Source organism: Mirounga angustirostris, unplaced genomic scaffold, assembly GCF_029215605.1.
Source record: "Mirounga angustirostris isolate CCGP_5_RB_7025 unplaced genomic scaffold, mMirAng1.0.hap1 SCAF_9, whole genome shotgun sequence".
Lineage (NCBI taxonomy): Eukaryota > Metazoa > Chordata > Mammalia > Carnivora > Phocidae > Mirounga > Mirounga angustirostris.
Genome location: NW_026991717.1, coordinates 6,746,904 through 6,951,773, shown reverse-complemented (window position 1 = coordinate 6,951,773; position 204,870 = coordinate 6,746,904). Strand labels below are relative to the sequence as shown.

At 47.2% G+C, this 204,870-nt stretch overlaps 2 protein-coding genes, 2 long non-coding RNA genes and 1 pseudogene across 6 annotated transcripts; 2 read left to right on the top strand and 3 right to left on the bottom strand.

The window, feature by feature from the left end:
* Positions 1-60,938: 60,938 nt before the first annotated feature.
* On the bottom strand, positions 60,939-70,506 carry LOC129046499 (uncharacterized). Its single transcript, XR_010413904.1, has 3 exons — positions 70,320-70,506; positions 62,027-62,122; positions 60,939-61,448 (listed from the first exon to the last, which is right to left on the bottom strand). It is a non-coding gene; the product is annotated as an uncharacterized LOC129046499 (long non-coding RNA).
* Positions 64,322-66,329, bottom strand: LOC123862031 (small ribosomal subunit protein uS5-like; annotated as a pseudogene).
* An 8,765-nt stretch (positions 70,507-79,271) lies between the features above and the next one.
* ABHD2 (abhydrolase domain containing 2, acylglycerol lipase) lies at positions 79,272-177,181 on the top strand. Of its 3 annotated transcripts, none has more exons than XM_045899422.3 (11): positions 79,272-79,406; positions 103,310-103,410; positions 105,617-105,816; positions 138,551-138,726; positions 141,394-141,561; positions 154,670-154,853; positions 163,538-163,630; positions 166,530-166,640; positions 168,012-168,081; positions 169,575-169,659; positions 171,244-177,181. In XM_045899422.3, the coding sequence occupies exons 3-11, from the start codon at positions 105,623-105,625 to the stop codon at positions 171,438-171,440; spliced, it is 1,278 nt and encodes a 425-aa protein (XP_045755378.1). In that variant the 5' UTR covers positions 79,272-79,406; positions 103,310-103,410; positions 105,617-105,622; the 3' UTR covers positions 171,441-177,181. The 3 variants fall into 3 exon arrangements, with proteins under 3 accessions (XP_045755378.1, XP_064425973.1, XP_064425974.1); XM_064569904.1 differs by having other exon boundaries at positions 79,291-79,406; positions 103,317-103,410; XM_064569903.1 differs by lacking the exon at positions 103,310-103,410 and having other exon boundaries at positions 79,290-79,406.
* Positions 141,573-147,522, top strand: LOC135361528 (uncharacterized). The gene is made up of 2 exons (XR_010404836.1): positions 141,573-146,067; positions 146,379-147,522. It is a non-coding gene; the product is annotated as an uncharacterized LOC135361528 (long non-coding RNA).
* Positions 177,182-183,327: 6,146 nt separating the features above from the next.
* RLBP1 (retinaldehyde binding protein 1) lies at positions 183,328-193,589 on the bottom strand. Its single transcript, XM_045899420.3, has 7 exons — positions 193,467-193,589; positions 193,068-193,196; positions 191,422-191,626; positions 189,382-189,560; positions 185,430-185,588; positions 184,194-184,304; positions 183,328-183,878 (listed from the first exon to the last, which is right to left on the bottom strand). Exons 1-7 carry the CDS (start codon positions 193,476-193,478, stop codon positions 183,720-183,722), a joined length of 954 nt encoding a protein of 317 aa, XP_045755376.1. The 5' UTR covers positions 193,479-193,589; the 3' UTR covers positions 183,328-183,719.
* Positions 193,590-204,870: the final 11,281 nt, after the last annotated feature.

The window sequence follows — 204,870 nt, the reverse complement described above, 5'->3', positions numbered from 1 at the left end:
GTTAAGCGTCTGCCTTCGGTTCTGGTCATGATCCCGGGGTCCTGGGATGGAGCCCCGCATTGGGCTCCTTGCTCAGCAGGGAGCCTGCTTCTCCCCTGCCTGCCATTCTCCCTGCTTGTGCTTGCTCTCTGTCTCTCTCTCTTGCTCTCTGTGTCAAATAAATAAATTAAATTAAATTAAATTAAAAAAAAACAAAAACAAAAACAAAAAACAAAATTAACCCAAGTAAATTTGAAGATCTAATGGGCTTTATTAAACAATTTGTGAATTGGGCAGCATCCCATCTAGCAAGTAGAAAAGAGCTCTGTCAAGCTGTAGAGAAGGAAAGATTTTTAAAGGCAGAGAGGGAGCAGGAAAAAAGGAAATTATTAGCAAGGAATGCATTGTTTTAGGCAAGTTGTCCTCCTTGGAAAGGGTCTATCAGTAAATTTCCTAGAGCTGACCAGGAAATTCCATGTTGGCTGGTTAAAGATTACATTCCTGGGAGGGTTGAAAGTGCAGTTAGGTTAGGTATTAAGTCTTGGTTTACTGATGTGAGCCTTAACATAAGTGACTCCAATTTGGACTGTGGTTTTCTTTTGAACAAAATCAAACCCAAGGAGGCCTAGAGGCAGAGCCCCAGATTGGGCAGGACTTGAGGGGCTGATCAGCAAACCACAGGCCCAGGAGTGTTTATCACTGGCTAATCGCCCCCCACCCAACACCCAGTCTCCCCCAATCTCATCCCCCAGCTGGAAGGGCCTCTCTTTAAGGATTTGGTAACCTTGTCTAAACGCAGATCCCTGACCTGTTTAGGAACTGGTTGTCTTCCTTCTCCTACTATTACCCGCCTTTTGAGCCAGCAGCCATGCTTGTCAGATACTCTTTCTGCCATTTCTCCCAAGAAAAAGTCAACCCTCTCAATGAACCGAGTAGCAGACTTTAAATTTCTGACTTCTTGTTCCAAACCTACTGCTCTGTGGCTCTGGCCTCAAAGCCTCCTGAGTCCCAACAGATGTCAGATGAATGTCCACAAAGCTACCAGGTGACCAAGTTGGTTGGTCCAGCCTTTGATAAATTTCAGATATGCCACTGAGCCTGGAGGGAGCACAGCTTGGCTGGATGGGGCAACCTCTTCACCAGAAGGGGGAATTTGGACTTTATTTCCTGCCCTAATCCCTGTGCCACATACTTAGCCATCAGGCAATAGCCTCCCTACCTAACCCTTCCTGTGTTCATTCATTCATTCAAAAATATTGAGCAGGGGCGCCTGGGTGGCTCAATCGTTAAGCGTCTGCCTTCCGCTCAGGTCATGATCCCAGGGTCCTGGGATCGAGCCCTGCATCGGGCTCCCTGCTCAGCGGGGAGTCTGCTTCTCCCTCTCCCACTCCCCCTGCTTGTGTTCCCTCTCTCACTGTGTCTCTCTCTGTCAAATAAATAAATAAAATCTTTAAAAAAAAAAATATTGAGCAAATACCAAGTTGTGTGGTGTGAGGACCCACTCAGAACCCCAGAGTTGACGTAAAGAATGTTTTTTAATTTTAATTTTAATTTATTTTTCTTAAGTAAACTGTACACCCAATGTGGTGCTCGAATTCACAACCCTGAGATTAAGAGTCGAGTGTTTCACTGACAGAGCCAACCAGGTGCCCCAAGAATATTTTAAGCTGAAGACATTTGAGATTCAACAGATGCAGGAAAAAGCTTTATGGGAGCTTCCATATTTGACTAAAAACAGAAACTTCTAAGAAATGAAGATTGCCGTAAGTTCCTTCTTTGGGACAGATCTACTCCCAGGAAAGAGTAAACCTACCATAAATTCCCTCTCTGGAGGAGCTTTATGGCCCTGAAGAAGAAAAAAGACCACTCATACCTTTATAGACAAACATTATCACAGACATTCTTATGTCCCCTTTGTTCTCCTAAAGAAACTTCTTCCCATAGGAGCCTTTTCTCCCCCTTTCCTTTCCCTTACTAAATTAGATATAGGAGCCCCTAAATCTAACCCTCCCTTTTGAGTTACTCATTATTAAGCACTCCAGTATATAAATAAACTCTTTTCACTTGTTAACCAGTCTTTTGTCAGTTTAATTCACAGGGCCCCAAGAAGTGAACTTAAGAGGGTAAAGAGGGTAGAAGCAAAGAGTTGGGTTTTTTTTTCTCCTCCCCAGCAGTGGTTTGTACTAACTCTTCTTTTACCCTTCAGATCTCAGTAGGGGCTGGAGCCCCTAAACCCCTCATCTAGGACTGCCAACCTCTTGATCCTAAGACATTAAACCCTTCTCACTGGGCCCTTGGGGGTGTCCCTGTCCCTAGCCTTACTCCCTGGCTGTCCTCACTCTCCAAGTATCTACTAACCTCAGCAGAGGAAGTCCCTGGTATGTGGGTCTTGAGCTCAAAATCCACTCCTTTCCCAGCACAACCACAGGCCTAGCCTATTTGTCTTTCTAGAAATTAGATTCTAGATTCTATTTGTCTTTCTGGAATCTAGAATGTTGATTGATGCCCTGGAGGCTCTTGCCAGACAATATGGTGACCTTTGGCCAAAGGAGCTTTGGCACAGAGTCCAGACCCCTTCAAAGTCTCACCAGGAAGGTGACTTGCAAAAAAGCCTGTTTCCCCAATAATCCAGTTCATCATTGCTGAATCAGATACCCCCACATTTCTAAAGGGCAAACATTCATCCTTAGAGATAGGACCACCTAATCTTTACAGAGGACAGGACAGTGTTCCTAAGGGCCCTGTGATTAGCCAGGCCGTCCCTCGGATACTGAGTACTTTACACCACCTTACCCCAGCCCCTTGGTCCTGCCAGAAACAAGAAAAGATCCCAGTGAGCCCAGACTCCTTACCGGCGACTCTCAGCTACACACACAAAGACCTGGCTGAAGCTTTGAAATGAGCACTTGTAAAGAAAGGCCCGACTGCATTCTTAGCAAGGGTGGCCCTCCCCCTCTGCCACTGTCTGCGGGTGGGGGGTGAGGGGAAGTCATTCTTCGGTGATCTCTGTGTTTGGGAATGTAAAGTTGAAATGTCTCAGGAGGCATGCAGGCAGTTGGAAATAAAGCTCCTGGGGGCTAGTTGATCCAAACAGATAGATGTGAAAATCATCAGCTCTAAAGTGGCAAGCCCACCCATGAAAATGGGGGAGCCCTCTTAGGGGCACATGTAGGGGCAAGGCAGAATCTGTGTGTTTTCACCTGCCTGGCTCTTCGAAGATAACCTCCTTCATCTCTGGCCAACTCCCCCCGGTACTTGAAACAGAAGAAGGGGCAGGAGGGAACTAAGAAGTTCTGAGTGCCTACTAGCCATAAGGCAACATTAGGACAGGAGTAAGCCACGGGGTTCTGAGTCCTCCAAACTGGGATTGAGCCTGGCTCCACCACTTTTGTAGTGGGACAACTGGAACCGGCTAATAATGTGTGGGGCTCAGTGCAAAATGAAAATACCAGACCCTTTGTTCAAAAATTATGAGGAATTTCAAGATGACAACACAAGGAGTCCTGTGAGACAGGTCGCAAGCCCAGGAAGCCAGCCCTGGGGCAATTTGGGGCAAGTTCCTTTCTTTCCCTCTGATTCTCAGGCTTCTCAATAGTTGTGACCTGTGCAGGGCCAGGTACCTAGATGGAGCTAAAAGTTGGGTTGTTCCCATATCCTTTCTTTATCCACAAGACAGTTAACTTCCTTGAGGGACACGGTGAACTTTTCCATCTTTTGTGATCACAGTGCCTGGCATATAGCAGGTGCTCAGTAAATGTTACAGAAGCATGATGTTCTCAAGTTCTTGCTGATCCTAGAATCTGCCTCCCTTTCAAAGATAGTAGACTGGTCTACCGGCTGCTTCTCTCAATGTCCTATTTCCTTGCTCAGGTCACGGGGACCTCGGGCCTTGACCCCTGAATCCCCACCTCTACGCCAGGGATTAGGTCGTCCACTCCTCTAGTTTTCTTCCACAAATGAACTCTCAGCCATCTGTTTGGCCCTGTACCCTCCAGTAACAATGCTCAAGAAGGTTATTTCCTTACCTGGAAAAAAATCTTACTGGTCGATCATGAATTTCAGAGGATGATACAAAACACCACTTTTCCTGTGAGGGCAAGGCTTGGCTAGAGACCCAGGCACCCCTTTTCCTCTCTGGTAACCCTTCTGTCCGATTTGCATCCTCTCCCTCCTCCCTGCAAGCCTGGCTTCACTCTGGCAGCTGCCCTGGGGGGTCCAGACACCTGGGATCTTCTTCCTGGTTCCATCCTAGGAGGGAGGTGGGATGGGGGCACCAGGGGCCTCAGGCCTCTCAGATTCACCAAGGTGAGAGTCAGCAGGGCAGGTGGAACTTTCTGTCAGATCCCCTAACTTGACCTTACCTCATTATTGTGCTACAGGGGGGCCTGGCTGGCTCAGGTAGAAAAGCGTGTGACTCTTGATCTCAGTGTCCTGAGTTCGAGTCCCACATTGGGTGTCGAGATCACTTAAAAATAAAATCTTAAAAAATAAAAATAAAAAAGAACCTAATTATGCTACCAAACTAGGATGCGAGGGAAGCACCTGAGGTGGGGAAGCACACAGAAAACCAGTCCGACCCTTTGAACCACAAGCCACGGTTGATCCAGACACTGACCCACACTTGTGAAGTGGGCCTGGAAAGTTACAGCTGCTTCATGAAATTGCCTGTCCTCATCCTGAGCATTTAGGATCTGCCAGGCCTGAAGCTGAATGCCAAAGGGTGACCAGAAGGAGCTTGGAGCCCAGTGGGGAGGCAAGCTCATCCAGGACTAACAAGGCAAACTTCGGTAAGGGCCTCATGACAGGTTCTAGCAAAGACCGCAGTGGCTCTCAAGGACAGGACGGACGGCAGACCCCATGCTCCCTGCCTCTCTCTGTAAGGGCCTCCGGGGGCGGCTCTGATGCCTTTCAAGCCAGAGATGTTAGCAGAGCTCTAAGCCCATCTCCTCCCTGAAGTAGCAAACGGATGCCCCCTTGTTGCCGGGACCCCCTAATGAACGTGGAGGAGGGGATGTCCCAAGGCCCTCTCCTTCGGACTTCACTCCTGGCACCTGACTCCTGAGTCCTTGGGGTGGCAGTCCCCACTGGCTTCCCCCACCCCTCCCAGAGAACCGTCACACCCCTGCTGTCCTGGCCTCCCTGGGGAAAACTGGCAGCCCCTTTCTTGCTCACCGCAAGCACCCCGACCATTTTCCTGAAGGCTGCTATTGAAATCTCCGGCCTGCACCACCACCACAAGGCTGCCACTGACTGACCCCCACCACGCCGCTCAGTTCCGGGGTGGGGGGGGGAGAGGGGCAGGCCCTGCCTTCTGCACACCGCATGCCCCTCCTTGCCACTGCTGGGGAGAGAGAATTTCCTGTCCCCTTCAAGGTCCTTCTAGCCAGACTAAGAATCAAATGGACATGAGACCGCTTGACAAGAGAAAATCAAACTTAGTTCTGTACATTCAGAGAATCCACAAAGCCATGGACATCCCAAAGATGATCGGGCAAAATGAGCTATACACATGGTCATTCTGATCTAAGAAGAGGTCAGGCGTATGGACTTCAAAGGGAACTGAAGCAATTCCTAGGAAGAGGAGAAAGTGTAAATGTGTTGTAAGCAAATGTTTGCTGGGCCGCTCAGAAGAACTGCCAGGTTCTTCCCAGTCGGTATGTAGTCCTTATCACCATGTACTTATCTGTGGTCATAGCCCTCTTCCTGGAGCAACCCCTCTATCCACATTCTTTCTAGGCAATGAGGGGGAGGTAAAGAGCTTTTCTGGAATCTACCAGGTTTTGATTGCTTTTTAACTCAAAATCATCTTTATGCTTGGGGCAGCCTGCCCTTGGCCCCCTACACCATCCCCCAAATGGCTGGCCCATTGCTAAAGATGCCCTGGGTCATGTCTCCCCGGTGCCAGGTTTAGGGGCTCACTTCCACCCTGGGAGTGAGGGTGGACCCCAGCCAACACAACGCCCTATCCTCTCCCCACCACCCCCCAGCTGGCCCTTCTAGTTCTGCTCTTCCAACCACATTGTTCCCAGTAGAGACTCCCGAGGTAGCGTGCCTGCCCTTCTCCTGCTTCTTCGGGGCTCCCTCCCTTCATCAAATCTCCTTATTGTGCCCATTTCACAGTTGGGAGGAAAAGGCACAGAGAAACCTCTCACTTGCTGTTTGCTTCGGGGACCCAGCTGCTGGGCCTTTTGCCTGGAAGCCCAGGCCCTGAGGGCAAAAAGAGTAGCTCCTGGCCCTCCTGGGAAGAGAAGTTGTCAGCAGTGAGCAACTCCCAGGCTCCCAGCCCTCCCTCCAGCCAGACCTCCCTCCCTACCTCCCTCCCTCCGCCAGCAAGCTTGGACAGGGAGCAGGCACCCAGGGGGCACCGGAAGCTGCCTGCAGCCTCCCAGGGGACCTCTCAGACCCAGTTGTTTTTGAGGATCAGAGAGCCTGCCGGAGACCAGGCAACGGGGGGGCTGCAAATGGAGCTCTTTGTAGAGAAAAGCGTGAATACACACTTAACCACCGGTGACATTTCCTCATCAGCCCACGCTAGCTGGCTCTCCCTCTCCCCCTGCCCCCACGCCGTCCCAGAAGGCCGGCTGGCATGGAGCATGGGCACGGAGAGTTCTTTCCCAGCACGGCAATTAGCTCCAGACCGGGGAGCAGATGCACATTCTCAGGGAGGCCGGGTCCCGGGGCCTTGGCAGGGGCCACTGTAGCTGTCCATCGCCAGCAAGGCCGTCAAAAGGAGGTGAGGCGTGGGAGCCGGGCCCTTAGAGGGGCCACCACCGGACCTGCCGGGCGGCCATCAGGCCTTGGCAGGAAGAGAAAACATTTTTGCTCTTAGAGAGAGTAAAGAGAAAGGCAGCATGGCCCGGCAGGCCAACTTCTGCCAGTCTTGCAGGGGTGAAGAACAAAACCCTTTTTCTCCAGGTCCTCGAATCTTCTGCCAGGCTGGGCCATTGGTTGGTTCTTTCCCAGCTCTGGGGAGGTGTGGCGATCAGAGCTGCCCGGGGCCCATTGAGGAGAGGCCCCGAATAGACACATCCAGGAGGCCCTGGCCAGCTGATGCGACCTCCTGGAGTCAGCCTCACAGGCTCTGTATTCTGAGAGACCCGCGTTCACCAGCCAGGCCGCAGGACATCTGTGAACGGCAAGGTCCTCTTGCTTAAAATAATAAAGATCGGGTCTGCCTCGTGTGAAAAAGGCAAGGTGCAGAGTGCAAGGATAGTGTGCCACCGTTCAAGGAGGCGGGGGAGGGAAGCCATAATGCTGATGCACATTTGCGTGTGTGTGCACGCAGGGGGCGGTGTGGCGGGGGAGCCGCTCTGGAAGGATAAACAAAAAGTGGGCTGTTTGGCTTGCCTCCAGGAAGGGAAATGGGTGACCGGCCGCGGAACAGGGGAGGGAGGCTTCTCAGAGTGTACATTTTGGAGCTCTCGAGTTTTGAATTGTTTCAACGACTATATATTCAAAAATAGAATTTGAATCAGACCAAACACAAGGGTAACGGTATGGACGCCGCTGGATGGCTGTGAGGGTGAGTTAACGTCAGGGAAATGGCAGCAGAATGCCAGGTGCGTGGCAGGCCCTCGGGAAGGGTGTTAGAGCCGTAGGGGTTAGGGCACGTGGGCACCAGCCCGCACTGCCCGCCAAGAAAGGGTGCAGAGCAGGCGCAGTGGTCCTTGCCCTGCAGGTGGGGCCTGGAGGTCCAGAAGGGGACATGCCCAAGGTCACACAGCTGGAAGTGATGGATGATGGATCTTGGATGGAATTCTGTTCCCAGGAGGAGCCTAGAACATGTGTAGAAGCTAGAAAAACCATGTAAGATCTCTGAAGATAGTAACACCAGGTGAAAATCAGATCCGTCGGAGATGGCATGACTTTCAAGGTCAGCGTTCAGAAGAGCAAGGGGCCCCAGCCTTGGCTGATCAGGGCAGAACTTTGGGTCGGGGCGTAAGGGCAGGGAGGCTGGACTCAGAATCTAGCCTCCTGCCAGAGCAGGTCCACCCCAAGAGGCCCTTTCGCTGAGTGAACCCACACTCCTGTGCTTTCTCTACCCAGCACCACGCTTGGCCTCCGCTGGAAAGGAATCCCTTCTCAAAATGCCCCTGGCCCCTCCCCCACCCAGCAGGCCCCTCCTCTACCAAGATGGCATGCCTAGTCTATACCAGGCATTCAGCGAGGCCAGGGGGACACCAAGAAGTCTAAGGAACCTCTTGGAGCTTCTAGTTTAATTGGAAGTTAAGAGCAGACAAGTATCTGTTCTTGGAGTCCCAGCCCTCCCACTCCCTAGCTGTGTGACCTCGAGTCAGACACTTGGCATCTTGTGGCCTCTGCTTCCTCATCTGTGAAATGGGCATCAAAAAAGCATCTTCCTCGCTTGTTTTGAGAATTAAATGATAGTCCCTAGAAGGCATGTAAACTGTCCATTGGAAGTGCCTGACCGTAGCTCTATCAGCTACTACTGTCATGCAAGAGAGAAAGGGAAAGATGCATCTTAAGACAGACAGAACCAAAGGTTGGATGAGTGATGTAAGCCGACACAGCATTATCACCATTGGGATTCCCAGAGAGAATGCCAGGGTAGCCCAGAAGGGCTCCATGAGCAAGTGAAGCTTCTACTGGGCCTTGAAGCAGGGGAAAAAGAAGACAACATTCCAGGACACCTGGCTGGTTCAGTTGCAAGAGCTTGCGACTCTTGATCTCAGAGTTGTGATGTGAGTTCCTTGCTCAGTGTAGAGATTACTTAAAAATAAAATCTTTCTTGGGCGCCTGGGTGGCTCAGTTGGTTAGGCGACTGCCTTCGGCTCAGGTCATGATCCCGGAGTTCCGGGATCGAGTCCCGCATCGGGCTCCCTGCTCGGCGGGGAGTCTGCTTCTCCCTCTGACCCTCCCCCCTCTCATGCTCTCTCTCTTTCTCATTCTCTCTCTCAAATAAATAAATAAAATCTAAAAAAAAATAAATAAAATCTTTCTTTTAAAGATTTTATTTATTTGTAAGAGAGAGCAAGCAAGAGAGCATGAGTAGGGGAGGCAGAGAGAGAGGGAGAAACAGACTCCCCACTGAGCAGAGAGCCTGATGTGGGGCTTAATCCCAGGACCCTGAGATCATGACCTGAGCCAAAGGCAGATGCTTAACCAACCGAGCCCCAAACCACCCAGGTGCCCCAAAAATAAAACCTTAAAAAAAATAAAATCTTCCAAGGAAGAGGCTCAGCAATGGCAAAGGTGAGAGTAAGTGCAGCTGGAGGGAAGCAAGACAGCAGGTGTTGTCTTTGGGGAATTAACCTCTTGTCCTGTAGATGAAGCACCAGGGTCAGAAGTCAGCCTCTGCAGCCCTCCCCTGGCAACACCCAGGCTGGGCCAGAGGCCACCCAGAATTCCTGCTCTCAACTCATTGGTATCAGTGTACTTCCTCTCTCTGGGTCGACTGCCAAGCCCAAGACTGCCTCAAAGGATTGAAACTCAAAGTCAGGATGCTCCATTCATGATCTTGGGAAAGGCCAGTGGGTACAGGCAGCCTGACTCGGTGCCCACTGTCCTCACAGTGACTGTCCCCATCACAGGAACATGGCTCCACAGTGGTCAGACTCTTCTCTGCTTGGGCAGTCAATAAAACTGAGCACCATCTGTTCATAGTAACACACATTCATTATTAGAACTTTAGAAAACATAGAAATACTTTGAGAAGAAATTAGAAATGATACCTTCAGCCTCCAACCCAAAAAGAACTTCAGTCATCATTTGACCATGTATGTCCTTCCAACCTTTGTCCTACGCATGCAGTTTTGACAATCAAACATTGTGCCATGTGTGATAGGCAGCCTTCTAAAACGGCCTCACTGATCCCCACCTTCTGGAAGTCACACTCGTGTGTGATCCCCCCTCCCCCTTTGAGTGTGGGCTGGACCTGGTGACTTGCTTGTAAGGAGAATATGGCCAAAGTGAGATGAGGATCCATCTTCCTGGCATTCCTTTCTCTCTGGCTCTCCTCACAGGCTGCCCCAATAGCAAGGACATTCCTACAACCCTGAGGTCCTGAATCCTACCAAGAAACATGCGGGTGAGCTTGCAAGCAGACCCTGCCCTGTAGAGTCTCCAGATAAGACCACAGCCCCGGTTGACACTTTACAGCCTTGTGAGAAACTCAGAAGCAGTGGACCAACTCAGCTGTGATCAGATTCCTGACCCACACCAAGTGCAAGATAATAAATGTGCATTGTTTTAAGCCACTGTGTTTTGGAATAATGTGTTATGCAGCAATATACAATTAAACCATGTATATAATTTTATAAACTAATTTTAAAGCCTAACATAACAACATAAGCATTCTCCTTCATTATCTTCTCTCTCTGCAAACATCATGCTTGCGTGTTGTGTAATGCTTTACCCATAATTTGTTTAGCCATCCTGCTAGAGTAGGACATTTGAATTATTTTCCAGTTTTCACTGTGTGATGCATAGAGCATCATCTTTTTTTCTTTAAGATTTTATTTATTTATTTGTTAGGAGAGAGGGTGAAGACAAGCCAGAGGAGGGGCAGAGGCAGAGAGAGAGAGAGAGAGAGAATCTTAAACAGACTCCACACTGAGCGCAGAGCCTGACGCAGGGCTCCATCTCATGACCCTGAGATCGTGACCTGAGCCGAAACCAAGAGTTGGACCCTTTTTTTTTTTTTTAAAGATTTTACCTATTTGACAGAGAGAGACACAGCGAGAGAGGGAACACAAGCAGGGGGAGTGGGAGAGGGAGAAGCACGCTTCCCGCCGAGCAGGGAGCCCGATGCGGGGCTCGATCCCAGGACCCTGGGATCATGACCCGAGCCAAAGGCAGACGCTTAACGACTGAGCCACCCAGGCGCCCCCCCAAGAGTTGGACCCTTAACCAACTGAGCCACCCAGGCTCCCCTAAAGCCTCATCTTTAAGATGATTTCTTCAGAGCATATTTCGATAAGAATTACTGTGTTGAAGAATATGACACACACCATTTAACAGTATGAGTTATGATAAACTCACCATCCTACCTCTTTAAGGTACATTTTATCCTTTTAAATCCTGGCTCTATAGACCAGACTACTCAACAAAATTGCCCTAAGGTCATGCTGAGAGCCGAGGATTTGGCTGGGGTCAGAGGTTAGATCTTAGAGAAGCCATAAAACAAGAAGTTCAGGTTCAATTTTCCTTTCCAGAGCATTTGGTGCCAAAGGAGGCTGAGGGTACACATTCTAGGTTCTGTTTACTACAAACTCAAACTGTATGTCTCAGCAAACCCATTCTTCTCACTGTCTCTTAAGGTTCCCATTGACTGATGTGTGACTTTGGGCAAGTTACTTAACCTCTCTGTGCCTCAATGTCCTCATATATAAAAGTGGGGGGGGTAAAAATAATACCCACATCGTAGTGTTGTGTGAGAATTAAATGATATTAAAATCTGTAAAGTGCTTAGGACAGTACTGTACACAGTGCTCTGTGTATGTTCTCATTCTCAGAGAAGGATAGCGTGATGATGAAGAGCTGAGCAGACCTGGCTTTAAAATCCCCCTCCACTAAGGGGCTCCTGGGTGGCTCAGTTGGTTAAACATCTGCCTTCAGCTCAGGTCATGATCCCGGGGTCCTGGGATTGAGCCCCACGTCTGGCTCCCAGCTCAGCGGGGAGTTTGCTTCTCCCTCTGCCTCTCCCTGCTTGTGCTCCCTCTGTCTCTCTCTCTCTCAAATGAATAAATAAAATCTTCTAAAAAAATAAATGAAAAATAAGTAAAATCCCCCTCCACTGATTATGAGCTGTGTGCCCTTGGACTAATGACTTAGCCTTTCAGACATTCAGTTTGTGCATTTGCAGACCAGGCCATGAAGCTAGGAACCCTCATTTGCCAAGGTTCTGTACCTAATTTTGCACAGGATTTATAATTGTATAATTGCAATTTACATATGATTTGCAAATGTATAATTGCAAAAGAGGGCCCCCAATTTTATAAGCTTCCGGGCCTCAAAAACCTGGGTCCCTCCCTAAGAAGGGTGATGCCATATGTGGTGGTTATAAAAATTAAATGAGATAATGTGTTTTATGACTTAAAATAGTGTCCGGTACATAGAAAGCCCTGACTAGTTTATAGTAGTTACTTCTTTGGAACATACAAGAATAGAACTTGCTTTCCTCCTTTTCTTCCTTTATACATAATGCTACTATTTTAGGAACACTAATTTACAAACACCCAAATTTTGGAAGAGAAAACAGAGGATGATCATTCTAGTTATAAAGTGACTCACTGACTTTACTTTTTCTTTTTTTGTCTTTTTTTTTTTTTAAGTAATCTCCATGCCCAACATGAGGCTGGAACTCACAACCCTGAGATCAAGAGTCACATGTTCTACTGACTGAACCCGTCAGACACACCCCTGGCTTTACATTTTTAGTTGCTGTCTGAAAAGCAGGGATCCATCCACTGGACAAACATGGTTATTGAGACACCGGAAGTGCTCTGAAATCCTGGGAGGACGGTCCCTGAAGAGAACAGAGGGATAAACACGCCTTTGGTACCCAGGGCTGCTGCACCTGCAGAGCCAAAGCTGGAGGAGGAGTGGAATGGGTGACCACAGCTTTCCAAGCCTAGAGGACAGGATCCTGCCTTGTTTTTGTTTTTTGTAAACATCCAACCGACTTTCTTTTCCAAAACATTTTTGAAGAAAATAATGAAGCAAAGAACCAGAGAAGTTAGTTATCACTCACAGCAAACCCGCCCCACCCCCGCCCCAGTGATAACACAAGATGATAATGAGGAGGTTAAGACTGGGCAAATAAAGCCAGGAGTAAACACCAGTAAAAGGACCAGTGGCTGATGGAATGTGGGAAGGAGAGAATCCAAGACAGGGGCGGCCAGGCAGTGAGTCAGCCTGGAGGCTTGGCGGCTCCTCCTCCCAGCGGCCCCTTGGGGAGAGAGAGGGCTCAGACCAGGGACAGGCCTGATAAACCCAGTCAGGATCCAAACCCTGGAATCCCCTGCTGGATCCGTTGTTCTCTGTCCCTCCCTGACTATGGCTCCCTCCTCCACATCCAGCCACCCCTGGCTTATGATTCCAGCCTCTTGCATCCTAAACCAGAGCATGCGTGAGGGACCCATCTCTTTCAACCAGGGGCATTTCATACCCAGCATCCCATGGTTTGTGTGGCCACCTCCTGACATGCCCACATGACCTTGGGCTGCACCCACATGATCCCCCAAACGCAATGATTCCAAGCCCTGGCAATGCTGGGTGACAGAGCAGCAAGGACCCTCATGCCTTGGGCTTACACAGTGTTCTCCCTGCTGTGACCCTGACAGTCCTTGAGTGCCATAAAATGGGGGGAGGGATAGCCACGTGGCCCACCTTACCTGAGTGTCGTGAAGATGAAGTGAGCTGCTATGTGGGAAAGTGCCTTGCAAAAGGAAACATATGTAAGGAACATAGATTATGGGACTAGACTTGGGAATTTTCAAGCCCCAGCCTGACCTGGCACGTTCTCCTGTCTCCTGCAGCGACCGGGAAATGCAGCATGGGCCCTTTCCCTAACCCCCGGGGTCTGTCTGCACAAGCCAGGCCAATCAATGCTCAGAGAGGTTTCCTCAGTGCCGGGTTGGACAGTGCCTGGGGCCTTGTGAGCACGTCTCACTGACTGTCCTCCCCCTGGGACCCATCTCCGCCACATCTCCAACTTCCTGTTGATATCCAGCTGAGGACAAGAGCCACCAAGAGGCAAGTCTCTGACGGCTGAGCATCCTCCCAGAAAGTGAGAATCCCCATCTCGTAGAAGAGGAAGAAGGAGGAGAAGGAGAAGAAAAAGTAATTGTTTTATGGTTGAAAAGTTTGGGAAATTCTGCTGACCCCAATCCAACCTCCTCTCCTTTCCCTTTCCTGTCTGTCAAGGAAGCACACAGTAACCTGCAGGGATTGGGACAACACAGTGACTAAGGGAGTAGTTGGAGTTCTTGGTTTTGGGGTTGTTTTATTTATTATTTATTTATTTTTAAAGATTTTATTTATTTATTTGACAGAGAGAGACACACAGTGAGAGAAGGAACACAAGCTAGGGGAGAGGGAGAGGGAGAAGCAGGCTCCCCGCTGAGCAGGGAGCCCAATGTGGGGCTCGATCCCAGGATCCTAGGACCCGGGGATCATGACCTGAGACAAAGGCAGACGCTTAACCACTCAGCCACCCAGGCGCCCCTGGGGTTGTTTTAAAGGCAATTTTCAAATACATGGAAGTTGAGTAAATAGTAAAATAAACCCTTTGGATCAGCTTCAACAATTATCAATATTTATGAACATGAGGAAGGAGGGATTTAGGAACCAACTCAATGTCCCAGTTCCAGTCCTAACACCGATTAGTGCTGAGACTCTGGGCAAGTTGTTCAATCTTTCTGTTTCCTGATGTATTCAATGGGAATGACAATTGGGAATACTTACCTTGAGAACTTGTTCTGTAATAAATGAAATAAGATAGCTCTAAGGCACTAGCTGAATGTCCCCAACAAAGTGCTCAATCATTAGTGATAATCTGTGCTAGAGGCTAGGAGTGTGGGTTGTAGGGGCCCAGGGCAGACTGCCCCAGGATGGGCCACTTTGGCATAAACATTTCTTTGTGTCAAAAGCAATCAAAACCTAGCGGATTCAGGAACAGCTCTTCGCCTCCTCCTCCATGGCCTGCTTGTACCAGGAAGAGAGCTATTAACAGAAATTCCTGTTTACCTAAGAAATGTATCTGTATAATAGGGCAACCTTTGTTTAGCAAACATCTCTCACCTTCCTGCTAATGGTCTTCCTCACCTTTGTAGCTTCAGACCCCCACCCCTCTGTGTAGCTCATATAAGCATCATGCTGCCCGACTGTCTTTGAAATTGTCATGTCCAAATGGATTCCCCAGACGTATGCCATGAAATTTGACTTTCTCCTATTAATCTGTCTCATGTCAGTTTGATTTAGTCCAGCTAGAAGGACCTTGAAGGGCAGAGAAAATTCTTCCTCCCCAACAGGGTTTCTGAGCCAGGTTGTCTGGGTTTGAATCCCAGTTCTTAGTTTCTAGCTATGTGACCTTGGACAAGTTGCTGACCCTCTCTGTGCCCCAGTGTTTTAACAGCATTCCCTACCTCCTGGGTGTTTTGTTAGGCAAGTACATTTAGAGCACGGGGACTAGCACTTGGCGAGTAGTAAGGGCTCAATAAAGGTTGACTTCGGTATCATTAATACAACCTGTTGAACTCTACTTATTTTGGCATTTTGTACATTCCATTCACACCTATACACATCCTCCTTCTGAAGTGGGATCTCAGAGTGTCAGCTTTAGGAAAGTCCGGAAGAAGGAAAGAAGGAAAGTCTCAGGAGTTTCACTTCCACTGGACCATGCCACGGAGGCTCCTGCCATTTTTTCAGCAGAAATGTCAGACCTGCGGGCCCAAGAATTATTATGTTCTGACTTGCTTGCTCTGTGTGGGGGTCACAGATTCTTCACAGGGCATTCAGAAATGCTTTTAGGTTAAGTTGACACAACCTTGAAAAGCTGGAGTGACAAACTTCACAGTGACAGTGCCCCTCCCCCACACACTAGCAGAACAGAAGGAATCTCATTTCTTGAAGATGTTTAAACTGCTGCCTGACCTTTCATGGGAGCCCTGTTACCTAGAAATCCTGGGGTGGCATCCGTGGATGAGTCCATTTCGTTATTCTCCCCTCATGGAGCAAACACTCACCAGGTGCCCCGTGGTAACTGGCCTGGGATGAGGGGATGCGGCATGCCCAAGTTTTCCTGGGGGACCTCGGGCTCTTCACTTACCACATCTGGGCTTTCTTTTTTCAATAGGGTGCACCCAGATGATAGCAATAGTCCCTTCCAAATCTTGCCTTTTGTGACTCTATAATTCCATTTTTGATCTGAAATGCTAGTATTTGAACGATCTGATTCTTTTCACAAAACAAAGGAGGTGTGGGAGAGAGAAATGGGGGGCCTGTGGCTTCTGGCCATGGTGGTTCACCTCTCAGCCTTCATCTGGCCACACCACCTCTTGCATGCAGATGTTTACAACAGTCGAAACCACAGCTCTTCCGTAGGTCTCAGACAGTGTGGCCAGCTCATCCCAACTGACCCCCAGCTTTGTTTATTAGAGGGGGAAAAAACCACCAAAAAATCCTACCAATATCCCAGACAGGCTGAACCCATGACCTCAGGGAAGGCAGTGACCTGAGCCTGTGCCAAGAGGACATCCCAGGGGCCTGGGGAGGGCTGGGCCTCCTTCTGATGCCGCTGATAGAATACCATGAACTGAACTAAGAGACCCTCTCACCCAAGTTCTGACCCCTCTCACCCCAGTGCCCGTTTCTACTATTGTGTTCCCATGGCCTCCTTGGAGTAAAATAACTTTCTTTACTGTCAGTTTCTTGATTAAATAATGCTGAACTCTGAAAGGCAAGCTGACCAGGCGTGGTGACAGTCCCCATCATCCATTGCCCCTTCCAGTGGGTGGATTGTTAATCCCTGCCATGAGATTGGCGGCACCTCCCTGATGACAGACCTTCCCCACCCCATTGTCAGGCCTGGCCATGTGATTTAGTATGGCCCGAGAGACGAGAGTAGACCTAACATGCCAGTTCTAAGCAGAAGATTTAAAAGCCATTGCATGTTTCTTCCGGATGTCTTGCTCTTTCCTTTTGCCTTGGGAACTCCAGGTTCCAGAGAGCGGGTCCCTCAACTTGGGTCCTGGACTGAGAAATCATACGGGGATGAGCTGCAGCCACCAATGTATAATGTGAGTGAGAAACAAGCCGGGCTTCTTATAAGCCATTGAGATCTGGGAGTATTTCTTACTACATCGTGACCTAGCAGAAGCTGACTCACCCAGCAATGTTACCCCGAGCTGGTGCCAGGACTTGCCTATTTTTCTATCCTGATTATTCATGTTAAAATTTGAACAACCTTTGCCTATTTTTCTATCCTGACTATTCACGTTAAAATTTGAACACCAAGATAAAAAGCTTTTGCACAGCAAAGGAAACCATCAACAAAATGAAAAGACAGCCTACAGAATGGGAGAAGATACTTGCAAATGATATATCCTAGAAAGGGTTAATATAAATGTTAATATCATCAATATATTATTCATAGTATATGTTAATATTGATATATATAACCAAAATATATAACGAACGTATATAACCCAACATTGAAAAAACAATCTGACTAAAAATGGGCAGAGGACCTGAATAGACATTTTCCAAAGAACACATAGAGATTACCAACAGACACACGAAAGACGCTCAACATCACTCATCATCAGGGAAACGCAAAACAAAACTGCAATGAGATACTACCTCACGCCTGTCAGGATGGATAAAATAAAAAAGACAAGAAACAAGTGTTGGTGAGGATGTAGAGAAATAGGGACCCTCATGCACTGTGGATGGGAATGCAAACTGGTGCAGTCACTCTGGAAAACAGTATGGGGGTTCCTCAAAATATTTGAAATAGAAATACCAAAAGATCCCGTAATTCCGCTACAGGATATTTACCCAAAGAATAGGAAAACACTAATTCAAAGGGAGACAATGCACCCCTGCATTTACTGCAACATTATTTATGATAGCCGAGATGTGGAAGCAGCCCAAATGTCCATCAGTAGATAAATGGATACAGAAGATGTGCTATATACACACGATGGAATATTACTTAACCATAAAAAAGAATGAGATCTTGCCATTTGCAACAACACAGATGGACCCAGAGGGTCTTATGCTAAGTGAAATAAGTCAAAGAAAGACAAATACCATGGGATTTCACTTATATGCAGACCCTAAAAAACAAAACTAATGAACAAACAAGAAAAAAGAAAGGAGGGAGGGAGGGTAGGAAGGAAGAAAAATAAAGAGAACAAACTGGTGGTCGCCAGAGTGGGGGGGATGGGTGAAATAGGTGAAGGGATTTGAACATAAAAAATCTGAACACCAGAAATAATCCCTGAGTCCCCATTTCATCATGATCCAACCCCTGGTTGGAGAGCACAGGTCATGGGAAAGCATCAAGACTTCCGTGAAACCAACTCTAACCAGTCTTCAAATCAACAGTAGCTAAACAACAGGAAACTGCCTGACTTTCATTCAGAATGGTGAGTCATATGAAGGCAGTGCTGTTCTCCACTCCACATGACTCTCTGCTCTCTTGGAATATAAACAACACAAAATCTGGTTGATCTGTTTTCCATCTTACCTACTATGGCGGCCCCGGGCATGTCGCCCCCAAATCTGTCCCGGTGGTATGTTGATTATTTTGAGTGTACTTTACTTAAGAAAGAGCGGGTGTGGGAAGAACGCTCTGGGTCCCCTTTGCCTCCAGAAAGCAAGAAATCTATCTCCCATGGGAAAGGTACCTCCCTGCACCAGGGGGCAGAGAGATCCGTACCATCGGAGAAGGGGGAATCCAGAGCTGAAGAAGTCCATATACACAGACCTTGTTGCTTTTACTCATTTACTGTCCCGGGCCAAATTCTGTTTAACTCCTCACTAATTGAAGCTCCCAAATATAAGTGGTTTGGGATTGTTTGTTAGTTAGTTTGTTTGTTTTTATTGTCAATTTCTTACAGATTGTTGGTTCTTTGTCTCAAAAAGTAGAAAAGCTGCCTGCCTTGGTCATTTCTTTGGTGCTCAGTTTTACTCTTGTGCCAGTGATGGTAAGTTTTGCGTGTCCATTTGGCTACGCTGTAGCACCCAGTTACTTAATCCAACACCAACCTAGGTGTCGCTGTGAGGGTGTCTTGTAGATGTAGCTTAACTTTCAGTAAAGGGTATGATCCTTGATTACGTGCGTGGGCCTCGCTCAATCAGTGGATTGCCACAGGAGCAAAAACTGAGGTTTTCTGGGAGCAGGAATTCTGTTGTACCAATTCCTGCCTGAGTTTCTAGCCTGCCCTGTGGATTTCAGACTAAGCAACCTGGTCCTTAAAATCAATGTCTCTCTCCCTCATCCCATTCTTCCCCATCCAGAACCAAGCCAGGTTTTGCTGTAATCCCAGATGTGACCTGTTCTCACTATTTGTGGGACTTCTGGGACTGAGGCCCCTGGTCTCAGCTGGTACTATTTACCCTGGTGGATGTGAGGGGGCCTTTGAGAAGGAGGGGCTCCCCCGGCTCATCCCAAAAAGCTATGAGTGAGCTGGGGGAACCCTCCCCCCTTCCCTATCCCTCCGAATCCTCCTTCCACATTCAGTCATCCTTTGCTGACTCCTTTTCCCCCTTTAAATCTGTCCTTGAGTGTGATTTCACCCTCATTTCATCAGTTTAAAGCAAGTCCCCTCCCCCCTCTTTTAAGTAGGCTCCACGCCCAGCATGGAGCCCAACACAGGGGCTTGATCTCATGACCTTGAGATCAAGACCAGAGCTGAGATCAAGAGTCAAATGCTTAACCAACTGAGCCCTCCCAGTTGCCCCTAAAAGAAAATCTCTTGATCAAAGATTTATTGGCAGCCTTTATCCTTTCGGGAATGACCTATCCTTTGAGTCTCTGTTCTTTTTTCTGTCTTTCCCTCCCCTGCCTCCTTCCCCCTTTTCTTCCTCACTCCTTCTTCCCCAAATTTTCTCTCATTTACACAATCAGTATGGTGGGACAGAGAAGTGGGGTGCTCTGGGAGGTGATCAGGAAGAACAAGGTGGGAACCAAGCCAGCCCCACCGCTCAGAAAGGCAGGGACAGGCACAGGTGTAGGAGACTCCAGAGACCCAGTGGACAGAACCCGGGGTCTGGCAGTGTCCGAGAGCCTGGTTGGGTGGTGAAGCCATTTACTGACTCAGGGGACAAAGGATAGGGAGAGAGTTGGTGAAGGGGTTATGTGATACAGTGATTTTTTTTTCTAAGATTTTATTTATTTATTTGAGAGAGAGAGAGAGAGAGCATGAGCAGGGGGAGGGGCAGAGGGAGAAACAGGCTGAGCAGGAAGCCCAGGACCCTGTCTGTGGTCATGACCTGAGCTGGAGGCAGACACTTAACCGACTGAGCCACCCAGGCGCCCCGACACACTGATTTATAATAAGAATATATATTTTGTCTTCACGGGTTCTGGCACCTAACTCCTAAAAATCCTAGGAGTTTCCTGAGTGAGAAGAGCAATAAATTTGCCCTTTGTTATTCATAGCAAGCTGCTTTCAACCACACAAGTTTATGTTAATGAATGACTCCCGGAGAGCCCCTAAGGACAAGGGGGCTGGAAGCCAGAAGAACCAACTTTACAGACTAGAGCCCCACCTTCCCACGCCCACCTCTGGGGAAGAGATCTGGGATGGTGACTGAGCTTAATCACCGATGGCCAATGATTTAATCAGCTTCGCCTATGTACGAAGCTCCCACAAAAACCCAGAAGGATGAGTTAGTGAAGGAGAACACATCCATACCCTAGGAGGGTGGTCCTCTCAGCTCCACAGGGACAGAAGCTCCAGTGCTCAGAACCCTTCTGCACCTGACCTATGTAGCTCTTCATCCGGCTGTTCCTTTATCCTTTGTAAGGAACCGGTGATCTAGTAAGTAAACTGTTTCCCTGAGTTCTGTAAGCCACACTAGCAAATAATCAAACTTGAGGAAGGGGTCGTGGGAACCTGATTCACAGCCAATGGGTCAGAATCACAGGTAACAATCTGGACCCATGATTGGCGATTCGTGTCTGAGGAGGGGACCGTCTTTAGGGACGGAGCCCCTAACCTGTGGCATCTGATGTCATTCCCAGGCAGACAGTGTCAGAACTGAGGTAACTGCGGGATATCCGGTTCGTGTCGCAGAATTGTTCCATGTGGGATCCCTCACCCCCAGCCCCGCATACACACACATATTTGGGGACCAGAAGCGACTCAGCAGTTATAATGGAGTACTGAGGGTGGAGGAGACACACACGTGTGTTTTATCTTTACAGGTGGGAGCAAGTGATTGTGGTTAAGATTTTATTTTTCCTTTTTGATTGCTTGATTGATTGATTGATAGTAATCTCTACGCCCAAAGTGGGGCTCGAACACACAACCCCGAGATCAAAAGTCGCATGCTCTACCTACTGAGCCAGGCAGGCACCCTGATTGTGGTTAAGATTTTAAGTTATCTTGGGACACCTGGGTGGCTCAGTTGGTTAAGCATCTGCCTTCAGCTCAGGTCATGATCCCAGGACCCTAGGATGGAGTCCTACATCAGGCTCCCTGGTCAGCGGGGAGTCTGCTTCTCTCCCTCTGCCCCTCCCCCTGCTTGTGTGCTCTCTCCCTCTCAAATAAAATCTTTTTTTTTTAATTTTTATTATTTGTTTAAGTTATCTTGAGTCATCTGTGTGAACTGAGCAGGTAGAAGGAAATCTGGGTCTGAAGCTCATGAGCATGGTGGAGAAGGTGTGTTTGGACAGGCCTCAACACACAGGAGAGGGAGAGGGAGAGCTGATATGACCGGCCGGAGAGGAAGTGGTGAGCCTCCTGGCACCGGGGCTGACTGCTGGTGACATTCCGGCACTGAAAGGACTAGCAGATGAAGAGTTGCCAGGAAAGAGAAAAAATAAGGCATAGGAGGAGTGGCAGCCCATCTGGAAGTTCCAGAGAAAGAGAAGAAAGAAAGGAAGGAAACAGAGAGGCTGGAAATAATAGAAGAAAATATCCATAAGCTGAAGAAAGGCCTGAATCTTCAGACTGAAAAGGTTCAGGTATCAAGCAAGATGAGCAAACAAACAAAACCAAAGCCCACTAAAACCATGAGACACAGCCTGACGATATTCTAGCTCTCTAAGGATAACAAAAAACATCCTAAAAGTTTCTGGAGAGAGGAAAACAGGTCACCTGCAAAATAAATATCCAAACGAGCCTCAAACTTCTCATCAGCAATATTGGATTCCAGAATATAATTGAAACAATACCTTCCAACTTCTCAGGAAATGTTGTTTTGACCCTGAGATTGGCCCAGCCAAAAGATTAAATAAAAAAATTTTCAGATGCAGAAGGACCCAACATTGACTTCCCACGTGGCTTTTCTGGAGGGGGAAAAAAAAATCCCAGGACATAACCTAGTGAAATGAAAATGGAATTCGGGAGAAGGAAAGTGAAATCAACTAAGGAACACAAAGGGGGAGCGGGAAAATCCCACGATGGTAGTTGTCCACAGACTTGTAAATTAGTGGCTCATTGGAGTAGGAAGTCAAGGAATTACATGAAGAATGGTTTCAGGGACGCCTGGGTGGCTTAGTCGTTAAGCGTCTGCCTTCGGCTCAGGTCATGATCCCGGGGTCCTGGGATCGAGCCCCGCATCGGGCTCCCTGCTCAGCGGGAAGCCTGCTTCTCCCTCTCCCACTCCCCCTGCTTGTGTTCCCTCTCTCGCTGTGTCTCTCTCTGTCAAATAAATAAATAAAATCTTAAAAAAAAAAAAAAGAATGGTTTCAAAGAGAAAGTGGATTCAAATCAACAGGTAATATGAGGAGCATGTGTCTGGCTCAGTCAGAAGAGCCTGCGACTCTTGATCTTGGGGGTTGTATTTCAGCCCCACATTGGGTGTAGAGATTACTAAAAAAGATAAACTTAAAAAAAAACCCATAGGGCGCCTGGGTGGCTCAGTTGGTTGGGCGACTGCCTTCGGCTCAGGTCATGATCCCAGGGTCCTGGGATCGAGTCCCGCATCAGGCTCCCTGCTCTGCGGGGAGCCTGCTTCTCCCTCTCCCACTCCCCCTGCTTGTGTTCCCTCTCTCGCTGTGTCTCTCTCTCTGTCAAATAAATAAATAAAATCTTTAAAAAAAAAAACAAAACAAACAAACAAAAAAACCCCCATAATATTAATCAGAGGATGATCTTCGTCTCCACCTCACTTAAAAACAGAGGGGCCAATTAAAAAAAAAAACTCTGGGAAAAACAAAAATTTGTGTAAGAAAGTCATGACCCACATATGTTTTAAAGATTTATTTGTTTTAGAGAGAGAAAGAGAGGGAGAGAGAGAGTCGAGAAGAGAGTGCACGGGGCGGAGGAGGGGCAGAGGGAAAGGGAGAGAATCTCAAGCAGACTCCCCGCTGAGCTTGGAGCCCAACACGGATCTCACCACCCTGAAATCATGATCTGAGCCATAATAAAGAGTCAGCAGCTCAACCAACTGAGCCACCCAGGTGCCCCGTCATGACCCACATATGAAGCAAGCTACTTTTTTTTAAAGATTTTATTTTATTTTATTTATTTTTTTTTTTAAGATTTTATTTATTTATTTGACAGAGAAAGACACAGCGAGAGAGGGAACACAAACGGGTAGTGGGAGAGGGAGAAGCAGACTCCCCGCCGAGCAGGGAGCCCGACGTGGGACTCGATCCCGGGACTCCAGGATCATGACCCGAGCCGAAGGCAGTCGCTTAACCAACTGAGCCACCCAGGCGCCCTATTTTATTTTTTTAATAAAGATTTATTTATTAACTTAGAGCATGAGTATGTGAGTGGGGGGAGGGGCAGAGGGAGAGGGAGAGAGAGAGAATCTCAAGCAGACTCTGTGCTGAGTGCAGAGCCCGATGTAGGGCTTGATCTCATGACCTGAGCCGAAATCAAGAGTCAGACGCTCAACCAACTGAGCCACCCAGGCACCCCAAAAGATTGTATTATTAAGGAATCTCTACAACCAACATGGGGCTCAACTCACAACCCAGAGATCGAGAGTCACATGCTACACCAACTGAGCCACCCAGGCGCCCCATACTTTTTTTTTAATTAAGGTGTAACATACACAAAGGAAAATGCTCAGATCTTAAGAGTACTACTCAGTTGGTTGTGACCAACGTGAATAGTTATGTAACATCACTCACTTACACCACTATCAAGATGAATAACATTGGTATCACCCCAGGAAATTCGGTCATGTCTCTTCCCCGTCGAGCTTCTCTACCCAAAAGCAACCACTGATCTGAAACTAATATTGAGATGGAGTGTAATAAACAACAGTCCATTTGACCTTGATTCTTCAAATATCTCTTTCAAGCAACACAAGTGTAGTGCAAAAAACTACATTTACTTCTTTAGGGATCCAAGAACAACTTTTTGTCCTAATATTATAAGTGATATTTCTTGGTATACTGGTTTCCTAGAGCGGCTATCACAAGTTACCATAAACTTGGTGGCTTAAGACAACAGAAATTTCTTCCCTGGGCACCTGGGTGGCTCAGATGGTTGGGCGTCTGCCTTCGGCTCAGGTCATGATCCCAGGGTCCTGGGATCGAGTCCCACATCGGGCTCCCTGCTCCTTGGGAGCCTGCTTCTCCCTCTGCCTCTCTCTCTCTGTCTCTCATGAATAAATAAATAAAATCTTAAAAAAAAAAAAAAGAAATTTCTTCCCTCACAGTTCTGAAGTCCGGAAATCTGAAATCAAGGTGACAGCTAGGCCATGTTCCTTCCAAAGGCTCATCTTTCTTTGCGTCTTCCAGGTTCTGGTGCCTCCAACTATTCTTTGGCTTGTGGCTGTGTGTCTCCAGTCTCTGCCTCTGTGGCCTATTGCTTTCTCCTCTCTTCTGTGTCTTCTCTCTGGGTCCTTATAAGGACACCTGTTATTGGAAATAGGGCTCACCCTATTAATCCAGGATGACCCGCTCATCTTAAGATCCTTAGCTTAATTTCACATCTGTAAAGACCCTTTTCCCAAATAAGGTCACATTCACAGGTTTCAGACATGAATATATTTTGGGGGAAGGCCACCATTCAGCCCACTACAATTGGTTCTCAGTTTTTAAAACCAACATCTAGGGCACCTGGGTGGCTCAGTTGTTAAGTATCTGCCTTGGGCTCGGGTCATGATCCCAGCGTCCTGGGATCCAGCCCTGCATCGGGCTCCCTGCTCCGCGGGAAGCCTGCTTCCCCCTCTCCCACTCCCCCTGCTTGTGTTCCCTCTCTCGCTGTGTCTCTCTCTGTCAAATAAATAAATAAAATCTTTAAAATAAATAAATAAATAAAAAATAAAACCAACATCTAGACTGGTGCTGCCAATAGAAATAAAATGTGAACAGTGTATGTAATTTTAAATGTTCTAGTAGCCACATTACAAAAGTAAAAAGAAACAGGGGATATCAGGGACTGAATGTTTGTGTCTCCCAAAATTCATATGCTGAAGCTTTAACCTTCAGTATAGCTTAGAGATGGGGCTTGTAAGAAAGTAATTAAGGTTGAATGAGGTAATAAGGGTGGGATTCTAATTCAATAGGATCGGTCCCTTATAAGAGGAGGAGATCCTAGTGCATTCTTAGAATGTAAATTGGTGCAGCCACTGTGAAAAACAATATAGAGGATCCTCAAAAAATTGAAAACAGAGCTACCCTATGATCCAGCAATTCCATTTCTGAGTATTTATCCAAAGGAAATGAAATCTCAAAGAGATATCTGCATCCCCATGTTCACTGCAGCATTATTCACAATAGCCAAGACACGGAAACAATCCAAGTGTCTATCAACGGATGAATGGATAAAGAAAATGTGGTATATGTATACACAATGGAATATTATTCGGCCATAAAAAAGGACATCCTGACATTTGCAACAACATGGATAGGTCTTGAGGGCATTATATGAAGTAAAATAAATCAAGAGACTAGAACTGAGAGTCCAGAAATATATTTATGGGCAACTGATTTTCAACAAGGGTGCCAAGACCATTTAATGGGGGAAAGAAAAGTCTTTTCATCAAAAGGCACTAGGGCAGGTTGAAATGCAAAACAATTAGTTTGGACCCTTACCTCATGCCATATACAAAAATTAACTGAAAATGGATCAAAATCTAAATAGAAGAGGTAAAATCATAAAACTCTTAGAAGAAAACATAGTAGTAAATTTTTGTAAACTTGGGTTAAGCAACGGTTTCTCATATATGACACTTAAAGCATAAGCAACAAAGGAAAAAATAGATAAATTGGACTTTATCAAAACCAGAAACTTCTGTACTCAGAAAACATGATCAAAAAAGTGAGGGGTGCCTGGCTGGCTCAGTTGGTGGAGCGTGTGACTCTTGACCTCAGGGCTGTGTTCGAGCCCCATGTTGGGTGTGGAGATTTCTTAAAAATAAAAATTTTTTTTAAAGTGAAAAACTCACAGAATGGGAGAAAATACTTGCAGATCACATGCCTGATAAGAGTCTAATATCCAGATATAAATAACTTCTTTTTAAAATTTTTAAGTAATCTCTATACACAACGTGGGGCTCAAACTCACAACCTTGAGATAAAAGTCACATGCTCTACCAAGTGAGCCAGCAAAGCACCCCCAGAATACAAAGAACTCTTTTTTTTTTTTAAGATTTTATTTATTTATTTGACAGAGAGAGACACAGCGAGAGAGGGAACACAAGCAGGGGGAGTGGGAGAGGGAGAAGCAGGCTTCCCGCTGAGCAGGGAGCCCGATGCGGGGCTCGATCCCAGGACCCTGAGATCATGACCTGAGCCGAAGGCAGACAGACGCTTAATGACTGAGCCACCCAGGCGCCCCCCCCCTTTTTTTTAAAGATTTTATTTACAGAATACAAAGAACTCTTATAACTCAACAACAAAAAGACAATTCAATTGGCAAATGGGCAAAGGATTTGAATTATTTCTCCAAAGAAGACATTCCAATGGCCAATAAGCCATGAAAAGATGCTGAACATCATCAGCCATTGGAGAAATGCAAATCAAAATTGCAATGATATCACTTCACACCCACTAGAATGGCTATAATCAAAAAGACAGACAATAAAAAGTGTTAGTGAGGATGTGGAGAAATCGGAACTCACACTTCGCTTGTGGGAATGAAAAATGGTGGCAGCCACTTTGGAAAACAGTCTGGAAGTTCCTCAAAAGATTAAGCATAGAATTATTACGTGACCCAACAAATCTACTCCTAAGTACATACCCAAAAGAAATGAAAACATATGTTCTTGCAAAAAGTGCATACTAATGTTCATGACAGCATTATTCATAAATAGCCAAAAAAGTGGAAACAACCCAAATGTCCATCAACTAATCAATGGACAAACAAATCCACACAATGGACTACTATTCACCAACAAAAAGGAATAAAGTAATAATGCATGCTACAACACAGACAAGCCTTGAAAATACATTAAGTGAAAAAAGTCAGCCCCCACAGGCCACATATTGTATGGTTCCGTTCATATGAAATGTCCAGAACCAGAAATCCAGAGAAACAGAAAATAGATTAGTAGTTTTCAGGATCTGAAAGGAGGGAGGAGTAGAGAGTGCCGGCTAATGGGTATGGGGTTTCTTTTTTGGGTGATAAAAATATTCTGGTATGAGACACTGGTGATTCTGGCACAATTCTGTGATATATTACAGTCTACCGAATTGAACACTTTATTTTTATTTATTTATTTTTGGGGGGGCGGGTTGGGAAGTGCAGAGGAAGAGGAAGACTCTCAAGCAGGCTCCATGTCAGCACAGAGCCTGATGTGGGGCTCAATCTCAGGACCCCGAGATCATGACCTGAGATGAAATCAAGAGTCAGATGTTCAACTGACTGAGCCAGTGCACCTACAATCTATCAAATTGTACAAACTGCACACTTGTGTAAGGAGTTGCATAACGCATTTTAATGGTGCTTTAAAAGAAGTTAGACTTTGGGAAGACAAGGAATGGAACAGTACTAAAGAATAAAGGTCAATGGTATAAAAGAAGGTAAGGTCGTACCTATACTAACCAGGACTAGTTTTGCTGTAAATGCCAGTTTGGCTGATGTGTGGAAATGGAAGGAGGGAAGGAGAAAAAGAGAATAGGAAGAAAGGAGGGAGGGAAAGAGGGAAGGAAGAAAGGAAGGAAGGAGGGAGGGAGGAAAGAAGGAAGGGAAAACTCTAAGGAAGAAAGGAAGGAAATGAAGGATTTAATTTAACCAGGCCTTTTATTTTCTCATTGAAGCATTCATTCCACAGACCCATCTGCTGTGTGCAGAACACTTAATAAAGGCTTCTTGACCCAGTAGCTGCTCATTTATCAAGAAGGCAATGGGGAGGTGGGCGGCCCACCTGGCTGGGTGGAACTGTGACTCTTGATCTCTGGGTTGTGGGTTATCTTTAAAAGAAAAAAGAAAAAAGGAAATGGGTTCTGCTGCTGTAGAAGGATTTAAAAAGGAATTAGGTTTCCATTGACCCTTCTAAGTGCAGGGGAGCACCCTTGGTGTGTTAACCGTTCCCAGCCATGCTCTGTGGCCCAAAGAGTTCTTTAAGGGGCAGGGATCTTCTTCTTGGCCTCTGTAGTGGGTCGTCTTGCCAGTGACAGACAACACCAAAGCCGCATCGGAAAAAGACAGACTTCCAGGTCCTGGGCAAAATGTCTCTGTGGTCTCCGTGAATACATTCTTTGCCATTTTCCCAGTAAAGTGACTCATCCTGCTGGAGGCGACTCGGTGGGTACTTCCTGGGCACCCACTCACCTGGAAACACCGAGGTGGCTCCAGTCCAGAAGTGGGTGTCCCCCTGCCTGCAGGGGAGACAACAATCTCCTTGTGGGGAGAAGTGGTCGCCTCCCCTCTCCTTCCCCACTCTTACCCAATCCCCTCAGTGCCCCAGCGAGTGGGGAAGGAACACAAAGCTGTCTGGGGTTTGGGGGGGGGGGGGGCGGCCTGCAGCAGTGGCCAGGACAAAGAAGCCCAATTTAGAATTGTAATGAAGCTAAGAGACCTCCCTGGGGCGGCTGGAAGCTTACCCACGGGGGGCAGAGCTTCCTTGGCTTTTCCTGGTAGTGGAAGCCAGAAAAAGCCCAAAGCACGCGACTGGGTGGTGCAGGTCTGGGCTCACTCAGCCCCCGCTGGCCACGTGCCTTGGGCTCCGTGGGTAAAAGGGGCCCCACCTCTGGCCATTGAGAAACGATGAGGGAAATGTGTGGCCCAAATTCGAGGCGCCCCCTAGCGGCCACCCAGACCCGCGGCTTTCTCGCCTGCCCTCCCCCCACCCAAGCTGTGGTTCTCTGCTACAAAGGACCCTCTCCTTCGAGTCAAAACACTTCCCTGGTGGTATCTATCACGTCCTCACACATCCACCACCACCACCCCCCGGCTCCCCGCATGCTCATGACAGTAAATGTGCTTTTAATATCCATTGCCTGAGAAAATGTTTTTGAAAAATTGCAGTTACGTAAGTAAATAAAGCATGGTATTTGTCTGCTAAAAACGTCCCTAAGTGTAAGAGAGCATGGTATGCTGTGTGTGTGCCCAGCTCCCTTGCTATTATTTTAGGAGCTTCCCAGGGCCTCAGGACAAGGACACACTAGCCAGGAGACGGGCTCCCGGGTTAAAAACAGATGGTGATTGTGGCCACTCCTGTCAGTATTTAGGCTCTTACTGCTGGTGCTCCATTTCACTGGGAAAGTTCTAGAAGCTGCTGTCCTCCTTAGTCATGGCTGATGAAATTCCCAGGGGGAAGAGGACCGCCGTGGGGAGTCATGTGTACTCTCGGCTTCCAGGCTGGACCCTAGGACTCCTGGCAGAAGGGTCTCTGTTGCCATGTGACCTCGTCATCCGTGTGACTAAGGATCTCAGTGGTGCCAGCCTTCACGGCATGTTTAAGAATGTTACCGTGCAGGAGGTCAGTGGGTTCCTCTCATGATGTGGCCATACTGTCATCACAATTCCCAGCATTTTGTGAGTTCCTACTACGTGCAGAGCACTTTTCAGAACTTTTAAAGAGTAAGAATCAGTGTCCTTGTCCTCCAAAACATATAGTCGGGGGGGGGGGGGGGCAGTGATAACATCAAATACATATAAGAAAATAACTCAAATTCTGTTTAATTCCAGCAATATCAGCTGAGCACTTGTGTAAGGAATTGCATAATGCATTTTAAAGTTGCTTTAAAAGAAGTTAGACTTTGGGAAGACAAGGAATGGAACAGTATTAAAGAATAAGGGTCAATGGTATAAAAGAAGGTAAGGTCGTACCTATACTAACCAGGACTAGTTTTGCTGTAAATGCCAGTTTAGTCAACTCAAACTCACATAAACTAAACAAAACAAAAGGAATTTATTGGTTCACTGAACCAAATGATAGAAAGGGTATTAATGGGCTTCAGGGACAGCTAGATCCAGGACTGAAATGCCAGGAGAAATCTCTCTCCCCTTCTTCCCAATCCCCCAATCTCTGAGCCTCTTTCTCCCCATGGCCTACACAGAAAGGCTTTCTTTGCAAAGAAGGAAAATGGCCCCAGGCAGATCTGGACTCATACCTTTGACTTTCTACCAAAAAGGAAAAGAAATCTTCCCTTCTGGTTCCATTCAAAAGAAGATAAACAAAAAAACACAAAAGGACTTGATGTGCCCACTCTTCTGTGCAGAGTGTGGGGGCACTTCTATTGGCAGCCCATCTAGAACCAAATAGTTGAAGTGGGGAGAAATGTCTCCCGAAAGAAAACAGAATGCTGGTCTTGGCAAACACAATAAGGTAAACCAGTGTAAGCCATGGAATCATTTTTTTCTAAAACGAGGGTCCACAGATTTTTTTTTTTTTTTAAAGTAATCTCTACACCCAATGTGGGGCTCAAACTCACAATCCAAGATCAAGAGTTACATGCTCTACCAACTGAGCCAGCCAGGTACCCCAAGGGTCTATAGTTTTTAACCAATTGTCGTAGAGATCCCTAACCCCAAAACTTTGATGACCACCCAGTTCAATTCTCCCATTTTGTAGAAGGGATACTGAGGTGCAGAGTTTGGGTGATTTTCTTCAGATCACGCAACTATGACAGGATTCCATATTGATTTGATGTGGGTTGAGGAAGGGGCTATATGTGAGAAGAAGCGGTCAAAACCTGGTGTGAATGTGAGAGTCAAGACAAACATTGTTTAAATGATGATGGAGTACTGCAACAAGAGAGTTTGGGGAAAACTAAAGTGTAGAATGAGGTGAGGTTTATTTTTAAAAAGTAGAATTAAAAAAAATTTTTTTTTAATGTCTAAAGTCAACAAGGGCCACTCTGGTTAAGTTTCAAGGCCTCCCCAGTGTTTGTAATCTTTGAGGAATTTTTAAGAACAGGCGAGGCTCCACCTGACTGGAGATGGGCAAATGTTCCGACTTTCCAAAAGAGGAACAAGCATATTCTAAGAAGTGCAGGCTGGCGAGCTGGACAAGGTTCCAGTGTGGGCTTGTTAAGAACAGGTTATGCCAGACAGACCTCATTTCCATTTTTGAGGAAGTTCTCACCCTGGCAGGTCACTTAGGGGAATACTCTAGACTCCAAGACTCCCGGCTTGTTAAATCTGAAAAGAAACTTTTGGGTTTAGGGCGCCTGGGTGGCTCAGTTGGTTAAGCGACTGCCTTCGGCTCAGGTCATGATCCTGGAGTCCCTGGATCGAGTCCCGCATCGGGCTCCCTGCTTGGCAGGGAGTCTGCTTCTCCCTCTCCCGCTCCCCCCTCTTGTGCTCTCTCTCTCTCTCACTCTCTCTCTCAAATAAATAAAATCTTAAAAAAAAAAAAAAAAAGAAACTTTTGGGTTTAAAAAGCCAGGGGTGGTAGCCTAGCGACCCCCCAGCTGAATTCAACCCTCAGACATTTTATTTTTTAAGATTTATTTATTTATTTGAGAGAGAGAGAGCATGAGTGGGAGGAGGGGCAGAGGGAGAGAATCTTTAGGCAGACTCCCCACTGAGCTCGGAGCCCAACGTGGCGTTCCATCTCGCGATCCTGAGATCATGACCTGAGCTGAAATCAAGAGTTGGATTCTCGGGGCACCTGGGTGGCTCAGTCAGTTAAGCGTCTGCCTTTGGCTCAGGTCATGATCTCTGGGTCCTGGGATCAAGCCCCGAGTCAGGCTTCCTGCTCAGCAGGGAGTCTACTTCTCACTCTCTCTCTCTCTCTCTGCCCCTCCCCACCACACATTCTCTCTCTCTTTCAAATAAATAAAATCTTACAAAAAAAAAAAAAAAAGATGTTCAACCAACTGATCTATCCAGGTCCCCTAAACCCTCAGACATTTTAAATAAATGGGGAAATTTTCCATTAAGTCTGCCTTTCTGGCTTCATGATGACACCAATCTACATTGTTGCCTGACAATGAACATCACAACCCTCAACAGATAAAGCATGTACGTGCACATTCCAATTCACAGCAGGCTCCATCATTCCCTATTACCTCACTTTTAGCCAGCTTCATTCATTATTGTAATCTATCTACTCTAGAGGGCATTTGAGCATATGACCCTGATCTAATCTACCCACATTATTTTATAGAGATTCAGAGGGAAGAAGTGGGGGCAGAAGAATCTCTGATTCCCCATGAAACAGCAATCCAGCATGGGCTCCTGTCCATCAAGTAAACACTAGAGAAGCTTGAATTTGAGAAACAAACCTAAAAACCATGAGAACTCCAAGGAGGACCAACTAGTATGTGTGTGGTGGTAGTTTGGGAGGACTGGGCATCAGCCTGGGGATAGAGCGACCTGATACATCAGTGGGAGGATGAAATGGAAGAGTTGTTGTTTCTTTTTTAATTGAAGTACAGTTGGCACACAATGTTACATTAGTTTCAGGTGTACAACATAGTGATTTGACAACTCTATATGTTATGCTATGTTCACAACAAGTACAGTTACCATCTGTCACCATAAACACTACCATAATACCATTGACTATATTCCCTATGCTGTACCTTTCATCCCCAAGACTTACTCATTCCATTACTGGTAGCCTGAACCTCTCACTCCTCTTCACTCGTTTTACCCATTCCCCTTCCCTCTGGCAACCATTAGTTCTGTATCTTTATGGGTCTGTTTCTGCTTTTTGTTTGTTTGTTTAGTTTTGTCTTTTTTTTTTTTTAAGATTTTATTTATTTGAGGGAGAAAGCATGGGGAGAGGCAGAGGAAGAAGGAGAAGCAGACTCCCCGCTGAGCGGGGAGTCCAATGCAGGACTCAATCCCAGGACCCTGGGATCATGACCTGAGCTGAAGGTAGACACTTAACTGACTGAGCCACCCAGGCGCCACTGTTTTCTCTTTTAGATTCCACATATAAGTGAAATCATATGGTATTTGTCTTTCTCTGACTTATTTCACTTAGCATAATACTCTCTAGCTCCATCCATGTCATTGCAAATGGCAAAATTTCGTTCTTTTTTTTTTTTTTTAAAGATTGATTGATTTGAGAGAGAGAGACTGCATGAGTGGGAGGAGGGGCAGAGGGAGAAGGAGAGAGAGAATCTCTAACAGACTCTGCGCTGATCGAGGAGCCCCATGCGGGGCTCAGTCTCACAACCCAGAGATCATGACCTGAGCCAAAACCGAGTCCGATGCTTAACCGACTGAGCCACTCAGGCGCCCCTCCACATCGGTTGGGATAGTCACTACCTCCCCACTGCCTCTGTGTGACAGAAGCTGAGAGCAATCATTCAGGTTTCAGGTGCTGGTGGGGTTAACATCAGGGCACCCCAGCAGTGCCCCAATAACGAAAACAGGTGTGAAATAGTGAAAACAGGTGTGGGCTGACCAGATTCCTTCAGACATTCGCTTCTCCCCATTTCTTCATCCCACCACCAGGGCTGGTAGCATCCCATGGGGGAGGCTTCCTTCTTACAGCACTGCTTCTTTCTAAGAGTTAGGGGTGAATCTCTGACTGGAGGCTTTGCTCGGTGGCCCAGGAACAAACAGGGAGGGGAGGACAGGGATCAGTAGTAATTGTGTGGTGCCTGGGGCTCTACCCCTGGCTTTATCCAAGCCTCTCTTTGTAACTCACAGGGAAATGCAACATCCCCAAAAGGCATGAACATCCCCGACGACAAAAGGGCATGAACGTCCTCAAAGACAAGGCAACAAGGGTTCATGATCCAAAATACCAGATACTGGAGGGATACATATTCCATTTAAAAAGGGACATACACACAGAGAAAATGGAACAAAATATATCACACGAAGCAAAATTAATAACTTAAAGCAACAATCATCAAAATGCTAGGAGAGAATATTAATACATGGGTTGGTTATAAAATATGTACATAAATTCTTTGATAACCTTCTCTCGAAGAGATGATTAATTCTCCTTTCCTTGAGTGTGGGCTGGACTTGCTGACTCACTTCTTATAAATAGACTATAATGGAAGAGACAGTGTATAACTTCCAGGACTAGGTCATGGAGGCACCATGGGGGTTCTTCCTTTCTCTCAGGCTCATGAATCACTTGTTCCATCATGAGCCATCTGCCCCGTCATGAGGGTACTCAAGAAGACCCATGGCAAGATCTATGCAGTGAGGGAACTTAGCCCTCATAACAGCAGCCAGAAGAGAACTGATATCTCCTGCCAATGCCATGGAATGAGCAATCTTGGAATCAGATCCTCCAGCCCCAGTCAAGCCTTCAGACAATAGCAGCCCTGGCTAGTGTCTTGACTGCAACCTTAGGAGAGATTATGAGCCAGAACCACCCAACCAATCTGCTCCTAGATTTCTGACCCACAGAAAAAACTATGACAAAAAGGTAGAATTCTAGAAGATGTAAAACACAAAATTGAAAAGCTTGAGGTATTAGATTATATAGAACTCTACAACCCAAATCAAAGGGTACACATATATGGGCATATATGCACTTTCAAGCACATATGGGATGTTTACAAAATGTTTCCTGCATACCAGACCTTAAAGGAAGCTTTAATAAACACCAAATAATTGGTTTCACACAGACTATATTCTCTGATCAACAACAATTATAACTGGGGGGTGGCAAAATGGGTGAGCTGTTTTTGGTTTTGTTTTTAGTTTAGATAAATTGAGAAGGAAGGAAGGAAGGAAGGAAAGGGAGGGAGGGAGGGAGGAAGGAGGGAAGGAAGGAGGGAGGAAAGAAGGAACTGCTCTTCTGTCACATTCCAACCACATGAGGTCATGGAAGCTGCGATATTCTTATAGACTGTCTTATAGACTTATAGAAGCCCACCCTTCTGGCCACAGTTGATTGGTCTGGGGTGGAACCAGATCCACATGGCCAGCCAATGAACACCTTTCCCAGGTGTGACACACCTCTATACCCTTCCAATAAATCCCTTTTTTGTCTAACCTATTTGCGAAACAAAAACAAAAACAAAACATACCTTGGGTCACCTGGGTAGCTCAGTCAGTTAAGCATCTGACTCTTGATTTGGGCTCAGGTCGTGATCTCAGGGTCATGGGATCAAGGCACGAGTAGGGCTCTGTGCTGAGCGTGGAGCCTGCCTGGGATTTTCTCCCTCTCTCTCCTTCTGCCCCTCCCCTCCTGCTTGCCCACTCTCTCTCTCAAAAAAAAAAAAAAAAAAAAAAATCCTATAGGAACTTGAAAAGAAAAATGGACAAAAGTTGTAAATAGATCTTTTTTAGAAATTAGCAAACATTTAAAGAAATGTTCAAATAAACGAGAAATGTTCAAATGTATTAAAAATTGAAGAAATACAAAATTAAAACAATAACATACATCACTTGCACCCCTGTCTGAAAGGCAAAAATCAGAAAGCTGGGTAAAGGCATAGGCTGAGGAGTATGGCTATTGGCCTTCTCAATGATAGAAATTCGTCGTGTCCTACAAGGACCAACAAGTGGATCCAGGCCAGCCTGAAGCTTCTTGCTGCAAAGCTGGGTTCTCAGTCTCACCCTACTCAACCTCTTATCAGTGACTTAGATGACGATGCAGAAAACAGGCTGGGAGGGCAGCTAATATCTGGAGGATGGCATCATGATTCAAAAGGACTTCCACGGGCTAGCTGGACCATGATGGAAGTGTGGTCCTCAGACTAGCATTATCAGCATCACCTGGGAACTTGTTAGAAATGCAAATTCTTGGTCCCCACCCTGACTTAATGAATCAACTCTGGGGATGGGGCCCAGAAATCTGTGTTTTAATAAGCCCTCCAGGTGGCTCTAATGCCCATAAGAGTTTGAAACTGAAGTTTTAGACCAATGGGCTGCCACCAACAGCATCCTATTTAACAAGGATAAATGTAAACCTCCTCCCTCAAGCCACCCATCCATCCAAACCCAAAAAAGAAAAAAAAAAACAAAAACACATTATAGACAAGGGACATAAGTCCTTTCACAACCTGTGTGAAAAAGGCTTAGAAGATTTAGAAGGTTTGTTTTGTTTTTTTACTATAACCTCAAGATGAACTATCAGTATATGATGGAGCATTCCAAAAAGCCAATCTATTGAAGAGCATCTCGGTTACTTCCAAGTTTTGGTAATTATGAATAAAGCTACTATAAACATCTTTGTGCAGGGTTTTGGGTGGACATAAATTTTCAATTCCTTTTGGTAAATACCAAGAAGCACGGGGCGCCTGGGTGGCTCAGTCGTTAAGCGTCTGCCTTCGGCTCAGGTCATGATCCCAGGGTCCTGGGATCGAGCCCAGCATCAGGGTCCCTGCTCAGTGGGGAGTCTGCTTCTCCCTCTCCCACTCCCCCTGCTTGTGTTCCCTCTCTCGCTGTGTCTCTCTCTCTGTCAAATAAATAAATAAAATCTTAAAAAAAAAATACCAAGAAGCACAACTGCTGGATCATATGTTTAGGTTATGTTTAGTTTTGTAAGAAACTGCTAAATTGTCTTCCGGAGTGGCTGTACCATTTTGTGTTCCCACCAGCAATGAATGAAAGTCTCTGTTGCTCCACATCCTCATCAGTATGTGGTGTTGTCAGTGTTCCGGATTTGGGCCATTCTAATAGTATCTTGTTGTTATGTTCTGTTTTGTTTTGTTTTTTTAAGATTTTATTTTTAAGTCATCTCTACCCCCAACATAGGGCTCGAACTCACAACCCCAAGATCAAGAGTCCCGTGCCCCACTCACTGAGCCAGCCAGGCACCCCATCACTGCTGTTTTAATATGCATTTCATTCATGACCTATGATACGAAGCATCTTTTCATATGCTTATTTGCCATCTGTATATCTTCTTTGGGGAGATGTCTTTTCAAATCTTTTGCCCATCTTTAAGTCGGGTTGTTTGTTTTTGCATCATTGAGTTTTAAGAGTTCTTTGTATATTTTGGATAATGGTCCTTTATCAGAACTGTCTTTTGTGAATATTTTCTTCCAGTCTGTGCTTTGTCTTCTCATTCCCCCAGCAGTGTCTTTAACAGAGCAGAAGTGTTTACATTTCATGAAGTCTAGAGTATCAGTGATTTCTTTTTTTTTTTTTTTAAGATTTTATTTATTTGACAGAGAGAGAGAGCACAAGTAGGCAGAACAGCAGGGAGAGGGAGAGGAAGAAGCAGGCTCTCCATCGAGCAGGGAGCCCGACGTGGGGCTCGATCCCAGGACCCTGGGATCATGACCTGAGCCGAAGGCAGCCACTTAACTGACTGAGCCACCCAGGCACCCCGAGTATCAGTGATTTCTTTAATGGATTGCACTTTTGGTGTTATATTTACAAAATCATCACCATACCCAAGGTCATCTAGATTTTCTCCTATGGCATTTTCTAGGGTTTTACAGGTTTGCATTTTACATTGAGGTCTATGATCCATTTTGAGTTAATTTTTCTGAAGAGTTTAAGGTCTGTGTCTAGATTCAATTTTTTTTTGCATGTGAGGTCCAATTGTTCCAGAACCATTTATTGAAAAGATAATCTTTCCTTCATTGTATTGCTTTTGCTCCTTTATCAAAGATCAGTTGACTATATTTATGGGGATCTATCTCTGGGCTCTGTATTCTGTTCCCCTGATCTACTTGTCTATTCCTCCACCACTACCATGATGTCTTAATCACTATAGCCTCATCATAAATCTTGAAGATGGGTACTGTCAATCCTCCAACTTTGTTCTTCTCCTTCAATATTGTGTTGGCTATTCTGGGTCTTTTCCCTCTCTATTTGGCAGTCTTTTTTATGTCTTTCTTGTACACAAAACAATAAAACATCTTGCGATTGGTGACACTTTAGATTTAATGAAATATGATAGTTTCTTGTGGATATTTCCAGAGATATCTTGTACATAGAAAAGCAAATACATAAATATATTATTTTTCCCTCAAGTTTATTGTAACGTCCATATTGTGAGACAGTTTTTAAGTCTTTAAAAGGACCTGAGAGAATTTAAAAATAAATGGGAATGTCTGCCCCCTGATGGGTGCTGAGGGGAATTTTTCCATGTCAAATACGGCCTTTTAAAAAAAAAACAAGAACAACAACACTTATTTCACATCTGCCATGAGCAAGACTCTGAAGACAGAATTTCTGACCCTGTTAAGTTTGCAATCTAATAGAAAAGACACAAACACATAATAGATTACGGTTTGATGTGTTCTCTACTCCAGGTTTATACCAAATGCTGTTATAGCATAAGGAAGGGAGCAATTAATCCTTCCCAGGGATGAGAGCCAGAGTAGAACTCACAGAGTGAGTGCTATTCCACTGGGGTCTTGAAGTATAAGTGGTATATGGAAGCAGAGAAAGCAGGAGACGCACTGCAAACAAAGGGAGTGTGTGATCAAAACGTCAAAGGGGTAAATGCCAAAGGGCATGCTAGGAGCTGAGAAAGTTGAGGTCGAGTGTGGAGTTGGTGAAGGAGAAGGAAGAATAATAGGGAGCGAGATTGGAAAAGCAAGTTGGGGCCTCTGAATCTGTAAATGGTCTTGAACGTTATTCTAAGTGTTTGGATTTTAACCTGTAAGCACTGAGTTCTGGTGAAGAGGTTTTTTTTTAAAAGATTTTATTTATTTATTTGAGAGAGAATGCATGGGGGGAGCCTGGAGGGAGAGGGGGAAGGGGCAGAGGGAGAGGAAGAAGCAGACTCCCCACTGAGCAAGGAGCCCCACACGGGGCTCGATCCCAGGACCCTGAGATCATGACCTGAGCCGAAGGCAAAGGCCTAACAGACTGAGCCACCCAGGCACCCTATTTTTTAAATATTTATTTATCTATCTATCTATCTATCTATCTATTTATTTATTTATTTATTTATTTATTTATTTATAGGCTCCACACCCAACATGGGGCTTGAGCTCATGACCCTGAGATCAAGAGTCACACACTCTACCGACTGAGCCAGCCAAGCACCCCAAAGTGTTTTTAAATCGGTTGCAGAAGAGCTCAGATCGGAGCTTTAGAGAGATCCTTCTGCCTGTGGCATGAAGGACAGACTGAGGAGAGAAAGACCAGGGAGACTAGTGAGGAAACTACTGGAAAAGCCCTGCAAAGATGATAGGGAGAGTGACAGAGACTGGCAGTTGTCTCCAATATCCATTCTTCCCTTCTAAAGAACAATGGAATCTCCAAATGTTAGCTGGGCACATAGCTATCCAGGATAAAGACTATATTTCCCAGCCTCCCTTGCAGCAAGGTGTGGCCATGTGACTAAGTTCCAGTAAATGGGATGGAAGCAGAAGTAATATACACAATTTTTTGGTGGTCTCATTAAAGAACCACCTGTAAATAGCTCTAATCCACATGTGATGGCAAGTTATCTGGGACCAAGCTAAGGAAGCTGACTCAGTGATGGCAAAACAATGAAATATAAGGAGGCTAGATCCTGCCACCATAAATCTTCCAGACCAGCCTGTACTGTTTATTCCAGGATGGTTATGGTTATGTGATGGAGAATAAACTCTTATCTTGTTTTAGTCCCTGTTACTTGGGGGTATTTGTTACAGCAGCTGAACTTCTGCCTTTCAAATACAAGAACCTAGAAAGAGGTGGAAAGTATTGGGCACGGTGAGGAAATGAGTGAAGAATAAGTGAGATAGTTAAGCTGGTGACACAGTAAAAGAAGTTTTTGGAGAAAATATAAATTCATACTGGGACATATTGGGTTTGAGTTGCCTGTGACAGTTCTAGGTAGTTTCAACATAAGCATCTTTGCCGCAAGATTTTCATGGCATAGTTGGCCATAAGGCAAGTTTGTCGTAAAAGATAAAGAAATAACTGTTGACAGTTTGTTGGTTTCATCAACTGGTTAACAGTTTCACTTCTCCATCGACTCAGTACTCCCATTTTTTTAATGTAATCTCTACACCCAACATGGAGCTTGAACTCACAACCCCAAGATCAAGCGTGGGGTGCTCTACCAACTGAGCCAGCCAGGTGCCCCTAAAGGAGCTGGCTCCCAGTCTTATATTATATAAATCTTAGCCCTCATAATGGTCTATGCAGTGGTACAGAGTATGGAACCAATATTTCCCATAGAAATTTGGAATGTCTATCAGTGGACATTTGACAATATGCCAAGGACAAACAACAGTGTGGAAGGCTTTCACAGCATAATACAAAGCTCAGTTACAAATATGCATCCTAGTATTTGGAACCTGATACCTCTCTTAATAAAGGAAACAGTTTAGCGAATAAAGGAAAAACATGATGCCGAATGAGGAGGACAAATCAAGTAAAAGGGAGAAAAAGTATAATACTCTAAAACTATGAAGGAAAGACTTTGAAGACAAGTGCTTAGGTATAGTACACAAAATAAAATCAGTTATTTGCACAGTATTGCCATGAATCTACACTATACATTTTGAATGTATTCAAATATTTTGTATTTCCCAATAGTCTTTTTAATTTTGTTGTTCATTTTTCATGTTTCATTATGTCCTTTTTAATGAATGCCCCTCTTTATTTTTTGTGATCTTATCTTTTATGGCAAAATTGCCTTACAGCCAATTAGTTATGCAGCAAAAATGCTTGCAGCAAAGATGCTGACAGCGAAAATACCAGACATGGCCTGTGACACAGGCCTGAGGAGATGTGGATACACACGAGCAGAGCTCAAGAGAGAGGTAGGGATTTGGTCTAAATCTGGGTGTCTGGATATTAGGCTGTTATGTGAGACCACAAGAATGCCTTGTAAAAGTCTGTTGAATAAGAAAAAGGCCAAGGATAGAAACCTGCATGTATCAAGTGTATTCAGCTGTAGGCAACAGAAAACCTGACTTTCACTGGCTTAAACAAATAGGGGTTTATTTTTCTTATATAATAAGAAGTTTGGAGGTGGTTGGATGTTGGGGGTTAGGTAAAGTGGCCCAGTGATGTCAAGACCAGATAGGATCTCTGTAATCCTCTTGGCTTTCCCTCCTGCTGTTTCTTCATGGTCACAAGGTAGCTGCTATAGCTCCAGATATCACAACCATGTTCAAGGTAAGAAAAAGGAAAGCAGCGGCACCTAGCTGGCTCAGGTGGTAGAGCATGCAACTCTTGGTCTTGGGGTTGTGCATTCGAGCCCTATATTTTGGGTGTAGAGATTACTTAAAAATGAAATCTTTGAAAAAAAATATTTAAAAAAAAAAAAGGAAAGCAGAAACCTTCCCAGGAGCCTTCAGCAGACATTTCTGTGTGTGTCTCATTGGCCAGAAGTATGTCACATGGTCACCTTTAACTACCTCTGTAGTGGTAACAGTATGCAAGAAGTAACTGGAAACATCTGTTGGCTCAGCCAGTGAACAATGTCTGAGGAACACATCTAAGGGATATTGGAGGTAGAGATGCTATTGAAGACTGAAGAAGACTTTGGGCCTTGTGCTTGTCATGCTTCTTCCCACCTCAAGGACTTTCTCCTCTGCTTGGAAGCTCCACTCCCTACTCCTCACCTAGTTAACCCCTTATCCATCAGCTCTAGCCTCCAGCAGCCCTTCCTAAGGAGAATAGCCCCCCACCCTCACCAGTCAGATCAAACCCTGTAATATGGTCTATCAGGGCACTGGGTGCCTCTACTTGGTAGCACTGGTCATATTTGCAATTTTACTGTTTCTTTTATTTTTTTTATTTTAAAAAAGATTTTATTTATTTATTTATTTGGATGAGAGAGATTGAGTGAGAGAAAGAGAGAGCATGAGCAGGAGGAGAGGGAAAAGCAGACTCCCCTGCTAAGCAGGGAGCCCAACATGGGGCTTGATCCCAGCACCCCAGGATCATGACCTGAGCCGAAGGCAGTCATTTAACCGACTGAGCCACCCAAAAGCCCCTCACTGTTTCTTTTAAATGATTGTTGGAGTCACAATTGTCTCTCCTACTGGACTGTAAAATCTATGAGGGCCTGGGCCAAGTCTGTGCTTGATCACATTTGTCCCAAGTGTTGGGCACGTAATGACATTCAGTAAATATCTATTGGATGGGTGGGTGGGTGGATGGATGGATGGATGGATGGATGGATGGATGGATGGATGGATGAAAGGACGGATAGATAGAATTTTCAATTGAGGGATTTGTGGCAATTTTGGCAAATTTATAAAAAAAGTAATTTTGGAGAAAGTTTTCTCAACAAAACATGAGTATAATTTTTTATGGAACATCAATTTGCTGAAAGCTAAGGGCTATAGCTACTTTAGGCCCCCTATGAATATATTTTTTTTCTTTCACTTATATTCATGAAGAGAATATTATTGAAAACATTTATTAATATATTCATAAGAAGTATATATTCATATTCATTGAAGATATTAAATAAATTTTTAAAGTGAGCCAATCAGAATATTCAGTAAATTTAGCAAACTGACTTTAGGTGACTTTTTTTTTTATGTTATATTAATCACCATACATTACATCATTAGTTTTTGATGTAGTGTTCCATGATTCATTGTTCGTGTATAACACCCAGTGCTCCATGCAGTACGTGCCCTCTTTAATACCCATCACCAGGCTAACCCATCCCCCCACCCTCCTCCCCTCTAGAACCCTCAGTTTGTTTTTCAGAGTCCATCTTCTCTCATGGTTCGTCTCCCCCTCCGATTTCCCCCCCTTCATTCTTCCCCTCCTGCTATCTTCTTCTTCTTTTTTTTTTTTTTTAACATATAATGTATTATTTGCTTCAGAGGTACAGGTCTGTGATTCAACAGTCTTGCACAATTCACAGCGCTCACCATAGCACATACCCTCCCCAATGTCTATCACCCAACCACCCCATCCCTCCCACCCCCCACCACTCCAGCAACCCTCAGTTTGTTTCCTGAGATTAAGAATTCCTCATATTAGTGAGGTCATATGATACATGTCTTTTCCTGTTTGACTTATTTCGCTCAGCATAATACCCTCCAGTTCCATTCACATCATTGCAAATGGCAAGATTTCATTCTTTTTGATGGCTGCATAATATTCCATTGTATATATATACCACCTCTTCTTTATCCATTCATCTGTCGATGGACATCTTGGCTCTTTCCACAGTTTGGCTATTGTGGACATTGCTGCTATAAACATTGGGTGCATGTACCCCTTCGGATCCCTACATGTGTATCTTTGGGGTAAATACCCAGTAGTGCAATTGTTGGATTGTATGGTAGCTCTATTTTCAACTTTTTGAAGAACCTCCATACTGTTTTCCAGAGTGGCAGCATTTAGGTGACTTTTTCTGCTTCTGGCATCAACAGCTCTTTGAAGAATTTAGAAAGGAGAAGAATGGAGAGAGACAGGACCATAGCTTGAGGGGGTAGCAAGGCTGAGGGAAGCTGTTTGGGGACAGTTGTGACTCAAGGGGTTATTGGCTGAAAAGGGGGCAAATCAGTGAAGAGGGATCAATGGCTGAGGGGAGAAAGAGGCAAGTGGACTGAGCAAGGATTTGGGGGCGGGGCTGGCAGGGAGGGGTCAAGAGCACAAGCGGTGAACCTTAGGAAAAATAAGTAGAGGTGGACTGCCACTTTGCTGGCCCCCAATAAGCCACACCTTCCAGTGTTCGTGCCTACACTGACTCTGGCCTTTGGCCAATGGGGCATTAGCAAGAAGATGCCAGCAGACACCTGAGAAATGCTTGCACACTGGGCTTGTCCTCTTGGGGTGCTCCCTCTTGGAGCCCAGGTGTCATGCTGCAGTAGTTTGACTTGGCTAATTGGGGAGGCCACAGGAGGAGGGTCCCTGGGCTGACAGCCCCCACTGAGCCCCCAGCCAACAGCCAGCATCAATGTCCAGCCAAGTGAGTGCACCCTCCTGGAACTATATCTCTCAGACTCAGTGGGCTGGCCCGAAATGATGCCATGTGGAGCAGGGATGAGCTGCTCCTGCCAAGCTCTGCCCACATTGTAGAATCATAAGCAAATATGAGTGTTGTAGGTTGTGTTTTGTTCTGTTTTTTTGTTTTTTTGTTTTTTTTTTAAAGATTTTATTTATTTATTTGAGACAGAATGAGAGAGAGAGAGAGCACATGAGACGGGGGAGGGTCAGAGGGAGAAGCAGACTCCCTGCCGAGCAGGGAGCCCGATGCGGGACTCGATCCAGGGACTCCAGGATCATGACCTGAGCCGAAGGCAGTCGCTCAACCAACTGAGCCACCCAGGCGCCCCGTGTTCTGTTTTATTTTTAAAGATGTTGTCTTTTAAGTAATCTCTACACCCAGTGTGGGGCTCAAACTTACAACCCGGAGATCAAGAGTCGCATGCTCCACTGACCGAGCGAGCCGGATGCCCGAGTTTTGTGGTTTGAAGTCAACAAAGTTTTGGAGTGGTTTACAAGGGAATCGAAAGGATTGCTTTTTTTGAGTTTGGGGCTTGAATTCGGCTTTATTATAATTAATGTATGATATACTTATGGTAATTCTGTCTAGACTCATCAGCATTGACCTGGCAAGACCACTTAAGGTTTCAAGACTCCCGGAACTTCCTTGAAACCTGGACCCACTGCAGTGGCTTTTAGTGCCATGATTAAAGGTCAGACTACGTGAGTTTGAACCCAGCCTTGGCCATTCATTGGCCATGAGATCTGGGTCAAGCCTGTGCCTCTCTCAGGGCTTCTGGGGAGACGTCACTAAGGAGAAAGGAGGTCACTGAGGAGAAAGCTGAAGCAAGTGAAGGTGGAGGGGGGGCAAGGGCCGGTGCCCTGCTGGGGAAGCAGCTCTGCCCTCAGCCTGCTCTGCTGACCACGCATGACACTCTGCCTCCATCAACAGGGCTCGCCTCTCCAAGACCCTACTCCTGAGGGACAGACAAGCAGAGATGGGGCTTGGCAGCAGGGACATGGTCACAGAATAAGGGACCTGAGACCTGGAAGGGCACAAGGATCTTCCCCTGCCTGGAATCAGAGGCATAGCTGGGGTCCAACATTGGGGGGTGGGGCTGGGAGGGGGTTGGGGTCAGAGCTCCCCTAGGATGTTTGGTTGGTAGGGGAGCCCATCATCATCTTCATCACCACCCCACCACCATCATCGTCGCCAACATTGCTGACATCCACTGAGCCATTACTATGTGCCAGGTACCAGTCTCCACCCTCTACAGGTGTTAACTCATTTGCATACCCAATTTATTTTATTTATTTGAGAAAAAGAGCGTGCACCAGAGCGGGGAGGGGAAGAGGGAGAGAGGGAGAGAGAATCTCAAGCAGACTCCACGCTGAGTGCAGAGCCTGACGCGGAGCTCCATCTCACGACCCCAAGATCATGACCTGAGCTGAAATCAAGAGTCGGACTTAACCGACTAAAGCACCCAGGTGCCCCATGAGGATTATTACTATCTCCATGTTGCAGCTAAGTTATCCATGGGATAGAGGGCTTTGTAATTTGGTGAAGGACATGCAGCTGGTGAGTAGCACAGCCAGGATTTGAACCCTGGCAGCCTGGCTCCCAAGCCTGCTCAGAACCAGTCAGTGATACGGTCTCAAACTTTGAACGCCTTCCCCATAATCCCATGGTCTTGCTTTTCCTCTGTTCCCTCAAACATCTTTTCACAAGGTCAACACTTTAGCTTAAAAATTGGAAAGCTGCTGGGGGGTGGGAGGATGGGTTAGCCTGGTGGTGGGTATTGAGGAGGGCACATTCTGCATGGAGCACTGGGTGTTATGCACAAACAATGAATCATGGAACACTTCATCTAAAACTAATGATGTAATGTATGGGGATTAACATAAGAATAAAAAAAATTGGAAAGCTGCTGTGTTTGGAGCAAATACTCAGGGTGCAATGCACCCCACCACCCCTGCTCCCAGCCAGCCATTATCCCTGCCCCTGCCTCCTATCACATCTATTGGCCATCTCTATGTCTTCTTTAGAAAAATGTCTATTCATGTCTTTTGCCCATTTTTAATTGGATTATTTGGTTTTGGGGTGTTGAGTTTTATAAGTTCTTTATATATTTTAGATACTAACCCTTTATCAGATATGTCATCTGCAAATATCTTCTTCCATTCCGTAGGTTGCCCTGGAGATGATTGTTTCCTTCAATGTGTATATCTAAATCCTTACACTGAATGACACCTTCTCCACGAAGACTTCCTGCTTGCTCCCCTCCCAGAAATGCATCCCTTCTCTCTTAACTTGCCTAGACCCATTGGTTTTCCCACTCTCATTCCAGGGCTTGCCACGATCTGTGTTTGTGCCTGGGCTGACCATTGGGAGGCCACCCAGGGCTCTTCATAACACCATCAGGGTGGCCTGGAAAGAGTGAGTGACATGGCAGGGGACAAACAGCCATAAGATATGGAGTCCCTGAGAAGGTGGGAGTCCACCCTGCCTGAGCTATTCCTGGCACCCTAAATCAAAGCATGATTGCTGTCAGCAAAAGAGTTGAGGTCCGGGGCAATCTACAAGGTTGGGATAAATATCTCAATATACTTATCAATGAGTTTTTTCCCTCTTCCTCATATTGTTATTTTTGCTATCCCTCCAAATGTATAGGAAGTGGGCTCATTTGTCTCTGGGCAGGACTGTTGCAGGGCAGAAAACAAAAATCAAAATACCAGCCCTCTGCCTGGACTGTCTCCATAGGTCTGGCCTAGTCCTCGAGGTTGAGAGGCTTTCCTGGAGCAGACAAAATGTCTTGGAGAAAGGCGAAAGCAGCTGGGCACCCCCTCCCCTAGGATGGACACTAGGCCTGGTGGGAGGGAGAGGTCCTGGCACAGACCTGGCCTAGCTCCCTGACAGACCTCAGAAGCTTCATGAGCAACCCCAGGGAAGGATGGCAAGAGAGTGTATCTAGGTGCAGGAGCTAGTTTAGATGGAATTTGCAGAGTCTGGGGGCATAGGGACCAGGGGGCCGGGACTATGGACATCTCAGCAGTAACCATGTGGAATCTGTCCAACAAGATGGTTTGGCACAGTCTAACATTTGGGGGCCAGAGTGCAACAATGGCGTGGAGGAGCAGGGGAGTAGGGAACTCATCTCCAAGGAGAACTGCGAGTAAGTCTCCCCCCAGTTCCGCAGAATAGTCCATTTACGAAAACAAAGTTAACCTCAAGGGCACCTGTGTTTGCAGACTGAGATTTCTACCCAGTGCACCTGTTCTTACAATGCGAGTCCTAGGGATCCAATCTGTTCCTGTTCCCAGCAAACTCACTGGGTCCCATCTGCTGGGGCAGGAGGTGGGGAGGAGGGGCTGGCATTCTCAGAGACACCAGATGACAGTCCCCCAGGGAGCTAAATCTGCCACTTGCAGGTTCCCTCAGCCTCATGAGTCAGGGAGCTTGGGAGAGCATGCTCCAGTGGCCAGGAGACTGAGGGAAAGGAGGCTGCACGAAAGCTGGCCTAGCTGGGGATTTTCAGTCTATTTCAGGGTTAGCTACTGAGCATGTGCTATGTGCCACGTCCTAAGCTAGGTATTGACGGAGAAGGAAAAGAAAGAATGCAGGAAAGCTTTGGATCAGAGCCTGGAATATAGTAGATGCTTCATAAATGCTATACCCCCCATGTTCTTCCTGGAAGGATACAAGATAAAGAAAATACTGTTTCATCCTCAAGGATCTTAAGCTCCTGTAAGAGGTCAGGATGCTTGCGGACGTTTCTCTACAACCCAGGCAAAGCACAGTAAGCAATGTAGCCCGGGCCCAAGGATCCAGGGGTTCAAGGGAGGAAGAGAGATCTGACTGAGGCTTCACAGAAGAGGCACCGTATATAGGAGAGGTGGGACATGAGGAGGGGGACGGGGGACAGGACTCCTGGGAAGCAGTCGGGAGACTGAGCCACAGGTTGAACGCATTCTGGCAGTTCCTAACCTCCAGAGGGAAAGTTCATGTGCAAATCAGTCGTTTGGAGTTTGGAATGCATTTTCCCATGGGAACAATACCGTAAATGGAGGCTGGGTTCTCAGGCCAGAGGATGGAAGCTGATTTACCCCACAATGTTATTCAGCGAGATTACTCATAGCTATTCCCCGGATCAGGGCTGAGAGAGATGGAAGCTTTGTGGCACAAATCCTTTCTGGGGGGCCGGACCCGCCTTAGGCCAAGGTGGTCTTCATGTCTGTGCTTTGGTTTGGTTTAGGAAGGGATTAAATTTAAAAAGGCATAAGGTTAGTTTTAACTGTATTTAATAACAAAGCTATCCGCTGACATACATTCATAATTACATATTAAAGGAATAGTTTGCAGGAAGTAGAGATGAAATAAGTTCTAAATTGCTATCAAATCAGCAGCCGGGCTAGTTTTAGAATTTTACAGTGGCCAAAAGAGTCCCGTTGGATGTAAATGCTTCCTAATTCCTAATCCAGTATGACTGGTGTCCTTATAAAAAGAAGGAATGTGGACACAAACACCCACAGAAGGGGAATGCCAGACGAGAGGACGGTGTCCGTTATGGTTATGCTTCTCTGAGCCAAGGAATTCTCAGGATTGCCAGCAAACCACTCAAAGAGGCATGGATCAGACTCTCCCCCGCAGCCTTCAGAAAAAAACCCAATCCCTGCTGAGACCTTATCCTCAGACTTCTGGCCCCCTGAACTGTAACGTATTACATTTCTGTTAAGGTTGTGGTACTTGGGGGCACCTGGGTGGCTCAGATGGTTAAGCATCTGCCTTCGGCTCAGGTCATGATCCCGGCGTCCTGGGATCGAGTCCCGCGAGCCTGCTTCTCCCTCTGCCTCTCTCTCTCTGTCTCTTATGAATAAATTAAAAAAAAAAAAAAAAAGGTTGTGGTACTTGGTCACCGCAATTCTAGAGACAAAGACGGCCATTACAATGGTCATAGATAATGTAATATACAACGTAACCCCACCACCTTTGTTACAGCTGGGCCGGGGGTCTCCAACAAAGGCAGCCGTCTGCAGGACCAGTGACGGACGACATGGTCTGCTCCTGGAGCTATGCCCAGCACGTGCTCCCAACACCAGTCACCCAAGCAGATCGGCTTACTTGAAGGGTTTAAAGGAAGTGCAAGAGGGGCACCCAGCTGACTCAGTTGGTAGAGCATGCGACTCTTGATCTCAGGGTTGTGAGTTTGAGCCCCACACATGGGATCCAGCCCCACGTTGGGATCTGGCTTGGGATTCTGCTTGGGATTCTCTCTCTCTCCCTCTGCCCCGTTTGCTCGTGCTCTCACTCTCTCTGTCTCTAAAATAAGTAAATAAATCTTAAAAAAAAAAAAAGGAAGTACAAAACCCTCAGAGAAGAAGAACACAGGTGGCAGGGAGGAGCTGAAACCGAGAGTTCCACAAGCAGAAGGCAAGGAGGAACCGTGCATGATCCCCCAGCGCCCTTGAAGAGTGAGAAGATGCTCACCACCCCTGTTCCTAGGGCGCTGGCAGAGCCCCGATATCCCGAATAATGGGCCAGTCCCCCAGATGCCTGGCGTCCTCACCCACTCCCCTGGGGAGCCTTAGGCTAATTTCACCCCTGCCAGGTGAGACACCTGACTTGTACCCCGCTGCAACCCGAGAGAACCCAACACATCATGACACGCAGCACGTGATTCCTGTAAAAAGTACAGGAAAAACAGACAAGGCACAAGAAAGTAAAGGTCATCTGTAATCCCACCACTGAGAAAGAACCATTAGTATTGTAGTGTTCTCCTTTCCTGGTCTTTTAATTCTATACACATATTTTTACAAAATAAGGTAGTATTATATATGCTGGTTTAGAACATGGCTCTTGTCTAACTAGCTTCTAATAAACGTTTTTCACAAAAATATATCTATGATTTTATTTATTTATTTGAGAGAGAGAGAGAGCGAGCGAGAGAGAGCACAAGCAGGAGGCAAGAGGGAGAAGCAGGCGTCCCGCTGAGCAGGGAGCCTGACATGGGGCTCAATCCCAGGACCCTGGATCATGACCTGAACTGAAGGCAGTTGTTTAACCAACTGAGCAACCCAGGTGTCCCTAGACATTTTTCAAAACCAACAAAAATTTGCCATTATTTGTAGGCAATGTTCCGTTGTGTGGGATGTGCATTAACCAATCTCCTGTTGTTAGAAATTTGACTTGTTCCCAGTTTTCACGTTCATACCCTCTGAGCTAACAATCTTACCATTGGAAATATATCCCACAAGAGTGAAGGACTGGTTTCTGAGAGCATATTTACAGAGATATTTATTGCAATATTATTTTTTAAAGATTTATTTATTTATTTATTTATGAGAGAGAGAGCACGAAAGAACATGCCTGTGGGGGGAGGAGCAGAGGGAGAGGGAGAGAATCATCAGCAGACTCGGCACTGATCGCAGAGCCCAATCATCCCACATGAGCCGAAACCAAGAGTCGGACACTGGGTGACTGAGACACCCAGGCGCCCCACAATTTTATTGATAATAGCAAAATCACCGGGACAACCTGGATGTCCACCAATAGGGGAGTGGTTTAATAACTTAAGGCACATTTGTACGATGAAATTTTGGACTGCTATTAGGGGTGAGATGGGTGAATATTATTTGTACAAATAATCATGATATATTGTTAATTGAAAAAGTATGTCACAAACTAATTGCATAATATGATTTTTGCTTTTGATTTAAATTTTGTAAATGGAGGTGGGGAACCCCTATATGCATTTTTCCAAATTTGCATCTATGTGTATCTCCACAGGGAAAATAACTCACAAAACTGTTAATACTGTTCACCTCAGGAGGTGGTGTTGAAGATATTTGCCTAGTTACAATAACTATGTATTGATTTTGCAACCTGAATAATGTAGTGGGAGACATTTTAAGAAGTAACAGAAAAAAAGAACGGCATGCCTCAGTGCAGGGATTGCAGGAGGAATTTGAATGTTTAATCCTTTCAGAGATGCTTGCAGAACAGTGCAATGAAAAAAAAAAAAAACCCACACAATCAGACAGATCCAGCAATGCCCCTTACTACTCCCTGACCCTGAGCAGGTCATTAATCTTCCCATGCCTCAGTTTCCTTGTCTGTAAAGTGGAGGTGGTAAAAATCTCTACCTGTCAGGGTTGATGTGAGGGCAATGCCAGGGAAGACAGCAAATAGGCATTAACAATTTTGTACGCACTTAATCCAGTTTAATCCATCGTTGGTACAATTTAAAATAATGTTCAGTGAAGGGGGAATGAGCTATTTACCCCCTCTGCAAGCATGTGAGTTCTGCTTCAGGCGCTGCCCCTAGATTAGCTCTCCTAAGCTCCTCATAGCTAATTCCCTTCTTTCATCTCTAAATTGTGTTGGTGCTTAGCGTGGCGGGCAGGTCTCTGGGGATGGGGAGAAAAGGGGTTACACAGGGGCCATTGGGAAGCTGGGGGCTGCATTCCTTGGAACCTTCCAGGATTGATTTTCACCATTAGCAAACAGCTGAGAGTCCCCTGGGGAGCTTCTATGAGGAAAGTGGTATTTTGGGTAAGAACAAAAAGTAGAATCTCTAACCTAGCTGTGGCTATGGAAGCAGGGAGGGCACCCGTCTGGTGCATCAGGCTCCTCCAGAAGCAAACCTCCTTGGGGTCACTCAGAGATTCCTGCTGCCATTCCCCACTTAGCCACAGGGTGACACTGCTCCCTCTGCAACCGTGGTGAGCCAGCCGTGCATCTGAACTGTAACACCAGCTGGAACTTTCCAACACGACCGTCCTAAAAGCTGAGGAGTAACAAAATAGACTCAGAGGGCATCATGGGCTACAACTCTCGCTGCAGGATTGTGTCCTCCAGCTCACAGCCCATTCCAACCGGAGGGACTAGGACTCCCTGGTCCCCACCTCCAAATTTTAGGCCAACTCCCTCTGCAGAGCTCTGGGCAAGAGGACAAGTGGAGGCTCATGTACTCTGTGTCCAAAGACTTTTAAGTTATTCAATCAGGCTAATAAGCTGTTAAATAAATTAGGTCCCATCCTCCCACCTTGATATTTATACCCTTTCATAACAACCTAGAAGACTAGGTTCTGATGTAGGATTTTTCAGACTCTAAATTTAGAGATCAATGTCAGAATACTGTGGCTTGGGAGGATTGGCTCCTGGCTCCCCACCTCCAGCCCTTGACCCAGCCCTTCTCTTCCCAAATCACCCCTGATCCTCCCACATTGTGAGCACCCTCACATGCATGGCTGTGGATACTCCAGCCCATACATATAATCTTTAACCACACCTACACTAATAAACAATAATAATTATATATATACACACACACACATATATATATATATATAGTAACCAACTAATAACCATGACCTACACTAATAGCCACCCCTTGGCTATTCTGAGGACCTGGGGCATGCACACTGGTAGTGAGAACCACCCCGGGGCAGACAGACCCAGAGAAGGGGCCCCTGCAGGCTTTGGAAGAGGGCTTGGTGCCAGTTGGGCAGGAATTCGGGGTTCTGGTACCCAGAGTCTAGTCTGAGAGTGTGCATTAGGTTCCTAACACTGCTATACTAAAGTACCATGAACTGGGTAGCTTAAGACAACAGAAATTTTTTTTCTCTCAGATATGGAGGATGGAAGTCCAAAATCCAGGTGCCAGCAAGACCATGCTCCCTGTGAAACCCACAAGGGAGAATCCTTCCTTGCCTCTTCCCAGCCTCTGGTGGCTTGTTGGCAATCCGTGGCGTTCTGTGGCTTGTGGCCGTGGCACCTCAGTCTCTGTCTCTGTGCTCCCGTGGCTCTCTCCCTTCGTGTGTCCGCATCTCACGTGAACTAATTACATCTACAACAACCTTATTTCCAAATAAGGTCACATTCCAAGGTACTGGGGGTTAGGATTTCAACATACATTTTGGGGGATACTATTCAACCCATAACGGGTAGGGGGAGGGGATCAAACTGAAGAGGTGCAGAGCAGGGGCTCCTCTTGCTCTGGGGTAGGGAGAGATGACATCTCTAACCCCACCACCATTTGGGCATGCCCCTAGACATCTGGACTCCTGGAAATCTGAATCATGAGAGGCCAAGTCCCCCCTTGGTTCCTAGGGTCTGCTGTGGATGCCCTTCGTGTTCAATGAGTGGCACATTAGGAAAGACCTCGCCCTACAGATGAGACCACAGTAGCTGCCCCCAAAAACTTTCTCTCTGAACCGTCAACCATATCGTGGTAAAAACAGCAGCCTAATGTTTATATGGACAATAGAGGCCTACAGTAACCGGGGCGGGGGGAGTGGGGTGGATAGGAGCTCTCCTTTCAAAAGCACAGAGTGCCCTTCCTTTCTCAAGGGACAGATAATTCGTGCCTTAATGCAACTCTTCATCTGCCCAGTCTCCAGCTGATGGGACAGCAGGCTCCTGAAGCAGCTCCAGAGAGAGATAAGGCTCTTTGCCTGAAATAAAAAATTCATGAAGAAAGACTAGGGATCGCGCACGCAGATAGCTGCCAAGTTGCTGTCCTCTGGGGACATGGCAAGGAGCTCGAAAAGCCAAATGGAAATTTTCTCTTCTCTCCAGCACCTCCGGTCATGCTCCCCTTGTTCAGGGGAGGCTCCCCTCTCTGCTATACCTGGTCATACCCCTTCCATCTCATTTGAGCCCTTGGACCCGCACCATCAATACCCATATGGCTAGGGAATTCAGGAAGAGGGTACCTCTCCTTACCAGGACCAGGCCCCTGCCAGTAACCTCAACAAAATGTGCATCCTAGAGCAAGCTGGCAGTCTGACCACTGCCATCCCCAGACCTGGAGAAGCCCCAAACTGGCTTTTATTTGTCTCCTGGGGGGACCCTACATATGACTTCCTGTTCCAATGCCCTAACCCACAAATCTGATCAAAACTCGTATGGTTGGTCAGATGGTCATAACTCAACTTGTGAAGGAAGCCTTGGATCTCTTGTCACCATGCTGGGCATACAATGGTTTGGATAGAGTTAAAGGGGGAAAAAATTCTCAAACCATAAGAGCTGGAGAATTTGACTCTCATGTAGAGATGGGTTTGAGAAGTGTGACTGGTTAGCCTATGATATGCAAGATGGCAAAAGAGTCACAGACACCATCCCAGAGACGGTGAGCACTGGGGCAGAAATGGGGTAGGAGGGCAGGCTGCCATCAGAGAGGAATCTGCCACCAAGGAAGTCCACCAGACTCTACTCTCAGTGAGAAATAAGGAACTTGAGTCTCTTGGGGCAGAGCTGCTATGCCTCCTCCCAGCCACAGGGGTCGCTGTAGGAAAAATCTCACTCCACTGTCCCCTGCTGGGCCAGCCGGTGGGGGGGGGGGGGCTCACAAGAACACAGCCTCCTCCATGAGCTTGGGGCCCCTCCCAGGCTCCCAATGCCTTGGCTCTTGGTTCCCAGTTTTTTTAGGCATTCATGCAGCCCTTCCCATTCCAAGAGGGATGTGGCTTGAGCAACTGCCTCTCATTGCAAAGCAACCCTGCCCCACCTTCCGGTCCCTGAGAACCACCCCCAGGGCCTGCTTTTCAACTCCAACTCTCCCGAAGGATTTGTTCAGTCATTTCCTCCATATTAGAGATCTGTAGGGGAGAGCACAGATCTCAAAAACCTACAGGCTTATTTGCCCACAGCCTCACCCCAAAAGGAATAGGGACCCCTCACACTACATCAATAAATACCTGGAAGCCTTGCAGTTCAGGTAAAAGGTTCTGGACTTCAAAGTCCAACGTGTGTATGTCACGAGGGTGTGGGGATCTCCATGCTACCAACAAGCAATTCTCCAATACCAGCTTGATGCCTTACAGTTGGACTCAGTTCTGACCTTATCTACTCAGATTCTACAGGTAAAGGGCTCAGTCCTATAAGACCACCCTCCACTGCAGATGCCAATCACAAGTCCAGATTGTTACCTGTACTTCTGACTGACTGACTATTGTATAGAGGTTCTCAATACCTTCTCCTTGGGTTCCATTAACTTGCTAGAGCAGCTCACAGCACTCAGGAGTAAACCTGGTTACTGCTAGGTTATTGATATATTACAGTGGATATTAAAAGATATGAGTCAACAGCCAGATGAAGAAATACTTAGAGCGAGGTACCAAACAAAGGAGCTTCTGTCCCTGTGGAGTTTGGGGTCTAGCATGGTTGCCCATGGAAGCATTCTGATTCCTCAACCTGGAATCTCTCTGAATCCCCTCATTTTGGGTTTTTATGGAGGCTTCATTAGCTACCATGATGGAGTAAATCATTGGCCATTGGCGATTGAACTCAATCTCCAGCCCCTATCCCCTCCCCAGAGATTGGAGAATGGAACCATAAGTTCTAACTCTCTAATGACATGGTTGGCTCCCCTGGAAACCAGCCCCCACCTTTAGGTGCTTCCCAAAGTCATCTCATTAACACACACAAAAGATACTTTGACTTCTTTCATTACTTAGGAAATTCCAATGATTTTAGGAGCTCTGTGCCAGAACCATGAAGGAAGACCAAATATGTGTTTCATGTTATAAATCACAATAGCACACTAGGATACCAAGTTCAAGTGTAATTTAATTATTTTTTCTTCTACGTGTGAGAAGTCTTTTGGGGTTTTTTCCTTCAGATTATAAAAATTATTTGTACTCACATAGAACACTTGAAAACTATAAGTATAAAGACAAATGGTGGGGAAAGATTCTATAATCTCACTACCCAGAGGCAAATTATCAATATTTTGACATATTTCTTTCCTATTTTTGCTCTCTGCCTTTTAAAATTTCACTTGAAATCACACCAGGGGCACCTGGGTGGCTCAGTCGGTTAAGGGTCTGCCTTCAGCTCAGGTCACGATCCCAGAGTCCTGGGGTCGAGCCCCATGTCAGGCTCCCTGCTTAGCAGGGAGCCTGCTTCTCCCTCTCTCTCTGCCTGTCGCTCTGCCTACTTGTGCTCTCTCTCTCGCTCTGTCAAATAAATAAATAAAATCTTTAAAAGAAAAAAAAGAAATCATACCAAATACATAATTTCGATCAAGGTATTTTTCCATGATGTTAATAACACTTTGCAAACATATTCATGGCTGAACAAACGTCCATCATTTGCCTAATGCCTTAATTTGCCTGATCAATTCCCTGCTCTTGGACATCTAAGTTGCTTCTGTTGTTTTGCTGATTTAAATGATCTGATTCATATTTCTGCATAAATCCTTGTCCATCAGTTTCATTTCCGAAGGAAATATTCCTGGAAATGAAATTAGAAGGTCAGAGTCTCAAAGGCGATGAACATTTTCAGGGCCTTCTTGCATATTGTCAAATGATTGTTCTGGAAGGTTTTACTCACCAGCTGAGTAAAGGGCTGTCTCTGCAAGACCTAAGTCTAAGCTCCACCAGGTATTAAGGACAAAGCCACGCCAGCAAGGAGTGACTACGGCACAGCTCAGCTTGGGGAGCAAGAACAGGCAGAACTCTCAAGGTCGAGGCTCACAGAGATCCCTGAAGCCTGCACTTTTACGACACGAATTCTGGAGGATAAAGCACACAAATAGGAAGAGAGAAGTCCTTTGGACCCCAGGGCTGAAAGGAAAGTGGAGGCCATACTGAGGTCCAAGAAAAAGCACAGTTATAAGGAAGGGTGTTTAGGGGCTCCGGTATTGTGGTTCATTCAGATTGGGCACGATGGGCACCAGAGGTAAGTCTGGAGGAGGTCAAGGAATTGATTTTCTTAAAAAGCCATTTGGGAATGGACTCAGGCTGGTGGTTGGTTCTCAGGCTGGCAAGAAGAGAATGGGGTCATTTCCGAAGATGCTGGATTGTAAGATGGGCATGCATACGTCAAAGAAGCGATCTAAGGCTGGCCCATGTCACCTTTATTGATTTCTACTGCTTTCTGGATGAATCACTTTGATTGGAGAATAATTTCCTTTTAATTTTTTTTATCTTGTTCATTTGATTAGGTCAATCACAATGCTTCTTGATAGAACATGGGATCCCTTTCTTTTTAAAGATTGTATGTATGTATGTATGTATTTATTTATTGAGAGTGGGGGATGGGCAGAGGGAGAGAATCTTCACGCAGACTCCCCACTGAGTGCAGAGCCTGACTCGGGGCTTGATCTCACCACCCTGAGATCATGACCTGAGTTGAAATCAAGAGTCAGATGCTTAACTGACTGCGTCACCCAGGCATCACCCCCCCTTTTCTTTCTAAATCAGGTTTATTTTTTGCTGATTACACAGTAAAACTTACTCATAGCCAAAAACTGTAATATATAGAAAAACATGAAGTATAAGGAAGAAAATAAAGATCATTTGTAACCTGAACACCAAACACCAAAATATAACTACTGTGGACATGTTGATATAAATCCGGCTGGATTTTTTCCTATACATTCTCTCTCTCTGTCTCTCACACACACAGAGGGAAAGAGGAAGGTAATCATATTGTACATATAGCTGTTTTTTATTGTGGCAAAATATACAAAACATAAAATTGACCATTTTGACCATTTTAAGTGTATAGTTCAGTGGCCTTAAACACATTTACATTGTGGTACAACCACCACCACCATCCACCTCCAGAACTTTTTCATCTTCCCAAACTGAAGCTCTGTCCCCATGAAACACTAACTCCCCGGTCCTCTCTTGGTGATGAACAATCTTTACAGATTTTTGTTGAGAGATATATCATATATGAGAGGATATAATGGATATATAAGTTTTGAAGGATAATAATAAAATGGATGCCTCTGTACCTCCACTCCCTGCTTAAAAAATAGAACATTATTATAACCATAGGAGCCCCCTGGAGGCCCTGCCCCATCTTATTGATCTCTCAACCCCCAGTGGTTCCACTATCCTGAAGTTTGTGTTCATCATTCCCATGCTTTTCTCCATAATTTTATCATATGAGTATATATCCTCTGCCTCCAAAGACTAGATTCTTTTTTTTTTTAAAGATTTTATTTATTTATTTTGAGAGAGAGAGAATTAGAGACAGAGAGTATGAGAGGGAGGAGGGTCAGAGGGAGAAGCAGACTCCCTGCCGAGCAGGGAGCCCGATGCGGGACTTGATCCCGGGACTCCAGGATCATGACCTGAGCCGAAGGCAGTCGCTTAACCGACTGAGTCACCCAGGCGCCCAAGACTAGATTCTAATATGCACTGATAGGATAAAAGAACAAGAGTGCTATGGGCATCTTGGTTCCTGGCCTTCCTTTCCAGACTTAAAATATCTAATTCTTGGGGCACCTGGCTCACTCAGTTGATAGGGTATGCAACTATTGATCTCAGAGTCGTGAGTTCGAGCCACATGTTGAGTGTAGAGTTTACTAAAAAATGTATGTATAATTCTTTCTATTTGAGAGAACCCCTTCTCCATCATCGGTGTGATTTTACACCTCGTTCAAGGAAGCCCCCCCCCAACTAGGTTGGTTTCACCTTAGAATCCCTTCGCCTTCCACCCCCATTCCCATCCAACCATTAGGGCAAATCCATAGGAACAATAATTTCCCAGAGTATATTTTCCTGAGATCTGAATGATGGGTCTAGAACAACACTATACTGGAGGGCTTCAGCAGAATTGCCCAGGGTGGACTCTGGCATCCCTAACTCATCACTTTGGAGACCCCCTCCTCTTAGGTAGGACAGCCCTCCTCCTTCCTGCTGAGGTCCTCCTGATCCTTTTCCTGACAACCTGTAGATAACTCTAGGGTAAAATGAATACACAAATGCTCCTCTCCTAAGAATAGTATCTCGGACACTATATTTTTTAATGCACATTGAGGAGACATTTAATTAAAAACAACACAACATGGGGTGCCTGGGGAGCTCCGTCAGTTAAGCATCTGCCTTCAGCTCAGATCATGATCTCGGGGTCCTGGGATCAAGTCCCACGTCAGGCTCCCTGCTCAGCAGGGATTCTGCTTCTCCCTCTCCCTCTCCCTCTGTGCTCTCTCTCCCTCTCTCATTCTCTCCCAAGTAAATAAATAAAATCTTAAAAAAAAAAACACAAAAACCCAAAACACAACAGCTTACAATTTCTGTTATCCCAAATGAATATAGGCTTTTTCATGATTATTCAGAGAAGTTTTAGGTCCCCCCTTTACCTCACTCTCCTATCCAGACTACAGTTTTGGTTATCCTCAGACATCTGCAAATCCCTTCCTTCTTGCTTCTGTCCTATTGCAAGACCCTGTGAAAAAGGAAAGCTTCCTTGGTGATTGCAGAGAATGGAGTCTGGGCTAGTATGCTAGTGTTAGCTACCATTTACTTCATGCCGGCCATGTTCCTGGCACTTTACGTAGATGACCTGAAAACTGCATTTCACTAATTTTTGCATATAAGGAAACTCAGGTTCAGTGATGCATCCAAAGACGCTGGCTGGTGGATGATCAGTTTGGAATTCGGATCTGGTCTGTGTGTAACCGCTATGCTCTATACTCTCTCTTTGGAAAGGGTTAAAGTCATGCAACAGCCAACATTTTCCCCCCTGAGTGCATTAGTTAGCAGCAGCTGCTGTAACAAAGTACCACAAACCTGGTGGTTTACAACAACAGAACTTTATTCTCCCACAGTCCTGATGGCTAAACTCCAGGTTTGGGCAGGATTGGTCCCTTCCGAGGGCTGTGAGGGAGAATCTCTTCCCCACCTCCTAACTTCTAGCATTTGCTGGCCATCCTTAATGTTGCTCGTGGTGCATCACTCCACCCCCCGCCTCTGTTGTCCCAGGACCTATTTCCCTATGCCTCCCTGTGTCTCTCTACCCAAAATTTCCTCTCCTTTCTCGTTTAAGTTTTTTTTTTTTTTAGTAATCTCCACACCCAACACACCTGTCATTGGATCGAGGGTCCACCCTAACCCAGTGTGATCTCATCTTAACTTGATTGTATCTACAAAGACCCTACTTCCAAATAAAGTTACAGATATCAGGGGTGAGGACCTGAACATATCTTTTTGGAGGACACAATACTTTTTTTTTTAAGATTTTATTTATTTATTTATTTATTTATTTATTTATTTGAGATAGAGAGCACGCACGAGCAGGGGGAGGGGCAGAGGGACAAGCAGACTCCCCTCTGAGCAGGGAGCTCCATGCGGGGCTCAATTCCAGAACCCTGAGATCATGGCCTGAGCCCGAGGCAGACACTTAACAGACTGGGCCACCCAGGCGCCCTACCCTGGGCATTCTTCTCAGCAAGCCATTCTCCTGCCCTGTATCCTTTCCAGGAGGTGCCAGGCCCCTTTCCGGAGCCAAATCCACAACAGGAGTGCTGGATACACACATGTGCTGAGCCACTGAGTGAGACCTCTTTGTTGCAGTCCAAGAGAGCCAGCAGGCCAGCAGAGAGACTGAGCAAAACCCAGGGTGAAGTGTTTCCCTCTGGTGTCCGCAGCCGAGCTCCTGAGGACACAGTGATGGTGACATGCCCAGCTGTGGTAGTCATCCCTCCTCCGGATGCCTTGCCCTCCGGAAAATGTGGCTGGGCCCTTGTGAGGTCACAGGACTCAGGGAGTTTGGGCTCTGAATAATAACGAGGCAAAAGGTCTTGAGAGTCACAACTCTTTCCACTCCAGATTCTGTAGGGCCAAGGAGGGAGGTTTGTTTTGCTTTGTTTTATTAGAGAAGTCTGTTTTGTTAGCCCAGCAGGCGACTTGAGGGGAGGTAAGGCGGGAGGAGTGAGGGGGGCTCCCATGCCTGGGACGCACAGTGCTTCACGGGTTTGCAGGTGATGGAGAACTCACCCAGGTCGTGGCCCCATGGCTCTGAGTCTCCAGACCACCAAGGTAAGCCAAACTACCCATGGCTCCCTGGGCTCTGCACTCTGGGTGACCTGCAATTGTTTCGTGAATGAATTAATTTGTAAATGAGTAAGGAAGAGAGTGCAAGAATCATAGTTCAGGGCAACTCTCTGGTCACATCTACTAAATAAGCTCCCACCTCCTTCACCACGGAATAAGAGAGAATTTCCTTCTCAAAGACGCTGGCCCTAGACTTGGTGGTCTGTTTTGTCTGCTTCCCCTGCAGGGCATTCTGTGGGCAGCCTGGCACCTTACATACACAAACTCACTTTAGGAGGGCCCAGGGAGAGATATTTGTAGTATGGAATTGAAACAGTTTTCAAAATGTGTGTGCGTGTTTTAACTGTGTCAATTATCAATGGCTCCATGACAAACAGCCTCAAAACTTAGTGGCATGAAACAACCATTTTATTGTGCATTCTGCATGTCAGCAGTTAAGACGGGGCCTAGCAGAGGTGGCTTGGCTCCCTGATGTCTGGGGCCTCCGCTGGGAAGACTGGAAGGCTGGAGGGTGTCTCAATGGTTGGGGGCTGGAGTCATCTGGAGGTGTCTTCACTCACATGTCCGGCCATTTGATGTTGGCTGTTGGTGGGAACCTCAGCTGGGCTGTCAGCCAGAGAACACCTACACATGGTCTCTCCATATGGGCTAGTTTGGGCTGGTCGTTGGGATCCAAGAGAAAGTGTCCAGGAAAGCAAAGCACAAGTACATGGCATTTTCATGATCTGGTCTCAGGAGGCACAGAGCATCGCTCCTGCCATAATGTATTGACAGAGGCAGTCATATAGTTGCCCAGGGCCAAGGCGTGGGAGAGTGGCAAGTTTCCAAAAGAACACGTCGACAGGAGTTACTGTGTCCATCTTTGGCAAACACAATCTGCCGTGCTTTTGCTTTCTTTTTCTTTAGGTTGCATAATTCACACACAAAGGAGAAAATATAACAGGAATAGTTTAGAACTCTATAATTTTATGTCTCCCTGACCCCCAACCAAAAGCAAGCACTCCCCTAAATTTTGCGTTAATCGTGCTCTTGTTTTCTTTATAATTTTGCCACCCCAAGTTTATTCCTAAATAATATACTCTTCGGCTTTGCCTGTTTGCAAATTTGGCAATTTGCATGACAGATTTGGCAATTTGCATGACAGATTTGCATGCAAATTTGGCAATTTGTATGACAGAATCATACAGAGGTCTTCTTGGGTGATATTGCTCATTTGCTTTTGTACCTGGCAGGATGGGCTTAGTTATGCCATGGTTACAAACATCACCAACATCTCAGCTGCTTTACATCTACAAGCACTTACTTCTCACTCATACTACATAGTTGGTGTGGAGTGGCAGCTCTGGGATCCAGGCTGAAGGAGCAACCTCTGTCTGGAACATGGCTAATCTCGGGGCAGAAGGAAAAGAGAAGATGGTGGGCCAGGGGCTGGCTCTTCAAACTCTGGCTCAGAAGTGACCTGCGTCAGTTCTACTTACGTTCTGTTGGCCGAAGCAAGTCACAAGGCTAAGCCTAAAGTCAGTGGGGTTGCAAATATAATCCTTATATAGGTAGGGATCCCAAAGGAAGTAGCCCTGGAGAAACAACAAATATTTTGGATAATAACACAATCTACTCTAGTATTCCCCATTGTTCGCAAATATTTGTTTCCCTCTTTTCTGCAAAACAAACTCACTCCTCTCAGGAGACAACTTAAATTCTCATCTAAACATGGCGCCAGACTTTAAGCCCAGCATTTCATGATACATCAGGTCTGGATGTGGTTCCTCTAGATCTGGAGATCTAGAACTAAAAGGCCTTATCCATTCCTTTCCATGAACAAAGGAGCAACAGGGATGGAGTAATCCCAATCCATTTAGAAAGGAAAGAATGGGGAACATAGTAGTCACTGGTCTGTGGAAATCTTGAAATTCCCCTGGGCTGCTACCGATCCTGGGTGTAGGGAGTGTTTCTTGATTAGGTCCTAGTCCTGCTCCCAGGGAGAGGGGAGATCCTTAGGCTGTTGTCCTTCATGGCCCTTGGCTCTGACATCTTGGAGGTCCTTCCTGTTCTATATTCTTCCTAAAGAGAGGACTGTGAGGTTTTCCCAACCTGCTTTTTTGTGGAAGATTGTATTAGTATTAAAAACATTAATTGCCCCTCTCTGTGGGTCCCTCACTACTGGAGGCTTTTAAGTGCTCGTCCCATTGATGACAAAGTTGGTAATGTGACTCTCTTGGCCAATGGCATGTGAGCACAAGTGACCAGAGTCACTTCCAAGTAGAAGCTGTATTAGGGTGGCTAAACATCTTGATTTGTCCAGGACTACTCTAGTTTTAGGGCTGATGTCTTAGGTCCCAGGAATGCTTAGTCCTGGACAAAATGGGACATTTGGTCATCCTAGCTTTAAGAATCATTCTGTGGTCAACCATTCTCTTTTATCCTTTTCCATGAGGCCAGGAATGTTCTAGTTTTAGAAGTCTCCCATGAGCCTTAGTCACAGAATGAAGAGGAGATGCAGCTGACCTTTATGGACATGTAATGCGAGCAAGAAATAAACCTTTGGGGTTGTGAGCCACTGAGATGTCAGAGTCATTTTTCTGCAGCCTTAGGCGTAACCTAGCTTAAGCTGACTGAGAGAGCATGACACAGTGTTTTGTATATTCACCTATTCATTCATCCATTCACTGTGGATGTCCTGGCAAGCTCTGCCTCATCCTCCCCTCCCTAAGTTTATGCCGAATTTCTCCTTGAAACTCCGGGACTGTTGTGAGTAGGGTTGCCAGAAAAAATTCAGAACACCCAGTTCAATTTGAACTTAAATTGAATTTAAATAATAAACAATAATTTTTTTAGCAATTTTTACCAAATTTAAATTGACCAAATTTACTAAATTTAATTTTTTTACTAGTAAATACTCTAAATTTAAAATTTTTACTATTTAAAATAATTATAACTAGTATATTCCAAGCAATATTTGGGACATTCTTACACAAAAATTTATTTCCTGTTTCTCTGAGATTCAAATTGTACTGGATGTTCTGTATTTTCACTTGTCAAATCTGGCCAACTTAGGCAACCTTCTGAGGTGCCTTGGAAAAGAATACTCAGAAAATTCCTTCTACAGAGAGGCAACATCATGGAGTGGAATAGTCCCTAAAATTAACTGACCATCAGATTTACCAGGGGGTTTCATTTTATTTTTTTTAAATTTTTTTAAAAAAAATTTTAAAGATTTTATTTATTCATTTGAGAGAAAGAGATAGCAAGAGAGAGCACAAGTAGGGGGAGAGGGAGAGGTAGGGTCCCCCCCAGCAGGGAGCCCGACACAGGGCTCGATCCCAGGACCCCAGGACCATGACCACCCAGGTGCCTCTACTGGGGGTTTTTAAAGAAGGAACATAGGCATGACCTCAAGCCTAATGAATTTGAACCCTGGGTGGGATACCTAGAGAATTTGTACTTTGTGTGTGTGGTTTTTTTTTTAATTCATTTCATTATTTATTTTTAAAGATTTTATTTATTTTTATTATTTTTATTTTTTAAAGATTTTATTTATTTGAGACAGAGAGAATGAGAGAGAGAGAGCACATGAGAGGGGGGAGGGTCAGAGGCAGAAGCAGGCTCCCTGCCGAGCAGGGAGCCCAATGCGGGACTCAATCCAGGGACTCCAGGATCATGACCTGAGCCGAAGGCAGTCACTTAACCAACTGAGCCACCCAGGCGCCCAAGATTTTATTTTTTTTTAAGTAATTTCTACACCCAATGTGGGGCTTGAACTCATGACCCCGAGATCAAGAGTTACATGCTCTACCGACTGAGCCAGCCAGGCTCCCCTATTTTTTTTTTAAGAGGCTTTAATTCACTTGAATTTTTCTTGGATAAAACTGTGTGGTGGCCACAGGTGGAGCCTGGGTCCTCTGCATGGAGACTCTGGTGTGGGTCTTTACAAGATGTCGGTGAATTCCTGATAGGGAGACTTGGTGAACATTGTCTCTTTCCATAGGTCAGCGGCGAGAGAGCTGTAGGTCTGGGGAGTGGCACCAGAAGGGGTCTTGGCAAAGCTCCCCAGGGTGGCAGGGCAGCCCGTGGCTGAGGGGTAGCCATCGTCAATACCGGCCATCATCAGTAGCTTCTTGGGCACAGAGATGATGCCAGTGCCCCTGGTATCGGGGATGAGGCTCATCAGCACAGAGCCACAGCGGCTGATCACCTTGCGTGAGCCATGGTGGGGCTTGCCCATCTTGTTCCCCCGGGAGTCTTGCCCACCACACAGGGATGATGGCAAGCTTGGCCACAATGATGGCAGCAGCTACCTCCTTGGAGCACTGAACACCCAGACCAACATAATCTCCGATGGCAACAAACGCCTTGAACCTGGGCCGCGGACCAGCACGAGCCTACTTCTGCACAGTCTTCGAGACCTCATCCTTGAGGGATGTCCCCGGGAAAGAGTCAGTGATCTCAGATTCCTTGATGGGCAGGAAGAGATCCATCTCCTCCAGGGACCTGATCTTCTTGTCCTTCTTGTCATTGACCCAGCTTGCTGATGGGGAACCGCTCCTGGTCCTCAGCCTTGCAGCTCCCAGCTCTGGGCCGAGCCCCACCCCCAGCCAGGGCCCCCCCCGCCAGGGCCCAAGCACAGCACCAGCGCCTTTGGCCATTTGGTGTTTTCTTGGAGGCAAAGCCGGAATCTGTACCTTTTTTTTTTTAAAGTAAGCTCTACGCCCAATGTGGGGCTTGAACTCATGATCCCAAGACCAAGAGTCGCACGCTCTTCCTACTGAGCCAGGCACCTTGAGTATTTGTACTTCAAAACCAAAAGCTCCAGAGTTGATGCTGTTTGTCTGCCACATTTGGGAACTAGAGGTTTAAGGCAATGCTTCTCAAACTCTAATGCATGGATGAAGCACACAGGGGTCTTGCCAAACAGATTCTGATTCAGGAGGTGTGGGGTGAGGACTGAGGGTCTGCAATTCTAACGGTCCAGAGACCACACCTTAAGAAGCACAGCTCTAGGGGGAGATGTGTAGGCTTCGGAATCAGGCCCACAGGAGTTAAATACCATCCCAGCAAGTGGGCTGACAGATTCCTTATGTTTGCTCTCCCTCTGACTGTATAATAGAATCACCTGAATGACTTTAAAAAATCAGATGCCAGGGCGCCTGGGTGGCTCAGTTGGTTAAGCGACTGCCTTCGGCTCAGGTCATGATCCTGGAGTCCTGGGATCGAGTCCCTCATCAGGCTCCCTGCTCGGCAGGGGGTCTGCTTCTCCCTCTGACCCTCCTCCCTCTCATGCTCTCTGTATCTCATTCTCTCTGTCTCAAATAAATAAATAAAATCTTTAAAAAAAAAAATCAGATGCCAGTGATCAGATTAAACCAGAAAAGCTGGAAGACCCAGAATCACATTTTTACACGTTCCTCAGGTGATTCTGACGTGTAGCCAGGGTGGAGAGTCACTGACACACTTTGAACCATCTCCTCATTCCAACACGAACACTGTGAGAATTAAGTAAAATAAAGATGTAGGGATGTCCGGCTGGCTCAGGTGGAGGAGCACATCACTCTTGATCTCAGGGTTATGAGTTTGAGTCCCATGTTGGGTGTAGAGATCACTTAAAAATAAATAAAAATAAACAACAACAAAGAAACAAGGTGCAAAGGATCTGGCCTGATACAGCCACTCCAGGGGGCTGTGACAACTACTCCCCTTTTTATCGCTGCTGTCTCTGGGCCTGTCCAAGGCCCACCCTCCCATCCCACCACCACCAAAAATGGCAAACCTCATCTTCTTTGTCATTTTGCTTCTGGACGGTTGCCTCCTCTCACTAGCATCTTTTTTTTTTTTTTAATTTTGTTTTTAAGTAATCTCTACACCCAACTTGGGGCTCGAACTCGCGATCCCGAGATCAAGAGTCACAGGCTCCACACGCTGAGCCAGCCAAGCGCCCCTCACTAGTGTCTGAAGTCTGTTTCCTACTGGCTCTTCCCAATGCCTTTTAAAATACTCTGACCACCCCCATGACTCAATCTTGCTGCCATCGTGTTTCCAAGGGGGAAAGGGCTTATTCTGTCTACCCTTGATCCTGAACTTTACCGCATAGACACCCAAAGATAAGCAAGAGTGAATAGTCAAACCCAAAGTCCTTTTCTCAGTGACTCTTCTCCTTTAGTTCAACTGAGCAAACATCTTCAATGCCTACTATCACTGGGGTATAAAGATGAGTAAGTCACTATCTTTGACCTCAAGAAGTGGGGTGAAGGGGTGGGAGTGGCTAGGGGCTATTATATAAGTCAATCCTATTGGTGAGATAAGAGCCATGACATAAAGTGTGAACTACATGGGTTCTTGACCTCAGCACCCAACCTTAGCACAGGGCCCTGAGCCTGAATATTTTTTGAATGAATTAATGAATGATTGACTGAATGAATGAACTCCACAGGAAGATGAGGAAAGGCTTTACCCATGAAATGACCCTGTAGCAGAGTCCCAAAGATGACTCGAGTTTTCCAGGTGAGGCAGTCTATAGGTAGGTATTCCAGATGGAGTCAGAGTTTTGGGAGCAAGAAATAGCATGGCACATTCCAGAAGTGTCGGTGATGTAACTGGTGGACATGGAAGGTGTGAAGCCGAATGGGAGGAGGAAGGCTGGGAGGTAGTTGGAAAGGAGGTAGAGGAGCAGAGAGATGCTGAAAGCCTTCCTGTGCCTCTACGAAGAGTTAGAACGTGGTCACTGGGGAATGGGAAGCTGCTCCTGGGTTTTAGCGAGGGAATCAGGTGAGCAAAGTAGCATTTCAGAAAGACAGCCTGGCAGCAACTGAAGCTACTAGGAGGGGTTGAAACCACTTGGGAGGAGTGTATGGGGGAGAAGAGTAGAGGCCTGAGGACAGACTGCATGGCTGAGTCAGCCGCGGGAAGAAGGGTCTGTAGTGCAGCCTGATGGGGAGGCAGGGGAAAGCAGGGGTGCCTGCCACTAGTCCCAGGCTACCCAGAAGTCAAGTAGGGGGGCTGGAAAACAACTGCTAGGTGTGGCAGTGACTGGGGGTCATGGTGACCTGGGCCAGAACTGTGACAGTGGTGCAGTGGGGGGAGAAGCAGTACCTCAGCCATGGGCGCCACAAGAACATTCCCTCCTCCCTTGGTATCCGTGACCGTGCACCTGAGCTCTCCTCTGTCCATCTTAGTGCAGATACAAACTTAAAAATATGGAACCATGGACATCAATTACGTTGCGGGCACACTGAATGTAAGTTTTCTTCTTTTTAAAAAAAAACTTCTTATTTACAGGGTGCCTGGGTGGCTCAGTCGGTGAAGCGTCTGCCTTTGGCTCAGGTCATGATCTCGGGGCCCTGGGATCGAGTCCCGCGTCGGACTCCCTGCTCAGTGGGGAGCCTGCTTCTCCCTCTCCCTCTGCCTGCCGCTCCCCCTGCTTGTGCTCTCTCTCTCTCTATCAAATAGGTGAATAAAATCTTTATTTAAAAAAATGTTCAAACATATATGCAAGTAGAGAGAATAGTACAGTGACACCCAGGTAATCACCTCCCACCTTCAACAGTGATCAACCCCTGGCCAATCTGGTTTCATCTCTATACTCACACCCACATTATTTTGAAGCAAATCCCAAATGTCACATCAATTCACTCATAAACATGTCAATATGTACCTCTGAAATATACAGCCATTTAAAAATCATCACAATACAATTAATAGACCTAAAATCAACAATACCTTAATATCTCATCTGAGATGCAATGTGTTCAAAGTCTCTGATGGTTTCATTACTTTTTTTTTCCAGTCTGTCTTAATAAGGATGCTAACAAGTCCCATATGTTGCATTTGGTCAATTTGCCTCTTAAATTTCTTTTAAATGTATAATTTCATGGAATCCCCTCTGCATTTTTCTTTGCATTTTACTCGTTGAAGAGGAAACAGTGCAGCTGTTATCTTGACAGTTCTTTGGTTAAAAGGGTATGTCCTCTAATCATATGGCCTCATTCCCTTCTGCTTTCTTTTGTCTTAGAGTTTGTAGTGAAGTATTACCTATCCACAGAAAAGTACATGATCTGTAAGTGTGCGGCTTGGTGAGATTTCATAAATGAACACACCTGTGTAACCACCACCCAGATCAGGAAACAGAACATTACTGGACCCCCTCCTAATGCCCTCTCCTGGTCTCTACTATCCCACAGAGATGACCTGACTTATTCACACTATAGATTCGTTCTGCCTCAATATAAGTAGAATCATGCAACACGGTCTCTGTTGTGACTGGCTTCTTTTGCCCAACATTATGTCCGTGTTGCTGCTTCTAGCAATGGGTTTTTCATTCACTGTTGTAAAATATTCCATTGAGGGTGCCTGGATGGCTCAGTTGGTTAAGCGACTGCCTTCGGCTCAGGTCATGATCCTGGAGTCCCTGGATCGAGTCCCGCATCGGGCTCCCTGCTCGGCAGGGAGTCTGCTTCTCCCTCTGACCCTCCCCCCTCTCATGCTCTCTCTATCTCATTCTCTCTCTCAAATAAATAAATAAAATCTTTAAAAAAAAAAAAAAAGAAAAAAATATTCCATTGAAGATGAAGATGCCACAATTTGTGTATCCATTCTAGTGTTAATGGACATGAGGGCTATTTACAGTCTTAGGCTATTACAAACAGCCCCACCACAAACATTGCCATATGCACGTTTCTTTGGGCACACATTTGGGAATGAATGTTATGTATGTCCTTGACTGCTTAGGTTTTTTGCTTAGGTTTTAATTTGGGCTCTATCGCATACCACCTGTGTGAGCCCATTGGTTCAACTCTCTGGTCTCAGTTTTCTGATCTGTAAAATGAGGGTAATTATCATTAACGCTGTGGCATTACTTCGAGGATTAAATATAAGAAAACATATAAAGTTTTTAAAACCGTGCTTGGCTCTTAGTCAGGGTTAATAAGCATTAGCTCTCATGATTTCTACCTTTCCAGCGGTACCTTCTCAATTTCCCTCACTCCTGCCTGCTAAGAGTTCTGTTCTCCCACATTTAAGGTGACCTGATCTGCTTTTCTCTTTCTCTGGAATTTTCTATTCTCGTGACTTCTGCTATCTTGTGTGTGGGCACCGTTGCGAAGTGTTACACAAAACGTGTGATGGCAAAATTCCTGTCTACAAATAGAAAGCTCGACCTTTCGCCTACTCTCCAGTCCTACTTTCTTGGTCACAATGCACTATTTGCCCTTTCCCTCGAATAGATCTGCTACCGCCGTCTCAAGAGAACACATCCTCTTCCATAATAGAATCACCTTGGAATCCTCTCTGACCCTTCCCTCCCCTCCGGGCACCCCAGATTTAATCGGCAGGGAGGTCTTGATGAATCTGGCTGTACCCACACCCACTCTTGTCCTTTTTACTCCCTCTGTCACATTCAGATCTTTATCACTTTCCATCTGAGCCGGTTCGGTGCCCACCGCTTCTTCCACCTGGCATCAGTCTCTCCTACTTCTATATTACCCTGAACACTACCTCCAGACTAACTAAAGTACTGCCTCATGATAAATCATCACAACAGGGCGCCTGACTTCTGGAATGGTGGCATGAGTTGCTCCATGAACCCTCTCCACAGGGAAACAACAGTAACTGGTGAAAATTTAAAAAAAAAAAAAATCAAAACCAAAACCATAACAATTCACAGTCTCTGAAAGCCATCTTAAGAGCACAGAGCAAATTAAGAAATTTTATTCAAGAAAATTCACTAAATCTCGGTGAGAACAGTGAGAGTCAGCGACATTTGAGCCTCAAACCTCTCCTTACCTCTCTCCTGTCCCAGCTCGGCGTGGTGGAAGCTCCACTCTGGGCAGGTGAAGCCAAGAACACAGGGCTCCCGCCTCCCTCGGCTCTCAGTGTCCCCCAGAGAGGCAGGCTGCCAGCATTTCTCATCCCCTCCAGCCTCATGTTGCAAAAGCTCTATTCCAAGCAAGACTGGCTGAGAGGACTGGTGCTCATCGCCTCTACCTTGCTCCCATTCACAGGACATAATCTCTACCCCAGGCATCACAGGCTGAAAATACTGGGGCCTCAATCACCTTTGGCCCCAGCTTGCTCACAGGGTAGATATTCGGGGAGGGGGGAGGCAAGCTGACAACAGTAGAGTCTATTGCCCTTGTCCAGCACTCTATTCATAAAGCATTGTCGTCGCTCTAAGAGAAGAAGGCCATTGTCCCTGCCCATGCTCCCCATGTTCTGGAGCAGTGGTTTTGCCTAGGAGGAGAAGCAGGCCATAAGAACAGAGAGCTCCAAAGCTCACCCCAAGGAAACTGACTTTATTTGGAATACAGTGTGGGGAACTTCAAGAATAGACTAGTCTCAAAAACAATGGAAATGTTGTTGGTAAACAGCTAAGAGGAGTCTGGGAGCTCCATTTGAGCAAGAAGTTAAACTGCTGACTAGCTAGATGTATACTAGAGAGAACCAGGGAAAGAGACAGTATGGAGAGCCTCTTGGCTGGAATAAGCCTCGTAGACTACCCCTGGAAAGGGGCCCAGATTTAGTTGGACAAGAGTGTGGAGGAGTTTATACCCCAGGACAATGTTAAACCCAGTAGAGTAACCAGCCAGCATCTGGGGGAGGCTAACAGCTGGATGTGATACCAAAGGAGGCAGATGGCTTAACAGAGAAATCAGGTAAAGAGACAAAGTCTTGTTGGGTTTTGTTTTGTTTTTCTAGATTTTATTTATTTATTTGAGAGAGAGAGAGCACAAGCAGAGGGAGGGGCAGAAGGAGAAGGAGAAGCAGGCTCCCCACTGAGCTGGGAACCTGACATGGGGATTGATCCCAGGACGCTGAAATCATGACCCAAGCCAAAGTTGGACACTTAACCGACTGAGCCACCCAGGCGCCCCAAGAGACAAAGTCTTGTTAAGACCACTGTCATCCCAGAGACTGGGCACATATCCAAGGCTGTACCCTCTGAGGAGTGACATCAGAGTGCACACTATGAGGGAATTGATTTCACTACAACAGTCAAGCCAAGTCACTGAACAAGTAAGCAAGCAAACAACAACAAGCCCCAGAGTAGGGAGGAATCTTTATCCAAAGTTACTTAAAATATCCAGTTTTCAAAGAATACTATGATACATGCCAGGACACAGGAATGTATGACCTATTATACAAGAAAAAAATCAGGTATCAGAAACTGCCTTTGTGAGGGTTCAGATGTCAGACTTAGCAGACAAAGACTTCAAAGCAATTGTTATAAATATGGTCAAAGAAATAGAGGAAACCTTGTTTATTTTTTTTTAAAGATTTTATTTATTTATTTGAAAGAGAATGAGAGACAGAGAGCATGAGAGGGAGGAGGGTCAGAGGGAGAAGCAGACCCCCCGCTGAGCAGGGAGCCCGATGCAGGACTCGATCCCGGGACTCCAGGATCATGACCTGAGCCGAAGGCAGTCGCCCAACCAACTGAGCCACCCAGGCGCCCCAAAGAAGCATTTGTTCTTTTTTTTTTTTTCTTAAGATTTTATTTATTTATTTGACAGAGAGAGAGATAGCAAGAGCAGGAACACAAGCAGGGGGAGTGGGAGAGGGAGAAGCAGGCTTCCCGCCGAGCAGGGAGCCCAATGTGGGACTTGATCCCAGAGGAAACCTTGTTTAAAGAAGTAAAGAGAGGTCAAATGACAGTGTCGCATTAAGGAGAGAATTTCAGTAAAGAGAATTTATAAAAGAACCAATGGAAATTCTGGAGTCAGAAAGTTCAATAACTGAAATGAAAAATTCTTTAAAGGACCCAGAGGGGCAACACAACCTTGAAAAAAGAGAACAAAGTTGGAGGACTCACACTTACCAATTTTTAAAATCTTACTGCAAAAGCTACAGTAATCATGAGAGTGTAATACTGACCTAATGAGAGACATATAGATCAGAGAACTAGAACTGAGAGCCCAGAAGCAAACCCATACATCTCTGGCCAACTGATTTTTGACAAGTGTGACATTCAAATAGGAAAAGAAGTGTTTTTCAGTAAATGGTGCTGGACAAACTGGACACTCACATGCACAAGAATGAAGTTGGGCTTCTTCCTCACATGACACAAATATTAAGTCAAAAGAGGTCATAGACCTAAACGTAAGAGCTAAAACTAGAAAACCCTTAGAAGAAAATACAGGAGTAAATCCTCATGGATCTTGGATTAGGAAAAGCTTTCTTCAGTATGACAACAGAAGCACAAAGAGAAATAGGTAAACTGAACTTCATCAAAATTAAAAACTTCAGTGTTTCCAAGGACACCATTAAGAATATGAAAAGACACCTCACAGAATGGGAGCAAGTATCTGCAAATCATGTATCTGATAAAGGACTTGTACCTAGAATATATAAAGAACACTTACAACTCAATTAAAAAGAAAGGAATAAAATATGGATACATGTTACAATGCGGATGAACCTTAAAAACATTATTTTAAGGGAAAGAAGCCAGTCATAAAAAGACCACATACTGTATGAGTCCATCTACATGACATGTCCAGAATAGGCAAGCCTATCAAGACAGAAAGTAGATGACTGAGTTGTCTAGAGCTGGAGGGCTTGTGTTTGGGGGAAATGGGGAGTGACTTCTAGTGGACAAGGGGACTCTTTTTGGGGTGATAAAAATGTTCTAAAATCGATTGTGGTGATAGTTGCACACTCTGTAAATATATGAAAACCTGTTGAATTGTATACTTTAAATAGGTAAATTACATGTGAATTATATCCCAATAAAACTGTTAAAAAAATAATAATAATAGCAATAGTTATCATTCATAGAGTACAAACAATATACTGAATACTGTAATTAAGCATTTCATGCACATTATGTCATTTTCCAACATTATGGGATGGGCATTATTTTCTTTATTCTATAAATGAAGAAATCGAGACTCATAAAGTCTTAGTTCACTTCCCTGAGAGAACACAACCAATAAATGCCACAGGCTGAATTTAAATTCAGATATTTCCACTTCTAAAGCACATGTTCTTCAATTCCTTCTTATGGCTTAGAAGAAGATAAATCTAACTCCTTTCCATTTCATTCAACAAATGTTACCATCTACTGTGAGCTAGGCCTCATGTTTTTGAAAGCAGGTTGAGATGTATCACAGGTGATCTTGAGAAAAAGCTTAACGTTTCTTATTGTGGTAGAATATACAAAATATAAAGTTTACCCTCTCACCCACTTTTAAATGTACAATCAGTGATATTAAGCACATTCATATCATTGTACAACCATCACCACCCTCCAACGCCAGAACTTTTTCATCCTGCAAAACAGAAACTCTGTACCCTTCACATAACAACCCATTACCCCCGTCCCAGTCCCTGGTAGCCACTATTCTATTTTCTGTCCCCATGAATGTGACTCTCCTAGGTTCCTCCTATAAGTGGAATCATGCAACATTTGTCCTTTTGTGACTGGCTTATTTCACTTAGCGTAATGTCTTCAAGTTTCACTCATGGTAGAGCATGGGTCAGAATTTTCTTCCTTTTGAAGGTTGGACAATATTCCATAATATGCCTATGTTACACTTTGTTTATCCATTCATCCGTCAAAGGACAATTGGGTTGTTTGCACCTTTTGGCTATTGTGGATAATGCTGCAGTGAATGTGGGTGTACAAATGTCTGTTTGAATCAAGTAGCACAGGGAAGAACATTTTAAAGTTTAATCGTTGTGACATTATTTTCATGTAAAGTAGAATAAAATATAACCAGCACATCAAGCCTATAATATTACAGACATTATTGCTCAGGTGTTCAGGGTTTCTCACCTCAGCGCTACTGACATTTGGGGCCAGATGACTCTTCGTTGTGGGGGCTGTCCTGTCCAGCAACACCCCTGGCCTCTACCCACTAAATGCTAGCAGCACTCTCTTCAGTTGTGACAACCAAAAAACACCTCCAGATATTGCCAATGTCCCGGGTTGGGGGTGAACTTGCCCCCAGTTGAGAACCACTGATTTAGTATGAGGCAGAAGAAGGTATGTAATTTAAAAAGTGGGTGAGTTTAATGAAACTATTAATAATAACCAGGTAATAAAGAGATAGGTTCAAAATTATGCAGGTGATATGCAGATGCCTGGAGCACGCTATATACAGTGCTAGGAAGTCCAAATACTCAGGCAGCTGAGATGAGGCCATGAACTCAGATGAAGGCATTAACTGCCATCTATCACGAGCCCTATCTACCTTTTCATCTTCTCTCCTGCCGATTCTCCACTTGGACTCTTCTCCAGACGAAACAACTTGTATTTTTTTTTTTTTTAAGATTTTATTTATTTGACAGAGAGAGACACAGCGAGAGAGGGAACACAAGCAGGGGGAGTGGGGGAGAGAGAGAAGCAGGCTTCCCGCGGAGCAGGGAGCCCGATGCAGGGCTCGATCCCAGGACCCTGGGATCATGACCTGAGCCGAAGTCAGACGCTTAACGACTGAGCCACCCAGGCGCCCCGAAACAACTTGTATTTTTCCACTTAAAGGCCTCTGTTCCTGTTGTCCTCACCTGCTGGGAATGCCATCTCATCCCCACCCCAACTTCAAGGTCCAGTTCAAAACTCCAAGAATCTAAAACAGGAGAAATTTTTCCTTCCTCTGCATAATTGTTCACAATGTTGATTATGCTCTATTGCTTACTGCTCAGTCTTTTTGGTATCTCTTCAAGTATTTGTCCTATATTGAGATGGGACTTTGGCTTATTGTTCTGTCTATCTCATTCGTACTCTATGTCCTGTGCAGTAAAAATATTCACTCTCTTGTTAATTAATTCCATATATGGAAAAATAAAATAGAGATCTCTCGTAGGATGTAAACAGCTTTAAAATAGCTCAATAACATGAAATTATGCAGGAAAGAGTGTGTGATGCACTTATTTAATGTGTCAGTTTTATTGACTCCTTTTGAGTTGATAGCATGAGGAACTCGATTTTTATTACTGTAATTAAGGATGACGTCAAGAAGAGGAATGCATGGTGACTAAGAAGTCATCTTTAGCCAAACACCTGTCTGATACTCTGTATCTGATTATAAGGCTAGAACAGCTTTTTACCCGTGTGTGTGTGAGTGCGTTTTATGAGCATTTTCAGTGCTAGGTCCTATGTATGTAAGTACTACCGTATCATTTATCATCCATACTGAGACCATTTGAGATGAAAGGGGGTCACTATTAAAAATTTTCCAGGGCAAGAGGCATAACCCAAGACTCTCCTGGGCATAAAATCACCCTATGCATTTTTTACAGACAACTTCACATGTAGGTTTAAGGAAGCAGCCTAAAACATAAACTTGCTATTCAGCACTGTTTTAAATAGCCAGGGGGAAGTTTTTCCAATAACAAAACAAGCCAAACCCTTGAATTTCATCATAGTTTGTCCTCATGCAATTATTGCATACTGGGACTTAGAACTTCAAACAAATTTCATCTCCATTATCAATGAGCAGCTAGCCAGGAAGTCTGGCCATGGAGAACTCTGACCTCCCTTCCTAGACTTCAACACAGGCAGCACTGGGTATGAAAAGAATGTAGCAATCTTTGACTCCTGAGAGCTGGTGCTCTCAGGCCCTCTGAAAAATTTCATGAGCATCCAGGCTGCAGTTTTTAGCACTGTTTTTTTCAGCCACATCCTTTCAACTTCCCTCTCACTGATTATGGTGATGAGGTCTAGTCTCAAAAACCTTAACTCAGTCCTGGGAACCCTCTTTTGGTAAGGATATTCTAAAGGAAAAGTTTCACCAGCTGGTAGATATTGCTAGTAAGAAAATCCTGCCGGTGGGGCATCTGGGTAGCTCAGTTGGTTGAGCGTCTCTCAGTTTTGGCTCACGTCATGATCTTGGGGTTGTGGGATTGAGCCCCACGTCTGCTCCACACTCAGTGGGGAGTCTTCTTGAGATTCTCTCTCTCCCTCTCCCCCCACTTGTACGTGCATGCTCACATACACTCACCCTCTCAAATAAGTAAATAAATCTTTTAAAAAATAATAATCCTGGGTGCCTGGGTGGTTCAGATGGTTGAGCGTTGACTCTTGATTTCAGCTCAGGTCATGATCTCAGGGTTGTGAGATCGAGCCCCACCTTGGGCTCTGTGTTCAGCTCAGAGTCTGCTTGAGATTCTCTCATTTTCCTTCTGTCCTTCTTCCCACTCACGTGCTCTCTCTCTCTGACATAAATAAAACCTTAAAAAAAAAGTAATCCTGCCTGTGTTGGGGGAATGGATAAATGGGAACTTTCCGTACTTTCTACCCAACGTTGCTGTGAATCTAAAACTATTTATTGTTTATTTATTTAATTTTATTTACCTAATCTCTACACCCAATGTGGGGCTCGAACACACAACCCCAAGATCAAGAATTGCATGCTCTTCCAACTGATCCAGCCAGCGCCCCGAATCTAAAACTATTTAAAAAAATAAAGTGTATATGAAAACAAACCTTGAATTCTGTGGTCTCCACTTCTGAGGGACTTAAAAAATGATCACCTTAGAGAAAGGTTCTTAAGTGGGCTCATTCTGTGCATTTTTGTTCTTTAGAGGGGGGGCAGAGAGCAAGAGAGAATTTTAAGCAGGCTCCATGCCCAGCCCAGAGCCAGACCTCACGACCCTGAGATCATGACCTGAGCCGTAATCAGGAATCCGAAGCTTAACTGACTGAGCCGCCCAGGTGCCCCCCACCCCCCTGTGCATCTTTCTGAGCCATTGTGATGCAATTGTGTTTTAGAATTCCTGAACTGGATGGATGTCCCTTTCTGGAACTCTTGGCTGAAGCTGTGCCCCTGACGTAGGGGAAAAAATCCATCCAGTAGAGCAATCTACTCCTAACAGCTGCTTTCTGTGGCTCTGAATCAAGCCGGAGAAATCTTCCCGGATCTCAGGAGTCACTTGAATGCCTTGCCAGACCTAACGAGACATCTCAGTCTCCTTTAGCAAACACAAGCAGGAGCAGACCTGTATTGGGCCAGTTTCCCCAGTACGTGTGCAGACATGGCATGACCACCAAGCAGTACTATTTAAAGACACGAGAACTTGGAAAATGAAGCAGAAACAAGTGTGCCTTCATGTGTGTGTGTGTGTGCCTGAGCACCACACACACACACAACTGGCAACAGATCTAAAGCTCTTTTCTGGTAGCCCAAGCTGTGTTAATGCAAGAGTCAGAACCCTGGGGGTCCTACTGAAGCCTGGGTTTTTCTTTTCCAAGCTGGAAGAGATATAGAGGAATAAATTAGTACTGACGTGTGACTTTTTTTTTTTTTTTTTTTTTTAAGGTAAGGTGGCAACTGACTGAAAAATACAGCATTGGCAAAGGATTCTTTCTTCTCCTTCACCCTGGAACACCGTGGGTGTGGGTTCTCTCAAAGGCAGACCCAAAGGGTCTGAGGCTAAATTCAGGCCAAAGAGGCTAGTTCTGTTCACACTCTAGGACTTCCACGCCTTCAGAATGGGGACTGGGCTTCAGGAGTCCTGAAAGATTTTATGCAGTGGTTTCTGGCTCAGTGCTGATCACCCTTCTATGGGTTATTTGGTCATCCTCCATGAAACTTGAGCCACTGGACACTTGGAAGGCTGAACAGGAGGAGGAAAGTTCCATTTTTCCTTGTCATAGTCCTGAAATGTTCTGGAAAAAAATGTAACATTGCTATGAATACCACTTCCCTTCTCTCACTAAATGCTCCTCTCCCATCTCATCCCCTGCTCTCTCTCTTCCAGCCCTACCTGCTCTGGTAGGGTGGCCTTGTCCATCCTTAAAAGGGGTTGCATTTCAAGTCAAGTGTTCTATTCTTGGTAAAGCACATGCCACTGCAAAAGCAGTTTCAGGCTCATAGAATTTTAGAACTGGGCCGAGTTCCATGGACTCACGGAGGTGAATGGGTGAGGAACCGGTCTTGATTACATGCCTGCTGAGTGCTTACCACGTTTATTTAAATCTCCTTGTCAACTACTATTGTTACTGCCAGTTGCCAAAGAAATCAGGGTGCATGCAGAAAGGTTAAGTGACTTCCTCAAGACCACGCAACCAGTCTTGAGTCAACAGCAGGTCTGACTCACAGGCTACTTTCCTCCAGCTGCCTCCCACTGGGCTAGGGTCATCTTGAGAGCTGGAAGGGCAGTGGGACAGTGACAGGTGGTCCACACTGCCCGGCATGTCCCCATCACCCTAACCCAGCTGGAAGGAGCCAGAGGCTGCTTTCTCCACATCCTTTCCTCTCCATGCGGCTCGGTGACTCACTCTCCCCCCTCCTCTCTCCCGGTCACGACCGGTGAAGTGCGCTGTATTCTGGGCTACGGGTGAGTTAGTGGGTCGGCCTGGAGCCGGCAGACTCCGCAGCTGAGCTACCTAGTGGGCCACCTTTCTCTCAACTTCACAAGACACCTGACCTTACCCAGCCCCCAAAACAAGCTCGCAGTCACAATTGCCTCCCTCTCCGCACCCCGCCCCCATCAACATCAAACACGACCCATCCTTTAGCCCCCTCCCTTTTCCCCGCCCCCTCCGGGCCGGCCTTATCCAATAGCGTCTCAGCCCACGGGCTTAAGACGTCAAAGCTAACCAATTGTGGAGGGCTTCTTCGCCGACGGTTTCGCCTCCACTCTGAGGAGCAGCTCCACTGACCAATGAGCTACCCGCCGGGTGCAATGAGCTCGCGGGGCTCGTAGAGCAACGGCTGGGCCGCCCAATGAGCGGGCGGGTTCCGTGTCAGGGGCGTGGCAGAAACGGTCGTCAGGGGCGTGGCGGCAGTTGCTTGGGCGGGGCCGGTAGCGGCGGGAGCTGCACTGGCCAGGGGTTCCGGCTGCATTTCCATGAGCGCCGCCGGCAGCCGCGGAGCTGCAGGAACCGGGCTGGGAGCAAGCGGGGCCGCGGTAGTCAACCACGCGCAGGTAAAGCCACGGCTGAGCGAACTCCGCTAAGCCGGGATCGCGCCCGGTATCCGTCGGGCCAAACCCCTAAGCCCCGAGGTCCCCGTCGTGGCTCGGCCCATCGCGCCGCTGCCTGCGCCTGTGATCCTCCCGGGCCTGTCACCTGGCGCCGCAGGGGTCCCGAGGGCCGGCTGGCCCAGTGGCGGGGAGGGAGGCAGCCTAGACCGCAGCGGGTGGGGTACGCCTTTCTGAAAGCCCTTTGTCCCCTCCTACCTCGGGTACCGAGGATGGGGACATCCCTGCCTGCGGCCTCCCTGCCGGCCCTCCCTCCATCGGTGCTCACTCTTGGGACCTCTGGGGTCTGGGGAAGGGGTCTGCCGACCCAGGCCTGGTGCTAGAGGTCTGGGATCCGCACCTGGAAGGAGAGGGCCGAGGGGCCTGATTACAGCTCCGGGTATCCGGGGGCCCTCTGCGTTTCAGGGCTCCAGGGGCGCACCAAGGACCCATGGGTTCAAGCTGTAAGGAGGCAGCTTTTGACCCAGTCGGAGGCGCGCTTATTGAGCTTGGCCCCACGCCAAGCACTGTTCTAGGCGCTTCGTGGGCTTTACCCACAGAGAGCTGTCCAGCAGTGCAAGCCGCTGTGCCTCGACCTTGGAAGTGTCCAGGCAGAGGCCAGATGACAGCCACCTGTCAGGGATGCTTAGAAAAGACTCTCAAAGGAGGGCAGCATGACCCACCTGTAAGGCCCTTCTCCACTCACAGATGCACTCTGGGTGACCTTTAATGCCTAGCTTGAGAAGGCTATTCCTGGGGGTCTGTTAGTTGGGAACTGGGTGTTGAATTCACCATAATGAATTTTGTGGTCTCAACTCTGAAGAGTGGGTGTCAGCAAAGAGAATGGAGTATACCAAGAAGATAAGGTTTATTTAGCCATCACGGAACTCTGTAATTAGAACTACCCTGGACTGCATTTCTTGATCTCCCCCAATTCCTCTCTTTTGGTTGCCCCCCTCCTCCAGTGGGTCAGTTTCACCTGCATCCCAGTAACCACATCCAAGGGCAGGTTCCAAGAACAGGCTCAAGAGAGGGGGCCTTGGACACTGTAGGTTTGGCACAGTTAACGTGCTCTGCGTCCAGAACTTTTCCAGGGCCCTTTCATTACAACCGCATTAAGTCGAGTCCAAAGGAGAAATCATACAGTACCCCTTTCATTACTCCCTGTCATTTGCCTGAATGGAGAGGACATAGTAATCTTCTGAAGGTCAGAAGGCAGAGAAAGAACCTGAACATAATTTGCTGCTGGTTTCAGGATGAATTAATCTTTGAATAACCAGTTAGAAAGCAGACCAGGTCATAGACTGTGGATGGTCAGCATGGACTTGGGGGCGTTTTAGAGCTGACGATCCCTTAGTTAGAGCTCACCTAATCTGTCTTTTAAATGCACAGGTGAGGAAACTAAGGCCCGCAGAGGTCACAGGGCTGACTGGTCATTGCAGAGCCATGACTAAGGGATGGTCTGTTGACCCTGGAGTTAGCCAGTGCCTGACTTGTATTTTACTTGCACTCTCGGTCTATAAATTCTAGAGGGGTCCGGAGAGTTTAGGAGCACAGATTTTGGTGTGAGTACCCGGATTGGAATCCTAGCCTTACTTCTTACAAGCTGTAACCTTGGGCAAGTTAGCTAACCTCTCCATGCATCTGTTTGCTCATCTGTCAAACAGGAATAATGATGGTACTTAGATTGGAAGGTTGTTTTGAGGATTACATGAGTTACTATATCTGAAGCATTTAGAACGGTGCCTGGCACATAGTAACCACTATCGATTTGCGAAATACGATGTTCTGTTGCCTTTTTATGCTTTTTTTTTTTCCCATATCTACCACGCAGTATTTTCTATCAGGAACTAATTTTTTTTCCTGTCTCCTGCCCCCAATTCATTAACCATATTCCAGATTTCATTGTCGCATAAACGTCTGTGGGGTTTTTTCTAAGTCACACTGCATTTTTTAAAAAATCGTATCATTCATTTTCTGTTAGTCCTCTCCTTGTAATTACACTGCTTTTAGGCGACAAATCTCTCTTATTCTCTTTAAAAAGACGGAAAGAAATCCTTCAAAGTGATAAACAAAGTCCCTGATAATACCAGTCTTCACAGCATCCTTCCAGATATTAGTTCCCTCTGTTTGGCCCTCCTGCCCGTTTGTCAGTGTGATGCAGCTTGATTATAAATGGGTGAACATTTTTAGATTAAGATTTCATGAGCCACTGTATTAAGTGCTTTTTGGAAGTTCAAGCATCGTGTGTCAAATGCATTTAAGCAAGTTACTTAGTCATTCAAGCAGGGGGAGCATCAGCAGCGCTGCGTTGCCTGGCAGGAACACAAGTGTGTGACTGAATTTTGCTGGTAATGTAGCTTCACTGATTTTTCTCTTCTTTTCTCGAGCTTGAAATAAACGGGATGGCAAGTACAATGGAACAGCTTTTCCTCTCCCTGTAGTTGGAAAAGTTCCCTTTCTTCTCTTTCTTCTGTTCAGCTTCGTTTCCTTTATTGTCTGCACGGTTTTGATAAACGCCTTCTCTTGGTTTGCCAGCCAGTTCCCTTTGAATTGGAAGATACCTATCACCTTTATTTGCCGGCAGGAATCCGGTCACCTTTGGCTTTCCCTTCTCTGTTTTTGTGAGTTTTCTAGGATGTACCAAAGATTATCAGATTCATTGATTGGCACCTTCTTTTTTTTTTTTTTTTAAAGATTTGTATATTTGAAAGAGAGAGGATGAGAGAGAGAGAGAGAGCACATGAGAGGGGGGAGGGTCAGAGGGAGAAGCAGACTCGCTGCTGAGCAGGGAGCCTGATGTGGGACTCGATCCTGGGACTCCGCGATCATGACCCGAGCTGAAGGCGGTCGCTTAACCAACTGAGCCACCCAGGCGCCCCTGGCACCTTCTTAAGAGTTGATTCTGAGTTTTGGGGTTTTGTTTCCGGACATTCTATAGAGCTCAGCCATCTTAGAATAATTGTTTTAGTTTCTTTGTGTGTTAATATGGGCCCCTTTCTCTCTACCTCGCTTTCTTCTCCATAACATCTTGGCGAAAGGCTTCTCGTTTGCTGTTATTCCTTAATTCTTCCACTTAAACCTTTCTCCTGGTCATCTCCAACAGAGCCCACAAAGAGTTTAGTGGTTCCCCTCTGCCCAGAATACAAGATAGTTTTCTTTGGTCCTATGGGAGACAGGGGTGGCATCTGCTTTATTTTTTGCCGAAATCCCTATTCTTTGAAAAACCCTAGCAGGGAGACTTCCAAAGTAATAGAATTTCGTGTGGCAGAATTTCTGCTATGATCTTCTGCTAGCAGTATCCTGGTGTTTATTGCAGTGTGGGTTTTGATTACTCCTTGACCAACTTGAGAGTGTGGATGACTCGAGCATGGGGTGTTGAAGCCTTCCTGTTCCATTTTGGACTAAACTGTCCCCAGGAGCAGAGCCCTAGGGGTTCAGGCTGCCTCTGGATGTGGTCTGGCTTGAGAATTGTATATAGCAGCCTTCCATGTTCCAATCTCTTTGTCCATGCATGGACATTTTTTTTTTTTAAGGATTTTATTTATTTATTTGAGAGAGAGAATGAGAGAGAGAGAGCATGAGAGGGGGGAGGGTCAGAGGGAGAAGCAGACTCCCTGCCGAGCAGGGAGCCCGATGCGGGACTCGATCCCGGGACTCCAGGATCATGACCTGAGCTGAAGGCAGTCGCTTAACCGACTGAGCCACCCAGGCGCCCCATGCATGGACATTTTTAACCCCTGTGCTGCTATTTTTGTGTCGACACTGTGTGCATGCTGACATCATCTCCCCGAAGGATCATTTTTCATATCTGCATATTTATTTTTGTTGTCTTTGTTCCAGGGCATCATGTTTTTGGGATTAAACGTTTTCTTTTTATAAAATGGCTGGTGTGGACAGGTGATCGGGCCTGTCGTTATCCACGAAGCTTGGGCACTAGACCCCATTTGCAAGGCCTCCTTTTCCCATCTTTTGTAATAGTGAAGTAGCAGACAGGTGAAGAGCTTACTAGAGAACTGGAACATCGATACCTTGGGTTTCCCTGTTTCTGATTTTCTTTTGTTGCCTTTAAGTAGATGTTCACTAAGTTCAACAAACAGAGCATCTGGTGTGCACCAGGAAGATAGCTGTGTGTTCCGTTTGCTGCGTAAGGACTGTTTTCTTTTTCCTTTACATTGAACACATTTTTAATGTTTTTATTTCAAATTTTAAAAAATGGGTAATGCATTTGTATGATGAACAAAAACGTTCGAAAGGCACAAAAGGCGAGACAGTAAACACATCTCCGTCCACCCCTGACTCCTGCTACCTACTTCTGTTTCCTTAAGAGACGACCAGCGATACTGATTTCTTCTCCTCCAGGGGTGTTCCATGCACAGCCAGGACATTATACACAGCCATTAGCAAATTCATCACGATTATCCCCTTCCCTTTCACACACATGGTAGCATACTATACATGCTATTTGGAACCTTGCTTTTTTTTTCCACTTAATATTTCTTGGCAGTATGGAAAGAGAGCTCTGGTGTTTTTTATGAAGGTGGTCTATTTTAGATGTCTCCTTTCCACTTCTAAGGATGCTAAGAACCAGTCTTACTTAGGCAGCAGCCTCACGTGGAGATCCTAAAGCATTTTGTGGATATTTAGGGGCAACTATGTTTCTTCTCTACATCCCATCACTCTAAGCCTGAGAAGAGGCCAGGTGAGGTGGAGCGCTTCTCTTAAAGGTCATCCTAGGGAGGGAGAATGGGAGCATTGGAGAATGAGGAGCAGTGGACCTTGGGCCCTTCACCTTGCCCTCTGCACAGAATGTGCTGGAATTTCCAGGGAAAGCTTGCTGTGTTTTCTCTGGTCTCGAGAAGGCTTCTGGCCTTCCTAATACACATTTCAGCACCTCTGTCACATCCAACCCTGGCTCCTGCACCGTGGCGCTGGCTCTGTTGGTCCTCGCCCCAGAGCATCCGGAAGGAACCCCGCACCTCACCACTGGCCTTCCTGTTTGGGTGGCTTTGTTTAGTGCCCCCCCCGCCCCCCCCGCCCCTGTTTCTCCAGGAAAGACCAGCTCTCCCACCTGCACCTCTGTGAAGCATCTTTCCTAAACCAACATTTGGGAATGTAATTTTGGTTGTTCTTAGGAGTGTTTCCCAAATTCTCTAAACCGTTTTAACCATTTCCAAGGTCTGAACCTGATATGGCCTGGCCAAACTTTCTCTGACGGTGACTCGAAGAAGAGTTTCGGGGTTCTTCATACTTGAATTTTCTATGGCTGCACTTATGTGTTATATAACCGCACGGAATTAAACACGGCCCGTGGTCTTCTGTGGCTCCCAGATCTTGCCTGTTGTTCTGTTTCCCTCTTTTCTTCAAATGTGCCTTAATCTTCATCGTGCTTTCATTTACCTCCGAGTCTAACTTAGAGTCACCTTCAAACTGAACTGAATCACTAAGGTCTTAGTCCGCCAGTCTAATCTGGAGTCATTGCTTTCTGATCTTTGCTCAGTGCTGGGTGTCCACATTATCAACCAGTTTGTCAGTCGTACCCTAGATACTGTGCTATGTGATAGGAGAGGGAGGTGGCCTTATCAGTTTTGCCTTTTCCAGTCCCCCCGGGGGTAAAAGAGAGAAGCTTTGAAAATCGCCCCATTTGTGCACAATCAGTCCAAACATCTATTCATGTACTATTCCCTTAGTCATGTCAGAGCATAAAAAACTAAGCAGGAAGTCCAACGTAGGATTGCCAAATTTTCATCTTTTCAGAGAAGGAAATAAAAAAGCCCTGTCACCTCCTCTGTTGCCATCTTTTTATTTATTTGTTTGTTTATTTTTATAAGATTTTATTTATTTTAGAGAGAGAGGATCAAGAGAGGAGGGACAAGCAGACTCTGTGCTGAGCACAGAGCCCGACGCGGGGCTGGATCTCACGACCCTGAGATCGTGACCTGAGCTGAAATCAAGAGTCAGAGGCTTAACCGACTGAGCCACCCAGGCGCCCCTTGTTTGTTTATTTTTAAGTAAGTCCTGGGCCTAATGTGGAGCTCGAACTCACGACCTCGAGATCAAGAGTCGCACGCTCCACCGACTGAGCTAGCCAGCCGCCCCTGTTGTTGCCATCTGTCGAGAAAAGATATTTTAACACCACAAATGTGGGAAGGTCAGTGTCCCAGGATAAAGAGCAACCTTCTAAACAGAACAGATTTAGATTGGTCAAAAGGTTGAGCTGGTGGAGATGGAATCATGGCGTTGTGGGGCGGGCGGCTGGGGGAGGTGGGGTCCGGGGTGCTGAAGAAGAGGATTCTGTTCAAGGAGGTTTCTACTTTTCCGGTTTCCTTAAGCAGTGCCAGCTGGTCTCTTGCTGGGACCCCAGGCCATTCATGCAGCCCAGCTGGCCTAGTTGCAGCATGGTCTGGTGTGGGTTTGTGTCCAGTGTTTTCAGGTGATATGGACCACACAGTGTTGATCCGCAGTTGCAGCACCTTAGAGCGATATGAGCCAATGCACCGGGGGTCTTGATTTGTTGATGTCCAAGGTGTCATTCTGTGGTTCTTAAGGACAAGGAGAGGGGGAGGCTGGGATGGGACCCCAGCCACTTATTGGAATTGAGACCCTCCAGTGTATTTTCACGTCGGTCTTTTGAAGCATATGCTTAAACTTATTAAACTTTCAATTTACTATGTCAGGTGGTGCCTCGTATTGTTTCTGAGATAGATTGTGACTTCTCATCTGCATCCCCGTGGCACTTTTTGCTCTACTCCAGTAGCACTGTGCCATTCCATCCCAAGTCAAGGATATTTCCTAGACATTCCTTGGGTTCTCCTTAAATTAAGAACACTCAGACTTTTTGGTTTTCGTGTTAACAATAATTGGAAATATTTCAAAAGCCTGTCCTAGATCATTGGGATAACCTCATTATATCTGGGTCCAGCCACATGGCCTCCATGCCCCCCATTTGTGTGTGAATTTCTCATGAGTTGGAGCCAGGTAAACTGCTACAGAGAAAAGTACAGAAGGACTTAGCGTGGAGAAGATGAGTAGCATCAGGGGCGGCCAAGGGATAACGCAGAGCCCTGTGCCGATGAAGGGTGCAGCAGGGCTCCCAGCAGAGAGGAGGGGACCTGAGAATGCAGTTGTCACACGGTGCCTGGTGCTCAGCCACAGGACCTGCCCAGGACGGGGAAGGAACACGGTGCCATGGTTGCGGGATTTCAGGTCTGAAAAATGGCGTCAGGGTCCCCTGGCTGGTTCAGTGGAAGAGCTTGCACCTCTCGATCTCGGAGTCGTGAGTTTGAGCCCCACCTGGGGTGTAGAGATTACTTAAAAACAAAGAAACTTAAAAAGTTTTTTAAAAATGGCATCAGCCTCCTTATATTAATGTAGTTAATCTGACCTTTACTGTTTGAATAATATTATTTGTATTTTTTCGTACATTTGTCTTGGTCCCCATCATAGTAAAAGTGCGGAGAGAAATTTATACCGAGTTTTATGTTTGTACATTTTAAGAAATAGTATAATAAATCATAATTGAATAGAAGTAACTCAAATTTAAGAATTGTATAAAAAGCCCTCAGGGGATCTGGCAGGACTGTTTTTTTTTTTTCCCCTCAGAGGGGGCCATTTAGCACCTGAGTTTAAAAAACCCCAGCGTAGGAACCCTAAGCTCTGTGGAGCAGAGGTTTTCCGTCATATTTGTGTCATGAGCAGCTCCTTTCTGTGTGCTGAGCACTTTGGAAATATTGAGTTGAAATGAAGAGTTAGTTTGCATCATTGGTGTCCTGCCTTAACAAGAGCCTGTTTGTACATGCGGCTGACGCTAAGTGTCTACGCTAATAGAAGGGGGCCCTCCGAAAGTAATTTCTTTCGTTCTTTTGGCTTGTTTAATTTTGGAGTTAACTTTGAAGTTCATTTTCTATTGAGATTTGCATGACCTGCACGCTGTAGTGGGAGCAACCTGCGACTGTTTGCCGTGAGTGACTATTATTTACCATAATCGTCCCAAGGACAAAGGAGTCTTGACTATCGCTGAAGTTGGGTGTGCACTTGAACCTCAGGGACTATGGGAGACTATTTGTAATGTGGCTAAGTAATCATTCATTCATTCATTAGCTTTGGTTATGGGAATTTGAAAGATATACAGAAATAGAATCATATAGTGAACCCCCATGTACCCATCACCTGTTTCAACAGTGATCAGCTCATGACCCCTCCTGACTCCTCTGTTCTCCTAGCCACTCCCTAGCCCATATTAATTTGGAAGTAGATCCCAAACGTCATGTTGTATCTATAAATATTTCCATGATACCACCTAAAAATAAGGATCCCTTTATTAAACATGATTATAATACTATTCTTACACTTTAAAAAGTAACAGTGATTCTTTACTATAACTATCTAATCAAATTTGAACTATCTGTTCAAATTTCCAATTGTTTTGAAATGTCAGAAATGCTTTTCTTCTTTTTTTAAAGGTTATATTATTATTATTATTATTATTATTATTATTACTTTGAGAGAGAGAGTGCTAGCAGGCAGGGAAGGGACAAAGGGAGAGGGAAAGAGAGAATCCCAAGCAGGCTCCATACCCGACGAGGGGCTCGATCTTATGACCCTGAGATCATGACCTGAGCCAAAATCAGGAGTCGGACGGACACTCAACCAACTGAGCCACCCAGGCGCTCCTCTTTCTTTTTTATATGACTGGCAGCATTTTGTGCATGTTGTCTTCATCCTTGCTTTGTTCACTTAATGTGGAATGATGTGTTTTAGCAAATTTCCACATGCATTGTGCTTCATCCTATTAACACTCTCAGGTATCTAATTATGACATTATTCTCACTAAAAATTGAGGGAAACATAGTATTCTTAGGAGCGTGTGATTGTACTGGAGGCTTTCATTTGTTCAGCAAATATTGATCAAGCCCTCTCTCTGCTGGGCCTCTGCCGTCCAGCCCTTCCGTGGGGCCTGCACACCCTCTTCCCCAGCACTGGCCCATGCTTGGCCCCGAGGCCACTATCCATCAATGCCTGCTGAGCTTCCAGGTCCTCACAGCTAGCTCCCTGTGTGGCCTGAACTGTGTTCCCACCGTGGACTTTAGCTTCTCAGCTTCCAGATACCTTGGCTGCCATGCTCTTCTCTATTCTGATCATGTAAATAAAGCAGTCACCCTCTCTTGTCAATGACATTGAAAAATGTGCCCTTCTAAATAGTAAGATGATGGGAAATGCCAAGTAGCTTATAGCGAAGGATATTTTCCCCAATTTGGAAAACACAGCCCCTTTCTCGGGTCTATCATTAGTATCACTCATCAGTCTATTTATTGACTCTACATAGAAAGCTGGATGTTGCCAGAGAAATATTATCTTTGCCACCAAAGAGCTTCTAAGAGGAATGCAGATTTTTTTTTAAGGCTCTCTTTGAATGGGAGAGGTCTCAGAGAGCATCCATCGATGGGGCTGGGTAGTCAGGATCCACCCAGCTCCACGAAGGGCCTCTGAGATGGATAGGTGCCTCGCCTCTCTCTTTGTATTCCTAGAGCCTTACCCACGGACTGGCACCCACCCTGGGCCTCAGTTTCCTTGCATGCATTAATAATAACTCACAGAACTATTGCGAATACTAAATGAGGTAATGTCTGAGGATGCACTTTGTAAACAGTACATTATATAATCGTCTCTACTGTCAACTTCAGGGCATTTCGTGACATGTTTGAGGAATAACTGAGGTAATGTATTTAAATGACAAGCATTTGATAAACTGTAGGGTTACACAAATGGGCATTTTTCCTATCACCTTGTTCTGCCCCTTCATTTTCAAGATACAGTGACTTCATAGCACCAGCCAGAGCTACCAGTGGGTCCCGAGGTGAGGGTCTTCAAATCCTAACCTATGGTTTGCAAATTTAATCTTTCCTCTGGGTGGCTGACGAGAGGCTCATGGTCTGGAATGGGGACAGGAGTGTGTACACGTGGGACTCACTCGTCCCCCCGGAGGAGATGGTTAGATTGGATTGGTCATGATCACTCACAGGCAAGTCTGGGAGCTGGACTAACCAGACTTGACGCCCCGAACATGTGGCTCTGGACTGCGATTCTCCAGCCTTGTTGGATAAAGCCAGCCCCTTCTCTGCCTTCTCTGGTGAGGACACCACTGCCAAGTTATCAATGTGTTTGCATTTTTAATTTTTATTGTAATAGCAAGACATTCCTGTTACCCCCATTTCATGGGTAAGGAAACTGAGGTGCAGAGAGATTAAGACGCTTGCCCAGAGTCACACTGTCAGTAAATGGGACAGTTGCCCTTCAGGCCAGGTCCGTCTGTCCCCAAAGCCTGTGAATCCCTCTACCCTGTTGTGAGTGGCCTCACTATCCCGACATCATGCACACCCACAGAAAGCATCTCGATGAAGTAGAAATCTTTGCAACAACATTTGTTCTGACCTATTTACACAGACTTGTTTCAGATAACATAGATATTTGAGGAGGGATTTTTCCATTTTCCTTAGATGCCAGAAAGGATCCCTATGTTACAATTCCACCAACATTTTGGGGCGCCTGGGTGGCTCAGTGGGTTAAGCGTCTGCCTTCGGCTCAGGTCATGATCCCACGGTCCTGGGATCGAGTCCCGCATCGAGCTTCCTGCTCAATGGGGAGATTGCTTCTCTCTCCCTCTGCTGCTCCCCCTGCTTGTGCTCTCGCTCTCTCTCTCAAATAAATAAATAAAATCTTAAAAAAAAAAAAATCCACCAACATTTCAATCTAGGTTAACCTAGGATTAATTGTATTCAAATTTATATTTTCTGGATTATGTCATAAGCTCATGTGTGTTGGAAAATACCATAGACAGTTTTGTTGCATTGGTTGTTTTGGAGGAAGTTAGCAGAAATTTGAGTCTTGTAGTGGTATTTCGGTATTTAGCTGATTGCCAACAATCAATGGGTAGCTTTCTGTCTACCTCTTCTTTGGGTGCCTTTCCTTCCTTCTGCTACCTAAAACACCCTGTTTGGGCTTTGAATTCTCTTTCTTTATGTGTGAGCAGTTTTTGAAGTAGATTAATTTATAGCTCTTTGGACCTGCTAAGATATGCTTTAGACAAACAAGGGGAAACGGTAAAAGAAATATGGTATCACACAGTAGCTTCTCTGAGTGATGGAAAGGGGGAAACTTTGATTTAGATGGATGGTTATTTGCCTGAACTCCAAAATGTTCTTTAAAATATCCAAAAGCTGCTGACAGCCCAGGTCACATTGAGCTTTTTCTTTTGCTCCACGGTAGTGTGGCCGGTACTCACAAAGACCTGTACCTTTCAGCCTCATGTAGTAATCTCCTCGTGAGACACTTCTGCTCAGGGAATCAGAATGGTGATGCGTTAGGCCTTCCCACGGACTCGGCCAATAAATATGTGCAGAGCGCCCCACTGTGTGCTCAACACCATTACGTTTAAACTTGTGTAGAATTTACACGAGGATTGAATTAGAAGGGCATGGACCAGAACCCCCAACGGAGACAAAAGGAATATGAATCATTACTTTTATGGAGAGATGAGGCTAGTTATGAAATTTTTTAGTTATGAAAGGGTGTTTGCAAAATGCAAAGATGGGAAATGGTATGATTTTTAGGGCCTTAAGGGGATGGACCCCCAAAATGAAGATTCCTGTATAGTTCAGCAGGTCGTACAAAACTATTTGCATGGTAACATTTTGTGTTAACTATATTTAAAAAAAGAAAAACGATTTGGATGCCATTGAGGGCTTGCAGTGATATTCAAATGACAAATGACAACGCTCGTCCAACGTCCCATGGATCGGGTTACAAATAAAAGCTTCTCACACCTCCTGCCACATGCACCCAGACCCTCCAGCATTCTTGGGCCTTGGCTAGCTCAGCCTGGGAGCCCAGCCTGATGTCTGTACCCCAACCTTGCTTCTCACCTTCTCTCCTGTCCCATCTCTTCCCCTGGGTCCCTAGCTATCTGAGCCCACCTCCTTCCTTCTGCTTCCTTTGTTTGAATTCCTCTAGTATTTGTAGTTGGCACTTTAGGATTCTGTACTTAAAATATGCATGGAGTTGTACTATTTCCCAATTAGAATGAAGCTAATGCCTTTGGTACCCTTGGGGCGCAGGGTGGAAGGTCAAAAGAGGGGTGTGGATTTGCATAACATCCTCCTCAGCCCTGTGGTATTGACACACTTTTTTGGGGGGAGGGGCAGTTCTGTCCTCTTTACTTAACAAACCACTGCCTTATCCATGAGGGTGCTTCCAATTTATACAGGTAAATCAATTTTTGAGAAATGGGATCACTCTCTTTCCCAGTTATGGAGAAGCAGTTCCCTCATTTCTGATGTAAGAATCTTCCCTGATGGCTAGTTCCTCCTCTCAGGAGACACGTGTGCATGGGGGAAGCCCAGGGGAGGAGGAACCTCCATAAAGTGAGCTAGTGGCTGAGACACACCTGCCTTATGGTATGCAGTATTGTATAGATTTCTCCTGTGGCGTTGGGTGGAGGTAGACTGAGGTGGACTGCAAGCAGATGCATGGCTGAAACAGGTAAAATACAGGCTGATACAGACAAAAACCAGAGGGGGAGACCACTGGGATAAGGGGTAGCAGTTGGGACTTGCCCTTGGGCCTTAAAAAAGGCTGAGAAAGCTTGCTTCCCAAGGAGGAGGCAAGACTGGGAGAGGCCTGGAACAACAGTGAGATGTTTGTGTTGGATGAATGAGGAGACAGAACACTTGAGGGTGTGAACCCACTTCTGTCTGTTTACTTCAAAAAGCAATCTATTTAGCAGAGACCTCAAGATATATCAACCCTTTCTGTCTTAGAGCTTTTGAATTTTTATTTTTCTAGCTATTTCAGTGTCATCAGTGAAGGATCTGATAAAGCCAAACTCAGGACAGCCTGGGGGACCAATTCCAGCTCTTCATGTATTTAAAGTCCCTAGCTATTGCTTTAAAACTAACATTTTTATCATCTTGAAATATTTAATAAGGCAGCTTTCCTCTAAAAAGCTCAAGGCATTTTACAAACTTTATCTTGAGTATATCTGTAGGTATTTCATAACCATAAAGCTTTTTTTTTAACCTACATAATTTCATTAATTACTTCCCCTTAATAACCTGTAATGTTTGTAAACCCCCACCCCCCTCCTATTTCATAGAAGAAAAAGCAAACTTTCATAAAACTTAGATAATTCACCCAGGGTTGCCCAAAGTCATTTGGCAGAATCTGAACTCAAACCCAGGTCCTCCGATTCTAAAATCTGTTGTTTGATTATAGCACATGGGCTCCTAGGGTAAACTCCAAAATCCCCAGAGAGGGCAAGTGATCTGCCCAGAGTTGCACAACACAGCATGTTTAGAGGAGAGAATAACTCCAGATGCCCCTGGAAGCCACTGGTGTGGAGACACAAATGGGATCCCTTCCCTCTTCTCACAGCCAGAATGGTGGTGGTGACCTAGAGGCTGGGGATGAGGCTCCGTTGAGTGCCCAGAAAGAGCAGGACTGATGGCAGACACTAGGTAGGGCCTCCATGGAGGTTGGGGCTGGCTTGTTTAGTACCCCCAGGTGGTGATTATCTCACAATATCCTTTCTTTCATTTTTAGCCCATGGGCCTGAGTGTGAAGCACTTCATATTAGCATTTAACCAGTGGAGTTTATCTTCTAAGACCTGGGCATTTGTCACGTGGAATCCATGTGACCTTTAAGCCTGCTGCCCTAAGCTGGCATGAGGTCCTGTTTCTACTCACAGTGTCCAAGGTACTTATAAGACAGAAATAAGTAAAGCATGCCTTAAAATGCCATGCACATTGTGTACCCTTGCCTCCAGAACCTTCTTGGTCTTGGAAGGGCAAAGAGCCCAGAACCTTTCCTGCTGTCTAGGCCTGGGTTGAAGGGTCTGGTGGCTGAGCCCCGAGAGGAGCTCTTGCCCCCACAACTGACAGAATTCATCATCAGAGAACCCCAGATCCCAGAGGAGCTGGAGGGCTGGCGAGCTAGCCCAGCGGGCAAAGTCTTTCTCCCTTGGGGAGGGGCAGAGGGCTTGACCTGCTGGTCAGGTCTTCTCACACGTCTGCTTCTTGACACTGCGTGATGAAGGGCCAACGCCAGAGGTACCGTGGGCTGCATGTGTGATGCTTTCATTGTGGGGTGTGCCCTCTGTGTCTTAGCCACGTAGCCATGCTCTGCTTTGGCCCCGGGGGTCTTGGGAAACCAGAATGCTCAGAAATGGGGATTCCCAGTTACTTTTATTTTCTCTCTGAGGGTAGCTTGTAAGTGTCCTGTTTTAGCTCTGGGTGAAACTTCCTCTTCAGTGTCAAGGGCTGTGCCAGGCACGAACTAGGGTCTTGCCCTCCCGCCATTTCCTCCAGTCTCCTGGTAGTTTGTTTGCAGACCTAGAAGACTGGGCGGGAGCCGTACTGTTCCTAGGACATGCTCAGGAAATTTCTTTTGTGCAGTAAATCTGGAGAGGCTCTTCTCTTCGATTGTACCCTTCTCTTAAAAATTCCAGGAAACTGGGCACTTAGGTTTCTTGGGTTCTGGCAAACTGAGATTTGCTTTTGATATTACAGAAATTACTTACAGTGTAAGTTTTTTGTTTTGTTTTGTTTTTTAACTCATGACCCTGAGATCAAGACCTGAGCTGAGATCTAGAGTCAGACGCTTAACCCACCGAGCCACCCAGGCGCCCTACACTATAGGCGTTTTAACACAATGTGTACAGTGATCCAATATCTTCATTAAAGTGCCTGTCCTTTTAGAAAATTCTAGGCTCCCAGTTCTTAAACTGAAAGCCTCTGAACCCTGAATTGAACTTGGTCTGGATTTACAGAAGGCCTCAAATCCAGAGTGTTGATGGCACTGCTCTGTGAGTGGGTAGGTAGGGGGTGCATACTGGCTTGTCAAATCCTATGAAATTCTAATTGGCAAAATTTTGTGTGATATTTGGGATATATTTCAGAGAAGGGCAATCTTCACAGAGTATGCATTCAGCATTATCATATTACCTATAAAGTTCACCCCCCACCAGAAGAAGTGTTTGTATCAACTATTGCCCTAGGAGGCTCAATTATCATGCTATACAAATACATGCAAATTATCAGTAAAGATTTTACTGTTTATACTCAAAAAAAAAAAAAATTCTAGGCTCTTCATAAAGGAAACACCCGGCTTACGATTTTTTTGCTTGTTCTCAGGTAAGGATTGAATGGTTTCTCTGTGGTAGAGAAAACAATTTTGCTGGTGATTTTCCTAAGTGCTTTATTTACCCCTTTGTGTCCAGTGGGAAGCCCAGCACTGTTTCAGCAGGGCTGCTCGCTAAGGGCAGAGGCCAGCCTCCTTTCTATGTCTGAGTCAGGGCCTGTAAAAGTGCTCAGTTAAATGTGCGTGCTTAACTGTGACTCAATCTCCAGCTATTTTTAGGTTAGTGATTTTCTTTTGGGAAAACTGGTGGGTTAGTAGCCATTCCTGACATTTAAATGTGAGGTTTACATTTGCTCGCACAGGGTAACTTTGCTCTTACTAGGAACTTGTAGGACATTTTCTGAAATTTCAGCAGGTTGAGTATGCGACCCTATGATTTTGTGGAAGACTATGGTTAAATTAAACAGCTCACACACGAAGAGGCGATCTCAAGGCCTGAATTGTGGCCGCATCTGAGAACAAAGTGAGCATACATGTATTTAATTATCTGTAGATTCCTCCCCTTCTCTGTACCAAATTGTGTGTGACTTCGGACAGTCCCTTCATTTTGGGGCACCTGATTTGTAAGAGCTGCTGTGCTAGGTCACCAAGGGGCCTGCTCGTCTCCCTCCCCTCGGCCACTTCCCTGGTGGGGAGCTGCGTGCTGGTGGCCACCCAGTCTGATTTGCTGAAGGAGATCTAGTCGAGGTCCGCTGTGCTCGATATTCAGAAATAAATAAACTTCTCGTGGCGTCTGTTGGAAACAGGATTGGCCCCGTTATTGCCAGGGCCCTCCATCACTTCGGGCTTGAGGCGGTCACCCTGGGGACTCCTCCAACAGAACCCTCCTGGGGAGAACAGGCAGGCCTGGCACAGCCTGCACATGCCGAGATGGTTCTGTGAGCTGCCGGCAGAGGGGCTCACCCGGGGCACTGGAAGCTCACTGTGAGCGAGAACAGGGCCCGAGGCAGCCCAGCTGTCGGAAGGGCACGGTTCTGGGTAGCCCGGGATGTCCCTTGGCACCTTCCGGCCCCCGGCCCTGCCTCTGACTCGTCCCGGCCCCGTGGCCGTGAGGGCACGGCTGGGCTTTCTCCTAGCATCTGCTCTGCGCTTGTTTCTCTCCTGCTAGGGAGTTGCTTTTCATTTTTACTTATTTATTTTTTCTCTTCTCTAACTGCTGTGACTTCTTTAGGGAAATGGCAGGTAAAGTGGGGGAGAGACTGGCCCTCTTCCTCCCGGCTTTCTCCTCAAAGATAGCACGTTGCCTCCATCTAGGGTCGACGGCGTTTTTTTCCTAAGCTGCCACCAACAAAGCTAACGGATTGGGGTGACGTGAGGTTTCCGTCAGCATTGTGCTGTGGCCTTCCGCTGTCCTTCTCCTGACACGACTCACGGGGCCATTGTGAGGAGCGGAGCCTGTCCGAGGCTTCCAGTGCTGGCCTAGGGTCTTATTTCAGGGCACTGAAGAGGTGTGTCCGCAGATCCAAGCCAGGCAAGAGTAGGTTTACCTGTTTAAAAAAAAAGAGTAGTTTTACCTGCAGGAAGGGGGTGGGGGTGAGGGGACAGCCCTTCGGTGGGAAAGGAGGGACCCCCCCCTCCCCTGGCATTAGAGAGAGGGCTCCGGGCTGTGCACAGCTGGAACCCCTTTTAGCACAGAAACAAGAACACGTCTTGGAACTGTTAACACAACTTGGTGAAGAACACTTACTATCCAGTGATTCACTAAGTTCAACATGGTTCCCCGGTAGAAGAATCAAGAAGAGTGTGTCCTGGGGGTAATGGCAGACTTGTTAGAGGAGGCCCACCCAGTCAGCCAGCCAGTTACTTTTTGGTCCAGTAACCCCTCACAGTACCTCTGTGTCAGGTAGGAAAGAATATCTTTTGGGGTAACTTCTGCCAGATGGGGGAGTTTACTAAGGAAAACTGGAGGAGAGCTTAGTAGTGGTGATGGTACAGCTAATATTTGGGGGCACTTACCGTATCTGAGGAGTGTTATAAAATCCCATCTCTGTATCATCACATTCGGATGAGGCCCAAGGACAAGCTCCGTTAACTGGTGGGGCCAGGATCTGATCCTGGGCCAACTCAGTGCAGGGCCTGGACCTAAATGAAATCCCCATCCACACCAGAGTGGAATAGGAAGAGAGAAATTCTTTAGGAGTTTGGTTCGGTTTGGTTTTCCTTACGAGGTATTTCCCGTGGGACCCACAGAAGTACCGGAGCTTATTCGTCAGGTCCTCTTGGGTTGCAAGGGAAGGAGACACCCCCTCCCCAGATGTCTCTGCCTCAGGGTTTCCATAAGTCACTGGTACTAGGAGAGGAAAAGGGTGGTCTGACAGCTAAATCACAGAGGCAAAGAAGCCAAGCCAATAAATATTTGTGCACAAAATCCCATTTGTATTGTGTTAATAAGTAGCCTGTGAGTGTTCATTGTCAGTTAGCTGCTTTGGGTCTGAATTGGCTGGAGCTTGTCTGGGTAACAAGGAACCTTTCAAGAGGACGTGGCAGAGGGTCTCTTCAGCCTGGAAGGACAGAGGTGGGAAATTACTGAGTCATGAGAGGTAATTGGGGTATATTCTCTCACAGTTCTGAGCAAGCCTGAAATCAAGGTATCGTCAAGTGGGTTCCTTCCCGAGGGCTCGGAGGGACAGTCTGTTCTGGGCTTTTGTTCCTAATTTCTCTTGGTTGCTGGCAGTGCTTGGCATTCCTTGTCTCGGTGATGCTCCGCTCCAGTCTCCACTTCCACCTTTAAAAGGTTTTCCCTGCATGTCTGTGTCTCCGTGTCTAAACTTCCCGGCCCTTACAAGGACACCAGTCCTGGGGTTAGGGCCAACTCTAAACAGTGTGACCCCGTCTTAACTTAATTACATCTGCCAAGGACTGATTTCCAAAGGAGGTCACATTCACAGGTCCCAGACAGACGTGAATTTTGGGGGGCGGGGGACACTATGCATCCCACACACCATGTAATGAATTTTCCATGTTTGAGGACTCTGCTTGGTTTTTTCTTTCTTTCCTCACTGTAAGTTTTGTATCGTCAGTGAACATTAATATTCTGAGGCTGAAATCATCACTCACCTGTGCAGGTGGAAGGAATATGACAGAATTATGGGCATAAATGGCACAGCTGAAAATGTATAACTGTTTAACTTACTTGAAGGAAGAACAAAGATCATGAGGGGTGTTGTTCTTGGGAGTTTTGTTGTTAATGGTCCACAGAGTAAGCTGGGAGGCGGGGGCTGTCTCTTATTACAGAGCACAGAGAGATTTTCCTGTGCTATTTAGCCAAGGACTGCAATTCTATCCCTAGAATCTCAGAAATTTCAAGCCGTAGGAGACCTTTGGCATCATCTGCTTCTAACCTAATCCTCTCGTTTTATGGTTGAGGTCCTTAGGGTTAAGTGACTTATTCAAGGTCACTGGCTAGGAAGGAGCAGAGCGGACGCTAGGACCCAGGTCTTAGAACCCCAAGGCTGGAGCTTCTCCCAGCCCAGGGGCCCCATCTCTCCCTGCATCTCTGTGTCCATCTCAAAATAACACCCTTAGCCATGGGAGAGCAGTGAGAAGCCTGGGCCCTCGCGCTGGTGGAAAGACTAGTCAAGCACATCCTAGATAGAGACTGAGGCACTACTAAAAGTTCCTACACGGGTGGGCATTTTGTGGCCCTTTGCACCTTAGGTTGCCCCGTTCATGTAGAGCCGACAGAATTTTAACTATCAATTACAGCATTTTATGAGTAAATGCACTCATAAAATGACCGGTGGGAGAAGGGGAGGTGTGGCTCTCTGGTGCGCAGTGAGCCCAGCCCTAGCTCTTCCTTTCGAGGAGGTGGAGGTGGGGTGGGGGTGGGGCAATGCTTCCTTTCTGTCTTGCACACACCCAGCCCCCCTGCTGTTCTGCGTGCCTTCTTTTCCCCACCTGGGCTGCCTGATGTTCCTATTAACCGGCTTTTGCCTGCCCAGAAAAGGGAGAGGGGGCATATGAAATAGTACAATGGCAGCTTACTTTGTTATGTGTGGAACAAGTTCAGAATATTAATATTTTGTGGCAGGTCAAACTTGGGAAGAGAGAACCCCATAAAATCAAATGCTGCAAGATAAATTAAAATGGATGTCAAGGGTTTTGTTCTGAAATTGCCAATTCATTAATGCCTGGTTTTATACACACACACACACACGTATATATATGGATTTAATATGTGTATTAAATATGTATTTGTATATAATTGATATAAACTGTAAGTGCACATGCACACACTCTCTTTCACACTTACACATGCTTCTTCTAAATCCCATACTCAAGTCCCAGTTGTAGATCTAGCTGCTCCATGAGTCTTTCCCTGCTTAATTTTTTCCTAGACCAATATATTCTTGTCCCCAAGTTTCTGAAGTATAGAGCCTTAAGATAAACTCCTTTTCAAACCCTCATGCACTGTTGGTGGGAATGCAAACTGGTGGAGCCACTATGGAAAACAGTATGGAGGTTCCACAAAAAGTTAAAAATGGAACTACCCTACGATCCAGTAATCACACTACTGAGTATTTACCCCCAAAATACAAAAATACTAATTCAAAGGGATACATGCACCCCTTTGTTTACTGCAGCATTATTTACAATAGCCAAGATACGGAAACAGCCCAAATGTCCACCAGTAGATGAATGGATAAAGAACATGTGGTATACACACACACACACACACACACACTGAAATATTACTCAGCCATCAAAAAGAATGAACTCTGGCCACTTGCAACAACATGGAGGGAGCTAGAGAGTATTATGCTAAGCGAAAGGTCAGTCAGAGAAACACAAATACCATATGACTTCGCTCATGTGGAATTTAAGAAACAAAACAAATGAACAAAGGAGAAAAAAAAGAGAGAGACAAACCAAGAAACAGACTCTTAACTGTAGAGACCACACTGATGGTGACCAGCAGGGAGGTGGGCGGCTGGATGGGTGAAATAGGGGATGGGGATGAAGGAGGGCACTTGTTGTGATGAGCACCAGGTGTTGTATGGAAGTGTTGAATCACTATATTGTATACCTGAAACTAATATTACACTGCATGTTAACTATACTGAAATTAAAATAAAAATTTTTAAAAAGGTTAACTTCTTTTCTCCCTAGGTAAAATGAGAATTCTACTTCATTGTGGTCCAACGCAATGTTTAGTGTAGTGCTAGGCACATGGTAGGTTGCCGGGTCCTTGAGCCACTGACGTTCAAGGGAGGTAGCCCTGGGGACATGCGGTAGAACTGCCCTGCTTCTTGGGACTTCTGGTTCAAGCCTTGGATCAAGGGTGCATCTTTGGACCATAATAATTACAAATCTCTCATAGGATTGCCTTCACTGAACCGAATTCCATTCAAAGCTCTTGGTGTTTTTTAAGGGTTGAGGAAATTAATTTTCTACTGCATTTGCTGTTAAAAAACGTTGTAGGAGGACATTGCCTATCACGTCGCTCAAGGTCCCCTTATATAAAGTCCCGCAGAGGTTTTTGTTTTCTTAGTGATTCTGTGTCAGAAAAGCCCTGCTTCCCCTTCTTATCTGTCTTGCTTTGTGGGATAAGAGCACAATCACAGTACCTTTCTTTCCACTTTGGAGAACCAGGGGTTTGACTGGGTTTCCCCTCTTTGCTCTTGTTGTCAGAAAGTTCAGGTCCGTTCTAGGCTTACTCACTTCCGTAATTGTTGTGTGTGTTGACAGAGCTGTTTTTCTTGTCTAGATGTTCGTAATACCGTCTTAGATTTTTTTTTTAAGATTTTATTTTTTTATTTGACAGAGAGAGAGAGCACAAGCAGAGGGAGTAGCAGGCTCCTCCCTGAGCAGGGAGCCCAATGCGGGACTCGATTCCAGGACCCTGGGATCATGACCTGAGCCAAAGGCAGCCACTTAACCGACTGAGCCACCCAGGCACCCCCCTTCTTAGATTTTATTAGTTGCTATCTTAAGGCTTTTTTCTGAGAACGATATTATTATTATGGATTTTGGAAAAGAGAAAAAAAGAAAAATTACCTATACTCTAATGACCCAGTGATTGTAGCATCCAGAAAGATTTGAGTATATAGTATTTCCTTCTGTGTTTTTAGAAATTGCAGACTAGGGGCGCCTGGGTGGCTCAGTCAGTTAAGCATCCATCTCTTGGTTTCAGTTTGGGTTGTGATCTGGGGGTCAAGCCCCACATTGGGCTCCACACTCAGCGCAGAGTTTGCTTGTCCCTCTTCCTCTGCTCCTCTCCCCACTTGCACGCTCTCTCTCAAATAAATAAATAAATAATATCTTTTTAAAAAATTGCAGACTAGAAAAGTCTAGAAGTAACAATGGCTTAAACATGCGAGGGATTATTCTCTCCCATAAAAGAAACCCGGAGGTAGGCAGTCTAGGTCTGACATGGTGGCCCCATGAAATCATCAGGGACCCCAGGCTTCTGTCTTTCTACTCTGCCATCCTCTTAATGTGACTCCTAGAGCAACCTTAAGGTCACTTCATGGGCCAAGATGGCTGCTGGGGTTGCAGTCACATCGTCTGCATTCCTGGGATACATGAAGGGAAAAGGGTGGAAGAAGAGTTAACCTCCTGCCTTTTAAGGAGGCTTCAGAGAAATCAGACCAGCACCTCCAGAATTGGTTAGAATTTAGTCACATGGACTCACCTACCTGCAAGGGCAGCTGGGATCTACAGTTTTTTCCAGTGAGGCAGGCTTATTTTACAGGTCTCTGTTACTAGGGAGAAGGAGAGACTTTTGGGAAGCAGTCAGCCGTCTGCCACATTTCTGGGTTGTTCTACATGCATTTCCAGTCAGCATTTTGTTGAAACCTCCTCAAATAGTTTGTGGAGAAAGTCAAGATAGATAAACATCCGTGTGAATAACAACAAAACACATCACATCTTATGTACCACTCTGTCTTTCTATAATTTTTTCTGTGAATTTATTATTTATACATATACTGATTAGTGTGTTTTGAATATTCAGTCAGCACAGACTTATCCAGGGCCAGAGGGATCTTAACACAGGTTTCTCCAAGGGTCCCGTATTCGGATGGCCACAGGAACCACTCCAGCACCATGAATAATTAAGTGGGGGGCGGGGGGGTCCAGTGTTGGGGGCCACGATAGGGAGTGGTGGGGACTGTGGCAGCACGGAGATCGCAGGCCCTGTCTGGAGGGGGCAGCTGCCTTTCAGCTCCATATCTTGTTCTCAAGTGAGAACACAAGCTCAGTGTTGCCAAATCTTCTATTTTTTTTTTTCCAAGAGAAACCAGAAATTCAGATTTTTATCTGAAATCCCCTGGTGTTTATAACTTGGTGGCTAATGAACTTAATTTTTTAAAATGCTAGTCAACCACAATGCAATCCCATGGGCTGCTGATTTAGGATCTTTGGTCTGTTCCATCCTTGTTTTCCAGTTGGCAGCCGAGCCCGGGAAAGGTCAAGTGCCTTGTGATGTGGCTGGAGACTTTGCTCTTTGGTCCCCACCTCAACAAAGCCTGGTCCTGTGTGGCTAATTTGTCTCAGAATATGAAGAAATAATAAAAACTTGAGGTTGAGCAAGACTCCTCTGAAGGTTAATTGAGTCTCCCCTTCAAGTGGCTTTCATTTCCTTTTGAAGTCATTTTGATGTGATGGAATCAGAGAACCCTGGGCTCGGATCCCAGCTCCGCTCTCACCGCTGTGTGACTTTGGGCAAGCCGCTGGTGTCTCCTCTGTCTCTTCTGTCCCTTCGGTTTTCTTTCTTGCCTGCTTTTGTCTCTCTCTCTCTCTCTTTACTTTTCCTCCTTACAAATAGCACAGCGTGGTGGTGAAGAGGAGGGCTTCCGGAGCCAGATAGGAATCCTGGTTTCTCTACCTACTAGCTGGGTGGCCTTGGGCAAGTCATTCAAATTTCCTATGCCTCAGTTTCCTCGTCTGTGAAATGGGGATAAGACCAGTACCAGCTCCACAGGGTGCAGTAAGGATGGCAGAGGTAAAGTAGCACAGACAGGGCTTGGTGCACATAGGTAGCGCTAGATAAATACCAGCTGTCCCCTCCACCCCCACCCCTTTCTGTTTTCTGCTTTGGAGGCCATGCATTTACAGTACAGTGGGCCCGGCTCTGGGTCCCCACTCACAGCACTTTTAGCTCCTGGCACCCCCAGCCCCCGGGCCCCAGCCCTGACCCAGACCCCTGGCAGGCGGTGTGACTTCCCACTCCGTGCCTTCAGCATTCTTCTGCTCCCGGTGCTGGGCTTCCAAGCCCATCCATGCTCACAGGCTTCTCTCTCTCAGCTCACATTTCATCTGTCACTGCTCGGTGTTTGGGAGACAAGGGATGCATCAACCCACTGCTGTCTTGACCTCAGGCCTTGCTAATAAGTGATCTCCTCAGTCGCCCAGATGATAACACTCAGACGTTGGTGAAGATAACTTTCTAAGATAAAGCGTGAAAGCCGTATGGGTTTGCTTTAGCCAGAGTTCTGAAGGCAGCAGATAACTTGTCCTGGAAACCAAAGAGCCTGTCAGTTTGTGGCTCCACAAAGACGTCCCCAAGCAGGTTTGTTCAGATGGCCAAGCGGCCAAGAGTGTGGCACTCATATTAACGAAAGAAATGGTCTCTCTCCCCAAAGACTTGAAATGAAGAGCGACTTAGACCGCACTGTTAGTTTAATTAAATTGCTTCTTTCTCATCCAATGGAACGTGACCATCCAATCTTTTCAGCTTTTAGGTTAATTTGAATAGGAGATCTGACCTGAGTGGCCCAGCTGTACAACTCTTCAAGGACAGTCAATATTTGCGGTAGAGAGGAAGAAGGGACATAGGTATGTATGGCCCAGACTTTTGTTTGTTTGTTTCTCCTCTTCACTTCCCCTTATGTTAGGAAGTAATGAGAGGAAGTGGGGATGGCGGGAGGGACTTCATCTTTTAATTCCATAAAATTTCAATTCTTGACCAACAAGGAAACCTGTAAAACCACCTGCTGCGTTTCTCGGTTGTTTTTCCAACAAAGGGGATGGGAAAGAGCGTGTTACCAGCTTCGTGTCAGAGAGACTTTGGAACTCCTGCTGGACCTTGTTTGGGGCCTTGAAAAATCATATTAATGAACAGCAGCGTCCTGGGTGTTTGTCTGCTGCCGGTTTGACTGGCTTAGGTGGCAGGGCACCCGAGAGGTGGGGGACCAGAGCTGCAGGGGAAACCTGTGGAGCACTTTGGGAGCTGTGTACGTTTTTAGGCCACACGCCCCTTGGAGAACCTGATCAAATCTGCAGATCGTCAATCTCAGGGTCGTGAGGTCGAGCCCCGCGTCGGGCTCTGTGCTCAGCGAGGAGTCTGCTTGAGATTCTCTCTCTTCCTCTGCCCCTCCCCAGAGCACATGCTCTCATGCGCTCTCTCTCTCAAATAAATAAATCTTGAAATCTGCAGATCCTTGCCACAGAAAACCACATACACACAAACCTTTACATCTAATTGTAGGGGGTTCCTGGACCCTGGAATCCTGTAGGGAACCCACAGACCCCAAGTGAAGAATCCTGTTTGAAGGGTTTATAAATAGCCAGCCTTTCGGGGACGTGGCCCCAGGAGCGAGGTGACACTTCTCCAGAAGTTAGGTTTTAAGGCAACTTTCAGATCATAAAGGTTCAAAGGTTGATACAGTTGAAAGTGTATTTTGAGTCAAAATCATGTAGGATCCATATTTTAAAATTATTTTCTTGCCCCCATGGTGGAAGGCTAGTTGAGCCCTGATCTTTCATTGCCTTTCCTCACTGAATTGGGACCTCTGCCAGAGGTCATCGGCAGTGTGTTCAGTCCTGTATTTGCCAACGTCACCTTGACCTCAGGGAAGGGTTTCTCGGACCCCTTTAGCCTCACTGCAGATCTGTAGAGAGTTCATTCGGTCATGCCCCGCACACGTTTTCGGGAGGTTGTTTTGTCTTGCCCATTCTGGCTGCATTGTGGGCCACCAGAGTTCTCATACTGACTGTTTTTAGCAGAGGCTACTTGACACCATTCCAGAGAAGCTGTTGCCATAGCTACCTTGGCTGTGAGTTACCATTTTCTCCTTTTCGTTAAGCTCGTGGTTTTCCTGATTTTTAAGGTAACACCTAATGTTCTGCTTTTCTCCTGAGCAGCAAGGAAAAAACTGGATTTTTGTTGCTGTTACTTTTGTTGTTGTTGATGTTTGGAAGGTGTGTGTGTGTGTGTGTGTGTGTGTGTGTGTGTGTTGTGTATAAGGTAAAGCCACCTCAAAACAAAATATCAGGAGAGCTCCGGGCAAAGCCAGACCTGCATACACGTTTTCTGCACTCCTAATTTTTAATTTTGGTCTGGATTTTGGACTAATGGCTATCGTCAGATACCTTCAGTGGGGAAAGAAATTGCCTGGTTCCATTTCACACTGCCTGAAACCCAGGCTCAAGGATCGCTGCCCCGCTCCGGGGCCGAGTCTGAACTTGACTCGAAGCACCGGGGCTGCCCCCTCCCCCCGCCAAACCAGGAGCAGATGGCCGAGTCAGACCCAGCTTGCTTTGTCTCCTCCTCCTCTGGCAGTGGGGGGCCCGGGGGGGTCGGTGAGCAGTACCGTCACACCTGTGGACAGTAGCGGTCCCTCCCACATTTCTGTCCCGGGCTGTAAACATGGTGCTTCACAAACACCTGGTGCAGAACCACTCAAGGCTGCCAGCCCACGGAAATCAGTGGGCCACCTCTAGGCCAGCTTGAGCCTCTGGCGGGACTTCTTTCTCCCGCTCCCCAAAGGATGCTATTCTCAACATTTTCTAATTTGCTTCTCTTAGAAGAGCTCATTCGATTTAAAACAAAACCTTACCCAGTTTATCAGTGCACAAGCCTGTTTGTGATTTGGGTTGTTGCCAGGCCACTGGTGGCCTGAAGACGCTGATGGCCATCGCCCTAGGTGGCCCTATGAACATACCCAGATTGTGACTTGTCATCGGCTTTGCCTCTTAGTGTGGTGGGCTCCGCCCCTCCTCAGTGTGCTTCTAACCCTAGCTGTGCGCTTCTGCTCCCCAGATCAAGATGAATGCCATGCTAGAGACCCCCGAGCTCCCAGCCGTGTTTGACGGGGTAAAGCTGGCTGCCGTGGCTGCCGTGTTGTACGTGATCGTCCGCTGTTTGAATCTGAAGAGCCCCACAGCGCCGCCTGACCTCTACTTCCAGGACTCGGGGCTCTCGCGCTTTCTGCTCAAGTCCTGTCCTCTTCTGACCAAAGAGTGAGTAGACCCCACACCCACCGTATGCCCACCCGCTGGTCTGTTTGGCTGGTGCAGTGTGCAGAGAATCTCCACACACTGTGTCCCTGTTGATGTCCTCCGAGTAAATCTGTCTTCCCTCAGGGCTCAGGCCAAGCCTGGGGCATGAAGCATTCCCTGCTCTCCTGGGTCTGAATTCCTTCCACCTTGCTGATTATGGCTCCTGCACTGTTTGTGCCTCTTCAAACGCCGTTCTGAACGGCAGATAACGTTCTGCCAGGCATGCCTTAAGATGGCAGCTGCTTCTAGAACTGTCTTACTAAACGGTGTCCGCTCAGCATGAGGACTAAACTCAGTGGAGTTTCTCATACTCAGTGGACAGTAATAGGGGCGTTCCCCCTCTCCTGATATAACTTTTCATCCCCTCTAGGGGGTTGGTGACATTGGGTAAATGGTTCTCTTCTCAAGAGTGGACAAGTGGGCAGCAGATGCATCTGAGAGGTTGGGTTCTTGCTTTGTCTTGTGCGATTGTCTAGTTGATTTTTACGTGCTCTTAGCCAAGGCCAAAGAGCTGCCATCATGGGCTTTGGGTGTTTAGGGTGTTGTGTGGAGTTTTCTTACTTTTAAGAGTGATACCAGGACCCAGAAGTTACTGTGAAGTCGAGAGTGACTCATAAGTCAGTCACGTTGCCTGATACTTGTGGGGAGTGCTGCGTACGGGATAAGTGTCAACCGGGCATTGGACCAGGCGTTCTTATTCAGCAGGGTATGCACTGAAAAAGCTCCTCTTCTAATAGGGTGCACAGAATCTGTGTGCTTTCCACTTCGGCTGGCATTTTCCTTCATTACTTCATTTAGAGAATTCACTAGTCCTTACTGGCAAGTGACATTTGCACCTATTCTCATATTGAGTGGGACCCAGCTAGACCCAAGTTCCTGGGTTATCTCATTTTTAAAGAAAAAAGTGAAAGTATTGGGTCAATATGTAAGTTAATAACGTAGATGAGTGCAAAGTTCTACCCAGCATGGGTTCCTGAGTAGCTAGGGGAAGTCACGGAAAAGCCGCTAATGTCCGGGCTCAGGAAAAACATCATGGATGGTTGATCCCATACTAATTGTTCAAAGTAAAAAAAAAAAAAAAAAGTTGATTATGGCAGGTTTTTACCTCTTTTCATGTTTTCCTTTTAAAAAACAACCCAGAAACATTAAATCCAACAGTTCTCTTTGCTCTTTTTCCTCCCTGGCACACTCTCTCCCTGAGCCTAAGATGCTGGTATGGCGCCACGTGACTCTCTTGAGATGGCCGCACCCACTCTCCTGGTGTGGAAGTGTGTCCCTGGCCACAAATCTCCTTGAACCTCGTGGCGGTGTCCACCACTGCACCACCCCTGTCGTTAACCAGTCACCTGCTCCCTCCTGGTGAAACCCAAATTAGGGAAGGGTAGAGATCAGCCTTAGTTACTTAGCTATGGTTTGAGGATAGGTGCAAAGGGACAAGTTGCCTAGAAACTGTTCCCTTCCAAGACCTATCCCTTTGAGAAGAGGACCAGCCTCCTCTGAGCATGTTGGAACATTACTTAAACAGCTAAATTCTAAACATCCAAGCTCTCTTACTTGAACATGACAAATGATCAAAGGACCAAAGGATTCACTTTTTCCCCTCCATCTTTTAACTAACCTCTTAATTTTATTTATTTATTTAAGTAGCCTCCACTCTGGAGCCCAACACGGGGCTCAAACTTACGACCCTGAGCTCAAGACCTGAGCTGAGATCAAGAGTTGGATGTTCAACCAACTGAGCCACCCAGATGCCCCAACTAACCTTTTATTTTTTATTTAGGTTCTAATTTTAGGAATAACTATATCCTCCACTCATGTAGCTTCTCAGCAGAGTATTTTCACGTTACTCTCTTTTGTCCTTTTTCCTGCATTTTAAATTTGTTTTGTATCTCTCGTAGATATTATGCATTTAATCTTCTTAATGACTTTTGAGGTTGGACTGATTTTTCCTCTCATTTTGAGGAAACTTCCCAGGAGCAGAGAGGATGACTAAAACCATTGGTCCCCCTCTTATCCATGGGGAGGTGGACTGACTTCTCAGGGTACAGAGAAGTGAGCAGAGAGCAGTAAGGGGTCAGCCCGAGATGAGAGTCTTTAGCAGGACTGGCCCTAGAGTGGCCTTCTAATTCCCACGTGACCCTCTTTCTATTTTAATCACTCTGTCGGAAGCCACTGTCCTTGATGTTCTTTCTCTGTGTCACATTTCTGAAACAGCCTCCCATATATCTGAAGCTGAGGGCAGGAAACATGTCTGTTATGGGTAAAAGTGCTTCTCCTGAGACTTTGAAGATTTTTTTTCCTAGAGGAAGCCTGTCTGCAGCCTTCACAAACAATTTTCTGGCCTAGAAAGTTCAGTTAACTGATTTACTGCAAGCTAATGGTGTTACTCAATAACCCTGACTGAAGGCAGCCGGTTATTATGACTTATGTGTGGAATCAGAGCATATCCCCCTGCTGTTCTGGTATAGAAAAAAAAGCCGATGAAAGGTGAAGATTAAAAACATGTTATGAGAATAAAGTTTTTTTCTTCCTCCCTTTCTGCATTAAAGTTAGTTTTTGAATCTGTTTTATGATAATCTATCTATCCAAAGATACATTAGAAATGCATCTTTTAATGTCTGGAGGAAAACTTTGCTTACAATGGGATGATGTTTCTCTTGTTCACTTAGCAACAGATCAATATTTACCTAGTGATTCACTTTTTTTGTTCTCAAGAAATGTTTGCTTTCAGTGGCACAGGTGGACTAAAGCTTGGTTCAGAAATTATGAGAAGATCTAGATGATGCTACAAATCTCCACTTTTTTCTGAATTAAAAATTTAATGTGTATTCATTTTCTAAAACTGAAAAATAAAGCACATGAAAATCATCTATAATTCTCCTACTCAGAGATATATCCCATTATTACTTAGGTGATCATCCCTTTGGGTCTTTTTCTTCTGCAGACTCCCCCTCACCCGCCCAAATCAGGGGTCTATATAGTGTTGGGTGGCGGGCTTTGTGCCATGGACATTTGCCCACAATGCTGTGTATGTTCTAACATTTGATTTTTAACAGCTGCAGAATTCTGTCAACCATTCAAATTTCCTAATGGCTGTTGGCAGCAGTGGTGTAGAGAAAAAGCCTTGAATTGAAATTTGGACTAGAATGGAAACCTAGGTCTTCTACTTCTAAACTAGCCACAGAAACCTGGACCAAATGACCGCCCTCCTGGCCCTTGGTTTCCTCCTGTGTAAACTGAAACAGGCAGCGCTCCTGTGATGCCCTTTAGCACGAGTAACCCGAGTCTAGTACCACTGTTGTCATCAAGCATCAGATAAGTCCACTTAGATGAAGGATCCTGGGGCTGGGGGTTGTGGCTACAGAATAAGGACAAGAACCCAAAGAGAAGGTTTTCTTGTGTATCTGCCCTCTTCTGTTTCCATCCCCCATATTCTAGGAAGGGCTGTCACTAGCCCCCTTGGACTTTTGTTTTTTTAAGGACTTCTTTTCCCCCCAGTCTTTTTTGTGCATACATGTTTATTATTTAACAAAATTGATTGATACTTATACAAACTGGTGGGCAACTTGAAAATTTCAGTTAGAAACATATCGTGTAAAAAATTCCGCTGATAAATTTAATGCCATTTCATTGTATAAGGCATCATAACATATTTAACCAGTTTCCTATTTTATTGGGTATTTTTTTTCCATTTTTACATCTTTGTAATTATAACCATTGCTGTGGTGGAGGCATATATAGATCTGATTGCTTCCTAGAATAAATTCTTGTTAATATGTTTGCTATAGAAAAAGATGTGCTCAGTTTAAGGAATTTTACATATATTGCCAAACTGTTTTCCAGAGGGATTGTTACAGGTTATAATCTCAGCAGCGTAGTTGGTTTCTCTTTTCTTCATATTTTAGCCTCTGTTTTCTCATCTGCAAAACAGGAATAATGATAGTAATACAATTCTTTCCCACTTCCTAGGCTTGTTGGGAAAACAGATTGCAATAGTATGTGAAAATGTTTTATATAAAGAATTAGAAGCTTGAAGTTCCAAGGTCCTGGTGGGAGTTTTTTCCAGTAACCTGCCATTCTGTGTCTTCCTATGGCTTCTTTCAGCCCCTCCTGGGGTTGCCCCCTCCACCATTGACTTATTCTGTGCTAGACATCAAGCCAATCACTTTACATTCAGTACAAATAAGAGAGAGAGTCTGAAAAGGTGATATTGTGACCCACTTAACAAGTCAGCTTATGCAATCGCATCTCTTACTGTCTACTTTATCCTTAAAGCTCCACATGCCTTATTAGTTGGAAATAACATCTCCCCTCCCAGATTTTCCAGCCTGTTCTGTGTAAGGCCCGGAAAAACCCAAGGGGTTATGTAATCTAAAGGAGGGGGATGGGTCTTTCCCTCTCTTTCTAAATACAAAGGGTATTTTGAGCTATCATTGACATCAAGTACAATGCACAAACCTTAAGTATACAGTTGAGGACCTTTTGCATATGTATTCACTTGTGTAACTACCACTCCCTTGGGCTTTTACAGGAGTGTCCTGAGTCACCTCCTTGCCTTTGCCCCACCCATGTGTCACAATACCACTTGAATCGACTTCCTCAAGCAGGCCAGCACCTAACATGCCGCAGGGTGACCCCAGCCTACCTGTGGCATTCTCCCATTGCCCACTCAGTGTCTGCCTCCTGAGCTCCGGCCCTGGGCTAGTCCCAGATCCCCTCCTTTCTCTCTCTACCAAAGTGCCCCTTCTCCTGTAAGAAAACTTTAGCATCTATTCTGAGAAACTTTCCCTGATTTCTCCCTCTCCTCTTCAGTCAGAATGAGCCCCTCTTCCTTCTTCCTACCTGTGTGTTTCCCCAGCGTGTACCTTCTGTGTCCATGTAGCACATCCTTCCTTGTTTGGGGGGAATTCGTATCTCTCTTTTCTTCGTCAGTAAAGTAGGTATATCCCAAATGCAGAGCCACACTCTTGTTGAGACAGAACAGGATCCCTAGTGCTCCCAGATCTTAAGTATAATGCCATTCTGTCTCTTGTTTTCCATCGACAGGCATAGGTGTGGGATGTTCCCCTTTTGGTGAGTGTCTTGGGTGGCTGGGCAGGAGAAACCACATGTCTGTCTCCTGCTCATGCAGCCAGCACTGCCCAGGGGTGCAGGCGCTCCAGGAAATCAGGTGTGCCTTTAGCTCTGATGGAATTTTATTTTGGGGGAAGTCACTCACCCTGTTTCTGAAAGAAGATGGATTGTTGTCTCAGTCTTAAATTAAAGCAGGGCAACCCCAGATAGGCATAAAGGCAGTTTGCAGCCTCCACCCTTCCCTTGGGCCTCCTCGAAGTTTCCATCACCAGGCCCTGGTTAGGAAGTGAAGATAGGAAGCAGGTGCCCCATCTCTGGAAGCCTGCTGTTGAAATTTATAGATTCCCTATGGGAATCCAGGCTTCTGGTTTTTCACTCATGAGCAAGCCTGTCGGTGTGGGTCGTGGTCTAGCTAAAGATGAAGGCATTCAGGAGGAGCATGGTAGAGTGCTTAGCTAATAGACCAGCCAAGAAACAGATAGTTGAGATGCTTTCACTGGGCACAAGAGACATTCAGGAGCCCCTGCAGGGTCTGGACAAGGGAAGCAGTGTGATCAAAACCACAGCCACATGTTTGTGGGCCCTTTCTTTCCTGGAAACTAAAACGTACTAGCTTTCTGCTGCAACCAGCTGCCCCCTGTACTCAGAAGAGCTGGGTGTTATTGTTCTCTGTGCGGGGGAAAGTACCTGAGATGTGGGGTTGAGGGCCCTACCCATTCCAAACCGAGCTGAAAGTTGAACATCGTAGCTGCCTCTGCATGCATGGCGCCCTCCCTGCGCATTTCCTCTTTGAGGCTGCTTCAGGTACTCGGAAGAGAATGGCAGAAACATCATGACCTCTTTCATAGACAGTTCATGGGTTTGTGTTCTGGGCTTTTCCCAGTTTCTTCTCACTCATTCACCGGCGTGCAAACTCCAAACAAGAATCCTATTGAACTGTTCTGTTCATTATAATTAGTCCCCATGTTTGGTTTCCTGCCACGAGTCTTGGTTAACCAACATCTGAGGATCTACTCCTCGGATTCCATTGTTGGAGGTGTTAAAGAAGGATGTGTGGGGTTTTTTGGGTTTTTTGTTTGTTTGTTTGTTTGTTTTAGAGAGGGTGGAGAGGGGTAGAGGGAGAGAGAGAATCCTAAGCAGGCTCCACGGCCAGTGTGGAGCCCAACACAGGGCTCGATTTCACGACCCTGAGATCATGAGCTGAGCCAAAATCAAGAGTCAGAGGCTTAACCAACTTAGCCACCCAGGTGCCCCAATGAGGATCATTTTTAAAAATTTTTCACTGTAGAAACTTTCCAGAGGCACTTTTTTTTTTTTTACTTGGTTTCTGCACAGCTATGCTTCCTAATTATTTCTGAGACAGCAGAGCAGATCAGCTTTTGATTTTTCTCTCAGACAGTATCAATTCCATCCCTATTGCTTCATACGTCTTCTACTTCCTAACAGTAAATATTCATTTTTCTTTTATCTACCCCCAATAAAAGCCTGATTCTATATATAAAGACACTGTATTTGTCACAGATGTGCAAGATACACGATTTTAATATATCAAGGTCGTATTAAATAATTAGAGGGGAGCCTGGGTGACTCAGTCAGTTAAGAGTCCAACTCTTGATTTCAGTTCAGGAATGATCTTAGGGTCATGAGATAAAGCCTTGCGTGGGGTTCTGTACTCAGCTGGGAGTCTGCTTGAGATTCTCTCACTCCAACCCTCCCCCTGCTCGTGCACATTCTCTCTCTCTAAAATAAATAAATAAATAGATCGATAGATAGATCGATAGATAGATAGATAGATAGATAGATAGATAGATAGATAGATAGATAGAAGTACACTCCAGAGAAAAGCACTAATTCAGATCGCTCTGATAGTGCAATATATGGAGTTATTAGAGACCCTCCACTCCTTGCATTTTCCTTCCTTGCCTCCTCTGATAAGGTTCTTTGCAGCGGTGGTGCCAGGGGAGACGTTAGGGCAAGGGGCTTGGGTACGGACATCTGACGTTTGCAGTCTTCCATAAAACACTGTGTAAACGCAGCTTCGCACATTCCCTTCCAGTCAGATTGCCGCCCCCAGATCCCCTCCTGGGTGGAAATTCTGGAGCCAGCGCAACTTATTTATAGTGAGTTCAAGTTGAAAAGAATTTCATTATTTGGGGCTTAAATTCTTCTTAATTCCCTCTTGTTCACAGAGACATTCCAGATTGGATTTAGAGCCTTTCCTCCTTGGCCGAACACTAAAGCTTTCTGCTTTTTATAGGATAAACTCCTAATTGCCAAGTGACTTAATTCCATTGACCTGACGTTACCCATTTTAAGAACTGTGCAAATATTTCCTTAGTTGCTTGTGGTGAACCATTAACAATTGATAAGTCGATCTGTAGCGCTCCCTATGCGCTCCTTCTGTAGGCACCAGACCTTCAGAGCACATTTACAATCTACATTGTAAAAGAGCACCTGGAAGATGAAAGACTCACACTCATCTTTACTGCGACCGATTATTGATGGTCAGCATCAGTCAGGTCACGTTTTCGGGTGACTTCATCTTAAAATTACTTGTGTTTCTAATGAAAGGACCCCAACCCAAACTGTCAAGATGAGAATCACTAAGCCCGGGATACCATCCTCTGTGCCTTTGCTGACCAAACATCCCGGTTTTCCCAGGACTGATGGTTTTCCCAGAACATGGGGCTTTCAATGCTAAAACCGGGGAAGCACCAAACAGGGATGAGTTGGTCCCTCTCCCTGTTACTCACTGTCTTCTGCCATCAGATAGTGAGGTTTTGATAAGTGGGTATGCATTTGGGAGCAGGTGGTTAGTTCACCAGTGGCCAGGTTTAATTTAACTCTTAGATGTTGCCCTCCTGCACTGTCTCTGCCCTAGCAGGTCACCTATCCAGGGGGCCAGGAGGAAAGTGCTGTCATCCTGGAGGCTACTTGTATTGAATTAAGATGACCAAGCTGAGGCTATGGAGAAATTCATACATTTTCCCTAACCTAGGAAGAGACTATAGTTGCTGCTGCTGCTTCTTTTTTTTTTAAGTAGGCTCCAAACCCAGTGTGGAGCCCAATGTGGGGTTTGAACTCATGACCCGGAGATCAAGACCTGAGCTGAGATCAAGAGTCAGATGCTTACCCGACTGAGTCACCCAGGCACCCCGAGATTGTAGCTTCTTGTTAGAGACTGTGCCTTCATGCACGAATTGCTAAAAGACCTAAAAGATTCAGAATCCAAACTATTCAAGACTCCCTTGATTTAATTCAGTTGGAAAGAGGCTCATCTCCATGTGCCTTGCCCTCCTTAAAGCAATCGCTTCCAGTTTCCAAAAATTTAGGACCAACCCATTGCCCTGTTGTCAGCCTGGGTTTATTCTTCAGGACTCTACTATGTCTTTTAAAAAGCAAAAGAGTCATGTGCCACCCACTGATGCCATCACACAGAGTTAGACCCAGCACCTACAGATGGGCAGATGGGCCTCTGCTCCGAGCAAACCTGTCTCATCGCTGAGTCATCCCCCCTTCCAGTCTTTCCCAGACTAGGATCCAGAGTCCATATTTGTTCACCAATCATCCTTAACTTTACTTAAACTACTTTACTAAACCAAATTCACTTTATAGGACTTGCCAGGGATCAGATCCATTTTGTGGTCCTTCTCACTTGGGCTGAAACTTGGCCCAATATCCAGGAGCAGGAAATGAACCTTATTTTCTAGAAAGTCTAACATTTCTTTTTTTTTTTAGATTTTTTTTTTATTATTATTTATTTATTTGACACAGAGAGAGAGAGAGCGAGAGCAGGAACACAAGCAGGGGGAGTGGGAGAGGGAGAAGCAGGCTTCCTGCCGAGCAGGGAGCCCGATGTGGGACTCGATCCCAGGACCCTGGGATCCCGACCTGAGCCGAAGGCAGACGCCTAACGACTGAGCCACCCAGGCGCCCAAGTCTAACACTTCTAAGAGTGGCCACCTTTTATCACCTTCTCATGTTCTGTTGACCCGGTAAATTCAGTGGTTATCAATTTTGATCTCAAACTGTTCTTTTTCTCTGCCCACTGCCTGGCACATCTCCCTTCATTATGACAGATAATGTACTTCATACTATAGAACAGTATCTGCTTTTTTTAAAAAAATTTTCTTAAGTGGGCTCTGCTTGGAGCCCAATGCAAGTTTGAACTCATGACCCCGAGATCAAGACCTAAGCCCAAATCAAGAGTCGGATACTCAACCCACTGAGCCACCCAGACGCCCCAGAACAGTATCTACTTTACTGGTAAAATATAATTAAGACAGTAACGTGGACAGTGTTTTCTAGAGGGTGAGCGAGTAGGATCACTGCTTCCATGCAGCGCTGTGGGGCTAAGAACTGACTGCAGTTTGCACTTCGTCTTCGTCTGAAGCACAAATGCAGGAAGTCCAGTCCTCCTCAACAGCCTGGAGAATAACTTCCCTGCAGATGGATTCTGTGGGGGGCACGGGGACTTGGGATCACAGTCTACCAGGTGGCAGAATATTTACTCAAGGCAGGAATTTTCTGAGGTTTCTGAAGGAGATCTGCCCCTCCACAAGATCCTAGGAAACGAAGCTTTTACTGCTACAGAAAGCTGTAATCCTTGACAGATGGATGTTTGGTGTGATTGGGTGTGGTGTCCCTCCTGTGGTCACCCCAGATGACTGTCCACCAGGGCTCTGCGCCCCTCAGAGCTGTTCTGCTGCCCAAGGTGGCTGTCTGCGGTGCAGTGTCACCATGAGCCACGGAAGTGAGTCAGTCCACCCTAAATCTCTGCCCATGCCAGGTTCTAATCATGAAGGGAGGGCTCTCGGTCAGCATGGGTGCACGGCATCAAGCCAGACAGCTTCCCTTCTGAGGCAGGTGTTAAAAGAGGCCGTCACCCAGAGCATTTGGGGAACCATCTCGCCTGGAGGTCAGTGGTTGATCCAGAACCATCTGTGGCCTCCTGGGAGGGGAGAGATCCATGCGAAGCAGCAGGTCACATATCGCCCCCCCCTCCCCGCCCCTTTCCGCTGACTACTAATGCTGCTACCGCCACCAGCCTGACGTTTCTGTGACTGGTAGCACCAGGTTCTCCTGCTGGCAAGACCCTTGACCTGGTGTTTTTGGCCAGATCACAAAAGTTTGAACACTAATTCCTTACTAGTAGGAACTGAGAAACTGTATACGTTTCTTTTTAATTTGAAATCTGCCAAGCCATAACAGTTGGGACTTTTCGTTCCTTGGCATTTCAATAAAGGAAGATTCCTCTCAGTGAATAAATAGACATACGTATTTTTTGAGCTAGTCAGTTACTCTTCAGTAACCTGCTCTTCCAGTCTGTTCACCGTGTGGCGATCACACTCATCCCCTCTCTCACACACATAATCCTTTTTCTCATATTTCCACCTTCCGTGTCCATCAAAATCCTGTCCGTCCCTCAAGGCCGCCTCACATGCCGGCTCTTCCAGAACTCTCGCCCTTACCCTGTGCCGTCCCTGTGGCTCCCACTTAACAACAGGAAGGTAAATGATATCTTACCACGTGCGTATCTCTCTTCAGGCCAACTCTATTCTGAAAGGCTTAAGGAGAGCGACTATCTTCAAATTTTCTGAATTCTCTATGGCCGCTAGGTCGCGCACATTGAGCGCACGCTAATGTTTGGAGATAGTTTGGGTAGGAACCCATGTGAGGAAGCATCAGAACGAGCAATTCAGCTAAATGCTAAAGGAGTTTAGAGAAAGGGAGAAAGTACTGGGGAGGCTTGGATGTTGAGGTTTTGAGTGACCCTGTGAGATGAGTTGATTGGGAGGAGTGGGGCAATAAGAGAGAAGGTAGAGAGGTCAGCGTGAGCAGGAGCCAGCGGAGTTGATCATTTAAGCAAGCACTTCTGGTAAAAAACGGACTTGGCTCTCCAGGCCAGCACTCCTCATCTACCCACTTTTCTTTCTTTCTTTTTTTTTTTTTTTTTAAGATTATTTATTTATCTGAGAGAGAGAATGGGAGACAGAGAGCATGAGAGGGGGAGGATCAGAGGGAGAAGCAGACTCCCCGCCGAGCAGGGAGCCCGATGCGGGACTCGATCCCGGGACTCCAGGATCATGACCTGAGCCGAAGGCAGTCGCTTAACCGACTGAGCCACCCAGGCGCCCCCCCACTTTTCTTTCTTTGTCCTGTCAGCCTTCCAGCCAGCCTGCTTGGGTGATGATTTGGCACATTTCCCCCTTGTCACTGGTTTGCCCTGACCCCACAGCCACTCTGCTCCTCCCCCACTGCCCCCAGGTCTATGGATCTTCATTTGGCTGGACTCAGACCATCTCTCTTGTGATTCCTAAAGATCTTTTCGGTGCTCTTTGTGTGGCCTTTGGAACTGCCGCTTTCTCTGCCCTTTGCTCACTGTGCCTTGATTCTGTTTGCTTATGTGCTCTTGCCCCATCACCAGCTTGGTCTCCGCAGCTGCTTCCTGGCCAGCTCCTTGCCAAGTCCCTATGTCGTGATGTGGCATGCCAAGAGCTGTCTGATTATAGCTGAGAGCCCCAGGTCTTTGGGGGAGAAAGAGGTCAGATCACATGAACTCTCACATTTCCCAGAAAGGAGAAGTTTGGGTTTGAGCCCATGAGCACTTGTGGCATTAGGAAGGAATGGGAATCAGTAGGTGTGGTGGATAATGGGACGTCCTTGGGTGTTGGCAGAGAGGGCTGAATCACAGAGAATGTTAAGATTACTGAGCAGCTGAGAAGAATAGATTGGGGAACAGAAATAGAGAAGTCACAGGGAAGCTGCCTTCTTTTTTTTTTTTTTTTTAAGATTTTTATTTATTTATTGAGAGAGAGAGAATGATAGAGAGAGAGCATGACAGGGTGGAGGGTCAGAGGGAGAAGCAGACTCCCTGCTGAGCAGGGAACCCGATGCGGGACTCGATCCTGGGACTCCAGGATCATGACCTGAGCCGAAGGCAGTTGCTTAACCAACTGAGCCAACCCAGGCGCCTGGGAAGCTGCCTTCTGAGGGAAAGTGGTTTAGTTTTCAGGCGCTCTGTGGGACGTGCAGGTGGGCAGGCGTGAATGTGGCAGCAGAGCTCAGGTGTGAGCTGACGGCCAGACGTACAGGTCCCAGATCAGCCGCCAGCCCGGGAAGGCAGAGAGTGGAGCAAGACTGAGGATTGGTGGCTACGGCAGGTTTGGGTGAGAGGAAGAGCCAGTGAGGGAGCCAGAAACAGGCAGGAAGATAGGTTCGGAGGGCAACCAGGAACCTTGGGTGTCACAGAAGCCAGAGAAGGAAGGCATCAAGCGCAAAAAGTCAGGAAGGGCGAGGGTGGACCAGAGGCCTTTGAGCTGGGCCGGAATGATGAGGGGATCTTGAGGCTGACTGTTCCAAAGGAGGGTGAGGAGAGAAGTCAGCTCAGAGCCACCAAAGAAATGGGTGTGGGAACAAAAGCTGAGGAAGGAAGGAGAAAGACAGACAACCGATTGGCTGAGAAGAAACCCAGACTAGCTGAAGTTGGCACCATGATCGCGAAGGGGCAGGCGAGGTGCCAGGGGGAAGTTAGCCACCCAGAGCCCCAGCTCTGCCCCCCACTGGCCAGGCCACCCCACCCCGCCGACTCTCTACTTCTTCACTTGTAAAATGGAGGTCATAGTACTTCATAGGTTTGGTATGAGGATAAGGAGAGACAGCATGTGAAATGATTTCTAGGATGCTTAGCATGCGTAAGACTTCAGTAAGCATAGCTGCTATTATCGGAGCTATTTTTATTTATTTTTTAAAGACTTATTTATTTATTTTAGAGAGAGAGAGTGTGTGAGCATGAACAGGGGGAAGGGGCAGAGGGAGCGAGAGAATCTCAAGCAGACTTCCCCCACCCCCGAGCCAGGGAACCCTGACACGGAGCTCAATCACAGGACCCTGATGAGATCTTGACCGGAGCCAAAATCAAGAGTCAGAGGCTTAACCAGCTGAGCCACCCAGGCACTCCTGGAGCTGTTTTTATCCTAAGAGTATTATTAGCTTGAACATTGGTGAGACCGCCATGGATAAGTGGGTACAGCATATGCCTAGGTACTTTTCGCAAGAGGAAATACTAGGGGGGTGGGGCGAAATGGCAACAAAAGTCACCACCTCCTGGGCGCCTGGGTGGCTCAGATGGTTAAGCGTCTGCCATCGGCTCAGGTCATGATCCCAGGGTCCTGGGATCGAGTCCCACATCGGGCTCCCGGCTCAGCGGGGAGCCTGCTTCTCCCTCTGACCCTCTCCCTTCTCATGCTGTTTCTCTCTCGCTCGCTCTCTAAAAAATAAATTAAAAAAAAAATCTAAAAAATGCACTGGCTTTAAAAAAAAAAAAAAAAAAAAAAGTCACCACCTCCTAAGCTGAACCTCCTCAGTCTGCCTCTCCTCCCCATTCCTTTGCTTCTGGCTCCATCCCTTGTTTGGAATGACGCCATAGCCGCGTCTCTGTTCGCTGCCCCTTCTAGTTCACTCACAGGCCACTAAGCTACCCTCTGATGCACACATGTGATGGTGTCATAGCCCTCCTTTAAGCTGCCTGTAGGGTGAGGTCCAGCATCAGCCTGGCTTCTTCTGCTCACGCCTTGTGTTCTAAACACATCAGGTCCCCCTGCATTTCTCTCCTGGGTCTCACCCTTGCCGATCCTTCCACCTGGGATCCTTCCACACCTTTGCACAGCCTCCTTATTTGAGAACACACAGAAAGCACCTCTTGGAGGAAGGCTCCCTGGACATCCTCCTCCACACCCAGACTGTGTGCTTCTTCTCTGTTGTCTTACAGCATCTGGGACTTCCATCACAGAAGCACATTCGTTTGCATTAAGGTTTTCTATTAGTCTGTATCCCATGATGAGTTGTGAAGTAAGTTACTGTTCACAACAACAAAAATAGCAAATACTGTCATGACTTGGGTGGCTACTATCCTTTAGTTGTGAAGTTCAGGGATCTCAGTATGTTTCCTTTCATCTTCCGATTAAACAATGGACGAACGGCTGTCGTTAATCCTCATCCCACCTCCGCGCTCCAGTTTTTAACTAATAAGTAAATGTGACTCAACAGAGTGAATTGACTTGCCCAGAGTCGCAAAGTGTCAGAATTGAGACTGGACCCTGGTCTCCCGGACCCTGTAGTCTCTGTTCTTTTCCCTGTACCTTGTGTCCTCACTGCCCAGTGTAGGATCTGGCACATAGCAGGTGTTCCAAAAATGTTTGTTGAGTGAATACATGAATACACAGATCCTAAATAAAGGAGTAAAAATGTTGATTCCATTATTATGAATTTAACCCAAAGGAATCATTTAAACACAGGGAAAGCTAGAAGTCTGGATTAAAAGTGGTAGATTGAACACATGTTGATTTTCACCACTTCCTGAATCCCCACCAAAGCGATACTAAAGGGTAAAAAGGCACAAATTCTCAAGAACATAGAGAACGGGAGAGGAGATAGGAGCAGATGGGTGGAAAGCAGATGAACGAGCAGAAACTAACTTAGAAGGCCAGAGAAAGTGGAAACCCAAACCCGCAGAATAAGAACCCTACAAGAATTGGGCTGAGTTGAAGGCTCAGGAACCAGAAGCTCCAGGTACCTCTGAGGATGGGGCGTGAAACACATCTGAAAATGTGCAGATTGGAGGAAAGTTCCCCAGTCTCGTCCCCTCTCACACAGCTAGGTGATGACAGGTTAAGAGTGAGAGTGAGGCACCAGGCCATAGAGTCTGTGCATGGAAGGCCGCAGCCATGACCAGGTTCCCCCAGGAGATGGGAGGCTTCGCCTCTGGGGAAACCGACCAGCCCAGGAGAAAAGTCCCAGAGATACTATTATTTGAGGGTCCTCTAACAGAGAGGCTGGAACCCACAGATGGACAGGTCTGCCCATGTAGTCAGCGCACTGTGCACCTGCTTTTTAGCACCTCACCCTGCAGTAGGAGCAGACACCCAGGAGTCGCTGGGCAGAGGAGCAAAGCCTTGAACATGAAAGACAGATCGAAAGCAAGCGGAAGAAAGGAAGTGGAGGACACACAGTGAAATGAGCCAAAGTACAGAAAACCCGTAGGGGCACCTGGGTGGCTCGGTCGTTAAGTGTCTGCCTTTGGCTCGGGTCATGATCCCAGGGTCCTGGGATCGAGCCCCCCATCGGGCTCCCTGCTCCGTGGGAAGCCTGCTTCTCCCTCTCCCACTCCCCCTGCTTGAGTTCCCTCTCTTGCTGTGTCTCTGTCAAATAAATAAATAAAATCTTTAAAAAAAAAAAAAAAAGAAAAAGAAAACCCGTAATGGGCATACCTGCCATCCGTGTGGCAAGAAGAGACTAAAACTGGAACATTCTGAGAACAGGAGGAGCCTTTGGAGCACAAATGAAGAAGGTCAGTAGAGGGATTCAAAGATAAAATTGAGGATCTCTCCCAGGAAGTAGAATAAATAGACAAAGGATGGAAAGTGAAAGAGAAATCAGAGGATCAGTCCTAAGAAATCTAATATCCAAGTAATAGGTGTTCCGGAAAGAGGCTAGAGAAAGCGGAAGGGAAGAAATTATCAGAGAAGTATCCCCTTGCTGACCCATGAGCGTAGGGCCTGAAACTCCAGACTGGAAGAGCTTCTGAAATCCAGAGAATGAGAAAGACCCAGGGGAGGCACTTGATGACATTTTGGAACCCTGGCGGCAAAGCAAGATCGCAAAACTTGCAGAAGGTGAAGACATAGATGGCACATGAGGAGCAGGTGTCAGAATGACCCCAGATGTCAACAGCAGACCAGAAGCTAGATGACAGTGGAGCAAGGCCTCCAAAAGCCGGAGGTAGAAATGAATTCTAACTTAAAATTCTATACCAGCCAGACTCACCCTAGTGTGAGGGTAAAATAAAGGCATTTTCAGACATGGAGAGTTGCTCTCAGAAGAAGGCTTTTCCCTCCCCCCCGCCCCCAATTCATTTTTTCTCAAGAGGCTAGTGAAAGTCAGCCAGCCTCCACCAAAGGAAGGAAGGAAGAGTGGCCATGGGGCCCAAGATGCAGGAAGGAGACGAGGGGCCTCACAGGATGGAGGGAGGGCTCCCCAGATTGATTGCCTCATGCCTTTGTGCAGAAACGTAGTGTCGCTCAGAGTTTGGAAATAAGCTGGTGGTTGGTGCGCTCAGCTAATGAGGAAATGCCAAAAGTGAAAACCTGGGGGAAATAAAGAGCTTCACACACACACACACAAAAGGATACAATACATGACTTAGTTGTGACTAGGATTTACATAATCATATGAACACTGAAAATTGCTATAACAAGGTTGAAAAGAGCAGAGGAGGGGACACTGTATGTTCCGGGCGGGGGAAGACAGCCGACAGCTTCCACAGTGGCAAATGCAGGAGGTGACACAGAAACTGGCATGAAAGAGCCAGCAGGCCAAGCCTGGCCTCCAGAAATACGGAGACAAGGATGGGGTGACAAGGACCCTAAAAGACTTGAAAATAGCTGTCTCTCAGAAGCAGGAATTGGGAGTGGAGAAAGGTGAGGCGGCATCTTGTTGGACTCTGGACACAAACGTTGGCAGAAATGAAAAAAAAAATCTAGAAAGAGAAAAACGAAACGTGGGGAGATATTCCTCCCGGCATTGTTTCAGGTCAGACACACCATGGGGTTTAAAGGCAGGGCCTACTACTTACTAGATCTTTGGACACTCGGTTTCCTAGTCCATAAATGAAGGGGGGGTTGGTTCCCAACAGTAAGATTGCTGTAAGGGGTAAGTCAGATTAGGTAATGCGCCCATGGAAGGTGCCGCATAGATGTTTGCTCCCTAAACTGTAGCTGATAAGCAGGACAGAATTGTGTGTGGTCATCTAGAACTTAGGATGATGACCATGTGTAGGAGGAAACGGACAAAGTGGGGGTATAAGCATAAGACAAAATTACATAATACGTACATATTATTGTTAAAACTACGTTAAATCCTCTGTATTCAAATAGACACAGGTAAAAAGGAAACAAAACATAGTTTCGTAAAGGTCGTGAGGATTTGGATGAATTTTAATTTTTTATTTCTTCTAGCTGTTTCAAACTGATACGAAATAAAATCAAGAGGCCTCTGAACATACGTTTCATCCTTCGTGGTTTTGAAAGTCCTGTGCAGTTCGTTGCCGGTTATAAGTATAAGCAGTGACATCAGCCGCTTGCTGCCTCTCGCATTTGTCCTTCACGTGCAAAGAGAGATAGACTTTGCTTTAGCAGAACTTTCTAGAACATGCTTATCTGTGTGGTCTTGTGGCGCTCGGTCTTGTCACGTGGACAAGAATGAAGGTTTGGTGCCTGAGCTGCGGCAAGTCTTCACAAGGGTGGAGTTGTTGACTGTTTGAGGAAATACTTTTCTGTGTTCTCATGCCGTAGGAGAGGGCGGCCATTTTAACGGAGCTCAACCACAGCCGCCAACAGTGGCTTCTTTCAGTTTCTTTGGAACTGTGTTCCTCTCACTGAAAGCTCCAGAGCAGCTGCATCATTTCCTTCTTTTTACTTTCAGCTCAGGGCTCACCTAGCTCAAGAAGCAGTGGCTGTTTCCCAGAAGTTCCCCAAGCAGCAGAGTGTGTGACCTTGTTCTCTCCTGAGCGTTGGCCTCGCTGTCCGTGGGCTCCCACGCTTATCAGAGGAAATTTATAATCAGCCCGCATATGCCTTGAACCAGTGTTCCCAGTTTTGTGATTATTCCACGCAAAAACAGCACTTATGTACACAATACACACTCACTTATTTCTTTTCCTTTTATTGCACAGAGTAGCATACCATATACATACTCTTGTGCACCTTGCTTTTCTTCATGAAATATCACCGCAGGACTCTTCCACACGAGTGTACGAAGCATATCTACCATGTACGTCTAGGCTGTTTGGTATTCCGTAGTGGGGAGCCCTTTGTTTCATTCGTCTGCTGACGGAGGCTTCACTTGTCTCTAGCCTTTTACTTTCACAGTGCTGTAACATAATTTTGCATTTATGTTATGATGCCCACATATCCATATAGGATACACTAGAAGCATCTCTTCCCCCCCACACCTTGCCAACAGAAGGGGTTCTCCTACTTTTTTCTATTTGCCAATCCGATAGGTAAAAAATATTTTCCTGCCATTTGTATTCCTCTTACGAAAGAGGCTGTGCATCTTTTTTACATTTAAGAACTATTTTTATTTCCATTTCTATGAATTGCCTATTGGGAGCCACCACCCATTTTCCTGATGGTCATTGGTCTTTTTCCCAGTCACCTGGGAGAGTTCTTTATGTGCTGAGGAAATTAGCCTTTTGTGGTATGAGTTGCAAATATCTGTTCTCAGTTTGTCCTCTGTCTTTTGATTTTGCGCATGGTGGTATTTGCCATGCAGATTTAAAATATATATATATTTGCATAGTCAAATCTTTTGATCGTTTCTTTTGGCTTCGGGGGTTTCTGTTTTTTCTCAGAAAGGCCTTCATTGTACGATTTTTTTTTTTTTTTAATTCCACACTTTTTTCTAGCACATGTACGGTACTATTCTGTTTTGAAATGCTTGGTCTCTCTGGAACGTATCCTGGCACGAAGTGTGGCTCCAGCTTAATTTTTCATCAGTGGCTCCCCTTTACCCAACACCCTTTATTGAACAGTCCAACTTTACCCCATTTACTGAAATGCCACCTTTTTCTCCTACTACATTTCTTGGATCTATTTAGGCACATTTCCAGGGTGTTCCATTCTGTTGATAATCCTGAATATATACCATTCGCAGATTTGTAGTTTTTAAATATGTTTTACTATAGGCAGTGCGGGTGCTGCTAATCCCCCCTCGCTACTCTGCTTTTTCAGGATTTCCTTGGCAGTTATAGCCCGTTCAATTTTCCATATGAACTTTAGAATGCTTGTTTGATTCCAAATACGATTTTTTTTTTTTAACTGTGTATCTGTTAGACTTATAGATAATTTAGGGAGAATTAACATGTTTGTAGTGCTGGGTTTTCCAATGCTAGTTGATTTGTTCCAATCTCTCCAGAGCCCGAAGGAGCCTTACGCAATTTCCTTCTTACCTTCTTGTGATTGTGAACTCCCTGGGAACAGGGATGGAGTCAGGTTTTGAATGTGGGTTTTTAGTAATGATATCAATAATTACTGACCAAAGAAGCGGTTATTTTTTTAATCTTTTAAGAACCCCTTTTTTTTCTAATGTCACGGCTTGCCATTTTGTGAATTATTTTCTGCACATGAAGGAAAAGCAAGACATGTGGGGCGCCTGGGTGGCTCAGTCGTTAAGCGTCTGCCTTCGGCTCAGGTCATGATCTCAGGGTCCTGGGATCGAGCCCCGCATCGGGCTCCCTGCTCCGCGGGAAGCCTGCTTCTCCCTCTCCCACTCCCACTGCTTGTGTTCCCTCTCTCGCTGTGTCTCTCTCTGTCAAATAAATAAATAAAATCTTAAAAAAAAAAAAAAAGAAAAGAAAAGCAAGACACGTGCTTGATGTTGCATGCCAACATTTTAACTCTTAGACGCCATCTCTTGATTCAAGGGTTTCTAAAGGACATCCCAGGTGGATCTTCCAGGAACTTCACATTTAGAGAGTCTGGGTTTCCCCCACTTGGAATAGTAGCAAACGCAGTGGGACTTTTTGGCTTCTATCTTTCATCCTGCCCAGGCCCGGCACAGATTTTGAGGTGGCCTTGGGCTGAGAAGCGGACAAAAGACAATCGTGGATTGGGCAAAGAGCAGATGGTTGACATCTGTGTGGGTGACAGGAGAGGGGTCTCTGCGGGGGAGACGTGGACAAAACAGAGGTGTTCGTGGGCTGTGCGTCAGCACACGTCCTGTTGGGTCAGCAGGAGCAGGTTTTCCAAATCCATAATTTAGCAACAGGAAGGGTGAGACCAGGAAGGAGTGGGTTCTGGGCAAAGCATGGGTGAGCCGAGCGAGTTTGCACTACAGTCTCCTACTGGTTCTTGGCGGGACTAGCTCTTTCATGGGTGGCGTTTGTCGGGTGGAACCCTGGATGGAGCCTCTTAATAAGCTCCCAGCCTACTGAAAGCACTGTCAAGACCAGGTTGAGATAGACCGGAAAGAGGATCGTGCTTTCATCTCCAGGGGTGTGGCCAGTCCTAAGAGCTGTTTGTTTAGCAGAAAGATAATGGGATCAGGTGCATATAACTTGGGAATACAGTTCTGAGGATTCCTAACTGGTTTTCTTTGAACTTTAGAACTGAGTTTATTTTTCCTTGAAACAAAAGGGTGTGGTTTCTTTTTAAGCGGTTTTATTGTAACTCCTGTGCCTGTCCTAACATTCACGTTTTATAGCTCGCACAGGATCCAGGATGGGTCATAGGTGTGCCCCCCCAGCCTGGGGGCCTCCATCCCGTGTTGAGAAGCCAGTTCCAGGAACAGAAGATGATTCCTCTCTTGTTTCCTCAGGCCACTTTTGGTCATTTCGGGCAGAAACAAAACATCTCTGCCTTGGAATTTTCCTGTGCATCATCCTGCAATTCAGGAATAGAACATCTAGCAACGACAGTGAAAATGTAATGTGTGACATCTGTGAAGAATTATTTGCCTCCAGTGGGGGAAAATGCTGTGTGCAAAGCAGATTTCTGATGAGCCTATTAATGGGTGTTTGGGAAGCTGAATATGCCACATGCCACTTCGAGATGAAAGGCTTGAGGCAAACGATGAAGTCCTTTCCCTGCCTCCCCAGCAGGACTAGGGTGGTGTGTTCACGGTCTGCTCCACATCTGGAGAAGGCCGAGGCCCAGTGGGGTGGGCTCACACGGACCTGCTGGCTTCCGGTCAGCCAGGCTGGATGAGGGCAGAGAGGCCACAAAGGGAACCAGGGCCTGTGGAGAGGAAGCTCTGGAAGGTCAGGATCCAGGATAAGTATGTATAAAATATCCTCCTGACCTCAAAAGGTTTCTACACCTTCCCTCCCCTGTGTGCACACAAGCATACACACACACACACACACACACAGAGGAAGGCCTGGAGCTCAGTTTTCTGACTTCTGAAGCTGCCACAAAGCTTTGCTTCCTCTGTGCACACCCTCCACCTCCCCCCCCCACTGATGTTCATCCTAATTAATTTATTCTCCCTCATTAAGGTAGGATAAAAAATGCTTCCCCAAATCAGACACCTCTCGCCTTCCCACAGCACCTCCCATCCTCTCTCCTGTGTCTCATTACCTTTGGGGAATATTCAGTATGATTTTATTAACATTCTGGCCTCGTCTTAGAAGTAATCAAATGTGAATATTCAAATTAGTTACCCTCCAGATGGATCTCTGGCATGAAAAAGCTTCACTAACATTAGGGAGTCGGTTACAATTGTGGAAAACATGTAAAATCAAAGAAATGGTTTTTTGTTTAATGTATGTGAAGAAAACCTAAGAGAAGTTCCAACAAATTCAATTCTCGATTGGGAGGAACATGATTTAATATAACAGTCAGACAAATGATCAGAGAGGAAAAACCAGGCGCAAAGATGTTTGTTACTTTAGCCTCTGGTTGAGGGAGTTGATGTGTCTTGACTGGGGCACAGTGAGAAAGGCTCTGAACTGAAGGTAGACACCTGCCCTCTAATCCTGACCTTGCAACACAAAGCAAGTCAAGGCTCTGTTTTCCTCGTCTGTACACTGGGGGTGATGTCCTCACTCAGAGCCGTAGTGCGGACTCGGTGAGAGACCAGACTAGTTCAGTACTTGACACAGAGATTGGATGCTCAGAAACGTCCCTGCTCTCTGAGGACCTTAGACCCCCTGTCTTAAGTGAGACTGCTATATCAGAATGCCATAAAATTGGTGACTTAAACAACACATATTTATTTTTCACTGTTGTCGGAGGCTGGAAGGTCCAAGAGAAGGTGCCAGCAGATTCGGTCCCTGGTGAGAGTCCTCTTTCTGGCTTGCAGTTGACTGCCTTCGTGCTGTGGCCACAGGTGGCGGAGAGGGAGAGCTCTAGTCTCTCCCCCTCTTCTTATAGGGACACCAGTCTCATCTTGGGGCTCCACTCTCATGACCTCGTCTACACCTGCTTACCTCCCCAAGGTCCCACCTCCACATTTCATCACATTGCAGGGCAGGGCGTCAGCACATGAAAGTTGAAGGGCACAGACATTCAGTCCTCAACGCTCCCCATCATGCACTGAGTTAAACGGGTACTTCTCAGCTGCGTGACTAAGCCTCCCCATCAGATCACCCCATTCTGCCTTTCTGACCCCAGCGCCCACTCCTCCTCCGTGACAGGGGTTGTCTGTGTATTTCTCACGTGCTTCCACCGCCAGATTGTGAACCCTACAAGGGCAGGCACTGTGTCTTGTTAATCTCTGAATTTGCTTGACTCAATTTCTAAGAGCCAAAAGAACATACAGGCCGAGGCAGGCCATCCCGATAACAGGTCTTTGGTTTGGTCCCAGATGCCAGCCTAGAGACCTTTCTGGTCCGTGTTGTCACTCTCAAAACAAATTTCTTGGTCAGAGTTCTTTCTGCTCAGTGGACAGATACTTTTCTTGAAATGGAAAATTTGTTTATCTGTGTGTAGGCTCTGAGCAGAGCAGAGGGCCTTTTGAGATGGGCATTCTCTGTGGCAACTGAGGAAGGGTCCTGAGCTCATGTCTCCTGAACAGTCCCAGCACCTGCCTTGCTCCCTGGCTGGTGCTTGGCACAAAGCTAGCCAAGGACACTATCAGCCACCCGAAAGCAAGGTTCCCAGGACAGTGTAACTCCTCTGCTTTTTGCCCGGTCACTGAAGTGTCCCTTTGGTCTGGGCTTATAGCAGGAGAGGGAAGCATGAGGAGCAGAGTATAAAATGGTGGACCCGTGTCTGTGGAGTGAGCAGCCTGCATAGGGAACAAAGTCAAGGCCTGTGGACATGTGAGGCTTCCAGGCAAGTGCTGTGTTCACAAATGCTAACATTTTAAAGTCACAAATGCTTGAGAAAAGGGCCATTTTGTTGGGTGACCTTCTAAGCCTCAACTAAGTTCTAGATGAATAGCCAAGGTGGCCGTGGATGCCCCACGGAATCCTGCAGATAGATTGTTCTGCCTTGAGGGTTCCTTATTCTGTCCAATGCTTTTGAATTTAGGCAGGGTGCAAATTAAAGAGGAACTTCTTACTACTTTTTTTTTTTTAACATTACAGTATTACCCTGGTATTCTTTCTAGTATATGGTGGAGTTGCATCCCATGTACTTTTCACATTTGCAGATTCAAACTGTACACCGAGAGAGGGGAACATGCGCGTGCGTGCACACATGCACACTCCCATACACTACCGTGTTCGTGCTGGCCCCTCAGCAGGCCTTGCATTTAAAGACACGGTTTTTTGTCCCACAGCACAGCCCTAACCTCAAGCCCCCCGTGCCATCTGTGCTTAATTAGTGCAGCCCCAGCCACCTGCCCAGCCCTGGAGGAGAGCCGCCTGAGCCCCACTTACTGAGACAGTGTGTTTCTTCTTCAGGGATGTTCGGGGCTAGTTGACTATAGTTCGTAGTTTCGCCTTTTAACTTGAGGACCAAGCTGTGGGTGAGACATGACCACACCACACTGCAGTGGAGGAAGGGGTCACTCCCAAATGGTCCCCTTCACCATGACCATTGTTGTCTTGTACTTGTGGGAGCCCCAGAACTTGGTCTGAGTGTTTGTCCTTTCTCCTGTTTATTGTCAGCTTCTCGCTTGGAAACCTTATTCATTGTTTCTCAATAAGCAGATCTATATCAGGAACAAATACCAGGGCTCGGGGCACCTGGGTGGGTCAGTCGGTTGAGCGTCCGACTTTTGGTTTCGGCTCAGGTCATGATCTTGGGGTCCTGGGATCGAGGCCCACATCGGGCTCCACGCTCAGCGCCGAGTCTGCTTGTCTCTGTCCTTCCCCCTCTGCTCCTCCCCTTGCTCACACACACTCTCTCTCTCTAATAAATAAATAAAATCTAAAACAACCAAAAAACAAAAACAGGTCTTGCCATGTTGTTGAAAAGTGTCTGGTTGTCAGTGGCCTTAAAAATGGACAACACCAGAATATGCATATGTTTAATTGGATATATTTTTAAAGCTAGAGGCTGGCTGTTGACTATTTAAGATATGTGAAGTCCCATTTGCATTGGTTCTAGATAACTCAATATTTTTAAAGGATGACTAATGGAGTCATAGGACGGACCTTCTGTAATGACAACATCTACTTGTCCTCATCGTGCCTATTTTCTCATCCAAGTAAGCACTGTGGACACAGTGGGCAAGGACCCAGGGGAAGTCTTAATTCTGCCCTTGGTTGGCATGGTGACCAGGGCCTTGCCATTAACTGTCTGGCCTCCGGGTCCCCATGATAAAATGAGGCTAACAACATCTGCCGTTTCAGATAAATAAAATGTGTTACAGATAAATAAAATGGCAGTTTAATTTATCATGCTCCATGTTCAAAGAAGGAGGTCAATATATTCATGGTGATAGGGCCACAATTATTACCTCATACACCCTTGACTTTCTCTGTTCAAGGGCCTGGGGGAACGCCCTTAATGTGCCCACAGTCACTAAAGGAGAGGTCCACATTTCACTCCAGGTGATGTTTCTGAGCTGTACTAAGATTCCAGAGGCCTTGGCCTTCGCCTGTATCTCATTCTTGCAGATAATTAAAGCATGGTAACTCTTCCCTTGCATTCCCTTTGTCTCCATGAAACCATGAGCCCTCTAATTTCCTTCTTAATAGAGTAAAAGCAAGACAACTCAGGTGACCTCCCTGGAGTTCCTCAGCAAGTGGCCTGCCCAGCCACCCCTCCACAGACCCCGAATGGCCCCTGCATTATAGACCTTCTCCCCTGTCCAGCTCCTTACTCTCCAGCTCCTATCATCTTCTTTGTTGGTCCCGAGTCTCTTGCCTTGGTTGGCCCGGGAAGGGGGAACATGTAGGAAGAGAGTGTGAGCTGAGTTCCAACCACCTGCACTCCCATTGGGAAAAGTCAGGAGGGGCTGAACCCAAGGATATTTAAAATACAATTATTTTCATCAAAGTTAGGCTAACAAATCATTTCAGAGAATATTTTCTGGAACAAATTCTACTGAGACAATTTGATTCCGTGATGATTTTTTTAATATGATACAGTTAAATTTTATCTTCATCAGGTTTGTTTTCCATTTAAATTTTTCTACAAAGCTTGGAATCGGTTTTTGTCCATCTTATAAGCTACTGACCAAAGCTTCTGCTGTAGCAAGTTCTCTCATGGCTGTTATTCCCAAGTCCCATTCTCTAGGTTAAATTTTGCAAGTCTAAATGCTTTTATGAAAACTGGATTCTAATATTTTTTTGAAGACTGGATTCTTTTGTCAATTTTTAGACAGTGCTAAATTATACCACATGCAGTTTTGACTATTGCCAATTTTATTCCGATTCAATCCTTTCTACCGACAATAGCCATTGTGAAGTGAACAAGACTGGTTATGTGTATTTATTTATCAACAAATTCATTTTTAAAATTGTGATAAATATTAAAAGTAGAGATGGAAGTAGAGACAGAGTGGAAGGAAATGGCCTTGAGTCAAAGTAGTAGGGATGTTCAATATCACTAGGATGGCTGTAACAATTAAAAAAAAATAACAGAAAAATAACAAAGGTTGGTGAGGATGTGGGAAGACTGGAACCCTCATGTATTGCTGGTGGGAATGTAAAATTGTGCAACCACTATGGAGAAAAGTTTGGAGGTTGCACAAAAAGTGAAGCATAGAATGACCATATGACCCAGAAATTCTGCTCCTAGATACACCCTAAAGAACTGAAAACAGGTATTCAAACAAAAACTTGTATACAAATGTGCACAGCAGCGCTGTTCACAATAGCCAACAGGTGGAAACAACCCAATGTCCATCAGCTAATGAATGGATACAGAAAAAGTGGTTGGTGTATGCATATGATGAAATATTATTCAGCCATAGAAAGGAATGAAGTACTGGTCCATGTTAGGACGTGGATGAACCTCAAAAACTTTATGCTAAGTGAAAACTCACGAGACAAAAGTCACATATTCAATGATTCCATTTATGTAAAATATCCAGAATATGTAATTCCATAAAACAGGATGCAGATGAGTGGTTGCCAGGGGCGGTAGGGAGGGGAGAATGAGGAGTGACTGCTTAACACCTATGAGGTCTCCTTTGGGAGCGAAGAAATGTTCTGGAACCAGACAGAGGCAATGATTGTGCAGTATTGTGAATGTACCAAATGCCAGGGAATTAGGAGCTTTAAAATGGTTAATTTCATGTTTTGTGAATTTTACCTCCGAAAAATAGTGGGGCAAAGTGATGGGTCGCACAAAATGTGCTACTTTAAGACAGCAAAGATCATTGACCAGGAGTCATAAAAACTCAACTTTTCTAGATTTCTCCTTTAAAGAAAACAGCACAAACTCTTGTAAGTTTGCTTTCAGAAGGATGGGTGTGTGCGAGAAAAGAGCACTTGAGCAAGTGAGGTGCCCATTTCTGATCTACACTGTGTTATAGGGGAAGCAGATGCTTAAAGTAAATTTGGGAATTATGGGAAATGCTGAGTTGGGACCAACGTTGGGAACAAGGACAGAAAGAAGAGACTTTGGAGGAATTAGATGGGAACATGATGGTTTGAAGAGGGCTGTGGGATATCAGGGGCACGAAAGCAGCCTCTTGAAGCAAAGACAAGTCTAGCCTAAAACCTGTGGGAAGCATGTGTCACTTTCTGGCTGCCCAGCACCCGTTCTTCCTCTCCAAGGGCACACAAATTTCCTCTTGGGGAAGTCCTTCTCTCCTATTGCATGCAGGTAATAAATCAAGGTGCCCCGCCCCCCCCCAAAATTCCCTTCTTTGAGACACCCCACTCCTGGAGCATGCCTCCTGGGGGTGCTGCTGACTGTGTAAACAGCACATTCATACAGCAGCCCCAATTTCTTTCCTAGAGCTTACCCGCTTCAAGCCTGGTCCTCCAGCCTCTTGCCCATTTGGTGAGCACCCCAGCATAGTCCCTTCTTAAGTTAGTTGGGGTCGGATTGTGTTACTTTAACCCTAGTTTCTTGTCTGAAACAAACATAAAATTTTAGCCAAGGAGTAGCTGCTGCTGAGCATCTGGTTCACGGAAAGGGACCTGCATGCGGGGAGAGGGGGCGGGGGGCACAGTCTCAGATGACATATGTGTGCCAGCCCTCTGCCAGTTTGCTAGAGGGCTGCTGGAGAGAATCAGAGGGAATGACAGCTAACTGGATCTGATTGCTATAAAGTAGTTTGATGTCAACCAAAGAACCTGGGTCCCATAGGAAAGAATTGATTGGTCACTCACAGATTGAGGGCAAAGATAAGCAGTAGTCAACTTTTTTTTTTCCCAGCTCTTTTGTAAACAGCCCAGCAACCATCTGTCCTTGCTGATGGGAACTCCATCTGCCCGAACGCTGTGTGTGTGTGTATATGGAGGGACATGGGTGGGAGGGGGGTTCCCGATTTTCCCTTGTGGGCTTTCCCATTGGGCAATTCTGTTAGGATAGCCAGGTGTTGCCTACAGATAGGTTCAGAAGATCAGGACATGCCGGCCTCTAGATTTTGTTGTGGTCTAGCTTCTTTCTTAGTAACAATCGTTTATTTATAACAAGCATTTATTAATCACTGGCCACAGCACAACATTGGACAGCCTAGCCTAAGTGTTAGTACAGAAGACATCGCCTCTGCCTTCAGGGAGCTAGGAGTAAAACATGCCCAGATGCTAACTCTAAGAATAGCTTTTTAAAAAAATGTAGAAATGCATGCAAATTCGTATAGTAAAAACAGTATTGCAATGTGAAGCAAGCTATAAAGTTTTACTCTAGGACATAAATGCCTGAAAAATAGAGAGATACAGCATGTCTTTTAGTGGGACAAGTAAAAACTGTAAAGATGTCAATTTTCCCCAAGGTAATATATAAGTTTGGTGTATTAACAATTAGAAATCCCGAAATTTTCATGGAACAAGCTAATCCTGTAGTTCATCTGGAAAATAAAATGCCGAAAATCTGCCAAGAAAATTTTGAAAAGGAAAAGTACAGGCCTGCACTGTCAATACTCGAAATAGTCCAGAAAGTTGTATTAATTAAGCCAGAGTCATATTGGCACAAGAATAGACAAATAGATCAATGAATCAGAAAAGAAAATATAGAAAAATATCTAAATGTTTAATTGGGAGCTTGGTACATATTAAAGATGACAGTTAAAATCAGTAGGGAAAGGATGAACCATTTATGGTATAGTTAATTAGCTAACTGTCAGGAAAAAATGAACTATCTTTACTTTGCGTCATTTACAAAAATAAACAGATTTAAGGGTAATACATTTTTTTAAAACTATAGGCATAATAGAAGAAAATACTGGGGAATATATTTAAAAAGGGGTGCTAGAATAGCTCTTTTTAAAACAAAATGTAAAACACAAAGGTTTTAATAGAAAAACCTAACAAATTTGGGGCACCAGCCTGGTTCAGTCGGAGGAGCGTGTGACTTGATCTCAGGGTCATGAGTTTGAGCCCCTTGCTGGGTAGAGAGATTACTTTAAAAAAAAAAACTTAAAAAAAAAAAAACTAACAAATTTAACCACAAAATACGAAAGTTATATAATATAAAATTAAAATATACGATAGGGCGCCTGGGTGGCTCAGTTGGTTAAGTGACTGCCTTCGGCTCAGGTCATGATCCTGGAGTCCCGGGATCGAGTCCCGCATCAGGCTCCCTGCTCGGCGGGGAGTCTGCTCCTCCCTCTGGCCCTCCTCCCTTTCATACTCTCTGTCTCTCATTCTCTCTGTCTCAAATAAATAAATAAAATCTTAAAAAAAAATAAAATAAAATATACGATAAACTGGGAGGAAGTCTTTGCAACATATAATAGAAAATGACACGGTGTAGGGGTGATAAGAACAGTACCTATGAATCAATTGGAAAAAGATAAAAAATATAACAGGAAAATGGACAAAGGGTACAACAGTTTACATAAGAAAAATAGGGGGGCGCCTGGGTGGCTCAGTCGTTAAGCGTCTGCCTTCGGCTCAGGTCATGATCCCAGGGTCCTGGGATCGAGCCCCTCATTGGGCTCCCTGCTTGGCGGGAAGCCTGCTTCTCCCTCTCCCACTCCCCCTGCTTGTGTTCCCTCTCTCGCTGTGTCTCTCTCTGTCAAATAAATAAATAAAACTTAAAAAAAAAAAAAAAAAAGAAAGAAAGAAAAATAGGCATGCCCGGTAAACATATGAATTGGGAAGATGCAAATTCAAATAAGAAACTTGTTTTCCACAGATTGGGTCCATCTTAAGAAACACAAATTGAAGTTAAATGCCCATTTTTTTGCCCATCATGATGGCCAAAATGTGAAAGATTGACAGTGCTAATTGCTGATGAAGGTGAGGAAGACAGGTACTTCCGTGCAAAACTGTTGCAAATGTAAATTGGTCCATCTGTTTTGGAAGACAGTTTGATGGTGCTGGGAATTTAAAACACACACAGCGCTCAGTTCTGTGTCTCTAGCCCCCTAGGGGATGCCTCTCGTCACCGGGTAGTCAAGCCCCGGTTCCTTTAGAGCATGGCGCCAGGTTCCCAAGGAGGTAAAGGCAGAAGCTGCTAGGCTTCTCTCTGAAGGGCCAGACCCAGAGTAAAGCCGATGCCTCCATGTACACTTCCCAGCATCTCTTAAGTGCTTATATGTTTATACAAATTTCAAAATATTCTATTGTTTTGGTCCGTATTTCCTCCTTGACCCAAACCATGTAACCAGTTATACCCATTCTAGTTTTTCGTTTTTTAATTTTTTCGTGTGACCTGTGGATAACTTATATAAACAAATGAAAACACACAGCAAAACTTCTCCCCAGTAAATGCTGCCTAAAAATTCAATTTGGTAAACTCTGGTGTCGTGTTATTGTGAAGTTCACTGAAAATGGCGTTTTATCAGTAGGTGGTATCGTCACAAAATTAAAGATTGGGAAACGCCCACTGTGCATAACTGACTTCACACTGAAGTGAGAAAGTCCCCAAGTGATCCTGAGGCAGTCACGTATTCTCACACACACATGTGCACACACACACGGACCCACGTGCACGGACACACGCCCACCTCAGGATTTTCTCTGAGAATGGTGCTGGGTGGCCTGGAAAGAGCACAGTAACCAAACACCAATCATGCTATAGTCCAACTCATATTATTAGGGTGCATGTTATTTTTTCTGTGCCTTCTCAGATCTACTATGTGGGTCTGCTCTCTGTTCATCCAGCCGTCCTCCCTTCATACTCAATGTGTGGAGCGCCCCGGGGATAGACGCAAAGATGGACAAGCCTGGCTCCTGCAGGTGGTGGGGAGGAAGGAATGTGCTTGAAAAGAGCCCTCATATCAATCAGACCCTCTGGATGCCAGGACGGAGCTATGCACAGGGTGCTTTGCGGGGGGGGCACAGCCAAGGGGCAGCTCCCCCAGCAGCCTGATTGGAAGGGAGTCTTGAAAAACAGAAAGTAGCTGGGGAGCAGAAAAATTGGGTGTGCAAGGAGAAAAGGAGAGTAATCCAGGCAGAAGCAACAGCTTGAGCAAAGGCTCTTGGGATAAAAATAGCGCAGCAGGAGGCGTACCTCTTTGGAGTGGAGATGGGCCAATGGCTCAGGTTTATCGGAACTTACACAGAAAGATGTAAGCAGGAAGGGCATGGCGGGCCTCCTAGGCCAACTTAGGACCCGTGCTGTGGAGGGGGGAGGGGGATGGCCAGGCTCACGTGTTTTGTTTTCCCTCCATGGGCAGGCGGAGGCCAGAGAGTAGAGGCTGGAGGCCACCTCAGAGAGGCGACATGACCCTGAATCTCGGGGGCAGTATCAGGATGACCACACGTGTCATCATTACATGGGAAATCTGGGACTAGCCAAGAGAAGATTTTATTTTATTCTTTTGTCATTTTCTGACATTATATTGTATTCTAAACAAGATCAGAAGATACATATATGAAATTTAATTCATATTTCTTCTGTCCTGTTTAACCTCAGCACATTTCTATTTTTAATTTATATTATAAACAAAATTATCTTTGAATTTTCCTCTGGGAGCAACCAGGAATTTGGTTTCTTGGATCACTTCTCTCCCCCTATGCATAATTTATTGTCTGAAACCCTTTATAAATGCTGTAGCTAAATCTTGTATAATACTGAGTTGTCCAATTGATGTTATTTTTATAGGCTTGCTTTTTGTTGCTGTCATAATCCACTCATCTCTTATAAATGCTTCTCTCTGCCTCCCAAATGCCGTCGCCTTGGCACGAAGATTTGTACCTGTGGTGTCATGCTGGCAAGTGGCTTCATGTCGTAAGGTCTTAAAATAATCTTTCCTCTCCTCCCCACCCTCACTGAGGAAGTTTGCCTGGGAATTGGCTTCTTAAGGTGATAGCTTCACTTCTCTTAAATTTGTGGAGACTTCCTGAATTAGTAAAAAAAAAAAAAAAAAGTAAATCTGGTTTAATTTAAGGAGGGTTTTTAGGATCAACTGGTATGATAGAAATGATAGGCATGAATTGGGAAATAGGTTAAGGTAAACCCTTAAGAAAATGCTCACCACGGGGCACCTGGGTGGCTCAGTCACTTAAGCCTCTGACTCTTGGTTTCGGCTCAGGTCACGATCTCAGGGTCCTGGGATCGAGCCCCACGTCGGGCTCCCCACTTGGCAGGGAGTCCGCTTCTCCCTCTCCCTCTGCCCCTCCCCCTGCTCTCTCTCTCTCTAAAAATAAATGTTTAAAAAAATGCTCACCACTGTGCTAGAATACAGAGATGAAGGATGGATGTCATTACCATATTTTATGTTCTATGACTCTAGTTTACATAGAACACAAATCCTGGCCAACCACCAGGCCTGGGCTCAAAGCTGGGCAAGAGAAAACAGTGGCAGTTTCAGGAAATGGGATCATCCTGTGCTGTGGTTGTGAACTATAATCATTTCTTAGTTGTAACAGAGTACCTTGTTTTCCCAGTAATTAACTAGTTTGGGATTTTTGCATTGACTCCCGGGGACCAGAGTCACTCTGTGTTTTCACGAAAGACGGTTGTTAGGGTGGCGTCATGACTTGCTTAGGCTAACAAGCCTTTACCCTTCATTTAGCCCAACAAATATTTACACTGCTCTGCCCTTCCAGCACGTTCTCCAGAGCGTAGAGTGCACCCTGCAACACCCACACAAGGCACTTACAGGCTCTTGGGAGAGCAGCAGGTTTGGTTAACAGGGTAACCACTGTAGCTGGGGCCGGTCTTGTCAGGGGAAGGCAAAGAAGTGAGCATTTACTGAGTGTAGGCAGTGTGCTAACTATTTTATATACATTAGCTCATTTGATAATGAGGCTAACTCTGTCACGTAGCATGTGTTCAAAATGTATTAGTTGCTTTCTTTTTCATCTACATTACAGAAATAACTCATATTGAATTACTTAACACTGTAAATTTGAAATCCTGTCTGCATAAGCATGTTCCAGTGATTTCTAAAGCTAATCTGATACAGGCTGTATTAATAAATGGGGAAAGGAGGCCAATCATGGCATGGATGTAAGGTAAAGAAAATCCCATATCTACGCTTCGCATGCAGAACTTATCAGGAAAAGAACTCAAGTAGGTTGAAAGACGTTTGCTCGAAAATGTTTCCATGCATTGTTCAAGGAGGGTGGTGGAAATTGAGCTCTCCTCTCTTGCTTTCTTAGATACATTCCACCATTGATCTGGGGGAAAAGTGGACACATCCAAACCGCCTTGTATGGGAAGATGGGAAGGGTGAGGTCGCCACACCCCTACGGGCACCGCAAGTTCATCACCATGTCCGACGGAGCCACTTCGACCTTTGACCTCTTCGAGCCCTTGGCTGAGCACTGTGTTGGAGGTGAGCTAGCGCAGGAATACGATGGGTCCATCACCTGGAAAGGGGACACTGGGCAGTGAGGGAGCATGCTGTACACGCTCGCGCTGCCGACTCCGCATCACACCCGGGGGCCGGGAGGAAGCCCGCCGCGGTACCTGTCTCGGGCAGCCCGCGAGGATCCGTGCTGTCACGTGCTTGTCAGTCACCACGTTGGGCCCCTCAGACAGCAGTGCTGGATGCAACTGTTAGTCCTCTCAGAAATACAGAAGCTCAGTGGAAGGGGACAAGGGAGAACGTGGAGCCCAGGCCCCTCAGGACCAGGCCTCTGGTTTGATGACAGCAATAGAAGCCAGACTCATCTAAGAGCTTTATAGATACTGTACCTCAGTTAAGCCTTCCAGCAAGCCTGAGAGGTCGGGACCTTATTGTCCCGACTCTGCCGATGAAGAAACTAAAGCTCAGAGATACGGGAGCGGGTGGGCTTGTCTGTTGGGCAATAGCAGATAGCGGGGGCTCTCGGGCACCCTCTGCGTTGGTTGCCGTGGACAAAAAGACACATTCGGGTCCATTTATGCAGGGCTCTGGGATACCTGTCTGATAGAAACCACTCCGATCGCTGCCGCTGCTGGAACTCGGCATTGCTCTGTCCAGCCTATATAGTAAGCAGCCGTGATAAAGAGCTTCGCAGTGAGGACTCACGAGCGAGTGGACTTAGGACGGCACCTGCCTCTGACTGCCACTCCTAGCAGAGGAGGACGTGTCTGCTCCGTTCTGTAGTGTGCAAGGCACCGAGGTTTGGGGGGGTTGTGCTTTTTTTGGTAAAGATTTCATCTATTTATTCAGAGAGAGAGCATGCATGCACAAGGGGTGGGGGAGGGGCAGAGGAAGAGAGAGCATCCTGAGCAGACTCCCCGCTGAGCATGGAGCCCGATGAGGGGCTCTGTCTCACGACCCTGAGATCATGACCGGAGCCAAAATCAAGAGCCAGACGCCCAACCAACTGAGCCACCCAGGCACCCCAAGGCACCTTGGTTTTTATAGGAGCTCGGTAACTACTTGGGAGGAAATTTCAGTAAACCTGATGTACCTTCCAGTTCTTTACAGTAACCAGCACTGCTGACGAGCTGGTGACAAAGGTTTAGTTGATATTCCCTTTGTCTGGAACACTCATCCCCACACCCTTGCATGGCTGCTTCCTCTTGTCTCAACTCAGGGTCTCAACTCAGATGTCACCTCCTCAGAGGGACGGCCCCTGCCTCCCCTCGCTAGTGCTCCCTTCCCAATAAATCCATCATACCTTCCTGCGTTAGTCCTTCAGAGTACCTGCCATTCCCTCAGTAGGTAATTCATGGTCATGATAAAAAATTCAAAAGGTACCTTTAAGATAATACAGAGAAGGGGCGCCTGGGTGGCTCAGTCGTTAAGCGTCTGCCTTCAGCTCAGGTCATGGTCCCGGGGTCCTGGGATCGAGCCCCGCATCGGGCTCCCTGCTCCGCGGGAAGCCTGCTTCTCCCTCTCCCACTCCCCCTGCTTGTGTTCCCTCTGTCACTGTTGTCTCTCTCTCTCAAATAAATAAAATAAAATCTTTTAAAAAAAAGATAATACAGAGAAAGTATAAGTCTCTCTTCCACTCCTACTCCCCACCCATGCTCTTCCCCAGTGGTACCCACTGTTAGGTTTCTCTGTATGTTTCCAGAGCTAGTGGATGCATTTCTAAACATAGATGTTTTTTTTCCCTCCATGCAAATGGCAGCATATCATAACCCTTTTCTGCACCTTGCTTTTTTTCCACTTAATACATGTTGGAGAGCTCATCCTATCAGTATATGTAAAGATGTCTCTCATTATTTTGAAGGGCTACATAACATTTCATCCCTTGGATGTGCAATAATTTATTTAGCCAGACCTCTGTTTCGGGGCGTTTAGCTTGTGTTCATTCTTTTGCCATATTATCACCTGCACTGTACATACCTTGTTCTGCTTACGTACAGGTGTATCTGTAGACAAATACCTGGAAGTAAAATTGCTTGATCAAAGAAGTCTGTGCAAACACTACTTTTTATTTTTCTGCTCATGCATCCTGTCATTCATACAGAAATTAAAAGTAAGGTTTGGAAACTCGTACAGCAGTGTGGCCGAGTAATTTTGTATCTGCTGAATCTAATAATAAAAAATTGAGGGGCGCTTAGGTGGCTCAGTTGGTTAGGCGACTGCCTTTGGCTCAGGTCATGATCCCGGAGTCCTGGGATCGAGTCCCGCATCGGGCTCCCAGCTCAGCAGGGAGCCTGCTTCTCCCTCTGACCCTCTCCCCTCTCATGCTGTTTCTCTCTCTCTCTCTCTCTCAAATAAATTAAAAAAAAAAAACTTAAAAAAAATAAAATAAAATAAAAAATTGAGATTTAAATTGTTTTCATTTCATCTTTCTAGTAATTAATTTTTATCGCATTTTTCAAAATTATCTGTCCATGATCGGAAATTTTAACAACTGACCCTTCACCATAAATAGTTTGAGAGGCACTGATCGGGACAACTCCAGCCAGAAGGGAAAGATGCTTCTTCCCAGAGAATTGAGTAAAAAGATGTATGTCAGGTTCCCTCCTACTGTTTTCTAAGCCAGTGACGTGTCATCGTGGCCATTTATCATCACTACTCATCGGCTATCTTGGGATCTCTTTCTTCACCCTGTAGATGACGTTACCATGGTCATCTGCCCTGGAATTGCCAATCACAGCGAGAAGCAGTACATCCGCACCTTCGTCGACTATGCCCAGAAAAATGGCTACCGGTGCGCCGTGCTCAACCACCTGGGCGCCTTGCCCAACATTGAGCTGACCTCACCGCGCATGTTCACCTACGGTAAGTCCTGGCACGGCCAAGTGGAATCCCCCTTACTGTTCTCACCACAAGTGTGCTGTTACTTCTGTCCTGCTTTACCTTTCTGAGTTCAGAATTTATGCCCATCTGGAGAGGCAGTGGGGCACGTGGTTATACCAGCAGCCAGGGTGTACTGGGCGTTTATGATGCCATGCTTCACATCGGCCTTTCCGATGGGCCCCAGAGCTACCCCCAGCTCATGCTGCCTCCTGGACACAGAGAGTGAAAATCACAGGGGCAGGGCTCCCCCGAGGCCCCCTGCTGGTAGGTAGGTGTCAGAGCAGGGCCAGGAGCCCCATAGCCCATGCCCTGCACCACTGAGCGATCCTGACGCCCATTCCTCAGGACTCTTGTGACTGGCTGGCAAGGGTTGTGATGAGACACATGTGTGGCCGTGGGAAGGGAGTCTGGCACATCAACAACTCATTGAATTCCAAGTTCCTTGAAGAGAGGAACTGGATCTCATCTTGAGACAGATGCTTCTTGCCTTTAATTGAAGTCGTCCCGCATTGGCGAAGGCTCTGTCTTCCAGATTGCCCGTCCTTGATTCTTATTTAAATCTCCCTTCATATTATAGATGCACACATAAATAATAAACACATAAAATATGTGTTTGAATACGCACAAACACTGGGGTTGCTTATAACCAAATAAATTACTGTGCGTTTTAATGGGAAACAACTGAAAATTGCATCTACAATCTCACCATAACTATAATTTCCTATTTGTTTATCTTCCCATTCCTTCATCTGTGTGTACATAGTTTTTATTTAGGTGCAGAGTGTGTATATCTATGGTGACTTAATTTAAATAATCTTATATTCACTAGCATAAACGTGCATAGTCACTACATTTAATCTTTTTAAGGGCCACGTTGCTGTTATTACTCTGTTATTGTTTATCTGACCATTCCTCTTTGTAGTCCATTTAGCTTATTTACAGTTTTTCAGCATTTTAAATAATGATGCTATAAATATCTTTCGCCTAGAATTTGTTTTTCTCTTTAATGACTACCTTGGGCCGAATTTCCAGGACTAGAATTTCAGAGTCAACATTTGGTATGCCTATTTGTCCATATTGTCAGATTGTCCTCCAGCAAGGTTGTTGCGGTTTATGCTGCTACTGGTGATGTGTAGGGTGCGGGTCGGGGAGCGTGAGCGGGGGCACCTGCTCTGTACCAGGCAGGCTGTCCTGCACCCTACTGCTTCTCCACACTCACTCCCACGACTAAAGACACCATGTTACACACTCTTCTGTTCAACAGTGCAGTTGGTGGCCTGAAGATCCAGATGTACAGACAACTCAGGAACAGGAGAAGAGTGAGCATGTGGGAGACGGATCAGATCCAAAAGGCAGAAACAGGCAGAATCTTACAAAAATGAAAACAATGGGGAATGATTATAAGGTCCCACACTTGTATATAAAAATCCGTCTGCACAAGTTGAGGATAGGGAGGCATGGCTTGGCCTCACTCGGGACCCCAGGCAGAGACAGACTTGGGAGTGCTATCTAACTGCATGCACCATCTGCCAAAAACAAGACAAGAAATGCCACCGAGGGCACTTAACGTGTGCCCAACCCAGTGCTGATGTCTTACACAGACATAATCCCTTTAATCTGCACAGCAACCAGTGGGACACTTAGTGAAATTGTGATGAAAAGGCAGACGGAGGCACAGAGAGGTTAAGTAATTGGGGCAAGACATAGGGTCAGTAAGCCAGTAAGCAGGAGAGCTAAGAGAAGGGCCTGGATCTGGCTGCTCCAGGGTCCAGGATCATCTCAGAGCTAGTAGAAGCGCTGGGTGTGTGTGGTCCAGGTCCCCTGCCTCCAGGAGTGCCGTGCTAGGGGCCGTGGGGAAGGGACACTAGATTGGGAGACATTCACACACAAGCCGGGGGATTGGCTGAAGGAGCAGAGAAGAGTAGGCTCGGTGTGGCACAGAGACAGTCCCTGCCCCCCGCCCTGCCACTGACTTAACCTCAGTTCCAGATTCTTCAACAGCCCCAAATGGGGGTTACAACTGTACAATTAAACGTGGGTTACTAAGGCCTTAGCAGGTAGCTGAGCACCTCACATATAGTAGCCATCCGTTAAATGTTCAGTTTATTCTTCAAATACTTGAAGATCTGTTCATGCGCGCGAGGGATTAGCCGTGCTCTCTGCGGCCCAGATAAATAAGATACGTTCCATCAGTAAATCATCACACCACAGGGTGATGGGTGAGGCCGCAGCAGAGGGGAACCAGCCTGTCTCTGTAGGGAAGCAGTGGTGTTGCGGAAGGAAGGATTCTTCCAGGAAGAGCATTTGAACTGGGTCCTCAGGGTCCCATGGGTTGGAGCTCCTAAACCGAAGGGAGCGGGCTCCGGGGGAGGACGGCGTGCATAGCTGCCTCTTAAAAGAGTGTGGTATGTCGGGGCTGGTGAGCTGAATCCCAACAAGGAGAATCCACGGGGCGAAGTCAGCCCGTCCAGGGAGAGCTCAGCCCCCCAAGGTTTTCAAAGTCAGTTAACTCTTTCCTTTCATTTGTTGTTACAGTTTGTTTCGTCAGAATTTTAGAAGTAAATGCCTATAGTTTGTTGTACTCCGGTAGTTTTCCAGAGAGGCGGATGACCTAGAAGATACGTTTCCTCTTCGGTTTTTAAAAAAACCTTCCTGTTAGAGAAATGTTCAAAATATACAAAAGTAGAGAGAATAGTAAATGAGCACCATTCAGCCTCAACAGTTACTCAATTTATGGCCAATCTCGTTTCATCCACAACCCCCTTCCTGCCCTTTCCTTCCCTTTCGAAGATTATTTTGGAGCTTGTCCCGGAGAGCCCTTCCTTCCATCTGTGACTATTTTAGTGTATGATGCTAAGCTACGCAGACTCTTTGTAAACTGTTTTAGTTCGCTAGGACTGCCCTCACAAAATACCACCATCTGGGTGGCCCAAACTACAGACATTTATCTTCTCACAGTTCCGGAGGCCGGGAGTTCAAGTTCAAGGTGTGGGCAGGCTTGGTTTCTTCTGAGCTTCTCTCCCAGGCTTGTAGGTGACTGTCTTCTTGTCTTGTGCATCCGTGTGTGTGTGTGTGTGTGTGTCTCCCTCTGTCTGTGTCCTACTCTCCTCTTCTTACAAAGACACCAATCAGGTTGGATTAGAGCTCAACCCTAATGACCCTGTTTTAACTTAATTATTTCTCTAAAGGCCCTTTCTCCAAATTCATTCATATTCTGAGGCAGCCGGGGCTAGGACTTCAACATACGAATTGGGGAGGACACGGTTCAGCTCATAAAAGAACATAAGCACAATGCTACCATCACACCTGAGACTCCAGCATTCCTTAATAGCAGTTCAGTTTCCCCAACTGAATTCTTTCTTTGTACTGAATTCAGGATCCAAATCAGTTCCATACGTTGCAGTTGGGGGATAGGTTTCTTAAGCCTCTTTTATTTTGTTATTATTTTTAGTATTACTGTCCCTCCCTCTTTCTTCCCTTCCTCTATTTTTCAGTGGAAAAGGTAAAAGAAAGCAGAGCCATCTTAAGCCTCTTCTGAATCTCCTTCCCTTCACTTTTCATAGAACCCCAACCATGTCAGCCTCGTCCGTGTGGGAGGACCGGATGTGACATTAAGGGGGCTCGGGTTCCCAGGACATGCAGCACGTCCGCCGACACCAGGCACCGGCCTGAGGGCTGCCGATCATAGGTCTGCCCCAGCTCTGTCTGGACGGCTCTTCTCTGGTCTTGACTTAGCTTCTTCTTGTCGTTCGGGTCTCAGCTAAGATGTCACCTTCTTGGAAGGTCCTTGTCCCCTGCCCTCACCCCCCATTCTCTAATCCCCGGTCTCCCCGAGTCCATTCCATGGGAGCCAGTGGTGTTTGTGCCCAGAAAACTGCTCAGCCCTTAGAAGGTGCTCGCTGCATCGATGCTGACTGGGGACGGAGGTGAGGGCCGTGAAATGACTGTCTGTAAGGTGATCTTGGCAAACCACGTCTCAAACCCATGCCCCTGATGGTCATAAGAGCCTTCCCTTGTGCAAGCCACGCTGCTCTTGAGCAGATGGTGGGCCATCAAGTCACCGCGGACACCTCTTTTTGGCCATTGGAGACTGATCTTGACCAGAGGAAAACTACAGAGGGTGTTAACAGGAAGCCTTCCATTCTTCTTTTCCTGTTACACGACCCCCCTCAGATCTCTCCGAGAACATCATAGAGGACCTTTCCCCACGTATCAGACTGACTGTTCCAGACCACATAAGCACCAGTCCCTTGCCATTGGACGTCTTGGCTGATGTGATTAGAAATTGTGAAAAACAGATCTCTCGCAAACAGAAGACTTTCACATTCTCGTGACTTAGAGTCCTTCATGCTGCCTTTGAAGGATGAAGTCATTAAGGAAAATCCTGCATGACAACAGTTCCCATGTAGCTCACACTGACTGACGAGGGCCAGGGCACGCTGAGCATGTGCATGAGCTGCTTCGCCTGAACCCCGCTGACATCCGGAGGTGGGTGCTAATGTCCCCACTCCACAGGCTTGCCCGGGGTCCCACCACCCGTAAGTGACAGAACCAGGCTTCAGACTATGTGGTTCTCAACCCCAGTCAGCAGCAGCTCTGGGGTGGTGCACGTTTCCTATGCAGGATATTGTTCATGAGGACTAGACAGGAGCAGGGAGGCAGCTGAGCATTTCAAAAGACTTTTCCCCCACTTTGGTGACAGTGGTCATCACTGTTTATATGAATAACGTTTGTTGTGGGGCGGGCACTGTTCTGAGTACTTGATAGGATGTATTAAATGAGCCATTGCCCTTTTGCAGACGAGGAACCCGAGGCCCAGCGAGGTTGCGCAACTTGCTCCAGATCACAAAGCTGATGAGCAGGTGGCCCAGGTTTCCCACCCAGACAGTCGAGTCCTGAAGCTCGTGCTTTTGAACAACGGGCTACATCGCCTCTCTATGTGACAGACCGAATCCTGCTGACACTTCTCAGGAGCAAGGAGAGAGTTCCCACCCACTCAGACACATTTTAGGTTGAAGGCAAAAGTGTATCCGGGAGCTTCTCAGAGCCATAGCAGTGGGCCTGGTGGGTTCGGGCTCTGCTCTTTTGTTCATCCGGCATCCGAGAGACATTCGTGGGGCCAGCCCCTGTGAGGAGAACACAGGGGGCGTGCAGAGTACCTGCCGCCTTGATGCTCCCAGGCTGCTTGAGGAGCTGCTCGCCATGGGATGGGGAGGTGGGGAGCACACTCAGAATCAGTGTGAGTTTCTTGGCTGCGTTTGTCTAAAAAGAACGTTGACCAGACCTTGTCCTTTTCAAGAACAGGGACCAGATTTTGGTTTTCAATTCTTACGTGATTTTTTTACATTCGTCTCCTGCAGGTGGTATATCGCTTAGAGACGCTCAGGAAATGTCCGCATAAGGAAAGAGCCTGTGTTTTAGAGTCCAGCAGATGGGGGTTTGCACACCTAGTTCCCCCAGGTTGTTGAGAAAGTTAGCATTAATATAAAAGTGTGTAGCACGGAGTCCAGCAAGTAGCAGTAAATAGCAATGACTTTTTCTGTTTTCCGCTCTGTGTTTTCCGGGAACCGGCTTAGAGGAGAAAAGGCGGACGTTGACGTGAACAGCCAGATGATCTTGCCTCTGCCTCAACCTCATGCAGTTGAGCGCATGTGAACTCTTGCAAGGACCCGTTGAGAAGCTGTGCTTGCCAAGCAGAGAACCCTCTCTGGCTTGAGTGTGCTCTAAGTTATGAACTCCGTACAGAGACAGCCAGGCCCTGGTGGTGACCTTGAAGGACGCAGGTCGTGCTTTCTGACTGCCTTGCCCCCCGGGGCTGGGGCTGGGGCTGGGGCTGGGGTCAGCCACCTCCAACTCAATGCTGCTGGCTGCTGGCTACAGAGCCAGCTCTGACAGTCACTATGGGCGAGTTTTTATTTTACCAATGCTCTTTTCGCTGTATTTCAGCCTTCTAAAAATTCGTTTCATTCTTAAAAATTTTTTTTCACCACTTGCTGCAGTATAGTTTGTATATATATATATATATATATATATATATATATCTTTTTTTTTTGAGAGAGAGAGAGCGAGCGAGCAGGGGGAAGGCACAGAAGGAGAGGGAGAAAGAGAGAATCTTAATCAGGCTCCACACCCAGCATGGAACCCAACGCAGGGCTCAATCTCACGACCCTGAGATCATGACCTGAGCCGAAATCAAGAGTTGGATGCTTCAACGGCTGAGCCATCCAGGCGCCCCTATAATTCATATATTTTTTAAGCTAGAAAATATTAAATATTTCTTTTGTGATGAATTAAATTGGATTAAATGAAATGACATTAGCTGATCTGACCATAAATAAAATGTGAAACCATTAGGATGACAAGAGTGGAACCCACAAGAGTGAAATTTTTCAGTCTTTTAAATTTCTTATTGAGCTTGGGTACTGTACCAGATCAGACCAAGTACACAACCCTATCACGTGGATGAGAAATAAATAACACTTAAGGGGCGCATGGGTGCCTCAGATAGTTAAGCGTCTGCCTTTGGCTCAGGTCATGATCCCGGGGTCCTGGGATCGAGCCCCGCATCGAGCTCCCTGCTCAGGGGGAAGCCTGCTTCTCCCTCTCCCCTCCCCTTGCTTGTGTTCTCTCTCTGTCTCTCTCTCTGTCAAATAAATAAAATCTTTAATAAAATAAAACAAATAACACTTAAAAATGATAGAAGATGTAGAAGTCTTGAAGATTTTTTTGAAGTGTACTTATTCTAAAGAGCCTAATCTTTTTTTTTTTTTTTTTTAGATTTATTTATTTGACAGAGAGAGAGATAGCGAGAGAGGGAACACAAGCCGGGGGAGTGGGGGAGGGAGAAGCAGGCTTCCCGCCGAGCAGGGAGCCCGACGCGGGGCTCGATCCCAGGACCCTGGGATCATGACCTGAGCTGAAGGCAGCCGCTTAACCAACTGAGCCACCCAGGCGCCCCATCTTTAATGGAAATACTATAGCAGTGGACGTGTTGGCTGTTTGTTGACTGAATTGATTTTCTAGCCCAGACACTGTTTGGAATATAAGTATTTTTGTCAGTGGTAATGCAGGAGACTGGTAAATTAAGGAAGCATTTTGTTTCATCTTTCTGTCTTTGGCTAAATGCCTTATCCTAATTGTCCAGGATTCATGTTCAGAGTAGAGTACAGCTGCGTCCAGTCCACCAGCCAAGGAAAGAACTGGAAACCAGCATCATCCAGCTGTGGTTATTCTGACCTCCGTTTCAAAGATTGCTCTTGAAACTGAGCCAGGTGACAAAGAGACTGTGAGTCCGATCTTGAGGATAAGAGAGAAAATTGAGGATTTTTAAAGTCACTTCTGTATCAGGTGAAAGGAATAAAAACAGCCTGGCATTGGCCCCGACAAGGTGACCAAGTCCTGAGGTCACAAGCCTCTGACCGAACACCGAGCTGGGGCATTGTGACCTTGAACATGGTCTCAAAGATTTAAATTGCCTTCCCTAGGGGTTTATACACAGAAGTGGGCCCTTCCCTTATTTCTAAACACTTGAATTTCTGGCATCAGACGTCAAGCTGAGAAGAGGTGTCTGAAATCCCAGCACTGTCTTCTGTGGCTTGGAGGAGGAATTCCGTAATGTCCAGCTGAGTTTAATACTGGAAAGTTTTGTTTTGTCAACTATCTTTTGGAACCACAAGGGAAGGCCAGAAAACTTTGCCTTGCTCAGAAGGCAGCATGTCAGTCTCAGAAGGGAGGGAGGTCCTGTACCTGGGGCGACCCCATAATTTCACATCCCAACTGCATTACTTTTTTTTTTTTATTAAAGATTTTATTTATTTATTTGAGAGAGAGAGAATGAGAGACAGAGAGCACGAGAGGGAAGAGGGTCAGAGGGAGAAGCAGACCCCCCGCCGAGCAGGGAGCCCGATGTGGGACTCGATCCCGGGACTCCAGGATCACGACCTGAGCCGAAGGCAGTCGCTTAACCAACTGAGCCACCCAGGTGCCCCCAACTGCATTACTTTTGAGAGTGAAAGAGAACCTTACTAATGACTGCATCAGAATGACAAACTCCAGGACTCTCCCAGGCAAACTAGGATGTACAGCTACCCTACTTAGCACACTGTAGAGATCACCCAGGATCCAAGACATCTTGCCGTAAGGAGGTGCAAACAGCGATTTTTAAGGAACTTCTATTTTGTTTTTATACTGCTCAATCAATCTGAAGATCTTTGATGAGATCATGAACATAGATGTTTTGATCAGCTTCTCATATCTACCATTTTAATTGATGCAGACTCAATTTTGAGTCGTATTCATGATTCCAGATTGACAACCACAAGTCGCATGGCCTCTACAACAGTTGAGTGTTGTGATGGCAGAAGGACACGGTGGGAAGAGGAGGAAGGAGGAGATGGGTGAAGGGAGAGAGAACGTGACAGTGAAGGTGGTGAATTTGCAGAAGCTCAAGCATCTTGGTAAACCATCTGGCGAGATCATATGCTGGGAGTCACTGCGCGTTGAGATGGTGCCAAGGGGCCAACGTTAGGGAATGTGGCGGGGGAGGCAGTTAAATATCCAGAGTAGAACTGTGGAGAAGCAGATTCTGGCTTCCAGCATCAGATCTGGATACTTAACCCGAGGAGGGCGGGGTTAGGTAATTCTGTACGTGCGCAAACGAAGCTAAAAGCGCTCGTTTGTGAAAATCCGTTTCAGAGAGAAGGACGAGCCCAGCTCATCTACTGCACAAAGAGGGCTCTCGCTTTGTTCCTGCAGCTGTTCTCCTCCTGAGTGACTCAGCGGTGCGGTGGCTTTCACAGCTCTGAGAAACGACAGGGCCTGCTGGCCCCCAGACGCCCGCCGGGAGCCACCTCGTTAGCCTGTCCAGATCATTCTCTTGGCTTACACTTAGTGGCAAAGATATTGAGCTACTTCTTTCCTGTCCACAGCACAGTCACCACACTCAGACTGGCCAGTGCCGTGTGCTTCCGTGCCAGGGGATTCAAACCTCCTCCTTACGCTGCTAACACGTGTGACACGCCCACCACGTTCCCGGCCCGGGCCTGGCATGGGAAACATAGAGATGACTCAGAGTCTCCATCCACAAGGAGCACCGAGTCTGCATCCCCGTATTCGAGCCCACTTAGTCACGTTAGCGCCACTGGGAACTGGCTTTCATGAAAGTAGCTCTCGGGTAGCCTTAGCCTTATTTTTCTTTTTTAGATTTTTATTTATTTATTTGAGAGAGAGAGAGAATGAGAGAGAGCACATGAGAGGGAGGAGGGTCAGAGGGAGAAGCAGACCCCCTGCCGAGCAGGGAGCCGGATGTGGGACTCGATCCAGGGACTCCAGGATCATGACCTGAGCCGAAGGCAGTCGCTTAACCAACTGAGCCACCCAGGCGCCCTAGCCTTATTTTTCTTGAGGGGTGTGAGGCTGAAGAAAAGGTCTTTCCTGTTCTCAGCAGGTTGCCTTTCCAAGATGGCCCTGTGGTACGCATCTCTTCAAAGCCAGGTTAGCGTCTCGTGTTTCGTCTTGCCTTTAAAAGCGGCCGCAAGATTAGATACCCAAATCTTGTTACTGGTGCTAATCCCGTAAGGATTAAATACCCAGAGCCTCATTAAAATCCTCCTCATATGAAATAACAGATCGCAGTAGCTTTTAGTAGAACAGTCCAGGGAGCGGCTCCCAGCCACTGAGAGTGTCTGGTAAACTCTCATCAGGTGGAAATCCCAGGAGGACCCAGCGCCTAGCAGAAGGCGGATCCTGGCGCTGGGCGAACACCATACCCTTGCTTGGGAGAGCAGCTCTTCACACAACACCCAACAGCTTGTCCAGCGTTAGGCAGAGCTGGCCCTTTACCCAGATGAGGTATATTTGGAGTTAATTAAATTGAGGCTCCCCAGGTGCCTACACGATTAGCTGTAATTGCTCCCCAGTAGTGTAGCAAATCTGAGTTTTGTAACTGCCCCAGTGACATCTGAACATCTGCTCTAGGCCTCAAATAATTAGTCTCAAATCTGAGTACAGACAGACGGGTCCAGGAGCGCCCGGCTGGCTCATTCAGTGGAGCACATGACTCTTAATCTCAGGGTTGTGAGTTTGAGCCCCACGCTGGGTGTAGAGATTGCAGAAATAAATGAAACTTAAAAAAAAAAATTTTTTTTTTAAATACTATTTAAAAAAAAAAAAAGACCGGTCTAAGAGGAATCAGGTGATGAGAAAGCAAAGACTTTTAATAATGAAAAAATAAATCCCTGCGGTACTATTACTTGTGTCGATTTGTGTTATGAGGCAAAGGACTTGGGTTTGGGGTTAGATGTGGATCCAAAGTCCTGCGCTTCCCGCCCGCTCACTGTGTGAGGTCGGGCAAGTCATTCCATCCCTTTGGATCTGCTTCCTCCGCTGTGTTTACGTTCCCAGGACAGGGCCTGGGGCACAGTGCACCCAGGCTTTCGTCCCTTCATTTAGGTGGTACTGACCCAGTGGCCACCCTGCACCTGGCCCCACAGATGCAGTGGGGAACAAGACCGAGCATGTCTTTACTGTACGGAGCACATCACCTAGTAGAGGTTCCTTCCATATTAGAACAAAACATAGAGTTATAAATAGCCAAGGGATGAATGAAATTAGGCAGAACCCCAAGGAAATAGTGGAAAAGTGAGGATTTTAGTAACAATTTAAAATAAGTCCCTTGATACCCTTTCTCATGCGAGCAAATGATGTTCCCATCATTAGCTGCACAAACCTCTTCTCCAGCATGAGTGGGTGTCTCCATGCTGGGTGTCTGGAGCCTAGCTGAAACTGGCCTAAAGGGACTTAAACATATTTTTTTTATTCTTTATTTTCGCCGGGCTTTTTAACTAGCTGGAATTTTATTGAAAAACTGGTGTCTGTACATAATAAAACCATTCCAGGGGGGCGTTTGGTGGACCTGGAGGCGGTGTCTGGTTGTGTAGAAACCTGGCTTTGAGGAAATGCTCGGAAAGCCGCTACCAGGCCAACAGCCCTGCTGCGGAAACTTCCAAAAGGTGGAGTAGCGCCTCCCTGTGGGAAGGTCGCTTACTGCAGGCGGACAGGAAAGGAGGTCTGTGAAGGGATGGCCCCCAGGCAGAGAGGAGCTCCAGAAGCACCTTTCCCAGATTGTCGGAGCCAGAGCGTTCCCCGTTCCTACATCAGTGGTTCTCAGCCCTGGCTGCACTTCGAAGGCACCTGGAGATCTGGTAAAAGACCAGGCCCCACGCCCAGACAATTTGGATTCAATGAGCCGGTGGCGGGGGTGGGGGTGGGGGGGCAGGCATTAGGTATTGGTGTTTTAAAGATCCCTGGGTGATTTTAATGGGCGTCAGATCAATGCAATCGGATTGAAGAACACTGTTTTGGAGGAAAATCTAGAAACCTAGATTAGCCTTTTTGACTGTTAAGCTACAATGACTTGTTTCAAGTAATTTAAACCATGGTTTACATGGTTTGGGCAGTGTTTACATGGGTGTAAGCGTGTACAAATTCATTGTGCACTTTCCTGAGTGTTATGTTATGCCTTGTCAAATAAAAAGAAAAAAGAACAGGGCAGGGGCGCCTGGCCGGCTCAGTCGGTGGAGCGTGCAATACTTGATCTCAGGGTCGTGAGTTCGAGCCCCACGTTGAGGGTAGAGAGGACTTAAAAAAAAAAAAAAGAATAGGGCAGATTTCTGTGTATTGTTATACAGTGGCTTCCAAGACATATTGTTAAAAAAAGAAGAAGTAAACAAGGTACTAAATCTGTGTGCTACCACTGACATTTTTTCGAAGAATATGAGAAATTACCAGTTACCACATCTCTAATGTTACTTGAATTTTGTGCCATATGCATGTTTTACCTATTCAAAAAATATAGGTTCCTGGGCCTGGCCCCCATCTTACTAAATCAGCTCGTCTGGGGGTGAAGCCCGGGGCTGCCCATGTCCAGTGTCCTCCCAGGTGATCCTCTACCCACTGTAGTTTGAGAACCGCCCCCCAACCTGGGTTGTGCTGGCCCGCCTGAGGCTGTGTCCCTCCATGAAAGGAAGCCGTAAGAGGCGCTTGCCCGAGGCTCAAAAGGCAGCATCCCCCATGGCTTGCTGGTTAGGGAAGAAGCTATTCAACTCTCATGAGGGACGGCCAGACCTCTGAGCCCCTGCCGAGGTCAGCAGCCTGTTTCCACTGTAAACCCAGTCTCCTCATTGCTGGTCTGTCGTGTGCGTGTGTCTTGCCAACATCCGTAAATTTCCCTGTTAGGTTTTATTTTAAGTTGGCTCCCCGAGGAGCCTGGGGTCAGGTCTCGGAAGGATGTGACAAATCCCTTCACCCGTGGATGGCACTAACCTCCTCCTCTTAGCAAAGCTGCGGAGAGAACACGGCTTCGCAGGCTTCCCAGTGGGACCAACTGAGATCATGCCTCCCAGACAAACAAGGCCCTCTCCGCACAGAGGTCTCCACTGTGTGTTTCTCAATGAGCCTGCCTCCCTCGGCACTCTGTCCTTACGTCACCAAGGACATTTTATCCTAATCCTGTAGCGCATCCTGGCCGTCCCTCCAGACTGAAGTTTGTCTTTCCTTCCTTCCCCCACGTCGACAAGAAGTTCCCATAAATAACATCCACTTGGTTCTTTTCTTGACACCATGAGTCATTGTACACATGGGTATAGCATCCTGTTTTGTAGCTGAAGAAGCTAATCCCAAAGGGTTTTGTGGTTGCTTCTGTATCTGTGTGTGAACGGCTGTGCTCACGACGCCCTGGATATCTGTTTTCATTTCCATGTGCCTCTAGACAGGTTTTTCCACAACCCACCTTCAGAGAGTGTTGCACATCTGTGTGATGCGTGGTCCCTGCCCTCATGGGCACCACTGAGGTTGGGTCTCCTCTTATACAGAGGAGCATCTGGAAACTTCTCTCCAGGTAGCCAAAGAGAAGTGTTTATGCCTCCCTCCCTCCCTCTCTCTCCATACACATCCACACCCCCACACCCACACACACACACTTCTCTCTCTGTTAGCATCTTGGCACGCACTCAGGAGCCCTCCAGCTCTCTCTCCAGGGCAGTCATTTTGTCGCTCCTAAAATGACTGAGTGGTCTCACCTCTCTGCCCACAGGCTGCACCTGGGAATTTGGAGCTATGGTAAACTACATCAAGAAGACGTGTCCCCAGACCCAGCTGGTCGTCGTGGGCTTCAGCCTGGGTGGTAACATCGTGTGTAAATACTTGGGGGAGACTCCGGCAAACCAAGAGAGGGTCCTGTGCTGCGTCAGCGTGTGCCAGGGGTACAGTGCTCTGAGGTGAGTGACGTCCGCGCCCCACCTCTCCCTCCCTCGGGTTTTTGTTGAGATGCCCCGGGACACCGGCACACATCTGTGAAGACCAGAGGAAACGCGGTGGTGGACCGAGCAGAAGCGTGTGGGTCCTGGAGTCACCCTGTCTTGCTTTCACGTCATACACTGGAGCGGTCTTACCAGACTCCTTAAGGCCGATCTGCAGCTATATTTGGGGATCAGGTCTGTAACTGAATAAGCCAAAGGCCCCCATAACAGCTGCGGTTCCCCTATGGAGTCTCTGTGAGGTGACTTAACCTGTTCATGCTCCAGGAGTTTTGTAGGACCGTGGGTTTATGGAAGAACTCAAGAGCCAGAATCTGAGAGCTGGGCCTTATGATGGCAGAGCCCTCCTGCCTCCGGGAGCGTTGAGTCTCAGGTGGCATGGGGAAGGGGTCTCTCGAAACCCCTTAATCTGTGCCCTCACCTTCAAGTGTCCATCTCTCATAGACACCCCAGACATTACCACAAAGGAGACGACCTGGCCGATAAAGGTTTACCTCGCCCCTTAGTCTCCTGCCAGCAGAGCCCCACAGGATGAGCCCTAGGAGGGCATTATCGGCTCTGCCTCCTCATCGAGAACAGTGTTGTCCCAGATCTCTCGAGAGTCACCATACACAACCCCCTTCATTCACACACACCTCTCCAGACTCTTCAAGTGCATTCACATTTTTCCCCGTACTCCCACTTCACGATAATGTCTTCTATATTTCAAATGGGTATGACCAGTTATTAAAGATCTCTTGAAGAAACCCAGAATTGCATGAGAAAGTAAAGAAAGCCTCCCTTATTGAACCAACCTGATGCCAAACAGTCCTTACAGTTGATAAGTGATTCCTGCCCCTTTTTGCCTCACCTGTATCTCTATCTGTAGAGTTTCAACCTGTTTCAGCGTTTTCTGAGAGCTAGAGGCTGCCTGATGGTTCCAGAAATATATATCACTGGAATTTGAAGACAGCACGTCCAAAGGGCAAAGGCGGGCCCAGAATTCAGGCTCTGCCCGTGAGGCATCAAGCTGGCCCCAAAGGAGGATTTAAATGTGCCCCAAAGAAGACTTGAAACACAACCCCAATGGAGCCTTTCCTGAGTTCAAGGGCCAAGGCCTGGGTTCCGGTTTTCCTCACCTGCCCTATGGGGATGATAGTAATGCTAAGTAGTGCCCTCCTCAGCGCTGTGGTGAGCATCAAAGCAGCAGATGCATAGGCAGGACAGGCGTGTAGAAAGTAAGTCGGTGACCGGTAATGATCCTCGGTCTCTGTGATACAAGAAGTGTAGGTTAGGCCAGTGGGTCACAAAGACCATTCTGGTGAACTGGTGACTGTTTGACTTCATTAAAAATCACTTGGGATGGGGCGCCTGGGTGGCTCAGTCGTTAAGGGTCTGCCTTCGGCTCAGGTCGTGATCCCAGGGTCCTGGGATCGAGCCCCACATCGGGCTCCCTGCTCGGCGGGAAGCCTGCTTCTCCCTCTCCCACTCCCCCTGCTTGTGTTCTCTCTCTAGCTGTCTTTCTCTCTTTCAAATAAATAAAACCTTTAAAAAAAAAAAAATAAAATAAAATAATAATAATAAAAATAAAAATCACTTGGGGGATCATCTTAGAAATAAATTCAGTTTCTTGGGCCCCAGCCCTGGAGATTCGGACTCAAGAATCTGGGGCATGGGCCCAGGAATCTGCATTTGGACACATTTCACAGGTCACTCCTGTTATGTAGCCACATTTAGCAGCCAGTGGGCCTGGGGACCTCAGTGGCCCCTCCAGCTCTGCTGTCGCCGGACGAGGTTGGTCCCCTCATCCTCCTGCTGGGAATCCTCCCCTTCAGTCGCCTCTGTGCTCTGGAGAGCCAGCTGAAAGGACTCGTCCCTTTACCTTGGCTTGACTAGAAATATCCAATTCCCAGTTCGTAGCCATTATGTAACCGGGGTTAACTGAAGTCCCACCGTGCCCAGTCGCTGGGAGAGTAAAGGGCCTACCGCAGGATTCAGGGGAGCAGGGCCTGGCATGAGACCCTGCCTGCTCTCACCTGACGAATGGCCCAGTTTTCAGCAAGCCTGCTATCACCTGTAAAATTGGAATCGCTCGGGTCCCTTCCTAAACCCAGTGGTGTGAAATCACTGTGAGCACGGACTTTGTGTTCAGAGAGCACAGCATTTGATAAGTAGGAGGATGCGGGACCAGTTGGTTTTCTTCCCGCACCCCCCCCCAAAGCCCAAAATCTTAAGTGACAGCAGCTGCATTTCATTTTGCTGCACGAGCGCCACCTGCCATTGGCAAGAGCACGTGAAATGCGTGTTTGGTGAACTCCGGGTGGGAAACAGGGATTCTAGAGTCTGTGAGGCGCTGTCCCCACCACCCCCCTTTGAGACCTCCGAGATCTTCAGACTCCTGATTACCTACTGTCACATCAACCTCGTCCACTGAGGAGAGAAAGAGGCAGCTTTGTAGCTTTGTCCCCCGACACACTGGAAGGGGTGGGCCCTGGGTATGTGGGCACTGCCCAGGGCTCAGGTGCCCTCAACAGCGTAACCAGACCTACTCACCGAAGGACAGTGCCTTACTTTAAACCAGTGTCACCTTTCTTTCCTGCCAAGGCTTGAGGGCGATGAGCCTTTTCAGCACTGGGACGTGGCAGCCATGCTTCGTTTACGCCGAGGCGGAGCAGGGAGGGCTCGCCTGCCTCAGCAGGGGCCGCACGGGAGTCCATGCCACTGGTAAATCTCGCCTAGTTGAGTCCCAGGAACCGCTTGTCAGTGACCCGTCCCCTCGCGCTGGCTTCTCACCCCAGAGCCGACCTGAGGCCCAGAAGCCAGCGCCCGCTTGCCGTAGTTAGCAAAGCCTCGCTGCCGCTAGAGAAGCCCATGTTTGTGATGTGCTGAGCCACCGAAAGGGGGGGGCACAGGTCCCCCAGACTTAGCCGCCTTCCCTCAGCACAAACCGCTGCCCGCTAGTCCTGGAAATGTGTGTGGTCAGACTCAGCCTAACTCGGGGTGAATTCATCATTTGCAACTTTGTTATGAAGACTTCTGATTATAAATTCGTCCAGTGAGTGGTGACCAGACAGGAGTGTGAGAGGGAAAAGAAGTGGTACCAGAAGATGACCTGCAGATGAGTCATCCCGTGACTCATTTGGTTCATTCAGCTAGACACCCTTCTGGATAATGGGGACACAGCCGCGAACAAGACAGAAAAATTCCCTGCCCTCATGGGGCTTAAAGAAAAGGGAAGGAAAGCTTTTTTGGGACCGGTTTCAGGTAAAATCAAGTCTTCATTCCTAAGGAAGCCCTCAACAATCTTGCATTGCAGAATCTGCCGGCGATAGGAGATAGTCTGCGTCTGAGGACCTCACAGCACTTCCTGACTATAGAATGATGTTTGCAAAGCAGCAAACCAAGCACATGTCACTAATAGATTACACGCTAGGTGGGGCGCCTGTGGGGCTCAGTCTGTTGAGATTTGACTCCCGATTTCAGCTCAGGTCCTGATCTCAGGGTCATGGGGTCGAGCCCCACATCTGGCTCCACACTCAGTGTGGAGTCTGTTTGGGATTCTCCCTCTTCCTCTCCCACTCCCCTTCGCTCTCTAATAAACAACTAAATAAATCTTTAAGTAAAATAAAATATTACACACTAGGCATATGGTGCTGAGAAAGTCCTCAGTCCAGTGGGGAGAGATTTGGGAAGGAGGTGAGGGTAGAGAGGTCAGTGGGGTAGGACCCAGGCGGGGGGGGGGGGGGGCCCTTCGAGGGCAATAGAGAAGTTACCAGATCTCCCTACATCTAGTCCTCCTCCTGGCTGAGTGGGTGTCTGAGCACCGCTGGGTCTTAGCATGGTGTTTTTAAGCAGGCTTTCCTGCTGCAGAGAAGGCCAGGCCCCCACGTTTCTGGCCAAATGGTGTGTATATTCTTTCTTTTGCTCTGAATGGGCGACTCCAGACTGTGGATGCATTTATGACAGGAGCAAGGGGCAAGGGCTGCCATTCATACAGTCCTTCTATCCAGTTACCCCTTCATCAAACCTGTGTTTACAGTGGAAGAGCTGTATGACAGTTTTAGCAATCAGTAATTTTGTATCAGAGCCAAGCGAAGGGGGAGAATCCGCTGAGTTTAGACAAAACTCTGTGGGCAGAACTCCAACCTAGGACACAGCTTGGCTTTTCCACCAGTGGGCTGTGAAGCTGACCAAATGGCTTGCCCATGGCATCTTGGGGATTTTTGCTTATTGTTTTTATTGCTAATTTTTTTCTATCAGAAAAACGAGGGTGTGTGACAGACCCTTTCACTTAGTAATCGCATTCCTATAAAAGTACATCCTAAGGGAAAATATCCTGATCAGGCAGAGAGCAGGTTAGTGAGTGGCCATCCCTACCTTTGTCTGAGCTCCAAGCCCCATCCTGCCCCAAAGCTAGGCGGCAATGAAGGATTCTGGACCCAGTCCCCAGTACAGAGATGGTTTTCTTTTGCCTGCACTCTCAAGCTGACCTCTCTGTCCCGGAGCCCCCTTGCCTGGGTCTCTCGGGTCCAGAGGCTCCACTCTCCTTCCTCCCAAAAGCCACACTATTCAAGGCTGGTCTTGGTTTTGCCTCCACTACGGTATGACTCTCTTGTAGGGCTAAGCTAGAGATAACCAGCACAGGTCCAGCATGAGAGATAATCGTAAATTATGATCCACAAAATACAGTGGCAAACAAGGAAGATTTTATATTTTAAAAATCAAGAAAATATGTAACATGACTGAATGTATATATTAAAAGTAGTGAGGGGGGCGCCTGGGTGGCTCAGTCAGTTAAGCGTCCGACTCTTGATCTCAGCTCAGGTCTTGATCTCAGGGTCGTGAGTTCAAACCCTGTACTGGGCTCCATGCTGGGCATGAAGCCTACTTAAAAATAATGATAATAAAATAAGAAGATGGGGGGAAATGTAGTGAGGAAGGCAACCATGTAAAAGTATGATAGTAGGGTGGAGGAAATGGGAAGTCCTACTTTAATGGATATAGACCTTCAGATTTGCAAGATGGAAAAGTTCTGGAGATCTATTACACAACAGTGTGAATATACTTAACACTACTGAACTGCATATTTAAAAATGGTTAAGAAGGTTAAAGATTTATGTGTTTTTTACCACCATGATTAAAAATTAAAAAGAAAAAAAGATTGTAGATGGGCAAAGCCTGGAAGAGAAACTCCCCTCCCCAAATAAAAGGTTTTCTTACATTGGTGTGGTAACATTCCGGGAAAATACTTAATGTACTGTGATTTCGCAGTTTTGTTAGCATGTTGCTTTCAAGGTGTGTTTTAATATTGCCTACATCCACACCCTGTAAATTCATCACTTGCCTTAATTTGCAGCATGCCTGCCTTCTTGTTCCTTTCTGGACTGTTAGAGTTACGGACACCTAGTCTCACAGAACCTCTCTCCTACTGTCACTCTCCATGTCTTCTCGAAGACTCCAGAAAAGCGGTTTGGCCACTCTCATAGCCTCTCAGCACTCTGAGATCTTACCTGAGTCAGATTTGAAATCTTTCCCCAGCTCATTCTCTTCATTTTAGTCAATGCTTGGTCCACTCTCTTCAGTTCATTTTAGTCAATGCTTGGTCCGCTCATTGTGCAAAATATGAGTTGGGAAGTTGAGCTTTTCTCTGAGCAGCCCCCAAGCGGCATGAAGCGGTTGGCTCAGCTCTTCCTTGCCCTAGTGGATTGCCCTGGACGTAACTATAGATGCCTGTTTCATTTGGACCCTCTTCTAAATGATTTAAAAATCCATCTCCTGGGGCGCCTGGGTGGCTCAGGCGGTTGAGGGTCCAACTCTTGGTTTCGGCTCAGGTCATGATCTCAGGGTCATGAGATTGAGCCCCGCGTGGGGCTCCATGCTCAGTGGGGAGTCTGCTTGGGATTCTTGCTTTGTTCCCTTTACACTTCACGCACATCCCCTTTCCCAGAACCTGAATTTTTTTTTTTTTTAGATTTTATTTATTTATTTGACAGAGAGAAAGCGCACAAGCGTGGGGAGCGGCAGGCCTGGAGGGAGAGGGAGAGGGAGAAGCAGGCTCCCCGCTGAGCAGGGAGCCTGATGCGGGACTTGATCCCAGGACCCTGAGATCATGACCTGAGTCAAAGCCAGCACCCCGAAACCGAATTATTTTAAAGCAAATCCCAGGCATCATATCATTTCATCTGAAAATACGTCATTAGTTTGCACTAAAAGACTCTAAGGACTTTGTCTTAAATATAACCACAATACCATTATCATACTGAGAAATGAATGATTCCCTAATATCCCATTTCTACTCAGGGTTCAGATTTCCTTGATTGTTTCACAGAAGTTTTTTAATGGTTGGCTTATTCGAATCAGGATCCACATAATGCCTATACATTGCATTTGTTGATCTGTCTCAGAAGTTTCTTTGAGTCTCTAGATTCCCCTCCGTGATCTCCTTCCATATGTTGTTATTGGTCTTGAAGAAATCAGGCCTTTTAAAAAATATATGGAATGAATGTATTTATAACACATTACTCTTGATTAGGTTTTATTAAGCCAATATAAAATTAAGTTTCAGTTTTGCAATTTTATACCCAAAGGTGGTGAAAGCCCCTACGTATGCTGAGTGGTAAAGCAGAGATGCTAGGAATCCGTGTCCGCCAGCACTGAGCGAGATAATGGTTGTAGCATCCTCATCCTGGTCCTCCTTGAGCCCTGGGCCCCCGGGGTCCCCAGAGCCTTTCAGGGAGTGGCCCCTGTGGTGGTCGTCAATCTCGAGATCCTCTGCAGTGCTGGGGCTTTCATGTCTTACATGTATGACCAGCCCCCCACCCCACCGCCCTGCTTCCTTCCCTCTGCATCCCCTCCATACGCAGGACATACTAACCAAAACAGTTAGGAAGTCAGCAAAGGCAGAAACAGCCCAGGGCCAAAGAAAGCTGGGACAATGAGACTGTCAGCTCTCTGAGGAAGGGGAGCCTGGGTCCAACGTCAGAGGACGGGGTGCTGGCAGAGGAAGCAGGTTTTGGTTCGTGGATCGGGTGACTTCCCTCCTCCCTCCTTGCTCAGACCATGAGGTAAGGGTCCAGATCCCTGCCTTAGTCGGGGTCCTGCTCCCGGTGATCTGGCCCATCCTTTCTATTTCTGCAGTGTTTGGGGAGCCCCTCGTGCATTTATAGAATGGCCTTTTGACCTTTGAAGGCAGTCTTAGTCTTCCCTCTGAGCCTTAGCCCATGGTTTAGGAGCATGTCACAGACCATGAAAGCCACAAACCCTTTCACTTTTAACCTCCCATTACCTCTTATTTTTTAACCACAATATTACAGGAAATGTTTGCCATTCCAAAACTGAAATGTGGCAGCCTTGGGGAAATGACTTTATAAACTGCCTGGATTTTTCGAAAATACCTGTGAACCACCCACTCCCCTCTTTGGCCATCTGGGATATGAAACCGATGGATGATGTGTGGGAATGGTGACACCCAGATTCATTCCCAGGGCTGGAGCAGGCCTCGAGACTCAGCCATCTGCAAAGTGGGGGTTAGCATGGACTCCGTGGCAGCTGTGGGTTCACATGCAGGGAAGAGAACACTGAGTGGGAAGGGCTGATCCAGGGTTGGGGGAGCGGAGGGGGGCAGAGTAGCACATTACCATTTGCTCACCTGCCACATGGCCAAGGAAATCTGCCATGCCGGCACATAGAGAAAGTTGCACCTTACTGCCCTGGTGTGACCCGCAGCCGGTCTCTTGACCTCTCTGAGTCCATGGTGGTCTCCTAATCTGGAGTGGGGAGAATATTACCTGCCTAGTACCGCTGCCGGGGTGTCAGGCGATGACCCTCATGTCAGGTAGGCCGAGTCACACACTAGCTCTAGGGGCAAAAAGACTTCAGAACCATCCCCGGCAGCCACGCCCAGAAGGAGTGGATCACCGCTCTACTTCTTCCGTTCCCTTGCCCCTTGAATGTTCTAAGGCTAATCCAAAGAGAGCTCAAATGGGGAGCCTGGGTGGCTCAGTCAGTTTAGCGACTGCCTTTGGCTCAGGTCATGATCCCAGGGTTCTGGGATCGAGTCCCGCCCGCATCGGGCTCCCTGCTCAGCAGGGGAGTCTGCTTCTCCCCCTCCCCCTGCTCATGCTCTCTTTCGCTTACTCTCTCTCTTTCAAATAAATAAGTAAAAATCTTAAAAAAAAAAATCAAACAGCTCAAATGGTATGATTTCCCTTTGCTTCTCAAACAGCAACAAAAGAAGTTCTTTTAGGTTTTTCCCTGCACTGTGCCTCTCCACACCCACCCTCCCCTTACACGCTCCCGTTATTAAGCCAGAAAAACCTTCCTGCAGAGGAGGAAGCCGAATAGAGGTGTTCAAGCACGAGTACTGGCAGGTTCTGTGACAAAGAGAAGGCCACTGTGCTGGACGAGGGTGTCGGGACTGTCACCCCCCCAAAGCCTGTGCAGCTAGAGAACTTTCTCGCTGGGGCCTCACGTTCAGCAAGGCTCTTTTGGTGTCTCCATCCGTCTCTACGGAGAGTCTGAGTCCACGCGCAGAAACCCGTGTTTCGGGGTCGGGAGCCAGCGCCGCTTTCTCCGGGGTAGAAGTGCTTCGAGCACCTTGTCCAGGGTGGGGGCGCCCGCGCGTCCCTCCAGGCGTGGCCTCTCACTCTGGTCTGCCGTTCTTTCAGGGCCCAGGAGACCTTCATGCAGTGGGATCAGTGCCGACGCTTCTATAACTTCCTCATGGCTGACAACATGAAGAAGATCATCCTCTCGCACAGGTACCAACCCTCCCACGTTCCCCCAGGAGACGGTTCCTTTCTGAGCTTATTTTCGAGTCACTAAAAGCCAGAACTCTGGTTTCTCCAGAAAAATGTAATGAAGGCAGGGGTGCTTCTGCTTCTCTGCCGGCTGCTTTGTGACTTGCTTAGAAACAAACTTGTCCCGAGCTGCCAAATCCACCAGATCGCATCCTGCCTTCATGATTCCCGATATATCCAACACGAGAAACCCTTCTACACCATTCTTTCCCCAGTTGGAGCAATCCTGAGGGCGGCTTGTCATGGTTTAGGAACCTTTCTCCTTGGGCTACTCTTGGGCTGAAGGATCAAGCATCGTCATCCTCTGTGGGCTCGTGGGGCTCTGATCAGCAGCTGCAGGACAGGAGTCTAGCTGCTGGGCACCACATAGTGTCCACACTGCCCTGTTCACACCTCTGCATGTTCCCCATGCTCGTCTTGCCTCAGTCCTGCTCAGAATCCTCCGTGGGGTAGCCTCTGACCACTGCTTGGAGAAGTCAATAAATATTAGCGATGGTTTTATTGTTATGATTGTTATTATGGATACCGTCCCTCCCGCTTCCCCCGCACCTGCCTTCCCTCTAGCTGGACTGGGCCACACGGAGGCTCACACGCCCTCTGGCCCCTCCCACACCACTGGGGCCTTGCCCAGAATGCCCCTCCCATCATGTCTGCCCACACTCTAGGTCCTCCGTGAAGCCAACTCCTCCACCCCCAAGTTGTGTTTCTGTCGCTTCCCCGGTGTGAATCCTGCATCTTGAACTAAACTGTAAAGCACTGGAGGGCCTGGGCTGGTTTTGATTTCCCCCAGAGCTTGGCACATCATGGGCGCTCAAACAATACAATTTTAGGTGGGGGGTTGATGTCATCCTGGGAAAGGCAATCTGACTGAATGATCACCTGCTTATTTATTTCAGTGGTTCAAAGAAAATAGGGTACTGCCCATCCCAGCCAAGCACCCCAGACTGGGCTTCCTGTGGGCAGGGTTCACGGGGAGTCTGGGCAAGGCTGATGCTCGCAGGCTCCTCAGGCTGCCAAGCTGCTGGGTCCTTGTGACGGGTGGGTGGAGGACAGGAGACGTCTGTCCCCTGGGCTCACTGGATGTAAACTGTCTTCTCTCAGCTCATGGTGTTTGGGCCCTGAGTCAGGCGTGGCTCAGGTGAGGTTCAGATGGGACTGGAGGTTTGCTGAGGTTCCAGAAGGGACCAAGCCAAGCCTCTGACACCAAGTGCCTCTGTCAGCCTCTCCACACCTCTGGAATGGGAAGCAGTTTCCTCCCAGAGAACATTTGTTTTGCTACAGGGCCCAGTCTTGCCACTAATTAGTCCAGAAGGTCCAACATGTAATTCTTAACAAATTGAGAGAGTCCTCTGAATGTGTTCTAGGTGTATCTACATTTTTTAAATTTACTACAGACAGCGAAATATTTAGAAATTTTAGGGCCACTTTAAGCTGTGAATTCTAAACTCTGGCTATATAATCTTCCCAATAATCTTTGAGGGGAAAAATGCTAAGGAGATGTGTTCCTCTTTGAGAGAGGCTGTGAGTAGATACCAGAACGTTTAGTTTCCATGACGACCTTTCTCACCATTGGGCCAGGCCGCAAACTCAGTCCTACATCAGCTGTGTGCCTGAGACCTCGCAGGGAATGAAAAGTCTAAATGTGCACATTTTGATCCCTACTCTTATTATCATCCTCTCAAGATGGATCTTTTTCTTAAGAGAAATGATGACTCTTCTGAGTATACGTAAGCTTTTGAGCTGACATGTTGGAGAGCCATTGACTTGCCCCAACACTAGATGGGTTTACCGCTGTCTTTCTTTTTTTTTTTTTTTTTTTAAAGATTTTATTTATTTATTCATGAGAGACAGAGAGAGAGAGAGAGGCAGAGGGAGAGGCAGGCTCCCAAGGAGCAGGGAGCCCGATGTGGGACTTGATCCCAGGACCCTGGGATCATGACCTGAGCCGAAGGCCGACGCTTAACCATCTGAGCCACCCAGGCGCCCTACCGCTGTCTTTCTTGTTAACTGACAAAAACACCTCCTCAAGAGAAAGGGGCAGTGTCAGCTCCAGTGTGAAGCCAGGCCCCCACAACCGTAGATGAAGGCCCCCACACAGTTTGGCTGACCACCTCCCACTCACCGCAGAGCCCATCCTAAGACCTCCCCTGCAGCGAAGGATTTGTAATACAGTCGACCCTTGAACAATGCGGGTTTGAACTGTGTGGGTCCACCTGTACGTGGCTTTTTCTCAGGCCAGTGCCATAAATGTATTTTCTCTTCCTTATGATTTTCTCAATAACGTTTTCTTTTCTCTAGCTTTCTTTATTGTAGGAATACAGTATATCATACATGTAATATACAAAATATGTGTTAATCGACTATGTTATGGGCAAGGCTTTAGGTCAACAGTAGGATATTAGTAGTTAGGTTTGGGGGGAGTCAGAAGCTCTATATGGATTTTTGACTGTGCCACAAGTTGGTGCCCCTACCCCTATATTGTTCAAGGGTCAACTGTATTCACCTAGGCTCAAACCCAGTCTCTGCCTAGCTGCCCCTGAAAAGGAAAAGAAGATCTTGACAATCATCTTTTCACAGTTATTCAAAAGTCAACATTACCGGCTTATCCTCTGGGACATGCTGAAGGCTGAAGGGATCTATTTCTACCTTGCGCCCATATGCCTTCCCAAAGACTCTCTCCTGGCTTGCCTCTGGGCCAGGAAGCAGGCTCTGCTGTCGGTGTTTATCATCCGTTCTTTAAAATATTTTTCAGCTTTACTGAGGTATAATTGACAAAATTGTCAGATGTTTCAAGTGTACAACATGATGATTTGGTCTATCGTCTGCTTTTTATTCTGTCTACTGTTGTGTCTCATTCTAGGCAAGCTCTTTTTGGAGACCATGTTAAGAAACCCCAGAGCCTGGAGGACACAGACTTGAGCCGCCTCTACACTGCCACATCCCTGATGCAGATCGATGACAACGTGATGAGGTATGCACATGCTCGGGGACGGGGTGCCGGGCGGGAGGCTGCAGGCCAGCACTGCCCAGAGCGAGGGCTTTCTTCGCCCACTTTAGTGTTAAAGGGTTTTTTTGTTTTGTTGTTTCTAAAGATTTATTTATTGAGAGAGAGAGAGAGCACACGGGGGAGGAGCAGAGGGAGAGGGAGAGAGAAACTCACGCAGACTCCTTGCTGAGCGTGGAGCCCAGCGTGGGGCTTGATCCCACGAACCACGAGATCATGAGCCAAAACCAAGAGTCAGTCGCTTAACCGACTGTGCCGCCCAGGGGCCCCAGGGCTTTTTTTTATTCTTTGAATAAATGTCTGGTGTTTAAAAAGTGAAGATCGCACAGAAAAATCCAGATTTCTAGTTGCTCTTAGAAAACAAGGGGAGGATCTCACCGCTCATTCTGCACTCTTGTGTGGCATAACTGAGCTGGAACTGGGGAGCTGGGGTGCGTACCCCCTACTGTCCTTACCCTACCTGCTGTGCTCTGACCCTGGGGCAGGGATCAGTTGCCACATAATTTGCATTGGCAGGAAAAGGAAATATTTCTTGTACCTGTCCATGTCTCTATCAAAAGTAAAACAAAACGAAAAAAAAAAAAAAAGACCAAGAGGGCTGGCTGTTGCGAGAAAACAGAGCCTCTTTCTTTGGGGGCAAGAAGTCTCTCCTCTGAGTGTCCTATGCAGACCCCGCCCACTTTGTTCCTTTCCCCTTCACCTGTCCGCCCCCTTCAGGCACCTGAGGCTGAGACCCTGACAATGTCCTCTTCCCTGGTACATGTAATTTCTGATTGAGCTTATTGAGCTTAGCCTTAGCTGGAAGAAGCAACTGTTGATCTCTGACCTCACTGTCAGAATAGAACAAAACCACCAGTCAGAAACCAGAGGCCCTAAGGTGTGTCAGAAAGAGGTTTCCAGAGATCCTCCGGCCTGGGGCTGAGTTGGCCCACTGGTGTCAGAGCTCCAGGCTGAACAGAGCACAGGGCAGAGCCGAGTTGCTGGACTTCCGGGCGGGAACAGGGAGGGTTCTGTTAAGTCTCTCTGACTACTGCTCCATGAGTTTGCGGAATTGGCAACTTTGAATCTCTGTCTCACATCCATTACCTGAGACACGTTTCTTTCCAGTTCACAGGGGTCGGGGTTCCTCTGCCAGGAAGAATTCTGTTGAAGAGAAAGTTCTCGTAAATGCCTTTGAATGTCAGTTTCCTAGTGTCCACAGTCCTCTGGTTTTATCCTGACTCGAAGGGTGTTAACATCTGCTCGTAAATACTGTGGATGGCATTTCCTGAGTCACGACTGTGGGCCAGGCACTTAGGCTTTGTCCTTCTCCTTTGCGTGTGTGTGTGTGTGTCACAGGAAGTTCCACGGCTATAACTCCCTGAAGGAATATTACGAGGAGGAAAGCTGCATGCGGTACTTGCACAGGGTGAGTGGTGGCAGAGCTCGGAGCGAGCAGCCTCTCCCAGTCAGTGGCCCTTCCTCCAGCGAGCACACGTGCACCAAGCACGCTCCCCAACACCCTTGGTGGAAGAATCGGGCTCGGACCCCTGCAGCTGTTGGCTTGGGTTTTGTTTCTGAACCAAACCCTGTCCCTCTGTGACCGCCGTATATTAATCCCAGAGCTGCCCCTCGGTGCAGAGCGGGACCAGTCTGCTCCTATGGCTGTGAAAAAGCCCTGGAAATTGCCGCAACACCCATTTGTCCCTCAGTCTCCCTTTAGCAGTGAAATCTTTCCCCCTTCCTGCCATGGCTCCTCATAGATCTGTGTAGATTTCCTGCAATCTTGGACCCTTGTTTTGGCCCCTGTGCATTTTGTTAGCGTGGTGGCTAGGACTAAACTCAAGGCTCCTGCCATGATCTGGTGAGCGCAGAGGAAAACAGATGTATTTCTGTATCCAAATGAGGAGGAACAGGTCTGTTGACAAGGTAGACTGGCTTATATGAATGCAGTTTTCAGCAGCTGCAATCAACTCAGAGTGGATTCGGTGAAGTCTGTGGCCAACCATAAACTCCCTATGTTTTTCACCTGCACCACCACCAAACCGGTCTTTCATCATTCTTTGTACAGGTGCTCCTTTTACTCAAACACAGGACTTCCCATTTATCCCCGTCAGTGTCCACCTGCTGGTTTGGCCCACCGCTCACCCAGTGGAAGCAGGTGATTGTGAATTGCAGTCCTGCCATCTGCCGTATTGGCCACCCCCTCCCCCCACGCTCAGTTAGCATCATCCCCCAGGCTTTGGGCATCTTCCTTTAAGCCACTACAGCCGTTGAGCTGCCTAGAGCCAGTGTTAGAGGCCTCTGGCTCGGCACAACCAGCCCTGTACTCCCCGGGCCTCAATGTTCAGGAGCGTCTGAGTGCCCCCCATCACCCTGTCTGCACTAAAAGGAAAAAGCCTGTCTTACTAAAATGGATGTTGACTGCTTCCCAATATCCACCAGCCTCCTCCTGTTTCTCACCTTCAGATTCCTCTAGAAAGTCTCCCTTGTCTGGAGAGGAGCATATTCCCATTTTTCCTCCCCCACAGAATAAACGGAATGAATAGGTACATAACTCTTCGTAAGGTCATTTTTCTGAAAGGTAGGCTAACCTGAGATACTGTGGAGGATCATCAGAAATATTTTGCCAGGGAGCCCCACTGAGCCCTGCCCTCACTCCCTCAGAGCACGTGGGTCACCTAGAACACCAGGAGCTTTGCTCCTGTGCCCCCCTGCCAGGCAGCCACGAGAGCACATGGTTAGGATTCATGCCGCTGCCCGGGAAGACGGGGCACCCTCAATCCACCCGTGCAGCAAACTGAGTAGCGACCCTCTTCCCTTTGCTTCAAAGACGTGGCCGATAGTGAATTTGAGCCTTGAATCAATGGCGTCTAAAACAGGGGATCGATCGTTTATTTCTGCCTTACTTTCTTGTTGCAGATCTATGTGCCTCTCATGCTGGTTAACGCAGCTGATGACCCCTTGGTGCACGAAAGCCTCCTAACCATTCCAAAATCTCTTTCAGGTAAGTGTTCCTCCCTGCTGCTCCCTCGGCCACTCAGCACATTGCCCTGGTAAATTCTGTCACCTTCACCCTGCCGTCACCTCCTGAAAGCCAGCTTCTGTGGGGAAGGACATCCCGTGGCAGAGTTCTCATTCAGCCTGGCCTCATAGTCCTGGGGCTGTGATGGGGCCTGGGCAGGGCCTTCTCCTGTCCTATCCTGGTGCCAGAGACGACCATCATTTATATCCACAGCCAAGAGGGGTTTGGGGGGAGTCCCCTGGTGTTCTCTGAAATTATCGTGTCAGTCTTAGGGTTCCATTAAGTCTGAGAGTTGGACTTAGATATTTCGGCTTAAAACCTGACATGAAAAGCAAAACAGAAAAGCCAGTTCTACTACCTCTTCTGACAGACAGCCTCTCCATCTGCTTTGAGGATTAAAAATATAAGCAACTGAGAAAGCAAAGAACGTTGCTCATGGGAATGTCACTGCGCTTCAGGCCGGCCAGGGCTCGCTGCACGCTGGAGAGGAGCTGAGGGAGGAACGAGAGGGGGGCAGCCGAGGGAAACACTTGGGAATTCCTGCAAGGACACCTTGCGCTGCGATTCAGATCCCCGCCCTCTGTAGCCCCGTGTGGTTACGTCTCCCTTGTAAATATCCTGTGTATTCACCAGAGCGGGGGGCACTCCTGGTTCTCCCCAACCCCAAGCTGGAGGAGTACATAATACGGCGGGCGGAGCTCGGGGCCCTGCTCCGGGGGGGTGTTGTGTGTGATGCAGGTGTGTTGGGTGCTGAAAGCCGGCTCTCGTCAACCCGCTAGCAAACCGTAGGCTCCCTGCGCAAAAGCGACCGGCTCAGCCGCGCTCGGCCATGAGAGAGAGCAGCCGTGCGATTTCCTGCCGATGTCCAAAGCAACACCCATAGCTCTCATGCTGTCACGCAGAATTTATGAAATAATAACTGAGAGGGAAGAATAAGGGGGAGCAGACGAGAAAAGGGCCCTGCAGAGCCAGAACCGTGCGTGCCAGGAGGGGCCTCCACTGAATTGACCTTGTTCTCTAGTAAATAATAGCATAAATGCCAGGAATCCCTACTCAAAGCCTGGCCCCCCACCCATGGCACCTAGCATGGGCAATCATCTGGGAGCTTGTTAGAAATGCAAAATCTCAGCTCCTCCTCCGGGCCTATTAAAGCAGAATCTGCATTTTAAGGTGCTATCCCAGTGATTTGGAGGCACGGTGAAATTTGGGGAACATCTGGCTGTATCACTGAAATCACCTGGTCAGCTTTTGCAATACCAGTGCTCTCTATAATCTATGTCCAAGTTTGAGAACCACTAAGATTTCGAAGTGTTTCTTAAGCTGGTGCCCATTCTGCGCCAGAACCAAGCTGCTGCTCTGGTACTTGCTAGATCCCACTGCCCTGCCCAGCCCACCTAATCTCCCTGCCGCTCTAGTGAACGAAGCTGAGTGGGTAGGAGTCAGATGCCCTCTTGCTGACCTGCACCTGTGGGGAAAGCCTGGGCCACCCCGGCCAGCTCGCTCTGGCCGCTCCAGCCCTGGAGCTAACCAGTCACTGACTCACTCCGCTGCCTCCCCCCCCCGCAGAGAAACGGGAGAACGTCATGTTTGTGCTGCCTCTGCACGGGGGCCACCTGGGCTTCTTTGAGGGTTCCGTGCTGTTCCCCGAGCCCCTGACGTGGATGGATAAGCTGGTGGTGGAGTACGCCAACGCCATTTGCCAGTGGGAACGTAACAAGTCCCAGTGCTCTGACACGGAGCAGGTGGAGGCCGAGCTGGAGTGAGGCCTCCTGGACTCTGGCGCGGTCCAGCCGCCTCCCCTGGAACCCGCGTCCCTCACCGGCTGTTTCAGGTCCCCCATCTCCCTCGGTGACCTGGATCTGACCTCACGCCATCAGCGGGGATGACCCACCAGGCACACCTGTGCCGGAGTAGGCCTCCGTCCCTGGGAGCTCCAGGCTATTTTTTGTGCTTAGTTACTGGTTTTCTCCATTGCATTGTTATCCATGGTGACAAGCGACAGGGTTCTCACCCTCCTGTCCACTCTCAGCGTTTGATTGCTTTTAAGCCAATTACATCTAGTTTCCCTATTAAAAATGTGTCTGAACAGCAGTTTTGCTTTGCCAATCAAAAAGGCTTGTCCCCAAGAGCAGGGAAGGATGTATATGCTATTTTGTGGTGGTTGTATGTGTCCTTACGGAGACCCTGGTGAGCCCTCGCCCATCTAGGCCGATGCTGAAGAGGCTGGTCAGCTTGGGAGCGAAGCACCTGGGCCCCCCACGCTGCCGTGTGGCTCCTCACGTGGCCAAGAAAGTTCCCTGGAGTCACCAGCCAGGTTCCTCCCTTACAGTCTCCTAAGACAGTCTCCCCACACCTTTGCCAACGATGAGAGTTACCTGGGGCACTTGTTAAAAATTCAGCCTCCCAGGTCCCTCCCCTGGGAGAGGCCCATACAGTGGGTCTGGGAAGGGGTCTGGAGATTTTAATTTTTGACAAGTGCCCCCGGTGATCCTCATCACAGGGCAAATTTGGGAAACACTGTTCTACTGCAGGGCCTTTCAATGAGAAACATCTCGGTAGCTCATTTTATGGAAATGTATGGGTAGACGTGTCCCTTAGCTCCCAGGGGTCTCCAAAGCAGCAGCCCCTGTCATGTCCAGCTGCCCTGTCGTGGCCACAGTGTGTGATGTCTCGGGAGAGGGCCTGGTGGGGAGGAAAGAGTTTGGGCGACGCCGGACTCTGCCTTTCCCTGGCTGTATGACCCTGGACAAGTCCCTCTGAACTTCCGTTTCTTCACCGATAAAACGGGGGACTTGGACAGGCGGATGGCCGAGACCACTGCCAGTTCGAATGATCCATGACAAGCTCAGCTTGCTGAGGTTTGAGAGAACATCCCTCCAGGGAAGCCTGGGAGTTACTCTCCTCGTCTACACCTGTGGATGTCATCGTTTGCCTTTTTTTTTTTTCCTGTCCCTCATTTTCATAGAAAGAGGTGTTTTGGGTTTTTGGGTTTTTTTAGACATTCAGTGGTAATTTTACTTTTTTAACCCAAGTCTTTCTAGCTCTGGCTTTTGATAACCAAACAATTCGAAAGCTGGATCTGAGTTTGGAGAAAGATCTTTCCAACCGAAAAGGGTGTTATTTTGAAACCAGATTTTTAATTTAATGGCCTATATTTATATTCTGTTAGATAGATCTTTCCAAAGTATGTCTTTTCAAATGAAAATGTTATTCGAGGTTTCAAGTACTCCTTTCCTCCAGTCCTGTGGTACTTGAATATCTAAAAACCCTGCACTTTGAAAAATCAGCAGTTGCTATCTGGAACTAAATGGAACTATGAGTGAAATTGCCTGGATACACTTTTTTCTTTCTTTTTTTTTTTTTGTTTTTAATGTCCTTGCTTCATCTCCTTTGCTCCAGGACAGATAGGATTATAAATAGTGGGTCTGTGTGGATGTTTCAGGGGTAAAGGGAGCCACCTGAGGGCCTGGATGCGCCCCTCACAGCCGCAGGTGGATGTGGTTTGGGTGTCGGTCCAAGTGACTATGACGGTCTGCAACCTGAAGTTGTTTTCTGACAATCACCAGATCATCCTGATCAATACCATCGAGAGCAGCCAGCGTCTCAAAAGATTGAGACTTCCGTGGTCCCCGGCATTTCTTTGTTGTAATCGCTCACACACACCAAATTCGTCATTGTGACTCCCTCCCCGCCCTCCCCCCCCCCCCACCGCAACCGTTATTTTTCTGGTGCATTTCCTTTCCATGTTCTTTTAGCACAAATTGGCACTTTATCATCTACCCCCTCGATTTGGAAGCTGGTCCCCTCCCCTCCATTGCTTTTCCCCCCCTCCAGCTGTAATCTAGAAGATTCATAGTCCTGTTTCCTACAGACCCTTTGTGCAAGTAGGTAAACAAAGCGGTAACTGAATGGGGCCAAAGCACCATCCCAGGAAGCAAGAGGGGCCTTTGCCTTTGCCTTAGGTCACATCTCTCGATCTGTTTTGACAGAGTAGTGGCCAGGTACCAGCTCCATTCAGGAAGAGAAAAGACAGTCCTGTTGTCGCACCCCGGGGGTTTGGCGGGGGACCAGAAGTCCCTGGGGCCCGGTGGAGGAGAGGCTGGGCCTGGGGCCTGGCCTTTGTCACCACACGACCGGAATTTACCCCACAGGACTGTGGGGGCCACTTCCCAGCTGAAATCTTTCTAGTATGTGACTCTGAATGGCACTCACATTCCATTTTGGCTCACATGAAATTAACTGAAGTCCTTTGTTCGGGCGTTAGGCTCTCAGGCATGGAAATGAGAATGTGACCGCGGCGGTCTTACAGGAAAATTCTTGTTTGTCCCTGAATGAAAGCACAGAGGCATTGAATTTACAGAGATGCAAACCTGCCTAATAAACAAGGGAGCGGCATTTTATATGTAGGTCAGCTTTTTCCTTCCTCCAGCTTTCTTTGCTTTTCTTCCTGAAGTCATTCATTCCGGATGATAATGGGAGCGCTCTTGCTATGAAGGTCCTCTTTGGCCTAACACAGGGCCGAATTTTCAGAGAGTGTTCGAATATTTTAAAAATCAGAATAAAGATAGAAGTTGCGTAGACCTAGACAATCCTATCGCAGGGGTTAACACATTAAAAACCAAGGAGGAAAAGCACCCACATTTCTTCTGGCCGTGCTCCCTGCCTCTCAAACAATTTGAAGACCACTAATGAGTAACGGATCCCGGCCAAATGAAGATTATCTAGAAAATGATGTCACGTCCCCTTGATACATTTTGTTAGGAGGAAGTTTAATAGACTTCAGGAAAAGCCCTTCTCTTCCCTGCTGTGATTCCAGAGCAGAATGAAAGCAGGAAGTTGTTTGTTGTCACTAGATTCTTTTAACCTCTCTGCAGCATTATGCACTTGCAGGGGGCCCTGTGACATACCCTAAGAGGGGAAATATGCCTTGAAAGAGGAGCCTTCCTTTCTTGACCCGGTGTTAGGGAGCCAGGGTCCAAGAGACCTGGGTTCTCATCCCAACTGTCTCTAATTCACGTTGGATTGAGGGCAATCACTTCACCTCGCTGAGCCCCAGTGCCCTCACCTTAGAGCAGCTTGAAGACCAGTCATCTATTTACACATCTTTTGCCTGAGCATTCCCACCTGCCTTCCATGGCCCTTGCAAGTGGTAGTGGCTCTGTCAAGGCTCCAGCCTCATCGGGGGGGGGGGGGGCTTGGAGAGAGAGAGCTTCTGCGTTAAGCCTTTGCCGGTGAAGCCCCTTGATATGACCCAAAGCCCTGTGTCTTTGAGTGGCTTCTCTTTAGAATCTCCGTTGCCATCTCAATATCCTTGCTGTCCCGAGGGTGGTCTTGTGACTGGGACAGGTGCTGACCATCGGAATAAGGCGAATGTCCCCAACCTTCCGTGGGACTCAGGCAGAGCGTTGAGATTCACAGTCCCGTTTCCCAGGGCAGAAATCCTTCCCGCTCGGGCTTTCATTCTGAAATCACAATCTTCCTTAAAGCTGAGCTCCGATGCCTGACATCTGAATGAGGGCTCTCTTTGTAACTGTGTGACTTGAGATCGCCTTTGCCAGCTCCAGAGAAACAATGCGTGGGTTCTTGTTTGTGTTTGCCAGGCAAGCAGATGTCTGAGGTGGGGGGGGGACTTTTCTTTTCCTGGGCCATCGATTCTTAGAGGCCAAGTAAAGATCCCTGGAACGTCACATGGAGCCCAAAGAACTCAGGGCTTTGTCCTCCAGGCATTTCTCACTGCAGCACGACCCCCCCACCCAGCATCATCTGGGCATTGTTCTCTGTGCCCGGAAAGCCTCACCTTGCCCCTAGAGGATCCCCTGGTATTCCAACGATACCGCAGCCCTGGAATTCAAATTCTCGTGCTGTGGTAGTTTGAAGCGAAGCCACATGAATCTCTTCATGTGGCCTGTATGCTCTTCGTTAGGCCAGGCACCCCCCACCCCCCGACAGTACGCATGATTCAGAACTGGCCAAATGTTTTGTCGTGCCCGCCCCCCCCCCGCCACCGCCGCCAATGCCTCTCTTCCTTCTGGGCCTCGCTCTGTCGTTCAAAGCCACTTTGGATTACTTGGAGCCTTCAAAAAGCCATGAAATGTGGCCTGTCTGTGGCGTTTAGAGGCCGAGCCATGGAGGAAAAGGTTTTTCCCTCCGTTATTTAAGCAGAAGGAAGGACCCCCTTCTTCATAAGCTAGGATTGCTTTTGCCAAATTGCACTCGAAGCTAAGGGCAGGGGAGCGGGCCCCTGCTAGCAGCAGAACTGGGAGCCTATCCAGAACAACCACGCTCCCCCTTGCCTGCCTCTCCGCTGCTGCCCCCCGGACGCCGCAGCCCAGCATCCTCCCCAAGCGGCCTGGGAAGCAGGCTGCAGAGTCCGGCTCGCCAGCCGTTCTCAGCCTGCCAGACAGTAGACAGATGCCCCTTCTCGAAGAGTCAGCCTCCCCCCACCCTCCTGAACTGATTTTCCTGGCATGTATGTGGGCAAAGCGTTCGTGTATCTCTAACGAACAGGCTGGAGTCCGTTTCGAACCAGGGGGTAAGTCTTCTACCTTGACTCCGGTCAGTTAGTAATGAAATCTAGAACCTACCTTCTCCCCATTCCGGTCCCCACTAGCCAAGAAATCTATTGCCATAAACTGGGCACAGTCCACTTCTAGCATCTGCAGAGAGACCCTTCATCTCAAAGGCCTGCTCCTTCCCGACCACCCACGCTGAGGAGGCCCCAGTCACTGAGCATAATTGCTGACCCCCTCGGTCCCAGCACCGGCCGCTTCTCCCCCAGACCGGTCCCGGGGACCTGGTCCATCCTGGGGGTAGGACTTAGGTTTTGTCTGGCTTGTCTGGCTTTTGTTTTGGCCTCTTCCGTTTTCCTAAAGCACAAGTCCACGTAGAGTCCTGTCACCTCTCCACACCAGTTCCAGAGATGATGTGGGTCTGTCCCACTGCCTCAGGAAGACCTTCACTGTACCTGAGCTCTGACTTCTGCTATTGCAGCTGCCTTAGCAATACCGGGGCGGGGGGGGGGGGGGGATGCCAGTTCCATCTCTCCTTTCCCTGGTGGGACTTGCTCAACCACGTTCTTCGGTTGGCAGCTCTGCCTCCACATTGATGTTTGAGAACCATCATTCTCACATTCCCAATTTTTGTTTGGTTTGGTTTGATTTTCTGAAACATCTGATGCTGCCCTGAAAATCATGTGTTTTTGAGTTTGTGTTCTGAAAGCCTCCATGCTGCCGGATTTGGGCGGAGGGATACAGGCTCCTCCAGCACAGGGGCGTATAAGATTTACAACTAGCAATGCAATTTTTTCTAAATATGAGGATATTTACCTTTATTAAGAAATGATCCTAAACATCGGTGTCCTTGGTCATTTTATGTTCTCATATTACTTTTGGCTCTGTTTTGATTCTGTGTGGTGGTAAACGAAGATCATTACAAACAAAAACTGTAATTTTGTTATCTTTGATTCAATGGAATTTCTTTACTTAAATAAAAGGCTAAAAATGTGGCGTGGCTGTGCGTCCTTTGTACAGCGGGAGTTTCTGTCTAAAAGGATTCTTCCTGTGCCGTCACCGAACGTGAGCTTGAAGGAAGCGGGCAAAACCACCAAGTTCTTATCACAAGTGATTTTATCCCAGCCGTACAAGCAATTACCAAAGAAATGACCAGCCCGCAGGTGTCTACACACACCCAACCTCTCCTGGCCAGAAAGCCAGGGCGTGAGATACCACCAGTAAAATCACCTGCTCTCCAAAGTGAACCTTGTAGATGAAATGCAAGGGGAGATGGAAATGGTGGTTGCCGTGCATGAAAGAATGTTCTTTGAAAAGACTGAGTGAACATCACCTAAGTTAAGATTATATTGGGTTGCGGGCGCCTGGGTGGCTCAGTCGGTGAAGCGTCTGCCTTCGGCTCAGGTCATGATCTCAGGGTCCTAGGATCGAGCCCCGTGTTGGGCTCCCTGCTCAGCGGGGAGCCTGCTTCTCCCTCTCCCTCTGTCCCTCCTCCCCCCCACTCGTGCTCACTCTCGCACACGTTCTTTCTCTCTCTCAGATACATAATAAAAATATATTGGGCTAGAATAATGTATATATTGGGTTGATGGTGGTGGTTTTTTCTCCTTCGTATCTGTCTGAATCCAAGCTAAGGGTCTTCCAGGGCCAGTGACTGGCCCCACCAGGAGAGTTATACTAGTCCATGCTCTCCCACCCAAGAGCTTTGCACATAGTTTTCTTCCCTCCTCGGCTATGCAAAACCTCTGACAAGTTGAGGGGGGCAGTTAGGGTGTTGGTTTTGGAGGATGTGCTTTAACATGACCTAAGAATGCCCACTATCCAATTTCACAGTGCATCCCATTCTAGTAAGCAAGCTTCCCCTGCTTCCTTTCCCCCGCAAAACCAGATTCTTTTTTTTTTTTAAAGATCTTATTTATTTATTTGAGAGAGAGAATGAGATAGAGCATGAGACGGGGGAGGGTCAGACGGAGAAGCAGACTCCCTGCTGAGCAGGGAGCCCGATGTGGGACTCGATCCTGGGACTCCAGGATCATGACCTGAGCCGAAGGCAGTCGCTTAACCAACTGAGCCACCCAGGCGCCCCCAACCAGATTCTTTTGATCCAAGAAAACCAATTTGTAAAGAACACTACCTATGAAAAGTACCATATGGAAGAGATCTCAGGTCCAGGGTCTTGGGTTGGTTGATGCCAGCAGCTTGCCAAGGTGGTCGGCACATTAGCTGAGCCTCTCCCAAGGCAACCCTATAGATCTGTGATCAATGACGTTTACCTACAGTCACTCGCCATCCCAACGGTGCTATATTTTACTATACCTTTCATCAAGAGACCCGTCTGCTCTAGCCCTCTGGGGGAGGACTTTACCATGGTAAGGACCAAACACCTAACTGGATGGCTGTGCACATGTATGACAGCCTTTCTCCTCATTTCTCTCTCGGGTGTCCCCCTTTGAGGGGGTTACCTGTATCTGCGTGGTTGGGAAGACATTACAGGCAGTTTGGCCTTGAACTGCGGAACTCTCCCCGAAAGGGGTTAAGGTAAACCGCCCCCCCTCCTTGTGACTATGCACACCCAGAAACTTCCTTTTGATTCCTGCTGTCTACCCCATTTAGAAATGCCCAGTATCTCTACCGAAGACAGTTCGGTTTCCTCTTAAAGTTACTTCCTCCTTTATCTGATGACGGTTGATGAAACGGACCTGGAATAAATGAAGTTCTAATTTCATTGTGCCTCTTCCCCTTCCTACCTACACCTCCCCCAGCCCCAGAAATAAACATCTGATGCAAAGCATGAGGAGTGATAGGGCCGAAGGGATTTGGAGCCCGAGGTGCTAGTCAAGGTCCCATCCTAGTCACTTCCCGGCTCTCTGATCCTGAGCAAGATTTTTTTTTTTTTTTAGATTTTATTTATTTATTCATGAGAGACAGACAGAGAGGCAGAGGGAGAAGCAGGCTTCCCGCGGAGCAGGGAGCCCGATGTGGGGCTCGATCCCAGGACCCTGGGATCATGACCCGAGCCGAAGGCAGATGCTTAATGACTGAGCCACCCAGGTGCCCTAGATGTTGGTTTTAAAAACTGAGAACCAATTGTAGTGGGCTGAATGGTGGCCTTCCCCCAAAATATATTCATGTCTGAAACCTGTGAATGTGACCTTATTTGGGAAAAGGGTCTTTACAGATATAAAATTAAGCTAAGGATCTTAAGATGAGCGGGTCATCCTGGATTAACAGGGTGAGCCCTATTTCCAATAACAGGTGTCCTTATAAGGACCCAGAGAGAAGACACAGAAGAGAGGAGAAAGCAATAGGCCACAGAGGCAGAGACTGGAGACACACAGCCACAAGCCAAAGAATAGTTGGAGGCACCAGAACCTGGAAGACGCAAAGAAAGATGAGCCTTTGGAAGGAACATGGCCTAGCTGACACCTTGATTTCAGATTTCCGGCCTTCAAAACTGTGAGGGAAGAAATTTCTTTTTTTTTTTTTTTAAGATTTTATTTATTTATTCATGAGAGACAGAGAGAGAGAGGCAGAGGGAGAAGCAGGCTCCCCAGGAGCAGGGAGCCCGATGCGGGACTCGATCCCAGGACCCTGGGATCATGACCTGAGCCGAAGGCAGACGCTTAACCATCTGAGCCACCCAGGCGCCCCCTGAGCAAGATTTAACCTCAGGTTTTTTTTGGGGGGGGGAGGTTGTTTTTTACCTGTAAGATGGGAATAATTATAAGAAGAATGCCTATCTCTGAATACTGAGAGGATCAAATACAAAAATATTTTTCAAAGTGAGAGTGTTATTTTGGGCAGCGGTTTGGCTTCGTCCGCTTGGTTCCCACTTATAAATCACTTCCGGGGACAGTGTAGAAACCAGAAGAAAAGAATGTGCGGCCCCAGCTGGGGTGTCTTAACTGCTGGGGCCAAGAGGAAAGCTGAGTTGGGCCCGGATATGGTTCTCAAAAACATTCCTGGGCTTGGCAGTGCTGACCAGCCACGTGGATGCATCATCAAATCCTGATCCCAATCTTTTCCTTCCTGAACATGGTCACCTTCAGAAATCAAGTGTACCCGCCAACACATTTCCTGCCTGAAGGCAGGGCAGCTTCTGGGCACAGCTCCCAGGGAAGATTCTGGGACAGATAGCATCAGCTGCTGCCTCCCCACAGGGGCTTTTGCAGCCCTGTTCCTCTGCCCTCTCGGCTCAGGAGAAAGAGCCAAGTGCAAAGTTTGCTTTTAAATCCTTAGATAATAAAACCAGCCTGAGTGGCTTCCTCCATATGTCAACACACAGGACTTGCAGCAGTGCACATCTGGACCACCTGGGAAGCTTGGAAAGCTCCTGATGCCCAGGCCTCGCCGTTTTAAAGCTCCCCAGGGAATTCCAGCCCACGGGGATCTCGTTAAACTGAAGATTTGAATTTAGCAGATCTGAGGTGGGGCCTAAAATTCTGCACTGCTAGCAAGCTCCCAAGAGGGACAGACACCACCGTCCCGGGACCCCACTGTTAGTAGTGAGGTTCCTGGGGATCCTGCGAGCTTCTTTCTCGACCCTGCACTGCCGAGTTTGCTGAATACCAAAGCCACACCCACACCATGGGAAGTGGGATTAAAAGATGGTCCGGTTCACCCCTCAGGTGACTCTTCAGCCCTTTTCCTGACTGGCTTAAGACCCGGCCTTCCCTCTTCCAGGAAGCTCTGCAGACCACCAGATAGCATTAGACTCCTCCGGCATCCCTTAGGGTAAACGAGAGAGACTGAGCAGTGCGGCCAGTCTCGTTCAAGGCTCTCTGAAGCTGGTGGCCTGTTTCCCTACTGGGACCTCCACTCACACCTTCACAAATTGCCTCCATCTGCTAACTGACAACATCCCCCAAAGGTCCATGAGAGGCTGGCAGAAATGCATCATTGTGACTTCGCAAGCCCTCACTTGGTTCTAATTACTTCTATGTGGCAGAATCCCAGCCTCATCCCAGATGTCTCCAGAAAGAAAGCCGTTCTGGGCAGCAAACGGCTGTCATAAAATTCATGTTTCGTTGTCCCCCTTCCCATACTTGGTGGCTTTCCAAAGAGTATTTTATTGTCCCTCTTCCTCTCTCATGAACGTGGCGGTGGTGGTCACATATAGGAATCCAGCATGCAGGCAGCTGGGATTTTGTGAGGCTGAGCATGGCTGATTTTAACATTAACATTTATGGTCTTCAAACACGTTCTCCCAAAGGGGGCACCACCCTTTCTGGACAGATAGCTGGCCCATCCCCCCACCTCTCTGTCATGCCCCGCTGGTCTCTGCGCCTGGAGGGGCAGTACCAGGGCATGACCGGCAGGGGGCAATGCCAGCCCACAGTCGGAGCTGACTCTCTGGGTCCCAACCCCACAGCCTCTTCCCCGACCAGACCACACTGAGCTGAGGTGCTAGCCCTTGCTGATTGTAGGGGCAACCCCAGCGTCCCATTTGGATCTGAGTGAGAGCCAAAGCCACCCAAAGAGCCTCCTGGCCAGCGTCTGCCTGTGGTTTTCTCCACATCCTGATCTCATTTGTAAATTAGAACCCCCATCAATCAGAGGGTGGGCCTGGGCTGCATTTACAAGGGCTCCTGGCAGTTCGGGACCAAGGGAAAGAAGTCATTCAAGAGGGATCAGCCTCTGTTTCCCTCAGATTTGGGATACAACTCTCTTGCAAGACAATTAGAAGTATATCCTGAAAGCTTTAAAAATTTCTTTAATTCAGCCTCACCCCCGCCCCCACTCTACCAACAGCTCTACCGTAGGGTCACCAACGCTCCCCATCCTGGCTAATGCGAGCCTCCGTTCTCTGATCACTTGACCCGTCGGCACCCCTGTAAGGGGTTCACGCCCTCATACTTGAAATACCTTCTTAGCTCCAGATGTTCTAGGAGATCCCTTGGGGTGCAACCAGAGTACCCTCACTCTTTTAGGCTTAACTACAAGAGTTCCATGTAAGATTTGATTTGGAAAAGGGGACCCTCACCTCCGAAGGGGTTTTGAAGGGTTTGAAGAAAGGGTTTGGGGAAAATCCTCCCTGGTCAAGCGTCTCACCCCTCCACCCACAATAATCTGCTATGATTCCTCCTCCGGCTCAGGAGTCCTATGTAAATATCATTTATGACCATGGACTCTCAGAAGCTACTGGGATGATAAGCATACCCTGCACACCCTAGAAACGAAAGAAAGGATATAAGAAATAAATGCGTGTGTGCGTACATTCACACGTTCACGTATGCACACCTACCCACACTGGAAAACAAGAACGAGGACTCTCAGTGGATCAGGAACATTTCTGAAGGAGTGAAAGCAGATGGGATTGGATTAAACCTACAGCCCAGGAAATCGCTGAAGGTCCTGCCCCAAAAAGTGGGCGCAGTACCCAGGGTGTTTCACGCCCACAAGGAGGGGCAAGTGTGGGAAAGCTCTGGGGTGATCACTGGGGTCCTGGGGTACCCAGGCGGGTGCAGCCAGACCAGCCGACCCTCAGCCTCCACACTAGTCAGACTACAGGAACAAGAGTGTGCCCCCAGGTGGGAAAGTCAGTGGCGGATCTTGGGAGAAGCCCCTGGCAATGCCCGCAAGCCCGGTGCCCAGCAGCCAGCTTCAGAGGGGAGAAGCAGGCTCAGCACACAGAGGCCTCTAACGGGGAGTCTCCCCCCCACACTCAAAAATCGCCAAGCACGGGGCGCCTGGGTGGCTCAGTCATTAAGCGTCTGCCTTCGGCTCAGGTCATGGTCCCAGGGTCCTGGGATCGAGCCCCGCATTGGGCTCCCTGCTCGGTGGGGAGCCTGCTTCTCCCTCTGTCGCTCCCCCTGCTTGTGCTCTCTCTTCTCTGACAAATAAATAATAAAATCTTAAAAAAAAAAAAAAAAAAAACACTACCAGTCAAGGCAAGGGGTCTAGAGGAGAGAGCCTTGGGTGGAGAGACCCCTCATAGGACAGGACACAACCGCCACCCTGGAAAGGGGTCCCAGCTCCTGACCACTGCACACATCACACCCCGCCCGACTGAGGGGACAAAACCACCACAAAATGGAGCCACTTCGAGGCCACTTCCACCCCAGAATTCCACGTAAAAAAGCCCCCTCTTGCCTACCGGCCACCAAAATTGCTGTTTGCCAGATCGTTTTATATCCCTCCTCTTTTATCCTTTTATTGTATTTTACTTTGGCAGCGGAGAGACCTTTAAATCAGCCTCCTTGCCTGTTTTCACAGACCCCAAGAGGTAGAACTGCTAGAAAGGAAATCATCGAGAAGCTTAGAGTCTTTGAAACTCAACCCCACACAAGTCACTGTCCTAAGCTTCAGAGGCAGTAGGAATATAACTGTCCCCAATTCTTTGTGTTCAAGGGAATTGCCCCTGCTTTATTGCCCCCCAACTTGGGAGGAGGGTGACACCTGAATTCATCCAAGCTTAAGGGGGTTCAGGGGAACCACAGCCACCGCAGGCAGCCCTTTTCCCAAACTTCTGGGTCCAGGACGGCTGAGGAGAGCCGGGGGTTGCTAACTACAGGTGGATGGCAGGAGACGTCCTCAGAAGGCTGTGTTCTCAGCTTGGCCCCGGGGGCCAAAGAGATGCTCAGCAACGACCTTGCCGTCATACTTGGGCAGTGTGCCCCCAAAGTCGGAGGGCAGGATGTCCTCATCAATCTCCTGGAAGAAGCCAGAGAGGTCATCTCCATGGACATAGACCTGCAGGGAAGCCGGGGAGACAGAGCTGAGTGGGGGGGGGGCCCTCAGGATGGGGGACGGAGGGGAGGAAAGGGACAGGAGGAGAAAGGCACAGCATGCCCCGTCTGCCTGATGGTGTCCGTCCCCACAGTCCTCCGTGTCGTGCTGTCACTCAGCTCAGGACCACGGCACAGAGTCTGAGGAGGGCTCGGGTGGGGTCCCCTCCTCCTCCCACCCTCATCCCCCTTGTCTCGTGAACTCTTTCCTGCTACGGCCACCACTCCCTCACTGGCCAGAGAATTGGTGGGCACCCTCCCTGTGTGACCACGCGCTCACCCGTTGGAGCAACTTGTTCTTCAGAAAAGGCTTGACCATGTTGTAGGTGGTGGTGAAGTACCACGGCTGGTGGATGAAGTGGACGGCTTTGAACCGGGCTGGGAAGGAATCCTGCAGTGAGAGAGAGTGCGCTCCAGCCCATGGCCCCAGTGGCCTCAGAGGCTCCCCCTCACTCCCCCACTGCCTCCCCCATGACTTGAAGACGCACTTGTCTCATCACATGATTGCCCCAAAGGATAGCCCACTAGAGGTTCCATTCCTGGGCCAGCAACTGGGGAGCCTTGGCTTCACCCAGGCTCCAAACTGCAGGGAGGAAACCCCAGAGGCCATCCCTGCTGATGTGTAACACCTTGCCATTAGGCGAAGTGAGGAAATGAAATGGTAGCCTTGCTTGGTTTTTAGGCGACCAAGCTTTTTCAAACCCACTTGCCTGCTGAGTGGACTGAAAACTATTAGAGACCCCAGGGACCCTACCTCATTGTCCTTCAACATCCACCGCCCCCCCGACTCCCATCTCCCACCCCTCCTTTCCTAGATATACATAAAGCAGATTTCGGAAGGACTTCTTCTTTTTTTTTTTTTTAAGATTTTATTTATTTATTTGAGAGAGAGAATGAGAGAGAGAGAGCGCACGAGAGGGGGGAAGGTCAGAGGGAGAAGCAGACCCCCTGCCGAGCAGGGAGCCCGATACGGGACTCGATCCCGGGACTCCAGGATCATGACCTGAGCCGAAGGCAGTCGCCCAACCAACTGAGCCACCCAGGCGCCCTCGGAAGGACTTCTGACACACCAGTATATACAGGAGTGAGCTGTCAGGGACATTAACGATCATCCCTTTCTTGGGACAAATTCACATTCAAAGAGAAGCACTGTGACATGTGTGGACAGAGAAGGGGATTCCAGGTCAGAAGGTGTAGGTTCAAGTCTGACCTCTTCCACTTTAGAGTTTTATGATCTTGAGAAGTCACTCAAGTCTCTGAGCCTGGGTTTCAAGGTTTGTAAAATGAAGCAGAGAGGAGGAAGAGTCTGCTCTCAAGGAGTTAAGGAATGAATGTGAATGCTTGGCACACTGTTGATCACCATCCAAGCCTTTGTGGTTGTCATTCCTCATTATGGTGCTAGGTGGTGGTTAGATCTAGGGTCCTGGCGAGCACCATTAAGCAGGGCACCTGGGCCCAGCTTCCCAGCCTCCTGACCTGTGAGAGGCTCCTGCAGGAGAGAGGGCGGAGGCCTCACCTGGAGCATGTCCACCATCTTCCTAAGATCAGAAGCCCGAAGTCCGGCAGCCTGCTGCATGGTAAAGCCCTTGAAGTTCTCGATGATGCAGAAACCATTAATCTGAGTTTCCTCGTTCTCTAGCAGCTTCTCCAGGATGAAACAATATGCCTGCAAGATCTTGGACACAGAGTGGACAGGCTGTAAGACCCAACATGCAAAGATAATTAAGGCTTAAGGTCCTGAGGGGAGAACTAACTAGTACATCCTTTACCGGAGGAAATTTGTCACAGGCTTTAAATGGGGACATTCCACCTCTGTGGATATGTCCCAAGAAAATAACCTTGAATGCCATATCCATGGTTAGATGCTAGGGTGTTTTTCCTTGTATCCTTTTAATAGTAGAAACATTGGGAACAACCTAAATGCCCAATAATAAGGGACTGGTGAAATTATGGTACATTCATGCCATGGAATATTCTGGAGCAGTTAAAATTATATATATACAATGAAATGATACAGGAAAATATTCATTCATGATATATTATTGTAGAGTATGATCCCATTTTTATAAGAAAAAATTGTGTGTAGTGTGCATGTGTGTGCATGTTTCTAGAAAAAGTAGATTGGGGGATGCCTGGGTGGTTCAGTCAGTAGAGGATCTGCCTTCAGCTTGGGTCATATCTCGGGTTCCTGGGATCAAGGCCCATGAGAGGCTCCCTGCTCAGCGGGGAGTCTGCTTCTCCCTCTTACTCTCCCTCTGTGCTCTCCCCATCTCTCAAATAAATAAATAAAATCTTTAAAAAAAAGAAAGTAGATTGGAAGGCTGTCAATGGTAGAAATCTCTGGTAGAATTGTGGATGATTTTTAATTTATTATTTTTTTGCATTTCCTAATAAGTAGATATCACCATGTAATAAGAAAAAGTATTTTTAAATAGTGTTTTTTGTAAAAGATTTTATTTTGGGGGGGTGGCTCGGTCAGTTAAGCATCTGACTCTTGATCTCAGCTTGGGTCTTGATCTCAGGGTTATGAATTCAAGCCCTGCATTGGGCTCCACGCCTACTTTTAAAAAATTTATTTTATTTTATTTTGTTAAAGATTTTATTTATTTGAGAAAGAGAGAAGAATGAGCAGGAGGGAGAGAGAAACTGAAGCAGGCTCCGCACTAAGTACAGAGCCTGACACAGGGCTCGATCCCACGACCCTGAGATCATGACCTGAGCCAAAACCAAGAGCCAGATGCTTAACTGACTGAGCCACCCAGGCGCCCCTAAAGATTTATTTTTAAGTAATCTCTACACCCAATGTGGGGCTCGAATTCACAACCCCACGATCAAGAGGTGCATGCTCCACTGACTGAGCCAGCCAGTACCCCAAGAAAAAATATTTTTAAATCTCTCCCACAAACACATACATGCCCCTCAGTCCTAAAGCCAGTATCTTAGTCTAAGACACCATGCCTGCTCCTAACATCAGGAACAAGATAAGGATGTTCCCTAGCTCTACACCATTTAACCCTCTGTTGGAGGTGTTAGCCAATGCGACCAAGTGTTTTTAAAAAAATGCATAAGTAGAGGGGCGCCTGGGTGACTCAGTCGTTAAGCATCTGCCTTCGGCTCAGGTCATGATCCCAGGGTCCTGGGATCGAGCCCCGCATCGGGCTCCCTGCTCCGCGGGAAGCCTGCTTCTCCCTCTCCCACTCCCCCTGCTTGTGTTCCCTCTCTCACTGTGTATCTCTGTCAAATAAATAAATAAAATCTTAACAAAAAAAATTCATAAGTAGAAAAGGAAAAGAAAAACTGTCTTTTCTATTTACAATAATATGATAGCATTCTTGGAAAACCCAAGGGAATCAATTAAAAAACTACCATAAATAAAAGAATTCAGGATATAAAACTAATATACAAAAACAATTATTTCATATATACCAACAATAACCAATCAGAAGATATAATGGCAGAGAAAACCCCATTTATAGCAACACTTAAGACAAACTTAAGGAAAAATGTGCATAATGTTTATGAGGAAAACTTGAAAAGGCTCCTAAAAGTTCAAAAGCAGGGGGCACTTGGCTGGCTTAGTCAGTAGAGTGTGCGACTCTTGATCTTGGGGTCATGAGTTTGAGCCCCATGTTGGATGCAGAGATTTCTTTAGCTAATTAATTAATTAAAATAATAAAGGGGCTTCTGGGTGGCTCAGTCATTAAGCATCTGCCTTTGGCTCAAGTCATGATCCCAGGGTTCTGGGATTGAGCCCCACATCGGGCTCCCTGCTCCGCGGGAAGCCTGCTCCTCCCTCTCTCACTCCCCCTGCTTGTGTTCCTTCTCTCGCTGGGTCTCTCTCTGTCAAATAAATAAAATCTTAAAAATAAATAAATGAATAAATAAATATAAATTAAAAAAATAAAATAATAATAAAAATAAAAGTTCAAAAGTAGGCATGTAAAAGGGACGGTGAGGCGCCCTTCATTCGTGGGTAGTTATGGCAGGACATGATGTTGCATTCATAAAGATGCTAATTTCCCCCAAGTTTGTTCCCAATAAAAATACATTTCTCCTGGAGCTAGACAAGTTAAATCTAAAGTCTATAGGAAATGGTAGACATAAAAGAATAGCTAGAAAATCCCTGAAAAAGAGGAGTCATAGGACAGAACTAACCTTAACATATTAAACATTCTACACAATCTCTGTAATTAAAACTGTGTGTATTGGAGCATGAATAGACAGACTGATGGCACAGAATACAGGTCCAGAAATCATCCCAAATGTACATGAAAATAGAGACTGTGATAAAGATGGTATCTCAAGTCACTGGGAAAAAAGATGGACTGCTCAATAAATCATGCTGAGACAAGACAGCGTCTTCGAAAGTGGGTCTGTGCTTTTTTTTTTTTAAGACTTGGAGGCACATGCCAAAGTTCTCCTGAGACAAACACTAATTTCCCCCACTTAGGGTAGCTCTCTTAAGGACCTGACAAGCAAAATCACACACATATATAAATGCAGAGACCAAAAAATACAAAAACACTAATTCAAAGGGATACATGTACCGTTATGTTTATTGCAGCATTATCTACGGTAGCCAAGTAATGGAAGCAGCCCAGGTGTCCATGGAGAGATGAATGGATGAAGAAGATGTGGTACACGTGTGCAATGGACTATTACTCAGCCATAGAAAGGAATGAAATCTTGCCATTTGCAATGACATGGAAGGAGCTAGAGAGTATCATGCTAAGTGAAATAAGTCCATCAGAGAAAGACAAACACCATATGATTTCACTCATATGTAGAATTTAAGAAACAAATGAGGGCGCCTGGGTGGCTCAGTTGGTTAAGCAACTGCCTTCAGCTCAGGTCATGATCCTGGAGTCCCGGGATCGAGTCCCGCATCGGGCTCCCTGCTTGGCAGGGAGTCTGCTTCTCCCTCTGACCCTATCCCCTCTCATGCTGTTTCTCTCTCTCTCTCTCTCTCAAATAAATAAATAAATAAAATCTTTAAAAAAAAAAAAAGAAACAAATGAGCAAAAGGGAAAAGAGAGAGAGAGAGAGGCAAACCAAGAAACAGACGCTTAACTATAGAGAACAAACTGATGGTCACCAGAGGGGGGGGGGGGGGGGGCGACGGGTAAATAGGTGATGGGGATTACAGAGTACCCTTATCATGAAGAAAAAAATAAAATCACATGATAAAAAAGAAATCAAACGAATACTCAAGTCATATGGTCAAGCAAATAAATATACGCAGAGAACTCAGGCTGCTTAATAGGTTGAAATTTGGGCTTTCCGGAATCTCTCCCAACCCACAGTCCATTAATCCCTGTTCTCTGTGTCGCTCTCAGCTTTCAGCATTCGGCAGGGCTGACCCACGGCTGTCACTGCCACTTGGCAGGATACCAGGGAGTAGCCATGTATGGGCCAGTGGGCCCTGCCTGCAAATTCTCCCCTGCCCGGGAAGGTCAGCCCCCACTGACCTCGTCGAAGGTGATTTCTTCGGAGTCCCAGTTCTCGATGTTGAAGAGCATGACCACCCGGCCATACTTGTCCCGAGTGGAAAGGACACCAGGGTAGCCGGCCTCCACGGTGCAGCGGACCGCCTCCAGGGACAGGCTGTCGAAGAGCTCGGGGTACTGCAGCCGGAAGTTCACGTAGCCTGGCGGAGGGGGAGTAGACAAGCCCCTCAGGGAGCCAGCCCCTCGGGGAATGGCACACAGCAAGATTCCAGAGACCCGGCCTCCTGCCTGGCTCCTCCACAAGCGTCCTGTGTGTGACCAAGCTGGGCACAAGCTACCTTTCTGAGCCCCTTGTCTCCTCTTCAAAACACGGTTGGCCTATCTCACCAAACTGCTGCAGTAATCAAATGCGATTCTAGGTATGAACCCGTAGACTGTGCCAACATGAGGTGTAATCCTGAATCCGAGGACGATTATTACTTGTTATTTTCTCTTGCCCACGGGCAGAGGTACAGGCTTCCCAGTTGGGCACAGGGTTAGTTAGCTGCGTAGAAAAGACCCCAAGATCAGGGCGCCTGGGTGGCTCAGTTGGTTAAGCGACTGCCTTCGGCTCAGGTCATGATCCTGGAGTCCCGGGATCGAGTCCCGCATCGGGCTCCCTGCTGAGCAGGGGGTCTGCTTCTCCCTATGCCCTCTTCCCTCTCGTGCTCTCTGTCTCTCATTCTCTCTCTCTCAAATAAATAAAAATAAAAATCTTTAAAAAAAAAAAAAAGAAAAGACCCCAAGATCAAACCTCAACCCCACGCAGAACCCAAAGGCCCTTCCTGACTCCAGAAGCACTTCTCCCACCCACAAACCCCCCCTTACCTGTCCTGAACAAGTCCCCGCCTCTCGACCACCGAACCCTAGAGGGACCAGGCCCAGGAGAGGTTCTTGGGGAGCATTTGCCTAGGGAATGCCACGGACCTCCTCACCGTTCCTACCACCCTCCAGGTATAGCCCCACCCCCATCTCATTTCCTTTGCATTTTTCTTCAGAAGTTCCCTTTGCCCTGGAGCCTTCCTGGCCACTTTACCTAAAACTCCAACCCCTGGGGCACCTGGGTGGCTCAGTTTGTTAAGTGACTGCCTTCGGCTCAGGTCAGGATCCCAGGGTCCTGGGATCGAGCCCCGTATCGGGCTCCCTGCTCGGCGGGAAGCCTGCTTCTCCCTCTCCCACTCCCCCTGCTTGTGTTCTCTCTCTGTCTCTCTCTCCGTCAATTAAATAAATAAATAAATAAAAATCTTTAAAACTCCAACCCCTCGGGTCTTTACATCCACCTCCTTTATTTTTTCCTCATTATCCCTTCTTACTACCAAACAGTCTAGGTAATTTTATTTTATTTCTCTGGTTTATTATTCCGCAGTTAGCATATGAAGTCCATGAAGGCAGTTCCTGTCTGCTTTGTTCTCTGCTGCATCCTTTGAGCTAAAAGAGTGGTTGGCACAGCGTGGCTGTGAATTCACTTTTGGGGAAGGAAGAAGTAAAAAAAGGAGAATCGTTAGCCTGCAGAGGGCCTGCTGGGACACCCCTTTCTCTCCCCCCTCCCCCCCCCCCCACTAAAGATTGGATTTCCTTAGGAAACCTGTCTTGAGCCAGCCAACAGGCCTAGGCAGTTCTGTCTTCAGGGCTCCTTCCCAGGGCTGGCACCATCTCCAGCCCCACTCTGCATGAGGCTTTTTAGGTACCTGCAGGGCGACGGGCACACACACACCCCCTTTCCTGCAGCCATGGTCAGCCAAAGCCTAGGCTGGGGTGGGGGTGACGGGAACGCTCTCCAGGACTGGGAGAAAGGGGAGGGGAGCCAGACCTCTAGGAACGCGGAGGCTGTTGAGTTCACACCCCCCATTTTCCAGGTAAGGAGAAGGAGGCTCCGGGTAAGGTTAAGGACTCTCACAGGGTGGGGAACGAGTGGGGAGTGGAGGGGACAGCCTCCTCCGTGCCCGGGTGAGAGTCAACGCCACCCTCCCCACCTGGGCGCCCCAGCCTTCGGGAGGCGGTGCCTCGGGGCGCGGGTCTCACCTCTGAGCAGCTCGTAGGCGCGCCCCACGTGGAACTTCCGCGCGCGGATGAAGCGCAGGAAGAAGGCGCTGTCCCTTCCCTGCACGCGCTGGGCCACCGCCCGGGCCAGCTCGTGCCCGGAGGCCGCCTCGGCCTGCACCAGCTCCTGCAGCTCTCGCACCACCTCCTCCCGGGTCTCTTCCCGCTCGTTCAGCTCGTCCTTGGCCTGGAACGGGGTGGGGTGGAGGCAGCGAGGCCCAGACGGGCGCGCGCGCGCGGGTGCGGAGCAGGACGCGCAGGCGAGGAGTCCCCTGCCAGTGCCAGCCCGGCCGAGGGGCCGAGGGCTTGCCGCTGGGGCCATGGCTCCTCTGCCCCCAAGGGCAGCATCTGCACTGGCAGCCCCTGAGACTGCCGGTTACTTTCGCAGAACATTGGGTCAAACTGCGCATCCTGGGTTTGTTGGCAGGAGACCAACAAAGGGGTCAGCGTTTCCAAGGACAGCGGCTTCCCCTTCCTGGAGCCCTTACGTAGCACTCTGCTAAGTTAGCCTTGAAATACCGAAGGCCGAAACCCACCGCCATGAAGTGAGTATCCACATCCCATATCTCAGGATGAGCAGACTGAGGCCCCTAGAAGTGAAGGTGACCCAGGCAGGAAGGGGTGGAGCTGGGGCTCACGCTCAGGCTGGACTTTCAGTCACTTCTCTCTGCAGCCTCCCAGGCTTGATTCTGATCTTTTCAAAAACAAAGATACCCCGCAGAGGGGCACCTGGGTGGCTCAGTCGTTGAGCGTCTGCCTTCAGCTCAGGTCATGATCCCAGGGTCCAGGGTCCCTGCTTGGCAGGAAGCCTGCTTCTCCCTCTCCCACTCCCCTGCTTGTGTTCCCTCTCTCACTGTGTCTCTCTCTGTCAAATAAATAAAATCTTTAAAAAAAAAAAAAAAAGATACCCCGCAGACCGCAGCCTGCCCCCTGCCCCAGAGCCTCTTATTTTCCCCTTGTTTGGGTCTGCAGAACTCTTGCGCATGCCTCAGGCAGCTCTCTCCTTGGACAGCAGGAGTTGGGGGGGAAGGCAAAGGAGGGGGACTCAGGTCTGGGGGAACTCAGAGCGCCTTTTCCTTGGCAACAGAGATGAAGCTAGGAGCCCAGGCTCAGCTCAGGCCAGGACAGCTCTGCCACTTTCTGCAGAGCAAAGTCTGATCCTCTCTGAGCTGGTCCAACAACCTTCTTTCAGAGGTACAAAGGGCAAGACCCAGAGACGGAAAGCCACTTGCTCAAGGTCACACAGCAAGTTGAAAGTTAGGCCTGATTCTAGAACTCAGGCTTCTTGCCTATCCAGTGGGGGCAGCAGCTGGGTGCCTGTTCCCCTGGGCCACTTGCAAACCAGTGTTCCTCATATCTGCCTCTAGTCACCCAGGGGCTCTAGGTCCTGGCATTGATATCTGTTGGTGTTATAGTCTCGGATTAGGCTGGACTGGATGCTGGTCAGTGCAGTGTTGCTGCCATGGCCCTGACCTCCAGAACGGCCCCTAGAACAGGCCAGTCCATTCGCTCCAGGATATCCTGGAGAGCTGGGGCTGGACCCGTCCTACAGGAGAAAGGATGCTGTCAACATTCCCCCTTGTTCGCCCGCCCCAGCCCGCCCCTCCCTGCACCCAGGGCCACCTCACCTTCTGTAAGGTGTGGCGGGGGAGCTGACTGCACGGGCCAAAGACAGGTCCATGGTCCTTGGTCGTAAGCCGCTCCAGCTGGGCACGGAGCTCTTGTTCCTCTTCAGGGACCACTCGGAACGTGCCCACCTAGGCAGAGAGAAGTCAGGAAAAAGCAGGGAGAGCCCCCCATCAGCTTGAGCAGGCCAGTGCAATGGGCCTGCTCAGACCCTAAATTAGTACTTTGGTCCAAGGTCACTGTTAAGCCTTCTCCCTTTGGGTGGGGTCCCGCACCACAAAGGGATTGTACGGGTGAGTGCCCATAAGGGTCCTGAGCAGACCAAACAATAGAGAAATGGGGAGGGAGAGAAGGAGGAGGGAAGGCAGATGGAGGGGAGACCAGAGCACAGGGGTACTCACGCCCTCTGACATGCTGCCTCTCTGGAAGACTCAGAGTCCTCAGAAAAATAAGGGCCTCACTTCTGTGCTGGCCTCTCCAGGCGGCCTCCTCCCTAGGGCAGGAAGTCAAGGGGGCAGTAGTCTGGACAGACCGTTCTCTTATTGTCTCAGAACAATGGATCTCAAACTTTTGAGTACATAAGAATCGCCTGAGGAATCTGGTAGAAATACAGGTGCCTGGGTCCTGCATGCACCCTGTGATTCCGACTCAGGAGGTCTGAACTGGGGCCAGGAATCTGCATTTTAAAGCAGCACCCACACCCCCACCCCCATCACCACCACGGCCCTGAAGAAAATGATCCTTGGGCTACACTTTGGGAAAGACTCCTTTGAGAAGGAATACACACAAATACCGCAAACCTTAGTTCTTTTTTTTTTTTTTTTAAAGATTTTATTTATTTGAGAGAGAGAGACTGAGAGAGAGAAAGCACATGAGAGGGGGGTAGGGAAGAGGGAGAAGCAGACTCCCTGTTGAGCAGGGAGCCCGCAAACCTTAGTTCTTAAGATGAGTTGGTGCAGCCAGGGAGAACCTAGTTTTGGCCTCCATTCTGAAGTTACATGATCACTGCAGAATAAGGCAATCGCTCCTCCTGTCTGTGGCCCTCCTTCGCCAGCCCAAAGGGGATCTCGGAAACTTCCCAGCCTAGTGGGTGGCCCCTTCTCTGGTGCATTCATTCTCAGGAGGGGTGATGACTAGTTATGTAACCAGAATACCGGGGTGTGTGTTCTGTGCTCTGTGATGCGCTAAGTAATTTCAGATGAGTATCTCAGAGCCAGAGCCGGCATTATTCTCCCCATCTTACATGGGAAGGAGCAGACCCCAGGGAGAGTAAGTGACTTGTCCACTGTCGCACAACCAGAAATAGCCAGGGATCAGGCCCGGAGCCCAAGCTGTGACTTCCCATGAGCATCGAGACGCAGCCTCTTGGGGCAAGTGTTGGGCCTGGGTTCAAAGTCTGTCTCTTCCACTTGCAAGCTATGTAATTTAACCTGAGTCTTGGTTGTCCCCTGGAAAAGGGAGGCGGAAGGAGGGTAATGAAGGTTCAATTAAATAACGTGCAGAGAGGCATTGCTTGGCCACCAGAACAAATCTCATCCATTGCCCACATGACAACCTGCTCAACCCACTGAGTATTTTTGGAGACAGCTTTCCTGTAGCCAGATTTTTTTCCTCTCCCCCCTAAACATCCCCACTGCCTTTAAAGGAGCTGTCACCACCCTGCTCCTGTCTCTGACCAGGTTCCCACTTGTCAGTTCTGTCACCTGCTCATTTTTGGAAAGTAACAAAGGTGAGACTTGAACCACCGCTTTGACAGCTAGGGCCAAGACCTCTCCAGGCAAACTCCCTGGGAGAATGGGTGTTACAGAAAACCCTTTAGGGTCAGAGAAACCTGGGTTGGAACCGAGAGTTGTCATTTACCACCCACATGACCTTAGGCAAGTTATTGAACCATTCTGAGCCTCAGTTTCCCCATCTTCAAATTGGGGATAATAACTGTACCTACCAAATAGAGTTGTAATGAAGAGCCTATCATTTCTGTAAGGTACCTAGCACAATGTTTTGCTCTAAAACATGATTTCCCTTCCCTTTCTTAGCATCAGACTGATCATTGCCCTAGTGTGCCCAGAGAGACTGGGAGGATCCCAGAGCCCAGGGAATATCTGAGGATCTCCTAATTCCCTGCCTCTCCCACTCCCCAGCCCCAGCCAGGGTAGGGAACCCACCAACTGGAATCAAATCTAAGCCTTGTCTCTGGCAAGTAGACTTCCAACTGTGTGGACACAGAGACAGACTGAAATACTGGTGTGGCCTCCCTCACTTGGGTTTTGCTGGAACAGGAATGGAGAGGCTGATAGAATTGAGCTTAGGCAGGCGAGATAGTGGCGGGACACCCCCAGCCAGTTAAGCAGATCATTAGGACAAGATCCTAGAGCCTCGAATTAGAAGGTGAAAGTCAGTACAGCAGTTCTTTTAAAAATATGCCCAATCTAATTAATTTTGAGTTTTTAAAATACTGATTTATGAACTATATACAATGAAAACACATTCACCCCCATTCCGTGGTGAGGCTGTTCCCTGCCATCTAGGGTTGCCAGATAAAATACAGAATGCCCAATCCCGTGTCCATTCCAGATGAACAACAAAGACTTTTGAAGCATAAGTATGTCCCATGCAATATTTGGGACATACTTACACTAAAAAAGTCTTTGTTGTTCATCTGAAATTCACATTTAACTGGGTGCCTTGTATTTTTATTTGCTAAATCTGCCATCAGGTTGATCTAGCAGCACTTGGAGAATGGCCAGTTGGTTTCAGTTTTACAGGCAGCCTGGGATGTGGTCTCCCCACCCCCACCCCCCCACCCCCCCAATCCTCATCCCAGTCCTGGGCTCCTTGGCCCAGCCAGACCCCTGCTACTGACTTACCTATGAGCTCTCCTTAGGCCTACCTGGTACCTGCGTCCACAGTCCTCCTCCTCCTCCTCCTCCGCCTCCTCCTCGGGGAGCCTGGAGGTTGCCTCCACTGGGGGCGTGGTCCAGTCAGCAGGCTGGGATTAGTGTGTCACAAGGAACTTCTCAAGGCCCACAGTTTCCCCGTTAAATCAGGCTTACAAGGAGGCCCAGATTGGGGCAAGTGAAGCACCAGGGGGGCGGGGGGATTGGCCTGGGCCTGGCTGCAGCCACCTCAAAGCCCTCTTTTATGTGCTTCTGCTCCTGAGTTCCTGCTCAGCCATGTGGAAGCTGGGCAGTGGGGGTGGGATCTGGGCCAGCCCCATTCCCTCCTCCTTGCTCACTCACTCTCTCTCTCTCATTGCAGGGGGGTCTGAGAAAGCACATCGCAGGGTAAGACATGCAAGAGATGGAGGGAAATTTTAAATGTGATTGTGGACGCAGTGGTCTTGGTGGCAGATCCAGGCCTGTCACTCTCCCGCCGGGTGTGGTAGATGTCACCTCCGCAGTGAGTGGGGCGCCTTGGATAAGGCGGAGCAGGAAGAGGGCAAGACAGGCTGAGCCGCCTTCTAGGCAGTACGGTGGAGTGATAAGAGCCTGCTTTGGAATCGGGCTGCGCACTTTTAAATCCTAACTCCAGCACCTTCTAGCTGTGCGAATTAACTTCACCACTCTGACTCAGTGTCCTCCTCTGAGAAGCTGGGATGATGGGAGGACAGGCTCGGGGCGTTAGTGAGGATGAAAGTGCTTAGCTCAGTGCCTGACACTTAGTAAGTGTAAATGCGCAGTGAATGCTGACAGTTACCCCAAATGTGCAATTAATATGCATCTGGGTGGAGGGACCCACATTATCCAACCCTCCGTAAGATAAGAAACCCCTCTGCTGCCACGCCTCAGCAGGTGGCTTCCCAGTCTCCGCTTTGGTATTTCACTGCTGGGGGTGCGGTGGAGGGTGGGCGTGGGATGATTTCTCTAGAGTATTCTTTCTCTGGGATTCCAAGGGCAGGGAGCTCCCTGTTTTTACTACTGGATGATCCTCCTTGTTTTAAAACTCATCCTTGGTCTGACCCCCAAGCAGCCTTCTGTAATGTCACCCTCGGTCCTGATTTTGCCTCCCGGGGGTTGTCTGGGACAGGTTCAAGATCCTGTGCACAGGACATTCTCCAGAATCCATCCCCAGAAATGCTTTTTGGTTCTCCCCCGAAATAGTTCTTGGTTTACAACCGATTCCTACTTGGGTAGATTTGAGATCCCTTCATCCTCTTATGCTCTCTCCAGACATCCTGGGGCTTATGAGAGTGTCACGGAGGGGCAGTCCCTTGGAGCAGTGCCTGACTCCCACTTGTCTCTCTAGACCCCTTCCTCTAGAGCAGACTGTAATGCCTGGGCTTGGATCTTGGGGTGCAGCTAAGTAACCTTAATCTCTTTTCTTCTGACAGCCCCTTTCCTGGGCTCCTGCTCAGGCTGCTGTCTGACTTTATTTCCTCCCAAGTCCTCCCCGGAGCTGGAGAACCCCTCATTTCTATCTTTCTGCTCCCTGAGGGTCTAGTCCTGCACTGCCCACTAGCCAGCCGTAGCTTTTTAGCACATGAAATCGGATAATGGCACCAAAGAATTGTAACTTTAATGAACTTAAATTTAAATGGAAAGGTTGGTACTAGATCCAGTTATTGGAAAACTGTGAAGTATGTTTGGAATAACTTAGGTGTGTGCTTCTACTTTTTCAACTGTAAATTCTGTGATCAAGTATTGAGAGTCCAACATGAGATATGCTATAAATATAAGATACCTACTGGATTTTGAAGACTAACCACAAAAAAGAGCATAAAATTTCTTTTTTTTAATTAAAGATTTGTATTTTTTTATTTTAGAGAGAGCACGCGTGCACGAGTGGGGGGAGGGGCAAAGGGAGAGGGAGACTCTCAAGCAGACCCCCTGCTGAGCACAGAGCCCAACAAGGGGCTTGATCTCAAGACCACCGTGAGATCATGACCTGAGCCGAAATCAAGAGTCAGATGCTTAACCGACTCAGCCACCTAGGCACCCCAGCATAAAATTTATTAAGGATTTTTACATGACTTAATATTCTGAAGTGGTAGTGCTTTGGAGTATATCGGGTTGAAAATATATGAGTTAATTTCACTTGTTTCTTTCTCCTTTTTTTGATGTGGTTATTAGAAAATTTAAAATTTTCGGGGCGCCTGGGTGGCTCAGTTGGTTAAGCATCAGCCTTCGGCTCAGGTCATGATCCCAGGGTCCTGGGATTGAGCCCCGCATTGGGCTTCCTGCTCGGCAGGGATCCTGCTTCTCCCTCTCCCTCTGCCTGCAGCTCCCCCTGCTTGTTCTCTCTTTCTGTCTCTCTCAAATAAATAAATAAAATCTTTAAAAAAAATTTTTTTTTAATTTTCTAATTTTAATGGCTCCCATTGTATTTCTAATGGACAGTGCTGGTCTAAACCTTACTATTCCTTGGAGTGTGGCCTGTAGACCAAGAGCATCAGCATCATCTGGGAGCTTGTTAGAAATGCAGAGTCTCAGGCTCTTCCCCAGAGAAGCTAACTCAGAATCTGCAGGTTGGGCGCCTGGGTGGCTCAGTTGGTTAAGCGACTGCCTTCGGCTCAGGTCATGATCCCAGGGTCCTGGGATCGAGTCCCGCATCGGGCTCTCTGCTCCTTGGGAGCCTGCTTCTCCCTCTGCCTCTCTCTCTCTGTCTCTCATGAATAAATAAATAAAATCTTAAAAAAAAAAAAAGAATCTGCAGGTTAACAAGGACCACCCCCCCCAGTGATTCCTATGCACAGAGAAGTTTGAAAAGCACTGCCCTAGAGTATCTGGCCCTCTCCCCCTCCTGCCTGTGCCCAGCTCACTACCTTGCCTGACCTCTCATGCCCCATCAGCTCTGAGGATTGGTGGGGAAGTAGATTGAGGATTATCCTTACCACCATCCTCTTCCTCTTTGTGGCTGGCCAATGGTGAGGTGGGGGTGTGCAGGAAGCAGAGAAAGGAGGATGGGGGGGGATCCTAACCTAATTCCAGGCCACGATTGCTCTCATGGGTGTGCTGGACACCTGTAAAATGGTGTTATGGACTGAATTGTGTTCCCCCAAATTTATGTATAGGAATTACTATCCCCTCTCAGAAAGTGACTGTATTTGGAGATAAGGCCTTTAAAGGGTAAGGTAAAATGAGGTCATGGGATAGGCCCTAATCTGACTGGTGTCCTTATATGAAGAGGAAATTTGGACACAGACAGTTACAGAGGGAAGACGATGTGAAGACAGAGGGAGAAGACAGCTACCTACACGCCAAGGAGAGAGGCCTGGGGAGAAACCAGTCCTGCCGATGCCTTGATCTTGGATGCCTAACCTCCAGAACTGTGAGAAAATACATTTCTGTTGTGTAAGTCACTCGGTCTGTAGTACTCTGATACGGCAGCTTTAGCAAACTAACATAGATGTGATTCAGGACTTGTCCCCCGGTGCTTCCAAGAGCGTGAGCTTCATGGGAGATAAGGGAGGGTGGGTGAGAGCTCCGGAGGAAGGAAGGACAGAAGGCCCAGCATAGTCTCAGTCAAAGCCAGCTGATAGAGTGCCTCGCGAGGAACGCTCCTGTGCACCGAGAACACTTGCGGGTTAAAGACCCAAACAAGGGCGCCTGGGTGGCTCAGTCGTTAAGCAACTGCCTTCAGCTCAGGTCATGATCCCAGGGTCCTGGGATCGAGTCCCACATCGGGCTCCCTGCTCGGCAAGAGGCCTGCTTCTCCCTCTCCCACTCCCCCTGCTTGTGTTCCTGCTCTCGCTCTCTCTCTCTCTGTGTCGAATAAATAAATAAAATCTTTAAAAAAATAAATAAATAAAAAGACCCAAACAAGAGTTTTTCAGGATGCTAGCAGGCCATGAGGCCCTTTTTAGGGAGCAGAGCTTCCTGTAACATTATTTTCTGCTCACGGTCCTGCCTCTGCCCTCCCCCACCCCCCCCCCCCGCCCCCAAGAGGCACGTTCATGTCTAGCTCCTGTGCTAGAACAATAGTTCCCTTGTGTGAGGGGGGACGCTGCCCTCATTGGCCCAGATACCTGTGCTGGCCATGTTGGCAGACAACCGCAGGCTCCCTGGCTCTCTCTCCCAGGCTGGAGGCAGGCAGGGAGGGGGCTCGGATTGGCTGTGCCCCCATTCTGTACTGTGACAGGTGCCTTACCTGTGGTCCTTCTAGATGTGAGGTAGAGAGGATCTTACCCTTTTTTACAGAATAGGGAGCTGAGAGTCAGAGAGATGGGAGGCCCTGCCCAAAGCTGCACAGTCGGTGGGGAGTGGGGTCCTGGTCATTCTAAAGCCCTCTTACCGTGCAACACGCAGGTTGTGCTCCCTCCTCCAGAAGTGACTTGCTCAGGAAAGTCACACCTGCCCCCTGGCTTCTGGGGAAGGTGACATCACCTCACTTTCCTGAGGGCAAGAATCTGGTCACCACCATTCCCTTTTGGCCGGTAATAATTGTCCTGGGCTCGGGGCGCCTGGGTGGCTCAGTTGGTTAAGCGACTGCCTTCGGCTCAGGTCATGATCCTGGAGTCCCTGGATCGAGTCCCACATCGGGCTCCCTGCTCGGCAGGGAGTCTGCTTCTCCCTCTGACCCTCCCCCCTCTCATGTGCTCTCTCTCATTCTCTCTCTCTCAAATAAATAAATAAATAAAATCTTAAAAAAATAATAATAATTGTCCTGGGCTCAACCCCTCCTTCGGAAAATGGGAAAACCCAGGTCGGGGGACATTCTGCACCTTCCTTACAGTTACACGGTGGGAATGAGGGTGCCTTGACCAGCATGGGCTGCCCCACAGAGCTAAAAAGCTGCAGGTCTCCCGGAGCCATGCTCATTCCCCAAAGAAGGGTCTGCCCTGTGGTCGCGGGGAAGTGCGCAGTGCCAGGGGTGAAAGCAATGAGGATAAATACAATCTATCGGTATGCTTGTTCAAAGGTTATTTTTGGTGAGGTAAGGTTTAACAATATGAGGAAAAACAAACAGGGTGTATTTCCAAAAAAAACCAGGGACGTTCTCATAATGAACCACGGTATAATGACCAAAATCACAAAATGAACATTGATATAATACAATTGAATAATCTACAAACCTTTATTTAAATTCCAGTTAGTTAGCATACAGTGTACTAGGATAATCTACAAGCCCTAATCAAACGTCACCAATTGCGAGAGGCCAGTTTTTAAGGATTACTTCCCCCCCCCAGGCCCCCGTCTTGTCTTTCAGGCCTCTGAGAAAAAAGAGACCAGTAGGGGAAGGGAGCTAACATTTTTATTTGTTGTGGTTGTTCTGAACTTTTCTTTTTCTTTTTTTTTTTTTTTGTTTTTTAAGGCTTATTCATTTATTTATTATTATTATTATTTTTTAAAGATTTTATTTATTTATTTGACAGAGACAGAGATAGCGAGAGCAGGAACACAAGCAGGGGGAGAGGGAGAAGCAGACTCCCCGCCGAGCAGGGAGCCCGATGCGGGACTCGATCCCAGGACCCTGGGACCATGACCTGAGCCGAAGGCAGTCGCTTAACCAACTGAGCCACCCAGGTGCCCCAAGGCTTATTCATTTATTTGAGAGAGAGGAGGGGCAGAGAGAAAGGCAGAGAGAGTCCCAAGCAGATTCCCCCCTCCAAGCTTGGAGCCCGTTGCGGGGCTCGATCTCACGACCCCGAGATCAGGACCTGAGCCAAAACCAAGAGTCAGACACTCAACAAGTTGTACCGCCCCTGGTGCCCTGTTTTGGACTTTTAATCTTCAAATGATTTCAAATTCACAAAAAGCTTTAAAAGTAGTAATATATTTTTAAGTCAAAATCTTGGGTTTGAACTGTTAACATTTCATTGAGATAATTTAAAACTGTATTTTTCTAAGGGTGAGTTCATAATTCTGTACCCATTTAATACATATTTATGAAGTCACTCTGTGTGTCAGTTTTCTAGACCCTGGGGATACACATAGTAAGCTGTTAAACCTCTACCTCAAATCCTACCAGGTTGGAATTTCTTCAGGGTAGACTCAGCTGGTTCTCCTTAAAATCCTATGAGCTGCCCAGATAGTAGTGTCCTTTTTTTTTTTTTTTTGGCTAATTATCTTCACCATTTTCAAATGTACACTTTAATAGTGTGAAGTATTCATATTATTGTGAAACAGATCTCCAGAACTTTTTCATCTTGCAAAACTGAAACTTCGTATCTATTAAGCAATAATTCCCTATTTCTCCCTCCTCCCCAGACCCTGGTCAAGCATCATCCTACTTTGTGTTTCTATGAATTTCACTCCTTTTGATATCTCTTATGAGTGGAATCATACAGTACTTGTCTTTTTGTGATGGGCTGATTTCACTTAGCATAATGTCCTTTGGGTTCATCCACGTTGTAGTAAGTGAGATAGCATTTCTTCCTTTTTAAGGCTGAAGATTATTCCTTTGTCTGGATATATCACATTCTGTTTATCCATTCAATGTCCATGAAGACTTGGGTTGTTTCCACCTTTTAGCTTCTGTGAACAATGCTGCTGTGAACACGGGTATACAAATATGTGTTTGAGACCCTGAGTCCAATTCTTCCATATTTAGACCCAAATGTGGGACTGCTGGAGGGAACTAACAGTATGAAGGGTTTCTAAGTGCTAGGCTTTTGGTACGTGCTACCTTGATTATTCTCTTAATCAAGTCGCCCTTAAACCCAGGCAACTAGAGCTCTTGGTCTGGGTGGCTGCCTTATGAGCCCCCTTCCTAGATGATGAGATCAAGAATCCTAGAGAGTGTAACCACCAAAACCCACATGCCTTCCTTCAGACCACGCTCTGAGTACCTTCCAAAACATCCCCAAAGTCGCTTCCTTGGCCTATACAGACCCCTTCCTCCGTCCACCCTCTCCAGGGTAGGCGGGCTGGTATGCACAACTGTAGACCCAAAGGGGAGCCAACAGCAGCTCTAGCGGGGAGGCATGGGGTAGATCTTCATGCAAACATATGAAGCCCCTCACACTGCAAGACCCAGTATCCTGAATGAAAGGGGGCCTCCATTTGTCCTTTTTCTCTGGACTCTTGCAAATATCAGTAGTTATAATGTTACCACACAAATGAGAACTACTGACAAGGTCTGAAGAACATTTAGTTCCACTATTGTAAACCTGGTTTTAATCGGCTGTTTCTTCTAAAGTCAGTGTTATCACCAGCTGCCCAGTGTAGGAATTTAGTTGGTTGAAGCAGATGAATATGGTTTGTTGCTTAGTAAGGAAGCCTGCACCAGGGTGGGAAACACTGTTATTCATCTGAGTCCAGTCTTTTCCTTTGCATGTGTAACAAGAGGGAGAAAAGACACTGAACTGTCAATGCCACTGGGTAGACACTCAAACAGGCAGTTCAGTAAGTGCAGCTGGGATGCACGACTGGAGGCTCAAAAAGGCAAATGAGCCTGCTGGATGACACAACCACATACATTTGTGGCTGTATGGCTCAGTCCCATAAGCAGCCGAGAAGGGAGGCTTTGTGGGGAGAAGATGAGGTAAAGTCATCTGTATCCTTGGCAAGCCAAAGGATTCCTTTCAGGAATCATCTTCCAACTCAGCTGCTGTGTTTTAGCCATATATTACAGCTCAGTATTGGGCCAGAAACGTGATAGAAGTAAAAGTTGCTTAAGAAGGGTCATAAGCAAGAAGCAGGCCTGGACAGCTGAGAGGCATCCTTCTCTTCCAGGGGTTGTTTCTTCTTCTTCTTCTTCTTTTTTTTTTTCAGGGGTTGTTTCTTCCAGTACTGGCCAAGTAGACCCATCCCACCCCTGGGGACGGGGGCGGGGGTGGGGGGGTGGGGGGGTGTTAGTGGTGTCAGGCTCCACACTGAATACCTCTGATCTTAGCATTCCTTCACATGCCATTTGGCAAGTCCAAATCTGAGGGCTTCCTCATCACCCTGTCCCAAAACCTGCAGCTTTCCCTGTGCTCCCTGTGTCAGTTCCCTGGCATTATCAACCCACCCCCACCTATCACTCAAGCCTGAATATTCCTCAGCTCCTCCCACATCTCCCCCAAGCCGGTGCACTCCCTAACCTTTTTCACATGCAGTCAACTCCCTTCCGCCTGTCCCCACTGCAACTACCTATTTCCAGGGCAATTTACCTAAAGGGTCCTGCCTTCAGTCCTCCCCGCCCCCATCATCTTTTTTTTTTTTTTTTTTAAGATTTTATTTATTTGACATAGAGACAGACAGCGAGAGAGGGAACACAAGCAGGGGGAGTGGGAGAGGGAGAAGCAGGCTTCCCTCCGAGCAGGGAGCCCGATGCGGGGCTCGATCCCAGGACCCTGGGATCATGACCTGAGCCAAAGGCAGCCATTTAACCAACTGAGCCACCCAGGCGCCCCCCCCCATCATCTCTTTTTAAGTCTCTGCAGCACTCACCTACCAGAGAGATTTTTCTACCATGTGAATACAGTCACGTCCTTCCACTTCTGCTGTTTTTCCACACTACCCCTGATGTGAAAAGGACTTCCAAGCCCCTGCTTTCTCACCCCCACCCCAAGCACCTTCACCTCCCGAACTAGTCAGGGGCTTGCTTGCTTGTTGCTCTCAGGCCCTTTGCCCAAGCTGCTCCTTCAACCTAAAATAGATTCTAGATCTGCCCCTCCATTGCTCTTTGCTCTACTCTCGGTTGTTCAGTTAATAAATATTTACTGAGCATTTACTGCTTTGCCAGACTATGCGCTAAATGCTAAGGTTTTGCAGGGGTAAGAACAAAAAGCCGCCTGGCCACTTGGGGCTTACATCTTGGGGCTTACTGGTACCTCCCCTAACGCAAGGAGTGGGACACCTTCATCTGCCTTCCAGGTGCTTCCAATGCAAAGACCTGTAGGTCCCTTGATTCGGCCCATCTCGTGCTCACTCTTTCCCTAAC

Excerpts from the sequence above, each read along its gene's own strand:
- ABHD2 (XM_064569903.1), top strand. The coding sequence starts at position 79,329 with ATGAGCGCCGCCGGCAGCCGCGGAGCTGCAGGAACCGGGCTGGGAGCA. Across the intron at positions 138,727-141,393 it reads GGCTGAGCACTGTGTTGGAG|ATGACGTTACCATGGTCATC; the intron begins GTGAGCTAGCGC and ends TTCACCCTGTAG. Across the intron at positions 168,082-169,574 it reads GCATGCGGTACTTGCACAGG|ATCTATGTGCCTCTCATGCT; the intron begins GTGAGTGGTGGC and ends TTCTTGTTGCAG.
- RLBP1 (XM_045899420.3), bottom strand. Across the intron at positions 189,561-191,421 it reads CGCCTACGAGCTGCTCAGAG|GCTACGTGAACTTCCGGCTG; the intron begins GTGAGACCCGCG and ends CCCCTCCGCCAG. Across the intron at positions 185,589-189,381 it reads AAGAAATCACCTTCGACGAG|ATCTTGCAGGCATATTGTTT; the intron begins GTCAGTGGGGGC and ends TCTGTGTCCAAG.